At 40.4% G+C, this 249,412-nt stretch overlaps 2 protein-coding genes across 3 annotated transcripts; one reads left to right on the top strand and one right to left on the bottom strand.

The window, feature by feature from the left end:
- Positions 1-19,341: 19,341 nt before the first annotated feature.
- dph1 (diphthamide biosynthesis 1) lies at positions 19,342-73,421 on the bottom strand. 2 transcript variants are annotated; one of them, XM_040131261.1, is made up of 12 exons: positions 73,271-73,421; positions 70,725-70,874; positions 61,596-61,659; positions 41,809-41,930; positions 36,793-36,947; positions 35,323-35,444; positions 32,540-32,608; positions 31,706-31,862; positions 29,303-29,403; positions 23,440-23,518; positions 20,779-20,913; positions 19,475-20,385 (listed from the first exon to the last, which is right to left on the bottom strand). In XM_040131261.1, the coding sequence occupies exons 1-12, from the start codon at positions 73,344-73,346 to the stop codon at positions 20,305-20,307; spliced, it is 1,311 nt and encodes a 436-aa protein (XP_039987195.1). In that variant the 5' UTR covers positions 73,347-73,421; the 3' UTR covers positions 19,475-20,304. The 2 variants fall into 2 exon arrangements, with proteins under 2 accessions (XP_039987196.1, XP_039987195.1); XM_040131262.1 differs by lacking the exon at positions 73,271-73,421 and having other exon boundaries at positions 19,342-20,385; positions 61,596-61,691; positions 70,725-70,822.
- A 1,125-nt stretch (positions 73,422-74,546) lies between these two features.
- Positions 74,547-215,271, top strand: rtn4rl1b (reticulon 4 receptor-like 1b). The gene is made up of 3 exons (XM_040129942.1): positions 74,547-75,072; positions 211,344-211,795; positions 212,526-215,271. The coding sequence occupies exons 1-3, from the start codon at positions 75,060-75,062 to the stop codon at positions 213,417-213,419; spliced, it is 1,359 nt and encodes a 452-aa protein (XP_039985876.1). The 5' UTR covers positions 74,547-75,059; the 3' UTR covers positions 213,420-215,271.
- Positions 215,272-249,412: the final 34,141 nt, after the last annotated feature.

Here is a 249,412-nt window from a genome sequence, read left to right on the forward strand (position 1 = left end):
AGGTTGTTTGGAACAGATGAAAGCAGGATATCAATAGCTTCCATTTATTAAATCCTTATCTCTAAGAAAAGGCGAGAAGGGAGATTGAAGCTTTCAAAGTCATGGAGAAGAAGCAAGACTTGGGGTTTGGGTCTCCTGAAGAGAGGGCTGAAAAGCCAGATAACTATTTTAAATGTGTTCCCCGCATGCTCACTGGGATATTTGTTTTTACCAGCATGTATTAAAACATGCATAATTTACAAGAGATGTCCTTAAAGTTTTGTCAGACCAACACTGACATCTATTGGTGGCCTGATCTCAGAACATGCAGAGAGAAAGAGCTTCCATCACTGCCTCTTCATAAACAAACAGTAACATATATGTCAAATACATTTGGGTTTGGGGCAATTTCAGTCTAAAACAAAAAAGCTAGGTCATTATTACATGAAAATACATTCGGTGAATTTAGTATCCCAAGAGTTTTTAAAACACGCCACAGTTAATTGTGGAAACAAGCAGATCACTCAGTGCTGTTGTTATTTGGTTGAAAAGTTGCTTGATTGACGAACAAAATGTCATGTAAAACATATATACAAATAACAGAGGCATCCTTTTGCCTGCTGGCAATTTAAATGACTGGAAATCAAGTAATATGCACTGCGTGGGAAATATGTTTCAGTTTATTATTCACACAGTTCAAAAGTACCCAAATTCAATTTGTGGTGAATATTGAATATTGAATATTGGATATTTAATAATGAATATTGAATGATGCTGAAACAGACTACACTTAAAGTGAATGAAACAGTAACAAGTGGCACCTGGTAATGACACTTAATTGCACTAAATCCACCCTGTTAGAAAGATTGCCTGCTAGAGGTCTGAATCATATTCCAAAAAGGTTAGACTTTTGAGGACAGAATCCTCCACGTTGCTGAAATCTTGGAATGGAATGGCTGCAATGGATACATAGTCATGCGTCAGTGGAAAAAAAGAAACCAAAACGCTCTATGTAAACATATTGGTTGAATAAAAGCATAAAAACTGTGCCATGTTAGCCCTTGGTCACAAAGCATATTTGACTACATAAGCTATTTTTAAAAGGGTGATGTTTGCAGATACATTTATAAGAATGCTAATATTTTTGGGCCTTGTCCACAGGGCACTTATGTAAAACACGGAGGTGGCATAAAGCAGCAGATCTCCAGCTAGGTCTCACAATACCAGTACCTTACTGTGTTTCTCTGTCAAGGTTAGCCAGGGGAGATAATACAAAGATGTGCGAGCGTGTGTGTGTGTGTGTGTGTGTGTGTGGGGAGGGTGTGGGGAGTTGAGGGGGGTGAGTCATCTGGATGAGTCATGTGTTGTGTGTGTGTGGACAGCTCAGGGAAGGATGGATAGGGAGAGGAATGCTGGGGTGTGCAGGCCAGAGTGGAGTGGCTAAGGTGTCATTATGCTCCGTGTGACTAAATTGAACCATAGTTAAAGAGAACAGATGTTTTTTAAGTTGCCGTTCGACATCACTCCGTCAGGACAAATGAGCATACTGTATGTGTAAAACCTGCTGCTACTGTATGCACCGTCTGATACATATTTAATGAATCCCTGAGAGACAGAATGACGAATACAGTTTAATATCTTTCACATGAGCCCCGGCTTGCAGTATGTGTTCACAGCCAGCAGGGGGCCCCTAAATATGCAGATTCAAGGCAACGTCTGGAAGGGAGCTGTACAGTAGAGGAACAGAAAGAGCCTGGAGACTGAGAGAAAGTTTCACAAAAAAAGGCAGGCGGGTGAGAAAAATAAGGTCTATCGGTTTCCAAGACAAGCAGCTGGAAATTTTCATGGCTGCATTTCACCAAGACCAATCATACAGCAATTCAAAGTTTCATTCAGAGCTCATCCTCCTCATCCTCTCACTCAAGCATTCTTTGACCCCCCCCCCCCTTTTGTTCTTTGTCCCTTAGAGAATAGGTTCACATCAAAGACTGCTATACTTCCCCGATGCTGCAGTTCTCACTTTCCATCGCATTCTCAGAACCTACAATATGGGATGCCGATCTTTCACACAACATACTACAGACATCATGAGATACTGACATTCATGAATTAAATAATATTTCTAATGAATGGCCGGTATGAAAGTATGAAAAGGAAACAAAAGTCCACTATCTGCCAAAGTGTGCTTCCGAGCTATTAACTCCTTCATTGGAAGAATTATGATCAGCTGAGACAGACTGACGATTTTGTCCGGATTTATCTGATTTATCCTCAGTGAATCAGTGACAGACTCCAGGTCCATACCGCGATCAAACAGCCCTCTGCTCTAAAACGATCGGTGACGAACGAACTGTATTAATGAGCTCAAGGCAGGACAGCATCAACTTTACATGCTGCATCTGACTTAAAAGAAAATGAGTGAACATCAGACGTTATGGTGCCCTGGCTGGTAGGACGGCACATTCGGAGGAGCTACAAAGACATTTTTTCTCTTTCTTCTACAGAGCCCGCACCTGTACCGGTGAATGAACAGTCACGTCTGGGGGAGTCAAACTGCCTTTGGGTGAATCCTGTTTAATTAATTCTCACCCACTAACGCTTGCTTTCCAACGGGGAGGGAGTGAGGGAGAGCTGAAGAGGAGGAGAGGGGTGTGTGATGAAAGATTCATGAGCAGTGGTGATGTTAGAATGAAGATAGGGGTTTTATGTCAATGTAAGTGAAAGGGATGCTGTAACCAAATGAGCCCCTAAATAAATATGCATGAAAACCAAATACATATGCATCACAGTACATATACCATAATTCCAAGAAATGAGTATGTGAAGTAGTAGACAGTGGGAAGCCTGTAGCCCCATTGCTTTGCCCCTTGAGTAAGGGGTAAATCCCTATTTTGACAACGTACTTTAGCACCATTGTTGATATGGCTTCAGGCCCCTCAGTTCTAGCAAGCTGCAGATTGGAAACCAGGCCGAATTGTTGTCAGTGTCGAGCCTCAGTGCATGGTGGAATGAGGGACAGGGACTCGGAAAGAAGGCGAGAGAGTGACTGAGTGGGAAGGAAAGAGGAAGAAAAAAAAAGAGGGGGGGAATGATCAGGAAGAGGAAGAGTGGTAAAGCAGAATACTGATTAGCAGTGTGTGTGTGTGTGTGTGTGTGTGTGTGTGTGTGTTTGGAGGGGTGGGGGGGGGGGCAGGAGCAGCACTCTGCAGGTGAATACTGAGCCCTGTGGGGTCTCTCTCTCCCTCTCTTTCTATCTGCAAAACGATGCTCATGTAACCAGCACCCAGAGAAATGAACAAATACAGGCCGGATGGGAAGAGATGGGGAAATAGATAGAGGAGTGTGGAGGATTGGAAGAGAATTAAAATATGGTAGTAGTGGGGAGGATTGCATTTGCAGAATAAAAATGACACAAGGGATCAGACAGTGTGTACAGAGACATTCCCTGGATATCAAAGTGGCATCCCCACAGTGTCTCCCTCCTGCTTTTCCCCTGGCTCTCGGTCTCTTTGTCTCTTGCATGCAACTGCTGCATTGGAGGGCAGGTTTTTTTTTTTTTTTTTTCTTCTGTGGACGAAGTAAAGCACAGGGGTTGAGGTGGGGGAGCTGGAGATGATACTAATGTACAGTGTAAGAGACGAAGGAATCTGAGGCGAACAGCCGTGAAATACACGCGCTGAAGATGCGGCGGTAGAGGGGGATGAAATGAGAGTAAGAACATGAAGTGCACTGAGATCTTCGCTCCCAGTGACGTATTAGTTTTTCATACTTAATTCATGATACCCCTGTGAGAACACTGATGGCTGGTTCTGGCATTTTTGTGTGTACGAGTACTGACCAACGCTACCTTTGATTCTGTATGACTTATTAATGCGTGGGTCATTAGTTTGTATAACTTATCACGTCTTTAGGTCTCTCTTCTAGAGACGACTTTCTGGACCTCTGAGAGAGTTGGGCTTTAGGATTTAATGAGCGTGTGGAAAGGAGGTGTGTTGGAGAAGGGATGCATTATAGAAACCTCGAGCTAAATTAATAATACCATTGAATCGTTAGTTGGTTCTTCAATCACATTCACTAAAGGAGTGAGTGTGTTTTTGATAGACTGCTTACCATAATAATAAAGGGATACAGCAGTTATTTCAAATATTGATTAAAAAACTCTCAGAGAAAAACTCCTGACAGTAAATAGATAACTTTGTTATCATTTGTGTCATTATCAGTGCTGATAACAACCTTATTAAGTGAACTGGGTATCGGGCATGACATCACCACATCAAATACATTATCCTTCTGAATTTTATAACAAAATTCAGTGTTCACTGCCTTAAGGTCTATTCATTCAGTCATGGTGTGTCCCTCACTCAGTTTTTAGTGCCAGCTTTAGTGCCAGAAACCCCCTGCCCCCATGTTTCCTTACATATACGTTTTTTTGTGTTTTTTTTTTTTTTTTTTTTAACGAGTATTACACAGTTTGGTACACAGAGCTTGAATTTGGGAAACAGAGAGGCACTGGTATCGGATCGGAACTTGGCCTTGGCATCGGAATCGGTATAGGGAGACAAAAAGTTGGATCGGTGCATCCGTACTTGTCTTTGGGAACCAGTGAAAAGCAGCACTATGAATTCTACACATTTAACCTTTTGTAGTACATATATTAAAGTAACAGGAGCACCAAAGAATACAGTGTAATGATAGTACAACAACAAAAACTAATACTTTCTGGAAATACTTTAAACTAACATTTATGGAGCTCATAATGTTCAATTTGAGACTGTGTCAGTGAAGCATTGATTCAACTCTATTACACATGATGGAGCCAGAGTTTGTTGTGTTGCTCTATTGGGTCTGTTGTTATACGTACGGCGTTCCTGTTCATTTGTCTAGCCCACAGATATCCCAGCCACAAAACAATCAATTTAACTCAGGTGAAGAGACAGCTGTCCTGGGAACACTGTTAACATGATTACCTAAAGGCGTAAGAACACCATATGAACGACGCATACTGTAGACTTCCTGTCAGCGACATACAGTGGTGTGCCCACGGCCGGCGCTTCTCTGTCAACCTCGCAACCAATTGTCACAGGTAATGTGTCTCTTTTCCTGTGTTTGTGCATCAGCCCATCCTGTGTAACTTTTGTCCTTTATGGCGTATATATTTACCTCCTCCTTGTCGCTCTGCTGCTTACGCTAAACAAGTGAATCATCACTGTCGCTCCCTCCCTGTTCTGTTAACTGCAGTTTTCTCGCTTGTACACTCACATACAGAAACTCTGTCATCAGCAGCCAATCAAAGAATACCACCTATGAGAAGGAGAGATGTATGTGAGAGAAGAAGAAAACAGAAAAAGGAAGATATAGCAAAGATAGAAAAGTGTTGAGAACGCATTATTATTATTATTATTATTAGAAGTAGTAGTATTATTAGCATTTTGCTTACCTTGTAGCGGTCCTGTACACCTCCTACACACATCTAAAGTAAAACACATTTCAGGAAGTAAAGTTTATGTTTAAATATCTGTCCTGTAAAGTCATTATACTGTTTCCATCCACCCATCAATCCATCCATCCATTAGCTATACTGCTTCATCCTGAGAGTGGAACCGATCCCAGCTGATATGCCGGTGTATCACAGGGCCAACATCTAGAGACCAAAAACCAGTCACGCTCACATGGGCAAATTTAGAGTTATCCATTAACCTAACCTGCACGTCTTTGGACTGTGGGAGGAACCCGGAGCCCCCAGAGGAAACCCACCCGGGCACAGGGAGAACATGCAAACGCCACCCAGAACCTTCTCGCTGTGAGGCGACAGCGCTAACCACTGCACCGAAGTGCCCCCCTGCATTATACTGTATGTTGATGATAACCAAAAAAAGATGTAACCAGTGCTGCCCCTTTGGTTGATCTATCGATTTGAAATATCGACATATATTGAACCCTTAAAATAAATTAAAGTCTAACTGTGACCCCTTATCAAAGGTTAGGGCCATAGTGTGGTCAGGAATTGTGAGCAATCACAGAAGGATTTTCCCTCTCAGATATTTTCATTTGAAAGATTTTTAGGGGCCCAAATAGGTGGAAGTATCCCGTATTTCACAAGGAGAGAAAAAAAAAATCAAAACCAGAAAAATATATTATTTTGTGTAAGAGAAGCATATCTAGTAACCTCTGAAATTGTTCTCAAGAACCACTGATTTAAATTACTTTTTTAAATGTTAAATTGAACACATCCAGTAAACAGTTAAATCACACAGGTACATAAAATACATTTTCTGTATGGACATTCTCTTTGAGGCACTACTGTATCAGAAAAAATCTGAAATCTGGAATCAGGGGAAGAACGTGTCAAAAGTGGGGGAAGTATTTTGTTTGAGGAGGTGACATTGACAGATTGGGTCGGGAGAAGGAAGATGGTGGTGACAGTCAGAGTCAAATACAGAGATTGAGTAAGGGAGGGAGAGACGCAGCAGTGAGACTTGGAGGGTTCCCTCAAAGATCTGGTTCATGAGCCTCTATTTGTTGAATCATTATCCAAAATTGCCTGCTTCTGGCAGCCCTAAGACCCTGCAGCTGTTTGTGAAACTGAAGCTGTACGCACAAAAAAATCTCTTATGCGGGTCATATTTTTCCATTACTGCAAAAACTATTGAACTGAAAGCGTCTGGCGAGTTCTAGGTTCTGACTAAATCATGAGTTTCCCCAAACAAAACATTTCAATATCCGAAAGGGAGAGAGCGAATTGAGGCTACGTAGAAACCACGGACCTATTTCCATGTCTTGACTCTCGTATAACTTCTTAAACACAGGTTTAACTGATAACAGTAACGAGGTATTAATAAGTCACTGACATGGCTTACTGGTACACCTAGATAGAAAAAAACGAGAACAATTTCACCCAAAACTACCAAGTCAAACAGCTTAGAAAAGTCTAACCCAATTGGTCTATAAAACACTCTCCACTCACGGTCGCTTGTTCCCAAGCTCTTGACAATATCACCAAACCATCGTCAGCTGATGAAGTTTGCTCGGTTGTCACGGGAATCCTCCTTCTTCCGCTCAAGACCCTCTAACTCAACTTGTTCCTGAGCTTTCAGCCAGATTACGCAGCCTTCAACAGCAGGTACATTTTTTTCAGTTGTCACAGAACTGAGCACGTTCAAAGTTTCCGTTATTTTGAGAAGTTTTAGGGCTTCGCTTCCCTGCTGGGCAACAGTTGGGCTTTGAGAGCTCAATCTTGACCTCGGAAACGGTGGTTGAGTATAGGCTCCACTTATTCACTTTTTTCTGGAGCCTCTTTTCTCCTGCTTCTCGAGCTCCATTGTACCACCAGAGTGTCTCCAGAGACCACAAGAAAAAGTTTTTTTGGCTGACGATGAACTGATCAACCGTCTGCCTAAAGGCAAAAATGAATACACGTTTGATTCAGTATTTGTTCTCCACTGATTCTCACATACATCAGAACGTAAGAGGGGAACTGCACAAGAAGATCACCTTACTCATCATGAGATGTAACCTCTTACTCAGCCTGGATTAAGAGTTTTATCATTCCTGCTGTGGAGGCTCTGGCGGAGCTTTTCTAAAGTCTGAGAAAGTTTGAAGCCCCAGACTTCGAATTTATAACAGAAAGCTTGTGTTACAAACCTGGTGTATGAGGATTAAAAGACGAGCTAATGAAAGAAGCTATCAGGTCGGGGCATGACTCATAGTCAGGGCTAAACGTCAGGTTACCTCAGCGCCTGCTGCTTTGATTTTGACCATTTTGACCAAAAAAGTTTTCACAAACTTCAATACTACACTACAGCTACAACACTAAATTTCTTGACCAGCCCCTTAAAGTCAAGGTAGAGCACGGCTCCACGGTCCCTCCCAGAAATGATCCAGGAATGACAAAGATCTGCTTGATCCATGTAATTATTCCCTGGTGGGGACAGGAGGGCACTTATTATATAACAGGTTCAGAGGAGGAAGTGAGTTACTGGTCATGCCCTCGGCACAAGCACGTATACATATCAAGTCGACGAACAGCTTGATGCACGTTAACAGCGCTGAGGTCCAGGTTGACACATTTTTCAGTCAACTTTTTCCCGCTTCCTCCCGTGAGAGTTGCTGCTCACGCCTCTACTGTGGCGCACGGACTTGTAAAGCAATTTCCCCGGGGGGGGGGGCATTAATCCACCGGTATGAGACGTGCTCGACAAATACGAGCAGGGCCAGGGGGTGGCATTACTGTACCGAATATATCGTCCCCTCACCCACACCCATTGTCATGCCCCCCCCCCCCCTCCTCACGGAACCCTTACCGTCCTCCTGTTGACTAAATTTCCTCGATGACGTAAGAGTCCACGTACATAGTCCATGTAGGTGATGCTTCTGAATGAATGAGTGTCCCCTCCCATCTCCATTACTAGTACTACGGGATGTCTATAAGAGCAGATCGCCGGGACAGCCCGCTGAATTTCATGAGGTGCCGCGGAGCGAGAGGGAGACGCGAGACCGAGAGATCAATTAAAATTCGAGCGACTTTTGCCGGAAAAAAAAAAAAAAAAAAAAAAAAAAAATCACGCACCAGTGCTGACGATGAGGTTGGACGGGACGTGGCCGCGACACGCGTGAGCAAATTTGCCGCCATCAAGTTTGCAATTTAAAGAGGTAGAAAATTGTAAAACTGTGCTTTCTTTATAGTTTCATCAACTCGCAAACGGAAGAGATCTCAGCAGGACCGGTGGAGAACCAAGGTAAGTTTTCCTTTGCTATTGGGCCAATTTATTTTGTCTTCCAGAAATTTTTGAAGGGGATTACAAAAGCCGCCTTAGTCCACGCGTGGCAAGAAATCTCAGCAACGACGATCTCGCTAAATCAGTGTAAAGCGCACCCTTTCCCTGTCATCGAATTTTCTCTCTGCGTGCCACTTCGTGCATCTACGGTACATTACAAAAGCTGGAAGTTACTGCAGTGTGAGTCACTTTGGCGCACATGGGCAGTGACAACTGTGGAAAAAAAAAAAAAAAAGGGGAGCGAATGTCTTGTAGGGTGTAGACTACGCTGGCTGCATGTTAACCAGGCTGCATCCGCGCAGATAGTGAGCGAATCACGACATGCGGCTTGACCAGCCCCCCCACCCACCCCCCCCCAAAAAAGTCTATCAGTCAGTCTATGTGGGACGCGTCGTAACGCGCTGCTTCTTGGACTCCTTAATGCCAAACCCAAGGCGAAGGACTGAGTGTCTGTGGTCAGGGCGGCGTGGGGCAACATGGGCTCGTGCGTGGCTCGCCGGGGCTAGGCTGAACCAAATTACGAGACACGGCACAGATAATCAACCTCCAGGTATAAATCCACCAGCTGGACGCTGCGTGTACCCCTGATGGAGAGACTTACTTTAAATCAAGTGAACTGTTATTCAGGCAGGATCCTCTCCTCAGTTCGCCTTAGTTTTCTTTTTTTTTTTCTTCTTCATGTTGAAATGACATCGTGACGCGTTCTCGAGATGAAGTCAATTTTGCGTCATTCCTGCGCACATGCAGACGACTCCCAATCACCCATCAGACGGCTTTTTAAAGACACAGCGCGAGCCGCTTGTGTACGTCCACGGCCCCGCATTGCGATGTGTCTCTACACTAGGCGGAGAGGGGGGGGGTCTGGGGATCTGGTGAAAACTCCCCAAGGTAACTTCCTTGGGGGGGTAGGACCAGAATTACAATGAGCATGGTTCGGCAACGTCTCCCACTGTTTTTAGCCTTGACGTCCGGCTAAACGACTTGACAGAGCACTGGGGGGAAAAAACACGAGCCATAAAAAATAAAAAGCATCATCAGTACTCTTCTCCTTCTTTTATTTTTATTTTTGCATATGGGCTAGAGTTACACTTGCAAGCTCTCCCGAGGAGCTGCAATGACCGGCGGCTCCTTGAAGCGCTGTGGTGCTGTCCACGGTGCTGAACGTGGTCGGTGGGCTGACCTGAACGGGGCCGATTTGAGGAGAACACCGTGCCGGACTAGGCAGCCGCAGGTTTCTGACGCACAAGTGCTAGTAACTAGGCTCTAGCCGGCTGGTTTTCATACAGCGAGTGAACCATCGGAAATGTCCTCATACGGAAAATGGCATGGACCTTTTCAAATGTTCTGGGGAATCTTCCTATCGCGGCCTTTCAGATCCTTTACTCTGTCCTCCGTGTAAGTTTTCTGATCGGTTCGATAGTTTAACAGCAGGAAAGTATTTCATCCCTCTGACCTCTAGCTTCCGTGTGTACGTCTATTACAAACAGAGAGGCGCATCTCTAGCGATATTTACGGCTCAGGCGGCGGCGGAAACTCGGCCAGCAGAGTTTATTGGCCTGCGGATGAGATTCAGGACCATGGACAGCGACAGAGTCCAGCTACTTGGCCTGTCACGGGAGAAAGGGGCCTGCTTTTCCGATCACAGAGCTGGGCTGGGTACACTTATTTTTGCATACGGGTTAGAGTTATACTCCGGTAACAAGTCGGTGGTAACATGACAACTTTGCTGGCAACTTTTGTTCTTGCCCACTCACACTGCTCCTTCCCCTTTGCTCCTTCACCTTCCTAGATTTCTTCAGAGGAAAAAAAAAAAAACCGTTCAAAATGAAAATGCACAAATCACCGCCAGCTTGAAACAGCCAGCACACAAACATGAGATTAGTGCTTGTGAGTACTCAAATTTCCTGACTTGCTGACGTCAGTCCCAGAGTTACTCAGTTGAGCTTGCATAAGCCACCGGTCCACCCTGTGCTCCTGTCTGTCCATATCCCGTGGCTGACTCATAGATAATCGGCATGGAAATCAATACTACAAACACAACAAGTAGGCTATGTAACCACCAGTCTGGCCACACACAGCCCGAGGCCTCTGATGTGTGCCACTGTGAGCACTGTGTCATTGTATAGAATCTGTTTTGGGTAACGGCTGGGTAGTGTGCCACGGAGATTGCCAGGTAACTGCAAAGAACCCTGAAGAGCTTTTTTTCCCCCCCTTTGCACTTCGCACCTTGATTTGTTTACATAATGCAATTATAGATGACATTTAATTGTTAAACAAAGGGCAGCATCAGGGCGTCTCTCTCACTGTGCAACCCCACCACTTTCTCCTCCGCCTGTTACCAACTTGTATGCTTTCCTACCCTCTGCTCTCCGACGTATTGTGACGCAATGTTCCGTGCTACTGCTCTGTTCTACAAGTCAGTGCATCAATACCTTGGCTCTAGACTGCTTACTGCTAAAACTCCTCCAAAGTACAGTAACAGTCTACAGTCATGGCTACTGACGTCTGGCAAACCTCTGCTCTGTGTGGCAAAATTCACCTTTGTGGCTGTTCAGAGTTCAGACGAGTGGGAAGATGCTGCTGTAACTGTGTGAAGTTCCCCCTTCGGAGCGCAGCACTACTGACTGCTGCATCACAATCATCATCAAACCACCGAGGACGTCAGTGGTTACCACAGCCAATCATATTTCTCCCGCTGTCTCCATGGTGACCGTGGCATTAGATTGTTACTGTAGCAACAGCACCACTGGTAACAGTCTACAGCCATGGTCGCTAGGGGGCAAAACGCACGTCTAAACCAGAGCGGTGCAAAAGAGCAAGCTGTTTAAAAAAAAGAAAAACAAGAAAAAAGAAAAAAAAGACACACTATATTTAAGAATCAGCAAGAGAGGAATAGAGACAAAAAAATTATAAAATAATTGCAGCAGTGTAGTTTTAACCACAGAAAGAATATTTCACAGCAGTTGATGTGGAGTGTATCATTTATGCAATTCATTTGATTAAGAAAAGCAAAAAATAAACAAAATAACAAAAAAACCCCCCCAAAAAACACGATCGACCCAGATCCTGGTTGTAAGAAATCCATGATGTACAATGAAAAATAGGTCAAACTAATACAAACCAAACAACCTGGCTGTATATATACACTGTATGTAACAGAGCTCTGTGAACCTGACCATAAGTAAGGACACAGAAGTAGAAATCCTTAAACACCAGAGATGTTATCTAGAGGACAAAATATTTGAACTTAAATAAAAACTTAACTTAAAAAAAAAAAACTTCACGTACCGGCTGTACATTTGAAAAGGAATATTCCAGTATAACCTTATCTTGGAGGTGGGAAGACTCCCTGACGTACAGATGAAAATCTTGTGTTTTGAAGGTGTATCAGAACAGCAGTGTCAGGCAGAGGCTACCTGTCCGCTCCAGGTGAAAACTGATACACTCCTGCCAGGAGAAGAGCTCAGGGAACACCCTGAGCACCCTGCTACTCCTTATAAATGGTTAAAGTGCCGTGTTGGGTAGCTCTACAGGTTATTCAGTTCGATTTTCCTACAAAATTAACTCCCGAACTCATTTTCCATGTCAGTGTTCCGGTACGTGCATATCTGAATTATACCCATGTAATGTAGAATTTCTTATCAATAAATTAACTAATCATGAACGCGTGAAACTTTGTATCTTTGTCGGTAATAATGATTTGAATTGCTTTCTACCAATGAAGTACAACCTCAGGGTCAGCCACAAGGCAGTTACCTTGGACTTGGAAGGGATTCAGTGTCTTGTTCAAGGACGCGTCAGCAGCCTGCCCAACGAGGAACTACGGGTTCAAAAATTAAATACATTGATCATCAGACATATCAAAACCTCGTCCCGAGGGTGTAGTTGCCATCCGTTGGGCGAGGGTTCTTCTGAAGATGAATAGTCTTGGTCTCTGCACTGTAAGACTCTACATACTGAACTCCTTTCCAGCAGTACATAAACTCTTACTGTTCGGAGACCAAGATTTAGACCATAAACTTGGCACCACCGCTGGTTATAATCAGCCTGATTTTAATATCTGTGACTGACCTGGTCACAAAAAGGTTGAGTATATGTTTCTTAGTCTTCAGCAGTTTTTGGCAATAGGTAAATGCTAATTAAAAGGCACAAATATATTGTACAGGGTATGAAGCTAACATGTGCGGCAAAGCCTGTGTTTCAGATGTTAAAAGAAAAACGAACTTTCAGTGCCAAAACAAATGGGAGAAAACTAATTAACTGCATGACGTAAAAATGGGACTCAATACTCTTTATGATACATTGTTCTCAAGTGGAAAGATACTTTGAATGGCTTCACAATGGTAAGTGTTCCACTTATTACAAGGTAATCTGAAGGGAATAAATATTTTTAGCCCTCACATTTCAAGTAACAAAAAATATTCTGTATAGATAAGGAGGTCTTGCGCTGGAGAACTAATTACACATCTAAAGTAAATGGCTGTGGCATTTGAGCCCCAATATATCTGTCCCTGTCCCTTAGTTCGTCTTTTTTTGTGCAAAAGGGTTTTCTTTTTTTAAACTCAAGAATCAACACAGGCACAACTGTGATATTTAACAAAGTTCCTTCTGTATGTCACAGTATAAACCTGCTGCCCCCAGAGGTTACATGAACAACTTCTATGCTACACAGTTTACACAAACTGACCTTTCCCGGTAACACTAGGGATGAACTTTAACAGTGTCTATGTAGTTGTTGGTTGGTATGCAAGTTCAGCAGAATAAGAGAGAAAATAATCCTTGCGTACTTAAATTGTTAGGTTTCTCTCCTCTCGTCTACCTGAGAATAGAGAAAACAAACATCACATTGACTTTCACACAATGGGACTACCACTGGGAAAGTTCAATGTTGTGTCAATAAGGTGTCCTCATTGTCTGGTAAACCTCCTACAAGTTAGTGAACAATGAGCTCACGATGACTTAATGACTAAACTAATGATACATAAATGAATATTCATTATTATCTTTGCTTTACCAATTATATCCTCATACTTTATCACATCAGTAACACCAATTTTACTGACATTAGATGTTTTATCAGTCAAGAAAAGCTTTGCCTTATGCATTTATTTTAAAATAATGGCCTTTTTCACGACGGCAACTGTTTTACTAAACATTAGCAAATGTTTAATGAAATGTACAAAATATAAAATCGATATATATATTATATAAGAAGGCTAACATTTACCTCAGGATAAATGACTAAACGCTTTGTTGTATATTTAGATGTCAAGTGTTTGTGAAGAACAAATTTGATTGTAACCTTTTAGTATAAAGTCTACAAAATATTGAGCAGTTACCAAAGGTTATAAAGTAAGGTACAAATCAGAATGATAAATATCTAAAATAATAAATAATATAAGAATAAATACAATAAAGTGCTATGGAAGTTTCTTACTCGTTGTTTTTCTGGTTAACTCTATATCAGATGGTAATGCCACAAAACCAATGCCTAATCATTGTTACAGTAGTAATAGTTTTCACTGGGAAAGAATCATTAGCTCATGAATGACACAAGACAAACAGCTGAAGCCTCCAAAAAGAAAAATGAATTAATCAATTCAGTTCAAATGCCATTTGCAATAATATTCGCATCCATGTGCCGGATTATTAGCTCACACAGCCACACTATATGGTATGTTGGTAAACCAACCATCTCTCTCAAATGACTCATATTTCCTCCCTGCTTTTACCAACTTAAATTTTAACAGCTGATAGTTATAGTTAACGATAGTTACGACCAAATCAATGCCATTAAATCTAGTCGTTTAGAAAAGGGTTAGTATGCATATTCACAGATCTCCAGGAACTAATCATTAAGTACTGGTACATCAACGGGACATAGTCTGTTCTCAAGTAGCTTCAGGATTCACTACATCCTCTATTTAGGAACTGAAATTCATTTGGTTTTGGATAAACTAAAGGGAAGAGAGCACGGGGTTCAGTGGGTATTTGGCAATGGACTGAACTGGCTAAATTGTGGATAAACTCCAGGAAATACACCGAATATGGCTGCTTGTAGTATTTGAAATGATGATGGTTAGTTTGTGTAAAAGCCCAATACAATAGTACAGAGGGCGCCTTTAATTTATCATGAATTATTTGATTACTGAAGGCTTATATACATTTATTATTTTAAAGTGTAAACCAAGAGAAGAATCTCAAGAATTTAGCAAAAGAACATTAGGTATTGAGAGATCCATTTTTTGCGTATTTGAAAACTTCTCTCAAGTTTTTAATGGATTTCAATGGCCCCTCACAACATGAATCACGCTATTATAAAGAGGCAAAAAAGCCTGCAAGTAAAGCAACAAATTAAAATCAGTAACCCTTTGAATTTACCTGTTTTCCACTTAGCCACATCCCACTAGACCGAGTAAGCAATATCTAAATGAATTAATAAGAAAACACAGATCACAGAGTGAGAGGAAAACACTGACAATCCACGGCAGGACGGATTGTGTTGAGGAAGAAGGTGACTTTGTGACAGCCCTGTGCTGGGGTGGCTTTTGGCCGAATGATCAGGGACAGGCTGATCTCCCACGCAGAATTAGTCATCTCTTTACACCACTTATTTTTTTTTTCCCACTGAAGACTCTTATTCAACCTTCTAGCAACCTTCCTTCACGTTGGTGTTTGGCCGCCCAGGCTTCTTCTCACCCACACACATGCACAGAGTCAGCAGCCTGTAGACATAACCATTTATTGTTCAAATTTCCACAGGGATGCAGATTAAGGGGGTTGTTAAATACGTAGCTTCTAATTTCCACTGTTATTAGCGCTTTACTTTACCAAAAATAAATCAAAGAAATACTTTAAATTAGGCTAGTTTTAACTTAAGTGCCACCGGCTGTCAATGTCAAAGTTGGTCTCTCTTCAGTCTTCTTATTTTCCCCTTAAGAGAGCTGCTGTCGTTTTTACACTGTTTATGTACTAGGTCTCATTTGCTCTAGCCAGATGTGGCAGCAGGACACACTACTATAGATCAGTGATGCAAAGACTTGTCAAGCTTGCCTGCTCAGTCCCAGTTTAGTCAAGAATGCACTACTTTCGGGATTAGACACGCTGTACCGTGTAACGTAGCTAAGACAGGTTTTCTGTAAACCTGCATGGATTGTACCTCTTCAGTAAAATTTCAGTGAAATGCCCAAATCATGCAGAAACAGTTTTTACACTGACAAGAAGCAGCTTTTCTTCCCTGGCACTTCATCTGAAATCAAAACTGCACATGCACTGTCACATCGGAAATCCGTTATTATTGCCATAGCACACACAAAAAAAATGTTTCAAACACCATTCCTCTGCAGCCAAGCGTTGACTTTTTCTTCCTGCATATTTTTCTCTAAATATTTTCTCACCCACCTACAGAGTGTCTCGACAGATGTAAATACAGGCATGTTAAACCAAATCGGTCGTCTTTTGTCGTTATGTCTGTTCAGTTTTCTAATGTAATCCAGGTTGAATGGCAGGAAGAACAAAGAACGAAAAACAGAGAAATACACAGAGAGAGGAGCAGATAATGAAATAAAGAATTCTGTTCAACCAGTTTGGATCTTATATACTGTGCATGTCCTCTGCTGCCACTCCTTCCCCAGCTCAGCCCCAGTCACATGTGGCTGTCTGAAGTCACAATGTGCCTCACAGCTACACTGATGGAAAAAACAAAAAAATGCAAGAAATAAACTTGCGAAACAAATGTCCTCCTCTTCTTTTTATTTTATTGTAATGCCATGACTCATAAAAGATATTTCAAAACTTGTGTCTTTTCTATCTATGCTTGGTTAGCCTTTTGGACTGAAAAGCCTAGTTATAATAACAAACATATGAGAAGTGAATGAATGCTAAACTATGATAAAAGCTCGGGTTAATGCATTTACTTAGCATGGGGGAAATGTTAACATGCCTGAAATGCAGGAAGGTTGAACAGGCAGGGTCAGTGACAATGAAAGAGAGGAGGGGACAGTGGGAGACTGCCGTGACTCAGCCTTTCCCTGGTCAGAGAAATAAACAACTAAATACATCATAGGTGCTGACAGTTTTGTTCGTGCGCACAGGTAGCAAACAAAGCCACAGAAAAACATTAACTCAGGGAAATGATTCATATGTACTTAGAAAATGTGGCATTTGAATCAACTCCTCTGGATTTTTGATGATGTGTGGTTTTTGTAGGGTGCACTAATCGACAGCTTTTGATTCACATCACTGCTTACTGCTGTAGGCTACGCAAACAAGGGCCGGGCACCAACGCCAACCAGCTGACCATGCAGATAGGGTATATCGATATCACTGTGAGCAGTATGTGACCTGAGCACCTGTTATGCTAAGCACAGGCTCAAACCCGTGACCCCTGCAAAGTTATAGCGGCCGTAACAAGCATGTCACAAATTCTCTGTGGCGAGCTGTGCCCTCAGGATCGGAAATTGGGTGCTGATGGCGAAGGAAGTGTGACGGCAAACGCATTGAGTGCGGGAGGGGTGCAGGGGGAGAAGGGAAGGGACGGGGTGCCAAGGAGGATGAAGGAGAGCGGAGTCACATTCCTACCACATCTGGAAACAATTGCACACACCAGTTACAAACGCACACTGGGTATTTGCACTCTGCCAAGCACACGCACTCAAACACATGCTGCCATGCCCAACGAAGCCCCTTCTACAGTGAACATTGTGTGACTTGAATGCCTCACGGGATGCAAATAAGCTATACAAACAGTACCACCTAGTGGTCACTCAATGGTTGGCATGGCTGGTAATGAATCAGAGAGCGGGCTAGACTGACTAGGGTTTATATGACTCATGCAGCCGTCTGTCTGCAACTGGCAGACTTAAAAAAGATCTGTGGATCACAGCGTCATTAATTTTCAGGTCTAACTCCCCTACTAGTTTGCTTCCATGAGCCGAATCAAGTAACTGTGTTCCACACAACTTCTCAGCAGTTCACTTTTATAGTTCAGGAGGTTTGGTGCAACTCCACCATTTTGTTTTTTCTATATTTTACACAGAGGGGGTTAGCTAAGCTGATTTTATTTCACAGGAATAGTTAATGTGGCAATAATTTAACAACATATGTTTAAAGAAGCAACCGAAGAGGCTGTTCTTGAAGACAAGCCTGTAAAATAAGCATTTGACTTGACGTGGGGAAGTTCAAATATTATATTTATGCAGGTCAGTCATTTGTTTAATGTTGGTATGCCATATGTTTGATTGTTAGATAATTCTATTCTGATGGGTTTAATGGTGATACTGTTATAAATGGTAGCAATTATTTGCATAACTGTATTATGTATGTTACGAATTATAAGAGTAAACATTTCTCTATTTTATAATTTTTAACATAGATCTATGAGAGAGTATTTGCCAAGGTTACAATCATCAAATAAACAATAAGCAATAAGAATGAGAGTGAGAATAGGAATTATAATGTATTGTTCAGATAATACACGCAAAACTAAATATATTCAATCTGATCCCCACGACGATAAATGAACATGATCTGCCAAACAGAAACGTTACTTGTTTAATACAATTTGACACATACCAGATACACTGATCAGTATCAGATCATATACATACATACATACGTGTATATGTGTATATACACACACACACACACACACACACACACACACATATGCTCATATACACACACACACACACACACACACACACACACGCCCATATATATATATATATATATACACACACGCCCATATATAAGCACATACATACATATACATATACTAATACATATATACACACACATACACACACACACACACACACACACACACACACACACACACACACACACACACACACACACACACACACACACACACACACACACACACACACATACATATATACATATATATTTACATATTAATGTTCTGGCTGATCAAATATTTTACAGTTGAGTACATCAAAGTATCGAGATTTCTTATAGCAATGAAATAAGGGCTCTATCTGACTTTAGACTTCAAAACAGTTTAATTTCTGACCATATCACACAAAGGGTATGTCTTGCCAGTGAGAACATTTTTTGAAAAAAAATCCTCTTTACTACTGTAATATTTAAAGGAAAACAAATCTTTAGGCTGTGAGATTAAAAACTGCACTCTAGATGGAGGGAAAAGATTTATCAATCTTCTTCCCGCTTGCTCTTGATACAGTGTGCCAAAAAATAAATCAAACAGCTGGGAGATACCTCTGCTGTCCAATAATTTATTCTTGACCGCTGTACATCACACACTACTGTAGCAACTACTGAGCTCTTCAAAATAACAGCCACTAGTCGGACACGCGTGAAACATCATGAGATGGGACATCTGGCGGGATGGGCTGTATCACACTGGTCTCTGTTGCCAAGGAGATACGATAGTGGAAAGCAGAGAGAGGATCTGACCAGAGATGCCTCGTACTTGCAGGCAAAAACAAAACTCACAGAAGCTCATACCCACCTGAGACAATGTGCTGCAACCTGGGGAAGGTTCACAAGTTCTCGGGATCAGCCGAGGCCATGGTATGCTGCTGTCAATCAGTTTCTTCTGTGGCAGCCAAACAGCAATAGTGTTTATTTATTTATTGACAGACTCCTCCATCAATAAACAATGAGGATGGAGAGCAGTCGTGACTAGCACCGCCTGCATCTAGGAACTCATACTCCTCAGCCTTAAAAATAGGCTCATTGCTTCAGCACAGCACTGCATTTATGAAAAACACTCACACAAAAAGCAGGATTCCATTTCTGATTTATTGTTTCAGAGTTCAACTAGAAAAGCAAGAAAGAGAAACAATGTCCTGTCATAATCTATCACATTTTTACTATATACATTTCAGTAGAGTGCTCGTGTGAAAAGTCCCGTATAGTAATGTACATCAAATAAAGTGCTTTATACAATATATCTGTGACTATCTTTGAAATAGAGTATGAAGGGGAAACTTATTTGAATGTACACCAAAATGCAGTGCTTTATCCAAGGACAAGTGGATTGCGTTTGTCTAAAGCAACCCACATTAACAGACACTTTAATTCCATACAACGTGTTCAAGGTCATCTCGCGTGCTCTGTCTCTCTAACAATCACAAAAGCCGTGTCTGAATTAAAGAAAGGCCCACACAATTCCCATTTGCGGGAAGAATTCCTGCACAATTCCTACGCAGAGAGCAGCGCTTTCATAGAGATTTGACTCACATGAACATGTGTGAGCTCAAACACAAAAGCTATTCTCTCTGTTGCATGTACAGTATTTTGAGCTCAGAATTCATGCCAAAAATGTGAATGAGAGCAATGAATTTGGTTTGATCTGCTGTGCTGTAAAATGAGGGATTATTTATGGCTGGTAATCCATTTGAGGAGGGCCTGAGGGCTCCCAGGGCTTTAGCTCTGCTTGCTCATAGACTGTCTGGACAAATATCCGCTCTCCTCCTCTGGTCTGACCTCCCTCCAGCCGTTAACAGAGGCAGAGGCACTGGCAGGCACGGGACGAGTCACATACAGCGCTGGTCGTGATGTGCTATTCCCCATGACAGCCACAGGGGGTGCACTGGGTCTGCCCACACTGCTTGGTAGGAAGAGCTGGCCGTGAGCCTTGCTTCTGCAGGCAGGCAGTGGGATAGCATTAACACTTGGAATAGTGACAGTACCTACCTCAGACAGATTAGTGGTAATATGGAGAAATATGGCTATTGTAGCGCGCATTCACAAAGCAGCAATTGACTGAATATATTTTTTATTTTTTAAATAAATGAGAAAATTTATGATGCACATCAAGGTCAAGGTCATAACCACGCCTTTAATAGAGATATCCAGATGCATGTCCTGCTGTCATTTTGCCACTGGGTGTCAGTGTGGCGATATACTGATAAAAACCAGCCAACACATGCCGAATACAGTGTGGTTTCACCCTTTACCAGCTTTTCTTCTCCCTCCCTCTCCCTCCCTTCTCCTTCCTCTGTCATTCATTCTTTCATCTCCCAACCCTGCTCACCTGGCCTTGTCTGCGAGTGGGCCGCGCAGGTTGATTGTCAGGGTGGTTGGGTGCCCACGGCCCCAGGCTCTGATTGGAGTAGAAGTCCATGGGGTAGACTTCCTTCCAGCCTACTTCCTGTAAAGCCACAGCTGCCTGAGAGATAGAAAGATAGACAGATAATGACATATCGTGTAAAAACGAAAAAAGAACAAGAAACTTGACAAGCTAAAAATGCAATACCAGCACCCTATGAGGTGCTATGGTACACAATTCTGCTGTTTTTTTCCAGTTATCTAGTACTGGATTTGGAGTTTTTTGGGCAAACCAGCTGCGCGAAACCACCGAGTGACGAGAAGACGCGACAGACCGACTATACAGACAAGACAGGTGTCATAATGTTAAGCTTTGATAACAGGCAGAGTTGTCATGTTATCCCTATGCAGCAGCACTGCATGATATAACAGCTGCTAGAGGAGAGCAACAGTGCTTGCATGACAGTGCTGTGACATTAAGTGCAGACTGCTCCATATGGAAGAGAAGTGCTTGTGAATACTGATTGTGAATGAAAGAATGAGCAGCTGAATGACTGAACAGATGAATAAACAAACGTGCTGAATGAAAGAACAAATTGTGGGATTGTTCACTTATTAATTTATCCAAACAGCCATCCATCTTTCAAACTATTCAGATGTCAAGAGCTACCCTTAGCTGCATGTAGTTTGGGATGATTTAGATAATGTATGGAAATATGATGAGAAAACAAGTCATATTAATGTTATAAAATTCCAAAAAAAAAAGCCATTTGTCCCATTGGAGAAATTAGTTCAAAAGTAACAAAATGTAGCTCCAACGTGATGAAACCTCTCTTCTAGTGGGAAATAATTCATCACTGTTACACAGCTTGTGTGCCGCTGATGTTGTTCTTTTTGATAGCATGGTGTGTACCAACACTGACAAGGTAGTATTCTCTTACATACTGGCTGCATCTTTTCATAGAAACAGGACTACAACAATCCCTCTAAACATGTTTTTATAGCTTCATACGAACAAGCAACATTAAAGGATAAAAGAAAGGTAATATGTAGCAGATATCTGATTTCTGTGTATGTGTCTTTCAGGTATAACAAAATAATAACATAACTTTTTTTCCTTCATATCCAGCTATTAAAAATACAATAAATGGATAAACTAAATCCCATAGTATTTCCTCCTAATCAAACAAACTGTATACTGGGATAAATCCTTCATTGTCATATTTTTTGTCTTTCCTTTCCCCAAACATCCTTCTGATACAGCCCTCTCCTCTGTCCTTATTCCACCCGCCTCTCATTTCTCTAGCTTTTACCCACTGCTCTCCTCCTCTCCCCTCTCACACCAACTGCCTCTCTCTGTGGAAGCTAGCTTTTCTTGCTAATCCCTGCTCTGACAGGAGAGCCAAGTGTGTCTTATTGACTATAAATATAACATGAGACGCACTGAAAATAAATGCTGCTGCCCCCCCACCCTCCAACCTTCTCCTTGCTCACTCCACCCTCCCATCTCTTTCCTCTTCATCTTCATTCTAAATGCCACAGTGAAAAGCACAGTGCTCTGAGACATATAACACTCATAGGTATGAGATGGGGGTGAATTAAGACTTATCACAACCGCACATAAGCACACATATTCACACAAGTGCAGCTGAAAATTATTTAAATGCACAGACATTGTTCCCAAATAGCTGGCGGGGAGAGCAAAGTGAGCTGTAGCACAAAGGGCTTAAGAAAACAGATTGCTGCTTTCCTCATTACAACGGGAATTTCAGACTTCAAATGCGCCATTACAGGACACAAAAACAACACAAACACAAAACAAAATAATCATCACTTTTTCTTCTTAGGTGAATGCTATCATTATTCTTAATGGCCTGATCCTGAAACATATGTGCAGCACAAGCAGTGCACAAAGATGCGCAGTTGGAGAAAAACACCAACCATTTCAAATCAAAATCCAATATTCAAGACTTGCAGCCTTTTCACCAGGATTCAAATCAGCAGCACACCTTTGAGGAAAATCATTGAATTAATTAATAGTTAACATCAAATGCCAACCTGACCAGTAACAAAGTAACATAATCGCACATAACACTGCCAAACCCATCACAAAGATTGCCTGTTGCTACACCAGCTGCAGCGGCACACAAACAAACACTTGCTTTGAAATGGATCTTCATGGGTTGCTGTCCGATGTATCTCTCTCCCTTTACAAAAAACAAGACAACTGCAAGAGCGGGGACTGTGTGTTCTTGTAGCCAGTAGGGGGAACTAGTCTGCTGCTCACGCGGTTTTATGCGTCTGTGTGCTGGTGTGCTTTATAGCAGTGATAGAGGGAGAGAAAGAAGGTTGGAGAGGAGGAGGTGTGCTTCTCCATATCCAGCACAAGCAGGCCTTGATGAGACCTATACCAATTCACTAACCCTTCCCAACACTTCCCGACACTTTAACACTGTAGTAGTTTCCCTATCGCCTGTACTTTGATGAAAGCTTAAGCAGGAAATCTGTTAAGGGATCTGTGGACTGGCAGAAGGTTTGTGTGTGTGTGTGTGTGTGTGTGTGTGTGTGTGCGTGCAATGCATGAGGCTCCTCTGATAAGCAAGTGACAGCTGTGATCTTTCTTAGAGACTATAAGGTGCATGCTTACCTCATATGGAGACAGCAGGGGTTTGGAGAAGGCTGTGCCCCAATCGATTGAAAGGCGTGGACAAGCAATCTGGACCCACCTGCAGGAAACACAAGGTACAAATTTGTACTCAAATGTACATCCATGACTGAGTACAAATGTGTAAAACAGAAGCAGTCAGAGAGGGCGAGAGACCAAGATCCTATTAGTCAGGCAGGGCACATCTGCGACTCCATGCTGCATGTTGATATGTGATGCAACGGGTCGAGAAGGGAGTCTCCCTCCACCTGACTCCAGCATCTGTTGGAAAGATCTGTCCTGATTTGCAACAGCTCTAAAGACAGCCACGCTACACTGTCTGAATGCATAGCCAGCCAGTGAAAGAGGGAGTCTGAAAAGAGAGGGAGGAAGATTCTGTGGTGGCGGTGGAGGGGGCAGGCTTTGTTGCAGAAGGCATAAACAGAAAAACAAAGAAAAAAGTGAACAGGGGTGAAAAAAAGAGGAAATGCAGTGAAAGAAAAGAAGAAGAGGATAGGTGAGTGTGAATAAAAAAGGCGCACCAGCCCGGTCTCCACGGAGGTAGCCTACATAGCTGGCAGACAGGGTGGTGGTGGTGGTGGGTGTTTTTTTGGGAGGGGGGTGAGCAAAAAAGAGAGGGGACGACACAGTTATACAGCGATAGAGACTAAAAGCAAACGGGGGGGGGGGGCACAAGCAAGAAGAGAAGAGAGAACAGGGGAAGTAGAGAGGAGGAAGATTGGCAGGGAGCAAAGTGTTTACTCTGGAAAATGCGTGAGAGAGGAATGAGGAGGGCGTGGATGTAAACAGCTGGAGGGAAAAATGAACAATGGGAAAATGGAGACGGAGAGAGGCTGCCGGGGCTACGGGGGTTAGCTTTCAGAGATCAATACTATCCACAGCTCCATCTCCACTGAGGGAGCAGACCCTCCCTTGTCCCTAATCCTAATGATAGAGCTCCGTCAGAAATATTGACAAATATGAATTGAGCTGCAGTGCATATAAAAGCCCTGGAGATAACGCTGGATGTACAGTAGGAAAATGTCAATAAGAATATACCTGTTTGAGATTCAAGCAAAGGAGTATAAGAGAGTGCAGAGGCATAGATGGAAACCACATAAAAGAAAAAAAAACTCTTGCGATAATCGCTTGAATACTTTCATGTCTAATCTACTGCGTCAAATTCCCCATCTGTCTATTCTTCATTTTCTAACTTTCACACAGTTTCTCAACTGCAAAACTGATTGCACCATTAAATCTTGCTCCACTATGCTTTCTCTCACAGAAATATTATACCCCCTCTGGGCAAACGCATGGCATTTTCTCATTTTCAAATAACACTTTTTTTTTTTAATGTCTCCCCCCAAAGAGTGAATTCTTATTCATTCCACTAATTTGAGAGCCAGCTGAGTCAGAGATATTTGCACCAAGCACCAATCTCCTCCGACCTATTTTTTGCTGAGTTTAGATGGCGAAATGGAATCTGAAATATGACCTTTAAGTCCATCAGCTTTTATTCATAACTGGAGCCCATTACCTAGCCAAACACTGCCCATGTATCAGTACCGCCTTAGCCCATACACACAGGAAGAAGGAAATAATTACAGGAGGAAAGTCTGACAGTTTGCATGTGTGCGTGCAGATGAATGTGAGTAGATATATACAGCAGAAGTGCATGTACACATCTGTGTATAGTGTATCTATATATGTGCACATCCGTAGAATTAAGTGAAAAGAATGCTCGGAGTGGTTAAAAGAGGGAGGGTAATTAATAAGGACACCGAGACAAAATCCTTGGGGCTAGCAGTGAGAGGAGGGTCTGAGAGGAAGCTAAGACAGAAAGCATGAAAGGGGAGGCAGAGAGGATCCCTCCTGAGGAGCAGATAGTTGATTGGCACACAGAGCCGGAGAGGACTTTTCTAATATTAGCACAGAGACTGACTGAATGGTGCAGTTCAGTAAAATACATGGTGCCAAGCCAGGTATTGCCCCCAAAACGCTGCCCAAATTGTATTTCCAGCCCTTATGTGGTCTTAAATCTAGCCAGCACAGTAGAGCACAAACATCATGGGGTGCAGTGAAACAAAGAGAGAGCTGGAGGAAAGAGGAGGGGTTTTTCTCTGGCAGTTGAGCCTTGTTTCACAACTTCAAAAACATTCCCAGGCAAGGATTAAATGAAATAAAGAATGAATTAATAAAAGTTTGATGGATATCTTGTCTCTCCAGTCCTTCTCTAAAGAATCTGTTTACTTTAGTGGAAAGTAGAACCCTTCAACAAAAAGAGACATATTGTATAAGGATTAGAGGACCAGGATGCAGGACTGGTGAGGACTATGCTGTGTTATATAAAGGTAAGACCTCATGACATTTAGCGCTACTATGCAATATGAGCTCCAGCCCAGGCTTCGCTGCATTACCTGCTGTGGCCCATTACATCCTGACACTGTTAGGAGGACCTCCACCTGCATGGCTTTGCTTCAATTACACTCTCAGTCTTGAACCGCCAGAAGCAAGAACAATTAACCTTTCAGCACTGCAGGAGAATGGAAAGTGTTCACCTTTAACGGCAAATTGAATTGAGTTAAAAACAAACAATTTCATTGCAATCTAGTCAAAAATGAAAATTGAAACAGAAAGATAAAAGGCTGCAATGCACTGGGTGGCATTTGCGTTTAGTGTGTGGGGTGCAGATATCTGTACAATAGTTTAAAACCTGCTTGGGGACAGCCCAATTACACACTTAAGAGCATATGCTAATAGTGCCTCTCTCTTTTTATATGAGTGAGTATGTGTGTGGCTAATGACAGAGAAAGCCTGGGGGTGGGCTCTGTACAGTGTGCTGTGTCCGCTAATACTGAGCACTAATGCGTCCTTTACCTCCCCGCTGTCTATTGCGCAATCTCCCCCTCTCTCGTTCCTTCTATTCCTCCTACAACATAGCTATATTCAACACAGCTTCAACCAACTGGTGGTTTGTAATGTCTACTGTAGCCTCATGTAGGAAGCCTCTTTTCTCTATTATGAGCAGTGAGGGAAAAAATAAAACAGAGAAAAAATGAAGCGGCTGATAAAGAATGAAATGCCAAAGTACTAGCAGAAGAAATCTACCCACTGTTGTCTAATCTCATTTGAATAAACACCTATGCTTAATGATGTAAACAATGTTGTAAGTATGTTATGTCTTCCAAAGTGAACCTTCAATGTCCACTTTCAGCTCTAACCTAGACTCATTAAGGAACACTAAAAAACATTTTTTTTTTAAAAAAATGTTACTTTTATGTCACATAAATGTTTTTAATGTTACATTTACAAAAACACCATTAAGATGAATAAATGTAATGGTCTCCAATATAGTTGGAAACTGAACTTTCATACTTTTTTGGTATCAAAAAAAAAAAAAAAAAAAATCAAAAATTGTCAGTGACTAAAAGCTGGCATCAAATGCTTCCTCAGATTCTTACTGTTCTTATTCTTTGAAGAGGTATTGTGTTGACACTAGTGCTGAATTTTTTCAAATGAAACCCAGCCCGAGCCTTCAATAGTACAACGACAAAATTGCTGTTGCAGCGCATTCTGATGTATATACACTCAGTCGGCAGTTTATTAGGTACACCTGGCTAAAGCTAATGCAGTGTAATACAACGGCCCTGCAATAGATTCTACATTCATGTGGTTATAATGTTCAGTTTTTGTTTCTAGTTGTATTTAAGGGAGGTTCTGATTCAACTTTATGGTCATTTTGGCGCCTATAGTTAGTGATGTTATTAAATTGTGTTCTGTTAAATTGAGAGGTGTTTCTAATATTTTGTCCAGCCCATTAGTTTAAATGAGGGAAGACTAAATATTAGAAACATCTGTCACGATATAGGATTTATAACAGGGCAGTTAGTTAGCTAGGAGTACCTAATAAACTGGCAACTGAGTATAAAAGCGTATAGTTAATCCTATCTGATATACATGCATATTCTTTGTTTTGGTTTTCTTGAGATGAATATTATAAACGCTACTGAAACAGACCTTGTTCAAAAGCTTTAGGTCTGTAATGAGGGTTTGTTTTGGTTGGGTGAATCGTGCCTGACTTACATAATTTTGGAGTTCCACTCATACGTCAGTCTGAAGAGGAGAGCCAAAAAACAAAGATAAAAATTGCTTTTACAATGATCACTCGCTTTCCAAACACAGCCCCCTACACTACCTCTGCATCTCTCTCTCTCTCTCTCTCTCTCACACACTCGCTCTCAATCTCTCACAGACCTTCTGCCCCTCTCTCACCCACTCCTCCCTCACACATCACACCTCTCATTACTCCACAGTGAGAGGCCAATCGGAGGGAGCGTGAGGAGGGTTTGTATGTGTGTGACTGTGTAAGCGCCTCTACTCGTGTGAGTGTGACTTGAGCTGTTGCACATCAGTTTCGCTCTAAACCCTTGTCCATCTTCACCTCTGTTCTTCTGGTTTGAAGTCAGATAAATTAGAGAAACTGCAGCTCGAAGCCTGAGCACTTGACATTTCATTGAAGGGACTTGAGGAGTTCATTTTTTTGAATACAGTAATGGGTGTTGCCGGGCTGGAAAACAGCATTAATTGGCAGAGCATATTTCAGTGCCACTGTGATTATAAGGAACATGTATTAATGACGTGATCTACCTGTGCATCAATACCATCACACTTCACCAATAATTTTCATAGTACATAGGGGAATGACTAGGTGTATTTTATGTGAGATGTGCTCACAATTTCCTTGGTTTCAGGTAAGGCAACATGTTTTTAAAATCATGGTAAGATGATAAAATAGAATTTGAAGCCTAAAGGTAAAATAAATAAATAAATAAAAAATCTTGACCAAGGGCAAGCCTAATTTATTTATTTTTTTTAGATTTTATTATACTCTCACCTTGTTGTGAAAGCACAGAGTGAAAAGTAAGCACTTTAATAGATTATTCGTGTATAAAATTCATCTTTCTATGCCCTGTGAGTCAAAGATGAGGAAACTTTGTCAAGAGTCTAAGTTCATTACGCTGGTCTATTTGTTTTTGCTACAAAGGCAAAACTGTGAAATCTTACCAAGACATGAATGCCAATTTTGTTTACGAAGCTGTACAGTCTAAATTACTGTTTGCAGGCTCCTTGTTATAGATTGCACATGCAAATTATGCTGACTCCGCAATTATGTGTGCAATAATGCTTACAGAATACATTGCAAATTTTGTTGATTGAAAATTTTAGGTGACTACTTGCTGTTGATCATAGTAGCTCTGCCAGGATCCATAATGTGAAAGATAAATGACCACTTCTTTATAACAAAAAGACTAAGAGGTGATTAAGAATCAGGAAATGAGAGGTGAGAAAAAGGAAGAAGTATTTTAATGACGTATAGAAGACAATGAAAGTAATCTCAGCTTTTATGTAGCAGGAAGCAATGGCATGTGAATATGGGAAACCTATTAAATAAACGTATAAGAGGCTCTTAAAGTCTTTACAGTAAAAAAAATAAAAGGGTAAACTTATACTGCACAAGGGAGAATCCTAGCCTTGCCCCATAATGCCTCATGCATTGTGGTATGGCTCAAAAGCATCGGGGGGTGTTGTCGTGGCGAATGTATCAAAATGTCTTTGCAAGCGACTGGATCAGTCAAAAAACCAGCTACAGCCACAACCCTAAATAAGCTGCTTGATTTGTTCTCCGCATTCATGTTCTGTAGCAAAAACTGAGTTAACAAAATTTGGGTTGGCTTCTGCAAAGCTAGGAGTAGATGGGCCATCATTTTTACTTCATCTGCCACAGCCAAGCAGTTCTTATACAATGAATAGCACATGGCCTAATTTGGGTGTGCGTTAGTGTATGTGAGTGTATCTTAATACTCACGCATCTACATCTGGCATAAGATCCAGCTTGCTGGGGAAAATCTCAGACAGCAGCACTCGAGTGAAGTTCTTGCCCAGTGACTGAAGCCTTGACTCCAGGTGCTAGAAAGAGAAAGAAGTAAAGTAAATGGACCAATGGAAAGGTTGGAAATCCAAACATCAAACACAATTCTCTCTAGGGTTGTGAAACTCCATTGCATCCAATGATAAGTTGCAAATCACATAGACCATGACTTCCACCCACACAGATACAATACTTACTAAGTAATCCTATCTACGGTCATCCCAAAGTTTTTGCTCTACTTTCAATCTTAGCAGAAAGACTATCTTATCCAGCTCTCAGTTTCTGAAGCCTCATATATCCATCCCTCCATTTTCTTCTGCTTACACAAGTCTACATTGTGGTGAGAGCAAGTTAAGGAAGGTAGCAGACAAATCCTTCAGCTCAGCCATGTCCTCCAGCTCCTTGTGGCATTCTCAGGCCAAATTGAGATGTGTAATCCCTGTACCATATTCTGGGGCTCCCTTTGGGTCTCTGTCCCGTTGGCTCAGGCCAAATGTTTCCACAGGGAAACATCTGGATTAGATTCCCAAAAGAGCAACAGTACTACTCCAACCTTCTTATGGATGTTCTGTCTCCTCAACCTTTTACTATGTGCCCTGATGCATTGAAGGAAATTCAGTTTGGGTGCACATGGCCAGAATCCCATTGTTTCATTCTTTACCCAGAGCTCAAAACTGTAGGAGAGGTCTCACTCAGCTCTCACTCTCTTGAAGTACTCCACAAGACATCATGAAGGGTAAAATCATAAACCTTAAGGCTACAGAAACCTCCCATGACCCTTCCTGGCAAGTGAAAGGGCTAGTCCATTGTTCGCCAAACAGGAGGGAATACGCTTTGGTCCTTCTGAAACTGAGGTTCAACAACGGGCTGAGCAAACACCAGTCAGAGCCTTGCACTGCATGACACAGTCATATGACCAACTTTTTCTATATGGAAAAACAGTGATCCTCAGTGGGTCCCCACACCTATCTGGCATCTTTGACTTGAGGCATGGAGCTGCCCCTACTTTGCTTCCTCAGGCTGAGCTGGATCAGGCCCCTTGGGTACCAGGCCTCATATAATTTATTAATAAATCAAACTGTTTAGCCTGTTCAAGGAACTCTGCTCCTCTGCCTTTGAAGTTTTGGTGAGGTGTTTATTCAGGGATGCAGAAGGCAGCCAAACCAAGTGAAGAAATGTTCTTTTGGTGAGATAAAGGTATGAGTATTGGCTGTTATCTACTGTCCTTGGGAGTATCATGAGACATTTCTACAACTGTGCTCTTATCACAGATAGGACTGTCCCCTTACTTGAGAGATTAGCGGAGACTACACTTCTTAATCTGGTTGGCATTTTTACATCTGATTTATAAAACCTAGGATTGGTGTGGCTTAAAAACTTTTACATCTAGCGTTCAAATCGAGATCCATCCATTCTACCATAATGTAATGTATATTAATTTCAGACATGATGATGTGAAGATGGCAAAACTAATATACAAAGAAAAATACACAATACTACAGAAAAACAAAATGTGGGTATATAAAACAAAGAAGAAAGAATTAAGAGAACAATACAGATCAGGCAGTGAAGGGGAAAGCAGCTTTGCGTTAGGAGTGACCAGAGAGGGCTTCTCGGTCAATTGATTGGCACTCCCAGACAGACTTGTGTGGAAATAGCTCATACTTGCAAAGACTTTGAGGTTCTCACTTCTGAGTCTGCACCTAATGGACAGTGATTATTTTCAGTTGCTGAACTTATGCCAAATGTTGATATAGTTGGTAAAAGTGTGACTTATATACAAAGAGAAACTTTGATCAGAGTCGTGAATGGTTAATGTTACCTAATTCAAAATCGTATACGTTTTAAAAGGATGCGAGGTTTCACAGGATTATTACACGGCAGCAATTTTGAGTGATGGAATTTTTCAGTTTAATTTGATTCAAATTCTCAGTTTCCTGGAAAAGTGCTGTAAAAAGCTTTCACTGAAGAAAAGCATCGATTTTTCTGCAGTATTTTTTTTTAAAGCTTTTGAATACTTATTTATGGTTGTTTATTTCTCAATTATTTTGCCAAACCGATACAAGGAATTGCTTAAAATTTACATCTCTAGCAGGAACACTCCAATAAAGCCAAGCTTGAGGCCAACAGTGGGATCAAGGATAGACATTTTTTGTGGCTGTTTGGCTACATTGTACTAAATGTGAAATAACAAGCTCCCAGTGTGAAGACTGCTTGTCCTAATATTACTTCATGTCACCAAATCATTTGTCAGAGAAACTCACACTGAAAAATATTACAAATCATTGCACAGGTGGCTTCAGGACATGTAGATACGTTGAGAAGATGCTGCACTCTCACCTCCAGGACTTTGGGGCTGCCCTGTCGGCCCAGCGTGCCCAAGATCAGACCCCATCTCTGGGCTGAACGAGCTTTGTCAATAGCCTGAAGCCTTAAGGCACGCATGGCCTCGTGGTCATAGTACTCCCTAGAGAAAACCTTGCTGTAAGGGTCATATCTATAAACGAAAACAGAGAGAAAAAGGCAAAAAAACCCAGATGTGAATGGAATGTGTGCATAGACATAAACAGACAAACCTTATTATACACATTACCATCTATTGATCAGGTATCTTTATATTCAGGACAGAAGAGCAAAAAAAGATGAAAAAAATCCAATCATAAAAGCCATCGAGTATGACAGGAGTCAGTGTATCTTTGGGAAAATGGAGGTATTTCTGAGCATCTAATCTCCTTTTCTCCAGTACAAGGGGTTCACTTGAGATTAGAATCTTGTTTATGAGAGAGACCTGTGATTTGTGCAACAGTGCATATGTCTATAACAATACAATTTTACTTTGCATACAAACAAGATCTCATCAAAACAGAACTTCATCCTAACAAAATGTTATCATGACACTGTAATAAGGCGAGCGATCATGAGTGCAAGGGATTTTTAAAACATGAATAGCATTATAAAAAACTCCTCTACGTATAAAACATTCCTGTGAGTATTTTAATAACAATTTAAAATACTTTACTTTTCTCCTTAGTTTAGCTTTTGCAATCAGATTCCTTTATTCCATTAACATATTTCGGTTGCTCCCAAATTGTGTGGATAAGATTTTGTCAGTATATAAATGACAGAGAAATTAAAATTTTTGAAGACAAACAGTGGCACTTTGTTTCACAATACCTGTAGGCAGGGATATCTGGGTTTGCAATCATGATTGACTCGAGGTGAAATCTTCCATCTCCCAGATAACTAGAGAAAAACACCAATCAATTCAATGTTTGAGGTAAAGAACAGAAATGAATAAAAATAATTTCTAACAAGGAACCCCCCTCTAGACAATCAAAGTTCAATGTGCAATCATGATAAATACTAACCGATTATTCTCCAATTCTCTCCACCATCTCCCTTTTTAAAATCTATTCCTTTTGAAGCCTTTTAACGAAAAGACCACAGTGTTGCCAGGCAGAAGGCCTGAGGCTAGGGCAGATCGTCTTCCTATCTCTGCCATCCAGGAACATGACCCCAATGACTAAAGCATGCTGTTTACAGAGAATGCAAGCCCTTCCAATTAACCCAAGGTCTGGTGCTGGGGATTCACCAGAGCCTGTGCGGAGGCAGAGTTCATAAACTGTAAGTACACAGAAGCATGTAGATGCCTGAAAACACAAGCTCAGGCACAACACTCTTACATAACCCCCCCCCCATCTCTTAGGGTCAGGTTGAGAAGAACCCCGCTGTTAGTGTGAGGGGGCTCAGGTTGGTACCCTTACTCATTACTGTAGAGTCTCTGAAGGCCAACTAAGACAGGACCTGCAATTAAACCCACAAATTGGTCAGTATTTACAGCCGCTTAGAACAGGCTGTGGGTGGTTTGCCACATAGGCTACCTGGAGACTAACCAAGTCTTGATTTGTAAATGTGTGTGTGTGTGTTTCTGTGAAAGCATGAAAGCAAAAATGTACTGTATGTCTCAATGTACTTGTGTGTAGCACAAGTAACAGTGAACGACAACACAAAATCATCTTGAGCAGAGGCTCTGTTGAACTGCTTCTTTTTGCATGGCAACATCCAAGGCCCTGATATTATTATGTACCCAACAATAAGCCTATTGCACTTCAGCCACAGTTGTCCTCAGCCCTCTTTAGCTTTAAGAGGCTGGTGTTCTCAACTGTGGCTCTCTCTATGATCACAGTCCTTCCATCCATGTTCTATTATTCTTTCTAAAAGCGCTGCTGCTATGTGATGCTATGTGTCTTTGCGTTATGCAACACCCTATCTTCACATTTATATCTTCATATTGTTCTATTATGAGGGAGAGCTAGAGTAGAGGCAGCAGATAGAAATGGTCGACTGATCATTTCTTATAGCTCTTTTCAATGCACTTTTCAGCTTTTAGAACACTTTTAGACAGGCCTCAAAGACTAATGGACCAATACACATTCTCCCTAATGTTCAAATAGTTTAAAACTTAGGTAAAATGTAATTACAACTACTGCAGATAACATTTGTTGGAGCACTGACTAATTCTTAAATTAATTAAGAATTAATTCTTAAATTAATCAAGAATTAATTTAAGAATAAAATTTTAAAACTTGAGTTTACTGTACTATTAAAGGTGATGAACAATACCCTGCACTGGTATAAAGAGCTTGTTCTGTGCTGCTTTTGTTTGAAAGTGGATGATCAATTGTGTCAATGCCTTACTAGTAATTCATTAAGGTAAAGTGTGCAAGTACAAGTGTATTTAATGTGCATGTGAGAAGACACAGACTGTGAGAGAGAGAGAGAGGGAGGAAGGTGGGGAGAAAGAGTAGCCTACCAACTTTCAGGCTAATCGATTCTCTCATTCCGATCAAACCCATACAGCCCATCACATCAAAGCGCACATTGGTTTTGTAGGTGAAGTGTACCCTAACCCTTCCACTTCCTTGACATATATAAGGACACAAGCACTCCACTTTTGTCTCCCATTGGGCCTGGTTTATGCATATAGCAAAGCTTGTCCTTGTTTAGCCGTTTAAATGTCATGCACTGAGAGGTTTTAATCGTATGGACTAACATTAGATGTGTGTGAATCAGACATACCCGGTTGAAGTACCTAGACGTAATTATAAGCAGGGAATTACTTTGACTCGCTGAGCACCGTAAAGTACAGGATTCTCTCTACTATAGAGTTGTGTGAGATGTATAGACACAAAGCAGCTGCAGAGGTGTTGTGTGTTGCCTGGACCTGTTACTTTGCTAGAGCATTCTCCTCCTTGCAGCACAGGGAGGATAAGCATCACTTTGAGAAGTCTCACATTCACAGCGTCTATATTGATAGAGCTCCAAAGAGCTAATCTTTTAGGACGCATGCAGCTACGTAGTAGATTAAACATCTTTTTATTTCCATTTATATGAAATGAAGGGGAAAATAAGGGCTTAAAACAGACAATCACACAAGCTGAAACTAATTTACAGACAAATGGTGATATGCTGCACAGTTTATCACTTCTCTCCATGTACGTGCTACAGTCGGTGTAATACTTTGTGGAAACATTTCTTTAAAACATGGAAAATTGGCAAGAGTGTGGATGTGCTTTGGTTGGTTTGAAACAGCCAAAAGTGACTATGTCTGTCTGGCTTTACACAATTCAATGCTTTGCACAGTGTGAATGTATTTTTAGCCCGGCTGTTTCTAGCTGGATATAACAGAAGCCTGATCAGAAGCACACAGACATGGCTAGCTGTCACAGATAGCTATGTCTGGTGTGACTGGTGTGATGTCATACTGATTATTCCTCATGTGACATGGTTAGGCATGGCAATGGTAGGGGTAATTAATGTAGCTAACAGGGATGGGAGGGAGGGCAAGGCTGGATGTCATTGGTTATCTGCATATATCTCTGCTAATTAACAGAAAGAAAGAACAGGGCTTGGGCTGAAACTGTGAGGTGGAAGACAGGAGGGAAGAGATTTCTTACATTATGGCGTTGACATGGCGTTCCAAGCGAGGGGAGGTACAGCCCAAAATTTCTCCTGGTGACAGAGGTCGACACTGTGGAACTAGTACATCATACTCTGGCTTGAGGGCGGCGCTCACAGCCTACAGCATGGAGGAAGGGAGAAAGAACAGTGGATGCCTGCATTTGTGCACATAGCATTTTGTTAATTTTCTCACTTTTCTGCATTCAGTGGCTCCTCTCCTTTTTTCTTTGTAATAAAGAATAAATAACAACAGAAACAGAAGACACAGAGAATAAATGCAATTGAGACGGAATATGTATGCGCACTGTTGTTGGATTATGTATGCAGAAGGAAAAAGGAGGACCGGTAGTCAAAAGATAAAGGATCAAGACAGGGAAATGATGCAAAGAATGAGAAAGGGCGGAAAAGATTACACTAAAGTGAGGCCCTAAAGTGATCCTGAAGGGGTCACGCATGTTGCTACTTCTCCCAGAGATTTAATTCCCAATGCAGCCACCTGAATATCATACTAAAAATAAATAATGAAAAGATGTAAATAAGAAAAACATCAACACAACATTAACAAGGGAAATTAATATTTTCTGAATTTCTAATGCTAAAGAAAATTCACCTCTTCCAAACAGCTACATTCATGTAAGGAAAGTGAGAAGATGAGAGACGAAACTATTACAGCAAAAAGAAAAAAAAATGAGTAGTTGGGCTTGGAGGTGGAAGGATACATTGAACGATTTAAGCGTAATATAAGGCAGTCAACAGGAAATACGGATGAACTCCCAGCTCCTCCAGCCCATACTGTGTGACCTCAACAAGCCCACACTATAAGACATGAGTGAGATGAGGCATACATGCAAACAATACACAACTACAAACACAGAGACATATGCACACACGGGTGCACTCAAACACCCCAACATAGAATATGACCCGCATGGGCAGATCATGGATTAAAAATAACGGCGGTTACATTAGTGAAGGACCAGAGTGGTGTTGGCTCAACACAGCAAATGAGAGCAGCAGAACGCATTATAAAACACAGGCTGAAAAAAAAAGGTGTGGAAGTTTAATACTATAGCTGCTGCCACTGCTTATGTAAAGAGCAGAGCTGAACACGACGCTGATCCGAGAGGCCTTCTGAGTTCGTTCCACCTTTCAAATCCAAAATAACTGCTGCCAGATTTCTAAAACCCACTCTTGAACTGAGCTTAAGTGTGAGTGTGTGCTTGTTCATAAAAGCCAGCAACCAGAAAAGGTATACTGTACAAAGAAGCGCGCGCGTGCGTGTGTGTGTGTGCGTGCGTGCGTTCCTATACTGTACATACAGAAATACTAGGGAAAATCACAAAATACACAGAAGTGACAATATTTATTCAGGCAAAGATACAGAATCACTCTACCTCATTTCTCTCTGCACAACAACGGACTCATCCACATACACACATACTCAGACAGACCCAGTGCTTAATCACCTGCAGTGCTGCCACAAACTGAATAGTGCTGACGAGTGCCAGAGATTGTCCAGGAGGGAAGTTGAACTTGACCGTGTCCAGGAAGTGTGCATTGTCCATCTGGATATCCACAAACACATACAGCATCTTGATACCTGCTGTGGAGTCTATGGGGACTGCAAGGAGACAAAGACAAAGGAAAAACAGATGAATAATTCAGTCTGTTATGTGGGGTAACCCTGTGGTATGTACACTATTGATGGTGCCTCAACCATCAATGTGCAGCACATGTTCGGTGATAGAGATATAAGGGAACACAGTACATACGTATATACTGTGGCTCGCAGTAGGCACCCACGCGATATAACTGAAAATCATTCAGTGTGAGACTCTAGCACATGCAGGAACTGATGCAGTGACCTCAATTATTTAGGGAAGGAGAGGGACACATGTGATTACTATTAATGCCATTAATTTCACAGGACATTTAACACGCACCCGGACCTAGGAGGGGTAGCTAGAGACGTGCTGAGATAGATGCTGAAAAAGTTGGCGAGAGTCCAAGAAAAGAGGGGGAAAGGGCATGGATAAGAAAGAGGAATCGTCGTTTGTGTTGATCATCATAATTATTCTTCCTGTGGTGTTACATTTAATTTGCGGATCAGGAGCAAGGGGACTTTTCTGTTATGATCAAACAAATGGCCCATTATGGTGCAAGTATTTTATGAGAAAGTGCATCTCACTCGATGGCCTAGATTAAAGCAACATTGAGAGAGATAGCGGAGCAAAGCATGACGAGGGGGCAGAAAACGAGGTGAATAGCCAAGTGTGGACTGGGAGACACTGAAGAGATGTGAAATACATATCTTTACAGAGGCTTGATGGCAGATGGGATGGAAACAGGAGTGTGGAATGTGAGGAATAGGAAATTCCTATTAAAGTAGCCTGGAAAACACTGAAATTCAATTTGGGGGTGGGGGTAGGCAATTTAATAATGCACTGAATAAATTCCAAAAGATAGGGCATGGAGGAGCGGAGTGGAAGAAGTAATAGGATACTCTGTGTCTGTGTGTGTGTGTGTGTGTGTGTGTGTGTGTCTGTGTGTGTCTGTGTGTGTCTGTGTGTGTGTGTGTGTGTGTGTGTGCTAGGGTTGGGTTGTCAATTATCTGGCAACAGAAGTGATGAATGGGCTCACTTCTCAGCGGAGAGGGAAGAGATCGGGATGGAGAGGGATTTTAAAAGGTGGGCTTTGCTGCGAGCCACATGCTGAGTGAGAAACCAAGGAGTTAAATATATCATAAGGCTAAAAAGTGTTGGAGGAGTTGAGTAAAAAATCCAGACTGAGACTAACAGCTGTCTGTTGCTTGTTTATTGGCAGTCAAAGGGCAAAGGAAAGTGACATCGATCTGTATTCACATTAACATGGTAGCCTGAGAGCACTTAGACGCTGCAATTAGAGATATAGTCAATGAAATGGACAGGACTCACATGCTACACCAGTGGTTTATTCATCTGTGTAGGTCACTCAGCACAGCTGCTTATTATTGCCCACGTAAACAAATACGCAGGCAAATTCATAGCAAGTGGAACTAAGAAAAGGTTGGACATAATGGTATTCTGGCTTGTTTACAAATCAAGATGTCCAAACAGTGTTTGTGGAAAACTGCATGAATAATACAGCAATCTCTTGGCACCTTTAATGTGTGGTGCTGAACCAATCTATATCTTATTTGTGGCAGTACGACCTTAGTCATACCAGAATCTAACTTTATGTCCCTCTGATGCAACATTTGTTGGAAGTCTGAGCTGGCGCTTGAAAAAAATATAGAGGACAGTGGTAATTTAGGTGTTGTATAGACGAAAATGAGACTTAAAACCCCATAATTATTTGAAATATGCAATTTTGAAATATGCAATTTTCCAATATAAAAAGAACTGGATGGCACACACCAAGTCTGCATATAGAGTATTGAATTAAGTGACAACGTGATAAGAAGTGATAAGAAAATTGTTGTTGTTGGCATTCTTATCATTGTTATACAATATCCGAAGCAATGAACATTGGTAGGTGACTTGTGAGTGCATGCTACCTGAATTTTAAATCAATCATTCATAAATCATGATCATTTAAATCATTCTATCTGTCTGAGCCATACAAATTCTGAGCAATCCTCAAATGTTAAAATCTGCAGAAATTCATTGCAACCATAAAAACACCAAAAAGCCATCCTCCAAATTGTTTTTATCAGATGGGCAATTAACTTCTTTTCGTAAGTTACTGAAAATTATATCATACATTGTGACAATCTTTGGTCAAAATCACCTGACAATGTTGACATCCCTCAGCTTTAGTCCCATAGCTTATTTTATGTGATAAACCCAGCTATGAGCCAGTAAGCTGCGTTGATGACACCATGCATGATGTTGGTTGTTCTCCATCTCAATTGAATACTTCTGTGTGGGCTTTCCAGATGTACAGTCGGGTTCATATGTATTTTATTATTATTATTTTATTTTGTATAAAAAAAGGCTGTAATTTGGTTAATGTAATATTTAATTAAAATTCGAACTGAGTTTCAATCACATCTTGATGGCTGTGTTTCACATCCATTGAGGTGGTATACAGAGGCAAAATTACAGAAATTGTGTCACTGCCCCAATACTTATGGACCTGACTGTATATGAAAAATGGGCAGGGGCAATCAAAGGTAACAACAGTGATAATAATGTGTTGCTGACAGATCTTAATACAAACTAGCACTTTACACTTTACAGATTCTTTGGGAATCTGTAATTCATCCCATTTCTTTGAAAATAGCTTCCATCAATTAATATCTGATCTTACTTCAAAACCAACAAAAGTGCCAGTTATCTTTGTCCTTATTGGGTTCTTCTAAACTTAAATGGTAATGTGTACACATGTTATCCCTTTTGTAAACTTACATGCACTCACATAATTGTTCCATGAATATCAAATAATCAATAATCACACACATCACACACACACACACGCACGCACGCACGCACGCACACACGCAGACAAAACACGCACACAAAGAGCTTTTCAGTGTATTAAAATTCTATTGGTCATTCCTGGTATTTGGGAAAGGTGAGGTTGTTCTGGCAGGGATATATCAAAACTATTGATTTAGCATTTCCTTCCATGTTCTGCAGGAGACAGACGGCGGGGGCGAGGGTGAAGGTCCTCAAGAACTACTTGAGCTTTTCAAAGGACTGCTCTAATGCATGTTCAACATTGATCTGTTGGGTAAATGTGATGTCCAGGCTCCAAAGGTCTGATACAGTCCTGGTTGAAATTATTGGCACCCCTGATTTTTTCTAAAAAAATGAAATCACATAAAAATGTGATTTTAAAAATTATAATAAAAAAAATAAAACTTGCAAAATAGTAATAATAATATTAATAATAGTAATAACAATAATACAAACACAAAACGTACCCCAAACACGATTATTGGCACCCTTCACTACTATTGGGTTGCAGAAATTTTGGCAACAATAAAAGCCTCTAAACATTTCTTGTAGCCATCTAGAAGCTTCTCGCACCTGTCTGCTAGCAGTATCTACCACTCTTCCACTGCTATTGGTTAAAGTCTTTTAAGTTTGCAGGAGTCCTTTTTGCAATGGCAGATTTAATCTCTCTCCAAAGGTTTTCATTGGGATTTAGGTCAGGTCTCATTGCTGGCCAGTTTAAACCAATCCATCTTTTCCTTTTCAACCATTCTTTTGTGCTCCTGGATGTGTGCTTTGGGTCCTTGTCCTGCTGAAAGACCTAAGACTTTCACTTCAAACCTAGTTTTCTGACACTTGGTGACACATTTCGCTCTAAAATGCCTTGGTCATCTTCTGATTTCATCATTCTTTTCATACATTAAGTGCTCCTGTACCAGAGGCAGCAAGGCACCCCCAGAGCATGACAGAACCTCTTAAATGTTTGGCGATAGTATGGTGGTCTTTTCCTTATGGGCTTCATTTCAACTCCTATAAACATACTAAAGCACCGCATTCCCAAAGAGATCTACTTTGGTTTCATCTGTCCATAGAACATTATCCCAGCAAGACTTTGGCTTATCTATGAAAGTTTTTGCAAACAGTAGTCTTGCTTTTTTGTGCCTTTCTTTCAATAGTGGTGTCCTCCTTGGCCTTCGCCCATGGAGCCCTACTTGGTTTAGTGTGCACAGTACGGTTCGGGCTGAAACCACAACACCAGATTGCTCCAGATCAGCCTGGAGCTCTTTAGATGTGTTGCATGATGTTTTTTACACAATCTGCACCGACCGTCACAAACTTCGCTCATTGTGTTTCCTGTCCTGGAAGCGTCTTCACAGTTTTATGACTGTGAAACTTCTTGATAACATTACGAACTGATGAAACAGGGGTTTCAGGATCTTTGGCAATTGCCTTGTAGCCTTTGGAATAATTATATTTTTTGATAATCGCATTTCTGACAGTCTCAGACATCTCACTTGTCTTTGTCACTGTGAAAAAGAAACTGGAAACAATCAGCCCCTTTTTATGCAGTAAAACCATCATTCATTGGTTAACTAAGGTCATGTGAATGCTGAACAATAAGCACAGGTGAGTTTTATTTGTTTTTTATTTAAATTCATCAAAAGGTTACCAATAATTGTGTCAAGCGTACATTTTATGTCTGCATTTTTTATTTCACTATAAATATTTTGACAGTACAAAATTGGTTACGTTGCATTCATTTCTGAAGATATTGTAAGTTTTGTACTTAAAATTCAGGGGTGCCAATAATTTCAACCAGGACTGTATGCCTTCCATGCTAGAGCTCGGCAGGCTGCACTAAGTAGTATTTATATTTTCTGTTGATCAATAGCTCCGTCTGTCTGTCTGTCTTTCTATGGTTGGAATTCTTTTCCGTGCAGCCTACTCTCAGTAGGAGGGAGTCCTTGATGCTTGCTCACTACACGTTCCTCTGTGTAGTAAAATCTGTACGCAGAGTGATGGAGAGACAGACAAACATCCTCACAGACAAGTAATGGGACTCACTGAGACAACTATGTCCATAGTGCACCATGAAATCCGCTCCCAAGGCTCGGGCAGTGAAGTCGTCCACGCAGCAGGCCCCGTATGTCACATCTCCCATCACAATGGTATCTGCCTCTGTGAACCTGGGATGTATGCACACAGAGACACTAATCAGTGCAGTCACAGACCATATGTACCCCCTGTTGTTCATTACCATACCAATCAATAAAAATAGCATGCAAGGCACAGTATGATTATGAGAGAGCTTAATAAGATCAATCCCTATCCACTTGCTACAGATAGAGTACACTATATAGTATCTGAATGCATTGTCAGTTAATGACTCACTCACAGCATATCTGGGTGACACACTGCTATTCTTTTACTCATCACCGGCAGCCAATGGCCCGAGTGCATTCAAAACTGTCTGGTAGTTAATGTCCTGCCAGACAAGGGTTAATAGGTCAGCAGTCAGCCTGACCACAGAAAGTAGGCTACGCAAAGTGAAGGAGAAGTAGGAGAGGAGAGCTAGGACTGGTACAAATAAAAAGATTAGCGCTTGAGGGGACCTTGGCCAGTCTATCTCTTGTGTGGATTTACAGCGCATCTGCCTCAGAACAAGAGAAACCGCCTAAGCAGTTAGTATTTGCAGCATGAGAATAAAGTATTCAGACTAGATGCTTTATGCCACAAGTAGGTTGTGAGAGCATAGCACATACCATGTGGGCCTAATGTTCCACTTTGTGGCTGTAATAGAAAAAACAAATTCATGGCCCTCCTGAAAGGAAAACTACCAAATTACACAGGCATCTGTGGAACCAAATCTTTTTGAATGAATTGCTGATCGCACTACAAAAAACAAGCTCTTTCACCCTGTATGGGTGATTAAAATGCTAAGAAAAACAATAAAGGCTAAATAAAATGAATAAAGGCTGAGAGTAACAGGGATGAAGTGCAAATTAACAGAAGCTTGATGTATTGTGGGGGAAGAAAGATGGGTAGATGGGGGGGTGGTTGTAAATAGCGGAAGTTGCCAGATATTTGTTGCTGTATTCTGACAAATATAGGCAAGACGAAAGGGATAGAATAGTGATGAGATCGAGGACTTGGGGAGAGACGAGGGAAATGATAAACAGACATGGGTGCACACAGAACAGCATCTATAGCAAACAACAGAGTCTTAGTAATGTGTCTCCTGCTGCCCAAATCTCTCAAAACACATCCAATCTCTCTCTGTTTATTCCTCACTCTGCTCCTTCCAACAGGCTTCAGACAAAGTTTCTATTTAGCCTTTCGTCCCTCATTTTCTCTGATGTAATCTCTGGTTTGTGCTCGCTCTAGGCTCCTCATCATCGTCCCCCTAGCTTTCTATGTTCTCTCTCTCTCTCTCTCCCTCTCCCCTTATTTCCCTGTCCCTTCTCCTCTAATGGCTGCTCTCAGGTGAAGGTTAGTGCAGGCCAGCTGAGCCCAGGAAAACATAGACAGAGCAACTCATCTGGTAACAAATATTTGTCTTAGAAGATCTGAATCAATTACCCTCTCTCATGTCAAGGTTTTGATTTTGTCTGTGTGTGTCTGTTTGTACTGTGTACACGTGCACATGCAGCCAACAGCAGGAAGGTAATTATGGGTTACTAAAAATGATTTAATCACACGGGTAGTCTGACGACTGTGGACTTGTGGACTAGTTTTCTCATTCACTGCACCCACTTTTCTTTCATTGCAGTTCGGAGTTTGGAGTTGCATAAACATGCATCAACCTTTCAACTAAAAATACACAGCCAGCCTCCAGAAAAAAAAGAGAGGCTATTCCCTGCAATCTACTGCAGACCACGCAGAACCATCTACAATGCAAAACACAGCACTACAGAAGATTATTGTATCTAATCAGCCATCTATCTGCCAGAAATACCATTATCTCCACTGGCAGTGTAAGGCATATCTAGTTATATCCAGAGTGAGTACACTGAAATTTCATGGTAATAAATGCTAAGAATCCGATTAAGAGTCCCATATGAGGCATGTGATGCTATTGGGACGAGGGTAGAGTAATTACTGGGCAACGCATTGTCCCATACCCCACTGGGAGAGAGGAAAAATGGTAAAAAGGAAGACAGAATGAAAGAATGGTAGAGAAAAAACGACAGAATGAAAAGTGTATCAGTGTTAATCACATCCTTTTTCTAACACACTGTCTCACACAGGGCATACTATATGACTGCTGGGTACATAAAAAGCACAAATGCCCTCAATCCCTCCTAATTTCCATTTATTCCTCTCTTCATCTGCTCAACTATCCCTCCTCCCCTCTATTCCTGTCTGCACTCCAGTGTCAGTCGCTTTCCCCCCGTATATCAGCACTGGTTATGCCTCATCTCAGGATACTCAGTTCAGCCATTCCAACTGAAATGTCATTAAGATCTAATTAAGATGTCAGAGAAGCTTGTGAACTCTATAACATCCCCTGTTAATTAGCTCTTTAGCATACAGCTCAATATGTGTGAGAAATTGCCAACTGATTTGAATCTTTGTTATAAAAACCACTGCGCTTGTGTGTGCGGCAAATACAAGTCTAGAACCAAACTGCAATATACATATGTGCAAAACCCATGAGCATGAGTGTAAGCGCAAACACACACACACACACACACACACACACACACACACACACACACACACACACACACACACACACACACACACACACACACACACACACACACACACACACACACACACACACACGACTGTGGATTTAGTGCCAGTTGATTGTATCACTGTTTATCAACAGGTTAAGTGGCTGATATGTTGTATATAAATAGCATCTCACTCAGCTCCATTATTGGCCTAGTGTGGCAGGGTAGGCATAAAAGCAGATCAATCTTTCTGCTCCTGTCCTCTAAAGATAATATCCTTTTCTGATTTTGACAGGAATTTCCTCTGATGCCACCATAAAAAGGGGACTTGCTGGCAACCGGTACTGTACAAGCTCAGAGATGTTGTGGCAGGTTATATGAATGAGAAACTTCTGTCTCTGAAGTAGCCCATTATTACACACAAAGCCATTCTGTCACAGATAGCACTTACCTGTTGATAGACATTACTAGGGTGTAGTTAACCAACCGGCTTCCACCAACTGTTTGAATAACTGTTGATTTAAGGTATGCAGAGTTTTGAGATTTGGGAAGTTGCAGGCAATTTTCACTATGGCACTCAGCTTCACTCTTTGGCACATCAGCTTGAGAAAGCACTACAGTTTAAAAAGGCTCTAACAGGGACATTTTTATATTCAAAAACTGCATGAAAAACTTTAAGTACCATATCATTTTTGGGCTGGCTGAGCAATAAGGCTAGATGGTGCATTTTACTGTATTTACACTGTTTTTTTTCTGGCAGTCGATGCAAATTTCCAGTTGTGTGTTTGAATGAATAGCATTATGTGTATGGTCCCAGGGGAACACATCTGCTAAAAGAGGATGTTTTTGTACTTTATTTATTCAGGGAAAGTTAACTCACCAAACTTCAAGCAATGGTGCTTCGCGTTCATATATTTCAAATTTTCATACCTGAAAGGGGTCAAATATAGTATCAGCCTCAACTTCAACAGTTTGTTTCCATTATTCCCAAAGTCAGTTAAACAGCTCTGTCAAAGTTTCAAGCTTTACTCTGATGCAGGGCAACTAAGGATGTACACAAATCAATTATTTCATTCCTATTCATGAGTCAGACATGTTTAAAGTACTAATGATATGGATGTTTGTATCAAAATCACTATATTTGATACTTTTTACTTTTTTTAAAGCAGCAGCTATGCAGTACATTGCATCTGTCATATTTCTGTAATTGTGTATGTGTTACTGTACACAATATGTATAATTGCTAGCCGTGGTTTATTTAACTCTAAACCGTCAACATTAGCTGTATACATATATAGCTAATTATAAACTGTCAGCTATAACAACAAACCAGTCATATGCTGACAAAACAGATAAAAGATCTTACCAAATTTGTCTCACTGGCATCAAATGAACCTGTTGCAAACAAGTAATCAACACCACCACACAAAACTATTCTCAAAACTCTTGCAAGTTAACTGGCTGAAAACAAATGTTTGCATGTCTGAACTGTCCTTAAAATAATTGTCCCTGCACTCAGTGCTAATTTGTTTGAACAGTTAATTAGTCTGCCTGCTTGGCTATGCTGTAGCTACAATACCTATTTTCTCAAACTTCAACCCTAGTTTAGATGAAATACTGTGGGAAAACACAAGCAATAGTCCTGCTCAAAAGACTATAACACATCATCCACATAAATATTGAGGCATTGAGCAGATATTTGATTTTGTCAGTACTGAAAAGCACTACAAGGGCCATTCTGTTTAGACTTACTTTCTCAAATGCTTATGTTTTCAAGTCTCCCATTCCATCTCCACTGTTACAGAAAGGCGGTTGAGTTAAGAATGGAGATGTTACTGTTTGACTTCCCAACCCCCATATTTTCCTACTGGTCTGCTAATGTGTAGGAAGCAGTGGATAAGAACTAAAAAAAAAAAAGAAAAAAGATGCTTTACAATATAGATGTGCAGAGTGCAATTAAGCCCATCTAAGAAGACATGCATTTATGAATTCGCTTGGCAAGTGTGTGGATGGTCAACAAGCCTTTCAGTCAAAAAAAACAAAAAAAACCAAACAGGCAACAGCTGAAGTTTTCGCAGTCATATGCCATCATCAGGTGGGCTAATCCAATTTGCAAATTTGCATGCTTCCTTATTTCCCTGCTGATGTGATTTCATTTGTTCAGCAGAAACTTTACTACCCAAGTGCAAAATGGGTGCGAAAATAATTAGAGCTTTTCTAAGCTTTCAATGTTTTAAAGGTTTTCATTCTTTTGGGTCAATGGTTAACATCACAGTGCTTGTATGGTATTTAATGGTAATTTCCACAGTACCTTATGCACGTCTGCCATCTAATTAAGTCATTAAAATGATGTAAAGCTATGACAGGGAATACCAGCAACCCAACACATGTTACTCTAGCAGCATAATAGCTTGGTATTTAGCACTATCCTCTCACAAAAGAGTTTTGGTTTTAATCTTCAGCCAAAGCTCTTTCTCTATTAGGTTTTCATGTTCTCCTGGTGGTGTGCGGGTTTCCTCAAGGGGCTCTGAGTTTTCTCTCATACTCATACAAACACACGTAAACGGACTTGTGACTCTTAATTGCCAGGCAGGATTTGAAAATATGCTGATACTGGAAATCTATTCACTGCTTTTCACTCAGTGCATGATGGTATGGACTCCAGCCTACCTCAGCAGCCTCTAGATTGTATTTTTACAATAAATACACACTGTTACCATGTTTTTCTGTACGTGTCAGGCCAACCTATTATGTTATTTGAGTTCTGTGGTATCTACACTAAGATGTATTAATATAAAGTAAGTTACACTTTGTATAGAACCTTATTCAATAACTACCTATAAGAGAATAATCTGCTGTCAGAGGAATCTGGACGTAAGGCTCATTGGCAGCTGTTAATAGGCAACAGTTTACTTTCACATGTACATATTAGCATTTACAGTACACATCAAAACCATACTAAATTGTCAGTGAAAATTATTATAGTAAGGCATTTGCCGATGCAGGTGGCTAATAACTATATGTTAGATAAAGGTTAAAACTAGCTTTATAAACAGCACAGGTGCACATATGTGTGACAGTATGGTCTGAGTTTTTATTTTACATTATTGATATTAACATCTCTGTCTCTTCAACAATGGTAAACATATTTGTTTAATTTGGGTCAATATTATTTCCAACATCTTCTTGCATTTGTATGTTTTAAGATTACAGCAGCTGTTGCTAGGCAACAGTTTAGAATTGCAGGCACCCCTTTGTATTTATAAAGAAATGCACAAAACATTGAAAGTTGTTGGTAATTAATTATCAGCCGATGTGATTAGTGCCCAATTGATCAGAGCATATTTACAGTTATCGTGATGGCTTCCTCAAGCCATTGCATTTTCTTAAATGGTGTGTTTGCACAATTTACTATGCCAGTATTTATGCATCTATTTATTTTTTCGGTCTATTTGTTTTATTAATGAAGCAATGGAAAGCTGTTGTAGCAATAGTTAAAGAGCAGGATATTTTATTTTTTAATGATGTCATTATGCATCATAATGTGTACTGCTTTTACTACTACATTCAGACAATTTTTTAAATACTGTTTATACATAGCAGGAACCCAGTCACCGTCTCAGAACACTTTGGCCTTCTTAATACCTGGCATTAACATGCATCGCGAGTGATCCAATCACAAGTGGACAGCTCTGAGTACAGGCCTTAATGCACCCAAGACACACTGAAGACACATTGAGATCTGATCATTCAGACCACAATCTGAGGTGGCCCTGGCCACATATGGCCACATTCTCTTAGCAGTGTGTACACAAATGTGTCCTGGCTCAGATTGAAGAACCTGTGTAAACTGCAAAACAAGTACAAGGTGTACAAATCGCGTAAGCTGGCTTTGTCCACAATGTCTGAAAATCTAAAAAAGCCAATAGAGATATATTACGAGTGTGTCAAACATCTGGGCGAATTGATTTGTCTGGAACACGTCAAGGATTAGACCCAGTGTGGATTGTTTTGATTTCCGGCGGACTAGCCATAGTATACACACACACACACACACACACACACACACACACACACACACACACACACACACACACACACACACACACACACACACACACACATATATATATACACACACACACACACACACACACACACACACACACACACACACACACATATATATATACACACACACACACACACACACACACACACATAAATACATTTATATATTTATATATACATATAAATACATATACATACATACATATACATACACATATATAGACATTTATACACATACACAGATATAAATTTACACAAACGCACACATGGACATACATATACACACACATATGTATGGACATGTACACACACACGTACGTACATACACACACACACATATGTACGTACATATACACACACACATATGTTCGTACATATATACATACACATATACCCGCATATATCTACGGACATATACCTGCATATATCTACATGGATATACCCATATGTCTACGTATATATATATAAATATATTGTATATACATACATACATACACACTCATATAAATACAGACAGCCACAATGTTATGGCTGATCAGTGATGATTCATCATTTATGTTTGAAATGAATATCATCTAGCTCGATGTAGCTTGATTGACCCTTATAAATACTGTATATGGAAAGGAAGGACTAGACTAGACCACAGGCACTTTTTCTTATTACAAGGGCAGTCTGTATTGCTACTGTCTCTCCTGGCAGGCTACCCTGAAATACGCTTGTCTGTCCATATGACTGTGCTTTACATCTGAAGTCTAATAATAGCAGAGGTAGCTGAATGGCCTCATAGGAAACTAAGTGACAATCGGTTCAGCAAAGGGGGGTACAGGTGCAGGAGCACTGCTCTTGCACAGTTGCCAATGATACACTGTGGGTAGACAGCTCGAGTAAGCATATGGAGTGCGTTTGCATACCAAGTGAAACCATGCGCGTGCGCACACACGCACACACCTACAAAGACCCAACTTCCCATGTAAACAAAGTACATGTGTGAATTATTTCTTACATCTGGTGAAGGTTCATCTTTTATTCTATTACATTTCGGACAGCAGCTCATTGTGTGTCTGTGAGTGGGCTTTGGCACGGGGCAGAGCAGACTGGTCCAGGAAAAGAGGCTTCTCCCAGAGGTAGCAGGGCAGCTCAGTAGAGATGAACCGTCAGTATTTCCTTTGTAAACGAGTTCAGTTTGGGTAAATGAGAAGAAAAAAAGATTGAATGAGAAAGAATGGAGGATGACGATGAGAACAGGACAGAATATGTAAGACAGTCGAGCAGTAACAGAAAATATCCTGACAAAGTACTCCCCTCTGAATATAAATTTGGCATGGGGCATTGGACAGGAGGATTAAATGATCTCCACTCCTTCTCTTGTTATATATCTATATCTTCCACTCAATGTCTTGCCGCTCCTATTCCACTCCACTTCATTGTCTTATTGACACAAGAATCCTGGTCCGCCTGTCTTCTACAGAGAAAATTTGGAAACAACTGCCCTTGTTAAGAATGATATGTCTAACTGCAACCATTTAACATCTGCCAGAATGAGTAAATAGAGAGACGTGAGGCAGCGAGTACGGGATGATGCTTAGACAGATGTTTTCAGTAATACCATTAGATAATCCTTTAACTCCCTGAAAAACAAGATCATTACTGCTATTTTTGTGAGTGTATCTCATCTATTTGTCATGGCATTTATTCAAAAGCCTGAACCATGGGTCATTATGGAAAAGCCTACAGCTTTATCAAGATAGAGCTCCAAACTGCAGCATAGCTGAGTTCGCTTAAAAGAGCTGCAATCCAATTTACTAAACAAAACAAAATGGTGATATAGTACTAGTTACTACATGTCACTGCTGTTGTACTGATATTGCTGTAGGAGGTGAAAACTCAGGGCTATGCTTACAACCAGGAATAGATCTAATCTCCAAGGATCTCCAAAAAAATAATACAGAAAACTAAATCTAGTTTGACACAGTGGTTATCAGATCTTTGAGGGTGTAAAGACAGAAATGAGGATAAGGGACCAAAGACGACAGATTATGGGGGTATGAAGTGCTATTGTGCTGCTACAGGAACACAACATTAAAGCTTCTTTGAAGCTGCTGTTGTTGGCTGAAACTATTTATTCACCTCTTGCTTAGCCTTATGTAATTAATCACACGATTGGCAGTCATGGAAAACCAGCATGTGAATACTGTTTTTAGGGACTACTATAAAGCTCCTAAAAAATTGGTTTTAAATATTAATTATTTCTCAACATTAAACATTCATAACTAAATAACCAGGAAGAAAGTTAAATTTCAGATTTAAAAAAATCTTTTAGTTATTATTTAATCAATACGGTTATAATCAATATTTTTATAACAACAATGAATAACATTACTATGCACACTGCCAAAGAGGTTGTTCTTAGTGACGTAACCACAAATAATTTCTACCCGACTCTGCAGTTCCGCTCAGCTCTATTGAGCTTTTCGGCATGTTTCAGCTCAATGCTTTGGTTTTTCGGCTCGCAACTTTACTGTTTTGGTTCACATCACCACTGTCATTGCAATGTTTTCGGACACAGTTTACGACTGCTTTCAGCTAAAATGCTCTAAAAACCCACTGTATGCTACCTGCATAGCAACAAAAAGCAGACAGAAAAACTTATCGACTACCTGGTGAATATCGGGGAGCATTTATCAGCTATAGAGACAGATATTTCCCTTAAGTAAAGAGATAACAACTGTGAATGTTAGACTTACATTCAGGTGGCCAGACACACAACTGCAAATGAATGCTAATGTTGCTCAATATCTGCTAGATGGGTACTGTCTGCTAACAAGTTCACCATATCAACTTAAAAAGGTGATAATATGTCAGTGTCTGGTTTACAGTTTGTTTCCACTGCCCCCATTTGGCCAGAAAGTCTGTTATTGCCGGTTTAACACTCAAAAACTGTTAAATAACCTGCTTCATCAACACTGTGTGGGTGTGGATTGATCAGATTTGATTGACACTGCTGGCGAAAAAAAGCAACAACCCAACAACTGTCATCACATTTTGATTAAAATGATTAAAATATTTTCAACAACCTAAGCTCAGGCCAACTGAACGTAACTTACATGCTGCATCTGGACATTACAGTTGGGACAACAAGTATATTTATCAAAAAAGCCATACACGGGCCCTCTGGCCACAATCCTCATGACATAAAAGTCAACTCTGAAAAATAATGGTTATAAAAACCTTTTCTTGGTGCAACTTATGAGGTCACATCCATCTAATCCCTCTTTCATTCACCCCTCCATCATCTGTCACTCGGCTCCCTGAAGTTATTTCATAGTACCTCTCTCTTCATTTTTTCAAGCTTTTTGACTCCTTTCCTCTCCTCTAAAGCTACTTGTCATAATTTTTGTCTTAGCTGCTGTCTTTCATTATATCTCCTTTTTAATTTTTGGGAACGCCCACTCACTAGGGTGTCTCTCAACGCTTGATGGATCTAGGTGGGTCTTAGTGATTGACTAGTCCCTCATTTATCATCTAACGAAAAAGGAAATTCTAATAGTTGCTGCTTTTCACTTCTCTTCTCCTCATAGGATTCTTGTTAAGTATAGTTACATGAATCCTAGATGATCACTTTGTTTAAGTTGTCTTGTGTTCACCAATCCATAATGTTTACTTAAGTACTTTCATTTTGGGTGTATAAAAATGTGAACAAAATTGGGCAAAAATATAACAAAGCATGATCACTATGACAAAAGATATGTTCGTGTTTTCATAGTAGAAAAGTAGCTGTTTCACGTTGGATTATGAAAAATATTTTTCTAGGCATCCATTGAGCTGGGTTCAAACACTTGATGTTTCATAAGAGACTAAATTTCAGTTCTCAATGTCCCTATAAAGTAGAATTTCAAATTACGCTTTCCTATGTTTTTCTGTTTTTGTTCTTTCCATTTTGCAAATTGTGCAACCCCAATTTGTGTCCTTCATCTGCCATAGTAATGTTAGTGGAATGACTGTCAAAGGACATTTTAACAGAATATGTAATATCCTCCCAATATATTCTTTTCAGGCTGTACATAATATTATAGGGCTCTCTGTGAGTGCAATTATATGGACATGTGCTGGGCACCGTGCTATCCAAAATGAGAGCGATTATGAACAATCTGAGTAGTTGTGTTGGAGAGAGAACAGAGGGGAAAAGAGGGACCATAACCTCCAGCACTAAGCATTGCTTATCTCTTCTACACACTGCTGAGAATAGGGGAATGTGTTTATATCATTACTTCATAAATAAGAAGTATCCATTCTAAGATAACAACAACGGTGGTCTCTTCACCAGATGGATGACCAACTACTGTCTTCACCCAAGCACTCATCACTATCTTCTCAATTCATTTAAAAGTCAAAGGGCACACATTAAGAATAAACACTCACAGCTCCTCTCAGTTCCTGGGAACCTGACCCAGGACTGGAGTCGGACCGAATCCAAATTCTACCCAATCTAATCGGGTAGGGTAGGGTCTTGTTTTACTGCCATGGGTCTTGGGTCCTTGTGCCAATATGTCCCATACCCAAGTACATCTGAGTGGACCCAAGCTTCCATGGTATCAGGTGTGTTTTGAGGCAAGAGGGAGATTGTTTCACATATATTAAATAGGTTAGAACATTGTCTGTTGTCCATATATCGCCCAGCTGGCTACAGAATGTTCTATTGTTGGTGGAGGAGGTGGAAATAAACCACTTTCTTTGAAGCATATAAGCAAAATATTTTAGCAACTATGACTTTACATTCTTAGGACATTAAACTGCTCTTTTTCACCACAGCACATCATGCTGCTGCTGGTGTCTGTCTTCTCTCTCTCTTAGGGTCTGTTCAAGTCATCCCAATTTCGGATTGGGCCTAATCATCCATTGATCTCTTCGGGTTGGGGAGGGCTGTGCTCGGATCCCCTCGGATTGGGTCTCTCTTTTTTGAAAATTAATTATACACGTTGGGTTCAGGTAGGTTTTCCACTCTCTGTTTCGGATTAGGTCCAAAATTTTGGACCTGTGAAGACCTCAAATCACAACTTAAATCTGGCTTGCCCAGTCATGTCCATTTTTTGAAAATTTTTTCTTGTTACTATATCTCTAGAGGGAATCAATTGTATTTTCATGACAACTCAGGCAATATCTAAGGTGGTATCTGCCAAGATATCATATTACAGCGTGTCAGCACCTATCAGGATTTCCAGTCTGCCTGGACATGATGTCCCCTGGATGAGATGTGATTAAGATTAGCAAAGACAGAAACAGCAGGTATATTAGTGCTTCTCCACGCTTTTGTCTGTGAGATGTACAGGGACATAGGTGTGGCTGATTCACTTTACACTCTCCCGTACAAATTCACCCGTGAAGGTATGTGTCAGAGGTGACCAATAGCTGCTCTGAAAAACTACCTGAGGTGGTTGTAATGACAGTCTTGAGTTTTATTCTTAAATGCCTGCTGTCTCTCATCTTACTCTCGACTCTGTTGTATGTACCATTTTGAAAAGAATAAGGATAATAAGGAGAAGATGATTGAGTGTATAACTTGTTTACTGTTGGGTTTGCTCTAATCTAATACCTATGAACTTTCTCTTGATATAGCAGAAACTACTCTGACAAAATGCTCCCCTCCATATACAAATTTGGCAAGTAGTCCTGGACAGGAGGTTTAACCTTTCTTCTCTCTCATTTTGTCTAAAAAGTGCCTCCATGTCTTTCTTTCCATAGACTGTAGGAGAGTACACAGAGGAACAGAAAAACCTGGCTGACACTGACAGGTTTGTATAGGGTTTGCAGGTGGTTGCTGATGATAAGATAGTATTGGAGCTCAGCATAAGCTTTGGGTGGGCAATAAGGGAATGCCTGGCAGGAGGGTTAATTAGACAGCACAGGGCTCTATGGGTGAGCTGGGAACTCATATATGAATCATTCATATAGGAGGATCTCATATAGCTGAAGAGCAGACTGAATTTAGAATCGACAGACACACGAAAACACACGAATATGCACATACCTACAGTATATGCTGGCACACAGACACATTCACTCACTCGGTTACGCGCCTATCTGTTGCTACAGCTCAGCTGTCTTGTGGGCGCCGTGAAGACTGTGACAGTGTGAGGACAAGAAGGCGTTCAATGCTGCTACCAGGCTCCTTCCTAATGGTAGAGCTGACATTTACCCCAGGAGGCTGCGGGCTGTAGCTACTGCTCCCACTGAAATGATTCAACCTGCCATGCGGAATATAGAGGAATCTATTCTGATGGATGGAGACGGCTATGGTGGAGGACCTAGAGATGTCTGGGGTTTGTGTTTGCACACTGAACATTAATTTAGCAAAACACTGCATCTGACATGACTGTTACCTGAACCATCTAGGACCTATGTTGACAGTTATCTAGGTTAGTACATAATGGAGGGAGACAGAAAACAGGTACAGTATGATCACCAGGTGCGCATCTTCCATCACGTTTTGTTGAATCATACATACAAGCACACAACTCCTTCAGAAGGCTCAACAATGAGCATCTCAGAACCAACTCCCTCCAAACCAGCTCGCCTCACTGATCAGACCTGACTGAATGCCGCTCTTGTTCTGACAGTCAGGTTACTGCTGGTCACCCATTTTTCAGACATTTGCCATTACACTTTTTTACTATTTCAGAGCTCCATAGAGTGTTCAACACCTGCACAAAAACTCTACCGGTCCTGATTAACTGCACGAAGTTGGGGGCTTCTTGATGATTGCTGAAGAAAACTGTCCTTGTGGGATTGGTTTGACAATGCCCTTTACTTTTCTCCTTACTTGAAATTTAACCTGAAAGCTTGGCTAATTTCGTACTTAGATGAATTATCATTAGACATTTAATGTGATATTTTGCCTCTTCTTAATACATTCTGATTGATTTGAAATAGCATTCAAACTTTGTGTGAAAGCATTGAGTGATTTCTTTGATTACATTTTAATTGCTTAGAAAGCATTTATTCTTTGTTAAATTTTAAACATTTTAGCATTTTTATAGTTGATTTTGACTTTGATATTCTTAGTGGCTTATGACTAATTGTTTTGGTATTTTAGTCTACTTATAATCAAATGCTTTCACATATTTAGCCTGCTCATTATTGACTGCTATTTTGATGACTGCTGCTGATAAAAGCTTGCTCATATTATGTCTATCAAGTGATTATTGCTCGGATCTAATTCGGATTTAATTATTTATTGATCATTTCAAGCCGTAATTTGATAAATGAATTGATTGGATTTACATATTAATTGGTTGCGGTTTTATTGGTGAATTGGGTTCCCTAATTGGTTATTCAGCTCGTTGGTAATGTTTTATGAATGCATTTAAAATCTGTACTGGAATTCGAATTACATGTAAACTCATATTTTTTGATATCAAATAAAATCATCACTAATTCCCTAAGCTGGTTGTTTTGCCAGGTTCATTTTCAACATCATGTTTCACACACAAAGTTGTTTTTTTTGCCACATTTTACTATTGTTATGGTGATTTGTTGTGACTCAATCAGCGCAGTGGTTTTGGATGTTAGACACCATTTAATATGCTGTTTTAAGATTCTTACAAATGGCAAATCTCTGAGTCATGATTGTAAACTCACTGCTGGGGCTGGATGGCCATCTCTGTCAATGCGCAGGCTTAGTCACTGGTCTATCTTTATTTATAAGGCCATTTTTGGGAATGCTTCCTTCCTACTCTCGTTTCTATATTAATCAAAAATGTGGGCTTCATTATACTGTAGTCTGAAGACTCGGGATATTTTTTTGCTGACTGTTATTCTGCAGAAAAAAGAAAGAAGAAAAACTAAAGGAACGGGTAACTGGCGAATGGGTTTAGGGCAACTGCCCGATTTAGGGAGAATTAATATTTTGGTGACTGTCCAGGCTTTCAGTAAGATATTATTGATACATTTTTATCTACCTATATCTACTTCCTGCTATCTTCTCTTTTTCTGTTCATTTTTAAAAAAAAATGCATTTTACTTAAAGTTCATTTTATTGTACCTCTGACTTTTTTGAGGTGTTGTTTTATATATCATGTATCTATTGACAAACAGATTCTGAATATAAAAGTTAAAATAAATACAAAGATCCACACAGCAGTTCATCCGTGTAACAGCAGTACAGATACACTAAACAAGGGCTACCATACATGTGTCAATTATATTAATTTAGTCATTTGATATAATAGCTCTGTTCAAGCCAGCTTCCCTGCCTAGTCAGAAACGGAGGAAATAGAAAGAGTGTATTCACATTAAAACACACGTTGTTAACTGTTATCTGCGCATATTAAAACACTGATTGAACACTAATTGTTGAGTGTCATTCATTGGAAAGAGAGTACAATCTTTCTTAAATCTGATTTTTTAAAAACCACAAATTACTTTATTTCTTAAAGGTGTTCGTTGACGTCTTCTGTTGTATAAAGCTTTTCTGTGCCTCTTGAAGTGCAGTGAAGTTTTCTTTCTTAATAAAATAACATTTCAGTTTATTCATTTCAGGATAATCCACTCATTATCAACACTGCTTTACAGGGGATCCTGGTTACATATTTGAAACAAACAATAAAACAACAGCACATTTACAACATGTACATTGTCTCTTATGATCTATGACAAATAGAATCTGATGACTCCTGTTCAGTCAGGGAAAGCAATGTTTCATGTAGTTTTTTTACTTTGATAACAGGAGCCCTTTGGCCTGTGCTCAACGGATTTCTTGTTCAACAACCAAACATCAGAGAACAAGACCTCGGATTAGGTTACAGGGCACCATCTCCATGTAGAGGCCCTGGGTTTTTGTGCCAGGAGAACAGTGATTAACATTAAATGCTACCGCTTTCCTCAGGATTAGGGTGACAGCCCCACATACCCTGCTTTCTGCTATTCTCTTTGTATTCCTCCACTGTCACAAAAGCTGCAGCAGTAAATGCTGAAGTAAGTTCATAAAAGTATCTTTCAAAGCTAAAACGAGACAGCTGGCATATCATCAAAGGCAATAAAACATATGGTACAGTGACAGCACATGCATCATTGTCTGCCTGCAGAGGTTAGCATTTTTTTCTTTTATTCTGAAGCTTTTTCTCTTTTGTTTACTTGTGCAAACAGAGTTCTTGAGTCTTTGAATTCCTATGACAACGTCAATAGGGAGACAGTGAAGAATGAAATGAAATGGCACAGAGACAATTAGGCAGAAGAGGATGGCACACTAACAAATGGACTGTTTTACACATTGTTACATGGTTATTTAGACTTTAGGCTTTCAGATGGGCTCCCATCTGAAAGTGCTCAGGTTTCTGTAGCCTGCATAGCATCAACTGAAAACCAATACAGCATATGATGTGGATTATTATGGGTAAATACATCTTACTAACTGTAGGTTACTAATGACATGTTAAAATCAAGGAATATTTTACTGATTTGCTAGCCTGTAACATACATGTACTTATAGTGTATATAATGCAATTCAACAGAACAGTCCTGTATAAACCCTACCTTTATGGAGCATATCATCTTAACTCCCTTTTTAGCATCTCTACATTAGATGCTTGGATGTTTTAGAGTATATTTTAATGATCACATTCAAGGCCAAGGGCTTAGGTTTGGTTTCAGTTGTTGGGGGGGAAATTATATTTCCTATATACATTTAAAGTCTTGCAACTTAAATGTTTGTATTATTAATGCTTTAACCTTATAGTCACCTATAATTTCCGTGATAGAGACTTGATAAATAATGTTGTAATAACTTTATCCAGCCCTGAGAACTGTCTGCAGGACTACTCTCAGGTTGCTTACAGCCAAAAAAAACCTCCACCACCAAAGATGATAGGACAGCCTGTACGTTGCCCTAGAGGCAAAACCCAGGGCAAAGAAAGTCTGTAAACCACTTGATACTAGTGGCAAAACTGAATTGCTGTGAGTGCATGGTAATACTGAAGGCGCTTTAGATTAGCAAAATTAAGCATCAGAGTGTCTCTCATCTGGATTTTGGCAGCTGGGCAGTAAGTGGACATTGCTTAAAGGTTTTAATAACTGAACCAAACTGAAACTGAACAAGTAGTTATTTTGTTACTGACTGATTAATGTGTTTTTTAGTTTTAATTCTTTTTTTAAGCAGTTTGAAGTCAGAAATGTGTTGATTCCACTCTGAGGCCACTTTGGAGGGCTTAGTCTGTGGTGCTATTTCATTGTAAATATGTAAATATGAGTGTAAGATCATGTCTGTTCCCCTGGTGGTTAGTGTGAATGCCACTGAAACAGAAAGATAGGGAGAAAGAGGGAGGAACAGACAGAAAGATAAACAGATAGATGGATAGATAGATCTACAGACAAATAAATATATAGAGAGACCATGCTAGAAATAGAAATGTGGTTCCTATCACATTAAACATAGTAGACTATCGCTTTAGAGTGTGCATATACAGTGTAAAGGGTCCGTGTTTTGACCTAAGTATATTAACTGCAGCATGGCCATAATTCAGAGCAGCTTGTCCTCATTAAGACTTGGCAATCCAACCCACTGAAGCGCCTTACTCTGAGGACAGTTTAGTCCTTTCATCCCCATTTTGATATGGACCTCAGCCCTGTCTCCAGAGAATGAGGGACCGTGGTAGTTATGGTGATGCCAACATGCAAAGGTTACTGGTCATCCACTCTCTCCAAACACCACCCTCCAATCCTATGCTAGATCCACATTTGGATGGGTATGCCCATTTGCTAGATTTTCATTGATGCAGCAGCTGGCTTGGTTGTTGCTCTAATAAAGGGCTCTGAAACGGTAGCTGCTACAAAGTCTGGGATTAAACATCCTGAAACAGACAGCTTTCCCCTGCAGGTTAAGCCTTTCAAGGGATCACCATATTCTGAGCACTTGTGTTTAGATTGTTATCAAGACTATTCTAGCTTCCAGGGCACTATCTATCTGGTTAAAGCATGAAGTGGAAACACACTTGGACCGAGACCTTGAGTTTCTTTATTGCTTCTTTACAATATTGCAATTCCATCCCCACATCAGGATAAAATATCATACGGTGAGGAGCCACCAGATGGTGTTGACCTTACATTCACTTTTTGCTTCAAAAAGCCATTAGACATTATGTGGTTATCAACTACAACTGCCATTCTTTTGGCCATCACATAAGCAAAACATGTTTAAGAAGATTCTCAGTCACCCAAGTCATGATATCTACACATAGTAAGTCAAAGGCAACTGGAAATCTTGCCATTAAATGGACCATACACTGCAGCTTCCCATCCTATGGGTGTAGACCTTTGACAAAGACCGTTTGCTTTGTTTCTGAGGTATGCACACAGATTTATGATTTCAAATTTTTCTTTCTTTGTCTGACTTTATTGTAGGAATAGACATGGTCCCTGATCTCAGCTTTCACTTTGGTCAGTAAAATAATATCATAACCAATAGGAATGATGGCCAAAACTACAAAAAGAAGTCCCAGGCTGAAATAAACTGCGGTTTTATGATCCTGAAAACCAACATGTCGGAGGTGCTGATGTTCATCCAAGATTCAAATTCAAAGAACCCATCTGTTAAATCTGGAAAGACTGAAATTGCTGAGAAAATTCTTAGATGATAAGACTGCAAGGACAGAAGCAAAATGTTTTAAGTTAAACTATAGAGCAGGACCTAATGAAGGGAAACCTTGAGAACCATCTTCTCTGCTGCAGTCTCAGGGAGAAACTGTGTGGATGGTGAAGACAGGGTGAAAAATACAGACAGGCGAGTGATAGAGGACGAGGTATGAAGACAGTGAGAAAAGCAATCAGTGTTCATTAATTGTTCTCATAAGAAGAGATGAGGCCGATTTGGCAGACTCCATGATGGACAGTGACTATTCAAACATATTAATGTGCACTGCATGTATGGTTTAAAAGCCATGCAGTACCCGGTGGTAGCTCCAAGTCTGATAGCAGCAGGAATGATGAGACCAAACCCTAACATCAAAACTATAGTCTATCATCTTTCGTGTGACAAAAAAAGTAGAAATTGCTGTAAAGAGAGTGATAGAAAGATAAAGCGATAGAGGTCTGATACAGGTGGAGTAAATATTAACAAAATGATGGCGTAAAAAGAGAAGATAGATAAAAGAGTTGAGGCAAATGGGAAAGACCACCTGCCCAATACTTCTGTGAGTAAGACCACAAGTTTTATCATTTATATGGTAAATAAATTTGTCTTGGCATAGTGATATAAAGCACATGTAAGCATGAAGAGCACAATAGTAGAGTAACCCGATGTGATCCAAGTTTCCTGTGTGAAATCAAATATCCAGCCTGTCTGAAGGTTTTATGGCAGCTCCCATCACTCTAATCCTCGTCTTGTCCATCTAGTACTGAGGTTAGTATTGACTACACACCTATGAGAGTACTCCACTCTGGGCTTTTAATGACAGCAGCCATTTTCTTTGAGAAAACACTTAGTAGAAAGTGCTCCTTAAAAACAAAGGTCAACTGAAGGTGATAAGAGACTACAAAGACACAAAGACAAAAGTGGAAAAAACAATGCAGCTTTTTCTTGTACTTCACAGTGGCCCTCAACTGTATTTCAGAATGTGTGTTTCTATTTACCAAGCACTGACATGTAAATTTTATTTATCACGGTGTAGGACAAACCACGATACTATAAAAGACAAACTATTATGTCTGGAGCACTTTAATGCTGAAGCACTTCTTGCTGCAGGATGAAAAAAAAAAACTCTGTGGTTTCTGTGTGATGGAGTGCCGGTGTGCAATAGGGCGTATGCAGACTGAAACAAGATGTAATTAACATGAATAATATCTCTTCCCTTCCCCAACTGTGACCAAAGGGAAGCTGCGATATCTACTCTGTCATAAAAACAGCGTAATTGTGTCTCATTTTCTGCTGAATCCCTGATTGAGTTGAAGGCGGGAAATTACGATAAAGCTCTTGCTGTCCTGATGAGTATCAAGAGGCCATGGCAGTTAAAGTCTGTGCGCTGATCGCCTGACTTCTAAACCTGCTGCTCACTCACAGACTCAACAATAACTTCAGCAATCAAAATACAAAACTGCTTTCTTTCTCCACCTTACCTCTCAATGATGTCAGCGATGACACAGGCAAACATCTGCAGGCCCTCTGGAAGCTGCAAAGCCACTGGTGAGAGTGGAAAAAAGCAAACAGAAAAGCTACATACTTGTGTTAGAGTGACGGCAACATGTTATTCAATAAATCTTGGAAAGCAACTATACATAGGCCCTGCTACTGGGTCAGGGTTTTCCACTGACAGCAAACAGTGACATTTCAGGGCAATTTTCCTCTCTGCCACAGTAGTACTGTTGGTTTATTTTAGAGGTTGACGGGCTGTTGGAAATATAGTCCAAACCAATCACCACAGGTCTATCTCTACAACTCATGACTTGTACAGAGGCATTAAACTCTCTCTTTTTCCCATCTATCTCTATGCCTGCCACTGGCTCTGTGACTCACACTTTGACTCTATCTGCCAGTGAAACACACAAAAGCACCACCTTCCACAAGCTCCACGCAAGTTTATGTCTCAAAGCTAGAATTTAATATGGACAAACTGATGTCAGTGCTATAAAGCGGCAATCCCGCAACCAATGCTGGTGTTGCATGTTGTCAACAGGAGACCTACTGATCTACTGATGTATGACTCAAATTGAGATGAACCGGTGGAAAAACCCTGATTAGGGCAGGATGTACTAAGTGGTTTGTGCCTCATTTCAGAATCACTTTGCATCAAGGGACGAGCATGATTTTTTTTAATCAAACAGGCAGAAGGGCCTGGAAGCAGAGTTTGCCTGTCATATCAACTGCACCCTGCTTGCAGTACGTGAAGTACGGCTCTTTCATTTATGCATGTTATTTAAAGAAAAATCACGCAATTGATGACTGGATGCGAGGTTGCACATTCTGCTGGATTTGCTGCAAATAAAAACGCAGGGATCAGCATTGCATGAAAGATTCTCCACCTCTAAAAAGAAGGTGCAGGTATATTAAAAGGAAGGTTGTAATGGGAAAAGGAAATTTAAATAACACGTTTTCTATGAAACTCTCAATAATAAGGAAAGTGTGAGCTCACCACAAATATGTGTGCAGGGGATTTGAAATAAATTATCTCAAGTGAAAGAAATATGAGCTGATGAGAAAGAAAATGAATCAGTCTTAAAGTTTGACCCCTACACAGCTAGTGCAAGTCAATGTTCCCTTTGGAATCCTTCCTTAGAACTCATTTTAACCGAGGGCTTCTCCTAAACTGCTACTTTAATTATAAATTTATATTAACGTTCTAACTTCAGAATTTTCTATTTAAGTTGTGTTTTTTTTTACCCATGTTTACCCTTTGTTCAATTATTATTATTTTTTTTACATGACAAACATTCTGAACTGCTTTTCAAAAGTGCTATATAATATAAAACATTTTCATATGAAGCAGCATATTGCACATTTTTGTCCTATCGATGCCATCAGCAAACCCATTGCGTCTGCTGGACCAGTTGCTACTTCTGGATCAGCTACCTCTCCTGCAGTAATGTGTGACTTTGTAATGTCTTGTATATCTTGACAAAAAAACTTGACGTTTGTTGTATTTTCACATCATTCCATCAATTATTTTTATTTGATTAAAAGATTTTTCCAACATTTCTGTAAATAAAAGACATTTTTATGAGCTTACATGGTCAAATATTATAAATAAAATGTCATTGCACTAATGAGTGTCCAATTACAGCATGCGCAGCTAAATTTTTTAAACATTTTTTTAAGTTTCCTCATCTCAGAAAAAATGAAATGCAAGCTCAAAGGTCCCCTTTAAAAGATAATATTATTTTGTTTTCTTGGAATTCAAAGTAGATGAAAATCCAAATGTTCCTTTGGGATTTCTTTATTGTAGCTTTTTGCAGTAAAGATCATATATTATTTGGTAGACCATGAGTCCATGATTCAGTATACATTAATCTAGCCATCTTGTCATCAAGTAAACATAATGACATCTTGGTATCAGAGACTACTCGGATTTTGATTATGTCAGCTATAACCCCACAAGGAATAACAGAGCAGGAATCAGAGCATCTGGTGGATGAAAAGAAAAAGATAAGCGTGAGAGTGAAGTAATGAAAACAAATATGGTGCTATGAGATTCCCTAGTTCACATTTATCCTCCTCAATTTTATAAATGCAGTGAAAGTGTTAAATTTTATACCAATTCAGGATGCAATAAATGATTATTTCATTATCAGTAAATCTGTTGATTATTTTTCCAACCAACTGATTATACATATGCTTTATAAAATGTCAGAAAATGGTAGAAATGTTTCATCAAAATTTACCAGAAGCCATGTGACATATTTTCAGATTGGAGGACTAAAACATTAACATTTGATAAAATTAGTTTTGTTTTAAATACACAACTCAAAATTATGAGTTACGATTGTATGTAGCCACAATGGATTTTAGCTGATTTTTAGTTGTGCGGGTGTGTAGTTGTCTGATTGTAATTGTGTGAAATACAGAGGTTGTGTTTGTTTGTCAGCAAGGCCTCTTTTATTCTCAATTAATACCCTCTGTGAGGTAATTTATTTATGTTTCGTGTAAATTTAAAATAATCACAAACATGCATTCACAAGGTGTTGACCATTTCAGCGAGAAGTTGTTGACACCAAGTGAGACACACGGAGCGAGCACCTAGGGAAAAAGGCTTTGTTTCAATCAACCACGACATTTTCCCCCAGTCATACTCTGTCACACCTTACTTCAATAAATCCATCAATGTCTCAGTGGACACTTATAATTCGAAAACACTCAATTGATGCACATGAACGTTTTCACATGACTAGGCCTGAAACAATTTCAAGACTTCACTGCCAGACAGAATTAAACAATAAAAGCTGGGACAGACCAAAGGCCAAGAAGGTTGAGGGAGGATAGCCATGACAAGGAGTGATAGATGGAATGGTACAAAGAGGAGGAGCAAGAGCACTGCTTACTGATAAAAGGTTAAGGGATCACCAAGCGCTCATGCAGACAGTGAGAGACAGGTCATTACCTAGAAAAGGGCAAGTTTATTAACAGAGAAAGGTTTCAGAGCACACCTCTGCCGCAGCTGACAGAAGCAAAGAGCTTTCTCCATCTGCTGCCCCCAGCCAAAGGTGAGTGAGATGCTGGAGGTGGGACTGGCTGTTTGAATGCATGTTTGAGTTTGTACACAAACATGATAAACTGCCCCTAACTTTGGAAGTCTAGAACTTCTCCAAAAAAAATATAAAATAAATAAATAAATAATGATTTAAAAAAAAAAAAAAAAAGAGTACCTCAATCATGCAGACATAAAGAGAGATATTCAATTAACAGCTTCAGACGTTTCTTATTCTTGGAGACGTCACTTAATGGGGACCACTGTCGAATACACGCAACTCTCTCAATTTGCAGTGATAAAAAGTTCATTTTTGTCTCAACAGTGTATTCAGGAAGTAATCAGTCCCCTCCCATTTCTCTTGATCACCTTTGACATGTTTCAGCACCTTGATTGGAGTCCAACTGTGGTAAATTCAAATTGATTGGATGTGATTTGGAAAGGCACACACCTGTCTATATAAGGTCTCACAGCTGACAATGCATATCAGAGCAAAAACCAAGCCACGAGGTGGGAAGGAACTGCCTGCAGATCTCAGAGACAGAATTGTGTCAAGGCACAGAACTGGGGAAGACTACAAAAAAATTCTGCTGCATTGAAGGTTGAAACGTAACGAAATGTGAAAAAAGTGAAAGGGTCTGAATACTTTCCAAATGCACTGTCCATGAAGTGTCAATCACCAATAATCTAATGATGCTGTCCTATGACATACCTATTGTTGTAACACTAATAGCTGTACAGGTAACAACAGAGCTACACGCTGTATTATGTTGACAATCAAAGACAGGAGGTAAACTAAGGAATTGCTGAGAAGACCAATTTATCAGTGAATGGCAGACTGACCAGACAAAGCCAAGGGATTACCCAGAATTTTCAAAAGGGGGGTTATGGAAGACGAGATTAAGGCTATAGATAGGGTTTATCCTGTAGTGGATTAAAATTTTGGGGGTGTGAATGGATACAGTAACATTTAGGATTAGATGTGATGTATTGCCAAATGTCAATCAACTGCAATAGGAACAACTAAGGCAGAGGTAGTATGCACATGATACTGCATGTCTGTCCTTTGTGTTAACAAACTGTATGGTATGGAACTGCAAAATGGCCAATATTAGACAAAGAGGACAAAATTAATTAATAGAATGAAGAATATTTAACACATCCAGTGGCCAGTTTATTAGGTACACCTAGCTAAAACTGTTGCAGTCTAATACAACAGACCTGCAATAAATCCTACCTTCATGATGATAAAACTGTTTTAAAGAGTCATTATGACTTTTTATTATTTTTGAACTGACTACATTTGGTAAGTCTCTACAGTATGTGCTCATATACAGTACATAAGCGTGAATTCACACGTGTGAATTACGAGTGAACAAAAGTCAAAAAAACAGACTGTGAATTTAGACACAATAACCACAATTTCACTAAAGTATCTTACGGTATGTAAAGATGTGTATTTACCATTCATAAAGTTCTATTCAGCTAACACATACATCCACATGTGCTTGTCCAGTCTGTAGATACCACTGACTCTGATCTGCTTGAACTTTACACTGGCAGCCAGCACTCTCACTACTGTCATGTTTTCTATAAAGAGGCGTGCTGTTCAGACAGAAGAGAAAAGGCCGTCTTGGACTCCTTACTGGGGAGTCATTTTGTATTTGGGGATGAAAGAAAACAGCAGTTCTGCTATTTGGAGTGGCACAAAATAACTATTTAGAAAAGGACCATTAATTAATTGGAGAATAAAACAAGTCCCCAGCCATGAATGTTTTGTCATTCTGGACTCGTTAAGCACTTCTGTTTATGTAGTGGGCCATCTGTGGCTAAGCTGGAAGTGTAGTTAACATCGGCACTGAGCAATCCTAACTTCAAAGTTCACTTTCTAAGATTTTGTGATTACAACATAATTCTCATTTCATCTTTTCTCTTATTTCCCCACACCCTGTGCTCCCATAAAAGTATCTGCACCATGGGAAAAGACTGAAGAAACTAAAAGGAAGAATTAAATGCACTACATGTTGCTTATTGAGGCTCAAGGAAACATCTACAAGGAAACTGTCAACTGTACTAAGCTTTTGATTGTCTGTAGTTTAGTTGTGAGAAGACCTTGGGAAACACAACAACTCCCCGGGCATTTCACAATCTCCCAAGGGAATTGTGGATTCATGGATTCAAGGTCCCCAAGACACTCAAGGCCTTACTGCTTTTTTGCTTTTTTGGCTTTGTCTCTATGTCTTGTCTAATTTTTCTCTTCCAAGTGTGATTCAGTGGTCTCAAGGCTGAAAAACTCCCGTGTAACATACTGTAGGCTATCATAAAATGGTATGAATGAACGTAAACTGAGATCAGCCAATATGTCATTATATGATTTTCAGTACTCTCAAATGTGAATATCGATATTATCCACAGCACTGCTCTAGCTATAGTTTTCAGATACCCAAAGCTAGAAAAAGAAAAATGACACCTCTGTTTTCTTAATTTTATGGGTATATTAGTTTAACTTAACACCAAGAGCAGGTTGTCCTTACCTGGAAACACATAGAGTAGTTTCAATGAAGTGAACCAGGGCTGGAAAGTGCAAAAAAAATAAAAATAAAAAAAATTCACTGCTTCCATATTTTTTGTGAATGGCTGGACAGAAGGACCTCCGTCTGGCCCTTTCGTAGGTCGCAATTCCTATCCCAGGCATGTCACTCATTGCAACTGCTTTTCTATAAACAAAAACACTAGACTCAAGTCAGTTAGTTAATAATTAAATTTTTGTTCATTTGTCTATCTTAACCGAAAGTGTGATGGTAATCAAGACAGCCAACTGCCAATAGCAATTAGAAAGTCTGAAGAACTAAGCTGCTCTTGTATAGAGCTGAGATCCACAACATATAATATCAAAACAACACAATTCGATTAAAATGAGAAAATTAGGTAAAACGACAGCTTTTTACTAGTTAGAAACTCAGCAAATGACTCTGGGCAGCTAAAATAAAATTGTACTCTATGTTCCTTGGCCCTCGATTTCAAAAGCACAGTCTATGAGACTCAACAGGAGTTCAAAGGCTGACAAAGAAACAGATGGACACAAAGGGGAACAGAGAGAGAGGGGTGATAAGGTGTGTTATGCTCTCTGAGTTCATAGAGAGAAGATGAGCTGTGGTAAAAAATGTCACACAACAAAAAGCAAAGCCAGCAGGCAGCAGTAAACCACTCACTCCCCACAGGGACATCTAAAAATGATTCAATCCTCTTGGCATTCCATCTGCATATTTCCACCCAAGGCAGGAACGACTGGAAGACTACACATTTTGACATTTATATTAGTGAGAAATCATTATTTTCTTAGGCTGGAGGCCGCCATAGTAGCACTACCCCACAACATGCTTCACACGGAACACCAAAAACGAGGAAAAGTCCAAAGATACATGTAACAACGCATGAGGGCAGAAACCTAAGTGGGTATGCTATTAAAAGACAGGTTCACATTTTTTCAAGTCTATCTTAAACCAATCGTTTCAGTGAAAAAGTACCAAAACATTTCTTTCACAATCCAAAAAGTCCCTGAATCTTTGCCAGCTTCATACTGACAACTGACGGAAAAAATTAATGATAAGCTTTTGAGGCGTGCAAAAACAAAAAACTTTGAAAACTCAATTTTGTAAATTTTCAGTACAACAGAAAAAAAAAAAAAATTAGAACATAAACCGAAAGTGTGCTTAGTTCACATGTGCTTTATTGGATTTCAGATTGGGGGAAAGAAAGACTTCTGGACACAGGAAGTATTATTTTGATTTTCTTTGACAGGTTGCAGTACTTGACGTTACAGGACAACTGTCAAAGTTACTTTAACTGGGTAACCTCTATGAAGAGACAAAATGAGACACAGGAGTACAGATTCAGGTCTGAATGTTAATTACAAGGGTGCTCCTCATGTAATGATAAGTTAATCGAAGTGCAGCTCAAGTCCAAAAAATACGGACGTTTTCACACTTGAACTATACACCAGAGTCCGAACCCTGGTTTTTTCCTTCAGCCAAAAGAGTCCCTCCAAAACTGTTGTGTAACACATATTCTTTCATCACTATACGTCAGCTTTGTCACATCGGTCAGCATAAGTTCTGCAGACACATATAGCGAAGGTGAAGCACTGGACACGTCATCAACAGTCATTCTGTTTCTTTACTTTTTTCTTTCTGCACTAAATTTGTAACTTTGAAAAATAGCTCTGCCTTAACATTGCAAAGTTGATAGGGAACTCGCCGTACCTCTTCAAAGCCTCCTGGTAGTAACTACAACTGTTGGTTTTTTTTCTTTGTTCTGATTTTATTACCACCTAGTAATAACAACGTAATATTCAAATGTTACTAAAGACAGTAGTAGCGCAACAAAAATGATTTGCCATACACCACAGTATCAATGTCAGTGAGGCCTCCCACTGTGTCCTGACTCTACAACCCCACTGCAGGTTTTGCTACTCAACGCAAAATTTTTGCTCAGAACCGATTATTCTGCTTGTCTATACTATTTTTTTGAGTAACCTATATCCTGTATCTGTTTAAATGACCTCCATCCTGAAATAACATAAATGAACAAAAGATATTACAAAAACAGACATAATATCTAGACAGTCTGTCAGAGAGGCAACAGAAATTGTTTCCCAGTTTTGTAATTAAAACAGGAGAATATTTTTTCTCCTTTTGCTCAAAGACTGGGTTTGAAACATTTGTTATTTATGAGGCCTAATTCAACTTTCGTAATGACGAATTGAGTGTGAGCACTTTCAGCTGCAGCGTGAATGTAGCCTTTCAACTCTGCCAATAACACATGAACACAGTTCCTAGGGGAGCCGTCCCCCCAGAAGTCAAAGAAGGCTTAAAGATCCCCTTCATAAATTCAGTGTTAACTTACTGCAAAACACACTGGACATTGGGTGCTTGTGAAAAGTATCCTGCTTCACTTAGGAGTCCAAGCTGACCAATAAAAGTGAACACACCACAAGAAAAAGGGCTTATTCTGAATCACAATACGAGAGCCACAAATACATCACAACTTTAACGTACCCATTTCCTTTTTTTCCCCCGGTGCTTTGGTGATGATGTATATTGTAAAATGTGTGTTCAGTGATATTAGATTTTAGTAGCAGAGTCAACATGGGATGACCTACAATGGCCTTTTGAAGACTGAGTCTGTTATTGATTCGTCACAACACTGGATGAACTTGTGTGTACCTCGCAGGTTACAGAGTGTACAATAGTCATCAAAGTAGGTTAAAGCACAGATGCTCCCATGGATGACATTTTATATTTATGCCTGCACACTCCGTCTTTAAGTATAGGATTTTTAATGCTCTGGATCCTGTGTGTTCAGACATTCACTGTATGATGCTAATGTTCTATATATGTGCAAAGCAATTGAGGTGTGAGTAAAAAGGAAAGTACTACAGTGTTGAACTGTGTCATAAACTTTCAGCTAATATTAGTAGTATCTTGTAGTGACACTGATATTACATGGACATAAAACATTGTTGTGTAAATTGTTGTCATTTTTTTTTTTTTTTACTTTAAACAAAAAGTGTAATTTCTTCTCCATCTCTGCCAGTTAATATGAAAATAAATGGGAACTTTTCCTCTGATCTAATTAGACGCTGTGTAAAAGGCTGTATTTATTACAGATCCTTTCCTTGCAAGCTACTTCCGCCAGACTCTGCTCCAGTTCAGCTAATGTAGCTTAATTCAGAAGTCAGTTGTGCAATTTAAAAGCCTCTAGCACAAGCACTTTAGATTTCTATGCATCTGTCTGTGCACTTAGCCATACTTAGACTGTACTTGTGAGCACTGTGACATTGTGGAATACAGTCTTGTTAAATCTCCAATTTTCTTAAGTGAGGACAACCCAGACCCTATTTTACCTTTGCAGTAAAGCTTACTCTGCTAGTGCTCTTCTATCATTTCAGATCTGGAACTTTTTTTCCCTTACAGCAGTGACTGTCTCTGTTAAAAGAGTAAACATAAGACTACTAATCATGTGCAAAATGAGTCAATTGTATATATTAAGAAAGAACAGAGCTCACCTCTCTTAGCTTTGACCTGTCTCACTCTCCAAACTGTCTTGTGGATCTCAAAGTTGTAATTTGCAGGCAGGGCTTTGATCGCCTCCTGTAACTCGGAGTCTTGCAGGATTTCATCGGGAATTTGATTGGCTACCCGCCGTGGTCCTCGGACTGAAGAGAAGGTTAAATGATTGAGCTGTTAGCAATGCGGTGAACACAGGTCGAAGCCATATCTAACTCTGATTACATTCTACAGACAAATGTATAAGTTATCTTTGAAGTTATTCATCGGGAGCCGCCTGTACAGGTCAATCTGAACCAAATGAAGCTATGGACTCACGCTTTAAAACAAGCTTCAGGCATGCTCTAAAGTTCGGACAAGCTCTAGTGGGGTAGAGGATGTAATACAGTTTAGGAAAGTTGTTGTACCTCATCCAAACTCTAATCACCCCTCACCTCTGCAGTGATAGGCCACACCTAATGAGGTAGGAGAGGTGGGGAATTGGACAAAGTTGTATTTCCAGCATCTCCTCAAATTAATTTTCTACAAGCTGCTGGGTAGCTTGAAATGTCAGCTGAAATGGGAGAAACACTGAGGGAGATCTTGCTCTCCGGCAGAATTTGAGCCCGACGCAGCCCCTCGTTTTCAGGTACAGGCAGAATTTCAATGACAACCAAAATGTATTCTCTCAAATGGAGACTGCAGCAGCATTTTTTTATTTATTTATTGCCTTTTATTCTGCTGCCTTCTGAAATTGGCCAGAATTTCTATTTTGGGTACAACATTCTGTCTGCTATTGTCTGTTGGTGCTTTTTGAGAGGCTTGCACTTCCACTGTTGACAGCAGGACTATGCACTACTTTACGCTGCACCATTTTTATTGACATGACTGGTTCTGGTGTTGAGTAAATAACTCAGACATTCAAAACTATATTGTGTTTTATCTGTGAGATTATTTTTTCTCCAAAAATTGAGATGTAAAACTTGTTAAACTCTCACAAACTGCAGTTGTCATAATTCACATGACCACTGAAAGACTTTCTATATAAATCTTTGCCACCAGACACAAATGACACTGTTTTGCTTTTTCTCTATGACGATGTGTAATTAAGAAAAAGCTCAATTTACTTGAGTTACTTTCACAGCACAGTCTAAGCAAATTACAGATTTAAATTATGAAGGTAAAATATTTGAATCCTAACTAAAATAAAAATAGAAAAAAAATTGCATTCACTCAAAATTGCTGCTCCTGTGCTGCCTGTTGATATTCTGCCAATGGCCGAACAAAACTTCAAGGAGAACTCCTGCCTAGTGTCATCATACTTACCATAAACTTGATTTAAAATAAAGAAACAAAAAAAACAAAAACAACAACCTTTCAGTCCTTTCCCCCTAAATGTTTTGCAGGCCCTTCCTACATGTGGGGCACAACAATCATCATTTCCTTTCACCTCTCTGTCAATAGCCGTGCATCATCTCACTTCATACAGAGATGACTTGCAGTTTGTAAGACTTTTTGGCAGTTCAAACCATTTTGAGCCCCTCGTGGGTCTGTCTTATTTACATTTTGAAAAACAGGGCTCGACTTAGAGTTGTCGTGTCTGCAAAGAACTCAAATTACAGTAGTGCTGTATCATCGCTTCCCCATATCCACTATATAGAGATATGGCCTCATATACTTGTACTTTTGTGTTTGTCTCCCTGCCAAAAGTCTACAGTGGAGGGGTAAAGTGTATATAGTGTGACTGTGTGAAATCTATCAAAAAAAAAAAAATGCCTGTCCTAATCAAAGTTAGCCTGCGTATGCAGTGTCACGCTGTGGGAAACATTGCATGGTTGGCAAAAAAAAAATAATGTAACTTGCATTTTTTTTTTTTTTTCAAATAAACACCATTAGCATTGAAAGTAGCTTGTGCGTTTCCTTCCTCAGCAGCAACATGTTCAAATTATCCACAACGTTTGAAAAACATTGGTACAACAGAAATCCAATATAGGAGAAGGAAGCACTGCAATTCAGTTTAAGAGAGTAAAATTTCATTATCTAAGATGTTAGGTCCAACTTTAAATTATATCTCTGCAATAATGCAATCAGGGAAAATGTCATGTTGTACTAAATGAAAAGTCACAATGACCGGTACAGTGCGTGGTCCAGTTGTTACAACGAAACGCACCACCTTTCCTAACCCCCCAAACACACAACTGATCCGCCGGTCTGCTCCACACACGCTCCGCATCGACCTCATGAAGTCTGGCGAGTCCTCTCGGCAACACTGAACACTTACTTAATTCTAACTGTGGAGCTAAAGAAGCTCACGTTTTGTCATGTACTCTGCTTATAATGAACACCGCTGGACAGCTAGCAAACATCATGCTAGACTAGACGCCGCTACGCATTTTCTTGTTTGCATCGTGTCCAAACTGCTGTGCTGCCGTGCTGAACATAACAACAAGATAACACTGTCGGTGTAGCTACGTCTCGTCGACGTGGAAGTCAGGTATCTGTATAACGTGCTCATAGGAATTATATATATCACCGCCTCCTGTGTTGAACATTTTCATATATTTACCTATGGGCTTTTTGGCAGGAACAATCTGGACTTCACTCGCAGGCGCTGCCATGTTTTTCTCCCGAACACGAAACATGTGAAGAACAAAAAGGGGAAACCAATCGACTGAAGAGGACAGCGGAGAGAAGTCGATCACCGATGTAATGGATGTCACCGAGCGGGACAGGACCATACCGACAGACCAGAACTGTTCGCGACGGTATATCTCTATGGGTCAAAGTGCACGTGCCCACCATTGTCCGCAGTGGCGATATAGAAAATAAAATAAAATAAAATATTGTATGGCTCCATTTAGGCTACACACTAAGGAAGTTTCAAGGTACTTTACAGATCATACTAATAAAATCAATATAAAAATAAAAATAAGTACAATCAAACAAAACAAAACACAAAATGAAAGTAAAACAATGCAAAAATGAAAGCTAAACATAAAATTAATAAAATAAAATAAAACCTAAAATAAAATATTGCCAAATTTATACACTGGGCGACAGTTTCAAAGTGCTTAAAATACATTTGAAATAAAACAAAAATCAGAGTAAAATAACTATTTGAATAAAACACAAATAAATACATATGTACATATATAAATACATACATATAGAATACATATAATAGAAATTTCAATAATAATGAGAGAGAGAGAGAGAAAGACACTCAGTTTATCTAATGCAGTAGTCCATTATCTATAAGATACTGACTATTTGATCAGCAAATCACTTTCTTTTATGGAAGCAGAATGGCGAGCATCACAAATCCCCCGTCATGTTGTGTCTGCTGGTTAGGATATTCAATATATTGTTGTTACATGTAAGTTTAGTCCACTTGTGTTACATCTAAGGCTATTTATTATGAAGACCTCTGGTGTCAGGGAGCAGTTTGTCTCAGGCTGGCGCAGACAGGGGCAGAGGCGGTGAGAGGGATGGAGCAGGATGCTGCCCGGTGGAGGGGCTGAGGCAGTACAACATACTTTCTCCCTCCTTGAGCGCATCAACGAGCTCTGATCCATAGGCGGAGAGCAGAGAGATCTGCACAGACAAGATCATAGAAATGTAAAAAAAAAAAAAAAAAATATGAGTGGAGTGGAGAGCTGTAAATGGGGGTGCGTTTAAGGAAACCAAAGGCATCAAAGTCTGCATTATTAAGGAGGATTTGAGGAGTCTACGTTTATAATCCGACATCAGAGGCGGAATGTGAATCCAAATAACTTATGTTAATTAGAGATTTTAACGAATATGATGCGATTTGAACGGCTCTGAAGCATCGAGAGAAGAATTTGAGATTGGCCACTTGGATTTAAATATCTGTGGTTTTTTCGGAGACTGCCTGTGTTCACCGCCGACTTGCCCCCAGAACTGATTCGCAGCCTCTACGGTCATTTTGCGTCTGAAAAGGAGTTGGCTGTCAGGGGTTGTGTCGGACCACTGTGCGTTCGCGCTCACCACACACACCGGAGTTATCAACCCTCCGGACTGGGGCGATGATTGTAGTCCGTCTGTTTCGCAGTGATTGCCGCCTAATTGCCCGGGTCCGACCGAGGTCCGCCGGACTTTGTGGAAACGGAGATTGTTGTGTGTTGGCGGTGTTCATCAAGCCCGCGACGGTCCGCGGCGCAACTCAATACAGCGGATCGGCGGAAAATTGAGAGGAGTGACCACTGACATTCACGCGGTCGAGCCACGAAAGCTCCGGATCAACTTCGAAACTGAAGCGCGCAAGTTTTAAGTCTGGAATATAAGAATAGATGTTTCTCAGAGGACAGAAGACGAAACACACCTAGGCCTACAAAATGTTCAAAAGGGGTGAGTAAGTCTCAACTTTAGCCTCCAAATTAATCTGGATCTGCGCTCTCATAGCGTAGCCCATGTGAATCGAGTGGCGGTCCTTTTTACGGTTATAAAACGTCCGTTTAAATCTGACATTTTCGTAATGCACCACGTTGCCCCGCTGATGTTATTACAGACGATGCGCCATTCGAAGCGCATCTTTAATTTGCACCACACGCACTGAAGGTTCTCCGGGAATGAAATATTCATCCGTGCAAGGAAACGTGGGGACGACTATGTGATATTAATACAGCTCATGCCGCACTGCAGTTTATGAGTTGGACCCGGGTCACAGGGCTATCTCTCCGAGCACTGCGCTCGGCTGAAGAATTATTATTTGCTGCGTGTCAGTACATCCACAAGTGATGGATCAAACCGCAGTTCACAAGGTTGTTCTCCGCCGGCTGAACGATGAACACCTAAGACCTTTAGCACCTCATAAAGAAAAGGGAAGAGCTCCTCGAACTTTTGATATCAAGATTCCCCAGATAGATACACATTAGACCACATGCTCCCATTCGACGATCTTTGTCCCAAGGAACAGTTTCTTTCTTTCTAGGCTTTAATTGGCCATACAGCCGCGAAGTCTGACAACAGTAGGGAGAATAAAACCTCTAATGAGAACAGATTACGGTAATACATGCTTCCATTGTGCTATCATCGAGGGAGTGAAATAATAGTGAAATGAAACTGCTTCTCGTTTTGCAGGGGTCCGTGGAGCCCCTTTGGGGGGCCCCTGGAGGTCTCTAGAGCCCACTTTAGAAAGCACTGCATTAGGCTTTACTCTGCACAACACTAGTTCGTGAGTTTGAACTACCCGCACTTTGGCTATTTCAGTGTATATAATTTATATGAGACAAAAGTAATATGAGACATGCGCGCGTGCGCGCACGCACGCACACTGAAAAGACCAAGAGAAACACAGAAACACTCATACGTGCTTGGTGGGGGTCACCATACAACAATTACTGTGTGCATTACATTTGTATTCATTTAGTGTGTCTTGTGAAAAAGCATGTGTTTTGAGTGTGTGTGTGTGTGTGTGTTTTTTTGCTGTGTGCCTCAGGAGGCAGAGAAAAAACAACATGTTTTTCGTGCTGCCATCAGATCGATTATTGCTGTTCCAACAGTCGAGATGAAACACATCATGGTGATGAGTGTTTGTAGCTATAACAGCTTTGAGGGAAGGCCTATTGTCTAAACCTGCATCCTGACAGCTTCTCATAACTGATTAGGCTCTACAAGAAAATGAACAGCTCCTTCTTATCAGTTATGAGAAGTGTTACATCTGAATTTATTTGGGAGAACTAGCATGAGTCATGATGTGAATTCCAACAGGGGCTTTTTAGAATTTATTGTATCTCATATGTGAGTCTCTGTCAAACTAATGGACATTCTTGTAAATGCTGTTACGATTGATAATGTATCGTAATCATCAAAAGATCCTCCACAGCACACATTCATTTTCCATTTAACCTCATGGTTAAATGGAGAGCTGAAACCAGAATGATTGGCATCTAAGGATTTTGTACTTCAAACATACTCTGTCCCTGTTCAGTGCAAGGTTTTTGTATGTGAATCAGCTGTCTTACCACTGCAAAGTGCTGGACAGAAAATCACTTAATTCAAGAAAACCAACTTCTAAGTACAGATTTCTCCAGTCTGCCAAAAGTGCTCAGTATGCCACGATGTCTGTGTCTGCAATAGTAAGGCAGAGATGTGTCAGCGTTGGCAGGAACAGCGCAAAAGTTCTCTGGTGAATTTGATTTTTTTTTTTTTTTTTTTGCACCTAAAATAACACATTCAAGGGGGCCTGGCTGATGCATCAGGCACAGCATTTACAGTGACAGATCCATCATTCACAAACATGAAGAAGGAAAGTGTGGGGCCTAGATACCACATTAATAGAGTGGACGCGTAGATTTTATGATGGCCTTGTGGTTAACATTTTGTCTGTGAGCCATGAGTTTGTACAGGTTTATCATTGCTGCGACAAGGTATGGTCATGTCCATACAATCCACAAATATATCTAGACATGTACAACAGTAGTTGTGGTGTGTACTCAACTACAGGTGAGACAACATAGTCCTCGTATCTTTGTTTGGACAGTCAGAATGGTGTTTGTGATGCTGCTTGTGTGTGTACGTCTTTTCTATGGCTTATACAGCCACTTGTGTGAGAGTTAGTATGTGTCTGGGTACGTATACATCTATAGACTTGGGACAAATTAAAAGAAAAACCTGCATAAATGAGTGGAGAAACATAACGAATGCAGATGCTTCCAAACAACCGCACTGCATGTACAATTAAGCAGATAACATCCTATCATGCTCTGTGGCGTGTATAAAAATGCTGAGCGGGCCCAGTTTATTCTGATTTTGTATCAAGATGGCAAGAGGACAACATCCAAGTGACTTTGAAAGAGGGTTCATTGTTGGGGCACGGATGGCAGGAGCCTCAGTCACAGAGACTGCTCAGCTGGCCAGTGTTTCAATAGGAACAGTGACCAAAAGTGACATCTGCATTTAGATCTATGGGAAAGACCTCAGCAAAGAGTGTCGGAAATTGTGGTCAATGGCACACATTTGATGACCATGATGAAAAACAGAAGAGCAGCTCTTCCTCAGGTGACTGAGAATGTCACCGTCGACAATTACATAGAGAGGGATATTATTGTAGGGTTGCATTGCATAAACCCCTCATTACATGGGTGGGTGCACATTTGAGAGTTCAGTGGTGCAAAAAGCATATGCAATGGTCTACAGAGATGTAGAAAAAAGTGATATGGTCAGATGAGGCATCCTTCACCGTATTCCTGACAAGTGGGCAAGTGCATGTTTGGCGCACACCAAGAGAACGATACGGTCCTGAATGCTTGACCCCTACAGTGAGGGGATGCAGTGGCTCGTTATGCTGTTGGGGGCATTTTGCTGGTATGATTTGGGTCCACTTGTCCGCTTAGAGGGAAGGGTCAATGCAAATCAATACAAAGTCGTTCTGATTGATGACCTTTATCCTGTGATGAAACATTTCTATCCCGATGGGAGCGGTCTCTTCCGGGGATGACAATGCCCCCATCCATAGGATACGAGGGGTCACTGAATGGTGTGATGGGTATGAAAATGATGTAAATCATATGCTTTGACCTTCACAGTCACCAGACCTCAACCCAATTGAACACCTATGGGAGATTTTGGACCGACATTTTAGACAGCTCTCTCCACCACCATCATCAAAACGCCAAATGAGGGAATATCTTTTGGAAGGATGGTGTTCATCCCTCCAGTAGAGTTCCAGAGACTTGTAGGATCTATGCCAAGGTGCATTGAAGCTGTTCTGACAGCACATTTTGGCCCAACACCTTACTAAAACACTTGCTGGTTTCTTCTTTAATTTGTATCACTCCATCTATGCCTTGGCTTTTCTGTCTATCTCTCTGTCTCGCTTTCATAATCTCTCTTTTTCTCAAAATCAGCCAGCCATAGAGTGGGCACAAGGGATGATCTGTCGGAACAGCTCTGAGATGGAAAGGATGAGATGTCCACTGAATATACCATGCTGTGAAGTGCTGTAATTGCTGCCACATGTTAGTCCGGATTATTGGAGGAAGCTCAGCCAAGGCTTTTTCTGCTTTATGCCACCTTTTGGGTTGTACAGTGTTAGGCAATTAACAAATGATCCATGTAGAGAAGCACAGACAGGTATGCAACTCAAATACTTGCTAAAAAAGAAACACTTATGTCAATGTGCAACCTCCCAAACATAAAGATAAATGTACATACACATCCTAGCAACTCTATCAATATGAGGACACTCTGCTCTCTGATAAAATTTATTCCATATATGCTAATGGTTTTGCATGTTGTAACGCATTTACTGCAAATGTATCGCTAACCTGGATGTCATATATTTTCTCACTCCCATGGGCAGCCACTGGTTTCTATTAATTTCAGAATAGCATGAAAATCAGTTTTCAAAGACTTCAATCATGCCTGAGAATACCACAGAGAACATTAATTCATCTGCAAACAGAAAGTATTTTCTTTTTTTGTGGGAGCTTATATGTGTATGTCAGAGTGTACATGATGTTTAAGATTTCAGAGCTTTCAATGAAACCTCTTAAATGCAAAACAAAACTGCCACTCATTGCATCTGCGTTCACCACAATGCAACCTGTAACAAAATTGGAGGCAACCAAATGTACAGTTTAATGGGTTTCTTGTCTCAAGTAAGTTTAGTCTCTAAAAGTTGATCTTTTTACTGTATGGGTTTGAAACTGATGGCTGCCTGGGAAATATGGAAATCACTAAAAACCTATGTCATGCGCCGGAAAACTGGCATGCTTTGGCTGTAGTGTGACATATACATAATTTGAACTTCACAGTCTAACACATGCAAAACTATTGATAAGCAGCTTTAAGCATCAGCACTACATGCCTTACCGCAACCCCTTATACCTGAGCTTTAAACTAATCCATCATCAACCACAAGTCCGACTTCTTAACCTAAAATAGCACTCTGAGGGGCTCACAGAAACTCAGGTGTGTGCGCGTACACAAACACAAACACACGTACGCTTGTATGCACACTCGTGCACACAAAAAATATGGTAAAGTTTGCTTTTTGTAAGTGTCAGACTTGCAAGATAAGACTAATTGGGAAATGCATTTGCATTGACTGCATTTAAAGTGATGAGCATTTTTAAAATGGAATTTAGCTCTGAGAGAACAAAGTGGGTTGTAACAACAGTAGAGATTATTCCAGCTTTATGTTTGTGCACACTGGCATACACATCAGCAATTGTATGAATACTAATTAATTCAAATTATGAACACTCTGTCATAAACATGTCATCTAAAACAAACAAACAAACAAACAAAAACACTACAGTCTGTTCCTTAATCTTCCATCTCCAGTGACTGACAATATGCAGATATAATTACTTGTAGCCATTATGAAATGCTTTAGTAATAATATTTTTTTAAATCAATCAGAATTAAGAGCATTGACTTTAAAGTAGCAAATTGCTCATGTTGTTTTCAGTACTAGCAGACAGGACTGAAAGATTTGCCAATCATGACCACACCACCATGAATGCAGCACAAGGGAAACACCTGTGTCCTCTTCAGCTTTCCCGCTCTGCTCACTTGTGTGGGCCATATCTTCCGGACCTGACGTGGTGGCATCGGAGCGACTCCTAAGCCAACAGAGCTCCAATTCTGCTCTCCACAATATCAAATAACCACTGATGCCACGGGGCTCCTCTCTTCTGTCAGGGAGATGTTTTTAACCAAAAGATGATATGACTCATAGATATCAAGTGCTATGTCGATGATTAAAAAGCAAAATACTAAAGTCATAAAAACAAATGGTCTCTCTTTGTTATGAAATGACAAATAGGTTGTCTTTTCCTGAGTAGGAGAAACAGGCAGCTCCCTGAATTGAACCCCCATGCAAGTGATTTCATATGATGACATGAATTTGCACAAGAGCAATAAATGCCCATCTGTCACTGTAATGTGCTGCAAACTTTCAGCCACCGTCAAGGCCCAGAGAGAGTTCTTTTTAAAAAGAACAGATTCCCTGCTCATATTATCATCTTACTAATCCTCTCACAGTGTCAGCCTTCTGCTATCACTCCTTGTCAACTCTGCATTGTTGTACTTTTCAGCCCGGCTTGTGTTTCCGTGCGGCTGAGAGGCAGTGTGGACTGATGACTGAGGGTTTGGAGGAGAGGAGGTTTGAAGAGAAGTAAAGAGGATCATGTAGAGAGGAGCAAAAATATAAACCTCAAACTGATCCCCTAAATCTTTATAAGCCGCTGAAAAATAGAAAGCAATTCTGAGAGGAGGACAACATTTCTACTCCGGTCTGACACTTGTTTAAGAATGTAAATTTTAAGACTTTCTACACTTCCTCTGTTCAAAATAGTAGAATTAGCTGATCAAAACATCAAGATGAATGAAAATGAATTACACAAGCAAACACTTGTTTGAGAGTTTTTGCATAAAACCTCTGTTTTAATTGTATAAGGCAACCAAAAACTTGAACAAATTGACCCATTGGTAGTCTGTAGATTTTGCCTTCAAAAAACACAGCGTCGAGGGTAATTGACAGAGGAACATCACCAATTATTGGATAGCTGAATCACATTTATTATGTTGCCACACAATGCATTCCAAACATCTCATTTAGTGAGCGGAGATTGTAGAAATCCAAAAGCCATTTATTTAGTGGCCAATACTCAGGAGAGTTTCCATGGAAGCCTCTGGGATTGTTTCACCACATGATGCCTAACAGAAGATGACAAATAATTAACAAGTGTGCGTGCGTGTGTGTGTGTGTGTGTGTGTGCGTGCGTGTGTGTGTGTGTGTGTGTGTGTGTGTGTGTGTGTGTGTGTGCGTGTGTGTGTGTGGAGAAGACAGCACTGACTGGTGTGCATGTCCCTTTTTTGCCTTGAACTGTTGTTTTTTCCGGGAGCCATTTTCACACTTCCCTGTCAACCATTTCACACCGAATTAGAGCATGAGGGCTCTGAGTTCAGAATGGATGTGGTGCTCTTATGCTGCTGAGGACTCACATATTAATGCAGTCTGAAGACACATGTTAATGATTAAATCAACATTACAGTCCGACTTGGAAGAGGAGTCAGAGGTGAAAATTACAGAACATGCATGAAAACCTCTGTCCACCTTGTCTTTGCCCTTTAAAAGAATTGCCCGAATTTTGTGCAAACGCCTTCTCCTCAGCCTTTATCGTGGAAATGAGATGCAAGGATGGTCATTAGTGGATGATAATGAGGTGAAAGGGACAAACAACCTAATCCCTGTTGGTTTTTCTAATATTAATAATTAATTTCTGATTAAGTGGCTAATTGGAGTTTAAAGGTCATGTCAATGAGAATGCCATGGATCTTCGGAGACAGGAGGGAGGTGGGGTGAGGCAGAGAGAGACAGTCCAGGAGACTGTTGACAGTAATCCCAGGTGCTCTCCTGTTACTCTGACAGCTCTCCCCCTCTCTGAGCTGTCCTCTCCAGGCGACATTGCCTTTGTGTGCTGAGGACAGCAATTCAGCCACACCAGCACCTGGGCATCTGCCCTTTTGGCATTGAGAGTAAGCAAGTCCTCAAGATGGAGTGGCATATCATCGCAGAAGTTATGAAAAGGGCTAGAAGAGATTGTCTTGCACATACATTTGTTGTCCTTATTTTCAAGTAAAGAAAAAGACAGAGTTGTAATTCAGTTTGCATGTGAGCTCATCAGCACAGGCATGTATTGGGTATGTACACAGTGGCATGCATGCTCTCCTGTGTGACATGAAGTCTGAACTGATCTGAATCCTGGCATTGATTCATCTTATATATCATGCCTCAGATTGATCTCAGTTTCCATCCTTGTCACAGTCAGAACTCATTTATTTCAAGATGTCTGAAGTGAAAACAATGGCTAATTCAGTCTCTTGAGTATGCAGGTTTAAAGATGCATCCAAATGAAAATTTCTGCTCGGGCTGCTGGTTGAAATTAAAACACTCAGTGGGGAATGTGATGAGGAACAGGACAACAATCATTTTTCCATTTTCTAAGGCTCGTGCCTTTGGCTCTGTCACTGCACTCACCTCCTGCTCCACGGCTCGACTAGAGGCGGCCTCCTCGTCACTGGCTTTAATGAGACAGGCCAGTGTCACAATCACATCTGAGCTTAGCGCTTGTAATATCTGCCGTGGCTGTGTTCTGGCAAATGTTATCTGTGCACATACTTCTGCCACGGCAGGCAATTGCTACAGCCTGTTAGGATTAATTCTGCCCTGTGATGTTAATGCACTCTGTGGCCTGTGATACTGCAAGTGCAGAACCACTCTAACCGACTGCAGGGTGATTAGGCTAATTGTGGTGTGCCATTGCAGCCTTGTTTGGCTCTGGTTGCAGATCATTAAAAACCTCTGCTGAAACAAAGTTAGCTTTGACTTTTCCTTACATTCATATATATTTTTTTTAGAAAGATGGCTGTATATTCAACAAGCCCCTGAAAGCAGCATGATTTCATTGTATGAAATATTTCAAGAGTGAATCGATGAGATACAGGCTGGCACCAGATGTTGTCCCGTATAATGGCTTGAGGAGGACAAGAGGATTTATTATAGAATCCCAAAGATAGCTGAAGAGGAGGAATGGATGAGTATTATTTAAAAGGCAGGACTGAGAGACAGATGGAGTTGTAGTAATTACAGAATATAGGCCAAGGTCTTCTCCACAATCACGCATCTTTTTATATGCAAATCCCTCACAATTGTCTTAGAATGGTCTTAAATTCAGTCATTTACAGCCGCAGAACCATGTTTTGACCTTATTAAGGCTGGTACAATGGGGATAAGAATGGACTGGAATTACCAGTTTCAATTTACTCTCTATTTTTTTCCACATCTGACTAAATCAAGAGTCAAAAATGTCCTGCTGGTTTCACAGCCTCACTTCATCAAATTGAAATCTGTTTCTGGGCCAGAAAGGACCCCTCTCACACTCTCTCCTTATGTATTTCAGTGCAATGAATGAGAGTCAAGTCCTTGACATTTGTCTGTTTTCCTTCTCTAACAAGCATTGCTCTCCAGCATTGGCCCTCACTCATAGAAATCACTCGGGCCATTAAGACGTTGTATCATAAACACTGGCCAAAAAACTCACAATAGAGGTGCAAGGTGCTGTTTTGTGTGCCAGAGATAAGCATGTTAATTATTCCAGTACTTGGTAAAGAGTACAGAGCCCTGGCTTGACTCAAATGACACGCTGTGGTGGATTGTAACACATGGTGCATGCGGTAAATCTGTTCAAAGTGTGTTGGTATTGTGCTGCATCACGTCTGTGGCCTCTTTCACTGATGTTGCGGTGCCTTTTTCTTTTTTCTTTTTTTTTTTTTTTGCAAGAAGTGTGGATGGGGAGATCTTGCTTTAGGATGGAGTAGAGACAGTAGTGAGGAGTAGTGGAACCGGTAGCTGGTTGTTTTACATTCCAATCACCTTGATCCTGCAGGGTTTCAGTTGTGCATCCTAATGAAGTGCTTTCCTTTGCGTGTTGCTCAGGTTAAAATCCAGGTGCCTTTCTGTTTAAGATGAAACTGCTTGGAAAGCAAACTACTCTCAGAACGTCTTTTCATCTTGTTCTTGGCTGTCATTTTGGAACAACAAAGGGACAGATGTCACAGCAGTGTGGTCTAAAGGCAGAGCGAGGCAGTTTGTATGAAAACACAATCAAATATGGATTTTCTCCCCTTGGCAGTGCAGGGGTAGTTTTTATGTCAGGATTTTAATGGTGAGCAAAAGGGGAAAGCTCAGAGCTGTTTTTATTCCAAAGAGAGGTTTCCACCCATCTGTTGCGGTTGGCAACGGCCCTTGAAGAGAAGGCTGCGTCCTGCCTCGCCTTCAGTCGCAGAAAGAGAAAAGAAGCAAGAACAAAACTGTCAGGCTAATAGATAGTCTGTACCATGTACGCTATGTCTCATAGCTGCTGCTCCCAGTCAAGGCCTCAATCACACACTGCTCAATTCCCGTGGGAGGCCGGGAAACACAGAGATGCCACAGTCTGACAGTGAACACAGCCATGGCTTTGCCCCAACACTCCGTATAAGATCACTGTCTAAGCCATGTGTGCAGCCCCTGACATCTCCAGCTCTTAGTAAAACTATAAGTTTCTTTATTCCCAAGATGGCTGGGAACAGCCTAAAATTTGCCCTCAGCAATCACGCTAATACATCCCCGACCCCAATGCAGAGACCTGCCTGACGTTAAAGTGTTGTTTGGAAATGGAACACAATCTAGAGGGTAAATATAGCAGATGTCATCCACTGCCAGCTCTCCAGTGAAACAATAAACAGAACACGCTGGTGGAATACTGACTTGTTATATTGTCGAGCCGGGGTTACATAAGATTTATGAACTGCCGTGGTGGTAACAATTCTATGTAGGGGGGACTGATAGCATTTGGTGCTAAAACTCCTCTGGCTGGGACATTAACTCAGCAGATTTGTCCCTGTCTTCACAAGCACAGCCTTGTCAATTATTTAAAAGAGCAAAACAACAGCCCGGAAAAAGACAGGACTTGGTGTATGGAGCTCATTTACACATCTCTATTCCCAGAAGTGTGCTCAAGCATTTAGGCCATAATAAGAGCTGGTCTTTCATCCCTATGTGTCCGTGTGCTAATTCACACTGTTGCCTCATGAGTCCCCTCATCCCTCAAAGATGAGGGCATCAAGGGAAAACAAAGAGGCACTGAGAATAAGGTAACCAAAAAAAAAAAGTATTATTAAAGTCTTGTTTAGTTGCTCACTTCATAGGAGCAGGAGGAGGCAGAAGACTTCATTATTTTAACAAAGAGATACAGGGCCAACGAGAGAGGGAGAGAGCGCTAGGACAGGCATTAGTCTCTGTCAGGGCTCTAATGGAAGAATCAGGTTTTTTGTGTCACGGCTGCTCTCTCTACTGATGGATGGGGAGGTTAGCAGTCGCTGTGAGTTAGGCAGCCGAATGCACAACATCCTCTGGAGCCACTTTCCAGACAGAGCCCTCCTGTATCTGCTGATTAGTCAGTCAACCAATCTGAGACTTTAACTTTCAACCCATTGTGATGAGAAACTAAAACCTGGCCGTGTTGTCCCAATAGCATGTTCTGACGTGTTTTATGTGTTGTGTGTGTTTTATGTGACAGACTTTTTTCTTTGCTCTGCTTGCATCCCTTTACATATTCATTGTGGAGTCTGTGGGGAATTTAAAATTCTCATTGAGAGACCACAAGGTGTCCCAAAGTGGTATAAGGTAGATGACTGCATGCAGGCCAGTGGTATTAAAGGAAATCTTTTTCTTAACACATTCACAGATTGTATTGCAGCGGGGGAGCCTGTGCTGCCCTGGTCAAAGCTAAGTCAATAGATTCAATGACATTGTTAACAATGAAAAAGAAAAGTAAGTACAGAGAGTGGTTGACATGGAGAGGGAGTAAAAGGAGAGGGTGTTAGAGGAGGAGGGAGGATAAGAAGGAGGGAAAAGGAGATGGGCTGTACTGGTGTCTGGGATATATGTGCTTCTGAGATGGTTTCATTGACATGAAAAGCTCATTGACCCGTAAGACTGATGTCCATTTTCATGGACCAGTGTGGATGGGGCTATTCTACTTCTTCAAGGAAAAAGCAGGCATTTAATATGAACATGTAAATGTACATGTACAAACTGTGTTGACCAGGACATAAACACACACTTACTTTCACACACATGCGAACATGCTTGTTAAAAGCGGCACTGAGATAAAGGTCTTCAGCTCATGTGACACCAGACGACATGGTGATGGAAATACAGCCTACTTTTTGGTAGTTATAGTCTCTATTACAAGTTATACTCTCCAGAACCAGCGGATTTGTTGAGAGGAAAATAATATAGGCGCAACCACGTCAGGAGACCCCTTCTTAATCTTAGAAAAATTATTTTAAAATGCTAAACAAATCTAACACCTGAGAAAAAAAGCAAACCAAGCAATTTAATGGTTTTATCTAGTGGCTGAGAAGATAATTAGATTTAGAATTCACAAATTATTTATTGGTGCTTCAAGCACTTGTTTTGCAACAAGATTGCTTTAAAGGTGTCCTGTTTACTGTAGTAATATCTGTCTCTAGGTGGGTAAAGGATAATTATTCCCCCAAGAAAGAAAACAGGAGAAAAAAAAGACATAAAGGAGATAAACGAAAGAAAAACGAAAATCATAGTTAATATGGAGCTTAAAGAAACCCCATCAGTGCTCCCTCCCCTTCCATAGAAAGAGAGCATTTCAGCCAGCTCTGTTTATTTCCAAATTTCACACCTTGTTTATGATGTAGACATCAACCTTGTCCCAAAGTCTCCATGCAGAACAAGCTACATGATGTGGCATTGAGGTGAAGGCGAACCCATAGCCCAATCTCACAGCAGGCCCCGCCACACACACTGCGCCGGTTTGCAACTGTCTGTTAGAATGCATACATTTAGTCAGTTTTTCATCTCTGCACGGAGTACCTCGGCTTATGAAACCATGCAATGATGGCACTATTATCCTGCTGATCGGAATAGCTGTTGGCGCTGTGTGGGAGCAGCTGGGGCGATCACACACACACACACACACACACACACACACACACACACACACACACACACACACACACACACACACACACACACACACGCACACTCTCTGTCTCTCCCTCTCTGTTGTAGATTCCCACCACTGTTGTTACCCCTGTGTATGTATGAGCCCTCTTCAGCCCTCTGCCTCCCACCTAGCAGGTGCTAACACTTCTATGGTGCTAAAAGGCTTAAGCTTTCTCTCCATACACTACTCATCTGCTTATCATGGCCCACATAGTCCCTCTGAAGAATGTGATATTATGATCACATACCAGAGACACAAAACAGTTTGTACTATATAGTTCTGTTTTGTTTGTCTTGACACCAAACTGTTGTGTTAAATAATGAGTTTCATCTGTAAAATAACTTTCAGTGAAACTCTGTTCTTGTTCATGTGGTGACTCACTTTGCTATTTGTGCTGTTGTTTAGCCGGTTGTTGAAGACCTAACAAGTGCACTTCAACATTCTGAAAGTTTTGATCTGTAATGTAGTCACAGATTTTGACATTACAACACAAAGGTCATCTTTTACGTGGAAAATGTGGTGACTGAGGTAAGATGGCGAGCCGTATTAAGAAGGTCCCCTTCAGTGTTCTGCAATGTCACGTGGGTTTGTGTCACACCAGATAGTACGCATGTTTGGAGAAAACCTCTGTCAGAAGGGATCCTTGATTATTTTGCGATCTAGCCTGCACGGTGTAGCACAGTTCGGTAACTCTGTTTTCATGAATACCTCTATGCCAAAATAGAATAAGGTAAAGTTGACATGATATAGATAGGCATTTATAAAAGACAGCTCTGAAAACCAAACAAAACTAGCAAAGTAGGTCTGTGTGTTATGTGAGATTATGTAGAGTACGAGTTACAGTATATAGAGCTGGAGTTAATGCTTTGAATATATGAATATTTCAAGGGCCTCTGACAAATTCACAAATAGGAGGCAGTTTTACTTAATTTAAAACAAGGAACAGAAAAAAAACTAAAATTTTTTGGCTAAGCAAGAGCAATTTAACTCTGTCTCTGATGTAAATCAGCACCAATATATTGAATGGTTTAAAGATTTTAAAAATATGTCAGGGTAAGTCTTGCTTATTAGAAAAAGAGCTTAAAAATAAAACCGAATAAGCCCACTAATTTCTAAGTTGACATCCCAGAAAATCTCTTTCACCAATGAATGTTCGAATTTTCTTTTGATTAAAACAATTGTTGCACATTTTTGTAAAACTAAGTAATTGAATTCTTCCATCCCGATTTGCACAAATTAGTATCCTGTCTTGAGAGGCAACAAGTATACAGCATCTCTCTGGGTTGGTGCTGATTCACAGCCAGGTCTGCTCCCTCAGCCTGCAGTCAGCTCTGTCCTGCTGTGTGTATTACCAACTCTCTCCCTCTTCTTTGGCTTATGATTAATAAGACATGTCTAAAAAGAGTTTGTGTGTGTGTGTGTGTGTGTGTGTGTGTGTGTGTGTGTGTGTGTGTGTGTGTGTGTGTGTGTGTGTGTGTGTGTGTGTGTGTGTGTGTGTCGTGTGTGTGTGTTTTTTAGCATTTGTGTTTAGACTTATGCTGGGCAAAGAAAGTGGTGTTCCCTGAAGAGTATGTCTGAACATAAAGGCTGTTACCTCTCAGCACCAGTCCTGTGACCCCACAGCTCAGCATGCTCGGCCCCTGCAGCCCTGTAAACACTCACAGAGCTCCAGCTTATCTCCAGTCACAACAATAAACAAGGCATTGTTGAAAGGAGATAGAAGTATGAACAATGAGCCAAGTTCTCCGTCTGATGGGCTGCCCCTTGCCGAGACTGCAGGACGACTGGCACAGTTTCATTTTGAATGCAGGCTTATAAGGACAGACTCAACAGGTAACAAAGGTCACAGAAAAATATTAAACCTAGCAGCGCCTGATATACAGACATAAACACATTCTGCAGAAAGATAGAGGCATTTCTAAACACATCAACCCATTTGTTTTTTACACACTGAAGATATCGTGGTCCTATTTCAGACAAACCAATACATAATAGATTTATATACGATGCCAATACAACTTTATCCACATGAAATAACCAGACATGTAAAAGACAGGACGACAGACATGGTAAGCGGTGGTATTTGAAACAGAACAGCGTCAACAGAAACGTTTAGATCTCACCACAGCACTTCTTCTCTTTCAAACCCTTCTGGCAGGGACAACTGTGTGTGCGGCCTCAAAATGAATAATTAATGAAAATTGGAATTGTTAGCAAGAGTGGCAAAATCACAAGGGCTCAGACTAATTGGCAAATGTTTTTTTGCTCACTACCTTGTTGCCAGTGGTAAGAAATTAAGAATAGTGGAACATAATGAGATGTGGTTTGGGCCAGGGTCGGGAGAAGTAGAACAACCAAATTAACTGATTCATTTGAGACAAAATTCAATTAGAATTAAACCCTATGCTAAAATGAAAGTATTGTCTGAGAAACAGTACAAGTGCCAGGACAAATTGAAAAATCTAACCACAATAATTGTACAAACTCTCATTAAGGTTTGGTACTTCAAATGCATCCTCAGGTACAGGCAGAACATACTCTACGGCTTACAAAGAGTGTTTCGTATACATGTTTACACTGCGAAATTGTTAGTAAATATCGAGTCAATTTAAGAATTATCTCATTTTTAGGCCTAGCTGTACATGAAATGAAGACATCATGGTGGAGAAGACTGTTGCTAGGGAATATGTGAGCGAACCATGGTCGTAAATAACAAGTAGCACAGCACTTCTCTATACTGAGAGAATTCTCCATATGCTGACGTATAGTAGAACCCTATCGCAGTCATTCAGACATGTCTCCAGACAGGGAGATTTTGTGTGGAGAGTGTTGTTGGATTCTTTTCCTCCTTGTCATTTCCTCGGCTTCCTTGGTTGCTGCAGAATTTTTTTCTCCTCTATTCATCCTGAATTATTAAAAAGTGTTGTGATTCCCTGTATGATTGTGAATCTGGGGCTGCAGCTCTCAACTGCGCACTCACATTTGCTTGTTTTTCTCCCTGCTCGCAGTGTTCTCCCTCTCTTTTCTTGTACTTTCTCGCTTGGTTCACAAGCCAGCGCAGGATGCTGCAGTCCTCACGCCCAAAATCTCACCTTGAAGGGGCAAGAGGGGGGATTTTAGATGATGAATACTCAAAAAGTCGTGTCTGCCCTCGTCTACAGAGCGAATATTATTCGTCTGAATCTGTATTCAGGTCAGGGTACTTTTCACTGGGGAGGAAAAAAGGAGGGAGGGATATTTTTCTTTCCCATCATGCACCAGCAGCAGGGCCCAAATTGGCACAGAGGGTTGGGCAGTTTCTCCAGGGATAAGCATCCGGTCTCTTCCCTGACTCCCTCTGAGGGAAGCCTGCCAGGAACATTCATTCAGCCCAACACACGCGCTCATTGTCCTCTCAAATATAACCAAAGGCCCAAGAGACCAACACATTTGTCCCCATGCAGCTGACCTGCCACCATGGCCAACGACCCCACCTCTTCTGTTCTTTGCGCTCCTTCAGATTCCCATGGCTGCAATGCTTGACATGTAATGACTCTCTGGCATTGCAGAAACCACAGTGGCTGCCCTGAGAAAAGGTTATGAAAACAGCTGCTGGCAGATGAAAAATTCATGCAGTGTTACAATATATTTGAGTATCCCCGCCTCATCCTCTCCCCCTCTCTCTGTCTTCTCTCTTTCTGGATGATGCACAGATGACACACCAGTCAGTACAGCACATGGGTCCGGGGCTCCTTTTCTCTGATCTGTGGGAGAATATTAATGTGGTGTGTGCTGTCTGAGATGGATCAAACTATTCAGTAAAAAGAGGGATCTTTATCCACAAGCAGTCCACAAGCACTGGGTTGTAGGGATTTTAATGTGGCACTGGCTGGATGTACACTCTAATAGGCCAGTGCAGAAAACATGAGAGGGATCCTCAGAGAGCACGATAGAGGAAGATATAGAGCGGGGGGGAGGAGAGAAAGAGAGATACGGATGGCTAAAGAAGCTCTTTCTATAGCTGACAGGACTCCTGACTATAGCTGAGCAGTTATATTTCACTCTCCAAGTTACTTCCAGTGACTCATGTATCTCTTTAAAAATCTTTAGTGCTGACCATCTTGCCTCCAAACCGTTTTTTTTTTTTTTCTTTTTTTCTTTACAGGCCCATGGCAGGATTGCAATATACTGGATGTTAACAATATAATGACCTCAGTAACTTACTTGTTATATCTGTGCAGAACTTTAGGTGGAAACACATGAGCTTAAAAAGCTCTGCAATAATTTGTGGTACAACGATCAGAAACAAATGAATTTCTTTAAAACATAGATCACTCTAAAGCATATAAAGCATATGAGTAGTGTAATGGAAAGTTCTGTCCCAGACCACAGTGATTATGTTGCACTATTCCATAAATCGGAGACGTGTTGTGTTACTCTTCAGACAGATGCTTAAACTTCAGTAATACAGGGATTTATTCATGAGACTCATTGCTCAGTTCTTTGAAGTATGGCATCTTTTGAAAGTTCAGAAATTCAGGATGACAACTTGATTCTTTCAATAAATTTTATTTACTGATAGTGTCAATAAGCTTTGGAGAACTCTGTCCTTCCTCAGGGAACACAAAGCGTGAATTAACCCAACTTACAATGCTTATGCATACTGTGACCAGTTAATGTCAAACAGACGTGTGGAGACAGTGCATATTGATACATAGATATATTAGATATGTAAGCACAGACATATAACAGAACTAGTCAAATGAAGGGATTTGAATCAATATCAAATTTTTAACCTTAAGTTTTAAAATAAAGTCTCCCCTCCTAATATATGAAATCAAAAGAGAAATGCATGCGCATGTCTATGTGTTTAAAACGTAACCCTAAAATATGCACATAAACCCAAATTCCTAAATACAAGTACATACTTTACATACTATGACGACTAAAAAAAAATACTTAAGAATGTAAATTTTCCATGAAACTCCTCAACAAAACCCTGAAATATTCTGGTGTACAGATTTTCAAAAAATGGAAAGGTTTAATTTTCATTTGTTTAACTTTGTCTGTAAATTCTGTAAAAGAATGCAATATGGTCTATTTTATTAGTATTTACTTTTATTTTTACCAGTATTACATAATTAATGTTTTTATCAGTGATATATGAATTTTGCTTTGAACAATGAAGGCATGAAGATCTGATTGCGAAAGTTGTTTGAGTTGGGTTTTTCGCACTAAACCCATGCGAGCTGGGCATAGTTGGATGCATAACATAGTAATAAAAATTCCTTTCTTTCAATCATTTATATTCATACACACTATACACCCAAACATCTAAATCCATGCAGATGAAGACAATACTCTATGACACTATTTCAAAGTGATCAACATATTTTGCAAAAATCAAACGTGTCAAACCAGCCTCTTACCAAGTCAAGGGCAATAGCTAAAGGCTTTATAGGCCAGGTCATGTCGCAGTCCTGAACTTTCTTTACTTTTAATGTAATACATTATATTATGGCTATTAGGCAGGAAAAAAAAGTATTAGAACTTGTAAAAGAAGCAGGAACACTTAATTAAGTGTTCCATGCCTTCTCCATAGCTTGAGTGTTATAATATGGGCTTTCGGTGCTGTATGTGCCACAAACAGGCAGCCTGCGTCACAAGAAATGGTACCGATATATTCACCGCTAGCAATGGAAATCACATTTGCTTCAAGTATTAACTTGTTCAAGTGTTAAGTAATGGGAGGTATTTTGCAAAAAACACTGAGGGGATGAATTTAGCATTAAAGGCCACAGGGATTATGAATAGTGGTTTAATGAGGCGGTAGGTGGATGTCGTGGGACTGTGCAACCCAGAGCGACTCAGAGTGGAGTCCTTTATTCCGATCAATGTATGGTAATGAGGGAGCAATGGAGGTTGTCCAAGACAAGGATTGGAGAATGAACACAGTTTGTTAAGGCAGCTACAGTAAGAATCGGCAACATAATGATAATGCTTTTGAATGAGCGTTGCAAGACTCTGGATCTTTGCAGTCCCGAATTTATTCACTTGTACTATTACTCATGATGCAGCAGGGGCTTGATAACAAGATCTGACAAAGGAAAGCGTTTTGAGCTGTGTCCTGTCACTAAACACTTCCATCTTGCTCTGGGGATAGCCTGTGGTTTCACTCAACTCTGAATGATAATCAACAGGTTTCTCAGACACGGCTCTGCATTTATTGTACTCTTTCAAAGAGAGATAGATAGCGTCTATCCATGCTGGCTGCCAACAGCATGTTAATGTAAATACAATCTGTCTGCGTGCACCTAATCACACCCAGACAGGAGCAGAGAATAATGAGCGAGATCATCAGAGGACCAGCTAAATCAGAGCTCTGCATTGAAATCCAGAGGCCTCTCCTCCCCAGGACATGCCTCCAGGGCTGGATGTGTCCACAGTGAGGCAGTCTGTGATCAGCCTCGGTTCAGAGAAGACCACTGTACAGAGCTTATCATGTGGTGGTTGGAGGTTGGTAATTATAGATGGGTGTGGTATGAGAGTGGTATAGAATAGAGAGTTAATGGCAGAAACACGGAGGCTGACCCCTCAGTTTTTGGGGCTATAAAGTTTCTGTGTTATTCTTCTCCGTCGGATGATTTAAATACTGATTGATCTTTCTTTTCTCTTTATTTGGTTATCATTCAAGCTTCTATCCACCTCATAGATCACCGCTCTGGGCTCAGCTTGGCTCCCTCCCCTTCACTTATCCCCACTCCTTTCATTCCCTCTTGTTCGTCTCCCACGCCATCACCTACTGGGCTTTGCAGATTGGAGAAAACACTTGTTTTGATGGCTATGCTAACTGACAAAATGTCATATGTCTGGAACAAAGGGATCTGCAGTGTAGTATCAGAATTCATTGCACTCGCTTTCTTTCTCCTTCTCCCTCCTCTTTGTTTTGTTTGTGTGTGAGTGAAACAACTAGGGGTGGGCCCTGCACAGTGTGCTGTGTTGGCTGGCTAAATGTGTGTTTGTCCCTTTATGTTTGCCTTTTTCTGTTTCTCAGACAGAACGAATATATGAGCAATCATATGTGTGTTTGAATTTGCATCTCTATGTGTACATGGAGCTCAACTACAAATGGTATCTTGTTGAGAAAGATAAATTAGGTCTCTATACTTTGACTTCAGCCTGTGCCGTTACTTGTTTTCACTGTTTACTCACAGGCAAATGTAAGCTTCCCTAAAAAATAATGAGCTAACGCAATCAAAAAGCACTCCATTGCAAGTGTCATAAACCGAGGCTTAATATGAGGATAATAGCCGTTTAAAATTCACGCTGTTTGTTGCCTCATGAGAGAAAAGTTTAATAGGAAAGGCCATGTGTAGAATACATTATTTCACTTATGTAGGATAAACAGCATATAAACATGTCACCCCTGTTATTAAAACCAGTGTCAGATCCGTCAGTCATCAGGTATTCAGGAAGAAGTGGAGAAAAATATCTGCTGACGCTAATGTAGAAGAGATATGTGGCATGTATGTATGTATGAAACTTACCTCAGCCTCTTCAAATATCGAATTAATGTGCTCCAATATTCTAAATATGGTGTGATAGAGGGCATCGTGGTTATTGCCCCTGATCTCTTTTCTGCGCAAGGCTCACCGGGCTGGAGGACATGTAAGAGAGGGTGGGGGAGAGCTTCGCTAATGTCTACTTAATGACATCTTGATGGTCAGAGATGCTGGAAGAATTCATTCAGTGCAGCACTAAATGCAAGTTTTTGTTTTGATTCACTGACAATGTGCAGATTCGATTTGGTCATAGTTTATGGCCATTAATCCAAGGCCACATAATGGTCTCGCATCCAGGGATGTTGTTGGAAATGAAGCAGTCCTTGAAGAGTTTGCGCCCCATCCCACTCAGACACGTATACACACTTGCTTTTCTTATTTGTGAGGACATTGAATTGATTTTCATTCATTACCCGGAGGATACATAAACCCAACCCTAACAACTACATACCTAGCCCTTAAGGCCTCAGTATTCTTCAAACAAACTAGGGGGTAAATTATTTTTTCCAATACTGATAATAAACTTGCTATTTTACTTCCACACAGCTTGCCCAGTGCTGGGGTGACTGTCAAATTTTCTGTTTGAGAAAGTTACAAAATTTTGCAAAAAGTTTTCAACCATCCAACAAACACTTCGGTTGAAGGATAACGAAGCCTTTCTACATATTCTGAATGGCTTGCTCCTGACCACATTCCACTGCTTCCCCAATCTCTCTCATAGAATTCCTTCTTTTGTAGGTCTTTGTAGGCTCAATACAATTAATTGTATGAATTTATGAATTTATTTATGGTGTTGCACTCAATTGTACATGCAAAAAATGCTGGCAGTAGTAACTGTACCGATGAGCCAAAATATTATGACCACCCCTGCATAATATGCTGTTGGTCCTTTGCGTGCCGCCAAAACAGCCCCAAATCTCTGAGGCATGGACTCTACCATTCTTCTTAAGGTGCCTTTTAAGTTGCTATATGGAGCCACTGCAAATTGGACTTGTTCTCGCACATCCTCCCAGCACCCTGCCGCTGTTTTTTCCCTTCTCAGACCAGTGTCGGTAAGTACGCACCACTGCTCACCGCCATTCTGGAGATGCTCCCACCCAGTCATCTGGCAGTCACAATTTGGCTCTTGTCAGTGTCGCTCACGTCTTTACACCTGGCCATTTCACTTCATGTGAAAAAAGACGTTAAGAGAGAAGTTCACACCCTGCATACTTCTCCAGCTCTGCACTTGTTTAAAGATTTTAAAGTTTGTCAGATCGTCAGTAGCAAAAATTTTCAGACAGCTGCTGGATTCTGCTGTTGAAAAAGGGCTTTCGTTTTGAAGTATTATGAGGCCTTAACCTATACATACTTCTCACATTAACCATGGCCATGTCTTAACCATAAAATAAGTTGTTAACATTATGGGTACCCGTTTTTGTCCAATAAATGGGAAGTGAGTTTCCTAGTATCATTTTGTTACCCCCCCCCCACACACATACCTGGTAGACCACTTGCATTGAGCATATAAATGAAGGCACACACACACCTCATCAGTTACAACTGACTTCACATCGTTTGATCCCCGTAGAAGTATTTTAAACCTCCCTTTTCCCTAGTTTCCACATGTTTTAACAGGTGTTGGCAAGAATTCCAGAGAGGTGACATGAAATTATCAGCGTGCAAAAATCAACATTTTTTTAAAATCTGGCAACACCTTCTATTTCTAAAATGTGCCTCTTCACTAAACAGATAAAAAGAGAGGTGTTGCAAAACATGATGGGGGATTTTCTCCAGAGAGGGAAATCAAGCAGAACCATTGTCTTCAGTGTGTCATCACATATTAAAAACACTTGGCTCTTTGAGATAAGTTGGGACTCTATCTTAACTGCAAGACCCAGCTACTGTAGCTTCCGCAGACAGCAGACTTTATGCTCTTTTCACGACTCACTGAGGGTCAACGTTGAATCAGATTTACTGTGTCGTTCTCTAACAAAAAATGGTTGATGAGAGCTCTTTATTTTCTGTCTGAATCAGAATTTTACCTTGCAATTCATGATGAAATGCTAAAGGACCTTACGGCTTCATCACCTAGCTGTTATCGCAAAGCCAGATATGGCTGCAAAATGGAGAAGGCAGAAAATATGTGCTACCAAAAACTATGGATGGCTTAAGGATGTTGTGAGAGACACTACTATAAAGTCGCAGCTCCTGCAGATGGACTGGTCAGTTTTCTCTGTTGTGGGACACGTGCGATCAAGTGCCCCTTCACTGCCAAAGATATGACACTGGAAGACTATAGAGGAACCAACGGCAGCCGCCTGAGGAATGAAGAGGGTCTGGCAGTAACCCGTTTCCATGACGACTACCATCAAGCGCAGTGTGAGTTGCGTGTCTGCAATGTGAAACACTGCGACTGTGAAACTTATTGTTCCGTGTCTTCAAGATGTTGGACAGCATCTAGGACAGTGAGTTTTGGGATCATGTTGTTGCCAGAGCATCACATTTCCCCCCCCCAGACTTCTGTTAAGCTGGAACTGCTGAGAAGATGGTTCAGGTCTTGCCACAACAGCAGCCACCCAAAGATGTTAATCTAGATCCCTCCTGTCCTAAACTCTGTGCACAGCACAGCTTGAAGGCTGATTTTTATTAACATTTCATTAAGATTCTGTGCAGTATTTTTAATTTTTTTTTTTTTTGATATTTGGTGCAATATTGAATTTGACTTTTTGTTTACATTAGAGGTGCTGCATTTAATTTTCTCTTGGTACATCTGCATTTTCTGTTAGCTGATAGAAGCTATTATTTATTTACATTTTCTATAATATCCACTTAACTAGTGACAGATAAAGCAAAGCTTTTATTGGACAAATATTTGTTTTCTATTGAATAAGGCTTTCTCAAAATAGGCTACTCAAAATAATACTACTTTTGATTTTTGGATGACGGGTTCCATTGTAATGATAGAACAAAACATACATTTTTCTGTATTTTGCTTTATTTACTAGGTTATCATTCACAAGTAAAATTTCAATAGCATTCTTCAGAGAGTACTCATGAAAATTATACTTATATTTAACACATATTAATCATGAGAATCATTACAAATAAGTTCACTCAAAAGGAACAACTGACTGCCTCTATAGCACCATCACTGGAAAAGTACCGCGTTAACTCCTTTCCGCAAAGATTCAAAGATCTGTAAAGTGTTTGGTCTCCTCCACATCTTTGGCAGGCATATCCCTCTTGTGAAGGCCAGCATTTTAAGAGACTCTTGTAAAAGGCCAAGTGTGTCGACAATATTAAATCTCCTGTCTGCTATAGGACAATTTCCCCTGATTGTATTTTTCAGTCCAGCAATATATTTGTCAATAACCCTTACTCCACATTCTTTAGTTATGAAGGAAACAACTCCTTGAGGAGTTTCACAGATCAGCAGCTTAACAGTGTTGTGGTGCTTGTAATTCCACCAGGTCATAGCCTGTGCAAGCAAACTACATTGTCTGCTGATAAATTTATAGTTTGTCCTGAAGCACATTGTCTCTCCTACCTGCTGACTTTCTGGCCACCCAGTACAGAAAGTCAGGTTACAAGTATACAGGTTCATGCTAATGATTCTTATAAATCGACTGTTGTAAGTAACAAATAAACTATTAGATAATATTTAAATAATCATTAGCAAACAAATTATGTATGTGGATATTTTCATAAATTAGCCTTGTTAATTTATAAAAGTATCAAAAGTTTAAATTTTTTAAAAATGATTCATTACTGCCCACTAGTGTCCACATCCTTCAGTGTCCGCATGTGAAATGTGAAATATGCAGGAAAATAAAAAAAATGCTTTCCAGCAAGCTGACATTGCTTGGCTCCAGTGGACTGGTTGACCCTGGACGAGGTTTTCATTCTGTAGGACGTAAGGGACCAGATGGCATATGTGGTGGCCTGGTTCATGTCTGGCTATAAAACCACAGGAGGCAATGTGTGGAGGAGACCAGGAAGGAGAGAATCCAAATTCAGGCACATCCAGATGACCCTTAAGGGTTGCGGGAGGTGGATATGAAACATGGCAGCTGTTGATAGGCAGATAGGGATTTAATAGAAGCAAGAGTGGCATACAGCCGAGAAAGAACGAGTCTCTATACTCTTGCTTTTAACTAAAATCTCAAGGTCATTTTAACAAGAAGGAAAAAGAAAGGTTATCCAAACAGGCCATTGCTATATATAGAACTACTATAGAAAACCCTATGGGAGATGGATATTGATTTTTCTGTGGAGAAGTTAAGATGGATGCAATGGCTATCAGGTGGATATACTAAAAAGCTAAATTGCGGGATTGGAAATAGTGCCTGAACAACCTACTGCTAATTAGTTATTAGTTATTGTTGCTTCTAAAGAAGACTTTGTCTTGTGCTGAAAATGACTCGTACAAGTGCAAGAATTTAAGGCATGCTCTAGGCAAAATTTACTTGGAGGCTATGGAAGGGAAAATAGTGCGTGTTTTTTTCTATAAAGCGTGGAGACTAGCATGTTAGCAGGCTAATAACGAGCCGTACATGACAGTGTCTTATAAAACACTTCATTGTCATTATCTTCCTGGTATTATTCTCCAGTAAAGTTATACAGTATAAACAAAAATATCACAATCGATATTTCCTAAATTAGAGGTCACTCTATCCGCTATCTGAAATATGCAGGACATTGGAGATTGGCACAGTTTTGCAGGTATGAATTCCGTCAAACTGAACTGAACAAATTCAACTCTTCATTATTAAGTTTCGCCCCTGTCTACATTCAAAGAAATGGATAAACCACACCTTAATTGAGCTCTAACAGGATACCTGTAGCCACTCTATAATCCTTGCTAAGAGTTGTTTTATTTTGGGAGTCAATAAATATTTATAATCAGTTACTTGCTACCCCTGCACTGCGGACTGTGTGTTTGTTATTGATATTGGGTGTGAGAGTAATGATGAAGAGCTGAAACACGAAGCCACAAAGTGCTGTTGTTCTCTTGTCTAACCAGGCATGCTTGAGTACTAATACACATCAAACACTGTCTCTCACCCTTTTATTCCCAGCATCCTCTCCTCCCAACTTGACTCACTCTCTCCTTTGCAACATGACAGTACAGGAAGAAAGAAAGAGAGACACAACCAAGCAAGCCCTGAAACTGTTAGCCTCTCTGTCCTCTAGGACATTCTTACAGAGACCTCAGAGTTTCTGCTGATGTATAGTTACATCCAAGACACTGAGTGTAGAAAAATTGCCACGGCAAATGAAAGACGCGTGGGTGATAAGAGACCCACAACAGCCTGTGTGAAAAAAGCCATGCCAGCGGGGGTGATAGATTACAGCTCCACATCCTTTCTCGTCCTAGAATTTGTGTGTATGTGATTATATGTTAGTCCGCGCATCTATGTGGTGTGCCTATGTGAGCTGTAGCGACAGAAGACTGGACATAGCTGCACAGAAGTGAAATAAACCTGTGATAGCAGATTCAGACTACTGTGGGGAAAGCATGGCCTCCCGTGACTCAGGGCTGACTAATAGGTTTTGAGGTATAAACAGGGTAAGGTTGGGAGCCGTTATGAGTGGTGGGATGTCAGGGCACAGATTGTCGAGACGAAAGACAAGCAGTCATGGCTGACATTAATAGGAAACTGCAGCAGTGCAGCAACAACAAACTGAACGTAAAACTGCAGCTAACACGCACAGTAGGTGTATGATATCAGCAGGTGCAGGGGGAAAAAATAAACACAAAATTAAAAAAAAGTTCGTCAAGCCAAACGAGTACGTGAACACGTGACTCTTGTAAATTAAATGGTGGGTTTGTGGATGTAACAAAAGCATGGAAACGCTAGCCGTAAAAACCCAGACTTTAAACTAGCTGAAGCTCTTTCTATATTTGTAAATTTCTTTTCATGTATTTTTATGACTCCGACTAACAGGATGTAACTTGCGTCTGTAACCAAAAGCGTTCCATACAGCGTGGTCTTTTTTGTTTCTCTTGCTTTTTTTTCAACTCTTTCTGACCTTTTACATCATCTGGTCTGAGTGTCTCTCTAACCACATATTCCATATTCCAACATATAATTCACAGCCTATTTCAGAATCAGATGTTATGACACACGGGCTCAGATTGCAAAAAGGCTTTGTGATGGCATGGCCTTTTCACGGTGATTTCCCCGCAATCACAGGTAATCAGCCAGGTGGAGTTCACAGAAAAGCTCGCTGTCATTGCTACACTCGACCAGAGCCCAGCATGATATCTTTACATATCCTCTCGTTTTTTCCACATCCTTTAGAAATGTTACAGCCTGAAAAACCGTCTGCACCTCGCTTACTCTTCTGAACGTAGCCACTCAACAACATGTATTCAAAATTAATGCGTCAACTTTGAGGCCTCATTTCAGAATTTTGTTTTTTTTCATTTTAGTTATCTCAATTTTACATTCTTAGATGTCCTACCGTCTGGGAAGCCTCTGCACTGTCCTGAAAACTTCTTTGGTGGTACATTCAAGAATGTTTTTATTTAGGTATTTGACAGTTTTGCTAAAGAGAAATTTCTTTGAATCGGGAAAGTTCACATTATGCTTTCCACATGCCTGCTTATCTTTTGTCCTCTGGGTTTGATTTTTCACCAATACAGCTCATGAATGCAATGCGTTTTGGCAGTCGAGAAAAAAATTTCAGCGGTGATCTGGTCAAAGTGCTGTTGATCTGCATAAAAACAACAATAAAGAGTTAGGACAGTTACATACAGGCATGGCAGTAGTTAAGCAAACAGAACAAAAGGCAACAAATTGAGGTAAATATTGCAGCAGTCCTGAAAGTCATTAATAACACTGTTACACTGATAACTGTAACACAAACATTTGTTATACAGTTGTCCACCTGGAAGTAGACTTTAAATTGTAGTAATCACAGACTCTAAATAAGTTTACAGGATAATTTTCCTGCTATCTTATCATGATAGATATGGCATTCAGTTATGCCTCAAGCTCTGCAATACTGTGATACTAAGAGGAAGAAGAACAATCCTCTTCCCCTTTTCCTTGCCCCTTACACTCCCGCTCCTCTGCAGCCACTTATTTGCATTTATTTTTTTAAAGAATGGAAGAGAAATCCAAGGCAAGAAATACAGGTTCTCACCATTCTTGATCTGTGCTCAAGTGATTGAATGTGTCTGCTCCCCAGCTGAGTTGACCTCAAGACACAGTCTCTTCCATCAGCTCCTTCATAACCATACTCACTCCCATGCTCTTTGCTCTCCAAACAGCTTCTCCATTGTAAGCAAACACTAGGTAAGGATAAAAAATGCTGTCTGTCTTCATGATAAAGGACCAATGAAGTAAAAACTGTACACACAAACGCACAAAAGTGTTCAAAAATAAATGAATAAATAATGTATGCATTGGTGCCAATTAGTTCTTAGTTAAAAAACATTAAGCCTGTTTTCCTCTTGAAGGGCGATGAAGCAGGAATGCTTCACATTTATTCTCTCTTAATACTCTTTATGAGTATTATATAACTGAAAAACCGACAAATCTAAGCTTGTAGCTTGAATTTTAAGTAAAAGCAGTGCTAGCTGTTGCTGTCAGTGAGTCACAATATCCAGAGGGAATGCCTGGATTTTAAACCCCATTGTGAGCATTGTTAGACCCACACAGGTTCGCTAAAAAGAGTGCCATGGTACAGACTACCTTTAGGGGTTGAGGGTGAGGGATGAAGCTCAGCTTTTTGTAATAGCGGGATCTGCTGTGTGTAGACTGACAGTGGCTGCCTGCCCTGCAACAGGCATTCATGTCTGTGCCTTAGCCATGGAATGATGTAGTGCACGCTTTTCTTTTCTTTTTTTCACGGTGCTTCTTTTTTTCTCTCCCTCTTTCTCTGTCTCTTTTTTCTCTTCTTATATTCTGTGCTATTAATAGAGAATTCACCAAAACAGTGGAGCAAAGGATAGAAAGAGCGACAGCTTATAGGGGTGAAGGTGATGTGGATGGAGGGACCAGAGCAAAGAGAGAAATGAGGGAGGGGTTAATGAAGTGGGGATGGAGAAAAATAGCAGAGAGCTGGAACGATGAAGCAAGGAGGAATAACTGAGCTGCACAGAAGACACGGAGCTGAAAAAAATAATGCTGCAAAGAGGAAACGAAAGAGAAATAGATAAAGTGAAGTTAAACAGTGCCATGCTCAACACTTGAGAACTCAGCACCAAATCAATTTTCATTTGTGTGCTAGAAGTCAAGCAGGCAAAAACACTGAATTCAGGTGGGACCACAGGCAGGACAAGGCAGACCAGCCAAAGTTTCTAATGACATCCTGAAACTCTAGCCACCACCTTTCAAACCCTTTTAAAGGAGTCTTTATGGCACAATGCCATTAACAGTGGTAGTCACCAAAGTATGCTGAAAGGCGGCTGGAAACAAAGTTGTGTTTCCATTGAAATGTTGCACAAACAAATTGGAAGAGTGTTTTGCTAAATAAAAAGTTATATAGTGTGTAACATATGCAAATGCATTCAATCGGGAGCGACAAAATTACATGATTAATCCAGACATCCCAGCTCTTTTTTATTCTTTATTTTTATGGCTTTCTGGTAGAGGGGAAGCAGATGTCAAGAAGTGGCAACATGATATAAATGCTTTGTTTACAATAGACAAGTACAGGAACATCAAGGCATATTTGAAAAATTTCATTCTATCAGCCTTTATTGCATCATCTCTTTTTCGATATGCTAACGTTTCCAGCACAGCCTGTTTTGCAATTTTTAGTAAATTCATGACATTTCCATTTTTTTTTGTAATGCTCAGTTTGCAAATGAGCACAAAACCAGGTGAAAATGTACCTGTTACTGTAATTACTGTCTATCTGGCAGTTGTCAGGCTTTTACATTTTCAGTTGTGACTAGACAGCCATCAGTGCTAGAGGTCCATTTTCCAAATGAGCAGATTCAAGCATATCAGCCATCTTTTTTTTTTTTTTTTCCTTAACTCCTCCATTGCTCAATTTCATGGCATTTGAACACTTGGGTCTGCAGGTAATTGAAAATAGCCTGTTGTTTGACAAGCTATAAAACCATTCACAGTCATTACCCAACCAATGAAAAGCATGTTTTCCCAATTAGGCTGCTGATAATAAAGTCACCTGGCTGGAAGCTCAGATTTCTCTGTGGTACAGAGGAAGGTAGGCACGCAACATGTGAAGGCTGTGATTCTAGTCTGACCTTAGAGACCATGCTTCCCTCCAGGGCCACAGCTCCCACTGACACTTAATTACAACCATTCATCGCCCTCAAACGCAGCTGTATTGAATTCTAGATTGAACCACTTTGACACACTTGAGAAAATGAGCCTGGCTTTGGCCAACTCCTAGGAATGTTAACGCCAGAAAATCACAATGGATATGTGAATTTAGTTGATGATTGTAGACCTGACATGATGCTTCACTAGCTGCCACAGTAGCTTAACCAATTACCTAGTAAATGAAGAATGGGCCATAGCAGGATAACCTGCAGAACCTCAGATAATAAGCCTGTGGGTATTCAAGACAGGAAGGGAGGTGGAAGAGGTTATTGTCCCATTTTCTCTGTTAGAAAACAAATATGTGTGGGCACATCTGTGGCCACTTAGCAGTGTTTTTGCTCTCATCAGATTGGGTCACCACAGGGACAGTGCACAACTCATTGCACGTTCCTGAGCTTTTTCTACCTCGTTGAGCCTTTTATCTCCAAGTTGTCTCCCATGCAAACCTTTAGATGGATAGTTTCCTCCATCTCCTACCTTTTATCCCACAGCAGTGAGACATGGCTCAGCTTTGTCAGAGTCAGATCAGTTGAAGAGAACCTGCACTGGATAACACAAGACATAGAATGTCAGCATGCGACAGGGTACAAATTGCTTTACCACTATAATCTTCGCTCTGCTACAGGTGCCGTGTTAGAAACACGCGTAGCACCTTCAGGTTACTGTAAGCTGTAATTCACTCCGGCATTTGATTTCCCTCGATAATGGCTGCAGCTCATCATAGGTGGTTGGAATTTATTATGCTCTCTTAAAGAGTGGCAGCAGAAAAGATAATATATTCCTGCTCTACAAAGTGTTTTTCTCCTCTGCTGTCGTGCTTTAGCTCCTTGTCTTTTAAATGACCTTGAAGAGCTTTGGCCCTTGGATCCACATGGAAGATCTTCTGCAGTGAAACATTGGCTTATTTCATGTACATTGCAAAACAGTTTTAAAAAATCTGCATGTAGAGACTGTAAAGACCATTTCCCACAAAAAATACAATGCAGGTACTCTCACAAAAGCTAGTCCACTGGAGCACCTGTGGAGATAGTTACATAGTATGTTGAAGTTTAAATTAACCCATCACATAATTCATTATTATGTGAAGCAACCCGGCGATGTCCTGCTTACATGGCTGCCTACACAAACAAATCAAGTTAGGAACTGCAGCTTCAAAGAGGGATCAGACTCTCCTGGTCTCCTGCAACCTGTGTATTCTGAGTTTTTTGTGCCTTTAACTTGATTGTCCTTCAGAGTGAAATCATAATGCTCCATTGTTTGCAGTTTTTCGAATTATGAAGTTTTCACGTCTTGCCTGGAAAAATCCATAAAACCTTTTCCTTTGATGGATACTTTAAAAAAATTTACTGTCAGAAGTATGCTTTTGTTCTGTGAGAATTCATTCAGGGTCACTGTTTGTCAGTGTTCCCACATCTTATCCCATTTCCCTGAACCTGAACACCCCCTAACATCCATGTTCTCTAAATCCTGTTTTACATGGAAAATAAAAATGAATATAGATTTTATTCAAGTAAAAATGCAGTTTCAATATGCTCTCAAACCTCTGATATTTGAAGCAGTAAAATCTTTGAGTGCCCTTTATTAAATTGGTAGAAGGTCTCCTCTTACAAAACTCTCTGGTGCAGCCTTCAATGCTTCCCTTAATACTCTCATTCTCCTTCCTTGTTGAGTTATGGTGGCTTTTAAATTGCTTAAACAGCTTAGGAACGAGGCCGCCGGCTAGTTCAATGAGAGATGAAATGAGGAGATGGAGAATGGAAACAACAAGCCCTCGAACCTTATTTGCTTTATAAGTTGTTTGTCCCTACCCTCTGATATGACCCTTAGGAGCTTCCCCTGAAATAGCACCCTAATGGCGGCAGGCGTACCAGATCATCATCATCATGGTTACAATAATAAACACATGGTTAAGTTTATACAGTCATGGTCTGATTAGGTTTAGGCACAAAAACTACTTGGTTGGGTTTAGGAAAAGAACATGGTTTTGGATTAAAATAAGTACTTCCTTAAGGTTGGAGGACCTTCGTCATCATGGTTACCATAATAAACACGCAGTTAAGACTGTGGAACAGTCATGGTTAAAAGAAACAATGATGAATGTGGGAAATTGGAAATGGGACGAACAGCAGTGTCCCACGTCAAAGTCCTGTGGTTTGTTGACCGATCTATCAACCTCAACCTCCTCTCTATTCCTAACACAAACTTTGTCTTTATACTATGTAACCATCTTCCCGCTGTCATAATTACTACGGCCAATAGAAGTTGCCAATAAAACCTAACTGTGGGTCTTAATAAGCCGCTTGCACAGATGACCTCTGGACTAATTTTTTACAGGAGGACAGTCTCAGTGGAAGAGATGGAAGATATACGTATGCAAATTACTGAATACTTGTAGCCTTGCATATCTTGTTGCTCAGTTATAGCACTTTCTTCCACTGATCACCAGTTAAAAATGCAGAGTGAGCTGAGGAGGAGAAAGAACTTCTAAAACTTCCAAAAATGAGAATATGTGGTGGAAAGGCCAAAACCGTCTGTACCTGACACAAGTAATCCTTGAGTCAGTGAAATTGATCACTGACCTTACCTTAGATACATTATGGTTAGTTTGTGCTGCTGGGAAGGTATATACTGAGTAAAAGCAAAACAGATTGTGACAGGAAATGTTGCCCAGTAAGGCAGAGCCTACATTAAAGAATAGGTTTACGATGCAGAGTGTAGCAGCGTGTGTGTTTTGGCTGGCGCTACCAATCTGTCTTCTCTGTGTATCTGAAAAACTAATGAAATACTGAAATAAAATGGCTTGCCCATTCTAATTGAGTGAGGATCTCTAATGAGATCAGAACCGACGGAAGATAGAGCAAGGAGAGCAAGAGATGATCCCTATTGAAGCTAGATTTTCAATCCATGAAACATGTGTGAACAACAAAAAAGCCAGCAAAGCGAATGAAATAGTCACTGCTCAAGCTAACGTATGCATAGTCCAACAGTGATTAATCTCCTTTTGGGTTACAAATCGCTGGCCTGATCCTGCATTAACCTCCGTCAGGGTTGACACTGTGCTAATCTCTTCCCCTCGCTGACATTCACGTTGCTGCTGATGAATAAAGGACACCCGGCTTGGAGTCAGGCAGTGATTGAAGAGGAGGGCCCGTCCTCAGCCCTTTACTCCTTCACCCTTGTGCCATTGCCTCTTTACTGACAAAGTAATGGAATGGCTGAGACTGTCTGCACTGTCATGACTCTGCGAGTCATCTGCACTGGAAAAGCAGGTCGGAGGAGTGGCAGACCCCAGTTCACTGACCTAAATGCTAGATAGCAGCGAATTAAGCAGTCCAGTAACTGTGTGCTGTGCATGTCTAAAGGTTTGTTCAGACAGAGAGCAAAGCAAATTTCCACTTCCTGTTATTCATACAAATTTGACTGCTGCATTGTTTGTGCTCATTCACCCCAAACAGCCAATGCACTGACTGTACGGACATTAGCTCGCTGGCAACGTACACACTGGCCATGTGTGTGTTGGGTTCTCTGTGCTGTGTTTGATTGACAGCTCAGACTGATCTCAAAACTTACCAGGATCTCCAGTTATTTTCCTCAAGACCCCTCTCCCTTTGTGTTTTTCTCTGCACGTGTACGCATTGGAGTCACGACGCCTCAGGATAACAACTTGCGTGAGTGAATCTCCACCTTAATTCAACCTCCCAGGTTGAATTTGCATTTTTATTCACTTGTGTCTTTGCACTGAGTTTATATTCAGTTGCACCACCTCTTAAATTTGTTGCACATTCACACCTTAATACAAACCTAAGACCACAGAGTACCCATGTACATCACTTCTTGGCCCAACCAAGAAGTTACTTATCCCACTGCACCATTCTGTGCTAGTTCAGCTCTGATTCCTGATATCATCCCATACAGAAGTACAACTGTGTTTTGCCAAACACGATTCACCAGACCCAGGATTTTAAGGGATGGGGACATGATACAAATGACTGCACTAAATGCCTGTATTACAGAATTTTATTTTATTTTATTTTATTTTACCTGGGTAACCCTTATGTTACCTTTGCATATAGGGAAGGGAAGTAGTAACAATCTGTTTTGAAGGCAGCGTTCAGCAATTGCTGGGATCCTTGCAGATGTATGGAGCTAGATGGAGAGCTAAAAGATTAACTGTGTGTGTGTGTGTGTGTGTGTGTGTGTGTGTGTGTGTGTGTGTGTGTGTGTGTGTGTGTGTGTGTGTGTGTGTGTGTGTGCGCGCATGTGTTAAAGGGGGTTTCTTCTCTTTATACCTGCTCTTAGGAAAGATCTATCCATTCGCAAGCCCTGTGGGACATTCAACATAGCAAAAGTGCTTCAGGACTCACTTCCACAAAATCCATTTTCCTTTAAAGAAGAGAGTGGTATGGCCTATGCATGTCAATATGACTATGTGTGTGGATAGAGGAGGAAAAGGGCAGAGAGCTAGGCACGTCATTGGATTAAGGAAAGAGAGAAAGGTACGGGTAACAGGGAGGGGGGGCATCAGTGAGAGTGAGCCCTTTCATCTCCTTCTGACGTCTTCAAAGACAATGAATGCACTCTATGTTGACATTAACACACTGCACACGCACACACACTAAGCCAAAGATCTGAAAGCGCACACACAGTTCAGACACACATGTATGACTCACATGCGAGCTACCGTACCACATGCCCTCTGTGTGGATGAATGTCAATGAGGACACTATTAATAACTTAAAAGGTATTCGCACCATTGCCTACGTTCCACCAGCGTATGGCTGTACATGTGTGCAGTTGATTGTATTTACCAGCCGTTAACAGGCACCAGATTGCAAGTGTACTTTTTTTCTGTCTCCGTCACTCCGTTGCTAAGTTTTCTGATGGGAGAGTATATCAAAAGGGGAAATGTTTTGAAGCAAACAAGGGACGTGGGTGGAAGGCAACACAAAATACTGCTTGAGGATGATTTGACAGACAGAAAAAGAATTTTATCAGTTATATTGTTTTCATTTGCACTAAAACAACACCATCAGCAGACAGCATTACCACTTATTTGGGGTTGTGTTTCTTCCCAACTGTTTTTGATCTCCACCAACTCCTGAGAAAAACATCTGGCTCCTTAGCAGCTCAATACTTGCTTTGTTACCAGGTAGTTGCTGGTTGTTACTTTGTCTGTTTCTCCATTTGGTGCTTAACAGGTAGTCTAAAGTCAGTATAAAGTAAACAAGAACCTTCTCATTGAAAGTAGCTGCCTGTGGTGGAATGTAACTCAGTATATTTAGTCAAGCATTCTAGTTCAGTATTATTTAGATATACTTGTCCTTTGAGTTTTTCCATTTTTTAATAATTTTCTTCAACTCCACTACATTTCAGATGGACATTTTGTACTTATTAATATAATAATATAATATAATATAATATAATATACATATGAATGCACCACTAATACTGATCGAATAATATTATATGTAATAACAACTTACTCACAGGATCCATCCTGCTGCATAAAGAGTTATTTTACTTTTGATACTTTAAATATATTTTGCTGAGAATACTTATGTACTTTTACTTAAGCAGGACTTTGAATAAAGGACTTTTACTTGGATTCATTTTAAATTTTGATATTGATACATTTACTTAAGTAATATTTCTGAATATTTCTTCCACTTCTGAAAAGTGTAGACTGAACCAAAACAGTAAAGTCGTAAAACCAAAAGAATGAACTGAAAGATACCAAAAAGCTTCATAAAGGGTCATATTTATCTGTGGGGTCATCATTATGAGCCACATGTTCCAAATTATACATAGTCATTTCCTTCGTAGGAGGGGACATTCTGGGGACCTTGCGTAGCATTCAATAAAGATGACGAATGTCCTGAACCTTTACAGAACATTATGGAAGTTCCTAAAATGTTCCCTTTCGGTTATGAAATTGCACAGTTCAGAGTCCCCCTATATGACTTTAGAAGACTTTAGACATTAAACTCTCATGGTCACATAGCAACGGTACAAAAAGGACAGTTGGATGTCAAGAGAACATTCTCACATGGTCCTGTGTTGGTCATATGAGAATGTTTCGTTGAGAACTTAATCAAAACATTCGCATATGGGTCTAAGTTGGTCATTTAATAACAGTCCCTTTATGACTCTAGGGGGACATTCCATTTTGGTTATTTTATGGTCACTACAAAGAGGACATTTTTGACCTTAGGAGAACGTTCTCCTATGGTCCCCTGTCAGTTACATGGGGTTGTTTCATTCAGGACTGCATCGAAGTTAGTATTATAGTATGTTCCCCAACCATGACTTTAGCTATACGTTCCATTTTCATTTTTTTATGGTAACATGACATCAAAAAAAGGACTTTTGTGATGTAAGGAAAACATTCCCATATTGTTCTCTATAGGTCATATGAGAATGGTTCCTTTAGGACTTTTTAAGAGGAAAAAGTTTGTTTGATAACTGACGGGGAATGTATGCAAACAGAACTTACAAGAGGCATTCCCATTTGGTTGCCAGTTGGTCACATTACAACATTTCATTAGATTATAGAATATGTTATGTCGGCTTATCTGCCATTACAATTACAATAGAGTAACATAACAGTCACAATCCAGGAACACTAAAGTAACATTACAGAAACATTACAATAAAATAACAGCAACATAACAGAGGCATTACGGGAACATTACAGTGGAACTTGCGAAACAACAATTGGGAAAATGAATGGAATTCAATACAGAGCAATTCAATTAGCTACAGTAGCTATGAAGACCCATATGTGCATCACCAGTGGAAGCAGAGGAAGTCCAGCTCAATTAAAGGTATGTCATGTCAGTTTACTGGGTCAGATTACAAGAGTGTGGATAATGAGTGGATGACAGTGCAGAAGGGTGAAGTGTAGCCAACTTAAATTACACCCAGTGACCACTTTATTATGAACACTTGTGCAACTGAACACTCCTGCAAATATCTCATCAATCATGTGGCAGTAAGTCAATATACAGACATCTCTGTGTAACAGCCTGTTAAATTATTACATGTCTCGTTTCCTGTTTTATTTTAAAATACTCACCTGTCTTGTCGTTGCAGTCCCTGCCCATGTTAATATTTTCTTGTTTCCCAGGTCCCTTGCCACATTGTCTTTGTTCATCCTTGTGTGTTCATCACTTTCCAGCAATTTTCATCGTGTTAGACTCCATAGTTTTTGACTTTGCTTTGTAGTTTGGTTTTTGTATTTTTGCCTACTCCCTGCCGGGTAATGTTTGCTTGAATTGGACTGACTATCTCTGTTTGACTACATGGCTATTCACGAAAGGCTCTGCATTTTAAACTTTTCATCATCTCCTGAGTTTTTCTCTTCATCGGAGTCTCTGTTCAATCCAGATACGTTACAGTCTGTTTCAGTTAGTTCTGATACAAAATAAGGTACAGTAAGGACCTTGGCTTTGGACAGAAGGTTACTGTACATTTAGTGCTATGCAAGAAGGGTGTTTTATTACCAAGGTAAAGATTCAGTTTTGTATTAAAATAAGGGTGCAATTTGCAAGGTGCAGCATGAGGGGTGACATCTTCTTTGTTACTGTAACTCAAAATACACTTATGTCCATATGTGTTTGGACAGTGACCCAGTTTTCATCATTTTGCCTCTGTACACCACCACAATGGATTTGAAATGAAGCAGTCAAGATGTGAATGAAGTTTAGACTTTCAGCTTTAATTCAAGGGGTTTAACAAAAATATCACATTAAACGTTTAGGAATTACAGCCATTGTTATACATTGTACCTCATTTTCAGAGGCTCAAAAGTAATTGGACAAACCAACATAATTATGAATATTAGGGTTATATTACCTTACTGTATATATTGCTCCCTGCTTGTTAATTAGACATTTACATGCACATAGTCTGATTGGTAAATGTCTAGCTACTAATGTGTTAATCAGGCATGTTGATTAATCGTATTAAGTCATTATTAAATTCCACAGCACCCTTGATAAAAAACATCTTTGATTTATAAAAGAACTGAGATAATGTTACTTCTAGCATGTTTATGGATATCAAGTCCAGCAGCATAAACAGAAATGCTATAATTTATTTTAAATCGTCAGTCATGCCAGATATAGAACTGAAATACTGAGAATGTTTTGCATTAGAAAGTAATGTTTTATGGTGTAAAAATTTATTGATTTTTTGAGTAATGTCACTAAAGGTTCTGTAAATGTTATGGGAACGTAGTGTAGAGACCTATATTAATGGTCCCCCAAACATTTCCAGATCATCCTGAATGTTCCTTGAAAGTCCGCCAAATAATGTCTCCCTCCGCTTTAAAGAACTCCACATCCTGACTGTCTTGGAATGTTCTGGGAATATTACAAGGCAACGTCCTTTACAACAGTGGGGACGTTCTCACAACATTCTGGGAACGTCAAATTTCTAGTTGGGTTGCTCCACTGATTATATCATAAAAATACTTAGTCACTGAAGCTTTAAATTTTACTTACGAATCCAAAACCTTGTGTAGGTAGTCAAGCAATTTAAACCGAACCTGGATCTAAAGCCTGTCAGCATAGCTTTATCAGTGTCCGGTTTGCCTGCAATCCGCATCCACAGTTTCAGTTAATTTGTTGTGTATTCTCATCACGAAATGACAGAATCATGTCTACTCTGTGAGACTACCCTGCTACAAACAGATCAATTAGAGTGTGATGAATTCCGACATGAGGAAAGAAATGCATCATATCATAGATGTTTATTACAAATCTAAAGAAGTGCTTCTACATGTATTAGTCAATTACTCTACTACATGTGCATGAAATAATGCATATGTATGAGTGTGAGAGTTCACTGGGTTTCTCAGCATTCAAGTGGAATTCCTTCTTTTGGCTGCAAATGTGTATGTAGCATTTTATTTTGCGTTTATCGGAGCTGGAGGCTCCTTGCAGTTAGCGGTGCACTGTGCTTGTTATTGTGAACAAAACGTCTTCTAGCTACAGTATGTATCTCTCTCTTTTTCTTTGTCTTTCTCTCCCTCTCTCTCTCTCTCTCTCTCTCCCTCTTTCAGTCTCTCTCTCCACTGCTGTGAATCTGCAGATGAAAATGCTGCAGGGCGCAGGGTTGGCATGTATTTGTGTGTCCATATGTTTGACTAAGTGTATGTATCTTTTGAGGGGTTTTTTACTGCAGTTGACACACAGAGAGGCGGTGTGATGGGCAGAGAGGAGGAGGATGACAGAATGGCTGGGATCTTAAAAAGAGCAAACAGAGCATTTGTCAACATAAACCATAATGTGCTTGCAAGGTTTTGTTCTTGCGGTAATGATAAAGCAGATAATTACGCTGCACGCAGATGACTGTTGTATGGTAGTACAACACCAACTCCTGATCTTAAATTTGTAAAACTTATAAAGGTAGTGTTTTCAATTTTATACATATTTATATCCACAAATTTCATATCCACAGTGTCTAAATCAATATGATTGATTTTGATGCACCCTTTTGCACTTGGGGAAGATGAGCCTGTGGCTGAAGGTGCCCCCCATCTGCCACAGCTCATCATAGAGGGGATAGGAGTTGCCCAGGATGGTCCTTATTTTGTTCCTAATCCTCCTCTCCACCACTGCCTCCAGACTGTCCAGTTTTAGTCCGACAAAGCAGAGCTGGCCTTCCTCACCAGCTTGTTAAGTCTGTTGGTCTCACGGGCCTCGATGCCGCCTCCCCAGAATCCCAGGAAATAATAACACGCTGGCTACCACAGACAGGAAGATGGTAATAGGGGTTTCGGAGCTTCCCGCTCCGTTGGAAGTCCACCACCAGATTCTTGGCCTTGCTTGAGCTGGAGGTGGTTCTTTCATCATCTTGTGAACCCCTCTTTACTCCTCTTCCATGTCCTCACTGATGCAGCCCATAATAGTGGAATCCTCTGAGTACTTCTGGAGGTGGCATGTTCCAGAGTTGAAGCTGAAGTTGGAGGTGTAGATAGCTGCCCGTCACCACATCTGACAGACTGCCCTGCACCCAGACGAACTGTGGCCTGCTGGTGAGGTAGTCTGTAATCAGGGCCACCATGTCTCGTTCTACCTGTATGACTGAGAGCTTCAACGCAAGCAGGAGTGGCCTGGTGGTGTTGAACACACTCTGGAAGTCAGATGATATGACTCTCACGGCCTCTCCAGATCTCCCGATCTCTCCGAATATGAGTAAGGCCAAAGATGATGATGTCATCCAAGCTGATTTGGACCTGGTACAGAGGGTCTAGGGAGTCACTCACCAGGGCCCTAAGGTGCCACAGAACCAGTTTCTTGAAGGTCTTGATGACATGCAACATCAGTATCACTTTCCTGTCATGATTGGGAGTGCTGGGATATCCTCTCTTGGGCATTAGAACAATGCAGGAGGTGTTCCACAGATGAGGCACCTTCTTCAGCCTCAAAGAGAGGTTGAATAGGTGCTGGAACACTCCTGCAAGCTATCTGGCACCCACCTTAAGCACTCTGAGATTGATGTTGTCTGTACCCATTGCCTTGTTTCGGAGCTGGGGCATGGAGAGGGAAGGGAAGCAGCTGAAGTGTTGATTTGGGCTAAGCAGCAGATGGGGCGCGGGGGTTGAGTCAAACCTGTTGAAAAACAGGTTTAGCTCATTTGCACATTCCTGGCTCAAATCCACATCTGGACCAGGTTTTTTATGTCCAGAGATCCCCTGTAAACCATCGCACACCTCCTTGGTGCTGTTCTTTTTTAAGCTTGTCCTCTAGCTTCTCCCTATAGCTGTGGTTGGCCTTCTTTAGCTTGCTCTTCAGCTGCTTTTGGACTAACCTGGTCTCCTCCCTGTCTCCTGCCATTAAAGCCCTCTTCTTCCTGTTGTGGAGGGCTTTTAATGTCCTTGTGGGTACAACACTGTCATCACAGAACAGCAATGCACTGGGAGATATAGTCTGTAATGCACCGGGAGAGTCCCTCAGTTTCCCTCATGTGGTCCTCCAGGAACAGGTCCCAGTCCATGTCCTGAAAACATTGTTGCAGGGCCTCATCAGCTTCTGTAGACCACACCTTCATGGTCATAGTGGTGGCTGACTGCTGTCTGACTACAAGCTTGACGGTAGAGCTTCACTTTTGCATATAGTAAGTCCAAGATTGTATCCTCCCCTGCTAGCTAAAAATTAAAATGTCCTCCAACCTGACATTATAAATACTGTATTTGCTGCTCTCTGATCATGTATTTCGACATAATCAGAGAGCACTGTGGCAGGTCCCTTTGTTGGTTAACAAGGACCATCCAATTTGTTCTTTCTAATATGATACAATGGTGAATCACGAATTTATCATCTGTGATAAAACACAGTGCGCTGAGATAAATAAAGCCTTTAAAGTTGGGTGGGGGGCGGACATGCATATAATCAACATAATCAAGCACAAACATTATTGTAGATTGTACAACTGTTTTGTAACTAGCAGAAGATTAAGATGATTTGTATCTACAAAAATCCACTTGTGACCTCCAGTTTTCTAGTCAGGTGTTCCACATGGCTCATCAAAGTGAGTTATCAGTAGTCCTGCAGAGGTGTGCATTATTTGTGGTTCACAGTTAAAGCTTACATTTGCATTTTTAAGGCAGTCGTGAGTGTACTGACCAAGAGCTTTCACAAGTGAGTTGTGTAAGACCTTCCCTAGCTGCGCTGGAGTGTGCCCGGGGCTCTTGGGCACACGCCAGCTCTTAGCCCTGTCAGTTGGCTATGTGACTGGTGTGGGTGAGGTGGGGGTAACAAGATGACAGCGATGGTACCTGGGTGAGCAATGAGCAGCGACGCGCATGCAGGCCATCTGTAGTGAATACTGTGTTACTGCTCAGAGGTCAACTGCAGAGAGGGATGCAAACCACAGTGCTGCTTTTATTTCCTTGGCCTAAATGACCTGCAGTATATCCTCTCATATGCAGTAACTCCCCATATCCCATTGAGGGAAGGACCATTTGTCCATGTGATCCTGCATCTTATCGACATCTCTGGATCCATGGAGACTAACTAAATTCAACCTCTCAAAATGGACTGAGAGAGAGTCTCAGCTTACATAAAAGGGCCCATGGCTTATTTAAACCAGGCAGTGCTGAAAAATAAGGTAGTGTCTCCCAAAATTCAGAGTAATCCAGTCCTCCTTTCCTGGAAAATAAACTAGCAAACAATATTTTGTCCAAAGTTCGTGAAGTTGATATACAGATTCATACACATGATGTTGATAAATGACTGTGATAACCAACAGCCATTAATTGTCCAATTTCACTGTCATTGTTATCAATGCTGAGCAAGATTTCTCTGGCTCTATTCAGTGTACATATCAGTGTAATAATCTCAGATATCTGTAACTGCTGATGGTAATGAACAGTGATGCTTGGGATCAGAAGGTTCACTGTACTGTACATAGTACAAGGAATTTGATACTTAGCTGAAGCAGTGGTAAATAACTGGGCTGTTGCTGCTGGAGTTTCAGGGAGAGAGAAGAGAAGCTGATACTCTCCTCTACAGGAATGTTACAAGGTTAGCACGATGGGGCAGGTGGTGAGGATAGGGTTGTGCCATCAAAGCAGAGATCTGTGACTGCTGTTGTCACAAGCAGGGTACCAAAACCATCTTTCATCTGTCCATGCCCATACGTGCTCTCCCACATGTGCCCTTCCCTGGCTAAGTCTATTTGCTGTGCAACCCATCCGTAAAAGCCATGTCAGACAAGAGCGACTTCAAAAGGCAGAAACACAAATGCAGTTTTATCTACTTCCAAAAGCCCACCACCAGTCCTACATTTGTCACTGTGACCCCAAGTGGTAGAATGATGGAACACCAGGATCATACAGCTGATATGATATGATATGTTCAGTAAATCAGAAAAGAGCAAAACAAATAGCATGCAATCTAGCATAACAATAGATGTAATGAGAGCTCCAGGTCAGCTCTTGTGCCCACGAATGATTATCAATCTCAAATTGCTAGAACCCCGGCTTGTAAGGCTCACAGAGGTCTGGAGAAAATCTCATAACAAAATGTGACAGTGAGACTTCATGTAATCCTCAGACAGCTATTCGATTGGCTCTGAGTTTGAAATGTAAGCCTTAGGAAAGATTGCTCTGGTTGGGTACAAACAAGTTCCCTACAGGGTAACATCATCGATTATAATTTAGACATCCCACTATATCTCCACTTTATTTAACCACCTTTTGCTTGAATTTCTAAATACCATAACCTATCTATACAAGATTACATGATAGTAGTGTAGAATTTTGCCTGCTGCTGCATCCAAATCCTTTCATGATGAACTCGGCCCTCTGTACTGTCTGTTTTTGCTTTACCTTCCTGTTATAATAAACGCTGTTGCTGCTGTTTATTTTGAGAAGGCAAATACAGTATTCAGCTACTTTGAAAGCTATAGATTCCCCACCCTCCTTAGTACTTTCCTTATTATATATCAGCACCCCAAATAAGCACAGGTAGGCCCTGCCCATCAGTGGTCCATATCCAATAGGTCAGAGCCAAGGGGCTCCACTGTCCTGGCTTGGACTCCATATGGCTGGGTTTCGAATCTACAGTAGTTTGTCCTGGAGGGGGGTAAACGGAGCGGAACTGACCCCAAAATGGACTCATCATAGGTGTGATGGCAACAGATGAGGGAGTTTAGTCCACATGACCTCCCTTTGCTCATTATACCGGCCTGCACCTGTGTTCCTACTGCATAGCACATCTGCCAGCCATATCCTGGCTCCTCCTTTACTGTTCTCTCTGCGGCCCTCTCATGTGGTGATTTGCTGTAATTCATGAATATAGGAACACATATATCTCACTTTTAATCCTCTCTATCAGACCCTAAGTGCACCAGCTCCTTATCAGCATCTGTTCATGTGTCCTGATTATATGACATACAGTATTCTGTATAAGCCGCAGTAACACTTGCTGATGGATAGTCAGTGGATAAAATGTTTCATATCTCTAACAGTGCATGGCTCCTCATCCCACCCAATCTAAGACTCTTGTTCATTTCTTTTATTTTCGTTTTCTATAATCTACACTGTTATGTACAATATGTATATATATATGTATATATATATATATATATATATATATATATATACTGCCATCATACACATTCACAAATGTAAAGCAATATTGTGTAAAATATACACAGAAAAGTTACAAATATTGGTAACGAGTGGGGTAATTACGTGAAGAAAGCTGTCTGGGACGCACAGACCGGTTAATCACAGCATGCTCCAAACAAATGGCTGTGTTAGGTCATACAGTTTACCTGCTTTGATTCAGTACACCAGACCACACACTTTAAACATAGAGGGATGATAATACAGCTTGTCATGAAAAATTACAGGAATAATGGAATCCAAAAACATAATCACGATCATTATAGCATTTACTGTGAAGCTTATAACTGGTCTGTGCTTCCCACACAACTGTAGCCCAGAGTATTTTCACTTCATGAGCAAACTGCAAGTTTTAACCACATTTTCTATTTAAAGATGAATCTTTTTTAATTTGGTAGTATGCTGTGAGGGAATGCTCACTGACACTAGTTTTATTTATATTTAGCTGATGCACTGATTTAAAATGAAGAAATGTAAAGATTTATGCTTTTGGAGGAGGTTTCCTTTATATTTTAAAAATGTGAATATGATGACAGTGTATTGTCAATTAAATAATCACAACTTATTTGAGGCTGTGATCATTATTCGTGATCATACAGCCATGCTTGAACATATCCAATTTCTGTCACACATGCCATATATTTACAAAGAATGTGTAAGGAATATATGAATATAGGATACAAAGTTATATAAAACAGCTCCATCCTAAGCACAATACTATGTTCTGATGAATTAATGTAAGTGTGTTGGCCCTAAGAATCCCTCAAAAAAAAAAAAAATTCAATATTATTAAATCAGCCATTACTGTTTGAAAGCTCTTTAGTGTTGCTCAGTCTGCTCCCAGCCACACGTCTCCCTGTCACTCTGAACTCAGCCCTTCCTCTCCAGGAAGAAAGCCATGCAGAACTTCAATGCTTAAATTAAATGCATGTCCAATATGTTTTACAAAGAATGGCACAGCAGTAGCCCAATAAGCTATTCACATTAACTTCTGCTTTGGGTGCTACACAGAGAGTGCAGTCATGTCCTTGTTGAGCACTAAAGAAATGTTGTTGTTGTTGTTTTTGTTGTTGTTTGTCCTTATGTTCCTTAAACAGTGAACTTGTTTAACCATACCAACTGTAATCAGACCAATCTAGACTCATCTGATCGTAGCACTGCCAACTTTACTGGCACTGGACAGTAGTGGAAACACAGAAAATCCTTCAGTCATTCTGTATTTGTTTTTATTTTCTATATTTCATTTCACAGTTTGCAATCATAAATTGCCTTCCAACCAGTAGTGGTCGATTTTTCCGCTTTGTTTTCAGAGAGAGCCTGTCTTTCGCCTGTATTTGTGTTCAGCTCAGTGGCATTTGTCATACGTCCCTGTTTGGGTGCAAAGGCCAAAGATTTATAGAGCCACACATGATCTACAGTCAACTGCTTTTTGTGTGACAGGAGGCAAACAGCAATCCATGGTCCAACCACCACAATCATGTCAGGAGGAGCTAATTCTCCTTTTGTCCCTTTTTCCATTGGGTTTCGTAGTTGATGTCACAACTGCATGTTGCAAGCCAGACAGGTATGTTTCCTTTCCATTTATGGCGGCAAACCTCGTCAAGGGCACCAAACAATACACAGTCTGTAATCTTCTTTTCTTTCTTTCATGTGGGTAGAGGAAGGGAGATACTGATGAAATGAGAAAAATGCTCCATGAATACACTGGCTGTAGTTTGGCCTACTAAAAAGTGCATCTTCTTAACATCATTTGGAGAAAAACTATGTGTGAGTGTGCATGTGTTTTGTGGTAGCCATGGTGATGGAGGCGGTATCTGAAAGGGCACGTATGTGCATGTTCAGGTGTGTTGGAGAGACAGATAAAGCTATTGCTGGTGAGAGAGTGAGACATGCAGCACAGGAAGAGTAAAGTAAAAGAAAAGACAGAGCACTTTCAGCGTATACAGTAGTGGATTGTAGTACAAGCAGGTATTATGACACCACTGGCCTCTGTTGAAGAAAGAAAAATTATGTGAAAACATACAGAGGCATGAAGCTGGAAAATGATCTTATTCGTTCACATTTGTTAAGATGTGAACAGATATGAAATGGGGGGATGAGACTTCCTCTGCTCCAAGGAAGAAACATGATTCTATGATGGATATGAGAATGAAATGATTCCAAATGTGACAGCGAGGGTAATAGTAGTAAAGTGTGCTGCAATATGGGTGTCAAGTCAATATTTATTTGCCTGAGCATAATTCTGTGTGCTTGCTCCAGCTGACATTTTCTAATAGCTCTGTAATGTGTGTTTAGGCAACTGAGGGATGGAGAAGAAAATGAGGGAGATAAGGAGAGAAAAGCACTAGAACAGTCCAAGAGGATGTGGTACACATAGCTGCCTCTCAGACCCCATTAAGGCTGATGGCGCCCCCATGAAGCTTCTCTGTGCTTCTCCTGCTTATGCTCTCTTCCTTATTCAACACACAAAGTGACGTTTGAACCTGACACATTCAGGCCACAGCTGGTTTAAGCTTTCATACACTCATTTTTCTGTCATACGCGTATTTTTTTTTTCAACTCTGCCTCACTGGAATAGAGACTGAAGCATTGCAAAATTTATTTAGTACTATGAAAGGACAGGGCCTGAAATCCTCTGTGGAGCTGTCCATAGTGCTGACAAAGAAAACGTAGCTCCCGTATGATTCCAAGGCTAGTGTTATACCTTCTGCATCTACGGTTCGAGTGATCTAAATTTTGTCATCACATGGTATGTGCGAGGCTCTGTGCGAACGTCTGTTTACCCTCCATTTTTGGGAACCAATGACGCCAATCCACTGCGCACGTAAGGAACATGTCCTCCAAGTGGACTAGAAATTAAAAAATAAAAACAAGTATGCTTCCATGGTGTCCGCAGCTGTCCGTGTGCACATCTGCAAGGGAGTATAATTGAGGCCTAAGAGGCAGCCATCAGGATGTCATGTGTCCATAGTCTGCCTGGTCCAAGATGGCTGCTTGTGATAATAAGAGAGATGGCAGGGCCGTGATCTCTAACATTCTTCTTTTTGTCTCCCTCAGTACCTGTCACTATAAGCAAAGACTATCCGACAGCGGCGTTTGCATAACACACACTGCATCCCGTAACATAATGAGTCAATTGGCCAACAAGGTTACTTTCTCCTAAACAAGCACACATTTTACAGTGGCTTTTACACAGGACAAGGATGTGATCATTCACACACACATGCAGGCATCCATAGAGAGAGGAAATCAATATTAGTTATTCAGCTGGTCCTGAGAGCAGGTGAAAGGAATTGTATCTGGAGGATTAAGTCAAGAGTATTTGTGTACCATAGTCCAATATCACTTCCAACATGTCAGTGGACATTACAGACACACAGAGAAGACAAGCATTGGTGTGCTTGTAGGTGATTTACAATGATGTCAAGTATCAATTTGTCACATTCAGAAGGCTGACACCAGCAAATGTTTGGCTTTTTAACCTAATAAATGACTTAAACCCATTATCAGAACTGTTGTGTAGTACTGCTCCCTTTAATCGGTTGCAATTCCTCCAAAGCTATTCTCTCTGCACAGCCAGCATAAGTTCTGCATTGTTCTGTAGGGGGAGGGTCAGACGAAGTGGAGAAGGAGGAACCGTGAGTAGGAAAGTAAAGGATCTAAAAAACTAAAAAAAAAAAAACAGCTGCAAGAGTTGCTGGAGTGCCTTAATTTACTTTACCATATCCTCACTGCGCGTGCGTGTATTTGTAGGTGTGGCTGTGTTCATATGCAGTATGCATGTGTGTTTTAATTCCAGCTGCAACAAACTTAATAATAAGAGGACTCATTAATATAAGAGGACGTCTTCCAATGCTAGTTTTGATATAGATTAAATTTACAATGATGTTAAGTATCAAATTGTCACATTTGGAAGGCTGAAACCAGCAAACGTTAGGTATTTTTGCTTAATAAATTACTCAAATGGTTAAATAGATTTAACCCTTTATTAAAATTGTTGTCAATTTTCTGTCGATCAACTAAACCGAATGACTAATTGTTTCAGCACAAGTAGGAGTACACAAGTAGGAGTACTAATGTGAATCCAGACAAAAGTTTTGTGTCCTACAGGCAAAGTTAATGCTGATATAGAATGTGAAACTTGGACAATGATTGAAGGCCAAAAAGAACAGCAGGCTCCTTTCTGTAGGGGAGCTGGGTGTTCAGCTGAATAGAAAAAAAAAAGGACACGAGCTAGAAACAAAAGGATAAAAATACCCATCGCCCTTGAGGAGAATGAAAGAGATGAAAAAATGACAGATGGACAAGAAATTTCTTTCAAAGATATTAGGAGGGGACACAGACATGCAGTAAGTAAATGTCAGAGAGGAAAGGAGTGGAGGAGATGAGCAGTGGTCCAATGGGACATTTACCACATGGCTTTTAGGTCTTTACTGGATACAGTCTTCTATCACTGTAGCAGTGGGCTTCAATTACTGTTTTACAGCCCTGCAGGTCTACTATTTCAATAGCTGTTATCAACTGCAGGGGCAAGCAGGACTAGCCAGTGTCAAGGCAAATCTTACATGTTTATGCCACAGGACATGCAGCAGCTTTTGTTTATATGAAACTACTGTATAGCAATGCCAACAAATGATATTGTTTATTATGGATGTAATGGGAATAGCATAATATGGTGTTGTTTTGGGTGAAAATGTGTGATATTGTTAAAAATTTTTGGGCTGCATCAAAACAGGCAGTTTCGAGTGGTTCACAATAGACACCATCACAGGCTCACAGCAGAATGAGTGAGCTTTCATGACTGATGCCCATTATGCAGCGGATTGTAGCCTTATGCTCTCCGGGATAGAAGATGAGTGGACAGAGAAGGACAGAAACATGTATCATGTCCCAGGGGGTTGATTCTCAGTATGAGAGCCTGGACCATGGAGTGGGGTGGGCACCGCTGACATTTATAGCACCCTGTGGATGAGGCAATAAGGGCGAGAGATGCAGTGGAAGGTTGGTGCAAGGTGATGATGAAGTGACCCTGGTGCAAAGCTCCGCTTCTTTTTCCTCCCTGCCCCTTTGCCACCCGCTGTAGCCAGGATTGATGAGTATGGGCCAGCGAGGAGACACTGGGCTAGATTACAAACATACCGCTTTGTCTTGGGTGCAGCAGTTCTTCAAAGTGTAGCACTGCTCCCTTTAATTGGTTGCAATCCCTCCAAAGCTATTCTCTCTGCACAGCCAGCACATGTTCTGTATTGTTCTGTGGGGGGAGGGTCAGAAGAAGCGGAGAAGGAGGAACCGTGAGTAGGAAAGTAAAGGAAGAGAGGGAGAAGAAGGAGGATCTGAAAAGAGTGTCATAATTTTCTTTATGATATCCTCACTGCACGTGCATGTGTGTTTTTCCAGAAGCAGAATATGAAACATTCAGACTTTGCATGGCCTAGATTCAATGTTTTTTCTTTTCCCTTTTCAAGTCAGTCCAGACACATGAAAGGTTGAGAAAAAACTGTTTAAACAAAGCTTGTTTAGTAGCACTGGGATTGATAGGATTATTTTTGTTGTTGTTGGAGAAGGAGGAAGGATTGACTGTGTTTGCGAACTATGTCAATTACTTCAAAGATTGAACCTGTTCTCAGAATTCTCTGGATGAATAGGAATGAAAGATTAGAGGAGAGGTGCTGGCATAGATACTAATAATTTCCTCCTTAGTGTAGCAGGTGCAAGTCATACACAGGTGCTACTTTTTATTAGATCCAAGTGTTGTATCCTAGCAACCTGGCTGTGGGAATAGGCTGGTGCCTCGCCCATGCCCCAGGGGCTGCTGGGATTGAGATTCTGAATAAGGCTTTAGGCTAGTCGGAGAGCTTGGGGGTCGAAAAACCAAACCCAGCGATGATTCATGAGAAACCTTGATGACTCAGCAGGTACATCCTTAAAGCCTCGTGGCCTGATGATCATGTGCTCTGAGGAGGATCTGCAAAGTCAGGAGAGAGAATTCAAAGCATGTTTGCGCATATTCTTACACAGCAGGGGGGGGGTTTAATTGTGAAAAGTCCATGAACTTGTGTTTGTTGAAAAGCCTTTGAGCCTGGGACTCTGTTTGTATTTGTGTGTATTTCAGTGTGTGAGTGTGAGGTTATGCATGTGAGTGTGTACTCTCCTGTGAGAAGTGTGCATTTATTATTTTTAATTTGATTCCTGAATCACAGTGGAAGGTTGCTAATGAAGCTCATTGGGTGTCTTGGCTGCAGTCGTCTACTCCTGCTGTTTACTGGTTACCTCCACCCGTTTTCCACTCCCTCTCCCTAACCTTCTCATTGAGTCTATATGGGGAAATCTGCAGAAATGCACCAATGATGAGGCAACAACGAAGGAACAGCCGGGAGACGAGAGATTAGAGCGATAATAAAAGGAATTAGTTTGATGTGAAGAGAGTGTGTCAAGTTTGAGGAGAGGCATGATGGGCAAGTATGAAAGAAGGAAAAAGGGAAACAGAGAGAAGATGTGAGATATAAAGTCAAACAGATGTAAAACAGTCAGTGTTAGTGAAAGGGACCATGATGAGGAGTGTGAGATAGTGACGGAGGGAGGGAGGAAAGGAGGGAGGTAGATAATATGCTGACCCACTTTGCAGACACCACGCTGAGATCCTAACCACTGCTGCAATAAAAACATGGCAGGCCAGCAGAGCCTAACAGCTGCTTGGTGGCAGTCTGTCCCTCCACTTTCATCCCCTCCCAATTGCCACTGCCTGCCCTACAGTCTCCACCCATAACCTCATAACGCTACCCATCACTTCCACCACTCATATATTCATGTACCCTAGGGCACCGGGTGGTTTTTGTGTATTTTCTTGTGTACAATCCAAACACGCCTTCAGGCATGCGAGTGGATGTGGGTTAAGCAGACAGGGGAATATCTGGAATTGGTCTGTGATATGTGCAGGCTTTGTCACAGTGTTGAAGATTGCTGTAGATGTTTACATGGAAGCACCAGACAAAGTGACAGAAATCTTCTCATTTGTAATAGATAACAAAAGAAAGATAGAAGAAAAAAAAGGAAAGAATCAAAAGAGAGGAGTGAAGTTACAAACATGCAGTTACACACACACACACACACACACACACACACACACACACACACACACACACACACACACACACACACACACACACACACACACACACACATACACATTGCACACACACACATTCAGGAGTCAAGGTCTTGCTGTTAAAGTGATTATGTCCATTGAATATATGCACATGGTATTTTTTAGCTGGAAATATTTGCTGCTTGATGATGATGATGATAAAGATTAATGTAACATATTACCACAGTGTACTGTGAAAAAAGGGCTGTGTCGTTTCAATTGTCAGGAAAAAAAGTTAGTTATGGTTTGTAGCTCAGCATTTTTGCAGAGGTTTAAAGTCTCACTGCCAAGTAAATATTTAATGAATAGTTTCGGCATTGTTACTATTGGGAACCATTGATTTGCACAGTTTTTATGTGCCCAAGTCAAGGCCCTTGTAAACAGAAAGGCACATTCATCAGTGCCAATGACAGAAGAACACGTAGACCGAGGTTATTTACTTGGATTTATAGGCAACTACATACTCTCTCTCTCTTTATATATATATATATATATATATATTTAAAAAAAGTAAGAGGACACTTGAACTATCTCCTATAACAGCCTCCTTTCTCCTCTGAAGGATTTTCACAAGATTTTGGAACCTGGTTCCCTTTCAGCCACAGGTTTCATTAGTGAGATTGGCCACTGATGTTGGGTGATAAGGCCTGGTTCGCATTCAGTGTTTAAATTAGTTCCAAAGCTGCTGAATGGGGTTCAGGTCAGGGCTAAGTTCTTCCTCACCAAAATGGGAAAACCATTTCTATATCGACCTTGCTTTTTGCAGAGGGGCATTGTCATGTTGAAACAGGACAGGCCTTCCCCAGACTGTAACAACAAAGTTGAAAGCACACTATTTTCTAAAATGTCATTGTATGCTGTAGCATTAAGATTTTCTTTAATTGGAACCAAACCCAAACCTTGAAAATCAGCCCCAGACCAAAAGTAGGAAAACGTGTGTGGAAAAATTGTCTATATAGTGTGTATACTCAACTGTCAGACTGCTGCAGTTCACATAAACACATGCACCGAGATGTGTGTCCTTCAGCAGCAGTAGAGTCTGACTTTGTTGAGCCATCGTAGTATATAAGGAGGCTCAGTGTTTGCAGCTGCTCCTGTACTAAATTTGTCATCAAACACAAAGACAAGCACAGTGTACTTTAGAGACTTCAAAGAGAAAGCTGGAGAGACGTGTGCGAGTGCTTGTGTGAGTGCTTGTGTGAGTGTGAGTGTGTGTGTGAGTTTGTGTGTGTGTGTGTGTGTGTGTGTGTGTGTGTGTGTGTGTGTGTGTGTGTGTGTGTGTGTGTGTGTGTCTGTGAGTGCTGGATGGGCGTGTGAAGCCACTTGTCCTTGGAAGAGGGTTTAGCCCGGGTACTGGCAATCAATCAATAAGCATTGTTGTGTGAAGGGGTCACGGAGACATGGCACGCTTTCTCTCTTGCTCTCTCTCTCTCTCTCTCTCTTTCTCTCACCAAAAGAAGGCTGCCCTTTCTCTAGAGCGCACAGAAGCGATAATACCAACATGAGAACAAATAACAGTCTTCTTCATATGAGCCTTTCACAACACAAAAGGTATATAAGTGCGTGAAGCAATAAAGTGCATTTGTTAGAATATTCTTCATTCTCCAAAGTAAAACAACAGTAATTGCTTTTTTGCTGAGTGAAGATATACTGCGGCACTTGGACACTCTTTTACCATTTTGTACAATACTTGAACTGGAATTACAGGCAAATGAAATAAACATTGAGTGTTTTCCAGGAGCCTTTTACATTCTTGTTACATGAATGTCACATCAAATTTTGATTGCCCATCCATTAATATGTCATTAGCCTTTCATGAATGTGCCATATAAACCCCTCTTAGGACAATGCACCCAGTGGGCACAATCTAAGTGACTAACAGGATTTTTTGCCAAGACACTCTGGCATCCATTTGCTCTATGAAGTAATTACTAACCTTTGTGATTACAATATCACAGTGCATGGCAATACAGTAAGGCAATTTGAGACACTGTAATGTCGAACAAAAGCTCTGATGAATATAAGCTCTCTGTTATTAGAAAATATTTGTTGTTAGATTAGAAAAAAGAGAAGTGAACAGAGAAAGGAAAGTGGGATTCAAAAAGAGAGAGAGAAGAGGAGATTGGAATGATGCTTCTGTGAAATGTCAAGCCTAACAAAGTTAGGTGGGTGTGGGCCTTTAATTAATCCACATTATAAGGAGAACTGTTGGCGCTGACCCGCACACCAGAGCATCGTCAAACACAAATCCACTCCATGATGATTGAAGGGACTGATTAGGATACATCAGTGCAGTGTTGCGTTAATTTGCTAAAACTTTGCTGCCTGACTGCAAAGTCTGAATCTTTGTCAGCTGACATACATGCTGTGATAATATCTGATTGCATTAAATAAATCTCTTAGATCTTAACTACTTGGGTGTGTATGTGAAAGAGAGAGAGAGAGGGAGAGAGAGAAAGGCAGAGACAGAGAGAGAGAGACAAACAGGCATTGCAGCTTTATGTAACATTGCTCTCAGCTGTGCTCTTTGGCAGTCCCCTGTCGGCAGAGGCTAGAAAACATCGAAATGATTTTATCCAAACCACTGTGGCACCATCAGCAATAAATGTGCCTCTAAATGTAGATGAAAGAAAAATTAAAGCCTTCAAGCTCAAATTTTATAAAGTGCATTGTTTATTGTGTGGGTTCCTATAAGTGAAGATGAGAAAAAGACCGGCATGTCTTACTCTTCTAAGCAGTGTTGTGTGGAGACAACATAAATCATCCAGTGTCTACATCTCTGTGATAGATGGCCAGAAACACGTAAGGCAGTCTAGATCACTTTTGATCGGTACCTTCCCACTGAATTTTAGAAGTTATACTGTATACGCACTCATGATTCTTTTCCAGTTTCTCTCCACTTTCAATATTGGAGGAGACAGTTATTTTCGAGACTGTACATGCACTATGACATGCTGTCCTGATGGGCTAGCTCAGGGCTGGGGATAAAGTGGATCCAGATGACATGGCTGACTGTGCTGGAGGTGAAACACTGAGAGAAAGTGATGTCAGGCAACCTAAAGTCGTCAGAGGGCCATGGCTTTAGAGAGTGATAGATGATGCCATGCCACCCGTGTAACGCACCTTAGTTTTTAGAGAGCTCTCTTTTGGTTTATGTCCTGATATATTCCTTAAATGGCATTTTGTTTCTTTCTTCAGCACCATAAATATCTTTAATGAGGACAGTATGCATGCAGCAACTGCTGACAATGCGCAGGGTCCTCTGGACTGTGAAAAGTGCAGTGGTGGGAGAGGGTGTGCAGAGAAAGAGAAGTGACTCCCTTCACCCTCCCACCCCCCCTTGGATCAATCAGTAGAAAATTGCCTCATCCTGTGAATTGCAACTCTTTTATCAAGAATGAGCCAGTGGTGAGCTCAGCACTAAGGGATGGCTGCAGACACAGGTTCTGGTATTTTCTTATTTTGTTGTTGTACAATGGTGCTGAATGAAGTTGAAACAGAGAAGCGAGCTCAAGATCACATAATAACCTAAATTTAGCATTGCTAATTGTGATAACGTATCTAATAGTTTAACAATTTATGAGCCTTGCCCCACCAGGAAAGAAGGGAATCATTGGTTCCGTCTGCTGTAAGATGCTGTTCTCTGGCAGCTGGTTAAAGTCATTCTGGGAAATCCCTGAGTAAAGTAGAAGTTTATTAGGCAAGTCGAAACAAAGTGGGCACGGAAATTTTTTTTTAACTTACCACATTTCATCACAAATTAAGTATCACAAATTGATGACCAGGGAAAGAGCATCTTTTTACTGTAAGATGGTGTGGTGGTAAAGGGCAGAGACACAGGGTCAAAGCATTTCCTTGTGAATCTCATTGTCACCAATAAAATAAAACAAAACAACCTTTCACTTCATCTCCACCAGCCTACACTGATTAAAACACAGCTGCAATCTGCCATGAATAAATGATCTTTCTACCAACCATGGACCGTGGCCAGCTTAAATAACCGAGCTAGATACTCAAATAAACCTTTGATGCCCTAAAACAACCAGAGGAAAAGGTGTATAGTTCTACACCAGTACTGGCTAAATACAAAATACAGTATACAGTGAGCTGCTGTGCCAGAGAGAATGATCCAGAGAAAACTAGTGCTCTGTAGGCCAGTACACACACACCCAGTGCCTCAGGGGCTGCTGGATCAAGTTTGGTTTTTTCCTCCTCATACTGGAGGCCGTTCACCCTCTCACTGACTTTAGAGGTTACTTCTGCTGCATCAGTGTGGGTGGAGGTGTTTGGAAAGAAATCACAGCTTTTGGTTCTGAAAAAAGAAAGGCTCTAAACACGATTCCCCATATCAGCACTGACTAGCATCTGCTGACTCCAAAGTTTATACATTTTAGATTCCTCTTCACTGAAATGTCATTAAATCTCCTACAAATTTTATTGCATTCATACATTATCTAGACACAATTTAAAACATAATCATCGAAATACTCATTGTGAATTGAAATGTTTTTTGTGGCAAATGTCACACCTTCTATCAGTCTTCTAAAATTCAACCACTTCCATTCGAAGTAGTTCAGTTGAATCAATCGCGCAATTTTCTGTCAAGAAATTCTGCTGTGAGTAAAAATTAATAAATAAATACATAAAAATGAACAAAGGAAGATTGAGTGTTTTTGAATGTAAATCTGATCTATAAAATTGTATAGCGCACCACTGTGGGCTACTTTACATTGCTGCCAAGCAATGTTTTGAAAGCCTACCATAGAAAGCATAGTAAGGGAAAACATTTAGGGGAAACTCCAAAACATCTAAAAACAACCAACGTACATTCAACCAATTTAAGCCCTTTCAAAGGGGCCTGAGCAGTCAATTTATCAATCAATAATTGTGGACACTTCATGAAAAAGAACATGAGAAGAAATAAAGAAAATAATAATAAAATGTGAGACAAACACTATAACAAAAAATACATAAGTAATAGTAAATGCATGAAACCATGCAGAAACACTGGATTAGTCTTTTAAAAACTGACCTCTGCTCCCTACATGTTGGATATTCTCATATTAGAAATTTACTGTACCAGTGCCATCTCTAGTTGTATACATAGTGCTTAAATGATAACCCTCATGTTTTTTCCTAATATCACTAGTAATACCATTAATAATACCAATTATATACCAATAATACCAATAAATATAAACATACCTAGGTAAATTTTCATTTACCTACCAACATCACAGGCTCAAACTATTGTAAAAAAAAAAAAAAAAAAAAATCCATTAAAAGCAGCTCAGAGAGGCATACTGCTGCCTGAACTAATATAACCTGTCATGCTGGTAAATTTTTCTTTGCATCGCTCTATAACTTCAAAATCACTGCAGTCGTATTGAAACTGGCTCTAGTCTGCCAGAGTTGAACTGCAGTGCACAAGCTTTTCATCATGATGTGTTACATCAGCCTAAGCTGCAGTGTGCGTCTGCGAGCTGTTTTTAATTAATTTTTGACAACAATGGAAGCCTGTGATTGGCAGGGCATCAGTCGAAGAGTAAGTAGCAGCTTCCGACCGTGGAAAATGCAGTGCATTGGTGAGTCTAGTTATCCATGAGAAACAATAAAGATAGGGCAAAAAAAACATGGATATTATCCCCAGATCAAAAGAGCGTTTTCCCTCTCGGTTAATAGAGCTTCTCTGTGCAGCCAATGATCCATATATTGTAAATGTTTACTAAAGCAATGGTCTGCAGTCATACTGTTAATAGTTTCAGGGGTCCTCTCTTTTCATGACTTTAAACAAACGCTGGTGGACTAGTAGTCAGTGGGTTGTGAAGATCTTGAAAGTGTACAGCTCTCTTCTGAGACCAAGAAGAAAAAGCCTGTGGTATCTGCCATGCCCCTCTTCTTTTGTAATGGACTTATGGGAGTGTTGCACAAGGCAGGCGTCAGAGGCAAAGGGTGGTAGAGTTTAAGGCTCCTTGTAGACCATTTCATGGTCTTTCACCCCTTGAGACCCCACCGACATTTGCAATGTGCAAAGGTTAATGTAGCGGGTGGTGAACTGAGAATGTACGATATGACATGATACATAGTTATAGAATGGGAATAAGAGACAGAAACCAGTGCCATTGGTGAGTTGCAGAGAGCTGAGAAAAACGGAACAGAGGAAAGATAGTAATGGTCGTACCTATAGTCATTAACGCTTTCCATTGTTTCAGCTGCATGATAATGGTAACGCGAGTCTTAATGAGAAGCATTAGGCAGGTTAAAAAAAACTGATTAATGTCTAAAGTGACCCACAGTGGACTAAAATTTGTCAGATGAATAACTGAGAGGTAAAAGCAGTGAAATTGCACGATATCAGTGCACATGCTATCAATTCAAAATTTGATGATCGAAGTATAAGGTGGCCAAGCAGCTAGGGAGTTGGACTTGTCACCAAAAGAAGGTTAATGCCCCCTGACAAATTATAAAAAGACTAAAGGGCAAACCAGTGAATCAAGTGTATTCCTCCCTGCCCTAAGAATCACTGTTAATGATCCTTTGAGAAAAGCAGTGAACCCACAAGTGGCATAGTGACTAATAGCGAAGCTCTGTAGTTTCACTGTGCAGGTCCCGGCTGTAAATATGTGTAGCTCTGTGAGTGTTTAGCAGGGCAGTGTAGGGAAGGACAAGCTTGCTCAGCCGACTTTCTATGGGTAAATAAATGTTTTAAAAGGGCGGGAGCAACAAAAAAATTGAGTGCATCAGTGCCTACAACTCTAAATAATACGCTAAATCAACTTATAGGGAGGCAGTGTTGGGAATTTAACCTTAGATTTACACATAGCTGATACCTACTGTCTGCAAAAATAACAACAAAATGACCCAGTCATTAAATGTTTTATCTGTACATTTCTTCAATTATAAAGGAAATCTGTATTTGTCATTTTGCAAAAGAATAATCCTTTGACCATTAAAAGGAAAACAACAAACAGAGGTGCAATTAAAAAGACTGGAAAAAGCTAGTAAGTGAATAAAGATTTTTGTTTGATTGATTGATTGATTGATTGATTGATTGATTGATTGATTGATTGATTGATTGTTTCATCAATCTATGGTTTCCAAGGTAAGGAATGAACTTTCACCTTTAATACACAAAATTCTTTTTTTCCCCTTTCACACTGAACTCCTGCATTATTCAACTATCTCACTGTGTATATGACAGAGAAGTGCACAGTAACAATTCCCAATTAATTTCTTAAAAGATTACTCCAGTAGCTCCCTCTGGAGCCAAAAAAGGCTTTATACAACATTTTTGACATACTGTGTGCAGTAGCAACCCCCCAAACCTGTAAGCAGACTTTGATGTGTAAAATTGGTGGAGTTCCCCTTAAAATCCACTAGGTGTAGAATTTGAAAAAAAATTCCGATTTTGGTGCCGAAAATGGGACTATGTTACACAGCAATGCACGCCGCTCGCCTCACCTTTCTTTCAGTAAATAATGAGCAACAAAGGAACTTTTGACTGATCTACACTAATTTTATTGAACACATGTAAACATGTTTTATCCCTTTTATGCATCTAAGTGTTAAACAGCTCCATTTCAAACTGGAGATTTGTTAGTGGTCTCTGTGGAACTATGATTTTGACAATTTTGAAACTTGACAGAAAAATCTCTTGTTTATGGCTCTGGTAGTCACAACTGATGTCTGCACACCGTGTTTCCAACGTACGCTTGACATGAAATGATGAAGTTGTGTCAACTTGAGACATGGGATATGAGAATAAGCCTGACTGGACCACCAGTGTATCTAAATGTAAATATTTCTATATCATCTCCATGTGTTCATACATTTATGTATGTATTCAAGGTCACTTGCAGGCCTGGGTTAGGCTGTGTGACTGAACAGAAGGGATTCTGACAGCAGTATTTTGTAGCTTTAACTAATTCCAGTTCCACTGTCATGCTTAAATACCTCTTCCATGTACCTTCCCTTCATTATGGAAACACTTCAGAGGGAAGAACAGAGAGCCATAGATGGAATACATTCAAATTCACTCCTTTTTTCTCTTTTTCAGTCCACTAATCTGAAGTGTTACCCTCATATAATGCAGAGTTTTTTTTCCTCCTCTTTCACTGTACAAGTGTAGTATATATGAGTATTTGCTGAGCTGCATTCTAATGTAGCCTCTGGCCTGTCCACACCATTTGAGTTTTTGTCCGGCCATACTTTTTATTTTTAAAGAATCTTTCATTGAGTCACCAGTGTACAGTGAAGAACATCAATAATACAAAAAAAAATCAATTTGAACTTTCTTAAGTCCTCATAATGCGTATTTCCTCAAAGGGTGTCCGGCAGTTTGTCCACTTGAGCTGCTACTAGCCAACATATTTGCACTGCAGATGACCTGTAGGCACATTCATTTTTCTCCACTTTTTTCATATAAATTACTGTGTATTTGTGTGGATAAAAAATGTCAAGGTCATGCTGTTAACCTCCCGTCAGTTTAATTAATTTAATTTTTAGTTCATGAAAAGTCTTTTTTTCCTGGAAGCTCTCCAAATCTCAAGCTGGCTCGGTTACGCTGAGTGATAAGGATGCTGCACATCTTGGTCACCATATGAGCTCATTCAGGCGAAATGGCGTGCTGTGACGATGCTGCCATAGCTTGTCCAGTTGATAGGTCACATACTGTAAACTCTTGTTCCCTCTTCTCTCTTTGTCTCTATGGAGTGAGAATACCGCATACCTCTGAATGCCGCCGTGCTGCCCTACCCACAGCGCTTTGTAACAGTTTTAGTCAAGTTTGCAACATAGAGCCAGGACAAATTCAAGGACTCCATCAACAGTCCATGGTAGTTAAGGTTAGGAACTTAAGTATGTGGCAGTGGAAAATATCTCCCTTAGCTGTGAGCAGAATCCTCACAGATCTGAGAGCCTGCTCTCATCAAGGGGCTCTCCCATTCTAATTACCCAGCATTCAGAGCTGCTCAGCACAGCTTATACACTAACCATCCAGCTCTTTCTGTGTTACTGTTTTTTGTTTTTTGTTTTTTTCAGCCCTGCCCAGCCCCAACACTCATGCCTGCTTTATGACTCAGAGGCAGTTGGCAGGGTAGCCGTCCATCTTTATCACCTCCCCATCAAATAGGACTCCCCCTGCAGGCCCGAGCTCTTTATAGCTCAGTGCCAAGCACTGTGCCTGTTTTAGCTGTCCTGATAGCCAAGTGGCCTTTTTGAAGCTGGGCGTGCAGCGTCCCACCCCCCTGGGCAGCTGCTGGCTCTGATGCACTGCTGTGGGTCTGGCTGAATGTGGATCTTGGTATGGATTCCCTCTCTGATCTTTCCCACTGTAGTTGGGAGTAGACATACATAAGCACATATTTACTCTTAAGCTCCCAGCCAAACTTTTCAAAACAGAGCACGGTTTGCGCTCATCAAATACACATGGGTTTGCTTTACGGATCCCTATGGCAAAAACTCTTAGCAATGTATGAATATGTGTCAAGTTTGTGAGAAAAAGTTACATTTGTTTTGAAAATTGTTTCTTTCTGCTGCTCTCTTACCTCTGTTTTTACTTGCATTTACTTTGCCCACATAGAGAAAAAGCAGCCAAAAAACAACGCCAGGGAGATTCTGAATTAATGATGCAAGAAACTCTGTCTGGAGCGACAATCCTGCTACAGTGGACACTACGTGGACAGACTGTAACATGTAGACGCAGCCACCATATCTATGTGCTCACCAAATGCTGTCATTTTTCATACCTCGGCAGCAAAGCCTTATGGCTTATCTGGCAATGCAGGCTTTTCATTTCATTGAATTAATTCCTCCATTCGCCTTTTGTTTTGCAGTGTGCTCACATACTCATTTATTCACAATGGAATGTGTATCGTGGTAAGCGGATGGCTCGTCATTGTCATTCAGCTAGACTCAGAGCACGTACTTAACAAGCAAAAGCTCGTTAGATTAATTTTTTTCCCCTTTTTTCAAGCACGCCGCTCTCTCCCCATCCAATTGTGAAATATGAACTCAAAATGACTCTGTGATGCACTATATCATGGCTTTTGAGCTGACACCATGTCACCAATAATAATGGCATTACAATAAAGATTAGGGAGTTGAGCCATTTGTTGCCTTTGCAAAGCCTTCATGTTGATATTTTTCAGTTTTGCTGTAGAAATTGAGGAAGTGGGTGTGTGGATGTTTCTAGCTAATTTTTCTTTTTTCCGTTCCTGTATCAGTTAATCCATCCACCTTCTACCCACTAATCTTTTTAAGGGTTGTGGTGCCAGTAGGGTGCAGACCAGATGATCTTTTCACCACCAACCTCTATACCTCTTAATGTGTTGTTTAAGCAGATGTCCTCATTTCACCATGCCGAATGGGACCTCATCACTGCTATCTCATTGTTTTCATCCTAGCCAAGTCTCATAGATGACAAATTCCAACCGATGGCGGTAAATTAAGAGCCTTGATTTGTGGACCACACTTCTTTTCACCACTGTATCACAACACAACACCTGCAATAACTGCAGCTGACACCCCCCCATTAATCCCGTGATCCTACTTACTGTCACACATGACTAAGACTTTGAAGACATGTTACCCCCTCTCACATGGATGGAGAAAGCAGAAAACCTCACACTTTCAGGTGCCAGCGCTCATCCTAACTCATCACACTCAGCGGCAAAATGTACCAGCACACACTGAAGATCAAAATCACTGGGGTGATTTTTTTGGGGTGCTCAAGTACACCTTAATTCCATCTCAGTACCCCTAAAAATAATAGTAATAATTATGATTATTAATTATGTATTATTGGCTAGCTCAGATATTATCAGCTAATGCTAGCTCTCTGAGCTAGTCTGCTTGCACACTCGCCAGCTTACGAGCTAACTGATGTACTTTATCATTTTAGTTAAAGTGGTCACAATGTTTCTTATTCTGATGGAATTGGGCTTTATGGTATATTTATGGTACATTAAGGACAGTGAATTGAAGCTTTGGAACAAACCTTCACTCACTGGGAGCGTCTGTTTTTCCATAGACGGATATAAGATATTTAAAAAGGAGACTGCCAGGTTCAGCCAGGAGGGAGAGAGGACGATAGAGAGGGAGAAAAGGAAAGAGAGCAGGATGGAGTTGGCAGAAAGACAGAGAGAGAGAGCAAGAACCAGGTGAGAAAGTGGACAGGTAGTCAAGACAATGATTTTACATAACTAAGCAGTGTCTTGACGTACCGATATCAAATGAGAATACTCAAAAAACCTCCTCTTACATTTATTTACGCCACAAATAGTTTGCTTTATTATTTGCTTTATTTATTTTCTGCTTTATTTATTATCAGATTATATGTCATTTTCTAGTTGTTTACAAAACAATAAAACCACCCAACTAATTAGGTTGTTTCTGAAGGTAACATCGTGTACTTTATTGAATTGGGGTTTTCCAAAGTGAAACGGGTTGAATACTTTTGCAAACAGCGTGTTCCATTTTTCTTACAAAATACTTTGTGGTGTAAAAAGGTTACTCACTAGTGATTCATTAAAAGTATTATTGTTGTAAATTAAAATATCATATATATATAGAAATATGAATGTATTAATTGTTATCCAGTGAAATGGGTGATTTAGCAGAGGGTTGAACATAACACCATAACGATGATATAATTTGCAAAAAGCCATCCCAGCTCAATCAAAATGAATAGGATACTCTGTAGGATGTACTTTGAGAGCTTGTCCAAACATATCACAAACTGGAGTAAACCCAGCTTTCATCTTAGGTCTACAGGGACCTAACGATTTCCGGCAACAATCCAAGTACCTCCCAAAGGAATTAGGCTTTTACAAATCCACCATAAAGTCAGACAGCAAGCAAATTCTTATGATTTCTCCATTGTCTAAAAAAATGTTACAATAAAAACTGATCAATTTTTTTAGTGTCTCCTAACTGTCAGTTATGTCCTCCTAATAGACGCAACTGTGAGGGTTTCTAATCAGATGCCTGAACCACCTCAGTTGGTACCTTTTTGATGCTAAGGATCAGCAGTTCTACCCAGAGTCCCTCACGCTATCCCTAAGGATCAATCTTATCCTTTCAGTCACTTACTAGATCTTGTGGCGATAGGAATTGGGTCGAATATAGATCACCCGTTAGATTGAGAGCTTTGCTTTCAAGCCTTTTCCTACAGTAAACTTTGTCTGGTACAATGTTTATAGGACAGCAGTTTCTGCACCAATCCATTTGATGAAAAACTCAATTTTGACTACACTCGTTCACAAGACACCAAGATACAGCATTTAAGCTCCTCTTGGTCCCCTTTATATTAAAATGTGGGCAATCGCTTCTATCTGCAGGCCAAGGGCACAGCTCCCACGGTTCAAATGTCACTTGTAGAAGTTACTTTCCAATCTTCAAAGCACAGGCCTTTTTCCCTATTTTCTCTTATTTTAATTGGTATAAATGTGTGCTGTTGATCTCGATGGCAGGCTTACCTAACTATTCTTAACACAGTTATGCTCCCTAATATAGTGGAGCTTCTAAGATTTCCCCACAGAGGAAAAGGGGAACCGAGGTGGATACTGACGTATCCTGTAATTGAAATTAACAATCTCATACACATGGACCCTCAGAATTACCGCCTAATTGTCTCCCTCATTAAAAAACATGTGTTGCATCTTTGTGATCTGCACAGGGTTTCATATTAAACTGGATTACTGCTGCTGCCACATACAGCACAGTATATCGTTCTTCTTTTTTTTTTTGTCAGGTCATTTGGCAACTACATTGTGAAAGAGAGATAGCACTGCTTGGTGGAAGGGTATATGCTTTAAATGCATAAGCTTCATTATAGAGGTCTCGCTCCTCTGAACTTCAATTCCACTCAGCGCCCAGTCCCCCTCTGTTATACTGGCTCGATCATTAGGAAATTTAATTACAGCCCCTGAAAAAACTTGAATCAGATGGATTATCCACAGTGACCATGGAGCTTTGTTTCAGAGTGGGACGCTTCCAGGAAATTTCCAGAACACTGTTAAGGCTTGCTAGCCTCCATTTACAGACAGGATTTAGACAATAACGGCCCATTAAACAAATCAATTTAATGTAGTGCTGGAACATGGACTGCACTGTCATTCTGAAGCTATTGTACTGAATTAAAGTACCACATGTAAGCATGGCAACCAAGCACTCATATGAAAGAGATACATTTTCTAAAATCAAACTAGCATTTGTTTAATAGAAATCAAATGTCAGCTAGGCTGGCACTTGACTGGGCATGAACTTCTAAAAGCAAAATGGTGATAAAATTCTTTCATCATTGTGTTTGTATGACACAAACAAGCATCAGTCTCTTTGTTAAAGGTCATTGAATTCAGTTTTCAGATTTTCACGAGTTCTTTGTCTTTGTTATAAACAGCGCACATACAAATGTAGACACCTATACCCACATGCTCAGGAAATGAAATTTAAAAGTTGTTAATAATACATCTTTCAACTGAAAGTGTTGAAACAGGTGTCAGGGAGAAATGGGTCATTGGTGTTTGCAGGTTCAAATGTGTTGATGGATTATCTCACTTTCAAGCGTGCTATTCTCAATCACAGTCTGACAGTTCAGTTTGAAATGCTGCTCAATATTTGATGAAGCCACCTTAGATCTCGCTAAGCACCCACTGTATTAAGCTGCACAATCTCTGTGAGATACTATTCCGTCTTTATGAATATAAGAGTTGAACTGCTCTATTTTCATGCTTTATATCATTGGGATGTGATGATGCACATTTTTCCAGTGTGTTTCAAGTATTAACGTCTTTGATTTGAAAATTGCTTTGATAATGTTTAACTGAAGTCAGATTCACTTAAATTTATCAGTTTGGAACTCCTCTTCTCAGCACCAGAAAAAATTAGCCCTCGGTTGACTCATCAGCAGCCTTGAGTATCCAATAGTGGCACAAATCAAGGAAAGCCATTTTAAGAGCTCGGAGGAAGACATTTCAAATCCTGAAGAATGACAAATCTGGCCTATGACGATGAGGCTGAGCTTGAGGCATATAATCCATTTGCTCCCCAAATATTCTGTGTAGATGTTTTTTCATACCCACTCCTTATTTATACTGAATGTTGACACAGCTGACAGCGACATTTACAGGCTTCCTGTTGAAGAAAAGAGAGAGTTGTCACTTATTAAAAAAGTTACAAAAGGCTCATGTGTCTTAAGATTCAAAGCTTTATTCGTCACATACACAAGATTCTGATGACGGTACGGATACGGATCTTCAACTTTGATCACCTTTTGTCTGATGTTACTCATAAAGTGCATATTTTCAGAGTTCATGGCATTACATAGATCAGTGCTTTTGAATTGCAGAACCATTGTAAATTCAATCATATTTTTTCTTATTTGACAATAAACAGAACGGAATTGCCCTGAAGTTGATATAATTGCTATAACATTCGATAATTCATTGTTATTATTGCCTTTATATTGGCTTTATTTGATCAAGGGTTATTTAATTACGGCCCCTTAGTGAGTCTTCCTGCCCTCCAGCTGCTCTAAAAACATAGGACTTTTAGAGGGGCTTCAAAAGGGAGTATATTGATAGTCAATCTGCGATAATGCCGTGATTGATCTTAAAAGGGGAGATGTGTGTGAAAAGACACTTATGGAGCTAATTTGCAATTGTAAATTTTGTTCAGCAACAAAACTGGCAGTAGAGTAAGTGGTGTGACATTTATATAGTGAAGGTGTGTGAGGTAGATGGTTGCACAACCGCATGACTCAGACCCCGGTGTTTGTCTCCTATCTCACTTTCATTTCCCATTTTAATTCACCATGAAAACAATCTTTTCCTCAGATTAGCTGCCTAACCTGAACCTTAACCTAACCTTAGCCGCTTAACCTTTAAACTTGCTGTGGTTGCCATGACCCCAGTATTTACCTAACCTTAAACCAAGGGTTTTTAGTCACTTAAACGTAACCATAATCCTGCTGTTTTTTACATTAGCAGATATTGTGGGGTAAATGTTGACAGAACAACGTTTTGCATATGTGTTCAATATGCATATATCTTCAAAAAAAAAAAGTTGGCAGTTGACACTGCAGATATTTTGATATAAAAGAACATAATCATGATGACATTAGATTTTCTGCAAAAGCAACATGTGTTCATGCCAAATAGTTATATATGAGTGTAATGCTTTGGAGAAACGGCTGTCCTTTGATTGAGTCTGTCCCTCAGAAAGGAGTATAAATAGCAAGGAGTATCAAGGTCTTTGATATTCCACAGGAGGGTGAGCCACTGCTTGCTGCACTCTGTGGCATCTCTCCTAAATTACCTTTTGTCTGCAGTCAGACAAGAGTTTTTCTTCTTTTTACTCAGCAAATCTCAACCTGCCCATCTGTATGTTTTACATACGCTTTATTCTTTCTCCCCCCATCTTGCAGCACAAGGCAATATTTATCTTCCCAGCTTTCTTCATTGTGTGGGCTCAGACTGGTGTCATGGAATACCCCCCTCTCTGCTTTTCATTCCTGCTCTCTACATCTGTTACTCCCTGGATCCTGCCATTGGGATTCTGATCATACTGGCCCGTCTAATTAGGGAGAGGCAGGGAGGAAGAAAAACAAAGGCCTCTCCTTTTTTGCTTCCCTCAACATGTCGTCTCCCTCCTTCCAATGCCTCTGGCTTTCTCTCCCCTCCCTCCAACTCCTCAGTCAGCTGGATCACAGGGAGATAGTGCTAATTTATTTGTTAAAAGGCCCTTATTTTCTCATGGTATCTTAAGGACTTTTTTTGTGACAAGACAGAACAATCCAAAGTTTTATTTTTCAAATGACAGGAGGGGTGAATGGTGCAGAGACTCCTCCTCCTTTGTTTATGTGTGTGCATGTTAGCAGAGATTGTGAGTTGATGTAAGCTGAATAATTTATTTGTTTGGAGAAGCCAGACTAGTTGCTACATTTCCCTTTACACCACTGTGGTTTGCCTATCTGTTTATTTATTTAAAGTTATACTACATATCAGGACCCTCCATATATGAGTTGTCAACACATAATCAGTAATAATAAATAATGTAGCACCTATTGACATCCCAGCAAATTATCGACGTAGGGCTCAAAGCATGGGAAAGAAAGCATATTCATGCAATGCTGTGTGCTGCCAGAAGGTTTTGTTGAGAAACCTATTCCCTCATATCTGCATTACTCTGTTTCATCTATTTATCTTTGTGTCTGTCTGTACTCTGTGCATTCTCCCTCTACTGTGGAGGATGATCAATATTTCAGTGAAGTGTCATTTCAGTTCCAGGCCTGTTTATTCGTGCTGTCTACATCAAGGATTTGAGATGAGCTGCCCCTGGTGCTGCTGTTGCTTGCAGAAGCATGTGCAGACATGCAGAGCAGTGGACATACAGTATGTATGGACAGACCCTCTCTGTCATGCAACCCAGACCAGTTTTACCACCTCAGCTAACACAGCTGGGCCAGCAAACCACTCACCACAACTCTCCAAATTACCCAGCTGCCCCACTCTTGGTCCAGCTGCCCCAGTGAGCCATGCTCATTTATAATGGAGCCTATGTGACAGGTTCCAGCATGTGCACACTCCACTGTCCACACACACAGTCACACACAAATTCCACACAACAGGAGGGCATGCATTCCTCCATATGTGTGTCTGTCCTGCGGGTGACTTCCCAGCAGTGAGGCTGTGTCTCAACCGGGCTGATTCTCCCTCAAAGCTTGCCGCCTGCTGCCATATAGCTATCCTGATCAGTCACTGTTAATAAGAAAAATTCAATCACCAGCCCGTCACACACTGTTTAGCCCCCCACCTCCCACTATCAGCAAAAAGAGATGAAGTAAAGAGAAGAGGAGAAGCTGGCAATGGATAGGACTTATACATATTCAGCACTGTACAGTCCTCAATGAAAAGAGGATAGATCTTGGATCCGTTCCTTCAACTATATGTATCCAAGCAGGCTGCCAAACATACTTAGCAAGTGCCGCAGATTGTAGCATTGTGTTGTTTTTTTTTAGAGAAAACAGATTTACTGATGTTTTTATGCTTGCCTTGTTGTGGTTGTACCGGGGATTCCGCCTAATGATCTGCATCAGATTAGGAAGATAAATCATCAAACACAGCGGTTTGTTGCCATCCTCAAATTGACCTCCTTAGCCATACAATAGAGTGCAAACAATCTTTATCAAACATTCCCTCTATATTACAGTCTCAATTCAAACTTTTCTCCTTTACTATCAGAATTTTTTATCTCCTGCTCCTGATCCTTCTCCAGCCCTTACGTATCCTCCTCTGCCCCTCCCCAGCCCTCCTCCCTTTCATTAATTGATAATGTCTCACTTCATTAGACCCATTTTGCACTCGTATAAAATTTCAGATTAATTTCTCATCGTGTTTCAACCTCGTTAATTTCAACCTTTACTGTCACCCATAAAAACCTCCTTCGGTTCCATCTGATGATCTGCATTGTCTCGTCTTTTTTGATGAAAATTCAGATTCTAGCCTTAAACTAGGTCGTAGCTGAGCTGGGATGTTAAACATTGCTTCAGTCATTCTGGTGATGAGGTGGGGCAGACACTGTATTTTTCTGGTTTAGACACATGGTCAGTATAGCAACTGACCATACAAAAGGTGTTTGAATGCTTGATTGGGATTTTCCTTCTAAGTCTTTTCACTATGTCAGAGTGTGGGCAGACTCTTCTCACATGAGTTAAATAAACCACTTTAAAAACACTCCACTTTCAAATGTCACTCTGCAGTTGCTGGTTAGAATATTAACTGGGTTTCCACAAACCCAGACACACTGTGGGTACACCATCATGTTTTATACTAGGCCATTTGAATTGCTAGTCAAATACTTAAAATGCTGGAATGGCTCTGGGAGCTAAATTGAGGCACAAAAGCAAACCAGGAGAAGCAAATAGTTTTCAATAAATAGATTTCTAACAACAGATGGGTCTCTTGGAGAGGAGGAGAAATTGCATTGTGAGAGGCAGACAGGGATGAGTAGTCACCTGTTGTCACTGAGCTCCTGTAGTGAAAATAATTATTTGCCTTTCAAATACATGTCAGTTTGACATAAATATATAAGCAAGAAAGCATCAGCGCTGTACGCCCGACAGGGCATCATTCAGTCACTTTGTTAAAAGGCTCTGAGATCACGAATGTACAGCAGCTCAAATTGTGGTCTCACTGACTGCACTGCAGTTGACAGGGAATAGAGCTCTTATGGTGGCGAGTGCTCTTATGATGTTGTTGAGCATTGCAGACAGATGATAGTAGTTTGGAGCTCATCACTTGCCTTGGAGACCAATTCGGTAAGAAATTTCAAGTTGATTCAAGAACAGTGGAGTTCTGCATTATAAGCCAAGTGAAAAACCGATACACTTACTTATCATTCTCAATCTTAATTTGACCTGATGATATGTTTCAGACTTTACATTAGAAAATTACACATTACCTCTGTTTGGCAGCAATAAAACATTGTTAAATACAATGGATTTTCATATGCTTTGTATCTGTGACTGTTGTTGATTTTACGTCCCTCCCAAGTCCTAAATTACTGGTAGTCTATTTGGTCTGAAGTACTCTTATGACTTTTTGGCAAACAAAAGGAATTTATTTGATTGTTTTTACCCTCATTAATGTGCAAGCCCAGTTGTGACAGAGGGAAGGGTTACCAATTCAGTACTTTTCTACGTATTGAGTTTTTATAAGGTCGGAGGAAAAGATATTTTTTAAGAAAGAATGGTTGATTTAGCTATTATTATTATACACATACAGCGTTCCAGTCTGTGGGACCTAAAAGAACGAGTAAGCAAAGTTAACAAAACATAAGGTTAATATGCTTTTTATATTTATCATGATATTTATCATACATTACTGAAATTGATTGAGATTCCTAGGTTAAAACTGATGTTAAGGTATGTAATATTTGCTATCTCACAGGTGAATTATATGGACCTGCATCTTCTCCATGGTAACTATTATTGACTCCGGCAAACAAAACGCATGAAGTGAATTAGATGACTGACGGGGCGAAGTCAAGTACATCCGCCAGACAACAATTATTGGATTAAGAATGGATTCCAATGTGTCTTCCAGTGCAATCACAAAAAAGGTTAATTGAAGCCACTCTGAAGAGAAAAGGCTTAATAGCACTCTCAAATGCTATCCCCATTTAACTTTGCAAAAATCAGCAGAGAACATCATTGTCGGGATTCACAATGTATTATAATAATTTCCAGAACAAAACATTCCCAGCTAAACGCTGCCGTGTTAAAATCGATTGTTAAAATCGACATAAAGGAGAGCAGAGCTGTGCTTTGTATAGGCTAGAAACTACCTCTCTATGAGGTGCAAACCTTTTTTTTTTTTTTTGATGGTGCACACAACCTAAAAAGCAAGCTTCAGATCGTTTATGCTCTGTGGCTGCCCACAATATTCTGACTGTGCCCTAGGGACACTAGACTTCATCAAACAGCAGAAACAAACAAAATCAGCAGCAAACAGAGTGTCTGCTCCTGCTGTGTAGTAGGGTATGTCCTCGGCTGGTGCAGCTAAAGATTTGATGTGTGCACAGGTATGAGTCTGTGTGGACTGAAAAGTGATGAATAAGAATTGATGCTCATTAGTTTTTCCTGACAGTAACATTGGAGATTTAGATTTCTGACAGAAAATAACACTCCTGCTTTTGTGGAGGGACCAGCTTTGAAAAAGAAAAAAGACTCAGTCGAAGTGTATTCACTGACAGTTGACAGACAGTCTGATATAGCCTCTGTGTTTGTGCGTATTGGGTTAGATGAGTAGAAAAGGATTAAAGTGCTATGTGGTTTCACTGGCAGAGAGAAATGCGCTTTAGCCAGCATGCTTGGTGCTCATAGAGTCTTCCCACCTCTTCCTGTTGTTACCGAAGCATCTGACACACATGCATGCATTGACTGTGGCCAAAACATTGGCCCCGACTGTGCTGAGCTGGACTGTTTTGTTGATTTGCAGACAGACAAACAGGCTGAGCTCCTCTGGTGTGCCCTTCCACCAGACCGAAGCAGACCAGCCAAGCCCAGCCGGCTGCTGGACCAGTTCAGAGTCTGGCTGTGCTACATCTGGCGGTGATCCAGCTCCAGATCCACCTTGCTTTCACAGGCAATGTCCTGAAAGATTGATGAGCACCCAGCGCATGCAGCATTCTCGCAGGTGCATGGGACCACTAATGGAACTTCTAGACACATTTTGATCGGAACGATCTCGTCCTGACTCAACAAATCCAACTCTGACATTGTTCAATCTTGTAAATTTTCCTCCTCCACTTTGGCTGCTGTAGAATGTTAAGCCCTACCTTGTCAGCTTCTTTGTGCCTCATAACGATTATTCTAACTTCGATCCGCAGTTTCCCCAGTGTCCTTTTTAGGGATTTAAACAGACCTGAACTTTGATTAACCCTAATTCAACCACAGAAGGTCACTGCAGAGGCTGAGTGATTGTGTGTTAGTCAGCTTGAACTCTCAGCTTAATTTTAGACACAGGGAATAAATAAGAATGAATGGGCTCTTTTTAGCCTCATATGGGCTTTTATTGTCTTTTGATTTATAGTGCATTTTGTTTACAAGTCCATGTTTTTAAACCAGATATCCAATCAATTTGAAGGGTTTGAAAGGGTATGAGTGTCACTCTTATTTTAATGGGTATATGAATCCACATGCAGGAGATGAGCTTCTATTATTTGCAAATAGGAAGAAACAACTAAAAAAAAAACAACCTCTTTTTGGCTGGACCAGACATGGTCAAGCGCTAAATCCCCGAATGTCCATCACTGACTTAGTGATTGAGTGATAAAGTTACACCTTTGGTCAGCTGAATGTTTTTTGACTGAGTGATGAATGAGTTTCCCCACTGGCCATTAAAATTAATTTGCGCAAACAGTTTCTATTACGTCATTGGGAAGCGTTAACAAGCAGTGTTGGCAACTTTGTCACTAGATTTACTGACTGTTCAGACCCATTTAGCGACTTTTAAAAAAAAAGTACGTAGTTACAAATCTAGCGCCTTTTTGGACAAATCATGGCTATTTGGCATAGAAAAGAGTCACTAATACTGCCTGGTGAGCGCAATGTCGGGCTTTCCCTCCGCAGTGCAGAGCAGTAGCTTGGAAATGGCTTGGAAGTGACTGCTGGTTAACATGTAGTATTAATTTCAGTTTCAGTCACTATTTCATACTTGTTCCGTTGTCTGACAACAGAAATTGAAAAATATGCAAATGAGAACAGCTTTATTGTGAATTAGGCTGGATTAAAATGCTGTATATGTAAGTACAGAAAGTAGGAGAAAATCAAACAGATAAAGGGCTGAAACCAGCTGACACGAGGGAGAATGTAAAATACGACACGTTGAAATCATGAATATGCTAAATATAGTATTACATGATCTAGCGACATTTAGCCATTTTTCCAGCAGGCTTTAGCCACCGTCCATTGAAAGTAGTTGTTTACAGTGTTTCCACAACAGTTTTCAACTAGTCCTCAATTTCATTAATTTACCACACACAGTCCAGCCATATACTAGGCTTTGACCTAGTCTTGTTTCTTTTGGAACAGCTGCTTTCGATATTTTTGCATAGTAAAGTATGACGTCCAGCAGTACCACAGAGGAGCACATTTTCATTCTTTCATAACCGCTGTATAATTGCTCAATATCTAAAAAACTATCAAAAGCACGTCCACCTTGAAATAATGGAAAAAGCATGCCGCATTACACAATGTTCTTGACTCATAGAAGAATGGATGATGCAGGTCAATTTTTACCAGACTTGATTGAGTAGAGAGCCAACCATCCATGCAGAGCAGAGTGCAGCGTGTACGCAAAGCTCACTTTAATGAATTTCAATCTGCCACTCTGTCCCTCTATCCACCCAGCCACCTTTAAAATGTACCAAAAATGGTTAAAGGAAATGTTATAGTGAAAAATCACAAGGCTGCCAGATACAGAAGTGATTTTGATGAATTTCCTCATCAAAGAGTCGTCACGCCATATGGCAGATTTCTATTTTGCATCTGACCTTATCCTGTTACATACCTTGTGTCATAGCAGCAAGATAAGCAGAAAATGGCCTTCAGTTGCACTGATGGTGCAGGAAAACTCTTATAAACTGCTGTTTTATCAAACTATACCTACAGTGGACAACAAAGGGCAAAGAAAAGCAGTAAAACAAAACCTTAAACTAAAAGTAACATGGTCCTGTAAGCCCCACAATCATGCATCCTGGCTTGGTGATGTGTGCTACTGATGTTCCTTAATGTAGGCTATTAACCATTGTAATTACAATACTGTAGCAATACAGGGATTGGAATGAGATATGTATTGGAACAGTTGGGAGTAAGTTATTAAAAGCTGCAGCGGGAAATGGGTATCCTTTGATTGTCTCAGAGTTGATGCCTGTCTGGTGTATTGGTCAGCACAGAGCACTTTTTAATTCAAGATATAATCTTTTTCCATTAGAATAAATCGGACCCTGAAGACACTCAACTAAGAGAAGATCATTTTCCCAATTGAAAAAAGAAACGTATCCCCCTAGGTTTAAATGAAAACCCATTTATGAACATTTCGGCGGCAGTTTTGTTCCCCTTTCCAGCTGTTAGAGCGTTGGAAATCTGAAGCCATCTCACTTCAGTTGATTCATTTTCCATAACAATATCTCCTCCCTTTGTCATGGACATGAAGGGTAATGAATGTGGCAGATTGGTATATTGATGCCGGGAAATGCACATGGGCATTCACTGCCTCGCTGAAATTTTCAAGGGACAAATGACTGTTGCTGGAATGCTGGTACGTGCAATAAGTTCTTTTCCCTCAGCTCTTAATGAAACATGTTAGTGGTAATTATTTGATATGAGATCAGGCGCCCACAAGAATTTCCCCCTTCATGAAGGTACCCCAGGCTCCACATAACCTACACAGAGTATCGCGATCGTTGCTAGACTGGACAGGGTGCATGTGCATGGGTGGCTGTGGAGGAGTGGTGTTTACTAGAGTGGGCTTTGAGAAGAGGGATTAGTCCTCTTCCATTTATGCAGTAGGCAGTGGGCTCTGGCTCTGCTGCTGGAGCAGTCAGGACTCCACTCAGCCAGATAAGGCAGGCAGAAACGGCTCCTGAAGCAGCTCACATCATATACTAACACATACTGGAATATATAGTTACAAACACACACATATAGGCAGAAAATACATTTGTGGTCTGCACATACAGATACAGGTATGAACAAATTATTTTTCTAAAGTACTTCACAGGTACTTTAAGTACTTAAGTACTTTCAACAAGTACTTTAAGTCTTGTTTTCTATTAGTCTTCAACTTTAAATACCTGATTACAGTTTATTTATGATTATGTATTTTATGTATTATTATATTTCAGTGTTAGGCCTAGATACACAAGGAACAATGACAATGCAAACACAGAAACTAATAACTGTGAATTAAATGGCTTACTTGTGGGTGGGATTAGAGATAACAAGGGCAGTCATAAATGAAGTAAGAATAAACGGATAGGGAGAGATGACGAAAGAAGGAGTGGAGGCGCCAGACATGCAGAGGAGGCAGAAACGGGTTCCCACAGAGTAATGTGAGAGCAGAGGAGGTTGTGAGAGGTATGATGCAAGGGATTGGATCTTTCAAACAGTAATCGCTTAGCTACCCAAAGAGGACAACTCCCTCTTTCCCACTCCCTCTCTGCTCTCTCCCCTCTCAGGACGAAGGAGGAACAGGCACTGGATTGAATTGTAAAACAGACAAAGGAATCAGAGAAAGGTGGAAAATGAGAAGAGCAAAGGGTAGAGTGGGGGAGAGATGAGGCAGAAATGGTGCCGGTCCAGGTAGAGTGTTTGTGCACGTGTGTGGTTGTATGCTTGCTAGAGCGTGCCTGCATGTACATGTGTGCATTGTCATTTATGAGCAGAACTCAAGACACAGCATGTAGATTATTGATGGAGAGGACCTATCCTATTGAATCACTCCGTGGGTCCTCTTTGGGAAATGACACTCAATTGAGCATCCCATGGAAAAGAGGGAAAGTAGAATGAGTGAAAAGTAGAATGATATCCATCAGTAATATAAACAGCTGAAGGTAATACTGGGATCAGGAAGTATTCAATGCCCTGACTCCCTGGACAGTCAGCTCAAGGGAACTCCACCATGTTGTTAGAATGTGAATCTTATGCCCTTAATACACAGCATGCAACAGGAGATTATTGATTGGAGAGGAATTAGACCAGCCACTCAATGGTTAAGATAAGTAGTCCAGTAGAAATTTATGTTAATACCACAATTACTGTAGTCATAGATTGTTTAGATTGTTTTTACTAGTTTTTAAGGCTGGACCAAGAGAACTCATGTTTCTAACCTAAAACAGCAGACTTAGTTTATATAAAATACTCCCCTGAGAGGTTATTAATATCATTATTAACATACAACTAGAATACATTTTCCTCCTATAAAGTAAACCAGAAAATTGCTAGCTTGCTGTATCTGGCCCCATTTTAAAGGAAACCAAGCTAAAGCCCTGGCAATCAGCACTCATTGTATCCTTTTATGTGCTACTGTAAGGCAAATGGTGCAAAAGGACATACTCCATCTTGTGTGCTTGATGCATGTATCATGTGCAGTCGTACATTTTTGAATACTAACAATATGAATTATTCATTGACCTAATTACAGCCATGACTCATTAACGTACATGTGGAGTTTACATGATGATATTCGAAAGAAAGAATTGCTATGAGCCATGGATCGCCCACTGTGAACATACATCAATCAAGAGTTCCATGATCAATAAATAGACAGTAATTGGGCCCAAAGAGGTTATTTGCAGGCAGACCGTATTACATTTAGAAAAAGGTTCTAGTTGGTGCCTTGGAAATGATACTTTTAACCTGTTTTAGCATTTTTAAAACAAACGAAGATATACGTACAGTACTTTAGATTACTGCTTACCATTTTCTGAAGCCTGTGCTTTAGGTTGATTCCCTGCAGTACCATCAAGGCAACCCGCTAGGTCTTCCATCACAGTAAACTACCATTCCCTTTTTATGTGTGAAAGTTACAATAAGTCCTCAAAACTAATAAAAAAATAAGTTGCTTTTAATTGCCCTCACGAACAATACATATAACTTGATCTTACAGCAGGACAACATGGTTTGTCTGTGCCTTACAAAACCATTGCAAAGGTAACACTGTTTTCTGATCTGACTGCTGTCATTAAGGTTCGGGTAGATTTAGGCAAAAAAAACGATTTGGTTAGCATTATGGAAAGATTTTGGACTTTTGTTATATAACTACTTTGTTAAGGTTAAGTAATGATCGTCATGATTAAAAGAAAACCAAGGCTGACTTTCAGTAGGACATGGGAAGCAATCAGTGGTCTCCTGTGTCAAAGTCGGACATTATGTTGACCCATCTTACTACTCTGACCTCCTTCCTCTGCAGACTTTGTGGCAGCATAACAACATCCCACTTTTTCCTCCTTTACTCCTTTCAGAACAGAGCCATAATTCCTCACGCATTTGCCAAAATGACTTGTGTCAGATAGCTAAATGTAAGTTTTCTTAAATGCACCATTTCCACAATTGTTGAAGTTGGTCCCTACACACAGCTGTGTGGTCACATAGCAAAAATGTAACTTTAATAAAAGAATAACTAAGTCGAGTTGTTCGAATAGCTGAAGATGTGACAGATCTCAAATATGAAGTCTGTTTAAGCTGATTTTAATAGCATTCTGAAATACTTTAAACTGAATTGCTGCCCAGAAGGTAGGAAGTCAGTCAAGAAACTTGTGGTATTCTTTGGAAATGGTTCACTGTAAAGTAAAGCCTATTCTGTGCGTCACTTTAAGTTGTAGTAGAGTCAGTTACCCATTATGGGCCATGCTCTCTTAATCCCTTTATCACCCTAGCTACCATCTTACATACATCTGGTGAGTTGCTAGAGGCTTCTCCTCCAGGCTCATCATTAGCAGCAAACATGGGGATTGGCTCATTTGATCCTCTCTCCGCAACACATTTTCACCCATTTCTTTTCCAGCATTACCAGCACCACCACCCTCTCCACCGTCTGTCTTCTCGCCTGGCAGCCGCTGAACCAGGGAGTTATATTTTCAGAGGAATTGCTGAGAGAAGTCATCAGAAATAATGACAGGAACATTTAATAATGTACAGAGGAGGATGGCTAAATGTTTTGTAGAGGCCTCAGTGAGATAACATAAACCAAATCATACGTTTAATGTAGTAAATACATATTAATGAGCTGTGCAGACTATGTTCAAAGGGATGAGTGTCTTCCCACTATTACCATGCACCCTTTCATGGAATAAGTCTGGGAGTGGGTGAAGATGGTGGAGGGTCTAGTGATTTCTATTCTAAACAGTATACAACAAGGTATATTTGCTGTGGAGAGAGAGACAGACAGTGTGTTTGTGTATATGTGTATGCCGGAGTTGTATCCCCTGTATACTTGCGCACATTTATTGATCAATAGCTTTGGACTTCCTGACCCCTTTTAGCACTGTCAGTCAGGCGGCTTATTCTCACCCAAACGCTCCCTCAGTGCTGATTGAATGTCAGTGTTGAGGTCGTGCAGTGCTGTGGTTCTACTTGACTTACCGGGGCATACAGTATCTTGGAAGTATTTTGTATTTTTAATTTCCTGCCTGTGTCATGCACACTAATTCTGCACCCCAGGAAACACTTCAGCAGAGCTCTGCAAGACTACAGCCTTCATGCTGAATAACATAAAAGAGAGGAAACTGGAAGCTGCTCGATGAACAAATTGTACATGTGACTTTGCTGAACATTGTGACAGGTGACCTGATGCATCCCTCTCTTTCTAAAGTCCACCTTCCCATGTTATTTGATGCTACCTGAAAAGGATAATCTCTAAGTTTAAACCATGTTGCTTCTAGTCCATTGTTATAGTTACCTTCTGTGTTCGGCTTTGCACCTATCTGATTTATGGGGCCTGTCAGCAAATAAAACCGTCACTGTTTCATCAAGTTGCTTCCATTCTTGTTTATTTTATTGGACTTAATGGGCCTGCTTGGAAGCACTATTTCCCAATGCTCGTGAGTGGAAGCCTACATGTTGAAAAGTGATTTTATTGCTAAGTTGCCGTGAGCCTTCATTTCCAGGACAGCTCATTTATATCTATCAGTGAAACCATTTCATTTATCATCTTTGAAAAAACTATGAAGTAGAAGAAATTAGCAAGGCTGCTAATCCGTTAGCTTCTTATCTGCTGATTTGCCCGCTAAAAGGTGTAAATCTATCAATGCTAGCGTTTTGTTAAGTGTAAATCATCTGTGAGTCATTGCAGAATGAGCAGATTATCTCCCCTCTATCCCAGATGAGGTGCATACTGAACATTTTAGATTCGCAGATTGAAGATTTTTTTTTTTTTTTTAAACAGTTTAGAGTGATTTAGCCACTTGTGTCACCTGGTAGATTCCAGCAGCAGTTAAATGAATCATGTCCTCCCTATGAGGAAACCTGAAAGTGAATGGTGAAATTACTTCCAAAACTGACGCAACTTCTGGCACTCCATTAACTCCAGTTGGCAATGGCACATATTTTCAGTCAACGCTCCCTTTGGGAATAAGAAAAGAAACACTGAAAAAAACAACCCTATCCAATCTGAATTTTTAGACCCTGACAACCTTATCAGAATATCTAGTCCAGAATAAAGTGAGAACTAACTGTATTCCATTATATTGATGTGACCCAATTCTGTATTAAATAAACAAAATGAGAAATTAAATGAAAAAAGCAATGGATTATGGGAATCTTGTGAAAGTGATGATCACTGTAACATTGACTACTTATGTGTGTGTGTGTGGGACCCAGTATTGACAGAGAAGCCGAAGACCTGCCCCTTTGGAGCCTTTTTGTGGTTTGCTCACTTCTAAGTGACAACCTCAACGGTTCTTATCATCTCCCTCTCTCTCTCTCTCTCTTTCTTTCTCTGTCTGATTCAGGTTTGATTCACACCTCCTACTCAATCAAAACCACTAATGAACTTGACTCCCACATGAACTTCAGAGGAAAGCCCTTCATCCCTCTCAAATAGGCTTTGATTTACACAATAGCTGGATGTAGCAGTCATTTTGGTCACACTACAATGCCGCTACGGGGACCAAAGAGTTTAGACATCATGGACATTTTGGGATTCCAATATGGCTGCATTATTACTCATGTAATCGGATAACCTCTAAAACAGTTATTTTAATGCTGAATGTTGCTTTATCTCTATGTGCACTTTCTCAGCTAGTACTCCATAAGAATGTATTAAATCCCTTTTGACTGTACCTGTACAGCGTCCCTTCCTGGCATTTTAGCTGCAGTTCCTAAGGGATCCTTCCAATAGCTGAGGCCTTTCAGGTTTGATTCTATTTGGATGAGAAAAGTTATTAGTGCGTCTAAGTGGCTGTGTCAGGCTGATTGGTGAAGGGGCCTGCAAAGGAGCCAATGGGAGCGGTTGATAAAGGTGATTAACCAAGACACTCTTTAATTCTAATATCTCACAGATTCATGTGCACACACACACACACACACACACACACACACACACACACACACACACACACACACACACACACACAGAATACACAGAAGGCTGTTAGCTTAGCCCCCAGCTTCATGTCACAGGTTTTAAAGGACAAGCACAAGACAACAGGAACAAACTAGTCCCCTGAAAATTGTTTGATAATGAGAGGAAATGGTGGCTGTACTGCCTAGGAGACAGTGTGTGTGTGTTTTTTTTTTTTACTCTGACGGTATCCATCACCAGACCTCGGGGGACATCAGCATCACATACTATACGCGTTTTTTAGGTGCCCCTGCAGCAGTTATGTTGGGTACTATAAGTGCCAAAGACTCAACACAGTCAGTCAGCAGAAATTGCTTGATTGGCTCCTTGAGTAAACGGACAAAGAAAAACAGCAGATTTTTAGCTGGATGGTTGCTGCAGCGGTCACAATCACAGAGAGACAAAGAGCAAATAGATGACTGGTAAGAGTAAATTTTTTCATGTTGTGTGTTACACGGTCAGGCAGGTCCTTTATATATTAGGATTTACTTTAATAACGACAACCACTGGGAGGAATTAACAGAGTCTGCAAGAACACAAAGGCAACAATTTAAAATACAAACAGAACGTGAAATGCAATTAATTCCATTAGCTGGACTTTCCAAGAGGAGTAGTAATAAAACTGAACCCGGATGTTTCAAAAGGTAGCATCCGCCTCTGAACTGACTCTTTGTGTTTTATCACAGTTTTGTAGATAGAATCAAACAGGATGAACACTGTGTTTTAAAAGAGAAATAATACAGTCAGAAGCTTATTTGAATTCACACAAGATGAGAGCAGCTTGCAGACTGTGGCCCGAGTAGAGAGTGATAGTACTGAGGGGCGTGTTCTGTTTGCTCTGATCAAAGTGACCACAACAGCACAAGGATTAGCTACATGTACTGTATCTAGTGTAGGTAAGGCAGTTACTGGAGGCAACTTCTTCATAGCTACCCCCTCACAATTCTTTGCATTATGTAAGAAACTGTTTAGATTACAGTAAGTCTTGCCTGCTTTGATTCCTTTTTTTCATTTGACCTTTGTTCACTCGTAACTTTATTGTAATTTGATTTCCTCTTTGCTCTTCGTGCCTTCTTTGTCTCCTCTGTGACTGTAGTAAGAGAATCTTTTCTTGTGTACAAAGGCTGTTTCAAACACAAACGTGCAGAACCAATGAGTAAATGTCCCTGAGTACTAGTTTCTGCATGGATCTCTTGTTCTGTATCGATCTTTATTTAGCAACAAATAGCCCTTTGGCTGTGAAGAGGTGTGGCGAGGACTGTGGAAAACTGCGCATTCGTCACTGTTGGCTGATTTAAAGCAACAACTAATTCCATTCTGTGTAGGTAAAGCAGCGGACCGATTTGTTGTTGAATGGCAACAAATAATTGTGTGAGGTCTGGTTTTTACAGTGGTGAATCAAAGCTAGAAAATGACCCTCCATCACCTCCTCTGAAACCCGTCCTGCACATTAACATCGCTGGGATATGTTTATTTGAGTACCATGAGAAAAATGTTGGCTCCTGTCCATCCAGCCAGTATAGTTAAAATGCTGCTAAAATGAACTGTAAGAAAAAGTAAACTTGAACATTTCCACAATGTTAAATGTGAGTAATGATCTTTCAAACTTGCTCAAGGATCTCATAGAAATAGCCTGTCCCAAGGCTGTAACACAGCTACATTACCCAAAGATAACAGATGACTATGTACACTCAGAGACATGCCAGGTGAGTCAGCATAAACTGGGTTTTGAATGTAGCAAGCACATAGCTCGTGACCCAGCCAGCCCACTGACCAGTGAGGGGAAAAAAAAGAACTGTGATTAGAAAGCTCTCCATTACCCGACCCTGCTCTTTGAGCAAGGGGTGCAGGGGCCCTCTTAAATCTTCCAATAGGGCTGAATAAAACAGCCCCTGTCAAATCCTCTGATACAGGCTGAGCTTGCACCTAGAGGGAAGTGAGGGAATGATGAATGTTTTAGAAGCTAGCGCTCCAGGAACTGGGACTTTACAGGCAATCAGCACTGGGTTGAATTTGACCAGACAGTCACCAGGGAGACACCAATCTCAGGAGAAGGAAATGTAGGCTGCACACAGAACAAGAAATGCAATCCTCTGCTTGCACCACAGTTGCCTCGCCAATCTCGGGGGGGTTTTCAAAGCTGAGAGTTGAGGGAATTATTAATTATAGCTTTTTTTTCTCTTGGAAGAAGAATTAAGAAAAATATGTTTATATAATATGTGACAGTGGAGAGGACTAAAGGTTACTTCATCTGAATTTGGCAGTTTTGTTTTCAGTTTCAAGGCACAAAATAATTAGGCAATGACTGGCACTATGAAGTACTAAAAAAATAAAATGTTACTTACAGAACAGCCGGAAGAGAAAAGATATTCAGGTACTCAGATAAAGCCATTTCCTGTTTCATTGAATTTCAGATTGTGCTATTGCCAGTAGAAAGCACATTATTTTTGATTTATTGTTTTCTTAATATATAAACAGTCAAGTCTTGATGCAGCAAATTACATGACTATTTCACAAAGTAAATAATAACGTATTTTTATACATATAAAGCATTTCTGTGCTGCTGTCCCAATTTGATGGTAATCTCAAAAAGTGACGTCTCATTTCAAACTAACCTGCTTTTCTTAAAATCAAGCCAACTCCTTCGTAAGTGTTGATCATCTGGTGCTTCGGTAACCTATACAAACGTGTGAGGAGCATAACAGGAATTCAAGTCTGTATGATACAAACCGGTTCTGCTCTGAAAAGGCTCTCATGAGAGAAGAAAAGGAAAAAAAGGAATGACCTTGAGCAAGTCCTTGGTGTTGGATCATATTTTCTTTCCCTTTGCGCAGTGGAGAAACTTCACCATCCTCTTAAACTTTTCAGTGGGGACAAGATTATGGTTGCCACATGTTCGCTGAGTATATGCACTGCTCAGTATATCCTTCCACGCTATCTTTTTTTAATAACTTCGCAAGACATGGCTAAGCTAAGGCATCCCTGTACCCTTAGGCTGTTTTTTCTGCGTCAGGAGGCAAAAACATATTGACTTGTTGATTCTATTTACACTCTTCCCTCTCTCTCAGTTTTCCCACGTTCCATTGTATTGTCACATTTTGCTTCTCCGTCTATCCTTCTCTCCGCTCCTTTTTTATTCACTCACTCCTTCACACACAAAAAAGAACATGTCTTAGCTCTCAGAAACACCGCATGTGCCGATGCACTAAAACTGACACCATCCTCTAGTCCGGCTTTTCTTTCACTCGGGTGATGAAATATTTAAACAACATTTCTGTTCCTATTTAATTGCATGTCAACACACCCTCCACTAAGGCTCAAACTGGTCTGTGGGGTTAGGAAGCAAGGCTGCAGTCTGTCTGGGGTCAGTTATGTTTTACAATATCCAGCTGAGGCAGGGGAAAGATGGATTAAGCGTGAGAATGTGTGTGGGCATGTCAGTTGCAAAAACACCATAAGTAATTCATAGGTTGTGTTCTAACCTACCGGGATAAAGTTGATCTTCAGACGCCCTTTTCCTCGAAATTCCATCCTACCAGCGTTCTACACGCACAATAGTAACATCACAGCAGGATATTTTGCACATGGCGCATTGATTTGCAAGCAGGGAAGCCTGTAGGGAAGACATTCATCTATTACAGTATATGTAGACTCACTCAGGGGCTATGTAATGTCAATGTGTAATGTCTTCGTACGCATGTTTGTATCTTTGTGTATTTGTGGTTCCAAGGAAAACGACACCGCCCAGCTGTGCAGCAAGTATTACCCTGGGTGATTCATCGATCGGTGATATGGCGATGTCTGCCGCAACAGTGACTGTCTAGACATGGCAATGTGGTGAGGCATACAGAGACGGACAAGAATAGAGAAAATAAGAAATAAGCTTGAGGAAAGTTGGGATTAATGTGCAAAACAGTGACACAGGAAAAGTGTGATGCTTACGGTGAGGAAATGAGTCCCGAACGTTTACATGTACTATAAACTCTGTATGCATTTGTCAGACTGACACACTGATATACCTACATAATTATTCATAGTCACTACAGGATCTCACCTCCTACCGTGTGGCCCTTTTTTCTCACGCAGCCTCCTGCTGCACAGGCAAAATCCAAAGTGCAGGCAAGCCATGAAGCATGTAATCTCAACATACGATCAGAGTACATCAAGCAGTGCTCCTGAGTGGTCTGATCTGCTGGATACAAGGTAGTGGAAGGAGAAAAGGACTGAGAGGAGAGGAGAGGAGAGGAGAGGAGAGGAGGAACCGTGCTACTGTTGTTGTACTGGCAATGGATCTGTATCACACCGTTCTTGCTCTTAAGGCAGTCCTGCTGGCTTGGAGAGCACTGGACTTGTTTAAGACCCTGAGAGAAGCCCACCGGAGGAGAAGTGGGATGCATCTGCAGATGTCAAATCATCGCCCGCATACACGATTCTGAACCATGGGTCACCCACTATCCATTCCCATTACCCTCCAAGATTAGATTTCCATTTGATTTGATGGGAGGTTTTTTTGAGTAGAGAGAGAGAGAGACTCTCCAGACACCAATTTAAAGAGGCAAAGCAAAGTAATCAATTCACAAACTGGAGAGTGCAAACTGAATTACTGAGATGGTGAGCCTGTTGGTGGTAGGGATCGGCAATGAGAGCCAGTTTCACACCTATCCATATCAAAGGCTTTCAGGGCAGGAGAAGGAGCTGTGAGCTTCTGAATAGTAGTGAGGAATCAGTGATGATTAAAGCTAACCTGGGCGCTGGAAGACAGCCATACAAGATATCTGTGTGGAACTCATGCTTATGCTCCTGATTGATTTTCCAGGCTCCAGGCTTTGGAATGTCCACTTGCTTCTAGGGTCCTCTAAAGGCGAAGTGAAGGGGGATTTTGATGACTATCAGTCTTGTCATGACCGGTATGGAAGACGAGGGCTACATCCTCACTACCTCTTTTAATGTGTATGATAAGTCGTAGAGGAGTTGCACTAGGCCAATTTTCAAAACTGACATTTTTTTTTAAGTAGCAGTTTTCTCTGCATTGATGTTAGTCACACTATAAAAAACTCTTGGTATGTAGAAGCCAAACTTTTATTTAATCCTTGTATTGAAAATAATAATTGAAAATTCACATTTTTTTTTCCTCTTAATATGTTTTTCTTTTCTTTTGACCTTCTTAAAACCCAGTATGTTATATAGTGTATAAGTGCTAACCCTTCCCTTTGCCAAAAACTGAGGTTGCACATTTGATTAAGGTGACAAAATACGTACGTGACTATAAAACGAATACTTACAAAAATATTTACAAATAAGGAAATACTTTATGGGCTATGTACTGTATTAACAAATATATATATTCTTTTTGTTTGCCATAAAGTTATCATACATAGTGACATTACTTATGTTTGGGATCTGTTAGACTGCTGAGAGGTCTAAACTCATGTGTGAAACCTGTCTAATTTTCTTTTGAAACGTCATCAGTTCAAAATTATGTTTAAAATCAATTTTTATTAAATTAGGAATTGTCATTAAGTATTAAGCTGATGAAACAATGTGAAATATGTTTATCGAGCTGTTAAGGAGAGTTAGGGCTAGAGTTAGGTTCAGCTCTAAGCATGCAAATGAAAAACAAATTGTCTTGTTTGATATTTTAAAACTGCAGCTGCTTCTGACTTTTACTTATTTAGTTGCAGGCACAGTGTGAGTGTATTTATCACCATTATATCATCTGTTTGCAGTTGTTGTGCTTCATGAATCTGACAGATATGATCATCTGCCCAAATTATTTCACACAGGCACATATGTGTGCATATTAATTGGGAGTCATATCTGCTGGAGGACCTCAAAGCTCTTAACAGCCCTTCCTCCTTTTCGCTCTTCGCTCTCCTTCCTCTGGTGGCAGACTACCCATTGCCTTATGTAAATCATCTATGATTTGACACCGTCGGCCATAAATCTTCATTAGTAGGTAGAGTAAAAGAAAGGAGCTATTTTCTGATTCTTTAGGACTGTTTTGTTATGGAGAGGGCGAGTTCTGAAGTCACCGTGCAAACACTAATCTGCACCTTACAAACGACTAAAGAATATTATTGATGGATTTTACCCTAATTTGAATGAAAGTACAACCGCAACCCCCATCCATTTCTCTCCGAGACAGTTAGACAACTAGAGCTCATTAGTTACCGGTCTAGGGCAGGAAAACAGACTCCAGATAATTTCTCATTTTTCTCTCATTTCTCATTATGTAGCTCACTGGGCTTTAGAAGGGCTGTTCTGAGAAAGCACTGAATGTATTTACTTAGCTCTTAATAAGATAACAAGAATTGTCAAAGGTCCACTTATTGATTTTATTACAGCTAATTTAAGCACTCAGGATAAAATTTTGTAAAAATAGATCCCATCTATATTTTATTTATTTGCAATGAGAAAAAAAAATGCACTCTCTGACTGAATATGACTTCCATCACTGAATATTTTAAAAGTCATTGCACATTCTGTAAAAAAAAATGAGCTAGCCGTGCATTAAAAATGTCTGGTGGGTGCCTAAAAATAGGCACAGTGAATCATCCCATTGACACTGTTGTCCCACCAAGCTAGATGGAGCCCAGATCGAGTGCAGACATTTTAAAATGCCAGCCTATCTCCCTTTCCATCTTCCAGAGCCCTTATTCAGTGCATATCAGTGGAAGTGCTCTACTCACTGATACAGCGTGTGGATCATGTGGATGTGTACCCTATCAGGGAAATTATTTCAAGGCATCCATGATTCGAGAACTGACCATTTATTATGTCAGCACATTCCTTTCATACTGTATAGCAGTGCATACTATTCTTCTAAGTTTCTCTCTCTCTCTCGCTTGAAACATTTAAAAGTGGAGACACTGCAGAAATAGCACTGTGCCGAATGATGTTCACGGCTAGCAAGCGTTTCAGAGCATAATCCATAGGGCCATTTTTTAGAGTATTGTGTGAGTGTGTGTGTATATATATATATATATATATATATATATATATATATATATATATATGTCTGTCAGACATTTCCCTCCTTTGTGTATCAGATTCATCTCATCTCTCTTCATTACCATTACACATCCATCCGCAGTGAGATGAACCCCTGGCTGTGGTACTTCACACAGTATTACTTTGTGGTCCCCCATCTGCCCTGGCAACTTCCCTGTGCCACTCAGGCCCAATCTACCCATATTACTTCCCCTCAGGCTTCATCTAAGTGTGACTGATAGGGCCAACACAGGGAAACAGCAGGTCTAACTTCCAATACAATTATGGGCCGTGAAGCATCTGCACACAGTCTCTCTCTCTCATTCTCCCTCCTTCAACAATGGACCAGCTCAACCGTCTGCATGCGTGTAGGCGTGACTTTAGAGAAGCTGAAATAGACTTGAATAAATGTGGGCAAGAATGAAAATCTCAGAGCCAGGGCAGATGCTAGTCGGTCAACAGTAGACATGGGGTGGGGTGGGGTGGGGGGGCATGTTATGAGCATAGACTGTATAGGTTATGAGGAAGCGCAGGCTGTTACAAAATGAGATCAGGGTTAGATTTCACGAGGCTCCTTTAGTGCTCTTACTGTACATTCCAGTGCTGCGGATCATTAGGAATGCCTGCCCCTGCCGTGAACCACGGCGGCACATTAGCTGGCCGCCTGGTTCAGGCTGCTGACCGGGCGAGGCTAGACTCTGGTGGAGACGTTCCTGGCCTACACGTGGTGCTGTATGCTGGACAAAAATACCAAACTGAGCGATGAATGAGGATTATTTTAAAATGGGCAGGAGATGAGGATATGATGAAAGAGTTTCTGGCACTTTTCTGATAGTTTAGACAATGATTGTCAATCATTATAATTGTCATTATGATGTAATAGTGATATATAGTGATAGTTAGTTAGTGAAAGAAACAAAACAGTGGACAGAGCTGATAGAAGAAATTGAGTGTCTTTGCACTGGGTCAGGCAGGCAGGGCAGAAGCTGGCTGATATATAGGCTTGAACTCGTCGACTGAAGAAGAAGAAGAAGAAGTACAAGGTAACATGAGACGTCACCCAGTCAGAGGTCTCTCTTGACTTGACTTTATGAAGCCTGGAGTTCACCTGGTCTTGTTACTTTGTCAGTGATCTTTAAAGAAAAAATCCATGTTACCAGTAGCCTGAGAGAGACTTCTTTATCAAGAGTTTCATGCCCGAAACAAGCTGAAAAAAAAGGATTTAGAATTCATGCCAATAAAAGTTTATCTACATTTTCAGGTAAGTGTAATCAGATAATTACTAGGTCAAGGAAAAGTCAACAGGATTTTTTCTATTTTTTAGTATATTTTACTCCCTTATTGAAAAACAGGACAATAGGCTTTAATTATTACTGGCTTTATAGACCATATATTACTATAATGTAATTCTTTCCATGCTATATTAGTCACCCACAGAGATAAAAATACTGACTTAACATTTTCATTGGGTGCATGGTTTCAAAAAGTGATTCATGTTTTAATTGTCAGTCTTCATACAGTCATGTCTAGTAAATACAGACAATTAAGGTTGCAATTTGGCCTGATTCAACTGATATAATAATATATAATAACTGTAGGCCCCATTTATCTAGCACTTCATTGCTCTCAGTAATGGTGCCCGCAATCACTTGCTCATCAGCAGGGGCAGCTCAGACAACAGGGATCTTCAGGACGTGATGAGTGGGATCATCTCAGACATCTTCCCTGTGAGACATAACAGAAAAAATATAATAAGTGTTACATATTTGAGATTACTGAGTGGATTTTCTGGTGGAAAAAAAATGTGTAATTGCTGTTAGCGCAAAGTTGTTGTTTGCTGTAGTTATAGCAGTATTAGCCATATAGCACAGTTTCATAAATCCCATAAAAACAAATTTGTGTACAGTGTGCAACCAATATCAGTTGTCTTAAGACTTTAATGTCAAACTAACCCCTTGGGGTCAGTTTGCTGGTGTTCATAGAGTAAATCTATGAACTCACTGAGAATAATATTTATCATGAGTGGGGCAAATCTTACTTTACTGCTGAGTTCATGCACGATTGAGAGTAATTTACTTCATGATGCTGCTGTGGTTTGTATTTTCATGACTGGGAGAAAGAAAATCCCAAAAAACATGTGAATTTTTGTCTTCTCTGGCAACATAAAAACGTCGGTGAGGACTTTATCAAATGTACAATAATAAATTTAATTGCTTTTAAGAACCTCTTTGTTTAATATGTATAATAAAATGCATATATTTAATATGAATTATATTTAATACATTTATTGACTTGAACATTTTTTTCAGTATTATATTGTTGCAGCCATGATTTTGTAGCCATCAGATGAAGATCTGCATCAATGTGCACTTTACATTGGTTTTAACAGTCAGATTTGATGGTTGCTTCTTTCATGAAACCTGTCCTTTGGTTGGCTCACACTCACTATGTAACCATGCCCAAGAAATTCTTTTTTCCCCTCATACGAAAACAGACCATTCAGATATGCACTATATTACTTTAATGAATTGTTATTCCATCCCGGTGACTAGCACGAGCACCTTTTTTGGTGATAAAAGGATTCTGAGCTGATGTTGATGATGATGATGATGATAACCTATCCATTAATAGGTCAGCGAGCAGGAAATGAGCCTAATATAAACCTGATTCAAATGCAGCTTTGCTGCTAATTCACTGGTCAGACTGTTTAATGTCTTTTCTTGACACTGTTATTATCATCATCAATTAGTTTTTGATTAAAACAATGAAATGTAATATGGACTACATATTATGCACTATATGCTGAAGATTTTAACCACTAATGGAACTCAAACACTTGCACTTTAAAATTAGCTTTAAATTTGGTGGCGTATTTTTGCCTACAAAATCAGTAGAATATAAGCTTAACATGACAATGGAATTACACTAAAAATATACGGGTTAAATAGAGAAATTAACCAGATACCATCTTGTAATGGGATCACACCAGCCGCGACGCCTATTAACATTTTGACGTGCCATCCCGTGCATGCTCAGCAGTTATTACTACATAATTACTTGAGTATTTAATACTCATGGGTCAGACCACACCATCTTCAAACTCAGCCTTCATTTTGATCTCAACTACACACCTGTAAAGTTTCGTGACCTTATCTTGCATAGATGTGACATTATCATGGTGAAAAAAAATCTGTCCAGAGACAGACAGGCAGAAAAACAGACATACAAAAACACCCGCCAATTACTCAAAACCACCTTTGTGGTATGTCCCGCTACAGTAGGTGTCTCCCGGACAACATTTTGCCATGTTGACACACACAGACTCATAAGGTGAAAACAATAGCAGCCACGCTATCGCGGCAGGTAATTATGAATGTGATGCTAAAATGATGAATAAATGGCAGGAATTGTACTGTATTAAACTCCTGTTTTACATTTTAACACCAGCTCGTCGTAGCTCTAAATCACATATGGCTTCCTCTCAAAAACTAGACCAGAATTAATGAGACAGAGCAATAAAATATAAAGAGGGCAACACTTTAGTTTAGAATGTGTGATAATCTACGGGCCATTAGAGGCAATTATACCGGCGTTTAACATGTATTATATCTCCTAATCAACAAATGAAATTACTGCATTATTGATGGGTGGAGGAATGGATGGACAAATGGGTGGGTGGGTGTTTGTGTGAATGGAATAGCTGCAGGTTTGTAAAGTAGGTTTCCATGTTTTGTTTCACTGAGAAATAGGAACTAAGAAAATTCAATCTGACCTTCGTTCTTCAGTCGGAAGATTTCCTTCTACTCCTTGTTCCTCACATCATACATCAAAAAGATGCTGTATTGTTTTTGCGTCGCATGCTGTTAAGTGCCCCTCTCTACCCAAACTATGTCATGCTAATACATTGGAAGGCTTTGGCTCTATCTAGACTCGTGACACTCATAGTATGCAGACTGAAATTGGCTGTACCGGTGCACTGTCTCCAATCAAAAAGAGCAGTATGGAGGATTATCTTTCAGTTATTGTACTGTGTAACAACAATGAGGCTGGGTATTAAGAGGGTTCATTAGATTCCTGAATCTCATATATCTTCTGATTTAAGTAGTGTTAAGATGCAGAGCAGAGACTTCAGCGCCACTTTTTCTAACAGGAGAAGAGGGTGGTGGAACTGGATAATATGCAATACTTGTCAGACACTAAATTATTATTTGTCCATGTCTTTGCATTTTAATTTTCATGTCCACTGTATTTCGACAAGGAAAGTGATTAAATTTGACATTGCACATGTGCCAAAGGTTATGAGAAAATTCTTTCTGATTTGACGAAAGCAGGAGAAAAAAAAAAAAAAATCCAATAAAGCTTAGCCGTGCCCCAGAAAGAGAAGATGTTAAACCGAGGCTGGTTTTTCATTTAGACTCTACCTCTTTCTCTCCCTCCCTTTTCCTGTTCCCTTATTACCCTGCAGCTCAGAGAGGAAGGGAAATTATTTGAGTTGAGCCACCAGAGTGGTAAGGACAGACTGACTGACACCTATAGCAGGGGTGGTTTCAGTTTTTGAGACTGAGCTGGAACACGACGATCTAAAATGGAGGGAAATATTATTGTATTCATAATCCATTTCAAGTGTCCTTCTAGCCTCAAACTCAACTGCAGCATCCCTGTGTAGTTTGTTTGTTTCACCCCAGCAGCACGCTCATAAAGATGCTGCCATGTGTGTGTGAATACATACATCTGAGTGTGTGTTCTCACGTGTGCACATGGCTGTGGATGTTTGCAAATGTCCCGTCCCTTGTGGGTGATGTGAGGGCTGTTTCCAGATGGCTGCCAGTCTTAATCATGGTCCCCACCTGTCCTCTCAGGGGCAATGACAGCATCCCACTTCTCTCTCTCCCATTTGATGTCTCCTTCCGCTGTCCCACACACCTCTGTCCTGTCACTCCCCATGTTTTCTCTTCCCACGGTGGTTGAAGTGAGTTTTTTTGGCCCCAACCCAACCCCAACGTCCCCACAGACAGCTCTCCTCTCCTGCTATGACAGGACAATGACTACAACTATTCATCACCTTATTAGCACTGACATTAAAGTGCATTTTTTTACTGAGTCCCTGGCTATACCATCCTAATTATGTGAATGGAAATGTCACACACAGGTTGTTTTTCCATAGATGTTGCTGTTGTAAAATTTTCAAACCTTTCAAGAGAGGCTAACGCAGACAGAAGGTGGAAAATGAGCACAGAGACTCCATGGGATCCCAAAAGATAACAAACATCACTAACAGGCTTTTCTAATAAAATCAAAAAGTTTAATGACATTCGCAAATACATAATGAAGGGAGTTAAATAATGTAAATAGAAAAAAGGAAAAAAAAGAAGTCTTTTTAGCCGCTAATCACTCCACAAAACAAATTAAAAATGAATTTTAACTTTTCCTGTGTAGTATTTACAGCCACTTTTTTAAAGTCTCAAATAACTCTACTTTCCCTGTTTTCTTATACTTGGATCATTATTTATCAACCATTTTACCAAGCAGCATTTCCCATTATCCTTGTAACATACCTAATAAGAATTGTTTTTAAAATGCCTAGGCAGTATTAGCAGTGAGCTTGATGCAGCGAAAAACAACCAAAAAGCTGTTTTGGCCACCGACTATGATCCATGAACCACTAGAAGGTTTTTACTGAGAAGCAGCTTCAGCTATTGAGCTTAGCCACTGAGAGCAGCCAATCATATGACATCTCTGAAAATGTATAGTAAAGAGGAGTGGTTTAGAAAACACTGGAGGGTCCTGTGTATTGCATAAAGTAAAAGAATGAAAAAGGAAGTGTAAGACAAAGCTCCCAAATGACAACTCCTACTTTACACAAGCTTGCATTGGCGGTACATTTTAGACAGACTCAATACCCTAAAGATGAAATCTGAAAAAGGTATTTGAGGGAAATGGGGTAGTACTTAACTGATTTAAATGCAGAGTAGGGCCAAGAAAATAAAGAAAGCTGAAAAGTTAAACAAAAACATAGAATGACTAAATGTTAAATTGTACAGTAAAGTAACTGCATTATTAACTTGTTATGGACTGATTTGACGTAAAGAAATCAATTAAGAGTGAAAAAAAGGTGTTACTTTTCATATCCATTTGCATTATTCAAATCACTCATGTATTTACTCAATAATACTTTTCATGCATCAAATTGCCTTTTAGCGATATCTGTAATCTCGGGATTGCATAAATCTCACCTGGGATACATTAATGTTTGTCTACAAAAAGGAAATAAATCCTCCAGGTAAAAGCAGCATCTTGTGTATTTCATTGTTGGTATTTGGACCTGCTTGAAGGTCATCATTATAACTGCTATCTGCTTGAACAACTGCATAGACAATTACAAGATGCTGTTACCATTTTATTTGTTTACATGGCACGTGCCCTACACGTAAATCATGGTTCTGCAAACAAGACACTGTCATCTGACAAGACAGTGTCGCCAAAAAATACCGTGAATTCTCACAGCGTAAAAAACAGTTTAAATGGCTATTTCCTGTAACCATGTGCATTTGTCCATGGTCATTTCTGCCCCATTTATATTTAATAATCATGTTTCCATTATAATCTAAGGCAATCCTTTCTTTCCGCACGAAACCATATCATCTGCCTGCGGACGTGAGCAGACAACCGATGGCCCTGGGAGCTATACATAGTTGGATCCAAATGTATGTCAAACCAATTCTGACATGTCTTTGAGCTGCGGTGTGCATCAAAGTGGTTAATACCATGACATTAATGACTGATTCCTCTCTAAATGGGATCTAAATGAGCTGGTGTGCTTGGCTGATCTGCTGAGGAGAAAAGAGCAGGTTGGCAGCTAATCGGTACTGTAACTCCTGTTGTCTGGGGATTGGCTGTAAAACTTTTTGGCTACGGTGGCCATCTGGGGCGCTGCCTGCATTACTGAGCACTAGAGTGACCTTTATGTTCACTGTAAGAGGGATGTAACCAGAACTGTAAATCGAGTATAATACATGCTTGTCTATATATCCCTGAGCGATTCTCTTCTGTGTTGCTGTAGCATCGCCTACACGTCAAAAGTAAAGAAAGAAAAGGCTGTTTCTTATTTCAGAAGGGTTATATAAAACTCCTAATAATGAGCAATATTTAGACCTTTTTGTCTGACACTTTATCTGGCAAGAACAATGCGACTGGCCTTCACCTCATGTGAACAAGCTGTGTTTTAATAGTGTTAATAAGCCAAGACTAAAATGCCATCTGTAAAGTAGCCATTAGTAAGGCTGTCAGCTCCAGTCCAGCAGGCATGCACCAGCCATAGTTTAAATGTCATCTGTTGGCTGTTGACAAGGCAGACTGAATAAAACCCCTGCTAGTCCAATGAGGGGACAGTATAATATGGCCCGTGACACGGCAATCAATTGGCCCTGTCTGTGGAGGGAATACTATGTTCGTCCTGAGGCCCAGGTGGGACGGGCAGAGTTGTAACTAGAACCCAGTGCCAGGCAAGGTGTAGTACAATAGGCAGGTTGGGAAAGAGGCACAACAGAAGCTGAGGCCATACTCAGTCAAAGCTTACTGAAAACAGCATGCCCTGATATGGCCTGTCTTGCATTTACTCTCTCTCCCTCAGACCACACTCCCATAATGTTGACACATGTACACAGGATTTACAGGCATAATCTGCCCTGCCTACTGCAGTGCCTCTGTGCTAGTAACGTCTTTTCTGGTTTCCTCACCTAGCCTGTGCCCATACAGATACAAATAAACACAAAAATGTAGCCGTAAACAAACTTATGCACGCTCCTGCTCATACTGTCATCCCAGCTCTTTCACCACTCAGTTTATCCCTTGTCGGTGTCATTTCACCAGTGTCACCACTCATAGCCGTCTCTCCAGCTGGGAGCCGTCCATCCCGACTATCCCCCCATCTAACTCAGCCTCTGTCTGGAAGCCAGGTGGCATGAGCTGCCTGTCACCAGAGGACTTGGTAAAGGGATTCGTAAGCCCCCTCAATTTCCCCTCACTGCCTTGTTCCAGACAGGCCCTCTAAAGTTTCTGTCGGAGCTCCATAGCCAAAGCACAAATCTTCAGACGCAGAGAAAAAGACAGACGGACAGACAGAGACAGTTTGTCTTGATAGATTGCTCCCGAGAGACAAAGAGAAAGAATAGGGACTCTGACAGGCATAGATATACGCGTATATACAGACACACACACACACACACACACACACACACACACACACACACACACACACACACACACACTGAAGATCGGCGGTGGGGGTGACTGAAAGCAGTACGTTGCAGAGGTACAGCAAGGAGCAAGAAGGCAGCTGCGATGGAGGTAGAAAAGCAGGACGGAGATGGATAGAGACAAGGGTAGTAAACAGACAGAGGCAGATGAACAGATTATGATAGATGATAGACAGCAAGATACAGGAGAGAGAGAGAGAGAGCCTGCCCTGCCCTAGCCTGTCTCTATCCTGTCTGAGAGGGTTAATGTAACGCACACACCAGCACTTTAATAATATACCAGCCATGGAGTTAAAATGGATAAACATATAAAACATTCATCAATCTGTCATAGAAGAAGGCTACGGCGTGTGTGCATGAGTATGTGTGTGAGTGCCACCTTGTATAGTGACCCGCAATGTCCTTTGGTGTTAAACATTGCAAAAACTACAATGTAGATATCACAGCATGCTAGCTCCATAAAAACAAGTTCCTCACCCAGGTCTCAGATTGACATATAGGCCTAATAAAGTCGGCTTTGGAGGCTGCTGATAAATAGCAAATGTAACATAACACTAAGGCTGGAGCTGTCACTGGTGAGGCATGGGGCCTTGGCACAGCTTGTCAAAAACAATTCACAACAAAAAAGGAAAATCTCAATCAAGGCACTCTCTCTATGGCAAGCATGAACCACATCCATGCTTTGTCATCAACCTTGGCAGAATGCAGAGTCATTAATAAAGATACAAACACGCATGCAGGGTACACACACACACACACACACACACACACACACACACACACACACACACACACACACACAGGGGCCTTAACATATCTTAGGTGGAAACAGTGCTCAGTCTGGCTGCTTTGAAAGCTTCAGTGCTCTTACAGTTCAATTACTGGAACCAAATCCATCTCTTGTCCAACTCCCAGTAGGCCTGTCAATCTCACAGTCAGGACCTGTCACTGCCCTGCTTTCAGCCTGACAGCCCGGTTCACATATATGGCCGTACACACATTAAACATGCAAGCCAAACACACACACACACACACAGTACGTGTGTGCCTAAGCTCACAAGTCCATTATTCTCACACACACACACACACACACACACACACACACACACACACACACACAAAACTTTTCACATTTCTCAGGCATTGTGAGTGAAGTAGAGTGTATGAGTGTTTTTAAGTATGCAAGTTCTTTTTTTTTTTGGAAAGGGGGGGTGAGAACAATCTAAAGACAAAAAGGGGTTAGACACACCTATATAGATAGGCACAAGAAAATTAGACTAAACCATGGTCTTTGTTCCTTAACTTAATTCTAATTTACCTAATGAAAACCCTATTCTATTTTACCTCATGTTGAGGGTTTGTTAATTACAAAACAATGATGGAATGTAATGTTGTATATAAAGCCAAGAAGTCTGCATGGGGAAGAGGTTGGGGTGGATGGGTGGGACTTATACACAGGTGACCACTGTTTGTTTCCCCTTTCAAAAATCTATTGTCAACATTTCTTTGAACCATGACCTTGATCATTCCTGATTTTACCCCTAAACCCAACCAAACTGTTTTAAAGCTTAAAATCTAACCAAACATTTAAAATAGCATTGTCACATCATTAAAGGGGCAGGCAGTTCCTTTGACTTTGTGGCCTGGTTTTTGCTCTGATATGCATTTCCAGCCCTGAGACCTTATATAGACAGGTGTGTGCCTTTCCAAATCACATCCAAATCAATAGAACCTACCAAAGGTGGCCTCCAATCAAAGACAAATGGGAGGCATCTAAGCTAAAATTTTCAAAGTGTCATAGCAAACATTGCAAACATTTCTATTTTTAAAACATTTCTATTTTCAATTCTGTTTTGGCTCTGCCATTATGCGGTATTGAATGTAGATGAGGGAAAAAATGAAAGCAAATTAAACAAGTTTAGCATAGCACTGCAACACCACAAAATGCGACAAAGTGAAGGGGTGGCAATACTTTCTGAATGCACTGTATATGGTCTTTCAGGTTGGAGGACTTGTTGCGTTTCCTTCTGTTTCAAGTCCTTATGCTAAGATAAGCTAACATGCTTTTAGCTTTAACCTTTATTAAACAGACAGATATGAGAGTAGTATCAAGTCATAAGTGTAAGAGATAGAGACCCTGGGACGTAAATTTCGTGTACTTTCTCATATTGCCCTGGACATAAAAGTAAAAAAATCTGCAGGTAAAACTGGATAGTTCAGGGAGGACACATTTGAAGGATAATAATCTGGATGATAAATGTTATTGTCTCATTAATCAAAGTGACAGCGCTTGTCCCTATCACACATGTGGGAATTGTTTCTGGTGACATAAGTAGGTTGAACAGACTTGGAATGAGCAGTGGATTACAAAAGTGTAACTGACCCCTTGTCTCTCATCTATTTTAGGAAGCGATGGTTGAGCCTGCTAGTTGTAATTCAGCCAGAGTAATGCATCTGCAATTTCCTGCTGGGTTTGCTATATTTTGAGGACAATGGGGGACAGTATGTAAAAAATTAAATAGACTCCTGTGTCATCATGGATTTGTATGGGATTGTGGCTGTAGTCAGAAGCTATTCAGGGGGATTGTGCTAAATAATGCTGGACAAGCCCTCTGCTGTTTTTCAAGAGAAAGGAGTTGCCAGAAAATCAATCAAGGGAAGCATGACTACAAATAAATATTTACACTGAGCGACAATCTCCCTGCACAAACACCACTTAATGCCCCAGGAGCAGAGTGAAGACATTTATTCCTGAATTACCTTTCCAATCTTGCCGACAGCGAAACTGTTATGTATATGCTTGCCAGTGTCATCTTTTTGGCCACTGTGACGCATATTTATGACGCCTCTGCTGGTATAATGAGAGAGAGCCAGAGTACTAGAGAGCTTGCAGTCAAGCTGCCACTGATATTTAAAAAAAAAAAAACAGGCAATTGATGAACAAGTTTGCTTTAAGTGAGCCAGTGTTGGAGTGGTCAATTCCTCATATTAGTGCAGTTACATGGTTGATGTAGGGCAGTTCAGCAGTCAGTTTTCTAAAAAAGGTTTCTATCCCACAGCGATCACCAAATACCAAAAACACATGCATCAGACAGAGGAGAGGCCTAGTGAAAAATCGGAAAAATACTCATTAAAGATACACTGGGGGAAAAAAAAAAAAAAAAAAAGCACATTCATCAGCAGGAGCCAGGCTTTCACACTTTAGCTGAACAGAGCAACATTTTCTTACTAAAACAGCACAAAACAAGTTAGTATCACTTCCGCCAAACCCTCCATGCTCTCTAATACCCTCTCCTACTCCGTTTCCTCTCATCCATTCATTCTGCATCTCCTCCGTCTGTCACAACAATTGCATGGTCATTGTGTTTCCCCTATGGAGAATTTTAAAAAGGGCTTCTCTGTCTGCCTTGGGGGCTACCCGATGCCCCATAGGAGCATCCTGTTATTTTGCCTCCTGCTTTTATTGCACCACCATGCACCAAACAAAAAGATCAAATATCGATCAGCCAAAATGACAAACCACCTGCTCCCAAAGTAATACAAAAAAAACCCTATGCACTCCACAGCTCTCTGATAAAAAGGTTGATTACAAGAGCAGACTTTGACTCATGCACAAACATACACACATAAACCAGAACACAAGACAGAGGAGGCATTGGAGGAATGCTTATCACTGTTAAGGCTACGCTATTGAACCCAAGTGCAGAACACAGGGAGGCAAGGAGACTTGAGTAGAATAGACAAATATTTATTAAATGGTTAAGGGAATGGGATTTTCAGCCGGAGACGAGTAGGGCAGAGGGGATGGCTAGGAGCGTGGGGACTGGGCTGGTAGCTGGTTGTACTGACAGGGAAAAGCCAGAGCTGAGCTGAGTGAGAGTGTCCAAAGAGCAGGAAGCTGAGGTGAGCAGGGTCTAGGCCAGAGGTTTGACAGGACGAAGGGCTGGAGACAGCGGCCAGGGTAAAGCAGACAAGGTTGGAGGGAGAGGACAACAGGTAAAGCAAGGGGCAACAAGCAACGGGTAGCAGGTAAATTATATCTTAGGATGGCTAGACCACAGACTGACTGAGCAGGAACTACAATCTGGCACCGTGGTAGTGGCAGAGCTGGGTATTTGTAGAAGTCTTGATTACAGGATAGTATTCAGCTGGTGGGGCTCTGCTCTGACTCCGGGACACCTGTCTCCACTCCGACAATCACACTCGAATGGGGAGAGAGGGGGAAAGCGGGAGAGAGAGAGAGACCACAGGCCAGGCAGACGTGGAGGGCGTGACAGTGTCAGACTAATCAGCTGCCCCCACAGAGTTCAAATTTGCTGGAAAATAGCACACCATCTATACCAAGGATGTTCACAATTATCCATATACTCCCATTTGTAATATAAAACTGTGTTATGTGAAAGCAAATGAAAAGCAAATTGATGTGTTCCATAATAGAATTGTTCCCATGTTAATTGTGCAGTTAAAATTGTATAAAAAATGAGAAATGACACCTCCTGGATGAGCACAGAGACAGTTATTACCATTCACACAATGTACAGAAATCAGTGCAGTCAATAGAATTGTTTCATACAGTCCAGTGATTCTGTAAAGTGCAAGAGCTATAAACAAAATTGGTACCTCATTAAACAGAAGTATCAAACACTTAGCCACTGCAGGTATGAAAAGGACCAGAAAAATTTTCTAGTTCCCTTGAACAGAAAAGAAAGAGGCTGTGATCAGCTTGAAGTTATGTTGATTACAATTGTGATCACAGCAGACAGTTGGAAATGCAGTGTTTGATGCTTAAAAGATTTTGGGTCTGGTATTCAATTTAAGATCTCCAGTCCAACTAGTTATCCCTACAGGTTCATTTCACCCTACGATCAGTTCATCCTCAGGGGAGCCTGAATGTCCTCAGAAAATGTCATGGCAAACTGATTATTAGGTTTCATGTTTGTTGAGCACAAATAGAAATTTTGTGATAGTAGATACCAAAAAGTACCATGTCACTAAACGACTGATTTAAATTTCTAGATATAATTTCAATTGGAGCCAACAAAAGGAGACGGTTCTTCCACTGCATATGTTATAACTTTTGCAATCCCTCACAACATTAATGTATTATATTATTCACCTGTTGCCAAAGATTTTGTTACCGTCTTGTGCGCTGTTAAGAGTACCCCCGCCAGTCCCAATCGCATACTATCTACAAGAGGAGTTTCAGCACCCAACTCACAGCCAGACGAAGCCTACCATAGCAAAGGGCTCACGTGGGCTGTAGTCATAGCCAGTGGCATGCTCAGAGCTTGGCCTGATCAAATCCGAAGAGCACTGGGAAGTAAAACAAGCTATCGCAAGGGAAGGCAAACATATTGTGAGGAAACACAAAAATAGCTCAGCAAAACATTTCCACCATGACCTTTTTGTATTATCCCCATCACCAGACAGACAACTTTAGTCTCAATTTTTCTGTCGTCTGGTATGCCAGAGCTGAACATTTATCACATAACAGTGATCCTATACTTAATACTGTTAATGTGTATTTCGCAATATAGACATAAAGCCTCTGAAAATCTATTTTCTCAATCATTTTCTTATTATTAGTAATAGAGTCCTACATAAACATTTTCTGCCAAAGTTTCCGCAGTTTTGGTTTGGTTTGGCAGGTCTGTGTTTCTGTTTGTCTTGTTGGTGGTTTTCTCACTGCCAAAAAACAGTGTTGCACTAATTAGGATTTAGCAAAATTTGAATTTAAATCTGATGACTGTTGTAGGGTTATTTGTGTATATTGCCAGCGCTGGCAAACCACACCTGCCCAACATTGATTAGGCAGATTAGGTCAGTTTTTGAGAGCTAAACACTTTAGTTAGCACAAGGTGCTAACAAAAGATGTCTTTTTTTTTTCTCTGAACTTTAACTTAGTTTTTTGTTTATTCAACCATAAATTTGAGAATCAAAGTATTTAGTGTTACACAGCAATACTTTAGATCTGAGTTGTTTTAAGTTTCAGCACTCAGTTGTACTGACGTACATCAGCAATGATAAAAGATGAGAAATTTTCTATTTTCAAACTTTTATTTGTGCTGGTTTTCTGTATGTCCTGCACAGTATAAGAAGTGAAACTGTAATAGATCCCTTTGGCATGTCGTTCTAGTTTTTCAAGGTGACATGAATGCCTGCATTACTACCCTCACTCTTCCGGACCTCAGCTCGAGCATAATTGGACCAGCCATGCCTGCCCACCCAATCTATATTGGTGCCAGCTAGCTGCAGTTTTACTCCCTTTACTCTCCTCCATCAAACACCTTCCCATTATCTCCTTGAGCTAGCTTGAGCTTGTTTTATGCTCAATGAGTTTGCAAACAGTGAGTCATTTTAGCAAACAACGTTGAGCTGCATTTCAGCACACCATTTACAAATATTAACATTAATGCAAATTGTATTAGGAATAGATAAATGGAGATGAAGGTGGCTGAGTGTTATTCTCCCTCCCTGAACTCTTGTCAGTTAAACTAGCTCTACAGTGTGTCAGGTTGAGTGGAAAGGACAAGCGCAGAGAATTTTTATGAGGTGGAGTAATTAGGAAATTGGAAACTGGCTTGTATGGACTACTATGCAGACTGAATAAAATAAACTGTGCATGAGTGTGTGTTGTGTTGCTGTTGAAGTGCGCCGTGTCACAGACAGTAATCGTGATTAAGCTGAATTAGACAGGGATGAAAGACGGGACTGTTGCCGAATACCACCGTGGAAGATAAGTTAAAGTTATGCAACCCATTTTCTCTTAAGAATATGTTACTGTGGGACACATCCTCTCATGGGGGTTCCTCGGAATCCAATCCCATCTTGAAGGCATATCAGAGAAGTGCAGGTCTCTGTCTCACAACCTTATTATCACCTGCAAAGTCCAAAATCCTTATTCTACTGAAAAACTAATCAGGCAATCTATCTTTCTTTGCCTTTGGAGAGCCAGGATTACATGTTTAATCTATAATTATCTTCTACTTAAATCAGTCACAAGCTCATTATGGCACAAAAATGCCCTGCTTGCCGGCAACCAGTTTCCTGAGGAGCCTGTAATTTGTTCATTGTCCCACACACAGAGCAAGGCTCAGTGATATCTTTATTTTAAATCCCAACAAATCAATTTGGAAAAGCACACCTAGCCACTGCACAAGTGACCTAAAAAACACAACACAAGACCTGAGTGGAATAAGCTCAAAAATCCACAGGTGGCTCCAATGGAAACCTCAACAACTTTCTTCAAAGTGCCAGGAAGATCTTCAAAATATCTGCTTTCGCTGAGGTGAAACAAATGTAATAATATTAGAAAAATTAAATAAAGGTATACAAACAATAGAAAATAAAGAAATGAAAAAATAAAACATTATACTATTAATAGCTGTGGATTATAAATCTGATACATAGCGCACACATTTTCAACATGTTAAAGGTATTTTGTGGAGTTTTCGACCACAGTTGGTGCCATTGAGCAATGTTTTTAAACCGATGCACAAAAAATATGCCCATATACTGTATATCTGAACTCTTTAGCCGAGCTGGTCTTAACCTGTATCAGCAATTGCCAACCTGCAGTGATGATGTGAAGTAATTGCTTTATTTTTAGGGGGCCGAAAAACAAAATTTAAATTAGGAAAAGAAAAAAAAAAAACCTTACCATGGAAGTGGTAGACAAACTCCCACTGGTTACTGTGGATGAGAAGCTTTTATTTTGTTGAGCTTCTCTGAAATGATTTTGCATTCTCAGATATATACAATAAAAACTTTACCTCATACTTTCTTTTTAATGAGACTTTCTTCCAATTTCCTTTGTAGAGTTTTTGAAGGAGTCTTCCTGCGCCTTCAGCTTGTGGCTGCGGTGGTGACAATTTCCTGCAGGAGAATCAAAATGATTCATCCACGTTCCCTGAATCATCCATCACACAATAGTTTTATCAATAGTTTCCCCAGGTGGGACTATGGGGACAGAGTTGGTACACCAGAAAGTATAGGATGCAGAGTTATGCCGCATAGTATAGATATTTCATCGTCAAACCTTCTAGTCTTCTAGTTCGATTATTTTGAACCCTCTTGTTGAACCTGCTAAATCTCAGAAAGTTATCTGAAATTGATATCGTTCATTATGTAACATCCAAAGACTCAGCAAAAGTGAAAGTGAATGTAAATGAAAATGACGTAACTGATTTAGTTGCAGTGTAGTGTAGTCCATGCTGATGCCTGCTGTGAGGAACAATATGAATACTATGAAGAAGTTTGTAACATTTGAGATACAATTCTTAGTCATTTGCACTTATCTGGAATCTATGGTGTTGTGGTATCACAAAATATTGATGGAAAAGCTTCCTTAAATCCATGAAATTTGGCATCACTACTAGAAGGGATGTGGCAAACCTGGAGAATTAATCAAAAATCGTACTATTCATCTCCAGCTATGTGCGAGACAGCTTGCCACATAACCATTATTTTCTTTCTCTTTTCTTTTTCCCATTCTGAATCTCGTCAAAGTGTTTGCAGTTGTGAGTAGTGGGGATTGAGGAGTGAGAACAGTGTTATCAAGAAGCAATCTTGGTTCGATGGAGTGGAGATCTAGGCCACAGAAAAATGGGTGCGTTGCAAATAGTTCTCTGGGAAAGCCGACAGATACTAAACTTTATACCTGTATAAAATGTGTATAATTGAACTGAATTGAATTGCATTTTATTCAATTTTATAGGGACAATGCAGTTTAACATAATTCCAATTCAGAGCATGAAACTGATGTGCTGCACAGAGAGTTTATAGCTATTGCTAATTTTCAACTCTTGTCCCTAGTTGGGCTTTTACAGTCAAATTTCTTTTCCCTCTTGGAAAATGATATGGTTACACGAACAATTCACCTCTGCCAGTGATAAAATTGAAGTCTGTGCTGATGGCCAGTAACTGCATCTTCACCATGCAAAATCAAAGCAAAACTGGGAATTGGCTGCTTTTCATGACAGGTTGCAATATCACCTCAAAGCATTTGTTTTTTCATTCATGTCATTTATGCGGTGACTTTGAGTCCTGGGTAGACGTTCTACAGTTGCAATGGGCAATTTTGGAATAATATCCCCTCTAAACTGCAATCCAATGTCAGTGAGAATGGCGCTTAATATTCCCAAACACTTCATTACATTTCTGTCAATCTTCATTCTTTTTCCCACTCAAAACCCGGCTATCAAGGTCACTGTGTGCGGCTCATTCAGTGTGATGTTGCTGGGAGTGCATAAGTCCACCAGTCACAGCTGGCCCGGTCCTTCGGCAGAGAGTCTTGTGACCAACAGAGGTGGCACCAGGACCTGAGGTGACTGACCCTGGTGACGCTTTAATGTTGAAACCCCTCGGTGCAAATATTCTCGACCCACTCATATATCGGATATACAGGGCATACTGTTTTACACAGCACTCCTTTTCAAAACAGAAGAAGACAGTGCTGTCTGTACTAATTCTGAAAGTCGACTAATAAATCAAACTACACCGAGTGACTAGGAAGCCCCATTTAATGTCACGCTATACAGTAATAAATAATAATCTTCAATTGCAAAGCCTCTGTCAGAGAAAAATATCACTCAAATCTATTGTCATTTTTAAGGCAGTAGTTTATTTTTAAAAAATAGTATTATATTGTAGAATGCTGAAAGCAGTAGTGTAATGTAACCAACTACATTTACTCAAGTACCTAACTAAACTGAAATTTTGAGGTACTTGTACTTCAATTGATGTTACTCTGTACCACATCCACTACATTACTGTATACTCCACTCCATATACTGTACTTTCATAGTCTATTACCTTTACTTGACAGCTATAATTACTAGATTAAGTAATAACTTTAATTATAGAATATGGTTTTCCAGACAAAAAATATAATCAAATAAAAAAAATATGAAGCACTGTTAGCTAAATAAAGTGTATAAAGTAATTAAATTAACTCCATCTTAATTAGCTACAACATTAAAATTGTTTTTGCATCAATAAGAATAATCCACTAATGTCATATATATTAACATAATGATCTCAGGGGCTTTTCTACTACATAAAGAGTACTTTTACTTTTGAGACTTTAAGTACATTTTGCTGATGATACATCTGTACATTTATTTAAGTAAGATTTTGAATGCAGGACTTTAATTTTGTAATATGGTTTTTTATATTATATTATACATTTATTTAGTAAAAGACCTGAATACTACTTCCATCACTGGTTGAACGGTGTTTGCAACATTTTTGTTCCACCATATACTGTAGGCAAAAGGCCATTAACAAAATATAAGTAACATAAAAAGAATGATGGGATGCATACACAGAGCAAAATTAAATTCATGAGCATGAGCAAAATTAAATTCATTTTTCTTCATAGTGTTAAATCACCAAAACAATCACAAATTCACTTTCCATATGAAAAGGCAGAAAATAATCTGTCCATTATCAGTTAATGTGGGAAAACCTATAAATAAACATTCCATAGTCTGTAAATTTGCAATGATTTTCCTTCAGACAAAACAAACTGGGATTAGTGGGTGAATTAAATGAAATGAAATTAATGTAAAATGTAAAGACAACTTCAGTAAGAATTTATAGATGAGTTAATGAAATATACAAAATCCATGCTGATATCTATGTAGCCTTTTCAGCATAAGAAGCGTAGCAGGTTGGTTATGTCATTACACATATAGAGTATGCAAAAAACAAAACATTTGACTAAAACACAACATCAGTATTCTTCATTCTCCCACTCTTCTTTAGAGTCGGAGGAAGATGATCTGATTGTGCTTTAGTACGTACTATACTTACCTATGGACAAAGCTGGATTACCAACCAGGCCAAGTGGGCAGCGGCCCTAGGGCCCCAGACCACCAAAACCTCCCAGTTCACTGCATGCCAAGTGGTTGTTGGCCACTGCATTAATTGCAAATTTGTTTAAGATTTTTCCACCACTAAAGTCATCTGGGGCTCAACATTAAATATTTGCCCCAGGTCCCCTTGATAGTTTCATCCAGCCATGTCTATGGACAAATAGACGCCGAGCTGTCGTACCTCCTATCAACCCTACGCTAATCAGTCAACTGTGCTTTCAGACCACTGAGTTAAACAACCTCCTTGTTTACCTCGATGCAAGTGTTTCAGACAGCTCTTTTCTGGCATCTGATACTGTTTGGGTTAAACACTATCATTCGCCAACTTCAAGTCACACCCCATTTGGCTACTTTTGTGCACAGGGACTGTGGTAGCTGATGAGGAGTAAAATGTCCGCAGATAAATTGCATGCTCCGTTCACATCCTTCCTTAAGTCAGGTGAAAGTGTAGCTAAAGCATGCTGCAGTGCCATAGCTCTCTATTTCAGCTTCTCTTTCAGGCTCTTTATAGGCTCTTTTAGGCCTCTCTGCGCGTGAAGCCGGCAGGCAGAGTCAATACTGTGAAATGTGATGTGAAAGCTATTCTGCAGCCATGCAAGTTATATTAATCATCAGAATGTCACATTATGGAAAGAAGCAATTGCACTTTTAAGAGTTTTAACCATAGTTTCTCAGAAAGTCATATAAAAGACGGAGAAAAAATTTACCACTGTACTTATGTCACTGCTTAAATCAAACACCGAGACAGAGAACATAATGCCAGGTTAATAGCAGTCTTGTGTGGGTCTGCTATGGCTGCTGCTTTTTATATTGCTATTGACCCTCGGACTCCTCTGTGTAGTAATGCAATAACAAAAGACTGCAATCCTTTTGCAAACCTTTCGAATGCAGAATTTGAATTATTAATTTGAGATTTTATTTGATAAATGTTCAATACTTTCATCAAATGTGCAAACTAAAACCGCTGCAAGCTCAAATTCAATGTCAATATCATCTTATGTCTGTGGCATAGGCTTGGATCAAAATAGTTAAACTGATAATATGAAGGAGGACTGAAGGATATTAAGCTACAGTCAGCTGTTTTTCGCTGCTGGTATAAAATCTTGAGTCCTGGTCCACCTAAGCTGGTTAGGAAAGTGGTGCCTGAAGCCAAATATGGAGAGTTAATTATGTTCTTTTTGTATTATTTTGTAGTTTGTACAAATTTAAGAGCAGAAAATGTTGGTCAATTTGGGTTTAAGTGACAGTGTTTATAATGGTGCTTTTCATTAACCCTTAAACTTCATGCTGTGCAGCCAAACATTGCTCAGACCCATAGAACTTTATTTTAAATGATAGTTGAAATTCCAAAGTTTCCAAAGTTACCAAAGTTACCAAAAAAAGGTCAGGCTGAATTTTGCAGAATTGTGTATAAACTCACGTCGAAGACATATTAAGATTTTCATTTCATCAATAGAAAGGAAATAAAAGGGAAAACAGTATGTGAGGGGTTTAAAGTTTGTTGCTTGTTGTGGAACTGTAGTAATATTGATTTTGTAGATATAAAAAATAATCAAGATATTGATGCAAAATCCCAGTATTCCCAATATCGACTGTGTGTGGCCCTACAGGTTTCAAGCATCTTTGTGCATCTGTAATGGTTGTGTGTGTGTGTGTGTGTGTGTGTGTGTGTGTGTGTGTGTGTGTGTGTGTGTGTGTGTGTGTGTGTGAGAGAGTAAGCTGTGCTGCAGGAGGCCGGCTTCCAGCTGTCAGGGAGTGCAGCCTGCAGTCAGTCAGGGGGAACAGGTCTGTGTAAGCTGCCAGTCAGGCCCAGCACTGCAACGGCTGTCCCTACAGTAATGATGATGGGGGAGCAAGTCGACCACTACGGGAGCTCATTAAGGGAAAATAATTGGAGATTGTTAAAAACAACAGTCTTCAGGCTGGGGAGACAGGTGTTTGTCCACATTTGGGAAGTCACAGTCTCCTTCTGCTGTAGGCTTTTCACCTGCCAGCTACCAGAGGAGACTGCAGAGAGACCAGATAGACACCCAGGTAGATAGACAGATCGACAGACAGATAGATGGACAGATAGACAGACAGGTAGACACACAGATAGATCTGCACATGCACAAGCCAGCATAACTGAAACTGTCATTCAGCCGCCTCATTCAGCCTCCAACCCCTCATCTTCTATCAGCAGCAGCAATAAACAGGAAATATAGCCTCTCATACCCACAATACTGAAAGCCTCTTCTGATTTCCTGCTTTTACCCAGCACTGACAATCACCATAATTATAACTGCTCTCACAAATAAGTGAGAGTTGGGAATCGTTTAATGATGCAATCTAAAATTAAACACAACACATGTAAACAGTGGCATGGAAGGAGAAACATGTAATTACTGGTAATTATAGAGCAGGATTCTACCACGGCAAAGTCAATCAACCTCCAGTGCTGAAGAGGGAAACTGCAGATTGCTAGAGCTTAGACCAAATCTGATTTTCTCACTGTAGCAATGCCAAGAAAGTTAGCGTTGTGTATGCCTTAGAATTTTTGATTTAAAACTCCCTGAGTCATTATTAAATATTCATCTGCAAGATGACAAATCTGTCCATAAAGACCATGTAAAGAGCGCTGTTTTGATTCCACAAAACGACACAAAATTTCAGTCCCACGAAGATGCTATTAAACTGGCATGAGGGACCCTAATCCGCCTTAACGTCTGGCAGTGGAGATGCATGTCATGTGGTGATTATGGTGCCGGCTCCCGTGTTTCACATGTTCCTCCTTGAGCAGGCGGGGGGGTTGGATTCTCACAATGCCTGACTCAACTGTTTGAAGCCAAGCTCAAAACTTTACCTTGACTCATCAGAAAAGGATTAGGCACTTACACTTACATCACGTACATTTGACATTAAGTCACCTTTGTGACACATGACAGGTGATTCAACTGAGCAAGGAGCCAGAGGATATTGTATCAGTATGTTCTGTTTAGTTGGCTGAAACTCAACATGAGTCCTCCTTGTCATAAGTGTTCATTTGATCAAGCAACAGAAATTCTGTGTCTGCGTTATTTTTGATAAAATCTGATCAACATTTTTCTAGAGACATGAACCCACAAAACCTGGCTGATCTATAACAGGTTTAACTAACAGGATGATTAGCTTGCAGTTCCTGGGTGTTTTTGTTCGAGTGTGTGAGTGCATGAGTCCCTCTGAGTAGTATGGCAACTGGTGACAGCCTGAATTTTATGATTTTGAAGTGAAGAACGTCTACAGACTTTCTTGCCAACTGCTGGTCTATTTCTTACATTTGATCTAAATGACCTTGGTCAGGTCTACATAGCACAGTTATACCTCTTCCATTTCAAAATCCTATTTTTGTCCCACTCACTTTCGTTGTTTCAGGTTGATGTTAACAGTCTCTTCTGACTCCGCTTCCATAGTCCGGATGAGAGAAGACCTGAGTTGATAAAAATGTTTTACCACACTCATCTCCCTCAGTCTCTTTCAGTTACTTATTTCGCTTTAAATGCTGATTTTTATTTGCTCTGGGTTTCGCCTCTCAGGAGGTTGTTGTGGTTGTATGTAACCTGAAAGGAAGGACTGCAGACATTTGTGGCCAAAGTTTGGAGAGGCTGTTACTCATTCAGGTTGTGAAGTCTCTAGTAGATGCCGTTTCCCAGCTTACGAATGCAGACTGTGGTCATATTTGTCAGTTATGTCCATAGATTTACAGTGAGCGGTTTGCAGACATCAGGGATGCCTAAGAAAAGGGTGAATGTATTTGTAAGGTCCGGCTGTGTCTGCAGATATGTCCCTTTTTTTTTTTTTGTGAAAAGATGCTTTCACCCGTAGCCCTGATTAGGACATTAGATTGTGGCATTGTAAACATGACTATACTTGGGCAGATTTTGTGTTATCTAGTATTTTTGTTCCATTACAAACATAAATAAAATAATTAAAAGGACGTTGTGTGCATGGTTATGTGACGATCGCAATTTTTGAAGATGAGCGGGAAATGTAATTGCCCAGAATGCTTAGCTTTAATGGAGAATGGCAGAGCCACTGGAACTTTCTCAACTCAGACAGCCTAATTCATAAAAAGAAAAACAAATAAAATGGTTTGCAGAATAAAAATGAGAAAGCATCAAGGGGTATTGCATTTATAGTTCTTCATCAGGCACACGGAGCCTCTTCCTCGTGTTGATGTTTATGATAAGATTAGATATCCAACTTCTGGCAAAAGATCAGAGCTATGAAAGTGTAATTACTGCAACAGTGTAGCTTTTAAGTGTTTGGGGGTTTTGAGAGGCACCAGGGCTGAAACAGAGTATGGGCTTTGTGTTCACTCAATTTTGACCACATTATATTCTAAAAAAGAACGAGCCCAGCTCAAAGAGAGCTGCTGTCCAGCAATAATGATAGCCTGTCACATTTTATGGCAGCAGTTACGCAGATTTTTTTTTTTTCTTTCTGAAATGGTTTCCATAGCAGAGTGTCCCTCAGTAACAGAGTCTCACTCAAACCTGGCTAGACAGTCCCTCCCTCAGCACTTTTTGATTGGTGGTTAGTACAAAATGTGGCACCGCGTCCCCAACGACTCTATATACAGTAATAGGCCCAGGAAATGGAGCACTCCATGATAGAGAGAAACTGGTCAAAAATACTTGTACCAAATCATGCAGAGCATTCCAACAGATGGTACATTTAAATACATGTTATGAGTTAATTACCTCAATGTCATGCAGGGTGTTCTCTCCTCAAAGTGAGAACCTCTCCTCTGGCTGCATTTCTTTTCTAGCTACAGCCAAGCTCACTGGTTTATTAGGTGTAATTGGCTGACCTCATTAAGTCTGTTCAGCTTTTAGCATCCCCAGCATTTCTGCAATTTTTGACAATTAAAAAATCATATGTCTAAAATAAGAAAAAAAAAAAAAACCTGGGATGCTCAGTGTCTTCAGCTGTTGCATTGCACTTTTTTGCGAATATACTTTTTCTCAACCTGCCCTGTTTGTTCCCACTTCAAACACTGATTTCCAAAATGTCTTTCAACAACCCTCAGAGAAAGACACAGTGATGTTATTTGGCTCAGTTATGTGCAGAAGCATCAATAGCAATAGCAGTAAGAGAGAATTTTCCCACTTGGGGAAAGGTGAGCATCATACCTGTACCTCTAAAGATAACATGTTTTCAGGCTACATTGCATTTTGGCACATTTAAGCTGCTGCTGTGAGCAAATTGGCATCTCTGCCTCTTGCATGACATATTTCTCCCCGTATGAGCATTGAACACCAATGTAAATGACGAGTCAAGGAAGGATAATTTGCACCCTGTGAGGCTGACACCCAAATCTTTAACAACAACATCAATATTCTGCTGTCAAACTCTGAAATCATTGATGTTGTGATATCACTGAGGGTTTATTTGGCTGAAGGCATCTTATGTCATCTACTTTTGGCCACTTATGTAACCGAATAAAAAAATAACCTGCGAACAAAATGGATCTGTAAATGTTACTGTGCTGTTTGGATTTTTACTGTGCTGTTTGGATTTTCTGAATCCTGGGAGTCCTATTTCTCCTATTTTATTCTTTATAATTCTACTAATTAATATGCAAGTTTGTAAATGACTCCATACATTTTTAAAGTGTGTGCTTAGTATAGATCATGCAACAAATGTGTATATTCACTCGGTAATCAGATTTATTTGTATCAATTTATTTTCTGTAATTATCATTAAAGATAAAACATATACTTTTTGGTGACTGACTAAAACACCTTTACTCAGGTACTTACTTAAGTGCAATTTTGAGGTACATTGTTTGAGTATTTTACATTTAATATCACATACTTCTATTCAACTACATTTCCGAGGGAGATATTGTACTTTTTACCTCACCCCTTTTACTTAAGTAAATTTTAAATAGAAACTGAACTGAAGAAACTGAATACTAACACTGCATTTACATAAGTTTAACCATAAGCTGTGTGGACTGTGCTATAAGGGCATAACCTGCTTATAACTTCCACTGCATTTTCATCAGTAAGAAACAAACCACAGTGTGACCAGGGGGAGATGTGGAACAACTTCCAATGCCCCATCAGCCAGATTAATAACGTGGCCAGCAGCTCTGGTCTGTGATCCTAGCGTGGAATAAAGAGACCAGGTGGTGAGTTGAACTAAGCAGAACAAACAGTCATCTGTCAGCAGAGATGAGCAGATGTAAACTTTAAGAGCTAGTATCACCTACGACAACATGAAAGTGAATGAAAATGGGCAAGTCGGAGGGAGAGAAGAGAAAATGTGGAGTTGTTATAAAATGAGTACTAAAAAGGAGAGGTCCTTCATGGAGAGGCTCATAAATGCTTAAAAATATGAGATACAGGATGTTTGGAGCTACTAAAGGGTTTAGGGCACATCAGTCAAAACATAATGACACTGCTCTGAGGAAAGTCACTTCCTAGTTATGCCATGTTTTCATAGCAGGGCAAATGATGGTACCTCTAATTCAACAGGAACTATTTCTGCAAGTTCACAAGGGATCATTTTTATGTCCTCAGGCATGACTTGCCAGCTTATCTGTGATTTCCAAATACCAAATTTTGAGTCCAAATGTGCTATTGGTTGTATCAGTGTTGTACTGGCTGTGTCAGTGATTGTTATGTCAGATGTGCAATATGAGGGTAGTTTCACTATACTGTATGTGAGAAGAGGATAAGGGATGGGAACGCAAACTACAATGGAGAGTTGACAATAATGTAGCCATAAAGTTAGAAAATGCAAGTGTTTGTGATTTTGAGCTTTAGAGGTTTAAAGCCAATCCAGTAACAGTTCAATGGAGATGGCAGGCATAGGGAAACCATTTCAAAATGTGATAAATACTGAAGAAGACAACTGAAGAAAGCAAAAGAAATTGTGCCAGAAAAGTAATTTTGTGGAGATCAGATCAGATCAGAAGGAAAGGGGAATGCAAATAAGCTTAGTGTTACATATAATATGCAACACATACAATTACAATATCAAGCCTACATTAAAGTTAATTGCCTCCTTTCAGGGTTTAAACTCCTGCATGGAAATCAACTTTCTTATAAATGTGTGATTTATTCATCACATCTATTTAAAATATAAACGAAAATGAAAAGTCAGTGAAAGTTTAACAAAAGTATATTTAAAATGAGTTGTTGAACTATAAATGCACTGGATCAGATGTCAGTGTGATATTGAAAAAGGATAAATTAACCTGAACTCCTACAGGCCACATGAATAATCTATTCCGCACAAAAACTGTGGATAAACAGAAGACGGACTGTTAGTCGACTGTTAGACGATGCAGAAAGCAGACAATGCGTGAGTGATGTAGCAGAGCAAACAGCAGTCATTGAAGAAAGAGAGGCGGGGCAGATTATTAGGGTAAACAAGACAGACTTCATTTATCCAGCTTTGCATTCACAGTTTCAGTGGTCAAACCACTGGGAGTTTACTTTGGCAAAGGCTAGTTGTTACATGAACCTGGGGACATCCACTCATGAAGTAATGAGCACGATTTATGTTGATGGAGCTGTTACAAAGTTCCCTAAAACTCCTAAGATTTTCCAGGCTGGAGCAATACTTATATGGATTAGAACTTAACAAGTTTGTGTTTGGTATTAACTTGTAAAAGGAGAGCAATCTTGGTCATGCATCTTTTTAGCAATAAGAGGATGCATGATTGATGGAGTGTTATTTCAACAGGCAGTAGATTCTCTTGAGAGAAAAAAAATCAATCCCATACATTGCAAATGGCATTGTGCCCTGCAACAATCAGTCAGTTGTTTCAGGAGGTGCCCCACAATGACATATGTTTACATTCAAGTGACAAAGCCCTCTAGCATCTGTAAAAATAATGACAGAGGAGAAGGAGGAAGTGAGGTGATGTTGTTAAAGAGCAACAAAGCGCAGGGAGGAGTTCAGGGTGGTTGGATGAATAAAGCATCGGGCTTTAACATTGACCCCAGTTTGTTTCCTGTTTTCAACCGCAGGCCAATGTTGTTTTTTTAAGCATGACCACAATCTTTCCCGAACCTTAACCAAATGCTTATTATTGTAAGTATAGTATTGTAAGTAGACGAAGGTCCCCTAAACTTAATGAAGTAGTCATTTTTGCCCAAACCCCTGATGTTTCCCTAAACTTAACTATGTTGATTCTGTGCCTAAACCTAACTTAACCTTAACCATAGCATTCTCACTTCATAGCATCATGTCAGAACAGAAGAAAACCTCTAAGTGTCGTTCTAGACGGCACGCATAAATTACATATTTTGTTGTTTAATGTGGAAGACTTGCTGTACCCAGCACTCATGTGCAGATTTTTTAGCGATGTTTTTTAGCCCTAGGTTCAAACACGAATATAAAGACAGTGGGTTATTTCCAGCAGGAGTTTGATAAAAAGCATTTCGGCCATCTCAAGCATCCTTGCTAAACATCCCATTTTGGGTTGAGGCCCCCTGAATCAAAAAGCCTGCATCAGCCTGCAAATATAATGTCAGCTGCATGTACATGCAGAGCTGTAGGAGGAGGGATGTTTTACATAGAAAAAAGCGGTGGTGTGCAAAATAGGCCTGTATAGTATTATTTGTAAACGCTGAATAATCAGAGCATGGAGGAAAGAAGCAAAGAAAAAAATGCCATGTGTGTTAGCTGACCACTGAGAAAAATAAGTGGGAAAAAATAGGGTAACAGTTGGCTTTGTATGTGGATAGATTTGTCAAGAGACGAGTGAGACGAGGTTTATTTGAGAGACTGTAGAAGCCATAAATCTACTTGATCTCCCAACAGCATCGCAGTGTTGAAAAGAGCTATTATAGTCTCTCACACACTACTATTCCCCCTTACATGCACAAACATGCTATCTTACACACACTGTCGTAGTGCCCTACACAACTTTCTCTGACAAACATATCTAAACACGTATTACTCACATTAACCTGCTGGAGGGCATCTGGGGCATAAATGTGTTTGTTGTAATTTGGTTGAACACAAATACATTTTTCAATACGCACAGTGCAAATTTTGACCCGGGGCCCCTCAAAACATGAAGTCAAGGTATGTAATGTAATACAGGACCCACTTTAAAGAATAATTTGATATTTCACATTTGCTACAACCAGCAGCCGATTGGCTTAGCTTAGCACAAAGACTGGGAACAACAGTTAGCCTATCTATATCTACAGCAACAACAAAATCCACCTTGCAGCACCTCAAAAGCTCACTAATTATATCTTCTTATATCTTCTTTGTTTAATCCATACAAAACCGAAGTCTAAAATTGACAAGATCTGGTTTCAAGAGGAGTTATGTGCCAGACTATATCATGGTCGGGCACAGTGACTTAATGAGAGTCCTGTGCTTTAGAAGGGTTGGTTGTTAATCCAGTCTTGCTTTTTATACTCTCCAAAGATAGTTGATCAAGACAGGATAATAGCACACATGAATGTGAAAGGTTAGAAGTAGCTGATTGAAATGGGAATCGTTTTTGGTTCTGCTATTTATGCCATTCAAAATCAAGAATAAAAAATAAATAAATCAGAAAAGTAATGGCAACCTTGTCGTCATTCTAACAAAACATGAGACATTTTAAATGGATCTTAAAAATGTTTTGCTTGCTTCTTATAACATGAGAATTTCTTGCAGTCCCAATGAACAGGTGCAGGGTTTGTTTTTGAGAAGGAAAGCCAATCAAGAACTTAGCATTTACAAGGTACCATAAATCTTAAATCATACTAGCTAAGTACCATCTATGGTCCAAACACCCTCTCATAGTTCAATATCTCACGTTGATTTGTTTGAATTGAAAGCTGCACTGCACATCCAGAAATGTTGAACACCATCTTCTTCATCTTAAGTCTCAGTGATGCTGCAGAATTTTGAACCCGAAAGAAAATGCGGAGTTGAGTTTGTGAGTGCACAAACGCACAAACAGCATTCTGTATCAAGTTTGTGATTCCAAATTGCCCAAATGGTCCATAACAGATTCTATTTCACCAGTTAGAGGGAGCTGAAAGGAGATCCTGCTGATTTTACACCATTTAATATGAATGTGTTCATCAGTCTCACACACATTACTGCCAATGTCTGTGGGGCAGGTGGACTGTAAAATCTGAAATGCTCTGAACGCCATACAGTGTTCAACTCTCCATCCCTCAAAAAATCAGCGGTGTTCCCCTCATTCCATAGCCCCAGCTCAGTTATTTCTGTAAGAGAAATATGCTTCCAATTTCTGTTTTGTCATTTTTAACTGGAACAATCCACTGAATGAATTCCCGGAGAATCAAAGCACATGTCAGAAAGAGAGAAGCAAAGAAAAAAGGGGCGGGAGACAAAAAATTATCCCACACTTACTAGGGAATAATTCTTCTTGACTGAGAAGCATTTGCTGCACAATTTTTTTTTCTCCAGCACTGATTCTCAAACTCCCCTGGTGTCATTAGTCTCTGGGTGAGAAAAAAAAAAGGTTCATTTTCTCTTTCCCTCCGAGTGCAGTGCACAGTGCATTATCTCTCTGCAGATTTGCACTTCCAAACATATGGGCTATCAATGGTGGAGGAGCAGCCTGGCGACAATAATGCTTGGGGGGGGGGTGAAATGAAAAGAGCCATTTGATACTCACTCACTTATTCACTCACTCACAAAACGTGTGTACTCAGCTCCTATCACATGATGCATTCAACTGATCCACGGTGATGCAAAAAATTGACCCGTGTCCAATTTCATTTTGGCGTCATATTTTCTCATTTTTCATCATCACACAATAGCATATAGTGTCGAAGTAACAGTAAAAATAATATTTTCCAATGTAATGTTTTATTAAGATACAAAAATGTGTTAGAAACTACTCTTTATTGTACAGGAGGGCAATTCTTGTGCCTTTGATTATACCATTGGTTTTCCATTTTGTAGCCCATTAACCATGTTTCATGTCTACTTCTGACCACTTGTACAATTTTTGCTGTCAAAGCTACATTACCATCTCATTGTAATGCAGCTGTAACCAGAGAGAGCTTTGAAAACCTGGTGTGTTCGAGGAGGCTCCGGCGTCTGATATTTGAGATTCGCTAGCAGAAAAAAAAAAAATCACATTCACAAACTACGTTTTTGGGAAATCAAACCCGGAGAGACCATCAATGAGCTAACATGGCTGTTGCTGGAAGCATCATGTAAATTTGGGTTTCTCACCTTAAAAAAAAAACTGATTCTTGAGTCTCATATCCCTCATTTTCCCACTGGCACCGGAGTGCGCCACCAAGGGGTAGTTTTCAAACCATTTCTTGGTCACAGCTGCATTAACACATGACAGTAATCACAGTTTGAAAAAAAAAAAAGACAGTTATTAAACTGAGAGCAGTGTTAGCATGATGGCATGTTATGGAAGATAGGAAATCAAACTAATTTACAAGGTATAGTATGCACTGAATGGGCCAAATGAAACATGCAAAGTCACTGATATGGTCCATAAAGTTCTCTAAAACATATTCATGATTTGAGTGAGTGACACTATGTTGTCTTTCAAAACTCCACTTGTTCGCTAGACATGTGGCCTGGTTTATGATTGCACTCTGTGTTTCTCTGAGGAATGTGCTCACTGTAACACCTTCATGAAGCTGACGTCTTAAAAAGCTTTACAAATGAACAAAGAGACACACACATATGCACGCAAACATCTTGAGATGCTGGAAGGAATACTCCAAGAATTTTGAACTCAAGAACTTGAAAATGAAACAAAAATGTGTCACATGCACATGGCTTGAAGGCAGCTGCAAACTGAGAGCAGGGAGAAGAGCAGCATATAAGACATGTTACCCTATTTTAAACTGATCACATTCTCCCCTGCAGTTTATCAACCAGCTGTGTTCTCTGTATCAAGCAGGCAGACAGGAATATGGGGAATTCAGGTGTTCCTAGGTAACCAGCCAAGTTGGGCTGATTGCGGCTGAGTGTCAGCTGTGTTCTGGCACCAGCTAACCAACTGTGCGCTGGGTATGGCACATGTACTGTGCGGCTGCCAGATCAGCTCCAGTCAGAGGCAGTTAGCTAACAATGTCAGGGAAAAAGAAGGACTGGATGTGAAAGTTTCTTTGCTTTGTTTATTTGGAATATTGATTTGTTTCAGACCTGGTGTGAAAAAGTCTTTGCCTGGTTGTTGTTATGAAAAGCAATTTGGCTATCTGAGGTGAAGCACTGACCGCTGGATCACATCCGTAAGGGCCTTTTTGCTTCTGTTGCAACACCACTGACCATTAACTCTGATCAAATCACACCCACACAGACCTGATGATGCAAAAAAATTTTTATTATTTATTTAATCCTTTACTTAAAGCAGGTAGATTAGTCCAGATGCACTGAATAGTTTATTGGAGTTTTTTATTTCTCTGATCAGTTCTGGAGCTGTAATTCTAGGAGATTTTAAGCTTGATTGGATGTCTCATGCAGCTAATGACTTGAAAGATATGTGTACTGAGTTCAACCTCACCCAAATTATTACAGAACCAACATGACCCAATATGAATATTTTGAGTAATTCCTCCCTGCTAGATATCAGTCTTACTAATCGGCCACATCATTATGTGCATAGCTGTGTGTTCCTAATAGATTTTAGCAATCACTATCCAGTGGGCTGTATTAGAAACGGCAGAATGAAGAGATCAGGACCTCGGTATGTCTGTAAGAGGTCATGTGAAAACTTTGTTGAACAGCCACTGTTACGTGACCTATATGTCAGCGATCTCTCTTCTATAGATCTCATCCCAGACGCTGGCCTGGCACTGCAATGCTTTCTGTCTGTTTTTAACTTTATAGCAGATACACGTGCACCACTTAAGAGATTTAGGATTAAAAATAGGCATAATCCTTGGTTAATGAATTATTTAGGTGAGGTTACCTTACAAAGAAACAAATATCCACTGGTAGTGATGTGGACTGGTAAGCTTTCAGAAGTCTTTGAAATGCATGTGCATACATGGTGAAAAGGGCTAAATCTAACCGCTATTGGGAGAATCTCTCTGACTGTGGTAACAATTCAGCAAAATTCTGGAAAGCCGCAAATCTCATAAAGGCATTACTTCATCCACCCTCCCTCAACAGATTATATTGGACTCTAAAGTTGTGAATGATAAAAAGAAGATTTGTAATGCTTTTAATCATCACTTTATCAAATCAAGCTCTTTGTTTGATCACCTCATTGGCATGGATGAGACACTAGAGGCCCATGATGATGTCTCACTCACTATATCAGAGGAAGAGGGGCTCTTAGTTCCAAGAAGAGTTTCTTATTCACTTAGACCAAGTAAAAACAGTTTTGAAGTTCACCATGCTTTGTGTAATTCCAAGTGCATGAAAAGCTATTTGGGCATAGACCAGTTAGATCGCTATCTCTTAAAGCTTGCTGCCCCCATCATTGCTGAGCCTGTGACACAAATTTTTAATTTCACGCTCTGCTCTGGTTCAATTCCAAAAATCTGGAGATCAGCCTTAGTGACTCCTCTAAATAAGAGAGGAGATACAAATGATCTGAGTAACCAAAGACCGATCTCCAAACTCCCATGTCTAGCACAATTGTTGGAATCTTTTGTAAAGGAACACTACTTTCTTGTCTGCAAGTGACATTTTAGGTCCCTGTCAGTCTGGGTTTAGAGCCGGCCACAGCATCATTACAGCAGCGACTGTGGTTGTAAATGATATAGTTTCCGCTCTTGATAGCTGCACATTGTGCAGCTTTGTTTATTGATTTGTCAAAGGCTTTTGACGCTGTTAACCCCAGACTACTTCTGGATAAACTGGCATTGCTGGGTTTTGAGGAAGCATCTTTTAAATGGTTCCACTTGGGCGAGTTACCCTTCTACCTCACTTCTCTTCTAAGACTCAGATCCATTTGTCATCAAAACGCTCACAGGAATTATTATTCCTCGAAACTCCTCAGATCAATACAGAGCTTGGTAAATTAGCTTTTAGTTGTTTTGTTTTGTTTCGCAGCAAAGAAATGGAACAAATGTCATTATACAGTATACAATATTGCTATAGTAATTATAGAAACAATGTACAATGGTAGTCGAGTAGAAAGAGAGAGGCATGATTTCTTCATATACAAAAATCCACTTCAGTTTGCTTGTCAAGTTTTCCACATGGGTCTTAAAGGTGAGTCTAGTATATAACCAAATACAACAATTTCATTGTATTAGTTGATTTTTGTGGCTTTAAATTCTTATTGAATAATACAGACAGATTTCTTCAAACTTTAATCTGTTGCCAGTTTGCCTATTCAGATATGAATATTTAATTAAGAGATAAAGTTTGGAGTGGTTGTCTGTTCCCGGCACATTACTTCCTCTTAAAGATACTGTTACAAGCTTTCCATGCATAGTGGGTACTATGGTATGCTGTGATGAAATTTAGCTTCATGGTGTGGGCATTAGTGACAAAGGCCAAGACTGACAGTCCACAAACAAATAACCAAACAGTGCAACATCATCTCAGTACACTAAATTTACTGGAATTTGACACAGACTTCCTAGCACCAGACAACCACTTACAGTGCTAAATAGATCTCAAGCAATGGGGAATTAGAATGAATGCAGTAGGTATAAATTATTAAATGCTGACACTGATAGCCAACAATGTAATGTACATTGAGTTTCATTACAATTTTAACTGTAAGCAGGACTACACACTGTGGTGGTCTACGTCGTTTTCAAAGAAAAACGTTTTGCAATAAGCAGAGATGCATTTCCATATACTGCTCATTTACTCAATGCTTCTTTGCTCCCTTTCCACAATCATAAATGTGAGATGTAGTAATTTAACTATAGTAGTGTGGATGTTTGAAAACAGTCATCTTATCGAAGGAAGTACACAGTATTTAAATAGCAATAAAGTTTAAGTTCAAGCCTTAATTGTAAGGGAATCCCAGTCATATTCAACTTAGAGCCTGAAATTTGCATTATGTGGGATATTCTCTTTTTGTTCATCATATTAACTGCGAAAAACATTTTTTATGGATAGTAGGTGGTTGTTCTATGATTTGTTTCTTTTAATGGAAACTGTCCTTTCTAAAAATCTTTTTTTTTTCTTCGCAAAACAACATGGCCAATGGTTGTGTCAACAGGACACACGCATATCTGAAAAACCTTTACAGGTACTGGATGACAAAAAGAAACAGAATTCATGATTCAAACAACATTCACGTATTATGTTGATATTGTGAGCTGCACTGTAACTCTGGTTTGCCGATCTCTTGTCTGACTTTGACACAGAAAAACCATGGTTTACATTCTTTTGTTTCGTAGCAACAGATTGTTAAAACAATGACCATGATTTTCCCCTTACCTTGAAGGCTTAAGTTATTATAGATTTTATTTTTCTTTTTTTCAACAAATCCCATGAATAAACCAAACCAACAATGTGTTAGTCCGTCTCAATACTTCCTGACTTCCCTACTCCGAGTGTGGCATTCAGCCCCAAGCTTATTAATTACTGAAAATGTAAATGTTTAAAAATGGGTACCAGATACTGTATAGCTTCATTTAAAAAAAAAATTCTGTCATTTCCTAAAACAGCTGGACAATTTAGTTTTTACAAACATTATTCAAACAGGAGCAAATAATAAATTTTAAGGACTATTTTCAGAAGCACATTAAGAAGCATTTGTATTTGTATTATCGTCCAAACTGTTTTTGGACAATAACGGAGGTCTACGCTACAGAGGAATCAGCTTTACAAACAGACAACACTTGTTAGTAGGATCAATTAATTATTGTTGGTTTTTTGGGGGGGTTTTTTTTGTCTTTTTATTTGATTTGTTGAAAATAAGAAAATTAGAGAATATTGCTAGCCCTATCCTTTAGCCATGTGGTTTAAGTCACCTAAACCTGACCAAACATTAGCCATAGTGGCGGCAGATTAGAAAATAACACAAATCATTTTGTAGGACAGTGATAATTGACCTATTTTAAACGAAGTATGACAACTTTGTTTCAAAAGACGGCTATTTGTATTTAGGCTGTTTATTTTAGGTTGTTTGCATTTGATCAACGTTAAGTCGTTTTATTGTTATATTAATGATTTTGTCAGTTGTTTGCTCTTTTAAAAGTGCTTTACACAAGTCAAGTTTGTTATTTTGTCCACAGTGTGAGCTCAACAGGAAAAAAAAAAAAAATCACCCATGGTTGACTGGGGTCCAGTTTAACCTCTGAAACGGCCATACCAACAACGCTGCCTGAGGGTAGAGTCGGATAGGTGGTTGAGAGAGGGTGACACGGTGAGGAGGTAACATTTGTGGTGGTGAGGGCAGAGAGGTGTGAAGATAATAGCCCCAGTGGGGAGATATGCAAGACAGGGGTGCTTTATGAGGTTTGGTGAGTGTGATGTGAAGGAGTCCTGCACTGCACACAGAAACTGAAAGAGTAATCCTCAACTTATTTAGTGTTTTACTTCTGGATCTCTTTTTACTCTCTCCGTTTCTTTTTCACACTCATTTCATCTCTTTTCGCTTCCTATCTCAAATATAAATTTGCTTTATTGGTATGATCATACAGTAATTAAGTAAAGTATTGTTGCACAAGGTTTACAAGTATTGTGAATATGAGTGTAACAAAAAAGCTATTACTACATTTTATACATAATACAACTAAATTACTAAAAAATAATCACTAACCTCTCTACACTACTTCTCTTATTGTCTTTTTCTTGTCCCTGAGATGTTTGCTCCTGAATATTACTTTATATAACATTTGCAACCCACAAATTATGTTATAGTATCTATAGCATATTTATATGTGAATGCTTTGTCTATGGAGGTATGTATCTACTCTCAGAACCCCCCCAAAAAAAAGAAGAAAAATAAATAAATAGAATAAAAATAAAAAAAATAAATAGAATAAAAAATAAATAAAAGAATATACTGTATGTATATGATATGAGATGAATGTAAAGTTAAGCATCAATGGAAAGTGAGGAGGCAGATTTTGAAGGAGATCAGTACAGTTTCATGTGTTGTGTGCTGGTTTTCCCTCAGGCTGTGACCTGTTCTGACATATTTCGCTGCTTCTACCGAAATAGCAGTTTTTTTCCATAGTAAATATTGAACTTTGGTTAGGTGTCAGAGGATTTGAGTTTTATTTTGGTAAATAACTTGGTTCTTACGTCTTTATACAGGGTGCAGTGTAGCAGGAAGTGATGCTTTTTTTTTCTGTCTTGCTGTTGGCAGAAACGAGTCTCATTTCTCCGGGATGCCAGGTTTGTGTCTGTGTCAACCAGTCTCGATGGCCAGACTGTGGTCACTCAGTCAGTGTTGGTCTCTCTCAGTTTCTTGTCGCTCAAAGATAATGTGCCAGTTGGTGTTGTCTATTCAGTGCTAAATAGCATAGCGTCTCTGTAGTACATGTCCAGTGGCCAAGGTACATTTCTTCCTCTTTGGGTGTAATATAGTTGGTCCAGATTGTGTGAGGGCTGTGCTAGAGGAGCTGAGGCTCATACCCAGCTGGCTGATGGGACTTCTCTCCTCTTGGCAATACAGAGCTTTTGTGAGAGCTTGAGCATTTAACTCAATGTGGTGTTTGAGTCAAATTGTCCAGTTTCATCATTTTCACTAAAAGGAAAACTACACTAAAATTGGTTCTTCATTATGAAACTCCACTGCCTGAGCTCATTTTTGTGGAGAACAATATCTCGTGTCTACCAAGTTAATCTGACCCGAGAAATTCAGTCTGGTTAAGGTTTTTTCCAAAAAAGGAAGAAAAAGAGGGATCTTTTAGTTGAAGGACGAAATACAAATGTAACATTTTACTTGTTATCTATTTCCATGTAGATTCAAAACAATCAATCATGTTCTCTGATAAGCTCACTACTAATATGAGGAAAATGTGTTAAATATTTACATGTAAGTTTTTCTGTCATACTGATTTTAAATGACCATGTATATACCATAAATGGGTCCAAAAAATGAATGACACACAAGGATTAAGGCGTTAAGATCCTGTTAAGAAAGGTGTTAAGAAATTGTCTTAATTCAGTCAAGCATTCAGTGTTTCCTTTCCTGTCTTTCTCTGTCTCTAGCTACATCTCGCCTCCACTTTTACTCTCCTTCTCTAGCTCGTCTCCCTTCCTGTCGTCCCGTCCCTTTGTTTTTCTGCCTCTCCCTCCGTCTTTGAAATACCACAATCTCAATTTCTTGTGTAAACAAACCCCTCACTGGCTCTCTCTCTCTCTCTCTCTCGCTCTCTGTCCTTGACTTTACTTCTCGTTATCCGTCTTCAAGGAGAGATGGGGGGAAAAGTGGCTAGAGGGAATCATGTTTCATCATCCAGCCATATGAACTGAGATGGAGCCTGACATGTTTCGCAGCTGCTCGTCTGAATATTATTGTTGTTTATGACTCGGTGCAATACTCCGTGGAAGGCTCTCTTTTTGGTCATATGTCGAAAAAGTTCAAGGGACCAAGTCATTACATGCAACAAAAATTAGTCTCAGGCCATCACTGTGGAGGGAAGAAAAATAAACCACTTATCTGTGGAACATTTGCAGCAAGGCACTTTGCTTTATAAGGAGAGAGGGGATTGGGAGAACTCGCTAGTAAGTGGTAGCTGCATGCAGACAAGCAGCTGAGAGGGAGGGGAAGGCACTCACAAAGCTGAGTAGTTTTTGTGGTTCGCCTCCAGAGGGTTCAGGTTTACAATGGAGGAGAGGAAAACAGAATAGACACTTAAAATGGTAGAGCTGTAGCAAAAGCAGCAGCCCTCACGACAGATAAAAAACCATAATGTCTTGTGGAAGGATCAGTGATTTGCCACGATTCTAGTTCTACTTCATGGATAAAACACAAGTATCTGGGTAAAGTAATAAGACTAAGAAATTCATTATTATATGTTTTTAAGGTTTTGGTGATGAACACTTTGAAGTGAATCTTTGGTTTGGTATTGTGCTTTTTCAGTGACTCACTAAATCCCATAAGCTGCTATAGTATCTCTAACAGCCAGACCGGGGTTTCTTTAATCACAACTAGACAGTGACTTGTTTTATCCAGCGAATCCTCCTGCTTTGTAGTTTGGGGAAACAACAACAGAATCAATTAAACAGCAAGGGGGAGGGAGGAGAGGAGTAAATAATGGCAGAGACAGGTCGTAAAGAGAAACAGCAATTTGATGAGCCGGGGAGACATTACGTATATCCATTTATAGAATTGTAACAGGTAACATTCATGAACTACTGCTGGTTAGGCTTTAAAAGATTTCACAGTGAAGGCTGGTAAATTTGTCAGGAACATTTACTCCATAAACAGGCACAGGTATGTGTGCATTTGCTAGACAGGGACACAACAGTGACTCAAGGGCAACTCTAATATGCTGCAGAGAATTGAGCCAATGAAATGATAAGTTATCATCCTCAGCTGAAACTAGACTATATGAAAGCAGAGACAGACCGAATGAAGACAGAACAGTGGGGCTAAAAAAGTGGAAAGACCAAGATGGAATCCAAATGGGAGCAAAACAGATCTAAATTTGCTTTGATGATAATTGAACGTACAGAAGTCCTCTTCCTCCCTGGCACTGTGAGAAAGTTACAGTAAATGCTGAGCGTGTTTGTTAGGAGAGAGCGTCGGAGGCTTTCAAGGTGATAAGCCCTGTGGAGGTCCACTACATTAATGAATTAACATTACACCAGGATCAATGGTGAAGCTCTAAGGGTCTGAAAAGCTACACTTAATGAAAAGGGATTACTCTCTTAAGATCAAGGTCTTTCATTTCTCTCCCTTCCCCCTGCTGCTTTTCTTCTGCTCTTTTGTATTCTTTTGTGTATTCTTTCCTCACTCACACATCCTTTCTGAAGAAAACACACATACACACATTCTAACTATGTCCACAATCTGACAAGGCTTCCCAAGTCAGCTGTTTTAAATCCAAAGTTTGTCTGGAAATGTGAAAGTACTGTGACATTATGATTGAGTGAGTGAAGCCTATGTAAAATGGTCACTTTACTATATGTATTTCCTTCTATGCTCATATTTTTAGAGAGAATTTGAGACTCTGCCTCACCAAAAAGCTGTCTTTTGCATATTAGATACTTTTCGCTCCTTTATGTTTGAAATGTGGCTCTGAAAAGTTCGTAGATTTGACCCTTCGCAGCATCGTCAACTGATTCACAACAACAATGGCTTCTAATAGCAACAACTGGCAAACAGAACATGTTAAAACATAACAAAATGCCTATGCAAACTTCCCAAACCATTTCTGCAGCATAATCAAACCACTGATCGATATTACGTGCTTTGTTCCTATCACTCACAGTTTCTCCACAACATAGCTGAATACGTTACTTTCATGTCATGCTATTGCCTTGCCATAGCTCCAAAGCCCCAACCAAAGATCCAAAGTAGCATATTTTGGTGGAGGAGTTGTTTGAGAGGTTTCTGTGAATGTTTTGGTATATTTGAGTCTGGGTCACCAATGGAATCCATCCTAACTGTAAATGTAAATGTAAGCTAATCACCATTGTCTGTGAAGGAGTGAAATGCAAACTTTAACAAGAATTTTCCTTAATATACTCTCATCTACTTTATATAATATAATTGACCCTTAGCACATTCTTTACCTCATGAATTACAGAAGTGTACATATGAACGTTCATTTGTACATTATGTATGTATGGAAGACTATATATACACTATTAAAACCGTTCACTTTCATCCAGTGAGTCCTTTTGGTCTCTCGGCCATCCTACTGTCCCTTGAACTAATGAGCCACAATGCATTGCCGGTCCCTCACACACTTTTCTGCTTGATTTCACATTTCTCCTTGCTTCTTTGAAGCCATTAGTTAAGACTGTCGAAACTATGTGTGTGTGTCTGTGTGTGCGAACCTTTTACATACATGGAGTACCAAACTCTCACCTGCTATGAATAATTGATGCCTTGACTCTCAGGCTCACAGGGTTTGTATGCAAGAAGGCAGGAAGGTACCTTACAGTTTGTGTTAAGAGAAACATGTAAGGGGTAGCAGGAGGTGGAGACCAGTGAAGTGGAAAATGCCCCTTAGTGCAGGTATAGGTCTATACTGACCTGATGGTTCCAAAGGAGAGCTATGCAACTTCTAAATCATTAATCCCCCAAAAAAAAGGTTTTAGCAACATGTACTGTAGCCAGAGAGCACTTTGTGTGTCTCCAAGGTCAGTGAATGTCATATCTACACATGTCAACATGATGCAATTTTAAATAACAGTTTCAAGTGGTTAAACAATGACTAAGACTTTGTATCACAACAATTTACGATATATAAACTAGAGTTACTGCCTCGCGGTTGTATGCTTCTGCCAACCAGTCAAGTTGCAGTTGCATCCATGTCTGTCCAGATTCATATAATATATCTAGTGAAGACTTTGAAGGAATTTAATAAAAGGTATTAAGTGTATTTTGTCATAATTAGCGTATATATTCTTGAGTTATGGCCAAAACCTGTTTTGTCAGGTTAAAATGACTTTGACCTCAGACCTCTGACCATCAAAAAAACACATAATGCCTCCAGCTTGGGCTGTCGCCGGTGCAGACGCATATAAAAGGAAAATTTGAGGATGATATGGTGGAATAGAAGTTGTTGACATAAGGAAAAACATATCTCAGAGCTAACAAAACACTAAGCAACCCAATTTACTCTCTATATTTCCTGTTGATAACCATGCAGTAACACAATAACAATTCAGGAGCTAAAACAAATTTAATATTTGTCTGGTAAATAATGTGAAATTATTCATGTTAGCTCATGGACATTGTTAAGTCATGCAGTAAACTGCTCTCAGGCCATCCTCATGAGGATTATAGTGTTTGAGCTGACAGGTATCTGAAATGAAGGACACCAAGATAAAAATGCAGAGCAGATTGAGACAAATTGTAGGGTACATCTGCATGCTATTAGACTGATTGGAACGTTTTATATTTAATAATTATATTTTTGTGTCTGCGTATGAATCCCAAAAGGAGAATAAATATTTTTTACTCTTGGCTGCAGTGCCATTCTTCACTGGCCATTCTGCTCTGATTTTTCTAAACACTTTGTTAATTTATTAACTCCATGGGGAAATTTCACTATTTTGTTGGGCCCTTGCAACGGAAACATCAAAGCAAAGGGTCAGTTAAAGAGCAGCAGCCCTGGAGCTGGTAATGATTCAATGCTTTGCTGAGATTTTTCATGAGGCAGATGCTCGCTGGTACAGGGCTTGTAACCAGGTCATGTGGTTCATGGAGTAAATACAGTACCAGTGTTCTAGTTTTCAACAGTATAAACTCAGTCTTGAACAAGAAGTTTGTCATTCTCTGCTTGTCTCTCCTGTCTGCTCGCTGTCACACAGCATCACCACAACTCAGCTGTCACTCTGACAGAGACACACAATGCACTCTGTCATTGACGTTCATGCGCATGATTGAACAAGACGCAGCAACTGGACGAACCAGGCAGACTGACAACCATCCAGCCTGCTGCCGATGGCTATCAACCCAGCTCCAAACTCTATGTAACAGAATATAACTCTAAAATCATGTGTGTGAAACAGAATGCAGAGTTAGCCTACGTGATTAGAGCTTAGGCTTTGTCCAACTACTGTATAAAAAAGCAACTGAATTAACAGTTAATTAACCTTAACTTTTATCCACATGTTGAATTTAATCAAAGAAAAAATTCAGAGTTTATACAAATTAATTCTGTTTTCTCTAAATCCAGAATTTCAGTGACACTCAAATACGAAAGTACCGTAGCAGACCAGTCAGTCATTTAAGAGGTAGCTGGTAGCTGGTGCTTGGGGAACTTACTGTTTATTGCTTGTCAGTTTACTAGGTGATGCTCTCAACAAAAGCCTAATGTAATCGCTCTGGATTTGTCTAAAGGTTTCAAACAAACAGCTGGACTCCTGGAAGTTTCACTACTCAAAACATTTAGGTAGTGGTTTTGAATTTTAAATTTGTAGTAGTTTGTGCAGTTTTGTATGGCGATTTCGTGCCATTTTGAGGAATAGTTAATGCTAGTATCACCAGTGAATTTTTATATATAAAGACATTAGTTAGAAAGTATACGTCCTTTATTTTCCTCCTTTTAACTGAACTCCTTCAATTATTATTTTGTCCTAAACTTGTCATTGCAGTACAAGAGGTACAAAGACCTTTTGAACTTATACAATTAAAGACAAAATAAACACTATCATTACCCCAAAATTCTTAATTTAATTGCCGTCAACCAAACATCCTACAGTAGTTGGCTGACTGACTCATATTCACGACTCCATCATGATGGAGGGTTTTGTTGCCTCAGTGACTCTGGAGGCAATATTGCTTTACTTCTACTAGTGTCACTCAAAGCAAATTGTTCTTAGTCAAAATGGCCAAAAAATGTGATTCTTGAAGACTCTAGAATAACTAGGATGGGCACACGAGGACCTCTGTAGAATCTGACACATATATAGTCGCTCTTTCATTCAGAGACAAGTTTAACTTGCCTTATGTTGTAATAATGAGACAGATTTACCACGCATTTCAATGACACTAGCTTCTGAGATGATGTTGACGCCAAAGACCCATCTTGTATATTGTGAAAGAGACTGTAAAGATTCCTCTACATTTGAAGAGTTAAAGGTCCTACATTATATGAAACACCTCTGAGAGCCACCGACCATCAACCATGAAAGATAATTATTAGCCACTCCACCAACGGGAATTGCATTATAAATGCTCTCTATCACTTTAATGGAACTACAGTATATGAACTACATATGGATACAGTTTGGATCATTTATATACGTTTGGCAGAACCATTAGTTTAGTTTGGCCAGTGCTGTGCAATACTGCCACAGGGAGTGCAATATATTTGAATCATTTGGCTTCATGCTGTCATGATAATGTAGTTGGTGGCTGATGGTGTTGCCCCAAACAGCGGTGATTTGGCGAGCGTGTCTGTGTATATTTGTGCATGGATGGAGTGTGTGTACTGTATGTATGCGCGCGCGTGTGTGTGTGCATTTGCCTCCGTGTGTGCATGCACCCCACATGGCATCCATCAGCGTTTAAAGGTCCCATATTGTAGAAAGCGAGATTTCCATGTCTTTTTTACATTATAAAGCAGGCGTAGGTAACTTTGCGATGTCACAACAAATCAGTCATCGCCCTCAACCATGACAATGTCCCCGATGGTCTCAGAATCTGCGGCCGCACACTGGCACTGTACCAGCCCGCCCGGAAGGCCGCCAGATTATCTGGGAGTTTGCATCAGACCCAGGCCCAAGGCTCCAGTGTATAGCTCCACAACAAATCAAGCCTAAGCATTTTAGTCCAAATTTGACCAATCTGTTCGGCTCATTTCAGCACTGACTGACCCTTGCCATTTGCATTTACTGGTGATTAGTAGGCTACAATCTGTTACCTGTGGGTGGCCTGGCCATGCATCACTCAGAAAACAGTCAGCCAATCAGTAGAGAGGCTCTGATCCTCTCCTCCACAAATACGTTTTTATGGATATCAAAACTTCAACTAAAACACTGGAAAAGAGTAAAATATGGGACCTTTAAAAGAATGCTGTGAAGACGAGGAGAGTAAAAAACCAGCAGGTGCTGATGCTGCTCCACATTTAAGAAAGTGGAATTAGCACCTACTAGACATCCATTAAGTCTGTTAATTAAAATGTAGGTATTAAACGTCTGTGTATGGCTCAGCCATCGGCTATCTGCCTCTCTGCCTGGCTTTTTCAGCATCTTCAAATTCCATCTTTGCAATAAATGAGCTTTATTCACCTGCACACTCTCCATAAATCTTGCTCTTTATTCTGTACATGCTTCATATGGCGCAGCTTGTTTGGGAGAGTTATTTTTAGGCCCTCTGATTCCTGAACCTAAGAAACACTGCTGTCACTCACATCATCTCTGCCTTTTTCATGTTTAACTTCCCTCTGGTTTGCTTGCTTGCTTAATGTGTTTGTTTGTGAGAAGCAAACTTTCTTATTCTCTCATTTTTTCCATTCTAAATCTGAAGAGCTTTATCAACGGGGCCACCTCATTGACCAGCTACTGCTGCTCACAATATCAAACAGCCATAAAATAGCACTTAGCAGACAGAAATATCAATACTATGGGGAACACGCTGGTCCATTTAACCCTGACATAACTTGGCACTCTGTACGCCAACCTGCTTATGTGACTGGGCTCCAGTTCTGACCTGCTTGCTTTACTTTAACTGTTCTTCTGTCTTGCCAGGGATGCAGTCAGAAACATGAGGCCGCTCAGTCCCTTGAAGTGAAGCCAAACTGAGAGAACAATGATCAAATCATAATTAGTGTGCAGTTTCACAGCAAACACTGTGCCGACACACATGGCACGAACCAAAGGAATCAAAACGAGGAGCAGAACAACCAAATGCAAATAGATAGCACAATCCCTGCTGGTCCGAGTTGCAGCTTCAGCATTATGGTCTGGGTCTCTGAGCATTTTTACAATATCCTGAATGTCCAAAGTATTAAAAAGGGTTTTTATGAAGAAAAGTGATGAGTTGAATTGAGGTAAAAGCTGTCTGAATGCTCTTATCAAATCTGTATCAATCAAAAAAGAGAAGATTGAGAAAAAGAAGCAAAGGCAACATTTTGGCAACTCTAATGAGGATTTTCCAAAAACAGAAAAAAGGCATGAAGTCATCATCTGGTAGATAACCTTGATATTTTTTTAAATTCACTGTGTATAGTAATTACACTATCAGCTCTGTGTTACCTAATATATTTGTAGTGTGGCACCATGAGATAAGAGATGAGACCAGGTACGATGCTACTCCAATACAGACAGGGACACACACACACACACACACACACACACACACACACACACACACACACACACACACACAAACTCATGCAATCTTTGTTTATGACCAATGTGTCAGTTTGCTGGTGCAATCTGCACCAGAAGAATTTCACAGCAAGGCGATATATTTCTGCAATACTTCTATTCTGCTGCATTTCTCAGAGATCTCAGTATTGTCACTGTTCTCTCCCATTTTCCTTTCATTCACTAGGAGAATAGTCAGGGAGCCTTATGAGGCAATATTGCCTGCAGTGGGGCCTGGGAATGGCAAATGAGACAAAATCTATTACATTCTGCAGTTGGCTGTAAAAAAAAAAAAAAGAAGAAGAAGAAAGAAAGAAAGAAAGAACGAAAGAAAGAACGAAAGAAAGAAATATTCCCGGGCAGAAGTGTTGCTGGTTACAGCTGTTGGCAGGGTCACTCATGTTTGAGTTGGCTCTTCAGTCAGAAAATAATAGAAGTAATCAGTGGTTTTAACAAGTCACCAGAGACATTTTTTAAAAATGGTTAGAAACAGCTTGATTGAATGTATAAGTTGTGTGTCATTATTGCTGTTTATTTATCCTTTAAGAATACTTGCATTTGAGCATGCTAATTAAAATAGATATGCAATCATTGAGCCATACTGGAAATGTCAGAAGCTGATGTGTTGTTTGGAGCATTGTTCAGTTTGCTGTTAACTCAAAGCTTATATAAACTTATACAAATAGAAATGATTATATGTAAAACTTATCATTTATAGATGTTTACTCCTTGTTGTAGATATCAGTACTGTTAACATTGCCTGAATATTCCAAGATGCTTGAGACTAAACAATGTTCTGTAATAGAAAGCTTAAAACATGTTAGGAAAGTGAACGAATCAAAATACATATTTCAGATATAAACAGATAAGGAAAAACAGCTATGAAAGAAAACTAAGCCCATCCAGATTTTTTTGCAGTAATATTGCTGTCGATGTTAATTTTTACCACATGATCTGATATTGAAGCCTGACACCCTGTATGATTTGACAGGAGATGGAAATATAAAGATCTTAAGTTAGGAGCCGTCTGAAATGTGCATGCACCAGATTTTAATCAATAGCTTTCTTAATTTATTTTCATAGACACTTCAGACCAACTTGGCCTACTCCCAACCTCCAATTTTTAAAGAAAAGTCATGCAAAATGGCCACTCTTAAACTCTCCTTTTCTATTTCCACTACCAATTTCCATTAATAGTTACACATTTTAGACTCAGTTTAGACTTACTTTCCTCTTTATTTTTGGAAGGTGTGGTCTCAATACAAATCAGAAATACATGGCGAACATAATATGTCATTTTGTATATTTTGTTGGAATCTAAACGTATACATATAATAATATGTATAAAAGGCAGTAGAAAACAATTTAACACAGAAAAACTTTAGGTAACTTCTGATGATGTGGTCCACTGGGCTGTTAAGACAATTACGGTATACTGTAAATCCGAATACAAAGAGGAATAAGGATATTTTTGTGAAATAAAGACGGATGTTATTATTGCTTTACACCTCTGTAACATATACTAGAATATTAGAGTATAACATATAACGGAACCTCAATTAGCTCCACAGTGATAAGTTCACCAGAGTTCACCACTGTTAACCACTGTGTGCATGGGTATGACTGTAAACACCTTCTGACTGTGGAGTCTAGACCTTATTTAGAGCCAATGACGGTAGCGAAAATGCCAGGGTGCTTATCAGGGACTTGGGAGAGACACAGGAAATTGAGTTTGTCCAGTCTAATGATGGGCAGAGTCACGCAGCTCTACAGACGTACCATTTCCCTCCTATTAGCAGAGATGTGTTATTCATGAGGGCAAATCTAGTGTCAACTGTGTTTCATTGATATTCTACTCAGTCACCTCTCTTTGTCTGTCAGGGGACCAGCGCCATTCTGTTTTATTCATTTATTTATCTATTTCCTTTCTACACCCCCAAAGGAAAAAAAAGGCAGTTTGGTGAAGATGGGGTCACGGTGTCAAACGTGATTCTCTCTGTGAAGAGCTATCAAAAGCATCTGTCTTCAATAACCAGCAGGCAGGAAAAAGGGGGTGAGGGGAAACGGCATGGGGAGAGACTTGGAGGCGAAAGACTTGTGATGAGTGTTAATACACAGCCCAGACACCTGCCAGAAATAGCTGCACCTTTTCCTTTCCAAAAACACATTACCTCTCTTTCAGAGCCTCTCCTTTATTCTGCTGAATTCCAGTAGGCACTATTGGCATATATATGCCCCGTCGTGTCCAAAGCTATTTTTATAATACAATTTGAGCTGAATGGCTCATTGTGTGAGCGCACAATGTAGTTATGACACACATTAATTTCTTACATTTTTCAGTTAAGGACAGCATTCCCACACAATACTTATTTTTTCCTCTGTGCTGAAAACCAGTCTTCCTATTCAGAGCTCTGTAAACAAGCGTCATTCAGCTTTCTATGCTTGTCACACTGACATGGTCTGCCCCATTCATTCCCAAACCTGATGCTTGTGTTAGTGCCAAAGAATGTATGTCTTAGTGTATTTATAGAGAGCTTATACATTTATACAAATGGGAGATTGTGTTGTGTGAATGCATGTGCGCATTTAAATCAACAGCTGTATTTAAAGAAGTGTTTGGTGATGTAAATACATGGGTGCTGAGATCAGTGAGCTGGCAGGTGTTCGTCTCCACTGGAAGTGCATGTTATGCCAGCTGGTAAAGAGAGCACACCTGGCCTCATGGTTGCTGAAAACAAGGAAAAGAGCGTGTGCTTCTCTCTAGTCACTCAAGCTTCATGCAGAAAAGAGACACTTTCAGCATTTAAGAGCATTCACATCAGAAATCACAAATTCACAACTTCTAAATCCTCAACGGTGATGAGGTTAAAAGATTATGTCATAGGGAACGATAAGAGGAAGACTTTACACCCAATTTCTACCATGTTTTTATTCTTGATGTTTTTCTCTACAAGTAGAGGGGTATTTGGCGAAGCAGTAAAAACAGCCTTTTTAGAGGAATAGATTAAGCAGGGTAAAGAAATCTGGTACCTAATTCTATTGAAGACATCTGTAAAGTAAAGAGTTAATGTAAATAGTTTAAAGACCTGAAAAATATAATTACTGGAGTGAGAGGAAGATCAGTTTTATGAATCTTAGAATCTCCTGGATGAATTCCTGCTATGGCAAGTGATTGGAACAAGTATCATTTTATCTCAGAACAAATGTAAGATTACATTTTTTTTAATTTTTGCATTCTTTATAAAAAAATATCTTCTGTGAGGGTTAATAGTGAAATAAAATCAGAACCAACACCAAATGAAATTTCTAAAATGCTGCATCTCAAGTAACCTCGGGGCTGCTGCAAATTTTCCTCAAAGACCGGCTTCTTTATCTGATAAATAAAACAAACCTTTATTTCCCAAGAGTAATGCTAAACATTTTCACCTATTTACTCAGTCAGTAAGTGCCAAGTTTGATAGATACATCTTCATATTCATGGCGAGCAGAGAGAAAGTAGAGTGCAGAGTGACAAAATAGTGAAACAGCTTTCTTGTTTGGTCTTGACAGTGTGACAAATTTGGATATAGCCAGCAATATACGAAAGGATCCGTGTTCTGTTGCAGGTCATGACATTAAAATGAAAAGTGTAAATAAAGCCAAGGCCTATTGTAGTGCTCTCATGGCATGTCATGGTCTTAAATACAATATTTCACCTGCATAGCAGCACATGTGAACACACGCTTATATTCAACCTTTTGACAGTGTTCAACTGTGAGGAATCGCCTCATTCAGTGGGCACAGTTCTGGTTTAGGAGGATGCATACATTTCCATTGTTGCCCGGTGACAGGGCTTAACAAATAGGATTAGATCCTTGCCCGAGCACACTCCTGTTCAGGTGACATGCAGCTCTGTGCTCCAGCTCTGCAACCAGACACAGAATTACTGTTAAAGGTCAGTGGAGTCAGACGCTGAATGTCACAGCTTAGCCACAGTTTGGCAAGAAAATACATTCAGATAAATACGCCTGTCTCTTGGTAGAGAGTAATTCTGCAGCTCCTGAATTTTCAGCATAAAAGACCCAGGATTACAGGGTTAGTTAAAAGGCAACAGAGGCATATCGATTAGAGGCAGTGAATCAGGCCTGCGGCCGCAGTGCTGTGAATAATAAATTGAGCAGAAGACAGCCAGGGGTTGTCAGATGGAACTTTCATGATGGGGGGTGAATTGTGCTCATTTTAGATGAGACTGTGGATAAGTCACATCTCCCATCTCAAGGATCTGGGGAATTATGTCACTGATCAGAAAGCGCCTCAGAGCAGCTTACTACAAGTTTAAATAAGCATTCCACGGCCCATTTAACAACACAAACGGACTGATGAAAGCCTCCTCTCGCTGCAAAGTAGTGCCAATGGACTCAGAGAAGGGATTGGACTCTAAATAGCGCATCTCCCTAAGGTGGCAGAATACTGGAGAGGGTCATTTCTGAAATAGCTGCCTATGTTTGTGTACCTATCATCCAATCAGCCTCAGCGAGACATCTTGTGACTCACTGGAGCAGGTGTTAATGCTTGCTCTCTTCATTATACTCCTCATTCTCATTGTGAGCCTAAACACACTTAGTACAATTGGGCCTGACACTGTGACAGACAAGTTCCATATGTATAGCGTGCTCTGAGCCATGTGCTGTACAGACATTTGATGATCACAAGGTTGGCATTTGTGGTGCAGGGCAAAAGCTCTTCACAGCTATTGGACGGATTACCATGACATTTGCTACAGATATTTAGGATTTTAGGATCCCTAGAGGATCAGTTTTAACGACTTTTGACTTTTCCTCTAGCGCCACCAACAAGTTGGCATTTCAGACATTTGTTCAGAGACCTGTGAACCTAAGGACATTCTTATCAGTCTCAGCTGTACTTGCCCCGCACCCTAAACTAAGATGATGACTACTTCAAACAATGACGATGGTAAACATGGTAAATTTTTTGCTGCTAAACGCTGATGTTAGTATTTAGCCCAAATACACCCTCACAGAGCGGCTTGCTTAGCTAAAGACTCTTAGCCAGTCTTTATTTTATATATATATATGTGTGTGTGTGTGTGTGTGTGTGTGTGTGTGTGTGTGTGTGTGTGTGTGTGTGTGTGTGTGTGTGTGGTTTTCCCCAAACAGGTTTTGAACTAGACAAGGAGGCACTTAGTCTAACTTTCAAGTTAAAATGAACTCTGCACTGTTAATTCCTTTTTTCTTTCCTGTCTAGTGAGTGTGTGTGTGTGATTTATGTCTCTAATCTCTCTCAACCTTTGTGTGTGTGTGTGTGTGTGTGTGTGTGTGTGTGTGTGTGTGTGTGTGTGTGTGTGTGTGTGTGTGTGTGTGCGCGTGCTTACTGCAGGCTGTGGGCTTGAGTTCCTGCTGGTTCTCTGTGGGCTCGAGTTTTCCTGGTCCTGCCCTCGTCACTGTATCTGCTACACTACACCCAGCACCGTCTCCTGCCAAGCCCACAACTTCCTGTCTGTCCCTGAAGGCATTCCTCCTGACAGTGAGCGCATCTTCTTGCAGAACAATAAGATCCATCGCTTACTTCGGGGCCACTTCAGCTCCAACACAGTCACCCTCTGGATCTACTCCAACAACATTACGTACATTGAGCCCTCCACCTTCCACGGCTTCACACTGCTGGAGGAGCTGGATCTAGGAGACAACCGCCACCTGCGCTCCTTGGCTGAAGACACCTTTCACGGGCTGAGTCGGCTCAATGCGCTACACCTGTACCGATGTGGACTCAGTTCACTTCCTAATAACATCTTCCAAGGCCTCAGAAATCTGCAGTACCTCTACTTGCAGGTAGACTTTATATAAAATTTGTTTCTGGTTCATCTTACCACTAAGACCCTCGTAGGGCTGTCACTTGAACTAAAACTTAATTCATTCAAATTCATTCAAACACAACCCACGTAGCCTAATCCTAAACTATGTTACAGAATAAATGTTGTGTTTTTCTGTGCTGTACTGATGCTGCCTAAGATGAATGACAAGCTAATGTTACCGTGAGGCTGTTGCATTTTACAACAGCAAACAACCTTCCCTGCATCCATAATTTTTCCATCTATGGTCTCAAAGCCAAGATGCTTCCACACGTTACTCAGATGGTGTTTATGTCACAATTATCCATTCAGAACTGCTTGGTCCATATTGTGTAAGCATAGATAACAACAACAGCCTAGTTTACTAATGGCAACAGTGCATGCAATGGGTCAGATGGACAGTGTGTTTCAGGAATGGCCACCACTGGAGTACAAGACACACCCTGTATCACTTATTGACTGAGAATTTTGAATTTGAACAGATGATCACATTGAATATTTGATTTGTTCCCACATTTGAACAGTAGTTCTAAACGGTAGTTCAAACGTGACAGGATGTGTGCGTAGTATACTTATTCAAAAATTGTATTAATGGGATGTAAACACAAACTAAAGTTTAAGTGATATAGTACAATATTACATTAATATTGGAATGTAAACATTGCATAATATGTAATCTTGTGATGTGCATGCCCTCTTTATCTCCTCAGGATAATCATCTGAAGTTCCTGCAGGATGACACATTTATGGACCTCCACAACTTGAGCCACCTATTTCTGCATGGAAACCGCCTGTGGAGCCTTAACCAGAACACCTTCAGAGGCCTCCGAGCCTTGGACCGACTGCTTCTGCACCAAAACCAGATCGAGTGGGTTGACCGCCTGGCCTTCCATGACCTGAAACGTCTCACCACCCTTTACCTGTTCAACAACTCCCTGATACAGCTGTCTGGGCAGTGCCTGGACATGCTTCCCGCCCTAGAATACCTGCGCCTCAACGACAACCCCTGGTCATGTGACTGCAAGGCCCTGTCACTATGGGAATGGTTGAAACGTTTCCGAGGTTCAACATCTTCAGTGGGTTGCCAGGCACCGGCTGATATGGTTGGGAAAGATCTCAAAGAGTTGCGCAAGGAAGACTTCCCCAACTGTTCACCAACTGTTCCTAACTCTGAGTCCAGAGCCCAGACTAACAATTTATCTGGCACCGTGAATCCGTCAATGAATCGTGGTGTAGTGGTGGGCTCTGGAGGGCAGACCCACATAGTGCACCCCTCGAGGCCTGGCCGTTCTCGGAACTGCACAAAGCCTCGTAACAGGGTGAGCAAGGGGAAGGGTGACAATGAGGTTCACCACTCAAAGGAGGTCATGGCAGACAAGGAGGATTCCTCCCCAGATTTCACAGATGGGGGAAAACATGACCACACGTCCCCAGATGGCACCGTCACAAGGAGAAAGCACAAGTGCACTCCCCGGACCACTGTTCGCCCCCCTAGTGGGGTTCAGCAAGCCAACAATAGGGCAACCTTATCCCAGTCCTTACTACATGTCTACGCCCTCTTTGTGGCCTTGATAACAACAAATATTGACTACATTCTCCGCTGACGTTCAGAGGGTTTGGCAAATGCTCATCACAAAAAACAAAGCCCTCAGACCCTCTCATGCTCCTGCACTACAAGGCCTCTGTGTCTTTTATGTATGTGTGTGAGTTTGATTATATGTGTAAATGTTGTGTAGAGAGCTTTACTGTTCCGACTGAAACAAAGCATCAAACATCTACAACAGAGAGACTCACAGCACAAAATTTGGAGGGTCTTAGAATGAAAAGATGAATACAGACCAAGCTTGCACTGCCACTTAAGCCAGTATGATTTCATCTTCATATGTCTCGCCATCTAATATATTTTTTTAACTTCTGTTTTTCATTCACCTGGAGCTCAGATAACCAAAATTTGGTGAAAAGAGAGCAAAAGAGTAAGAGATGACATCAAACTTGTTAGCCAGTTAGCTCTGAGACAGATGAGCTAGGTCTTCAAGTGCTCCATACAGCTTTAATTTTCAGTTCACAGTTTCTAAATTGTTATCAAGAAGGTACAAATGGAAAATCGATGACCCTGTAAAGCCTTTCTTGCGGTCATCCTTTCTGCCAAATATATTTTTCTGTTGCATCCTTTGCTAACAACAGGTCCAAACAAGGTGCAGGTGTTTCTCATAAACAAAGAAGTAAAGTGTAAGCATGGCAATACATTGTCAGTCAGTATCAGACATAAGAATGTGTCATTCTTATTACAGAATGGAAATCTATAGCCACAGATGTTTTAAGGCCATAAACAGAACAACCAGTTAGCTCATACTGTATGAAGCTGTAACAAATCACAACAACTACTCTCTACATATTGCTGGCTTTTTACAGGTATTGTACCAACCTTTTTGCCTGCTTAGTGGTATTTCTTATCGATATTGCATTTCTGCACACAACTCTGCTTCCATCTTTATTTACACCACTTTTCTTCTTCTGTGCAACTGAATATTGAGCTGCTAATTGTTGCAAGATGACAAGGACTGCCATGTGCTATTTTCATTTGCTTGGAAAACTGTGTCTCCGGGAGATCAAGCTGTGAATATTGAAGAGTCTGTCTATATCTTGTGTCAGATGTTGTTCATTTGATTTTTCTAAGACACAAAATGGACCTAGAGATGGATCCCTGCTACAGGGCCCACAGGAGCCTTAGAGGTCAAGGGTCAAATGGGGCTTTCTCAGTTTCCCAGTGAGGTTGTGCTGAACTGATCCCTCCTCAGTGAGGGTATACTTCCCTCACTGAGAATATGAGGAACGCATTTTTTTCTTAATCACTTAACTTCAATACAAGAACAAGACCCCAGAAAAAAATGTGCGCGGACCCTAAATGACTTGTGATCAAAAAAGGATTTAAAAAAAAAACATTTTTGAATGGAGCATGGCAAAACAGGGATCATGCAGAGAGAATTTTGCCTCTTAATTAACTGATGTGATTGTCCATGGATGTGGGGATCCAAGACCAAGACAATCGCTTCTGAAGTAACAAGGGTATGCAGCACAATGCAGACTGACAGATGGACAATTACGGGATATCTTGCTGTACTTCTGGAGCTTTTGTGCCTCCCTTAAATCTACTGATAGGATGGTGTTTGTATCAATGATGTGAACTGTACCAGTAAGAATGGAGGTAAGGACTTCTTGCAGTGCTGATATTAATCATTTACTGTATTACTATGAGAAAAACAATATCAGTGACATCAATGATGATAACAGGGTTTTCTGCTCCTCCTGCCAGGAGGAGTCTTTCAATTTTTCATTTTCTGGTGATTTGTTTATTTACGTAATTTTCATGGTATATTTTTAGAACCTTTTATTTGTTAATGCACAATCCATGAACTCCATCTTTCTTGTTCTACTGTATGCCTATTCATCTTCTTTCTTTGCCATAATTCCATTGTTCAGTAAGTTATCATCAGAGAATAACAGTACAAAAATGTTTATAAAGATATTAAAATCTATATCTTCTTATGTCTACCGTTGCAGTCTGAGTCTGTTTATTGCTGCATTTAAGGTTTTATAGGCTTATTTGGAGTAAGTAAAAGGCACACTCAATCCCCTTTTTCCTGCCGCTCTCTCTTTTTAATTCATTTAAACCAGAAATTGATTCAGCAAAAAATTTGGCTTTTTTCCACCCTGTTTCTTCCTCTATCTTTGCTCTGCTGTGCAATCTGTCTCCACTGATCAGACCTTGCTGGCTAAACTATCTAGGATTTATGTACAGCATACAATGTAAATATTAGGGGAATTCTAAACTTGATTTTAAAAAGCCCATTTTATCAAAAACACAAAGAAGTTAAGCATGAAATAAGTTTCTGACTACCAGGAAAAAAAGAAAATTCAAAGACGACATGCAGACTGTGGTTTGATGAACTGCAGTTCAATATATCATTTAACAGCACTAAGGCCATTAATGAAAGTGTCACATGGATTCTGTAGATATTCCAAGCTATTATTATTATTAATGGGTCATTAGAACATAAATTCTATTTCCTCTTCTCTAAATATCCCTCATCGTGATAGAAAATCGATCCACGAGTAAGTGTTCAATTTAACTTTTTTTTTTTTTTTACTTCTGTTAAATGATAAATGAGCACAGAAAGAGTGGTTATATGCATGGATGAAGGTGCTTAGTAATTATATTTAAATTGGTAGCAGGTCTGGCATCTGGTGTAACTACTCTTACTCTGCATCTCCCAATGCTTTTGCTTTTCTGCTTTCCATTACATTGTTCACTAAAACCAATTGTTTTGGTTGTTTAAACATTTTATCCCTGGAACAGTCCGAAAACTGAAAAGGAAACAATTAAATAAAATTAATAAGTCTACATCCAATTTTATCACATTGAATTTTTAACAAGTTGGCCAACTCATACTGGCCCGAAATCACATTTAAAATCTTGCAAAATTTTCTGGTTTTGATGATGATGTACACAGTTAAAGTACTTATCATCATGTGAAAAATCTTTTGGTGTTAATCGAGCAACATGCATCCAAATATATTTCAATTCAATTCAATTCAATTTTATTTATATCGCGCCAAATCATAACAGAGGTTTTCTCAGGGCACCTTTTATATAGAGCAGGTCGAGACCGTATTGTTTATAGTTATATTTACAGAAACCCAACATTCCCCCATGAGCAAGCAAAAAAAAAAAAAACTCCCTTTTAACAGGTAGAAACCTTGAACAGAATCCAGCTCATGGTGGGTAATCGTCTGGCCCAAGGGGGGGGGGGCATAGCCCAGTACAGGTATAACACAGTACAGGTATAACAGCAATGAGACTAATAAAACTATTATTATAATAATAGAGTGAATAATACTATTAAAACTAAATATAATAATAGTAATGATAATGATAATGATAATAATTGTAGCAGTGGTTGTTGAGCAGGATCAGGGGGACAGTAGGTGGTTTGCAGTCACAGATCCAGACTCTGCAGCACCTGGGGCAGAAGTACCTGCAGAAAGTGACAGGAAGAGAAAGGAGAGAAACGATAAAGCACAAAACTACAGGAGAGAGAAGAAGCCAAGTTAGTAACGAGCATTAATTGGAAATGTATGCGTACAGATGGTGAGGAAGAGGAGGAGAGAGGACAACAGTGCATCATGGGAAGTCCCCCCAGCAGTCTAGGCCTATAGCAGCATAACTAGGGGGTGGTTCAAGCCAAACCTGAGCCAGCCCTAAATACAAGCTTTATCAAAAAGGAGGGTTTTAACCCTATTCTTAAATGTGGAGAGGGTGTCTGCCTCCCGGACCCAAACTGGAAGATGGTTCCACAGTAGAGGAGCCTGAGAGCTAAGGGCTCTGCCTCCCATTCTTTTGGAGACTCTCCCATCCAAGTACCAACCAGGCCAGGCTCTGCTTAGCTTCCAAGGTCTTATGGCGGTATGGCCGTAAGCACTTTTGGGGACTCTTGGAACAACAGGCAAGCCTGCGTTCTGGGAGCACAGTGTTCTAGTGGGGTAATAGGGGACGATGAGCTCTTTCAGATATGATGGTGCCTGACCCTTAAGGGCTTTGTAGGTGAGGAGAAGAATTTTAAATTGTATTCCGGATTTTACAGGGAGCCAGTGCAGAGAAGCTAACACAGGAGAAATGTGATCTCTTTTCCTAGCTCCTGTCAGTACTTGCGCTGCAGTATTCTGGATCAGCTGGAGAGTATTTAAAGATTTGTTGGGACAGCCTGATAATAAGGAATTACAATAATCCAGCCTAGAGGTAACAAAAGCATGGACTAGTTTTTCTGCATCTTTTTGAGAAAGCATGTGCCTCATTTTTGCAATGTTATGTAGGTGATAAAAGTAGCGAAGTTTGTTTTATGTGAGAGAAAGACATAACTCTGAGATTCCCAACAGTGGTGCTGGAGGCCAGGGCAATGCCATCTGGAGTAACTATATTATTAAGTAATGTCTTTCTGAGGGGGCGAAGCACACTAACCTCAGTTTTGTCTGAGCTTAACAGCAGAAAGTTACAGGTCATCCAGGTCTTTAGTACCTTAGGCATGCTTGAAGTTAGCTAATAGTGTATATAGACTATATGTAGATTTTTCTGGTCCTCAAGTCAATCTCATCCATAATGATCTAGTACAAAGTGTGATTTCCTCTTTTCCATGTTCATGTTTGAATGAGCTGAATGAGATGTTAAATGATCATCAAGAAAAATATGAGGCATCCCTGCATCCATTTGTAACTATTTGCAGGAGCTGATGGGGTGTGGATTCTCTAATAAGCTTGTTCACATGCACATAAACATTCATCACTGTAATGTAGGAAAAAAATGGGAACATGCACTTACTAAAGTGATGTGCGCTGAATTTCATAAATCAGAGTATTAAAGTGCTTATTTGCAGTGTTTGCAGCAGTGGTAAATGGAACATTTTACATTTTTATATGCACTTTACATTTTACTGACAGCAGGTTGAATAAAACACAAGGCTAAGTTTTAACTTTATATGGAGGCTGAAAAATTGTTCAAATATTTCAAAAGGGATTGATTTAAATACATTATGTACTGACTCTTTCTAGGGTTAGTTAAAGAGCTTGGTAAACTGGTACTTTACAGCTTAAGCATGGAAGTTCATTTTTGATCTTGGGATCAGAATGTGTGACCAAATAAGCTCAACTCAAGGTTAATTTACAAGCTTTCCGCCACATCATGGGATACAAACCTCCCAATATGAAACCGCTAAATTTAGGACACGCAAAGACATCTGAGCCAGTTCCATTCACTGATGAAGATCATGAGATGTGGTTGAAGGCACTCAGCATTCAGTCCCTTGTCCCTACAGCTGCTGCAAGTAATGTCATACACCACTCCAGTTTTTCCTCCAGGACGGTCGTGTCCTTAGGGTTTACCAGCTGGGATCTTTTCAACATTTTTGAAAATCCACTTAATCAACATCATTCTCACACCTCTCTGTTAAATATGAAGCCACTCCCAGGACATGGTTAGCTTTGCATAAAACTTGGAAATATATATATATATATATATTTTTTTTTTTTTTTTCTTATTTTTTTTCAAACTTCATTTTGTAAAGTTTAAAACAAGATCCAACGTGTTAATTAGTGAGCTTTAGAAGTGCTGGTAGGACGCTGGGTAGATTTTGTGAGCGTTGGAGAGAGCCAGGCGAGCTGTTTATCCCTGTTCCTGGTCTTTGGCTGCAGCTTCATAATTACCCATACAGACTTAAGAGTGGTATTGAACTTCTCATCTACTGTAATTCTTGGCAAGAAAGCAAATTGGAGTATTTGCCAAGATGTTAAACTATTCTTTTAAAAGGTGTTGAAAAGTCTGTGGTAGGTGCCCACTCCTTGAGACTTGAAAACGCTGCCTAGATGCTCTGAGCCTCAGCTGTCTGTCAAGATTAGACCAGAACTAGTCACAGCATCAACTGGGGTTGAGGCCTAAGTTGTTGCGGGGAGACACATTGGACAGCCAGAGAAAGATCGGGGAGGACATTCACATCCATCACTGACAGGGACCAAACAACCACCTGTTATCATGTGACCAACATTCCACACCTAGGTGTCGTGATAATGACTGAGCCAGGTCTTCTTTGCTGCTGAGGATCATGAGATGTGGTTGAAGGGTCTGAAAAAGCTACTGAGAGGACCTTAAGTTGAAATGATTACTCGACTGTTCTAAAACATTGATACACAGAATTTACCAAGTGCAATTAGAACCTTTTGAAAATGTGTTCATATTTCGAAAGGTAAAAACCAAAGAAACATCAAGGACCTTGGTCTGTCAGTTTATTCAAAGCTGACTTTGCAAATTAAATACTCATTAGGACTGAGCATTTTACTGTGATATCAATATATAATATAGTTTGCTTCACTGAGGATATCACTGGTTAACTCAGCAAGCTTTTCCAGAGCACGAATTTTGAAAAGCACGCTAGTTACACTTAGTGCTGGACTAATGAAGTTGGAGTAAATACAGACAAAAACCTGAAAATAAATGGCACTCAGAACTCTGGCACTCAAGCATTGAGGCGATCATTTCCAGCTTGTCTTGTCGATGGAGAGTTTTACACAGAATTGTTTGGTTTCCCTCAACTAGGAGGTAAATTGGAATCTGACTCATAGATACTCTCATCTGACTTGACCCACTTATTTGGAAAGCACATCAAAGGCAGGGACGTAATTGTAGTTTGTCTCACTGCAGATGAGATCTAGGAGTGATCAGCGTACAGTAAGGACCCAGTTCAGCTGGAGGATCCTCTGTGTAAAAACAGGTAGGACGCTGACTATGTCGTTAGAAGCCAGTGCCAAAACGCTGCTGCATAATTAAAAGATGGGATGAGGAGAAATAAGTTCTAAAATGTGGAATGTGGAATCATTAAGAAAATGAGAGAAGCGGAGGGAGAGAGCAGGAGGCTATAGTACATCAGTAATTGAGTGGTTAGAGGGAGGGGAATTGGCTGGGATTCATGGCAGAGGAAATGACACACCAAGGAAACACAACCAGACATGTGATATCACGGTAATGAAACAGAAGAAAAAAGTGAGGAAAAAAAAGCACAGAAACATAGGAAAATAAATGAAAGGGGTGTTTGCCACTTCACAACACTCCAGGACTCATCCTATAAATATACCGCGTATGTAGTTCCAAACACAAAAGCCCTTTTTACACACCACCACAACACACTGAGGAGCTTCTCTGCATACAGCACCAGCACGTAAAATTTCACATCACGTATTCACTCAGCTTGATTCATGCTAAAGTGCGACAATATCGAGGATACAACACACACACAGGCATACCCCCCACACCCACCCCCCAAAAAATGCAGTCTTTGACTATCTTTGCCCATTTCTTGGCTTTTAATTGACTCGCTGTCATTGCTGTGTGGCTTTAATTAAAACCAAGCAATTAGAAAATTGAAAAGGAGATGAAGAAAGTGGGTGAGCTGGAAAGGGAGACGGCTCACTGGAGGACATGATAATTAAGAGCAGAAACACCACAAAATGCCACAACACTTGCAACTAGTGTGACTCTCCATTCCCTCTCCTTCTCCCAGTCCCACTCTCCCCACTCAATCACAAAGCTAATATCACCTCTTTCTCCATAAAACGCTTTCTTATTCCGGCTCTTTTATTTTGTCTATTTATTTAGCTTAAAATTCCCCCAGAGCGCTGGTGTGCTCCAATTCTCCAGAACAGCCAGCCTGCATACAAAAACTGAGAGGAGTTGAGCAGCCCAAGGCCACACCACCACCTGCATGGATTAGAGACTCACAAATCCTCTTGTTTGACCTTAGGTCAGACGAATATGCAGAAAAATTACTGAAAGTCAGCGTGACATGTTTCTCCATAACAATACTTCTAGGATAAATGATTTCTTTTTTTTTTTTTTTTTTGATGAGTGGTGGAGGGAGGGGCTGGTTTGTGCAGTGTTACTTGTCATGAACTGAATTTCCCTGTTGCTGATTTTACAGTTGTGAAGGCTGACTATTACATAGACTGTACAGCCCATGGCTTGAGCTGCATGATTTACCAGGAAATTTGAGCTTTTGGAAAGATTTCCATTGATTATGATAACATCGTACTCACCAAAAAAAAAAAAAAAAAAGAATATGGAGAACTACAAAGACACAGACACTGCTAGAACAAAGACCAACAAGGCAAGAAACAAATGGTGATTGGGCTGGTTGTTAAGAAAGAAAGAAAACATTAAACAGCTTAGCCAGATAAACCAGTTTATTGGGAGGTACGAAAGTTAAAAAGTTACCCTTAACGTTCGCTGGATGGAGGCAGTTGCTCCACCACATCTCCATCACAGTTCAAATGTCCAGGTTCAGAAATGGAGCGTGTCCAAGAAGCCACATTTCCCATACAATTTAGATTTGATTTGGCAACATTTTCTTTTTTTACATATTGAATACAATATATTTGCACTCCCTTTCCTGCCTCACAGACTCCAGATAAGGAGCAACATAAACAAACCAGACAAGACAAAAGACAAAGTCACCAACTGATGACAGCAGTTAATCACTTAGGTCAAGTGTTAATAAATATAGGCATTTATATACATTCAGAAGTGAATGTTACGCTTCAGAGATGCAAGCTGGTCTGGTAGGTGCTGCGTGTAAAGACAGTGGAGCAGAGAGAAGAGCTGTGCAGTACTGCTAGGGAGACGCTCACTGCTAGGGAGAAGCTCCAGTGACTGATCCGGAGGACACACAACGGCACACTGGTTAGAATGGCAAACAGACTGTCTCCAGAACACTGACAGAAAGCACACCCAAAACCGTGAGCACGCACAGCTGTGGCAAGTTCATTGTCCATCATAGTCAAACTGTCTACAATTGGCAGTTTGGGTCATCATTTTACCGTTCAGCTTAGTTTTCTATTCCAAATAAGTTTGAATACCTGGGTTTGTTTAAAACCTGAATGATTATCTGATTGCCCATTTCTTTTCCCACCAGATTTCCTTTTCTGAGGTGTCATCGTATTCCCATATTTCAGCAAGTAACTAAGTGATCACAATTTTATTACCAATGAGAATAAGGGGCAAAGCTATCAAACTAGAGTTCCCGTGTAAGACAGCAACACTGTTTGAGATATATTTTCCTTTCAGCACATCTTCCTGTTTACAAGGCTCATGGGTCTGCTTTTGTCCTGATCAATGCCCACAATTAACACACACATTCAGTCGAGGAGGACCGAGAAACAGAGACGTCATCCTTTGAGTGTGAAGCAGCCGTGGAGCCCATCATTCCTGGAGGGGTCCACGCTCCAGTTGGAAGGCTAATGACAGACACAGACGAGATTCCCTTTTCGGCAATTATTATATGGTTATATACTTAGAGCATTTCATTCGAAAAGCCTGGAAACAGCATTTACTGGCATAGCCATTGATGAAAGCAAAGTGTAGTGCAAAAAAAAAAAAAAAAATGCTGTACGTCTGTGATAATCCTGTGATCACAAGAGGTCAAAATAGAAAATAAAGAGTTACCAATGACTCCTCTTCGAAAGGATCCGATGACCTTTGTAATCTCACTGAGATAAAGGACACTTTAGCCCTGAATAATTTAACTTATGAACCCCCGTTTTTTCAAAGCTCAGTGGTTTCATATACTAACTCCCACTCAGTGTAGTAGCAGTGTCCAGGAACAAAGCCAAATAGACACCAGTGCACTATAGCTGGAGAACAAAGAGCAACGTGTTTTGGTAATGCTTTAGATTACAGCATGTGAATTATAGTGTAATCTTTGTATACAGAGTAACAATAAAATACTGAGTAGCTAAGTTTAGATAAATAAGGTACAAGGGAAGAAAAGAGGCTAGCGAATAAGGGGATAACAAATTTATGTCGACGACGGACTTGGAAATAAATTACACTGTAATTTTCTTTTTTTTTTTTTTTTTTAAAAAGCTGTTTAACAATGACAAGTTATAGTAATATTGTGTATTGCTTTATTTTACAAGTCCCCTAGTTTTTTTTTTTTTAAAGCATTTTATTACCAATATGTGACTGTAAATTCATAGAAATGTTCCCCAAAAGACCTTTCCAATTTCTTACTAATTATTTTTAATATGCACAGTACACTTAAGTGTTAAACTAAAGTGGACAATTGGTAAACCTCTAGAGTAAGTTAGGCAGTCTTTTAGTCAGTGCACAGCAGGTTGCCCAATCATGCAAAGATGTGAAATCTGCCGACAGATACACAAAATGAAAACCTTACGAAAAACAAATGAATAACACAATTATATTTACTTGGTTTTAAGGGGAAAGTTTGACATTTTGGGAAACACGCTTATTTGTTTTCATGCAGGAAGTTAGATGAGAAATTTGGCACCACCCTCATGTCTGCACTTTACATATTAAGTTATAACCAGGAGACGATTAGCTTAGCACACAGACTGGAAACAGGCAGAAACAGCTAGTCTGGCTCTTTTCAAAAGGTAATAAAATCCACTTACCAGCAACTCCAAATCTCAATAATTAACAGAAAGAGTAAAAAAGATGAAAACACCAATCTACAGGGAATGTGTCAGACTATTTCTTGGTTGGGAAAAGTTGGCAGAGGCTCCACAAAGTTACTGGTCTTGACTCTGTAAAGACAAAATGCTGCCATTTGAGTACTGACAGGAATAAGAGATCATAAAGAGATCATATTTTTCCTGTGTTAGCTTCTCTGCACTGGCTCTCTGTAAAATCCAGAATAGAATTTAAAATTCTTCCCCTCGCCTACAAAGCCCTTAAGGGTCAGGCACCATCATATCTGAAAGAGCTCATCGTACCCTATTACCCCACTAGAACACTGTGCTCCCAGAACGCAGGCTTGCTTGTGGTTCCTAGAGTCTCCAAAAGTGCTTACGGCCATACCGCCATAAGACCTTGGAAGCTAAGCAGAGCCTGGCCTGGTTGGTACTTGGATGGGAGAGTCTCCAAAAGAATGGGAGGCAGAGCCCTTAGCTCTCAGGCTCCTCTACTGTGGAACCATCTTCCAGTTTGGGTCCGGGAGGCAGACACCCTCTCCACATTTAAGAGTAGGGTTAAAACCCTCCTTTTTGATAAAGCTTGTATTTAGGGCTGGCTCAGGTTTGCTTGAACCACCCCCTAGTTATGCTGCTATAGGCCTAGACTGCCGGGGGGACTTCCCATGATACAACGATGTCCTCTGTCCTCCTCTTCCTCACCATCTGTACGCATACATTTCCCATTAATGCTCGTTACTAACTTGGCTTCTTCTCTCTCCTGTAGTTTTGTGCTTTATCGTTTCTCTCCCAAGGTTTTCTTCCCTGCAGGTACTTCTTCCTCCGGAGCTGCAGAGTCTGGATCTGTGACTGCAAACCACCTACTGTCCCCCTGATCCTGCTCAACATCCACTGCTACAATCATTATCATTATTATCATTTTCATCATCATTATTATCATCATTATTATCATTATTATTGTCATTATTATTATTGTTATTAGTGTTATTATTACCAGCTGCGACAGTGTGGCGTGTATTGTTTTTAACTTTTGGGTGTGCGTGTGTGTGTGTGTGTGTGTGTGTCACATGGCAAACTGTAGTCCTGGAAACACCCACTGTAATGGGAACCACCACAGAGGCAACTGGGGAATTTGGCTGAGTGGCTGGACAGATTTTGTCACCACAATAGCATCACAACCGTGCAAGATGCAGTCCTGAAACTTTACAGGTTGTGTAGTTGAGATCAAAATGAGGGCCGAGTTGGAAGATGGGCGTGGTCCGAGCAAAGGCGCCGGAAATAAGGAGTTAGAAGTACACACTTTACGCCTCTGGTCCACATTTGTTTTACGTCCTGGATCACTGTATCCCAGTTTCAGTCATTCCTGTCCACTCTAAGACATTAGGTAAAACTACAGACCATCTTGCGTTGGGATCAAACTGTTAGGCATAAAAAATAAATCTGGCATAGTTCACCTGTTCTGTGAAACTTCCTTCTCTTATGTTGTGTTTTCTATTGCACCATAAACACCGACTTGGCATCGCAGCTGGAGTGATCCCATCGCAAGATGGTCTCTAGTTAGTCTTATTATTTCTAGTCTTATCATTACTATACAGCCATCCATCCCTCTGTTTAGCTCCCTCTCTCTCGCTTGCTCTGCTCTCGGCAGACGGCCGCCCACCATGAGCCAGGTTCTGCTCAAGGTTTCTACCTGTTAAAAGGGAGGTTTTTTTTCCTTGTTCATGGGGGAATGTTGGGTCTCTGTAAATATAACTATAAAGAGAACGGTCTAGACCTGCTCTAAATGGAAAGTGCCCTGAGATAACCTCTTTTATGATTTGGAACTATATAAATAAAAATTGAATTTGTCCAAGATATAGTCTGGCACATAACTTTTCCTTTAAAGAACTAGTTTATTTCCCAAATAATTGGTCCAAATTATATAGTTCTTCCCAGGAAGATTCCTAGAAAGTAATTTTGTAATTATAGACCAATAGACGAAAAGTGATACTCCAATTCCAACTATTTACTTGACTTGATTTAATTTGATCAATTAATACCTTTGTTTTTTGTTTTTCACTGAGCAAGAGAAGGAAAATAAGAGCTTTTTTTTCACAGTACATTTTGGGAGTCCATGTCCAGATATCTCCCAGTTTTTAATTTGAATATAACTCTGTTCTGATGTACTGATAAAATGGCTCTCTGGCTCTCTTATTTCTGGGTACAAAGAGAATGAAAAATGCTGATGATGCAGTGATTTTGTCACTCACCTTGAGGCTAGCTGATGACAGACCCTCCCAAACCGGCTTGATCCTCTCTGCCTCGATGTGTGCAGAGAAATAACACAGATAAGTGAGGATGCTCCCCTGTGCTACTGCGCGGCGCTGTTTGAAATGCAATGAAAGGTGTCAGTTGCAGCTGATGGGTCTGACCACTGGGTCATTAGTGTCTAATTATCATGTCATATTCTGCACACATTTCAATACCACACTGACAAAACTTCCAAAGCCAATACGTTGAGGTAACAGTTAAATGGAGTTTAAGAATTAAAGATGTTTTGTTTCTTTATCTTTCTGTCCTTCAAATCATTGCAATTCTCACTGTTTCAAGGATTACAACAGAATACAACATTAAAACCAACAAAGACAGAGAACACCTCCCGTGTATCAGCTAAGCCGCCTTTTAAAATTTTTACTCTAACAGAAGAAGTGCAAGACTGAACCTCTTGGTCGGAAGAGGCGTCTCTGCAGCCGTTTCAGGATTACACTGTCACTAAAAGTTTTGCCACTCCAACAAAAGAAAGCACTGCAAGTGTGTCCCCCTCACATCCACATGCTCCCACTCAGTGGGAATGTGCAGGGTGTCTGAGGTTGAGTCCACGCCTGGCTCACTCCCGCGCTCTCTGCTCCGTCCCCCGCGGCACAGGCATCACTCAGATAAACACACCCACACTGACACGCAGCACTGCACATTATAATAATACTCAAACAAACACGCACTTAAAAGCACATACATTTACATGTGTTACTCATTGCCCTTTTCTCTGTGAGACACATACACACACACACACACACACACCAGCGTACATGGGTGTATCAGTGCGCCTGTACGGCTACCAAGTAGGTTTTGTACCACCCACGCAAGTACCAGACCCCAGCTGTGTTTACAGAAAACAAACCCCGCTGATGAACTCAGAGACGGTGGCCAAATGCCAGACTTCTGCATATTCTATTGCTATATCTGACTGTTTTCCACACTGTGTACAATTTGTCATGACATATAAGTGTTGCAGTTTGGGAAAGAGTTTGATATACTAGAAGTGTAAACCAACAGACTGAGCCGTGACTCTGGAAGTAAAAGCAGCAATTTCAAATTTAAAGATTTGTAGTTGGTAAAAATGTTTTCCCTGGATTTTCAAGGTCATTATAGTTTGCTTGGATTCATTTCTGACACTTCTTTGTTAGACAACAGTGCCCATCTCTACGCCTAACAAATGAAGCTTTAGTTTGCATGTTGGTATTTTAACTTTTGAGAGACTGTCCTCCTGTAAAGAGTGAGTCCATAGGTCGTCAGTGCGAGCGGTTTATTACGACACATAGTTACGTTTTATTGTTAGGCGACCTCTAGCGGCTGTAGTGATTATGACGGGAGCAAAAGAGGAAGTCGGGTGACCTCGTACAAAGAGCGACAAAGTTCATGTTGGGAGGAGGAGCGAGGGTTGAGTTGGGGGGGATGGATAGGTCGACAAAACACCGGATATTCAGACAGGTCTCCCCTTAGAAACCAATCGTTGTCATTGTTGTTTCTTTAATCCACGACCGTTCCACAACCTGAACTGCGTCTTTATTATTGCAACCCCTACGACGACGGTCCTCTAACCTTAAGGAAGTACTTATTTTAACCGAAATCAAGACCTTTACCTAAACCTAACCAAGTAGTTTTTGCGCGTACATCTAACCATAAGCTTAACTGTGTTTATTATTGTAACCAATAATATGGGTCTTATCAGAGGGTAGGAACAAATTGTATGGTCTTTCAGGTTAGAAGACTTTTTTTGAAGAGTGTCCACTATGATCACAGATGCTGTTGATTAATTATGGGATAACAGGGCATGATGATATCATATGATGCTGCCAAAGTGAGATCAAGGTAAACAGGTCCCAAACAAGCCTCCACAAAGAGTGCTGGGCTGTGCAACAATTTTGCAATAGTGGCAACAGTTGAACTTGCAGCTCACATGATGCTCACCAACATTTACCTGCACAGAATCATTACAAAAGATAAAAACGTAAAACAATCAATGCATATATCACATTTGAGAGACCAAAAAACCTTTATTTTATATATAAATGGGGCCTAAAACAGAAAAACAAAAATGTCCTCTTGTAAGTTATTTTGTAATTCTTTGTTTTATTCTAGTGCTAAAATTCATTTGAATCTTTACTTGTACGGGTTAAAACACTGCACAAAAGTACATGCAGAAAAGTCAACTAAACTTATTCAGTAACATCCATCACACAGTGTTAAAAGTTTGCGAACATTAGGAGCCGGTTATCCCTGATCAGGCAAGAACCAGCAAAACCCCTGAGAACAGGTTTAATTTACTGCGGATATGTTCGGTTGCTTCAGGGGGAACATGTGATTTGTACATCCAGAATCTACATAGGCTCGCTTTGAAGTGTATTAGAATTTGTCATTTCCCAATGCAAACAAACCACCTACTAAAACGTTAGTATTGATGTTTCAGCAGGACGTACAAATGTTAGTCACTGCTTTCCAAAATGACACAAGCATTTTCTGATCTGACAACCCTATAGGCAGGATGAGATTTGTCAGTTTCCTGCAAACCTGGTACAGATGACAGCAGGTAAAAAACAGGATGTGAAGAAAAAACACAAATTAACGATGTATCACATAGTATTACTTTTTACTCTGTTACTTTGAGTTGATTTTTAATGGAGCAACATCAGTATGTTTAAGAAAATAAATCTGTATTTGGTTTAATATCAATAAAGGGGGTTTTGCTGAGAAAACAGAATAAGCTGAATAAGCTTATGGGGCAACTGATGCCAAAAGTTAAGTAAGCATGCAGTCAGAACAAAATGTTATATCAAAGAGAAAAACTCCTTTGAGATGCTTGTCAGCTCTTTTTCATTCGTCCTGAAATGTTCCAGACTTGTGCAGGAAGCGAGACGGCAGGCTGCATGAAGATCAGAATATCCAAAGGATTTTTTTGTTTTTACAAAATACACCACACCACATTACGCCACAACAACAACAAAGAATATGAAAAACAAAATACTTGTCTGTGATCCACTGCAGTTGCTGTAACAATTAATTCGCTGCTCCCTGACAGTACTGCAATGCTATGAGGCTGTTATGTCACATTCAGTGAGCAGAAGGAAGGAAAATGATGGTAAAGGCAGCAAAGACGTCACTTTATTCACACGATCTCAGGCTCCGCTGCATCTCGCATCAGGGGACAGATCTGCATTGATTTTGTGACAAGTGAATCCGACTTTGCTTTAATTGGATATGTGCTTTTGCAGTCCCCTAAGCTAAATGCACAAGGCCATGGCAGCTGAAGACTGGCTGCAGGGGCCAGACCGGTGTGATACTCTGAATAGAATAATAACTCCAGGTCTGTGGCAGAGTACCAGCCCTGTTTTATCACTGATTTGTCTCTGGTGCGACAACATTGCAACACCAATATTATCTTGGGGAGAAAGTATTTTGGTCAATAGCTGATGTGTGAAGTCAGAAAAACATCCTTGCTAGAGTAAGTGGTGGGCTGCTGCAGGTGAAAGTGAGCCAACTGATGTGGGAGTATTGATCTTTAGGTAGTTTTCATCCCACTGTGCGCACAGAATAGATATAATACATGGATTTCCTTAAATAAATAAATAACCCTAACATTAAAGAGAAACTTAACAGTGTGGACCGGCGCTGCGTCTCCCTCGATCCTGCAGGACAACTTGTAAGCGAGTTGGGCCGGGGTGTTTTCGCAGACACTGGGGTAGAAGTCGGGGCAGGGATGCGCAGGGAGTTCTGAGAGAGGAGAGATGCGAACGCTGGCACGGCTTTACGGAAGAAACGGGTTATGTGGCGCAACATCAAACTATATTGACATAAGCGGTACTGTCTCATAGTCGTTATACTGCTCAGAATAACCCCGGGGTGTGTCAGTACACCATGACATTTCTGCTGGGTGTGGCTACAGATGCAAAAATGACAAAGATTACAATTTGGAAACAGTAGCTGACTTTTACAGGAAGAGTCTTCTGTTTATTTATCTAAAATGTTTAGGCACAGGGCCTTTGTCAGGTTGTTTCACAGAATGTTTAAAAGTACAGCCTATATAGAGCAACCACTACAAGAAGGTTGAATCTTTGTCGTATCCAACGAGAACTCGGCACAGAGCTGACCAGCCTGCTAAAGGATGCTGCGTCTTCAACAGAGAAACTTCAAAAATACAAAAATGAGGACCTAAGTGAAAGATGAAAAAGGCAACTGAAAAACTGTAATTCTAAAATCCTTTGGTTGCAGGTGCAACAAAGCACACTTCTGACTTCTGATCAGCAATGGTGGGTGGGTCCCTTCTCAGCTAGAGAAGGGAACAGTGACACAACGCTGTTCAGGCTAGTGTTAACTAACTCTTCGAAAAGCTACCATGTGGAGAGTTGTTCTCTGTAATTTACTCTTACTAAAAAACACATTGTATTGTACCCAACAGCCCTAAAAAATGAACTGAATGCATTTCCTTCCTCATAACTTTTGCAAAGCTTATTTTTCTAATGCATTAACAGCTATATTGTTTGCATCTATGTTTTGCTAGCTAGCAGCCCTTTTCTTTCTATTTTTCTTAGAGAGTCATTGTCGACAACTGTTGACCAGTGGAACAGTGTGAAACTCGTTGGCAGAAATCTGTATTGTTCTGCCTATGTACTCGTGCAGGTGCTAGCAAGGCATGAGATACATACAAAACGAAGAGCCGCTCATTACTTCAGTAACTTCACTAGAGGTTAAAACTCCACACTGCACCTTTGAGTCTCCTCAGTCAGGTGTGTAGCCTCTCGTGGCGCAGTCCAGCCCCTACTGACCTTGCCCATCATGCTTCTCCGGGCTTTGGGACAGCACAGCTGGCATACACAGATGTGCAACCAACATGTGAGGGAGTTGTCTTTGCTCCCTATTGTCCATTATCCAATGCAGTATATGACATTAGCAAAGGAGAGGAATACCAAACAGGCCTGTGGATTTCTAATACAGCTGGCATCCCACAGAACTTCTGCACCTCCATCAATCTTCCAAGTATCAGTTGATCTGGGTAGATACATTGAGAATACAGTCAAAGTAAATTCAAAAAAAAAGAAAAATGCTTTATGAAACAATGTTCTCTTTTTGAGCCTGTGTAAGAGAGTTGATTCAATTCTGGTCATTTTGAAGACCATACTTTGAGGCATTCCTCTTCTTGGACCGCATCCCATTATATTAAGCGTTTGCATTGTTTTGTCCACTCCCTGAACAACAAGAAAGGACTGCATCATGTTTTTTTTAATTGACATTACCTTCAAACAGCACAGCTCTAAGATGATAACACAGTAAAATGATAATTATTTTTGAGGGATGTCAAAAACAAAGGTTGCTCCAGAAGAAATACTCACCGAGCTTTTATTAAACTCACTAAGGAAAAGTGATTTGGCTCATGCATTCTTACTGGAGACCAGCTAGAGGGAAAACATGTTTTAAAAAAATGGTAAGGAAAGTTTTAGTGACAGGTGTGATAAACGGGAACACAGATGACTAGTTAAACAGAGCACAAATGAAACATCTTCTAATTCATTTTAATGTAATGGCCTGCCATCTTTTGTAATAACGTTTTCCGGAGCAACAGTGTCCTTCGCCATCTCCCCGGGGGCTTTTAGCTGGAGAATCAAGCTCTCACGTCACATTCCCACAGCACTGACAGCAAATGGTGAGGCACTGTTGTGAGTGCCACTCTGTCCCAGGGGACTAGTGGTACCGCTACACATGTCAGCGTGCCGTTCTCTCCTCGCCGCTAAAAATAAGATGTGAAACCCTTCGAAAAACCTGCCTCCCATATCACTTCATTTGCTAAGTCATCTCAACAGGGAGACTAAGAGATTCCATCTATGCCATCAGCTTTGGTGTAACTCTTCTCTATCCGACAGACACTTGGGAGGCAACTGTCAGAATCTAAAAAAGCTGTGTTATGCATTGAAATTATTACCTCTGCTCAGCTTCACATCACTCAGCGTGGAAGGTGGGGTGCAGAAGATTCATTTTCCACGGTCTTTTCATGAAGGAAGGTTTCTGATCAAAGACTTCAAAATATTTCAGGTTGGTTGTGATGCCGTGATTTGTAAACCCAAACCAAAAACAACAGAGATTCCTGTGAATACAGGAATTGGGGAAAACAGCTCACCTAGGAGCTCTGTGCTTGCAGATAAACTTGATTTCAAACTTTTATAACCCAGTCTGTAAAGGTTACACAGATTGCTGCGGTGGTTCAAAGTGAACAAACACCACACACATCAATCTTTCCTCTGTCCTGTGTCTCAAAGAACTGCCCAAAAAAATGGAAACCACCTCTGCTTCTTGTCCGTCCTCCTTCTCATATGTGCTGTGTAGCCCCATCACAGTGAATTAAATTCAGGCTTGTCAGATCAAACAGGCTTACTTTGCCTTTCCCTCTCTCGCGCACGCACACACACAAACACACACACACACACACACACACACACACACACACACACACAAAACCCCCCACAAGGAACATAAGGAAGAGAGGCGACGGAGAAGAAAGCTGACATTTGCGGACAAGCGTCAGTTCTGCTCAGAGATGCTGTGACGCACATGCACACTGTCCAGTGCACTCCATTAACAACATGCTCCGTAAAAGCCTTTGATATATGCCCTGGATATGGCTCAGCATTTATTGTGCAACACCCACAAAGGAACATGCACACATGGCCTGTACATACATCCACCCACGAGTGCAAGAACACAGTGCTCGCATAGGCACAACTAGTCCTCTACACGGGAGTAGACTCACACTTTCGATGGTGAATATCATCTATTTTATTGCAAAATTGCTCCACTACTGTTGCACTACTACTGTTCCTTGCATATATGAGTAACCTGTCCTCTATCAAGGTCTCCATGGCACACCAAACAATTTCTGATTCATAATTTCCCTCAAAAACTGTGTCCCTGAAATTCTTAACCTATTATAAGTACTTAAAAAAAAGTTTTTGTCTCCGTCAAAGTCTTGCTGTTTCTAAAAGGTAAAAATGGGCACACACATACAATGTATCAGAATTCAACAGACATAACTTCAGTTTTCTCTGTTAGTACTTGATATGCTTTGTTGTCCGCTATGATTCTGTTTTGTTAGAGGCCCTACAGTGCGTGAATGACTTATTTTACCTGAGCACAGATCAGTATGTTCTCCCGAGCTTATTGCATCTGACAAATGTCAACACTGGACTAGTAACAAGGTTAATCTGGTGAGAGGGACCTCTGAGGAATATAACCGACGGTGGTGAAATCAAAATCTTATAAATTCCTCATTGTTGCACGTAATGATTCATCTGTTATCTCGACAAAACAGGCAGATGAGATCAGTACACATGAGAATTTCATTAAAAGCATGATTGCTTACAATGTTTCTTCAAAAAAAGAACTTTTGATATCCGTCGTCTCTGTTAAATCAAAGTCTTTGATTTACAGAATAATGTCTCATGTATCTTCCCCTGACTTTATTATATTAGCAAATTAACTGTCACAGCAAGATTAAATGGTAAACAATGAAACAACAAATAGCTTAAAAACAGCTCTTCTGAATGACCAAGCAAAATTCATTCTCTTTTTAGGAAGCCAGAATTTGACCTACGCACGTTGTTCAAGGAAGATGCATAAGTTGTCCATCCACGGATGTGTATTTATTCACGGTCAAGTCCTCTTTCAGATCAGATTAAAAGTGAACGGTATTTCGCACAATTCACCAAAAATGACCAATGTAGCAAAAGTCTCCCAGTAGTTGCATCACTTTAAAAAACCGAGAGGGTTCTGGGTTTGATGTCGTCTTTATTCCCTCCCACAGCCCACATTTCACTGCTCAAGACAGCATGACACACCTGGGTGACATCAAGGGACACTTTACTTTAGAGCCATAATCAGCCCATACTGACAGATCAGGTCAAATGTCTTTCTGCATCCTCACACAGCACTAAGCATTTTGTCAGCATGTGTCACAAATACATATATTCAACATGACAGAGGCGAACCCAGAGGTGAGGGGTTTTCTCTCTGCCACTCATAATTCCAAATATGCCGTCTTGAAGATGTATGGGGTCAAGAGGGCATAATATGCGCTAACCATGATGCTAATTTTAATCAGACATTCACCACTTGAAATGATAAGGCAGGGCTAAAAACAGAAAAATGATCGAGGGGCTTTACACTATAAAAGTTATATTATATTCCCAGTCATGGGCCCTGGCTTATGTGGCATCTTACTTATTATTTTTCCTTCAGAAGCGGTAACAATATATAAACAGTGAATGAAGAGTTCCCTTATATTCCCAGTGAACAAAAGTGAGAGTGCTCAATTCTCCTCATGGGCCTGTCAGGAAAGCACCAGCAGTTTGCACTGACTTCTGAGCCCCCCTACCGACCCCTCTCTACCTATTTCATGGACTCTTGAAATTTGAAATACAAGCAGTAACTTTTCCTCCCGAGCAAATGGGGATTTAAATGAAAAATAAACAAAAACACATTCACTGCTCAGTTTCCTGTGATAGAAAACAAAGTCTCTGATGTTTTCAAATGGGAATTATTTTTTAAAGCCTACTGCTCACCATTCCAGCTGATTTACTCCTCCATGTTTTAATATGGAGGAGTGCTTAGTTTGAAGCTGGCTGTTGTGAATGTGACTGTATTACATTTTAAGCGCACTAGCAAAGGTCTTTATTTTTTGTGTAATTCCATCAGTGCAGAACTTTGGCTTCAGTACTCGCAACATGGTTACTTAGGTTTGCTTACAAAAGAAGTGGCATTAGTATGTGAAGCAACAGTTGTCTTGGTATTCACCACTTGCAGACACTAACAAGGTGGAGATATGTACGGGTCTTTCAGGCTTTTGTCAAACTAACTGCAAACTGTACATACGCTACGAAAAGAATGTTCTTCAAAATGACAGACAACATACAAGCATGCAGAAGAAGATATACATTTCTTGAGACTAATTCATTTGCTCATTGGCTAAGTGTTTTCCAAACTGCTATCCCATATACAGTAATATCTTTAGAAAGATTACTGTATATGGTATAGCAGTTTTAAAATTGTTAATATTTATATTAGCAATGGATCAGATGACTTTGTGTAATGTGAAAGGAGTTTTTTTGGAATGAGTCATCTACAGATAACTTGATCTCTGCAGCGCATTTTTGTGTCTTTCAGGTAATTGTTTTTAATTTTCAGACCTGTCACTTTGTTTTGAGTCACTCTCACCACTCTCTTCACCATTGTTTCTACATGTAGCAAAAAGGCCCTAAAAACCCACTGCCCACTACCAGCACTTAACAGCAGAGAGACAAATTTAGCAACTTGCTAGTGACCAGGGCTGATTTAGCAGCTAAAGAGCCAGATACTTCCCTCAAGAATGTCCGGAGCAAAAATTGAGCTGAAAGGAAAATGAATATTGGACTTGCATTCCCAGGTGGGCAGAAACTTGACCCCAAATGAACGCTAATGTTGCTCCACTGTATATTTGCTGGATGTGTAAAGACGCAACTTTCTACTAACAAGCGTGCCCTATCAACTTGAAAGATGATAATATGTCAAATACATTGTTTCTGCTGCCAGTAGCAGTCAGTACCCCAAAAAAAACCCCCAAAAAAACCAAACAGTTAATGCGGGTTTAAGTAACATTAAGTTTTAGTGATGATTCATTAACACATGCGCTACAAGTTATTCTCAACTAAAATTAAATGCTGAAAATGTAAAAACCATAATAGTAGACGCACACGCACATGCACACACCAAACCCACTGAAGAATTGCACAAAGTAATCAATGGCTGCAATAATTAAGGGGCAGATTTGGCAGAGCCTTTCTAATCCTGTGCATAAATGATTCTGGTTAATGAGGGAGCGCTTACAGTAACAATACAGATGCAGCCAACCCAATCCAGGCACCCAGTAAACACAGTCTGTTGCCCAGTTGCACCGTGATCGAGGGCTTGTCAGGGTCACTTTGTGTCAGCAACATCATAACTAGAGGTTGCCTTTCATATTTGATTTTTTTGTAAGAAAATGATAAAAGCAGAGACGGGAGTGATTAGAATAGCCACCTTCCTGGTATAGAAGGATTCCAGGGCATTTTAAGGGTGCAAAGTTAAATTACAATAGCTCTGACCGTGTGAAGACGTCAATAAATATGCGTGTGTGGTGGTTCTATGAGGAACATGAAATGCTCTAAAGGGTTTTTTTTTTTTTTTAATTCAGTGTTTGAAAAGAAACTATCAACGCTGTGCTGATCTGTGTTTGTAAAGAGAAACCTCAGTCAGATTTTGTCTTGCCCTCATCATTCAGCCATTGCTACCATGTATTTGACAGCCAGAATGGCCTTTGCTTACTCGCTGTCTTGGCGGGGACATCTCTTTATTCTAATGACCAATAATACATTCTAACCCGATCACTCCATCTCTACTTAGCCCATAGTCCACTGAAAAGCCATTTCAAGTCATAATCAATTTTAGCTAAATCAATATCTCCTGGTGGAACAAGAAAATGGGGACTATCCTCTCACTGAGTTGTCATTCAGTTTGCTCTATCAGTCTTTGTTGCCCATTATCTGGCTAAGCTCTATTGTCTGCTGCTTGATGTTATCCAGTCGGCAAGCACACACACCACAACACGCACAATTATGTCAGCACAGTGCTCCGTTGTATTAGCCTTTCAAGGCAAAATTCCCACTCAGTATGCGGATTTTAATTACGTACCACCTTGAATGCTGCTTGCTTTTTATTAATTCTAACTTCACAGCTCCACTGCACACAAGATACCCTTTTTTGAAATCTACACTCCTTGCAAACCAATGAAAAATGTGATATAAAATGATTTAATCACCTGTACACACATTGACGTTTGTTGTTACAAAATATATTTGCTTTTCACTCTCATTGAGTGAAGCGTAGCCTTATAGCTGGAGGTTTAGCTTCTCATTTAATTTTTTCAAGATACTCTGACTGGCGGGCCAGAAAAACAGCTGAAAGTAATTGAAATTGTGTCATTAAACTATTTTGATATTTGCAGGAAGGGTGTTTGTTTGTCGTATTTACCACTGCAGTGTTTCAGTGACAGATATTGCAGGTTTTGGCCAGTGTGATGTATGAGTTAATGGAGGCTGCAAGTGTCTCCCAGAAGTAATTGCTCTTGCCTGCATATGCATGAAGCTTCTGGGAGAAACAGAACTAATCTAATACTCGTTTTGTAATGTACAGTATATACACAGCCTCTGGTGGGTTTTGTGGAGACGAGGATGCAAACACTTTAACTCCAATCATAAAAGCTTCCTTCATGTTGTTTTAAACTGAAGTGTAAAATGTTTAGTAGCAATAATATCTTAGTAAACCTTTCACCGTGACAATTGCTATAATGTTGAAACGGATACAGCATGTGGCATGGTGGCCTCAGTAAGTCGTTTTCAAAGAAGTATAATGTATTTACACAAACACACAATACAGGCAAAAATGCTAGTTCTGTGGTTGCGCCATGAGATGACATAGCATCAGGCCTGTTCAATGCGAGTCATCAGTATGGCTGGAACAATTTGTTGCCCATTGACACCTATCATTAGCACTGCTCGACTGACTTGACTGCAAATAAAATTTGTTACCAAATATTGTCAAATCCACATCCCCTTAGCTCTCCTCGGCAGTGTTTTTTCAGAAGATACTGACACGTAGTTAGGTGAAGAAATGATGCCCCTATAGGCTCAGAAAGCCTCCATTAAAGGATTAGACAGGCTGACAGATATGTCAATATTTGTAAGGACATTCACAATGGCTTGCGAGGGTCCCATTTATCTTGAACCAAGCAACATCAGCCCTAAAAGTCTTCAGTGACTGTTTACCACTGAAAGATGCAACTACTAATTTGTCAAATCATATTCTGTTTTTTTTTTTTTTACTGCAGGTAACTGGTTCCCTGAAAGGGAGCTCCAGAACATATTAATAGACTACTCTCTCATTTTTACTTAGAGTGACTAGTGTATTAGCTACATCTGTACAATGTAATGCAATTAAGCCCTGAAATGAATCCCTTATCAAGCTCCCCTTATTTTCCTTTTTGACACCATAAGGAGGGTGTTAAGTTAACTCCATTGTAATTGTTGAGGCTGTACGCTGTGGTGGTGTTGTATTGTACTGCATTATATTTCATTGCGTTTCATATTTGGTGCACTGGCATTTCCATAAAAGGTGAACAAAACAAAGACCTCCCTGAAAGACTCCTCACTGTTTTTTCTTTTCATCTCTGCATAAGCAGTAACTGGTGTTTAAAGCGTCAGTTCAACAAATCATATAAGACATATTTTCTCATTCATTCCTTGTGGTGTCTAGCCATGCAGATAGTTTTCCTTCTATTTGCCAAGGTGTTAAGATATCCCCCGCTCAAATTCATCCCTCACCCCAGAATAACGGAGGTGAATGGAATTCTGTTTTTCTGTCGTGGAGCTGAAAAAAAAATTGATAATGAAATTCAAAAAACCTCAGCAGCACCATGCCTTTCCAAAAACAATGTCTTGGGTACTCTGGTTAACCTGCAGACCTCACTGTGAACTGTTTTCATTTAAAGTATTTTCTCCTGAAAGCATGGTCCCCTTTAAACTATTCGCAGCAATGTCTCTAGGCACAAACAATAAAGGCATGTATACTGTGCAGCTCTAAAATTTCCTTGAAGCAAGACTATGTATTAGAAAAAAAAAAAAAAAAAAAACCTTCTTCCTTTTACAAATAAAAAGTTTAAAACGCACCCCACTGTAGCTAAGTTCAATACACTAAGGGGTACAGTATAACTAGTAGCTTATGGTGGCTAATGTTAGCAAACGTGGCTAGATATCGACGTAATAATGTTTCAGTGGATGTTTACAAAAATAAGGGGGAGAAGTGAACACACCGTACCTCACCAGGAGGCACGTACTACCACCTGTGTTCCCAAAGGTCTTTTTTAAACCAGATATTTTGATTCATTTGAGCAAGAAAAGCACATGTGTAAGTAAGAACATTAACAATGGCTCAGTTCCATTAGTTGTCACACTAAGCTGCTCCAATGAGCCAGCACTTACAATACCAGGGCCCTGGAACTGGAAGACCTAAATGGGGCACAGTCATTATTAATCAATGTCATTAGTTATACCTGTGTTTTCCTGCTGTGACATGTCTAAATGTCAGCTGTGAAAGAGCTCTGTTCCCCTCACTGTCAGTCAGGTTGCCTATTGATGATGTCTTTAAAGAGTAACTTAGCACCTTGTTAACAACGGGTAGAGGCTAAAAATTACACTGCTGAGTGTGTAAAGCTTCACATTTTCATCCTGAGGGGTTGGTCACAAATTCAACAACAAAGCGTTTTGCAATGCCCACTGCACTGGTTTGCGCATCTGACTGGCTTCGTCGTTATTTCTAAGAAATAAAGCTGATATAATTAAAACTGGTGGCCATAACACAAACCTATATGATCGAGAGTCTTGTTATTTTTATGTAAAGATACACTGAAGATATCATTTAAAGAAAATTTTGAAATGGGAATACAGAGTGAGGAAATCTTTTTCCTGAGCCACCTTGTCCCACTTCATGCTATAGTTGTAAAATTATCGCTTGTGTACCACTATTTACAGAATACTTTATCACCTCCCGGTCTGACAATGATATTACGGTCTCTCTCTCTCTCTCTCTCAGAAATTTTGCTTTTTCAATCATAAAAACTCTTGTACTACACTGTTTATTCATAACAGAACAAATAAAGAAAGAAAGTCCCCAGTGTTTGAAGCACTCTTCCTGGTGACACCAGATCCTGGGCTTATTTCTTTATCAGGATAGTTCAGAGTATAGAACATGGCAGGGGACAATAGCAGGCCCTGTGTCTTTATACACGGTGTAAACCGCAGTCTTTAGTGTTGTTGTCGAGTCCAAAACTGACAGGCATGACAGAGGGGATTTAGATGTTGACCCAAACATCTCTCCACCTGGCTTTGAAGCCTGCGAGCAAGGCCTGGTACCATACTGTCCCACCGCCTTGCTTTCTGCTGCAAAGCTTCCAGCACATATCCTCTGGTTCAAATGTGAAAAGTTCCCTGTGTGGTTCAATGGTGCAGCTGCGGATGGGATAGACAGTCGACGATTAAACCCCAGCTACCTCACCACGAAAACTTCAAACACCGGCCAGGAAACACTCGGGTCACTGCTTGGCCCAAATCAAGACTTCAATTAGGCAAAAACAATGGGTGCTAGTTCAGGCTACTACTGGCTCGAGGAGACATTCCCACCCACACAGCAACGTTATCTCTCCCACTGCAGACATGCATGCATCGCCTGGAGCTCCTCAGAGGACACACAGTTGGCATCAGACATTCTTGTTTAATTTTAGCTCTTCAGAGTAATGATGCACATTACCTTAATTTTCCTCCATCAATGATTGTCATAAAGCATCCCTCAGCTTCTCCTCATACCCCTGTTTTCGGTTTGCTGATTTTATTAGTCAAACACAAGGCACAATGGCTTGTAATGATGCGAAATGATAGTTGCAGGGCATCTGCCGAATTAAAGCCACGCCGTTGGCAGGGCAGGGACACCTTGACAGCTGGGTGGTGTGACTGCAGCGCAGTATCTTTTATTCCCCAGGATGATAATGTGAGAGTCAGTTACAGGAGAAAGAGACTATAATTCAGAAGTCTCACACCAGGAAGGGAAGCAACCAAGAGTCACTGGTGTTGCCAAGACTTCCCCACTAACAGCTCTGATGGCTGTGTTGGTGTGAAGACCGTATTTATCTGTCAAACTGACGCACCAAACCTTTTACCAAAGAGGTGATAGCACACTTTGTGACAGAGAAATGTTCCTTTATTTTGTTTTTCAACATGGTGATTTGAGTGATAATATGATCTGACAGTTTCATATAATTGTTCGACTAAACTTTTAAGTATCTCTCTGCAAAAATCTAATTGTTATAGTCTGGAGTGTGGAGGTTTCACTTCAGTAACTGCAAACACGTACATCCCCTCAGCACTAAGCTCTATGCAAATTTAGACGGTACATTCTTGTGGAAATGCTTTAAATGAGACAGTGATGATATGAACAGAGTAACGCATTTGAAGAACTGGAACAAAAACAATAAAAATAGTTATAAGGGGATTTTTTTCTTCATTTAACTTCAGCCCTCATTCTTCAGCAGCGTTGATTATTCCTTTTCCATTGCACTCAAATAAGTTACCAAAGGGTGTCTCCATATTCAGCCTTGTCTTCAAGGGGTCTGCAAAAAGATGTCAAAATATCATCTCCAGCTGGAAGTGTGTAAAGCTGCCGGTGCAGGCACTCTGTCAACTCCTGAGACAGCGCAGTTGCTCTCCCTGACTTCCCCTTTTTTTTCATCTTGTTCCAGAAACAGTAGAAGGTTCGACTGACAGTAAGTAAATAAGCCAGTTGCTTTTCACTTTGGTAGATGGAGGGCAACCCGAAAAGGGTTTGTGCAACTGGAGTACTGTGCAGATGCAGGGAAAAAAATTACTCTGTCACTACGATGCATCACCCAGGGCATAAAGAGGGCTGGACTACTGAGACATATTGTAGCAGGGCCTGAGGCTACGGCCTCCCCTCAAGGGCTGACTCTTCCCCCAGCCTGGCCTACTTGACATGGAGATATAATCTGTATCCTGGGGAGAAACAGAGGAGCAAGCAAATTCTGTTTTCCCAACAAGATCTTGGCATAAATTCAAATAAACATGTTTGAATGCATGAGTTCTACTTGGACTCCCACTGCACGGAGGATATAATGTGCAGGCGCTCACTGAAGATAGATATTGAGGTAAAACAGAATGACAATGTAAAAGGAAAAAAGGGACATTCTAAAAGTGAATCTACCGCGTTGAGGAATACTATAAATTTAGGAACCGAGTGGCGTGTACAGAGAGGTAGAGCGAAGCATAGAGGATGGGAGCAAGTGAGTCTGGACCGATGTAGAACCGCCTCTCTCTCAGCTATGGTGTCTGGGAGGAACGTTCACAAGTACACCGGCGTACCGTAGTACAGGTCACACACCCACACTCAAGCCTGAAGGGGAACTCCGCCAGCATTTTTAAAAAATTAAAACCCCAATGCATGAAAACGTGAAGATGAAATAGAGAGAAAAAAAAAAAGGGAAGGAAAGAGAGGCACAGAAGCAGCACAAGCAGGGCCCAGTTACATAACTAAAATGCCTGTCCAAATCCCACACCACAGGGACTATTAAAAATGTCTCCGTATAGAAGCTGAAAAGGAGAGCTAAGCAAAGTGGTGTAAAAGTGGACAGGCAGGGAGGGAGGAAAGGAACTGGATAGAGAGGGTGGATGGAGTGATGATGCACAAGAAGTGAAGTGTACAGTATCAGCGTGTCTATAAATGACTGTTTATGGTGCTCTGTCAGTTCATGCAGGGAGACAGAAGTGTTTCCGGAGGGGAAAGAAAAACAGGCATAGATGGATATTTTCAGTATGGCGATGGGATCTGACACTTTCGGACCGTGTCTCCTTGCACCGTCTAATCACTTGTTATCTTGACACTTCAATGAACTCAGAGATGATACAACTCCTCGGTATTCACTGACGAGCAGCCCTTATTCAAAGCAACGGGTCATCCAATTAAAGAGAACCTAGACAAGGTCATCCGCACCTGTACATACAGAATGAAGAATGGCCAGTCTCGAAGCATCAGTTCCTTTGTGAGGTTTACAAAAGAGCAACATGAAACTTCAAAGTTATTTTGATATTGGAAACCATACTAGGAATAGTAATTTCAGTGACGTGCTGAACCTTTGATGTTTCTCCTTTTATTTCCCCCCCCCCCCTCCTTCAATGTAATGAGTATCTGAAACATATTCTACCAGCACCATTCAAAACACCACTGTGGTGCTGATTCTGGTCCTTTGAAAAACAACTACAGGACACACTCACCATTGTCTTTCCTACAAATACAAATGGAAATCAAGCCAACAAATAGTTGTTAAGGGGTAATGTGTGCCAGTAGCCCTGTGGTATGTTGAGCAAATGGCTGCACTTGACCACATCTAACTGTATTTGAATTACATTCCAAGGTTGGTTCTTTAAAAACATATGTGCCGCAGAGTATTTTCCCTCTAATTTTGAAGAGAAGATATACATATAGATATATATGCAGATATTCACACACAGATATTCTTGACAGAAACTATACACACATTCATAGCCAGTATACAGAGAGTCTTGTGCCATGGTTTGTAGTGTGGTCATATTGTTGTGTTTTGTTTGCGATCAATTTCTTTGTATTTTTATCCGTTTTTGCCAATATACAGTCTTTATCTTTCAAGATAAGGCTGCGTTCAGAGCTGTTACATAGATATTGGACACAAGCCATCAACTGAAAAAAGCTTTACAACAGAGGCCAGGCAGGGCAAAAAAAGAACCAAAAATTTAGATTCTTTGAAAACCTTTTATACAAAACCCACAGACAACTACAGTATTCTTCATGCATCGAGTTTTCATCCTGCCTCCTTTCTTTCAGTTTTTGATATTAGGACACATGTTTTCTACTATGGATGTTCCAGGAGAATGGATATCTTAACAAATGTCTCAATTCAGCCCTTGAGAAAGTCTATAAGATAGATGAAAGTCAGCTGAAGAAACCACAGATCCACCAAGGCTTAATCATGTGTGCGCAACCATCTCCTCTCCTCTCCTCTCAGCAAGGACATTAAATACAATTGTTGAAAAGCACTGGGATGTTTTTTCTGTAGATCCAAATTCATATCGCTCAGGTACATGAATAAGCTCCTCTCCGGATTAAAGTTACTGACTGTTGAATTACAGGACAGAATTTAAACAAGTGAATAAATAAACAGAAACCCAAGTGCATTTCAGTGGAGGTTTGAGAGTATAAAAATGAAAAAAAAAAGCACCTGGGTTATACCACACTTTGACAGGGACAGTGTCTAACCCAGAGATCAAATCAGGTTATAAAATATCAAACCATTACACCTTGTCCATTTTGTAGGCTCTAACATGAACTGTTTAGTTCATAGAAGACTGCAGTGACTGAAAGTAGAAAGTACTCTTTGGACTAGAGATTGCTACCATGCTACAGAGCAACTCCGTCCTTACTCTAGTGATGGTATAACAGATGTGGGGGAGAAAGAAAACAAAGAACTGAAAACAGTTCATTGAATATGAATCAAAGCAAAGTGTTTTTTCAGGACTTCTAGCCCTGACGATGACAAGGAGACACGGCAGAGAATATAAAACTCACTACGTGGCTTAATAATCTACTGCTTGAGAATACAAACAGAACTTTATCTATACCCAAATCCAATTCAAGTGGAAGCAGGATAGGGGCCTGAGACACACTTGTATCTACAGATTCAATCTGCACTGCTTTTCAGAAGCAACAATGGATTATTACTTTATTTGATTGGAATAATTATTGTAACAATCAGCTTTCCAACTGCCAGACATTTTGACTGTCATTACAATTTTCCGCACCCCAATGGAAAATGGAGTTCAGATCCTGCCAGACGCACTTATTCCCCCCCCCACACACACACACACACAGAAACACAGCTCTACCAACCTCTTGGGGAGGCCAGTCACACACACAAAAAAAAAAAAAAAAAGCTATGCTGCATCAACATGATCAGTGTTTAATCAACAGGTCCCTCAACTAGACTTGGCTGCTGCGTATTCAGACGCAAACAAAAGTCTTGCACCTGTCCCTTCTCATACTCATAAGCACATGCCCCGTGTACAGGAAAGGAACAAGACTCATTAATCTTTTGAAATACACACGTTGCTTATTTCCATTCATTACAACAGCACCGCAGGGGTCCTCCTCCTTGCCCATTTGTCTCCGTGGTGTCAGGGCCACAGGCTTTCCTACACTCAGCAATACATGAAGTTTTCAACATGCTCCACAAGTCCAAACGAGGACTACCAGCAATGAAACTTAACAGCCAGCAGACTGGGCAAGGCCACGGCTAAGGCAATGCAAACTACCTATGATCACAATAACTCACAGTGGTTTGAGGATATGGAGGTTTAAAAAGATCCTGCAGTCTGCGAATGCACTGTCAGTACCCAAGCGCTCCGTAATGTTCAAGACTACGCTGGTAATTATTTTGACCGGACCCCTTGGTGAGACGAGCTCCACATTCAGGTAGATGCAATACAGACTGCCACAACACATTAAATGTCTGTAATGACATCATTGCATTGATGTATGAAATTCAATTTCTTTTTTTTTTTTATAGGATTAATTGCTTCATTCCCAAATTAACTTGGTGTGTGCTTTAAGGAAAGACAGTAATTCAGACTAGGAGACTTCTCCAATGCAGTAAAACAAGTACTATTGTGTAAACGTTCATGCATACTCACACTTGCCTAGGCAACATGGGAAATAACTGGCATATCAAATAACTGTTCCTAAGAATGTACTACACATTTCCTGTTGAGAAAAGCAAGAAGTCATTATCATAGTTACACATCATCATCATAATAGTGAATAAAGTGTCGATACACAGTATGTGTGTTAATATTCAATCTTTCAAGTCTCAAAGTCTGTGAAATCATGGGCGTAAGTTATCAGGTAATCAGTTGACACACCTAACATGTTTTAGCTGCTGTTTCTAACACCTTGCACTCCTCCTGAGAAAGGATTTAAAATTAAACTGAATTGTTTTCACAGTTAACAAAGCCGTTATTAGGTGAAGGAGAATGCCAACGTGGAAAGCACTTGATCAAATTGGGATGCGTCTCTGTGAATGAAGCCCATTTTTACCACACAGCATCTGAATCTCGAAGTGATGGAAGCCGCACACCAAGGCTAAAGATCAACACATCTACAGAGGAACACAAAGCCAAAACACGGTCACAGAGCAGGAGCCATTAAAAACTACATTGTGCCTAAGGTGCTCAATCTTATGGGCAATTAAATTTAGAATAAACTTGATGTCATTCTTCAAGGCAGACATGTGAACTTACAAATGATATTTTCCCATGCTTCGACAGAAAATGTCAAACCTATAAACACCTCATAAAAACAGATGAGCACACCAACATAGCAATCAGTGGTTCACCAGTCTGGCATCTGTTGATACCACAGCAACAATGCAAGCGGTTTATCAAGTGTGCTAGGCTTAGAATAACTTTAGACAGCAATAAAAGTCAGACTGGTCAAACAGATGCCAGTGGTGCATTTGTTACGGAGATAATTCAAATACTCTTGCATAGCATAGTCAGTGCTTTTCAACCTGCAGTGCAGAACTTCGATCTCCCCCTTCTGACAGTGACAGTAATTACACAAACACCGTAAAATACAGAGACTTCAATAGCCACATAGCCGCCTCCAAATATTTTTCTTGGACGCTCCCTAGGTTTTTCTGCCATCAGCTCCACCATACTCCTGTATGCTGCAGCCTCCTCTGTGTCCGTCGCCACCGTTTCTTCTCTCTTCAGCTCTGGCAAGCTTGCTGGTTGACATGGAATGCTAGCGGTGCGCAGAGCGGGAATGCCGTCACATACATTAGATTTAAAATTCCAGTACACAACAAAAGACAGAGGGATTTACCTGGCGCTGATGGGCTTAATCTGCATTGTGTCAATGGGTTTGGCAAGGGGCTCAAATGTAACGTACATTCAGTCATATGTACAAGTCCCGCACGCCAGGTTTAAGGGTCTGAATTGGGTCGATAACCTTTATTTTCTGCAGGATTCATGTTTAATGGTCACAACCTGGTATGGTTGGGGCAGGCTCTAACATCACCATTTTTGGGAAAATTATTCAAATGTCAGAATTGTTTTTTAACCACACATACGAGACCAGACACAGAAAACATGTAATGTCCTTCTACATTGTCACAATACGCAAGCGGCTCCAGCAGTGAAGAGCTGATCAATCTTGGGGGACCTGGGGCCGCCAGCCTTAAATAAATATAAAATACTGGTGTTGGCTGTTAAAGGAAAAGGCTTACTTCTGTGTCCGGCTCAACGTGAACCTGTTTTTCTTGGTCTCTTACCAAGCTTCTTTGAGAGATATGCTACCGACTTCTCAAAACCACCCTCCCCTGCTTGAAGTACGCAAGCCCCCTGCAACTGCATCGCAAGCGCCCACAGCTAGAGAAAACAACACTCTGAAATCAGGAGCTTTCAACACTGGTGAACTGGACAGAAAGGCTTTTACCTGTGCTAATGCCTCTTGATGTTTATCTGTCAAAAGCCACCCCACATTCTTCCTCAGAAAATTTCTCAAGGAGCTAGTAATTGAGGCAAAGTTCAGTCAAAACCATGATAAAAGCCATGCATACCTCATAAGTTCATCAGCTGTGTACAAGTGTGAGCAACAGGAAATTAAAGGCCGGCCTGAACTTTTTCAGCCCCCAGTAGCACATCCCCGCAACCAACCATATACCCTAGTTCAAAAATCCCCTTTCCTTTGCCAAACTCACACTTAAACACACAATCTATCAGCTTTCCCCTGCTATGCCACTATGTTGCAGGAGAGCTCCAGGCACCATCAGATGGTTCAATCACTCCCATCTGCAAGACGCACTCTACCTCTCCTTAATAGGATCTGCAACCCCCACGTCGACATCATGTACTGCCTTGTCCATCACTTCACACCCGCTCTGACACTGCACAGCCAAATACAGCCTCATGATCCTCACAGGCCTTCAGGGAATCAATGGGACAAGGTCTAGTTTTAGAGAGGAGTGCCCTACCTGAACATAAAACACCGGCGTTGGTGCACTGGTAAAGGAACAGGATTACCTCCACGTCCGGGCCAATGTGAACCTGTTGCTCTCCGGTAAGCAGTTCATTTTCGCCATGAAAGTTGCAGACAAAACCCAACGGAAAACTTACGCAAAAAAATAAATAAATCATCCTAACACGTGGGTAAAGGCCTTTCCACCTGTTCACACACTCGTCGTACCGGTGCTCACACACCTGAGACAGCCCGCCCTCTAAATCCAACAGCCAATAGCTACAACCTTGAAAAAAAAATAAATAAATAAAAAGGGTGCAGCCACAGCTAACCTAAATAGCACTGGGGATGCCAACATCCGTCTAGTTGCAGGTGTCACATTTTTTGAAAAGCATCATGTATGGCCAATAAATAAAGATAAATATTAACAATAAATTGTTACTGTAATTTCATCCCACTATATCAAACTAAAACTGCAGTGGCTGAATTAACTTGTTTGGTGGGGGGGATAAAATACCACTTTATTTAGGAAAATCCACCAACACCGAGTGAACCAGGGCCTTTTGGGGGGCGTGTTATTTGCTGGTAATTGGTGGATTAGATCATATTCAAGTTCATACCTGTGTCATGTCCATGGGGGTGGGGGGGTCCTTGAATCACACTTCGTCAGATCCTTCGCCTCGGATCAATCCGCCTTTGCCCCCGACGACCACAAGGCAATTCTCTGAGGGAAAATGGTTTTCGGGGGCTACATGGGACTGCAAAAGTGTACCCCCATGAAATATGCTTTACACAGACTCAGCACACCATCAACATTCCTATTATTTAATAGTTTGAGCTCCATCTCATAAGATATAATTTCAACCATGTTGTGAGACAGTTTCTTTTAGCCATGCCCATCTACTTCTAATAAAACAAACAGCAAATTATTCCTGAGTAACAAAATGTAATCCAGTCCAGATAGTCAGCCAATCTCATTCTAAATGCAAAAACAAATAATCAAAACTTGCAAATGTGAGAATTGCATTATCAAGTTACTTCACTTTAGCTGAGGCTTGAACAATGGTTAGTTTTCCCGTTTCATATTAAAAGAGGGGATGCCAGATGTAGCGAGAGGCAGAAAATTACTCACTAGACCTCAGTCCCTGGGGAAACTGCTGGATTTACCCTGGAAGAGGTACAAACCTATTTTCTCAGCAGTGCTATGTGCATCACTAAATAAATCATTTCACTTCAGATGGCTAAAGAGCCACTAGGTCCTATCAGATCCCATCTGTTGTTGCTGCATGACAGACAGGGAGTTCAAGGCAGGAACGGGGGGAGGCATTCATTACCGGTGCCTTGGACACTACCTACCACACTATCTGACTTTTGGTGTTATAAAAGATGTATATTGCAACATCTAGGAAGTCTTCGAGGAAGCACAGTCAGACGTACGACTGACTGGCAATCAGTATCTCCAAGCATGGCTGGCAATATAAAATAAATAAGTAAAACTTACCTTTCCTTACTATTAAAGACAGGTTTAATCCATCTCAGCACACTACAGGCAACAGATGCAGTGCTCAGCAGAAACAAGATGTTATCACAAGAA

This window comes from Xiphias gladius, chromosome 7 (genome assembly GCF_016859285.1).
Source record: "Xiphias gladius isolate SHS-SW01 ecotype Sanya breed wild chromosome 7, ASM1685928v1, whole genome shotgun sequence".
NCBI classification, from domain to species: Eukaryota; Metazoa; Chordata; class Actinopteri; order Istiophoriformes; family Xiphiidae; genus Xiphias; species Xiphias gladius.

What these genes read in the sequence shown, in the direction of transcription:
- dph1 (XM_040131261.1), bottom strand. Translation starts at nt 73,346, where the DNA reads ATGTTTCGTGTTCGGGAGAAAAACATGGCAGCGCCTGCGAGTGAAGTC. An exon ending in CTATGGACATAGTTGTCTCA is followed by an intron (nt 36,948 to 41,808) that starts GTGAGTCCCATT and finishes GTCTCCTTGCAG; the next exon opens with TCCCCATAGACTCCACAGCA. An exon ending in AGTTTGTGGCAGCACTGCAG is followed by an intron (nt 35,445 to 36,792) that starts GTGATTAAGCAC and finishes TCCATGCTGTAG; the next exon opens with GCTGTGAGCGCCGCCCTCAA.
- rtn4rl1b (XM_040129942.1), top strand. An exon ending in TGCAGTACCTCTACTTGCAG is followed by an intron (nt 211,796 to 212,525) that starts GTAGACTTTATA and finishes TTATCTCCTCAG; the next exon opens with GATAATCATCTGAAGTTCCT.